This window comes from Anguilla rostrata, chromosome 8, assembly GCF_018555375.3.
Source record: "Anguilla rostrata isolate EN2019 chromosome 8, ASM1855537v3, whole genome shotgun sequence".
Classification (NCBI taxonomy): domain Eukaryota; kingdom Metazoa; phylum Chordata; class Actinopteri; order Anguilliformes; family Anguillidae; genus Anguilla; species Anguilla rostrata.
The window spans coordinates 11,721,444-12,009,801 of NC_057940.1; the positions used below are offsets into that span (position 1 = coordinate 11,721,444).

Sequence of the window (288,358 nt, forward strand, 5' to 3'; positions counted from 1 at the left end):
ACATATGTTGCATGGACACAGAATACATATAATTATTTATGCAATCGGCACTCCAGAAGCAGCAGATTCCAGGAATGGCTGGAGTTTTTTGCAGCCCATCCAGGGTACACCAGCTCATGACTCAAAACCCACGGGGGTTGCCATTTGGGCAGTAGGCCTAATGTGTAGTCTGCTTGTGACAGGTGTGATAGCTTAGGCTTAAACTGTCACTCCGCCCCATGATTAGTGCAGCTGGGGGAATCCCAGCGACACTCTATCGGTGTGACTTGTGTGACAGGCCAGCTGAGCCCTTAAAATTCCTTGCCACACCCCTTAGCTGTGTCCACTTTCTCACTTTCTCACTCCCCCCAACCCCTCACCCCCCCAGTGTAATGTTTACTGTGGGTGTGGAGCAGGGGTCTGTTTCATGAAGCCTGATTGTGGAGTTAGCTGAATAGCTGCACTGAGTAAAACCTGGAACCGTCCCAAATCTGGAACATGGATTGAAGTAAAAAAGAGCTGTTCTGGGTTTTACTCAGTGCAGTTATCCAGCTAACTCAGGAATCCTGATTTGTGATTGGAGGCCTCAGCTCTATGCAGAGGGAATACAAAAATATTTTGGCTGTGAAACGACCTTGACACAAACCTCGACCCCCTTTAACAGTTCTTGGGTCCTGTTGAATGATAATTTAAAAAAAACGTGATATGTATATTCATGTTATTTGTATCATTATCTTGACCAGAGCTGCCTTTTTTAACATCAGTGATTTATTTTGCAGTGCCTTTCATTACTACCTACTCTTCGTAAATTATTTATGAAATTTCAGCTAAGTAAATCAGCTAAATCCTGTATAAAGTACAGGCCGAGGTTATTTGCCTTACAGGGGCTTAATAATATCTTAATAATCTATTAATGATAAAAACATTAACCTTTATCCAATAAAAAATATGGTACTACCATTAGCCTATCCCCAGCAAATCTACCTGAAAGACTCTGAAAACCACTTGAGCAGTTTTATGGCGTAACGTGAAAATGATTCATCCACTCAATATAGCCAAGTCTGTTAAATCATCACGTCATGTTATTTTTATTGCTTCCGCAGATATTAAAGAGGGGAGAAGCCATTTTCTTTTCATTACCTTTCTTCCCCGGGGAAGCACGGGGAATCTCTCTGAAGTGCCGCTTCCACCCTCTCCCAAAATCCTTTGCTATAACAAACATATCCCTCTTTATGACAGATGGTACTTACATTATAATACAGCTCGTAACTCCAGCAAAAACAAATTTTAGGGAGAGTTCAGGATTTAGACCAATAGATCTGCATTAATCCAATGGTTTCATACTTTAGGTTTTTCTGGCTCTGAAAAAAAAACTGTTTAAAAATGTTGTGTGTCCACACCAGACGTTTATTCTAACGTGTATGCAAAAACATATAATTTAAGGAATTTCCCAATTACTGTAAAATGGTAATGGATAAAAATTTTAAAAGAAAATTATGTATTGCAAAAAACGGTTGAATGCACTCAGTTAAAAGTAAAGAAAAAAATGTATTTCATCATTCACTTGCATTTAACCAGTACAAGTCCTTGGATATGGGCAGAGCAGCATGTGGGTGTTATCCTGTAAATTCCAATGAGTCGTGAAATACATGGAAACACAAGCATTAATCATGAGAAACATGACACATCCCCTTTTATACGAAAGCCTTTGTTAAAGCTAGCTGCATTGTGCTTTCAAAAAGGAGCTTAATTTTTTTTTGAATGCCCCCACCCCATGTTCTCCCTAATTTGCAATGCCCAGTTGTATTTATCAGTACTGCTGCAGCCTCCGTTATTGATTCAGGAGAGTGCGAATAAGAATGCACTCTCGTCCGAATTGTGCAATGTCAGCCACCATTTCTTATCACACTGCATTTTGCAAGCCAGGCTTGCACAGACATGAGGTGGAGGATGACACTTCATGACAGCAGCAAAACCTCCCCTTCCTGAGCATTGTCTGTGCTAACTGTGCATCAGCTGCAGGCCACAGTCAGTACTGGCACAGTCCAGATTCAATACTGCAGCATTTAAATGTTTTTGTTAATTTGTTAGGCTGCATTGTATGTCGCGCAAAAAGTGACAGAAGCAATATCTGTCTAAGTTACTGCTGTAGTCTCAAACCTATGAGGAACAGTGTTCTGTAAACATAGAGTTCCAGATGATTGAAAAACAGAATGGCAAAGGACTGTAGAGGAGATGGAGCGACCAGGTGACCTTTGAGACCACTGTAAAACAACATCAAAGACACCACTTAACAGAATATATCAAAACATGTCAGATGATCAGGGAGATTCCCAGCACACTAATGCACACACTCAATTCTTTTTATGTTGTTTTAAAGCCTCACGTGGTAAGTTTTTTCTGTTACTGAAACTTTGACGGAGCATTTGTGAACAATGTGTAATAGCCTGCACATTCAGACAACCTAAGTGATTTTTAGACAACCTACTCAGAACCCTCAGTACCTGAGATGCTAAAACAGATACTTGGAATTTTTAAAAACTATTTAGTTCAGCATTTACATGGAGTAAATGCCGGCACAGAAGATTCTGTTGTCACAGCATCATTGCGCAAATGAAAAATGCAAAAAATGAGGTGATGGCATAGGTGATAAAACATTTGATGGCGTGTGTATCACTCATCCTTAGTGTCAGACTAATACTGGCTCCGCAACTTCTTCCACTCTTTCTGGCCCAGAGTCACTTTCTCTTTCAAAGGCAAAAGTTGATGGCTTTTGTTGAAAGGCAAAGAATCATTAGATCTTTACTTTCTCCCAGATAAACATTAAGCCATGCATTGATCCACAGTCATGAGTTAGCCCACAAAAAAGCATGAATAAGCCATAGAGACTTAACATTTAAAATCTGCTCCTGATAAAAAGGGTTAAAAGAGTGCAGACGTAAAATGGGCACTTCTTTAATTAGCCAGAATTTCAGAGAGACTCTTTTCAACATTAACGGTTAAAGACCTAATGAAGGGACTCCCTGTTCCAGCCATTGCAGACAGCTTAGACGTGTAGAGACATGAGTGTACCTTTGGGCATTGAACCTGCAGCTGGAAGAGCAGCTAACCAGTCTGCTTCCCCCATGGTGAAACTTCAATAATCATGCCAGCGACACGTAGACTAATGAACTTATACTTCCTTGGCTGCCACTGCCTACCCTTCAGTCACTGACTTATTACTGGGCTAAGCTTCTGAAGCCCTGAAATAAAATATATGAAACTGCTGTAGGCTGAGAGAGAGAGAGAAAGAGAGAGAGAGCCCTAAATGCTTCAGGTGTTGGCTCTCAGACAAAATCAAAAAAAAAAATTATATATACTTATATCCTTTTGACAACAGAGTCCTCACTCATTCTCCCTCCATGTTTTGTCCCTCCCCCTCTTTGCGACAAGATTCCGCAGAGCAGTTCTCTGGTTACAAGCAGTGTCTGGATCGTTGTCTGATTTCAGCCAGATATTTACTGCAGCTGTGACTGTTGCATTGCTCGTTTGCTGGAATGGGTACGTGAAAAGGGCCAAAATCTCTGGTGACTGCACAGAAAGGAGAAAGTATCATGATCATAGCTAGGGCAATATGGAAGGAGGCAATTTCTGTGATAGAATGCATTTGCATTTTTCGTTTTAATGTGTGTGAAAATCAACTGCTGGCATGAAAATGAAAGAAGCTTTTGTGAAAGCTAAACTCTGGGCGGTCTGGTGAGACTCTGTTTCCAGAATGAGTGTTGACATGGAAGCCTCCATTACGCTTGTCTCAAAGTCAATACCCCATGCTCTGCAATCTCTGCAGAAAGACAGTTAAAAGCATTTACATGCGATTGGTGGTGGGAGAATCAGTATGAGGAAAGGCAGGAAATACTGAGATGTAGGTTTACAGTGGTCTTGAGCATGTTCTTTGCACTTAACAAAAGCTTGCAAATCTTACCACGGATGCCCCATTAAAATTAATTTTTTAACCGGAATTGTGTCGTGGTATGTTGGAAGACTGACTGCCATGTGTGTTGCTTGTATATACAGTTTCAGGATAATAACAATCAGATAAATGTTAGCAAATAGCTTGATTAGTAGAGTGTTGGTTTTGCATGCTTGTTTATATACAGTATCTGTGTGTGAGAGAGAGTTACTGTATACTCCACAACATGGGAAAACTAAAAAAATTGTGCTGCTGGCATAAGATGTGATCATTTGTGTGCACCATTAAGTAGGGGCTATATGTTCTGGCTGCATATTCAGTGAATGTCATGAGAAGGCGATGACCCGGACCAGGTGACACTGTTAACCATGCTCTGGAACACATTCAAGCCCCCTCTCTCTCTCTCCCGTTAATGCACTCACAGTCGCGCGCATGAGAGAGGACCCAGACAGGAAATTAAAACCTCAGACTGCAAATTAACCTGCGGCTTTGTCCCGACAAATCTCCTTTGAGGTAGTAATGCTCTCTGAAAAAGTGTTAATGTCACGTCAAGTCTCTCCGCCTCTCCAGCTGAGAAAACCATACAGCGAGTACGAACTCAGCCTGCATAGACAGGCCCTTTCCCGCGGCTTGAATATCAAATCAAATTATTCTTTGCAGCACCTGTCACTGTGGTCAGAGAGCGAACAGCATAGTTCAGCCTGTGCAACAGGAAATGTGATAAAATGCCCTTTCGTGCAGTCAAGCACAGCAGTGGGGGAAATAGCAGGCTTTTAACGCAAGCACTTCTATTGATAATAATGATGAGTTTTTTTTAAAGACAAATAGACTGTAAAATTCACTTTTAAGTATTTTTTTAAGTAAGTTCAAAAACCTTCAAACACATATATTATCCTTCGAATGGATCCTAGAATTGTTGGATTATAGATCTCCTTATGCTTCTCAAACGCAACGCACTGATGTTCGCTGTCATAGCTTCAGAGTGAGCTATAGAATGAATATCCTTGTTTGAGGACAGAAAAAAAAATCTGTCCTTTGTTTCCTGTCTCACCTTTGTTATTTATGTCGACTAAGCCTGAAGGAAATGGAGCAGACGTTTTCTTGGAATGAATTATTGGAATGATTTGGGGAATTCATTCCCCGGGGAATGTTGTGCGTTGCAGGAGATTGCGTTCACAGCTTCCTGAGTACCACTCACTGTTTTTTAAACATGCCAAATCTGAGATCTTACAACAAGTCTGGTCTTATTAGGCTACATTTGCAGATGTATGTTTTAATATTCTAACAATGAGATAAGAAGGTATTGACGAGAAGGGATTATTTTATTGTCAATATGGATGTTCACGTCATAGACAAACATGTAGTGACATCTCTACATCAACTTCTCAAATGAATCATGCTGGAAAACTTTTATTATAAAACTTTTAAGATTATTTATGATAAATTAAAGGTTAATTTTGAATGCATTTTACATGCAATCTTGATTTTATATTTAAAATAAAATCTATTAATTCTGTGAATGAGAAAAAAATGGACAATAATCCTACAAAAAGCCAAGGAGTTGTATGTGTGTATTGTATCAGAAGTTTATTTAATGGCGTACTTGAAAGGGGGGGAAAAACATTAAAAGTAAAAGTCCCAAAGCTGAACATTAAGAGCTGTTTTATTACCTTGTTGACCCAATGTTTCATCTTTAATATTATGAATGTTTTTAATGGTTTTATGACCTTGGCAGAAGCTTTCAGTGCAATGCTAGCAGAAAAGGAGTTTGGATTGGGTCTGAGCCACAGTACGGAGAGAACTGACCAATTGACGCAGAGCAGGGAGCCTTTCAGTCAACAGCTGCGACCAAATGAGGTCCTGGGGGAGGTAGGAGTCGCAGGCCTGGCCTGCCAAACGGTCAGCAACAGCCCGTTTACTCTCTGCCACCCAGAGTGTGGTGAGGCCTATTAAACACTACCGATCGAACCAGGATTCTCCTCAGCTTCGGATAGCTTTAAACCGCCAGCTCTCCAGAACCAGATTTTTTTTCATTGCTATTATAGGATTTAAGAAGCCTCCCAATTTAAATAAAGACGGCCAATCATCAGCTCATTTACCTTATGCTTTAATCGTGACCATTGCACTTTTGGCATGAAATTAACTGTCAAGGCTAGCTCAGCTGAAGGCACCAAGCGTGGCGCAAGTACACGAGGCAAATTTTCTGAAAGCACATCCAACGTAAACACTTTCTCTGGGGTTGTTTTTTAATCGCTCACATTTGTACTTTTTCATGTCTAAATCAAATTCATGGTGAATCAAAAGAGAACTGGGTATCTTCATCCAAAACATACCCCGTTGGGAGTGTGGCAATAATGATTTGGGATATAATTCTGCTCGTCGTTGCCAAGAAACATTAACGAACCAAATGGCTGCTGAATGGTGGAAACCGCTGGCCTGGAGTTTTACAGTGTTGCTGTTGGAACTGAAAAGTGTGCGCATACTGAGCACCACATAAGTGCATTTTCAAAACCTCTTCCCAAACTCTTTTCATTCAAAAATTAACCAACAACTGCCTGAAACACCACTGGACTATCGGCCACCTTTGCAGTGGATAAAACTATCTAACCAAAATTTGTTGTTTGGTTTGATAATATGTATATGATATTGTATAATTACATATATTGTATATTGTACCTATAATGGTCACCTATACTTGTTTGTCAATGTATTTTGTACATGCTTTTGTGTGTAGTGTAGTTTGTTTGTTAATGGAAGCACCAGATGTCTCAGTTCTGAAGTCTGTATGAATTTGCCATTGGGATCATGCCATAAACTACCATAGTTTTATTTCCACATAGGGCTACAGTATTGGGTTCTCTGGGCCTTTCTGACTAGAACAAAACAATATTTGAGGTGGCTCATTTTAAGCATATATTGTTTATAGTGAACAGTTTGTTATCTGAAATCATAGCAAATAGACTGCTGCATGCCTATAGATGCTGTTTTTTTTTTTTTGAAAATAAAAGATCAATATTTTCATGACCTTTTGTGGTACATCATTCTTCCAGTGAAGTCCACCAATCCATACCCTGTTTCCAAGCCACATTCTAATAAAATAAGGAATTCCTGCAGTAATTATATTTAAATTTGGTGTGACAGAATCTATTAAAAAAAGCAAACCATAATTTCCTGTTATGTTGAAATGCTACGCACTTTACTTAAAAGTTCAACTGTAAAAACATTAAATGTATATTTAGTCTGGATACAATTCTTGTAGTGGAAGTGTCTTTAAAAGAACATTTTTAAATGATAATTTCAGAAGAATTAAGAAAGTCACACAGAAAGTATATTTTAATATGCCGGTGTGAGTTAAGGAAAGCAAACGTCAATCTTCTAATCTTGTGCTGGTGAAGAACTTAACTTTGAGATACAGTGTCAAATGATATGTTTATTATTATTTTTAATAAAATTTCTTTCCATAAATAATTATTCAGAGTTGACTTCCTATGTCATCAGTTGTGTGAGTGAAGAGAGGAAATTAGAACTTCAGGCATTCCAGGAGGGGTCAGTCTTTGGTGGACGTCTTTCAGTCGTTATCAGCAGAGCGAGCCACAGCACCAAATACATTCCATGGACGGGAGGCCAGCTTCGCATAAAATAAAAGCGCATTAACCTTATAATTCCATCTGATAAGCATAATCGATTTCAAGATAAAAAAAAAGAAAAAAGAAAGCATGTAAAAATAAAAGTCCTGCATGCATCTGGTTTGATGAGGTCCACCATCAAAGGGGGGCCCATAAATATTTTTGAGCACTTTCCAACTGCGCTCCATGTGGCTATTGATCTGATGCTTGCGTAATATCAACCAAGGTTCTCCAAAACATTCATAAATGTTCCAGGACAGGCTGTGATATGGGAACAAAAGTTATTCGGGGAAATTTGGGGGGGCAGTAATCTCAAAAATAAAAACAAAATTTAAAGAATTTATTCTTTTATGAAAACATTCCACCATTTATTATTTCTGTACAAAATTACAGCATTTATAAATACCACTATTTCAATCAAATTCCTCTGTGACAAGATCAGCAAAACCATAGATACATTTTATTAATTTATACACCCCCCCACCCCCCCACAAAAAACCAAATAAACAAACATTTGGTATTCTACTTTGTATATACATAAAACCACTGTGCATGACATTAATTGTGTCACTTACCAGTATAATATTCTGCCAGTATAAAAATAGCAATAAAAAAATGGTGCATCAAAAATTAAATCTCAAAGTAACCTTGACCAATCAACTATGTATAAAGCTCTACAATATTGCTTGTTGGTGCTTTCCCAAGTCGGTAGTCATGGAGCTTTTAGCAATGAGTGCCGGTAAATGCAACTGGACATTCAAAATTTGGGAGAAAATTTAAGAAATGTTCTAAAAATGGCGGTGGGGTGATGTAAGCAAATGTCTCTCCCACCAATGGTTAAAATTAAGAATCTTTTTTAAGGGACACCCCTTACAGTACTCTCTCAATGCACTGATTTCACTGGTGTCACTAAAAAGATTTAGTAAATGAGTAAAAGACAAACTGAGCAGTGATTGTCAAACTGTGGGACAGGAGCCACTGACCGGCCTTGAGGTAAATATGGAAGATGTACATTACACACCTTCCACAAAACATTTTACAGGGAAAGTAAGAATATTTGGTTAAATCAAAACAAAAATTACTATTCACACTTGACATCCTTGAACTTCATTGTGACACTTACAAGTTGTCACAAATTCCCACAAATTATCTGTATACAATGAATACTACAAATATCAAAATAACGCCCTATGGTATTGTGTACATGCAGTCTTGTCTTCTGTACTTTAGTAAAAAATCATTTCCTTTGTCTACCAGCCTTTACTTTGCCCAAGCAGTTTATCCAGTGACTAAAAATGTACAGAGACACAAACACCTCTTGTGTAAACTAAAATCTTACCATTGCAAATAATGTTTATTATAATTAAATTATTTTTTAAAAATTCACTTCAAGTCCTTCTTAAAGAGATAGATTAATGGATTCACTGGGGTTTCTGTTATGTGTTAAAGTGGTGTCTTAACAGAAGTTCCTTAACAGATGCAGGACTCAGCAGCTCTTGTGCCTCCAATTCACAGGGTGACCACAAGCTGAAGGGAGAAGCTGAACTTCACAGCTCCACTGAGGTGCCGGCCATTCTAGCTCCTCGGTCAGTCATTTGACAGCACTGGAGAACGGAGTTTTAAAATGGCTCCGACAGCTTCTCTGAGAGCACTCCGGTCCCACATTGATGAGGTCATCAAATTGGGCTGCTGCAAATTCCTCCTCCACCATTTGGGGCAAAAAAAAGGGGAGGGAGCCAGTGCCTCCCGAGTCACCATGGGGGCTTGTGATGTGGATGCCCATTATGTGAAACCATCTCACCAATAAGAGTCTATCCTCAGATGATGCACTCAGATGAAAATAAATGGACCAACAAACGAGGCACGTTAGTTATGGCTTTGGGTGCCATGGGAACTCAAAGGAGACATGGTTTATATGCAGGTTCCACAATAAGAGGGGGAATGTTTCCACAGTTTTTGAAGGATGGGCTCCCAGGTTAAGTCCAACGTTGGAGATGGTTGCCATGGCACTATAGGTAATCAAGCTCCAGGGCGTGATGGAGCGCCGCCAGGTCCGAATGGCTGGAGATTCTCCAGAATGGCATGTTGTGCTGGGAGACGGAGACAGAAAATACTGAGACTACGGGTTTGATTCACAGGTGGTTGAGCAGCCAATTAACCCCTAGAATACTTGAGGCAATACATGATGCCCTGGATAAGAGCAATATACAGAGACCAATTTATTGTCTTTCGGTTTTGAGAAGCACCTAAAAAATATACAGTATACACTGTTCACTGCAAGGTCAAGACCAATGTGCATTTTGCAGCAGGAATAGCGTGCTGCTAACTGCAAACCACTTTCAATGTAAACTCGCTGTACGTTTTTGCGGTTTATTCCGAAGGAGTGCTTTCCACTCCAAATCTGAACTCAAAGAGTTCCTGTCAGCAGATAGTAGGTATTCTTAATATTTATTGAGCAGCAAAAAGGGGGAAAAACACACTCGCCAGTAGGACTGTGGACTGGCCTCATATCAAAGGACAATTGGGACCACGCCCCGATGTTGATGCTGTTCTACTATGCATGTCAATGGGGCGAACACAGTCATTTCGACAACAAAGGACATCTAAAGCCTCTTAGAAGGCTGCCCTTGACATGTCAGAAAAAGGGCTTACGTCTAGCGCTGCGCTTATTTACGCGGCTTTAAATTGCCGTGCGGAGCAGGGGTATAATTAAGCCATTCCGCGAGATCACTGGACGTTCTGTTTGAGGAGCGGCACGTCACCCTGTTCCAGAGAACTGCCGGCTCAAACACGCCTGCGATAGCTATCTGGAATGTAAAAAAAGTGACGAAACCAAAAGGGCCAGCGACGGTTCTCACGTTAAGTCGGGTGCGCGGTGTTCGGGGGGGGGGGGGGGTGTGGGGGCGGGGGGTGTTATGACGCGCGGAGGTGAGGAAGGATTTGTCCAGCTTTGTTTCTCCGAATTTACCTTTTTTGAACCCTGCTCCTCCTCCACGCCATCTCCAACGGCGATGTAAACGGCTTTTCTCCCAAACCGGTGGATCACCCGCTCGAAGCAGCTTTCTTTCCCTACAGAGATATTGACCATCATTAGTGCTTCTGAAAAGTGCATCACATTTCCCTCTGTGTCTGAAGATTACAGGCTTATTTGGCACCACCAACAATGTATCACTGCACAAGCATTTGGGCCTTTGTTCAACCTAATTGCAAAGAGCTTTGAATTGTTAAGGTGGTCTGACCTAACTTTAATGGTTTATTCTTTACCGAGTATTCATTTAAGCTTGTTTCATCCAGTTATGATTTATTTATGCGTTTCAGCGACCAATGTAAAATTTATTGTAAAAATGTCCAGATTGACGTTCACTTCCAATCCTTACACCGCATCATGAGAGAATAAAATAAGGATTTAAAAAACAGTTTTAATGTCGTACTGAGATGTGAGAAAGATTTGCTGCAACAGCTGTAGCTGAGAAATGAAACCCCAGAGAACCAGATCAAAGCCCCAGTCCCACTCCTCAGAAGACCTCCTGAACACCGCCACCAAAGCAGTAAAGGGCCAGACCCCCTCGGCAACGCAGCCGGGCAAAAGAAGGAACCGGAAACAGGCGTACCGATTTTCGTGGCACTGTAAATGTTTTCTATGGGAAAGGCAGCTCCCAGCCCGTACAGCAGGACTTTTGCAAGGGCAGGGATCAGCTGCGTTGTCGTCACTAAAATATTCACACAGTTTGGCCTGGAGGGGAAACAAAGTTTTTTTATATTAAGTTAAGAATTTTTATTTAAATCTTATTTGTCACCTTAAAAGTGATATGTTTTTTTTTTCCCTGAACAGGATCAAACAATCCTAATTATAAGCTCGTAATTTTACATTTTATCACGAATGAAAAGAAAGAAAGACACGCAGAATAAGTTGTGATTTTGGTGTGCTCTCTACCTTGAATGGATTAAAGTCAGGGCCTTCAGTGCCAGTGTCAGCCAGGAGTCGGTGAGAGCTTCGATTTCAGCCCTCAGCTGCAGCCACGCCTCCCCTTTGGCTGGACCCAGCAGACCTGAAAAACAGCCAGATGCTGGAACGTTCTCCCGTGGATGCCTTGAACTTGTGTTGCTTTAAAAAAAAAAAAAATTGAAAAAAAAAGTAAAACTGCGTGGGAGTGTAGGGCAGCTTTCCAGAGGTGTGCGTGTATGTGTGTGTGTGTGTGTGTGTGTGTGCACAAGTGTGGGTGCGTGTAGGTGTGTGGGGGAGGGTTACGTCCAACGCTGCTCCTGCACGTGATGTAAAGGGGAGTTCTCTCGAGGCGGTGCGTGCGTATGCGTCGGCCAATGAGGAGGGGGTTTACCTGCGACGTTGCTTTTGTACGTGGTGTAAACTTCTTTTACCCGTCGGTAGCGGAAGGCCAGCTTCCTCATCCAGTCCACCCCGCCCCTCACTCCCGAGGCCAGGCAGAGGCTGGCGCTGGTGGCCGCCGTTTGAAAGCCGTCTGAGCCGAAGTTGTACGCGCTGTTACGAAAGAGGGGACAGAGACGGGGATGGGGCCAGGGCGTGCGTTCCATGTGCCACGCCCTGACCGAGCCAAAATAATCATCACCACAGATCGGATACAGGAACGTTACCTCAGATCCTGGCCATTGTCATCTGAGGATACATCGTCGATATGGACCTGGTCACACTCCTTAAAAAGAAAAAGACAAAAATGAGCATTGATGTATCACTCATTTCTCTCTCTCTCGCTCTCTATATATATATATATATACATATATGTACACATGTATACAGGTGCATAATGATCGACCAGTGAATCAACCTCTCCCCATCTGCCATGTCTGTAATAGACATGGCATCAAAATGACTCTTAAAATGGTGTGGGGGGGAAAGGGGTTGGGGGCGAGCAGTGGTGCTGATTATGCTGTTGGAGCACCGCCCCCCCCCCCCGATTTCCCCCACCCGTCCCGTATCTCAGAGGGGATTTGCGCATATCCTGAGTAACACAAACCAGACCTTCCGCAAAATGTAACAGAGGAAAAATTGAAACTGATGCAAACCGCCAGTGAATGACCCCTGATTGCTGCCACACACCGATAGCATTCTTCAGGACGAGGCCAGGCAATCTGTTATTAGTTTATCCTTTATAGGGGTCACGTTTCCCCTCCCCCGCACCCCAATGCCTTAGAAGTACAAAATGTTAGAATGCCTCTCTTCCAACAGTTCAATTTGGAAAAAATGAATGTGTACAAGACAGGCATTTTATTCTTAAATTCCACTTGATCTATAAAATTTCTATAAATTCCAACAACTCTACTGTAAATGTGTATAAATCAGGTGCATATTTTTCCAAAAAGGAAAATTCCAGAAAGGAAATGATTTACTATTTATTGATGATCATGTACTTTTCATTATGGTTTAATGAGTATTAACAGTCAAATAAGTAAAGATGATATCATTGTTAAAATTGAGTGCTTTAATGAAAAAAAAGCAAATAACAGTAGGTTATGCTCAGACTGTGATCATTCACACTCACTGTGCATGTAAGAGTTGCGTTACAGCAGCTACAATGTGAGTGTCCATGTTTTAGTCCTATTTCTCACACCATGCTTGGGAGACAAAAAATAGAGCAGATTTTTTAACTTTGAGCTTCCCGGGTTAACTGCATGAAACAGATGCCATTGGAGCACTGAAACACTTGCGTCTATCCTACGCAGAGTCCATCACCGTCAACCATATCATCATCAGCAGGGCTGCCAACAAACTGCAGATAAAACAAAAAGCCAATAACGTCCTACATCCATCTGTTAGAGGCCCACCAGAGTGGACTTTTTCCACTGGCTCCCTCCCAGAAGCGAGCGAGCGCAATCTGAAATAAACAAAAGCACTCTTTCTCCCAGGAGATAGCAGTTCACAGTCTGTCACCCATACAGGTCCCTGGCCTCAACTGATGCCTTAATCAAGGAGAAAAATGAAAACCAGAAAAGCCAGAACATATTATTTCACAGAGGAGAACAGAACCAGAAATGTGTTTCTCTTCTGCCCCGTTTCATGACTGAGACTGTAAAAATATGAAAAGGTCTGAGCGTCCACTGTTGTTCTCATTCAGCTCTCTGCACTTTGAACGTTTCATAACTCAACAAACTAAGCTGGTCCAAAACCCAACAAATTCAAAATGCTGTGATGGTACATATTAAAAACAAAAATATATATATATATATTTGGAAATACAAGGTTTCTGCGCTACACTTACATATATAATACAATAAATACTTAAATTGGTCACTCCACCATTAAGGACAAGAGTACGGTTACACGCTCCCATAAGATCGCCATACTAGCATTTAATCATTATGTGCCCAAAAAGAGCTTCTTTGACTTGACTTCTCTGCGCTCCCATGCACAGTTCAAAGGTCGCGGTAAGCAGACCTCACTTCCTGCTTCATGGGTTCCTCCATTTTGCTCTCCCCAGACGCTGAAGCGCTACATGAAACCGATACCACACAAAGCCCCTGCCAGAGTCCATGCCCCTTTTCTCGGAGTGCCCCCTTCATGGCCAAACATCCGCAGTGATGGGGTTAGTGAGGCCTGACAGTGGCTCAGATGGAGAAACTGCGCAGCTGAGCGGCAGAGCAGCCAGCCCGTCTGCGCAGCAGGCAGCGGAACGTCATGGCTGCTTTACATATACACGCGCACACGCTTGGTGTGGAAAACCTCTGTGGTACTCCACCCATCAACGATTTCCAGAAACTAAAAACCAGGAAACCAGCTGTATTAATGGCTGTCATGGCTCAATATCAGAATCAGAATCAGAATCAGAATCAGGTTTTATTGCCAAGTAGGTTTACACATACGAGGAATTTGTTTTGGTCAGGTGGTGCATAACAGTGAACATAAAATAAGATAAATAAAATGAAATAAAACATAACAGACATAAAATAACATAAACATAACATAAACATAGTGCAAACGGTAAACAGTAAACAATAAACAATAGTGCAAGGGGATAAAGTGTTATAAGTACAGGTGCTGTCTGTTTGGTGTCCGTGGGGGTCAGGATAACTATATAGGAAAATATATCTTGCCACTTAATAATGCCCCAACAACTGATTGGCTACCAAATGCCTGCCTGGCAATTTTCAATTGCCACTTTGATTCCCTAGGGGTGTCACAGCAAAACTGAGCCAGAAAAAACTTACTTCTAAATCATTGAAGAATAGATGTGTGTCAGCCAGATTAAAGATCAGTTCTTCCATCCTGAGTCCTAATGACACAGAGGTTGAGGTATCCTGAGAAAAAAGCACAATTACAAGAAAATATAAAAAAAAACCAGTGAATTGCTACATTGTGTTTCTATTTCATTTTTTATTTAGTCTGTTGTATTGCCATGACAGGCACACTCTCACATAGCCATGTACAGATGACAAGTGAAACAAAAAACATCGGATTCAGTAAAGGGAAGAAATCAACATTTGCAAGAAATTTGTGGTAAATTATTAAATCTTATAGCTTCTTTTTCTCGTCTCTAGGTACATAATTTAAGGCACAAGATAACTATAGTGGCATTTAAACCACATTAACATGAAGTACTTTTAAAGGAAATGATGTTTAACTGGCCATAAAATTACATAATTGGTAGCGTGGTTTAACAAACGTTAGTCCGTTCACAAGATTAACCACATATTTTCCCCTTAGGATATTCACTGAAATTCCTTTCCTGAGTCGCACCTCCAAAAGCCACTTTCAGTTAAACATGGTGCGGCCACAAAGGCGTCGATTTAGACTCATTTTTAAACGTCTGATTTTGGGGGTTCAAAGCCTTCATCAATACACAGAACAGAAAATTACTCCCAGACTAGTTTGGCCAAATAAAATAAACTACTGTGTTACAGAAAATACTTTCTCCTGACTCAAAGTCCCATACGAAGCGCACTGCAGTTAGACTGAATATCCCTTCAGAGTTGAACATGAAGATGAAACAGGAAACAGGAGGTTGATCAAACACATGCAAAACCCAACAGATGCTGAGGCCCTCCAGGACCTGTTCTAGGAAGTGTGTGTGTGTGTGTGTGTGGTTCTAGGAAGTGTGTGTGTGTGTGTGTGTGTGTGTGTGGTTCTAGGAAGTGTGTGTGTGTGTGTGGGTGGTGAGTGTGAGTGTGTGTGCGCGTGTGTGTGTGTAGGGCACGTTCATGTTTCTGTCTGCGGTTCATTTTTTATTTACAAGGGCTTGGTGAATCATGGCCTGCATGAAGCCGCAATGAAGCCTCTCAGCTTTATCCTAATAGGAATAAAATACAACAGTATATGGAGGTAAAGAGACTGTATGGAGACTAATGGAGGTAAAGAGACTATACACAGCAGCTGTGTCCCACCAGCTATCCCCTGCAAAAACACCAACTCCCAGAGAGACGAGGGAGCCTCTTAAAGCCAGTCCTGAAGTTCACTTCCCAAATGTTTCCAGCACTAAAACTACACACTCTCTCCATCTCACTCTCTCTACACCCTCTCTGCTGACACATCACTACTACAAACTTTTTTAAACCAGAAACAGTCAAAAAAAAACTTTTAAAGTATACTGCCAGAATTCCAACAGCAGGACACTTCATAAACAACTCTGCAATATTCAGTGAAGTGAACAGATGTTTTGTCACTGTAGCAAGTACTTCAGAATGCTGCTGCTGCTGCTGCAAGCTTCAAATAATCAAAATGTCTTCTGGGACCCATTTTAAAAAGAAACACGTACCCCACTCTAAACTGTGTGCATGAAATCCCCCCTCCCTCCATCCTCAGCTCGCTTTAAACAGACGCGTGTTCTAATGCCACAGGTTTGTGCGCTCTGCTGAGGAGCAGAGGCGTGGTCACAGCGCGGCGCGTCACTCACTCTCCCGAATCTGTTGGCGTACGAGCCGGTGAGGAGGGAATGGAAAAGGATGAGAGTCTCGTCCAGGTCCCAGATGAAAACACGCTGGAAAAGAGAAATGTCCCACAATGCAGTTCTCTGCTACTGCCAGGCTCTGGTACCCCCCATTCCCACCCCAATAATTGCCATATAGAAGGCTAGTGGTCAATAAACTATCACTATGCACCATCAGTCCAATTTCACCCTTCACATTAATGAGGTCAAAAGCATATGAATGGGTCCTAACACGCTAGCCAGCTCTTTTGTGACCTTAAAAACATCCAGACCACAGTCACTGTAATGTATTCATCATAGTTTTGAATATTTGTTTTATATTTGGCTTAATTCTAATTTTTAATTTCAAAGTTTTTCATCAGTAACACTGCCAGTTTTGTCCTTTAAGGATGTATTTCCTGTTCCTATGGACCACACAGAGTTCTGACTGGGGCAGGCTGGGGCAGCACCAGAGGCCAGGATGGGGGATGGGAGACACAGAACCTGCGGTCCTACCTCCAGGACCGAGTCCAGAGATGGAGACGGGTTTGTGATCCGCCTGCCCCGCCCGCGTGATTTTCCTTCCGCCGGTCGGCCATTTTGATCCAAACCCGAGTCTGTGCCGCGAGCGGACTGACTCTGGATTACGCTGTACTCGCCAACTAAAATACATAAAATAACATTTAAAAAAAGAATAAGAATAAATATGAACATCAACATCGACAAAATGGAGACTCAACGTACACCAGGCGTTCCAAAACTGTGGGTCAGAGCCCAGTGCTGGGTCATGGGAGGGGTTGAGGTGGGCCACGGCATAAATACACAATTATCATCATTATGCAAAACAACGTCGTGTAGGCTATACAAATTACTTTCCTTGAACATTCACAGCCGCCAAATAATAAGCTTTACTCTTACGCAACTGCACGCGGTTGTTTTGAATGTACAGCATCGTCTTTTTATCGTTATTTATCGAGAGGCTGCTGAGATTTTCCGTTGTTTCATCTTTAAGGGACACAGCAGCGAGGGCACGGCTTTAACATGCCCGCTCGCACCGAGGAGTCACGGTCGCTTAGCCCGTCTTCCCTTTGTGAGCCGAAACAAAGCAGGCGCCGGGCTGCTAATCGCGTTTGGAGATGTTCAAATGTCACCAAAGGGCAGGAGACGGTGCGAATGAAATACAGGTCAGACAAGGAAGCCGCAGAGCCCGCCAGGCTTCAGGCAGAGGCTGCTACCCATCCGTCGCTCTAATTAACACTCTCAACATTGCGATCGTAACCATCATCATCATCATTACGAGCATCGTTACAATCGTGACCTCCGCTAAAATAAATGTAATCACTACCAACAACCTGATAATTATAATGTGTCACCCCAATCATCAGTCATTAGCACCATAATCAGAAACGCCACTGTAATCACAGCCATCATTACGGGCGATGAGTGAGGAGGGGCGGGGCCAGGACATTTTTGGCGGGGCTGTACCTGGGCGGTTGTCGGTTGGGGCCTGGCCGTTCGTGGCGGGCGTGGCATCCTGCAGGGTGAAGGTGGAGGCTGAGGAGGGGGTGGTGCGGCTGCTGGTGTTCCCCGTTCCGTAGGGGGAGGAGGTGTAGGAGCCGCTGTTGTAATAGTGGGAGTACTGCCCTTGGCTGAAGGTGGAGTATGAGGGGTATTCCTGTTGAAACGGGGGCAATAGAATGTGAGATTAACCATTCCCTGTGACCCGCTACTCTCCGGCTTGGGGTCTGAACATCTAAACGCAAAGTGACAAACACATGCATGGAAGGACTGAAGATGTGAAAGGGTACAGTAACTCACATCCACGCTCTTCCACAACATCAGATGAGATCTACTTTATAAATGACCGAAACCTTTCCCAGACACAAAGAGCAATTAACTTAAGGTGTGAATCCATCTTGTTTTGTACAGTCCTTATCTATACTTGACTAAACATCACCAGTTTGCTGTTGACTGCAAGGACATGTTTGTTAAGTAAAGTGCAATGTAACGCAGTAAGTTCCAGTTTTCTATTGACTGCACGGACATGTTTGTTAAGTAAAGTGCAGTGTAAGGCAGCAGGTGCCCAAGCCAAACACAAAACCGAGTGTGACGGACAGCCACCTGCTGAGCACCGTTGAATCCAGTTGAGTTCGAGAGGTAGCTGCTTCCTGAGTACAGTCCCGTCGCCGAAAAGCTTCCCCCTGCAAGAAGAGAAACGGCACAAGCGCAACACAGTTTGTGTTTAAAGGCCTGAACAAGAAGCACATGAAAAACACAACACCACAAACATCGACTAACACAGCCAACACAGTTCACCAGCTAAACAATAAGAAACACACAGTTATTGTCACGTGAGAGCACATGAATTAGGGGTTTAATATAAAAAGTTTGGATTTTTTTGTATCCATTGAAAGCTGCTGCACTTAGAAATCACTGTAAAGTAAATAATGAAGGACTCCTTTCCTCCATCTCAGAAACTTGTTGGTGGTTGCCGTGGTTTCTGCAAGTTGAGGCTGAAGCTAGAGGACCAAGTCAAGCATTTCTCATCCATTCTTTCAGTGAAAGTACTCTAACCTCTTAGACTCAGATCAGACTATAAATTACAAAAAAAGCATCTCACAGTATGATAAAGGCAATATCATTCTGATTAGAAGGTAACTCAAGAGCACCATGGTCTGTACAGTTATAATCAAAGCTTATAAAAACTCAGCATATTCATTCTCGGTACTCCATCAAAGACACTGAGATATATATTTACTGAAACAATGTTGGTGTAAGATCAACATAAGTTATTTAAAGACATCAAACAGTGACCGAATGTCATCATTGGCTTCTGAAATAATACAGCATTTCACTGTTTACTTACGATCAAGTTTTGTTTATTTTCCTTGAAAAGCAAAAAAAAAAAGCTAACTTTCATTTTAAAAAGTCACAAATAGTTTCCCAGACTTCATAAATTGATCCTTCTGAAGTTACGCATTTCAAAGTAGGCCAAACAGAAAAGAAAAACCAGTTTAGTTTAGAGAGTTTAGAGTTAATTTTAGTGTGCTTCTGGAGAAACAGATTTCATTATCCAGCTGACTTGAAGCATGTTAATCTGATGTGACAGTTGAAGAACTTAAAACTACACACCTCTTTGGATCACTGTCATTGTCACTGATAATGGCTGTGTACATTGAGAAAGCCTACTTACATTTTACTGGCTATCTGCAATAAAGTAAAAACAAGCATTCACTTGCATTTTATGTAAATTGTAAAGTCTACAGGTATTTCTTTGCAGATTAGAGTGTTTTAGCCCACATTCTTAATGTAACACAGTGTAACACTCTAACAAAATCCATGAAATAATAAGCCATTGCTCAACCCCATAAAAAGAGTGGTAAAGTGAGCCACATGACTTGTGACTGGCCCTTGTGATTGGCCAAAAAGACCAATGTCATCGCTCGGAGGAAATGAACGGCGTCGTATGCGTCAAGGTTTACAGAAACACCTTTCTGTCCGCTCTCTCTATTTGCATAGTTTTGTTTGCAGTCTTAACAGGGCCCTGATCTGTCAGACAGGGAAGTAAATGTGCAGAAGCAGGAATCCGTCCGCACTGCCCCGTTACCGCTGGCAACAGACTCCTGCCTCATACTGAGGGCATGAGCTGGAGGTGGTGAGGGGTGTACAGGGTCCTCCCCTGGGGCATTCCCGGAAACCCAAATCCGCTCAATTACAGAAGTAAACAGCAGTCAAGACCTATGGAAGTGACCCATACCTACGTTCCACTGTAGAGCTGGAACCAGGCTGGCTCATTATAGCTCTTTCCCACTATAGATGAGGTGCCAGACTGGCCTACCATACACCACCTTTCTTGGACATTCTTCCTATCTTTTGAGAACTAAAGTAAACTTGGTAAAAATGTACATCTGTTCCCCCATGTGCTGTGGTGAAGGGGTGATCCTAACCTTGCATTTGATGGCTGTAGGGAGCCTGTCCTGTCTGGGGTGTGCTGAAGCTGGAACCATAGCTCAAGAGGCTGGTTTGTCCGGGGGACGTGGTGTGTGGCGGACCGCCCTCCGTTTTTATGCCTGCCCATAGCGGACCTAAACCCGTTAGTGACACCAAATCTGAGTGATGGGCAGTCTCCATTAAAACAATTACACAAAATAAGTTATTCTCATAACTAATGTCAAGCCCTAATACAAGCAACCTTCTAAGATTTTATGTCCAGGGAGAATTATGTTATAAGACAAATGTGATATAATGTTCAAGTTAAAAATATTAATTTATTAAATAATAATTATTTTAGTAATGATATCAACTGATGATATGGCATAACTTCTATTGCTATAGTAGGTGCAAGAGGGACAGTGAGAAAGTAGCAAAAATGCTGTTGCTAGCATTGGTGCAGTACCATAACTCGAGAGTCCGTAGGCTTGTCCCGAGGGTGAATAGTTTGGGTATGCCGGGGATGACTGGATTCCTGTGGGATACTGCGTTTGCCCGTATACTGCCATCGCTTGGGATGATGGTGGAGCAGGAACAATATGTGGGTAGGGCCTACTGGTCGATAAAGCAGGAAAAACTAATCATTTAATTAAAAATGTCACTTAACAATACAGAAAAAAAGCAACTTTTTTTTAAAGATGTTTTTAAAATTTTAATGAAATCACTGACATGATTGCAAAAGAATAATACTGCGACCCACAAAAGAATGCTTTCAGTTTTTAAATAAGGCAATCATTTCAAGAGAAAACGCAAGCAGCCGACATCAAAGCTAGCAAAATTAGCTGAAACAGGAGGATTTGATTAGAGTGCCAAATGAAGCTGGGGCCAACGGTTATTTTTTCAGAGAGAACTGAAATGAGACTTACTTTGAGGAGTGAATCTGAGGAGGAAACTGCTGTGTTTGTCTTGGACTCAGGCCACTGTTTTCAATCTCTACAGGGAGAGGAAGCAATGACACAAAGGTGAGCACACATTTAAACCACGAATGAAACAAGGCAACTTTCCCCCAGTAGAACTCCTGGGTCCCTATTAAACTAATTTAGCGGTATTGCTGTGCTCAGTGCCGCGCCATTACTTAAAATCTGCTAAAATTCAGAAGGGAAATAGGCAGGTGATGCTCTTGTGCTTCTGTTGACTCTGTAACAAACAAAAATTAACCATTTGTAGTATTTAAAGAGTTCATATACATGAGAAGAAAGCTCATCATTTCCTCAAAACTCACATTAAATAAAGTTGGTTTTTCTTCAAAAATAAAGTTAGAGGGGCTTTCCACCTCACCATTATAAAGCTTTACTAGCAATGTGCAGTACCAGTAAATAAATAAATTAATTAATTAATTAATAATAATAATAAAATAGCAGACTCACAAATGGACCTACAAATTTTTCCTGTTGGTCAATGTCTATCTTGTACTATAGAATAGTACAGTATGGTTGGTGTGCAGAGGTAATTGTCTCCTGCTAGCTGTGACTGGTACCTGGAGCCCATCCACATTCCTCTTACCTGATCCTGATAGGCTGTCCGGAGGCTGCTCTGTTGCCAAGGAGACAATGATGTTGCGACTGCTCATTGGCTCCTTCTTAACTGTGAACGGAAAGAGGCCACACCCTCACCAACACTATTTGATCTCACTCTCCTAAAATTTTAAAAATAGAGCTATGCTTAAGTGTACACCCATATAACAGAATTGTTTCTATAATAGCATCTTATGCCAAAAACAGCCACTGAGGATAAGTTTAAAATATTTTACAGCAATGCAGCAATTCAACATTGCAAAAAAAATCAATAGGAGTGGGAGTCCCACCTTCTGTGCCATTTGGCGCTGTGTGGTTGTGGCTGATCTGGGATCTGTTGGTGTTCTGACCATCGAGACACTCACTACTGCTTCCACAGGCTTTGATGTGAGGGCTGGCTAGATCCTGCATTTCCACAGACCTGGGGCCACAGACAACACTGGGAAATCAACACTGCCAGAACACAGACTCTTATAGTCGAAGGTTTGGTGACCATTTATTAAACCTGGATTTTTCTCTTTTTTTCCCCCTAACTTGGAATGTCCAATTGGTTGTGTAGGCCTGTCTCATCACTGCAAGGTCCTCAGTAAGACTCAGAAGAACACTGAAAAGAGCGCTCTTCTGAGAGAGCACTCTGCTGAAGTGTGCCTTGTGAGCCACCCCTTCCTTTCACTCTGCAGTGCCGTGCAGTCACTGTTTTGTTAGAGTGCATCTCACAAGCAGGTGTTGCAGCTGATGCACCACACGGCACTGTCATGGAGAAGACAGCATAGCAGATCTGTTGGGCCCATCCCTACACCACAGGGCCCATCCCTACACCATAGGGCCCCATCCCTACACCATAAGGCCCATCCCTACAATACAGGGCCCATCCCTACACCACAGGGCCCATCCCTACACCAGAGGGCCCCATCCCTACACCACAAGGCCCAGCCCTACCCCATATGGCCCATCCCTACAATACAGGGCCCACCCCTACACCAGAAGGCCCCATCCCTACACCACAAGGCCCAGCCCTACCCCATATGGCCCACCTACACCAAGGCCCATCCTACACACCATAATGGCCCATCGCTACCTACCATACAGGCCCCCTATGGCCCTACACATGTTAGGGCCATTCTACACCATAAGACCCATCTCTACACCATGGGGCCCATCACTACACCATAGGGCCTGTCCCTACACATTAGGGCCCATCACTACACCTAATTAACTACCAATATTCTGTATAATTCAAGACAAATGTACATTCAAACAATATATCCAAACGTTGTATGCATGTAATCATATTACTTGGAGACAGGAGGTGCAAGCAATAACATCAATCAGACCGTCAAAAAAATCTGTCTTCTATTCAGATCCCTACTCGTTTTGGAAAGGAATTCCCACCTATGCAATACACTTTAGTGAAAGAGTAACCCCACTGGGTACTGCGGGAGCTCATGCCTTAGTGGCAAGGAATTCACAAGCCATTTGTTTGCTTTGGCAAACTCCTCAGCAATTTCTCTTTTTATTCTAAAGCCAGTCCATATCGTTCCAATGAATCCACAAACTCTGCAAATTCAAACAAACCATTATCTTTGCTGCTGGAGTCCATAATTGCGGTTGTGGACTTAAAAGAACTTTCGACTGAGGCCTGGATTTCATCAAAAAATTTTCCTTAACTGTGACATCCAAATAAAAGTGTCCATTTGAGGTTTGGCGAGTTCAAATGAGAATGGGGGGGGTGGGGGGGTGGGGGGGGGAGGACTTGAAATCGCGCATTTATTTTCAAGTCAGGAGCTATGGAAAAGGCCTCAACACATAACACAATAGAATAACACAGGAGTGCACAGCTCCAATCTTGGAGGGTAGATCTGCATTGTGGTTTTTGTTCCAATTACCTTGGTTTTAGTCTTCTGACAGCTCTATAAACCGTGCAGGTTCACTCCTGTAGTTCAGCACATGCCATCTGTGGCCGTAGCTGGTGCTTATACAAATGTCGCGTCGAGATATGATTGAGCTAAGTAATTAAGAGCAGAAGTTGGCACAAAATCCTGAAACAGATCGACCCTTGTCGTGCACTCCTGCCTTAACACATTAAATGTGACATTTGTTTAGCACTCCTATTGTTTTTTGGATTCAGTATTTTAAAATCATTTCCCATGAACAAACATTCTTGATCTGATAAAACTATGAATAGGTAAGCTATTTTCACTGAGATTTATAGGCAAAGATAATGCCAACTTAAAAGTTCCCACAGCAACCTTTCAATCTACAAATTTCTGGCCCCGAATAATTTTTGGAAGGGAATGGTTCAATTAAAACCGCAAAGGTTTGAAGAGCTTTCCCCAATTTATTCATATAATAAATAATAGCAACACATTTTTGGCAAGCATTACATATCCATTCTCAGAAATTGTGAGTTAAACAAAACCCCTGCAAACACACACTCACATACACACACATGCACACGCGCACGCACACACACACACATATGCACGCACATGCATACACATGCATGCGTGTGCACACACACTACCGTACTAACGCACAGACATGCACACACACACATTCACACACATGCAGACACATGTGCGCGCACACACACACACACACACAAACATACACACACACACGCAAACATAAAAACACTAAAATCTGTAAAATTACAGCATACCCGAAACGGAGTCTGCCCTGCACTCAGCCCAAAAAGAATGAAATATTCCTGTCTCAATGACTAACCGGGCAGCACACACCCGGCAGAGAGACTCTTACCTGTGCTCGGATTGATCAGACACATCGAACCCTGTGCGGCGTTTTTCTTCTGCGATGCTTCTGTCGCCTGCAGAGAAAATGCAGAGTGCACATGCCTGTTTAGTTCAATCTACTGCGATGTGGGTCTGTCCTCAGCTCGAGCGGCATTGTGTGAGTGCAAGTGTGTGTGTGAGTGTGTGTGTGTGAGAGAGAGGGATGGAGAGAGAGCCAGAGAGAGAGAGAGAGAGAGAGAGAGAGACTGCCATCACTCTGAGAGGCGAGGGGAGAAAGAGATGTGAAGCGAGAGGGCTCCATGTGACAGAAGAGTGATTCATCATTTGACCTATGGCAGCTGTGAGAAGGGTTACCCCTCCCTCACTCAACCAGTGAAGCAGTCAAGCCCAGGTGAGGAGGAAGGGTGGAAGGGGGCCGTGGGGGGGGGGGTGGTGGAAAATGGACTTGTTGAAAAGGAGCAACTGAAGTGTGACACACCCCCCTCTTCAAGGCATCTTTCATCTGAGCTGACAATCTCTGAGACATGCCTTCTCACCAAGCCCCCAACCGCCCCCTCCCCCCCCGCCACCCCCAACCTCCACACTGTGCACTGACCAAATGAGGGCGGCGACAGGATGCCCCGGTAGTGGGGGAGCAAATAAGTTGAGGCATGTGTGCAGGAAACAGACAGACATTTCAACCAATAGCAATGCAGTACTGCCCCTCAATAAAGTTGAATATTGTAGTTGAATGAATAATAATAATAATAATAATACCAATAATAATCATCATCATCTTTCATCTGAGATTTGAATATGCTGCCTCCAACCATGACACACTACTGCCACAAACACCGATTTACAATTCACACCACACTACAACCAAAGCACTGATCTCCAATCCACACCACACTACAACCAAAGCACTGATCTCCAATCCACACCACACTACAACTTTTCACTATTTTCACAATCTTTCACACGTCCTTAGTTGGCATGTCCCAAACCGAAGTCATCAAAAATGCATCCTTCTAAGGTTCAATTTGCAGGCAACATCCCATGAATCCTTCACGAGAAAGGATATCCCTCAGGTCTTTGCGATTACCTCAGGCTTCTCATTTCCATTAAATTAAAGGCGGCTCAAACCAGAAAAATGGTGGAAATGTGAATATACAGTGAACTCCACAACTCATTGTCATAATGATTTAATTATTTAATACACTGGAATAATGTATTTCATGTTTTAAATACTTCAGTGAGCTTTTCCTGAACTAGCCAGCTAACTTGCTAGTAATCACATTACTTTCCAATAGAACAAGCTAATGTAGCATTAGCTTGGCTATCCAGAAAATATACTGAAATCATAGTAATCTTATTAAAACTAAAAAATAGTTCCAGTGGCTATTTATGTAGTTGTTTCAATGACATAAGATGTATTTATTTGCATTGAGTCTCTCCGTTGGAAAGTAAAAGCCATCAGCTTTAACAGCAAACACTGATCTCCTGTGGGTACGTGAATGCTCGGTGACATCATCCTGCCTTCTAAGTGTGTCCCAACTCATTGTCTTATCAGGTCTATTACCATTAGGGTGCCACCTTCAGAGGGAGCTCACTGCTGAGGCAGCAAGGCAGCTGCCTTAGTATTGGGACACAGCCAGTGTGTCGATTCTTAGAACTAACAAAGGACCCATACAGAAACATTATACATGGAAATATATGGAAAATATATTTTACAAGTATTTTAATGTATGCGCTTTTAAAAATGTATTTATTACACAGATTTTCACATCATGTATTATCATACATTTCAAATAGTTTGTGAAAATATATTTAGGTATTCAAAATTAGCCACTTTTGCATATTTATAACATTTATTTGCATATATTTAAGTAATACTGTTGTAATACACATATTTAAAAATATATAATATATTTAAATACATGTTGTTAGTTTATGCATTTTATACATATATTACACAAGATATTTAAATAGATTTTGAATTTCCCGCAATATATTCAAACATATTACTGTTCCGTATAGGGAGTGACACATTTGTAGATCAAAGGTACTACTGACAAATACTGAGTCCATATTAGGTGCTATAGGGATTAAACTTAATACCTATCTGCATGTCTCTCTCTCTCTCTCTCTCTCTCTCACACACACACACACTACTGATATCTTACAGCCAACATCATTTTTAGAATTGCACCTCTGTAACTGACAGTGCAGTGTAAAATAAAAAGGGCTAGTGGCAGTTGTTTGCTGTACTAAGCAGTGGGTTTTCTGCCACTCTACAGGCCTTTCTTCTCATGTAGCTCCATCTTTATTGATCGAAAAGGTTACGCTCACCATCTCTGATGTCAATTTCTAGTCACCCACGACATACTTCCCTTTCATGTTCACACAACAAAGGCAGGTGAGGGGAGGCGTTCTGTGTGTCACGCTACAAACACACTCACCTCACGTTTATTCAGTCGTGGGCGAGTTTCGCTCAAAGGACCCATCCCATTAGGATTTTAACAACCATGACATCAGGGTCGCCAAACCACTTAATGGCCGGTCTATTGACTTTGTTAAAATTACAGACCATAATACCCAACACAGCAGTCTGTACATCATGTAATTGAACTTTTAAAATGATTAGTAATTAATAGATTAGGTTATGGCAAATATTTCAGCAAGAAATTATTTAAAGATTTATAAGTGGACTCTTTTTTAAGTGTGCATTTTTCTTTGAGTGAACACACCAACTCATATTTTAACGTACGTACAGCGATACAGGCCTAATGCTAAAAATAGAATAAAATCATACAAGAAGGGGGAAGATCCAAAATAAATAGATTAACAACACCTTTCAAAGAATTACTATTTCATGTTTTCATCTTCTTTCTATCCACTTGCACCCCACAATTTCCTTTTTTAAAAACATTTTTGGCTAGACCGCAACAGCGGGGCCAGCCTGACAAACGCAAATGTCTGTGACTGAGTGAGTGACTGAGTGAGTGATGAAGTTATACCATTGGTCGGCCGGATCACGTGTGTTAGGTCCAGCCATATACTAGGTTTTAACCTGGTCTTGTTTCAAGTACTTTTCTTAAGTTTTAAAGCGCCGCAGAACACTGAATCAGGTCCTGGGGCCCCCCTGTATATGCCGGTTTTCATTCCAACCACAGTTGTAACACGCAGAATTTTAACAAGCTGTTCATTTTTCTTAATTAGATGCTTTCCATGTTTTGAGGGAATACTTACCCTCTAAAACCACATCATGTCCAAATAGCTATGCGTGCCATGAAAAATAAAAGTCCTGCATTCGCACTGTGCCTTTTGTGCTATATTGAAAACAATCACATAAAAACAATTTAACTGAACAAATTTAAGTCTGAGGTGAATCAGTAGGCTCCTAATTGATAAAAGTACGGACACCTGGCCACTACTCAAAGAAATAGTGTAGTGTATTAAAAAACTAAAATTTATTAAACAACCTTCGTATGAGGCATATTTTCTCAATAGGTATGGCTTCCACTATTGACTGCATAGGCTACAACAAATTCGTAACTACCAAAATTCAAAATAAAAGGCATGTTACTCTTATTTCTACTTTTCTCAGAAGCGTGTCGTGATTTTTAAGGCCAAATGTGTAGAGTGAGTAGTTTATTATTATTTCCAGAGGGGGAATACAAAATAGAGAACTAATAATAATAATAATAATAATAATAATAATAATAATAATAATAATAAATCAATACAAATACATTTTTTTAACCTGTTAAATTATCTTCCTCCTCGTGCAACTACTTTCGATCGCAGAAATGATAAAACGGGTGAACAATTTTTAGTATAAAATATACGAGTACTATCTACGCATGTTAAAAACGAATTTCAATTGAATACCGACCACAGGTCAGACCGACCTGTGTGCACTTTCAGTTACACTGAATCTGAAAACCCAATGCAATTAAATGTTTGTATCGCTCCGCAGTGGCCCTATATCTTGGTGAAAGATGATTATAAACATGTGATGACACAAATATGTATCACTACTTTAACCTCAATTATCAAAAGCAAAACTAATACGAAATTATTTACTTATGAAACGCAATAATAATTGCGTCCATTCCCAATTGCATTCACAAATTTACAGGCAAAACGTAAGGCTAATGGCCAACAATTAAAAAAAACTCCGGAAAGAATCGTGGTAAGATTACAAAGAAAATACGTCCAGACACTCGGGTCTCATATTGTTCTCTTTCAGGAACGCATAACAAACATCCTTGTGTTCGCAAAACAACACCCTTCTGTATTTGGTAAACAACTCACCTGACTAAGCAGTGCTTAGTAAGCACACTGGACAGGTTTTGGCGTTCCTCTTACCAGCCAACCTCATCTTTTTTGCCTATCTCTAATGAAGTGCACAACTGCAATCATTCGCCCGCTGTGACTGTCACTATCTACAACGCCAGAGGCCCGGGCAGCAATGGGGAGCATATGCACTCAACTCAGCCGTCCTCTCAAAGCGGGTCGTGGAGAGCTTGGCTCACTCCAGGGAGCCTCTTAACAATAAAAGCCCGGTAATGTCCATAATAACAGCGAAAAATAAAGTTAAGAGTGGAAGTCATTATCAGGTAATAAACAACCGTATAATGTGACGGAATGTAGTCCTATGATAGCGCATCGTGATTACGCGCAGAAACAGAAGCGGGCACTGTGCCTATACATATGTTTATTTCTTTAATACAAAGAACAATTCCTGCTTAAAAGTGCCCAGTGATTGTTCATAAACAGAAGTTAAATTTAGTTTAAATGTAAGATAAATATATTTTATGACAGTTCTGTGAGGAGATAACTTTCGGATGACCAACCACACTGCATGACCAACGTTACGATGTACGGTCAATTTTTTTCGGTACTCGATGACATTAACTGGCGAAAGTTCTTGCCAATGTTATGTTGAATAGAACAGTTCTGCAGCCAGTAGTTTGGTCCTTATCCTGCCTGACCATGTAGTTTTCCCACGGTGTTGATAAACTCGAGAAACGAATGAGTTTTCAGCACTAGGAAAAACCTTTCACTTTCACAATGATTATGATTATCCAACCATAGGCTGTGTGTTTTGGTGTATAATTTCTGGGACAGGATAAACACTGTATTTGATATTGTACCTCAGGTGTCCTTATTAACAATAAAATGAAAGTGTGAGCTCTGAAAAGATTTTACAGCGATATTAAGCCTGATGTGGCTCGCTTATTTTTAAATAAATACTCATATTCCCCGAAAATTACTTACAAATGGTATTATTTAGTTGATTGGTTTTTTAAAAAGACAAATCATTGAAACATTTCTGCGGCGTTCTCCTATTGTATGTTAGAAGAAAAATGAGAAAAAATCAGACTATAAACGAAACTTAACTCTGAGTAGGCTAATGTATTCCGTATTACAAATCAGGTCAAACAAATTTCATGTCACTCATTACTATGGGAAAAAAGTTATTTTAAAACAATCAATTTCATATTCAGTTTTTAAAAAGCACGAGATTGTGGAGAAACAAAATAAACTAAAAAAGAAAGAGAACGTCCATCATAAACCCGAGAAAGCAATCTGAATGTAAAAATAATTATGAATAAAGACAGACTTTGATAACTAAAATGCACCCAGAGAGCGCACAAATACTTAGAACCCGTACTCACAATGTTCCTTTCTCCGTTCCTCCACCACGTCGTCTTAGTTCAACACAATACCCCCACTGTGAAACGAATCGTCTTGGTTGCGGTAGATCTCACGCGTTAATTACATGTACAATCCACGTTTTTCTTTGCATGATTTCTTTATAGAGTTAAAGCACTTAGCGTCCCCGTGTGCGGCGTTTCTGGAGGCTGGCGCCTAGCCCCGAAAGTGGTTATAGCAGTAGGCTGTGACCACGGAGTGTCAGGAGAGCGGTAGAGAACGAGAGAGAAAGAGAGAGAGAGAGAGAGGGAGGGAGAGAGAGAGAGAGAGAGAGAGAGAGAGAGAGAGAGAGAAATACTTCAGAACGGCTTTGAGACACACGGGCGAGTTCTCTCAATGCATCACACACTACAGCGTCTCAATCAGGAAATAATGAGAAAGAAACGCGATCAACTCAAAGGTATGTAAACGTGGGTGCTGATCCAACATTAATTATACAACTGTACTTCCATAAAATATGTATTATTACCCACGAAAATAAAATATATAAAATATTTTTATGGAAGTGCGGTCCTTTATCTCATTCCTACAACGTCCCCATCACATCACTGATAACACTTGCGCATTTTCGTGTCTTTTAGACAGTAAAACGTTTGAGGTGTTCCCCATCCTCTCATCCATTCCCAAAACCCTGGTGCACGACTCACTGCAGTTTTATTGCCCTCACTCAACTTTTTAAGTGAACCACCGCTTTGCTCTTGCAGCGATGGATCTAGTGGGGGAGGGATTTTCCGCGTCCGTTTCGCATTCATTTATTTTATTAATCAGAACACGTTTTGACACTACAGCCGCCTTCAACCTCCGCAGCAGTGACGGGCGGCGTGGAAGTCCTCAATCACCAAGCTGTCACCGCGCAGCTTTGAAAGGTAATGGCTTCTAAGTCACATTATCATTATAAACAAGGCTAATTGCTTCGGGAAATTCTGCTTGAGTGCGCAGTGTATGTGCGCGCGCACACGAGCTCGGGAAGTTCAACAAGAGAAAGTGCTCTAATAACTCCGGCCATTGCATTATATTTAGAACATTCAATTCAAGTGCATAGTTATGTATTTTTATACTTAAGCTATTAAATATTTGCAAATATGCCAAACAGCATGTAAGGCTAAACTTACGAACAGCACCTCCTCAATGTTAGGCTAATTATGGTATAATATAATATGTAGGCAACATTTTGCAGGCTTATTTAAAAAGGAGATTCTTGCATTCACATTAAAATGGTAAAGATTCACACTTAGGGCAAATACAATGAATGTATAAACAAAACAAAGAGAAATAGAAGCTAAAAATTTTACCACAAAATTCAGCAGCAGCATTCCAAGACTCAAGTGATCAAAACAGACTCCAGGGTTTTGGTGGCCCTAAACAAGAATGTTGTTCTGGCCCCAAAGCCCTCCAACATAAATCACAACTGCCACTTAACAGAATTGCGTGGCTCAGGGACGGTTGTGGCCCAAAACTACTACAAACAGGGACAGTGCACATGCCAGCAAGTGACATGTTTTCAGTGGGGTTTTTACACAGATGGCAAAAACATAGAAAATGGCAGCCTTGGGGCATCTCATCATCTACGGTAGAGCAGCCTGAGGCTGTTTAGAGGCTCATCCGCAAGATTGTAATGGTGATGGCTGTGGCCACAGGGCAACATCTAACTGACTAGAGATTGACTGAAGGCTGGGGTGGGGTGAGGGGGTGGGGGGTAACAAGCATGTGCTCTCTCTGTCCCCCCTCTCTCTCTGTGAGAACACGCTTTCTGTCATTTCACTGAGAGTGCATGTTTGACTGCACGGTTTCAAATTAACAGAATACTTTGCTGTGAAGAAATGGGTCTTTTTACAATTTCATGTTCCAAAATGAGAGACAAAGAAAATAAAAGCTGCTAAAAATTGGGGTCAAAGGTGTTAAATGCCATTAATGCAATTAATACCACCCCTTACCCTCAAGAAACAGTTCTCTGATTTATTCCATACCATAATGAACACACCCTCCCAGCCCCCAACCCTTCCTGAGCTAAATTTAAATCAGCTGCACTGTCAACCTCTGTTCAACTGACTCGGCCTCCATGTGATCAACCATCGCTGGACATTTGTTAGAATGATCCACGCCAAATATCCCAGGCAGTTATTGGGAGGGGTACCTGACATTCCTCCCCCCCCACCCCACTTCACAGCTGTCCCCAACAACCAGGACCTATGGTTTACCCAGAGCACCCAACATGTTACCATCCATTCTTCCATCCATTTTCTAAACCGCTTTCTCCTGGTCTGGGTTATGGGGAGGCTGGAGCTTATCCCAGCAGACTTTGGGTAAAAGGCAGGAATACACCCTGGACAAGTCATCAACCCATCACAGGGCCCACACTCCATTTACTCACATATTCAAACCCAAAGGACAATTTAAACTCCCCCGTTAACCTAACCTGCATGTCTTCGGACTGTGAGAGGAAACTGGAGTACCTGGGGGAAGCTCACATTGACACGGGAAGAACATGCAGACTCCACACAGAAAGGCCCTCAGCACCTTCTTGCCGTGAGGCAACAGCTCTACCCACTGCACCACCGTGCTGCTCCATCTGACCACACCAATGTTTATATTTTGCTGTCACTTGAAAACTGTAATTGTATAAAGTAAGTACATTTAACAATATACCTGCACCAGCAGACTAGTGGTATTTGACTTTGATCTAGCAGTGTGACTGATCTTTTTAGCTTTTGAAGTAAAAGTTAGAAAACTGGATGCTCCTTATCTGAGGTTCTCTCTCATGCTCCCATCACATGGTTGGCTCCCCATCACGACACTGAAAAGCACCAAAGTTCCTCGCTATTTTTCTATAAACTGTCACTAATCGTGGGATTTTTAAATATAATAAGCAGGGCTGCATGTGACGTGTGGACATGACTCTGCCGTACTTTACGGTATGCATTTATATGACGGCAGTGTTGAGTTTTTCCGGAGTCCTCTGGAGGCGTAACTCTGCGGCCCGGACACGCACGCTTTCTGGGGAGAACCGCGTTACTGTGCGCTGTTAAACTTGCTCTGACCCCGCGAATCTCAGGTGTTTCCCATTGCAGCTTCCTGTCCAAAGTCTCCAAAGTCAGAGCGATTTAGAGGAGGGACCCGAAAAACACACATCCGAATTTAATCAGTCCGAGAGTGCCGAAGTGTTCCTGCTTTCTCTTTACAGTTTTTTTTGCGCCGCGAACTTAGGAAAACAATAAAAGCTTCGATCGGCCATACGTTACCTGCTGCGCAGTCCTGAAAGGAAACGTCAGATCTAAGCTCTTTGTTAAAAAAAGTGAAGGCAAACATGGCTGTGTTTACACCAATTACACAGGCATTAAATCAGGATAATGTCATTCGTTCTGTGCTTTTTTTCTGCATTGTTTTGTACAATACGGTCATTGGCTGTTGCCTAGATACAGGCCACAGCTCCTGTGCTCTCCCGCCCTGAAGGTTAATTCAGCTGTCTGAGCCTGACAATTATCGCCAATTCACCGCGAGTTAAACTACATGGATTTGCGGTTAGATGTTCTGTGCTCTTTACATCAATATGGGCGTGGGCACACAGAGGCCTGTCCTTTCTCGAGCCGGTGAATTCTTTCCATTCTCTGTCTGTTTGGGTTTATATTGACAGGAACCTCGGTCTGGTGACGTGGAGACTTTGTTGTGTGCATAAACCTCTATTCACAATTTTGTGTTTGTTTCTGGACCCACACATGAGCAAGAGTCAGGGTAGAGAGAGAGGAAACAATTCTGTTCTAATCCTTTATCAGTTATCCTGATTTTTTTTGGGTTATTTTGAGTTATGAACAATTTTATTATTCTTTAATAATGAAATTAACAACATACTGTACCTGACCATTGGGGGCAGAGGGTATCTAAAATGAGTAAACATTTTGATGCAAAGGATAAGACACCAGGATGACTTTATTTTTTTTAAGAGAGCAGGCAGTTCATCCTCTTTATGTATTTTGGCAGTTTATTCAGATGGGGAAAACAGAAAGAATTACAGATAGAAATGGGGTCACTTTACAGAATGTTGCCAAAGTGGAAAATCCCACAGCCAGCCACACAGTGGGGATTTGTGAAGGTTTGAGAACTGGCCTCCTATGGACTGCCCCACATCCACATACCCTCCCATCCCGATATCAGCACCTACCTCTTGCCAGCCATTCATGATGTAATGTTTGTGAATGCTTTGTGATTCGGGCACCATCTGTCTGGGGAGTGCCAACTGGGGAGGGGGGAATGATGCATCCATGATAGTCATCATCAACCCGCCCCCTCCAGTCCGCAATTGCTCCTAACCCCAAACCCCCGCCCCCCCACCCCTCCACCCCAGGGGATGCAATCTTGCCTAGGGCGGCAGAAAGGCAACAGCCGTGGCTTGGATTCATCAATAAACTGGACGCAAAACTTGCTTGCCATGCACACACTTAAAAACAGCCACTTTCACATCGAGTTCAACAGGAAGAGGCCATAAACCACAAGGCTCCCAAAGCCTGCCAACAAATTCACAGTCAAATTTACAATGTGAAATGGAAAAGCAAGACAACTGAAATAAAAGCAGAAATGATTCTCACAAATCCGCTCGGTGCCTGTTCACATACACACCTACAAATTGTCAAATTGTTTCACCTATATATATTTAAAGAATGATTGCTGGAAGTTAAATAGCAATGTTAACCCCCATTAAAAAGAATTCTTATCACTGTGTTTGTGTTTCTGGCAGGCACGGCCAACATCGATTTCTGGGTTACGCTAGGTTTAGGTTTATTGGCAAGCCAACACAAATTACACAGCTGATTTTATTTGTTTCCTGCACCCCCTGAAATGTTTGAAAATCCCATGGGCCAGTGAATTTGATCTTTCCATTACATTTCACTGCCTCAACCATGAATCGCAGTGTCACTGGGCCAAAATGTGCATACTGGTGAGTCTGATAAAGCTGGAAGAAAGCTGGGAAAAGCAGGCTAATGCTGGCGAGCCATACTCTGCAGAAATGTCACATTCATCGCGTCCCCACATTGGCTAGTATGGACTCAATGGTGCATAGTGTAATAGTGGCTGAGCAACATACCATTTCAAACATTTGCATACAGGCAACAGGAAAGCGAGGTCTACCGGAAGGTAAATAAACCAAAATGCTCAGAGAGAGCTGACCTTTGACCCCCGAGCAGGGAGGGAATGCAAAAAGTTTTTCAGTGTAAAACCAACATGATAAATGCTGTATACTTTCTCATGGGGACATGGGCTATGCATCAGTGAGTACAAGGGTCCACCTTTGGGCGGGGGGGTGTTCAATCAAACCTCACCTGCAGGACAACACACAAATAAAAGGTCCTTATTGTGAGTTACACTATGAGTCAAATTTAATGATATTCTGACTGAGTCCAGGCCTATATATTCTCACTTGATAGGACTCAATAGACCTCTCAGACTCCATTTGTAGAACAGAATAATTTATACATACTGTATGTCCATTGCCAGGAATCAAACATTTTCTTCAGCACGCATTTCTGCCAGTATCCATTGAACCATGACCAATGTCAAAATTAACTCACTGTTCTGATGAGAAAATTAATAAAATGGCAATGCTTTAAGGAGAGAATATTTCAAACAATAAGTGCTACTTCTGTGATATATTGCACACTGTTTTGGCAGTCTGATGCTGCCAGACCAATGAAACACAGCGAGCCATATATCACAGGAAGACCTAATTTCACTGTGTGATCTATCAACGTCAAGAGTGGTGCATTGAAAAAAAAGACACAAAAGGAATGATATATGATTTTGGACTGGGTCAGGATGAAAGGATATGACCACACAATTACCCAGAGGTCCAGGACGTCATTGCATGAAAACTTAAATAAAAAAAAACCTATTCACACAGGCTTGGTTTTGAAGGAAACTCAGCTGTGTGCATTTGTAAATCTCATACATAATATGTGCATTTTTCAATTTATTTAGAGATACCTAGTGATATTTTTTTTTTCTAAATTATGCACACACAAGCATATATATTATATATATATGGAAAATTTCTTTCTAGTGCACACACCATTAAACATGAAGTGAGAAATACTACAGTGTAGTAGGTTGTTGCAGTGTTATATTTTTTCATATGAACAATAGTATGGCTGCTTACTGCATTTTACGGCACTGCTTTGACAAATCAGACTCATTTGCAGTGTGTTTTTATATATGTAATTCAGCCTGTGTATTTTAATGTGCATTCTGAAGAAACTGGACAACGGAATTCATTTTTTAGGATCAAGTAGGCGGTACGAAGCACTGGCTAGACAAAGCTGCTGTATTAAGAACACCATCATGTAAAAATGTAGAAATATTTAAATTGGAAAATGAGTTTTCAGTTGAGCATAAGGGAATAACTCATAGACATTATTCAGGTATGGCAATGTTTTTGACATTTGCTAAAGGCTGTTTTAAAAAAAAACCCATTATACATTTATAGAAGTGCTTTGGCCAGTACAGCGAGCAGATTTATAAGATGTGCCATGCACACCCCATTGGTTGAAGAAAAACTGGCCCAGAAACCCCTTAATGAAACTCCACAGCTGTTCATGCGGAGGGGCGACGGAAATCTCTCATACCGAAAACAAGCTTTGTTCAAGCTTTGGATGCAAATTGTAATCATGAAACATGTTTGCGTAGGTGCATGTATGTGTTTGTGTGTGTGCATGTGTGTGTTTGTGGGTGTGTGACAGAGAGAGAGAGCGAGAGAGAGAGAGAAAGAGAGAGAATGTGTGTGTGTGTGTGTGGGGGGGGGGGGATGTGCAGGCAACGTGATGGAAGAGTGATTCATTGGTCAATGACAGCTGTGAGACAGGAATAGGCTAATACCATCCTCTTTAAATTAGCAGCAATTACAGAGTGGATAGGATGGTACAAACCATACATTATATATTTTATTGCTGCGTTTGGCCTGATGGTGTCTTATTTGCATCATCATGAATGTAAGCTGAAGGACTGAACAAGCGTGGTTGGAAGGCTACACCATATTTTACACATTCTAGTGCAGGGGTCCTCAATCTTATCCAGAAAGGGCCGGTGTGGGTGCAGGCTTTCATGCCAACCAAGCAATAACACACCTGTTTCTAATAATTGAGATTCTCAGCAAAGACTCTAGTGGTTGATTAGTAGAATCAGGTGTGTCGCTGCTTGGCTGGAACAAAAGCCTGCACACACCCGGGCCCTTTCTGCATGAGATTTAGGACCCCTGCTCTAGTGGTAAAACATGGTTACTGCTGAAGAGGCAACTGGCTCTATGACTGAGTTCATCGACAGGTTTTCTGGCTGTTTCCCAATGCAGAAACCCTAAAAGTTTTACCAGGGGCGTTCAAGAAGAGTAAATACAGTATACGACTTCACATACGCAACCCCCAATAGAAGTGTAGTATAGAAACTTTTCATGATCCGGGCAGCCCCATATTCACAATGGACTGTCTGCAGGAAAATGCTCAGTTGCTGCGAGTCGGCAGTAACCTGTTCCCTTCTATTTCACCATGGTGCACACAATCAGATATGGATACAACGGGCCCATTATGCCACACTTTGAGATAAAGAACACAAAAGCAAGCGGGACTCACCTGGACAAAGGCTTTCCTATAGCGCACGCGGATAATTCTCCAACAAATTTGGCAAACGTCTCTCTGGCATCCCCGTTATTATTGAATTTCCGCTGCAGCTTCATGGAGACTGCCTTATCGCGCGGACTGCTGCAAAGAGCTCTTGGACGGGCCCGGCAATGCGATTTCTGCTAGCAAGGCAGAGCTTTGGAGTTCTGTCGTGGAAGGCCAAAATGACAAATGACTTAAGATGACATATCGTTTCACTCTACACATATGTTGCCAATATTTTATTTTCCCCGTTTAGTTTTCTCTGTAAGACAAATTATTTTCCCGTTATTATTCATTTAATTAGTGAGTCATATTCTAAAGAGGTCGTTACTTTATTGTACGTCGCGTTGGATAAAAGCGTCTGCCAAGTAAATGTAATGCAATGTTAATGCTGTCAGGTCTAACGATGGGCCGCGGACAAATCTAGTAGTTTCATTTAAACTAATAGTCAATTATAAAATTATTTTTTCTCTATGGCGATTCATCAGCAGTCATCCAGAATTTAGTATTATCTTAACACAAGTGGCCGGCTACTTTGATGTTGCGTGCTTCTCCTAGCAGGCCCTGGATCTGCGCCGGGAATGGCTTCGGAGCGTACCCATAAATCGACAGCCGGTCCTTCAACGGGAGTCCCCGAGCTCCCAGCCATCATTCGTCAAAGCGTCTGTGCTCCGGATGGAAGCAAATAAAGCATTGCGTTTTTGAAGTTAAAGCTCTTGGTGTCCTTTTCGCAGACTACAGGGGAGGACTCAAAGTCATACCACTTCATTCTGTGAACAAATGTATTCTTTGCGGCTGGTCCTGGACGTACAATAAATAGCCGCCGTGGCAATCTCGCGTTCCCTTCAGGGGATATGAAGAATATTGCGCGCGCGAGTCCCCCAGGGCCAAACAGGAAATGTGTACACCAACTGCGCTGACAGCAAGCGCCTATGTGTATACTCTGTGCACGTGCGTGTGCGTGTGTTGTCTGACATTTAAATAGAATTATAAAATTAATAGAATTTGAATGTAAATCACGTGTAGAATAACAGAGTATGAACACAGAAGCCCCGCAGGCCTGCCTGTGCACAAAGGTCGTATGGTGCAGGTTTGTGGCCATGTTATGCGAGGATTTCTTAATTTCTTAATTCTGATTAATATTTAAGGAATAAGCACATTCATTCATTATTATCTTTAGTGTGGTAAAATTGATAATTTATTCAAATCAAGAATTTAAAATACTGAAGTAGATTTTCTAAGCTTTAAATGAAGTATGTCTCTTGAAAAGTTTAGAACTGTACTGCTCTCTGCTGGCCGAAATGTGAACAGTACTGATCAGCTGAATTTATGTTCTAGTAGCTTTTACAATCCAAATAAACTGTGTTCAAAAATGACTGATGTTGTTGTGATTGTGCATCTGATTAGGGGTAATTTTACAATATATCCACACTACAGTATTCTTTGCAAATATGTTGTTTATCAATGAGAGATGTCTGGATGCAACCATGGTCGTAGGGACACAGTGTGTGTGCTGGTTTTGTTCCAGTTGACCTCTTAGTTAATTAGATTTAAGTGCACTGGTGACTGAACAGTGATCTTGCATGAAAAATATGCATTGTTTGGGCGTCACTCTTGGGAAAAAAAAAAAAAAACAATTAACCTGTATAAACAAACAAGTAATTTTCATCACTTTATTACAATTAGCTAAGTGGTCTGATAATTGTTTTAGGAAATAGTGCAATTAATGAATCTGACTTAACATCTCCCTGAACAGTATTTAGGAGCCAGACATTACCTAAACCCAGCTGGATTAACACTTTTAGGTGCAAGATCACGAATATGTGATTATAATGTTCTTAACTGAACATTATAATGGTGACGTAACAATAACAACTGTTAATTGAAAACGATGGAGTTCCAAAACACTGACTTGTTAAAAAAAAAAAAAACATTAAAAAAAACCTACTCTTCAAAGGGTTAAATGACTTTTTACCCCTCGTAAATCTTTGCATTCCAAGTTTAGAGTGATCAGTCATAAACGTAAGCGGTATTCGTTGCTGGAGCACGTGCGCTGGATTGCAGGGAGCTTTTCACTGTGGAATCCTCTGGAAGTCTGCAATCGTTGAGCAGCTGCAACGTTCACAATGAATGCGCCTGGTAGACCAGAAATGTAGGTGGGCAGCTCCATTGCTGAAGGGCTGGTGCATGTGCAGATTTTTTGTTTCCTCCAAAAACCCTGGCTGAGTTGGCGAATTGGCTGTAAACACTGATGACATTTCACTCCGAAGTGTAGATGACACATCTCATTGTACTTTTACTTAGAACACACACACACACACACAGAGTACTGAAATGCCCCTTGCCCGCATGAACGCTGAACACTGGAGGGCGCTCTAAACTCAAAACTGACACCTAGGAATGCAGAGAAAACAAATTATCCATGTAACTATATTGCAACACTACACAATATACAAACTATTGCCTCATTAAACTATTGAAATATGCATACACACATGCACACACACACACACATATATCTATATATATATATATATATATATAGCACCTTGCCATGGAATGTACTTATCATTACATTTTACAAAAAGTCCATGAATTTCTAATATACTGCTGCCTGTTCCATCTCCACAGGGGGAGATTACTGCCAGTCCTGGCTGCTGTTATCATTACCTGAGGAACAGAAAAAAAGGAGCATATAGGATGCTTGTTTCCGCCTCTTTGTGGTCATGAATAACCATGAAAAAACACTACCGTGTATTAAAGTGTGTGTATATATATATATATATATGTATATTTACAGCAGTCTCAAAGCGGTGTTTTACATTGGTTTTGTATCTTAGTGCAGATCACATGTCATCTGGCATTCCTGCAACAGAAGAAAAAATACACCTCGCTGTTCTGCTCCGTGTTCCTACATCGCTGTGCAAGCTATGCCGTCTTCATTAGTTTCACTGATTTTTGCTTCAGTTGCTAAATTAAAACATTCATCTTTCTGTAGATGTGTTCACTGCCTGTAGGAAAATGCTGGTTGTTGCATTATTCCAACTGGTTAATTTGGTTCATGATTCATGAAATTTAAAAGACAAAACTCTTGCCTATCTCGATTTAACAGTGGATATTAAACAATTCATGTAAGGCAAGTGACAAAGCAAAAAAAAAAAAAAAGATTGAGTGGATCTAAGTGGATTTAAGGTTATGCTCTTAAAAATTCCTCAAATTTCATGACACATAAATTAATCTATGACGTGTTTACACGATAGTTTAGCTGTCTGTCGGAAGACATAATCTTAATTGCATTCAAAAGTCAACGGAAGGCGCTGTTGTGTGCGATGATAGAGGACTCACCATTGCGGCAGGGTTTGTTGAAGTCCTTTGGTTATATCAACGACGTCTTCCATTTGACTGTAAGTTCACAGCATTAATTTGATCCCATTTGTGGTACGCTGAGCGCAGGTAAACTGCAGGGCTGTGGAAAGGTCGCACTGTTTGATAGCGCACAAAGAAAATCTGGAAAGCAATAAAGAGTCTTGGGCCAGCCAGCCGTGCAACGCAGGCAAATAATGACAGGCACAAATTTAATCTTCAAAGGCCTGTGACATAGTTAACAAGACATGAATCTGGCACCAAACAGTTGTTCTGAAGTAGGCCTACTGTTCGAAAACAATTTTCCTGCAATATTCTCGACACAGGGACCATTGAGTAATTAAACAGTGAGCCAACAAAGTTATCATTGCTCAATTTTTTTTCCCATAGACATTTAATAAGCTGTAATAGCAGCAATGTATCACATCAAAACAACAAAGTATTATGGTATGTCAACATCCCATTAGTTAACCATTAACAAATACATTAATGAAACATTAACATTTATTGCAGTACTCATCTTAAAAATATATCATTAACTTACAAATGATTTTGGCAAACATAAGCCAGTTAGCTAATGCTTTATAGCATCAGTTAATGATGGCCATTTATGCATGCATTCATTTGTGGCCATTTTATTGGTCCTTTCGATGACAAAAATAAGAAATTATAAACACACACACACACACACACACACAGCTTTTATTAATGGGTATTTTATATGCTTCACCATGTAGAAATTACAGCGCTTTTTATACATAGCCCTCCATTTCGGGACATCATAGTTTACAGTCTTCAAGTGTTTGATTTTAGGTTTTTCGAATGCCATTGGACCTTTATTAGTTGTTTGTGAACCATGGACTATGGAGTTTAACAATAGACAAGTCATTAATCCAAAAAATATGGCAGTATATCAAATTATGATATGTATACACTGTATATGTATATATAGTAGAACCTGGTTTCTAAAACGAAAGCTGATATTGATCAATCACATGTTTAGTTAAGTGAATAATTGTACATGACAGAAATACAGGAGAAATCATACGCAGCAGGCTAATGAACACTTTATCTGCCGGAGTGAATTATTTTCCTGCTGCTGGTGAATTCTGAACCCTTTTCATGATATGGAGATTGATCACCTCCAGGCTCCTACTGCACACGGGCAGGTGAGGGGGTTTGCAGATGGGTTTATTCGGCCATTTTAATGTCGGCCTCAGTCAACGAGCCCACATCTTTTCCTTCACGCGTAAGTGAGTTACAAATTAGCACGTCTCTTCATTCACGGTCACTCACATCATCTGCTGTCTCATATTTCATTTGTTAATGTTTAAAATGACCCAAAATATATTACTATAAGAATAATCTTCTGAGGAGAAAAAGGTAGAGAAAAAATGATGATGATGATGATGATGATGATGACGACAGTCATGAAGATGACAATCATTATTATTTGTAAATCTGAAACATTGCATTTTGGAATACATTTTTCAAGTAACTCACATACACAATGTAAAATATGATTCTAATTAGCTTCCTGTGTACCAAATCATTTATTTCAACATAATGTTACAACAAATTATAACAAAAACAAATATCCCAAAGCAATGCTGCCTATGTATGTCATAGCCTACGTGCAGTCAAGTAACTTGGGCCTGCGTTTATTCAACTTACGATCTCATCACTCACTTGGCTTCTTTAAAGGTGTCATTGCCTCCTGAAATCGCTCTTGAAAGGGGTGAGGGTCTCACAGTATATCTGCTCCTTTAGGTGCAGAGATGATTAAGTATACAGGACACCAGTGACGTAATGCATCTCCCTGCATGGGGACACACTGAAGTCTAATGAGCCTTTCAAGGTTAAGTACCCCTCTGTCATGGAAAGCTATTAGCAGCAGCACACTGCAGGGGTTCTGCTCGTTCACCGTGTCTCTGGCTCCATGGCGACCGTGCCCAGACAGCAGGTGCTCCACACCGGCGGCCGCAGTGCTCCTGTCATGCTCCAGAGCAGGAGCTGTATTATTGCTGTCCGTCAGGAGCGTCGATCCGGCGGACTGCAGCCACCGGAGTGCACTCTGATGACATCATCACACCCCGACGCGAGGGATTCCCTTGACTTGGAGGACCTTGAAGTGGAGCCGGCCGCACCATTTCCTCTGTGTGACGTGATGTAAAGTGATGATTCCGTTGCCGTTCGTGGCTGCGGTTCTTAGTTCCTTCCTTCAAATCCTTGCGGCAGACACTTGGTATTATATTGCAGAAATTGCATCCCAAGGCAAAAAATGACAGCACAATCAATTACAAAGAAAATAATATGAATGGTTCTATTTTCTGTTCAATTTATTGGTAAACTGAGCTTTCACCGCAAGTTTGCCCTTTCAATTCCTTGCTGGAGAAGTCCTTCTGGCCTCAGCATTTTCATTTTATATTTTTAAAAGATGATGATTACTAATGAATTAGGACATAACTTTTTTTTTTATTGAAAGTGCTTGACCTTATATTATGTGGAAAGTTCTATTGGCTTTTTAATAAATAAAATCTGGATATTCATTGTAGAAAATCACAATCCAGAATGCTGTGGCCTTTAAGTTCCCCCTAGAAATATACTGTATGTAATCTGAACTGCTTCCACCTTCATAATGGTATACAGTATGGAAAATAAATAACAGTAAGTTGCCTAATAAGGACCTCAGCTCAGAGAAGCTGGCTATTACTTTCAATTACCTCAGTGGTCCCATTCATTTAACACAGTTATTTAAGTTGATTTAAAGGAGATTTATAGATGGGGAAGGTTAATGTGATATTTTTTAGAGAAATTAACTTTTAATGAGGGGTGGTTTCTGGAAAATCAGATTAAAGGTCAAGGCCATGATTTATTTCCCTCTGCTTGCATGAGGCTCAAACAGCACTGAGCAGGAAATCTGCTGTGGAAATAAACTTCAGTGCAGGAAATAACTCAACGCTAAAGGATATGAATGTCTAGATTCAGATGGCTCTGTGCAATAACCATATCAAATTAAGTAAATTTATTCATAAATAAATAATGACAGAAACCTATTGAATCACATCAAAATGGTGCTTCTCTCCAACATGGAGAACATTGCAAATCGACTCCTGTCAGAATGGCAGTCTTCTGTGGCACAGAAGATAGTATCAGGATTTTTGGTGAGTATGAAAATGTGATTTTTGTTTTTTAGGAGAAGGGTGTGGGCTCAACAACAAAAACTTTTCTCTCTCAGTCACCAGTAGGGTAGTGCTAAGCTGCTGAAGCAAAAGAGTCTGCAAGTAGTATTCTAAAAGATGGTTAACAAGAGGACATGAAACTGGTTTTCAAAGTACGTAAAATAATAATATGTAAATATCCTCCCCATTGGTGTTTTATGTAACCAGTTTGGCAGACAGAAAAGGCAGGTGTCTGTGAAATGGGGATTTAATGGTTGCAGATGTTGGGCAGCTGTAGTGAATGAGCTCTTGAGATGGGGAAGCCAGAGGAAGATTGGTAATCTCAGGTAATATCATAACAAGAAAGAAAACCCAGGGCAAACAGTTATCAGTTGTACATTAATAAATTAAGCATTTTGTTGAGTGCTGGCTTTTCTTTCTTGTTATGTCATTTAACCAGAGAATGAGATTCAGCATCCTACATGATATGCCTACAAATATATTTACTTTCTGCTAGATGAACACCTGCCTTGAAACCATTCTGAAATCTAAAATAATGCAGAGCTGTCATGCTTAGGGAGAGCCAGTTATTCCACATGTATCCCATTACCAGTCTACATAGCTACTGCATAATTGCTGACAGTTTGTGAAGCAGGCGCTACATCCCATTAATTGTGTTTGTAATACACAGCATGTTAAACCAAAGAAATGTAAAAAAAAATCATTTATTCACAGATTTAGAAAGATTTCTGAATGTCTGCGTGTAGTATGTGTGTGTTTGTGTGAGTACATGCGTATGCACCATTTAAAAATAGCCTGGTGCCCAGGAAGGATAAGTGGAAGATCTCCTTCTTTATATTCTCCTTCTCTCCTGTAGTGCTGAATTTGAGTCTCTATGTCTCCGTGATTGTCAGTCCAAGGCCCCTAAACCTTGCCATGTGGCTCAGCAAAGCTAACCGTGTTGCTGCAACAGACAATGTCATCAAACTTCCAAAGGCTGTGATTGCATTCTACTGAGCTGGTCATGTGTGATAATTTTTGTTTAATAGCGATTGGGACATTTGTTTCTCCCAGTACATTTCCTGTTTTCTTGTTTCCTGACTTGTGCTTTGGGTGCCTTTCTTCTTTCAGGATAAGAACAAACAAGCCATAGATTTGTTTTCAGTATTTTGATGTTTTTAATCTTCAACTAGAAATGAAAAAAGCAACACGTCGGCTGCAACCACAACATCTATATCAAGGTAAGGTATTGTTTTCCTCCATATTAATTGAGCTGTGTTCAGACAATATGCCAATACAGGCATGACTTTCCACCAACAAAATGTCTTCGAGGCGTCAGTTTTTAGTGAGTTCATAATGAGGGGAATCTACATACTACAGCGCCAGTGTTCCAGGAATGGAGGCATAGATGTGGTCCGGTGGGTTTTTTAAATTTTTTTAAATCAGCTGTGCAGAGCTGAAGTTACACTTAATCAAAGTCATCAAACTAGTTTTATTATTTATTACGTATTCACCTCCAAATTTTCATTGGCAAATGTCCCAAGTAAAGAGACATTTGATACGGCATAGAGCTCAAGTCCCAATCCCTGTTCAGATGAAATCCTCTGTTTCCTGTTGCTTAAGATGGACGACGCCTGGAGTTCGCTTAAAGATGTGCTCGGAGCATGTGGTTCACCGTCCGGATTATAGTGTATTCCATCATGGTAGGAGGATCATATTAAAAATGGGCATACTGTTTGTCAAGTAGGATTATCAGATGGGATCTATCATTAACTAAGGATTATTCAGTATTACCGTAGGATTTCCTAGGACTGGCTGAGCTCTCATTAGTGATACCTCACCTATTTAGCTTTTTTTTTCAAAATGCATTTCGACCTTTTTGCGATCCAGACAGTTGAGGATTGAGGTCCAAATTTGATCTGCAATTTCTGCTCAACTTTGATTCGCAAAGTTAAAAACAAGCTTTGGCCTTTCTGTCCTGTTCACAATTTTGGCAAGTTAACCAAGCAACTGTCCTTTCCAAGATGAAAAACCAATTATGTATATTTGTGTGTACGTTTGAACTTATCCGGCAGAGATAGGGATACTGGGTTCCAGTGTGTTACCTAACCTGATGGTGTCCGTGACGGACGGCTGTGGTCAGCTGCCCTGTAGAGTGGCATCTAGTTGCCTTTAGCCTAACCCAGGAAGACTTTCATTAGTGTAATATTCCCTTTCTTTGTGAAAGACTATTTTTCCGACTCCCCTGGTTGGTCAGCCCTGCACTCTGCCTCCAGCTATATGAAATGCAGTCCTCTAAAACCACATCTACAAGGCTTACCCTGCACATTTCAGAGGAGGCCACTTGCACGTGTGAAAGAAAATTTGGGTTTAAAATTGGCTCGAGAAGATCGTGTTTGCGCAGAACCAAAGTTAAATTCTTGGAAGGTAAATTTGTTCAATAAATATCAACATTTAAGCATTATTTTTTGCCTTAGTGAAGGGAATTCACAGCAAATAAATTATGTGTTTCACCTTAAATGCAGAGTGCCATATGCTATCTGAGTCATAACGAATGCAGGAAGGCTGCAATCTTTCATGGTCCCCATTTCTTTGCCAGTACATCACTGTAATTCAGTGGTTATTAATGGATGCCAAGACAGGCATTTCACATCTCCTGAGATAAACTATCACCAGATCAGTCAAACGAGGTGTTTTATTATCAGAATAAAACCATTATCAGCACGATTGAATTATTGCAAAATGAATAGGAATCTAACATTTTTACATTGATATTGACAGAATAATGTACCTCTACTGGTGTTTATTAATCATGTTTTACAGGAACCAAGACCATGAAAATCAACAGCCACATTCCATATTTGTTCTACATTTTAGAAACAAATCTTCAAATGTTAAATGTTAACTAAAACTCAGCTAATGAGAGCACAGAAACTGGGAGCTCAGAAAAATTGTGTATTGTGCTAGTACAATTTGCTGGTTTGAAGGTGTACAGCTGGTGGATCCAGTGAATGTCAGGCTAGTGAGTTAACCTCAATGGAAGCTAATCTCTGTGGTGTCTATCGATCTTTGGATAATTGAACAGCAGCACATTTGTTTTTTTATCTTCCCTCGTTTTTGTGGCTTATCGAGGTGTTTACAGAACACACATTTATCTCTGTAGCTTCAGGCAAAAGTGCTCAAAAACTATCCCTTCGATTTTTTATCCAGCACATAACTGGTGTGCACTGCACTTTTAATTGGAACACTGCTCACACAGAATGTATTGGGTGAGAAAGTTGTGAAAGGGGTTAAAATGAGTGGTGTGAATTAAAACTAATGTCAGAATAGCTGTAAGAATCTCCAGCTCCTGGGTCAATTCATTATTTTAATAGTGCATTTTATTCTCCTTTTGGTAATCTTTATGAGAACATTTTGGAAAATGTCCTGTAATTACACAGACCATGGTCACTGATGTTTCTGTTCCCTGGTTATTGTTTTTCTGCCCTATTTAAGTAAGTGTCGATGACATATTTCCACTTTCAATGCCGAATAAGAACAAGTGGATCAATCAGTGTAACTACATTCACAGTATAATGCAAAAGGTTATACTATAATGTATAATGGGTTATTGTTATTGCATACATACTGTGGCTCACATGCAGTCACAGCACAAGGCACGGTTCTCGCTTTTTTGCTCAGTTTAGAAGAACGAAAGGCGTGTTGATGTCGAAATGCACTGAAGGGGGGGTGGGAGGGAGAGAAGCCTGCCCACCATCTCTGCATACAGTAAACCAAAATGCATGAAAAGGTACTTTCTTCTGAAATGTCAAAGGGCAGGGACAGTGGCGTTACCATTTCTGCACAGCAACTGTGCTAAGTGTGGCGTGAACCTCAGGGAACAGAATGCATTTACTTGGTGCAGGAAGGACAGCATATATTCATTATTCATGAATTACAATATGTCATAATTATGAGCCGCCCTGAGGAAGCAGCCTAAAGCTGACGTGTTGCAATGCACTTTCCGCGTCCCTCATCTTTCACTTTATTTTTAAATTCTTAATTTCCTGAAGGGTCATTTAAGCTTGAATTAATTTCTGCCTTCAGTACGATGTCTTACCACTTTTATCAGTTCAGCTTCTTGAAAATTACAAAAATAAAACATGCACACACGCACACAAGCGCACACAAACACACACACATACACATACACAAACAAACACACGAACACATACACACACACAAGTATTGTACTGATTAACGTCAAGAGTCTCTCACCGATGTGTAATTTTCTCTCAAGTCTGCACCCAAGTTACTTAGACTACATATTGCAAGCAATGAGTATGAAAATTATATTAGAATGGAAATTTTATTGCCTCGGAGACAAAAGGTTCTACAGAGTCGGTGGACATAGTGTTCATATTCATGTGTAATGTATTCATGTGTAAGAATTTTGTATGCATTACAAATGTTAAATTCTTTAAAACTAATGGAACGTGAGCAGTTAATGATTTGCAAGCCAGTTTGTTTCAATACACTGTGTGGTATAAAATGGCTGGTTTCTCCACCTGCAGCCAGACTACTGAAATACAGTTAAGTCTGAGTGATGTATCCTCACACCAGAACCAAACCATACAGTGATATACTGCAGCCATTCAAACAAATGGAGCTTCTTAATTTAGTATGGCTCCAGTAGGTGTGTACTGAGCTCCCTGGCCTGCTGTAACTCTGTTTTAATAGCCCTGGGTGTGAAAAGCAAGTGAAAAGGCTCTGATGATGGCACTTTACCAGAAACAGATCTCTCACTGACAAGACACTATCAGACAGTATAGCATTTGCCTTCAGTTCTACAGCAGCAGCAATCTAACTGACTCACTTTTGAGAATTTTATGTTTTGTACAGACAGAATTCAGAAATCTAATGTTGCTATCCTGAAATGCAGGCTCTCTCCAAAAAATATCTATCTATCTATCTATCTATCTATCTCCTCAGACTCCTCTTCTCTCCGCTGTATTTAGTTATCCAACAACACAAGTTAATGTTACAGCCAAAGTAACAGTTTTGCTTTCATTTTCAGAGAATCCTGCCACGGGACAATGTTTATTGAAAGCATAATAGCGGACCATGTCAAGGCCAACCGATATTTATGCTTTACAAGTGCCTTTTACTGTGTAGTACTGGCCCTTCTGCCAAAGCCCTGTTTCTTAGAAGAACAGGGCACCTACTCCTGCGGGATAAATTAACTTAAACCAGCGACCCTAAGCTCTCACGGGTGGGCGGAATCTTGTTTGCGAAACGTGCGGCCATCTGTCGTCCGCCGCTGCCAATGACATCGTCAAGGAGCCGGAACGGCAAACGAGCTCATAAACTGCACGCGGGAGGGCACCAGACTGCCCCGTAAAAGTCTCCCTGTGATGACAGAAATCACAAGGGGGGAATAACGGAGGGTGGTGGAACAGTATTTAGCAAGGTTTTTTAAATTAGTAAAATCATGATTTTATCTGTTATTTGATTGGCCAATCACTTACACAGGTTTCTAGCCCTACTGTCTGTTTGGGACTTCAGTTAAAGGCATCTGCCGAACACCTAATTGTATGGATAACAACACGTTGCAACATCAGAACTAAGCATAATGCATCCCATTATATTTTTGGACCGGTGCCAAGTGTATCTAAAGGTCAAAGGTTAGGCAATGGCCGAAATGTGTGATGCGTTAAAAGGTAACATAATATATATTTTTTTATCATACCCGGTCCTACCCCACTGAATACCAATAATAAGTTCCTCGCTATATGTATATTATGCATATTTTTTAAATATACTGAAATTATGGCAGAACACCCTTCCCTGGATTCCGGCTTCATTAGTTCTGAAGGCATAATAGTGTCATTACATGGACAGCCGTTTGGTGTAAGCGGAACATTATTGCACTTAAAAAGATCAATTATTAATTTATTACACGCTTCTGCGCCGCGGTTCTCTCGGTGTGTGCCCTCGGAAGAAAGCCCAGCGCGCCACGCCCGTTCAGCACAGCCAGGCAGCCTCATTAGGCGTCTCTCACATTGGTCATTAGACACTGTGGCTTTTCTTATCCGCAGCTGCGCGCGATTCAGCCTCCTGCTCGCAGCCAATGTAATTATCTCGCGCGTGTCTTTTTTTGGACGAAAACAGAAAGTAGAATGAGTCAGACCGGAGAGAGAGCTTAGATCGGATCATTTTTTCTCGGTCATATCTGTGACTGTGGGCAGGCTGAGCGTTAACCGTCTCCGCCATGTGGGGGTCGCTTGTTGCTGAAGCTGGTGGCTTGTCAGTTTTTTGTCAGTTGTCATCTTATTAGCGCAATGAATATTAAATGCACATTAAGCTGAGGACATCCTGGCTTGCATAGGATCATTTGTGAACTTATTGCACAGGGCTTGTTGTCTATCATTATGGCTAGCATGGAAGCGAGAGGAAATCTCAGTGACATCCGCTTGGAACTGTGAGGGACAGATCATTAGCAAAGCGCAACATTGTAGGTAGAAATGTAGCCTATCCTACATTATGTTTTGGTCCAATACTGCTCCTAGAATAATGTTTCCTCATCAACAGGTGTATATCCTAATCATTGGTCTTAATGTATAGTGGTTATCAGTGATTTCATGCAGAGCAGCCAGTCCCTTGAGTGGTGGCCCAACAAACTAATAAATTACTTTACAATCGTGTCTCCCTTTATTTGTCCATTATGTGTATACATTTTAACCAGAATTTAATGCCCTTTTCAAATAAAAAATGAAAACGTGATAAAAAAATCAAATAAAAATAAACTACACACTTACTGTGCAGTACTCAACAGTACTGAAGGTAGTATTGGTGAATATGACCAAATGCCTTTTTTCCTGTAAAACCAATATAAATCTATGGCATTGCATTGCTGCCCCAGGGAAAATATTTGTAATATTTGTAAAATGTATTTTTTTAAAAACAATACGATATGAGTGGAAATTAAAAAAGTTATCTTGTTTACTTGCATGGATTTGGTACATCTTTACAATATGGGATGTGTCATACTCTGTGCAGTTGCATTAAAAATTAGCACCTTTAACGCCATTCTAATTCTAAGAGAGAAAGGCATTAAAGGCATTTGCTCTTGAACATTTCAAGCTGTTAAAAGATTTTGTATATCTGAATTCAATAGCTTGATTCAACCAAGTACCTCAACCAACAAACAAGGGTACTGTTTTATTGCCTTCTTCAATGAGCTAAAGACAGACATACACATACACACGCCATTGAACGAGGCTCGACAGCATCAAATTGTCAATTTGGTGTTCAGCTCATGCTGTGAAGTCACGCTTGCTTGGCCATTTTGTCTTTGGTTTCACTGCGGACGCAGCTGACATTAATGGCTAAAGGACAGTGAAAGCAAGTGACAATCAACAAGCGGTCTGCTGAAGGACACTGGTGTCTGCCATGATTATTTGAAGGGACTTTGACATGATGACACATGATCCCACTATGAATGAATAATTCAGAAATGTTTTTAAAAAAATGAGTGCTGAAACTTAAATGGACGAATGCCCTTCCCTGTCACCCCCGTTACTGGTGTCTGATGATCCCTCCTCTGATTGGACCACGGCTGACAGCCTATTGCATGTCCCTCTGGTGGATTAGTCCAACCTTGTAGATGGAGGCCCCATAAATCAAAGCTTTGACCAGCACATCACTGCAGATTCCCCGCTGAATTTATCACTTGGACCAAGACTGCAGAAAAGGCTCAATTTTTGTTATGGCGAAGAACGGTGCTAAGAACTGTGTGATCTTTGATCAAAGCCTCCGCCTTGATCTGCATATAAAACTAATTCAGACGTGTCAACGAATTAAGAAATATATCCAAAATTATATCAATCTTATCATTTGAGGATACAAAAAATGATGCTTTTGTATCATCACGTTTTGATTATTGTAATTCCTTATATACCTGTTTAAACCATCAATCTGTAGCTCCAAATGTTACAAAAATAGGTGGCTAGGTTGTCAACAAGGACAAATCGAAGATCACATATTACCCAAATTTTAGCTTCCGTGCACTGGTTACATTCAAGGTTGATTAAAAATTTTTTTTTTATGAATTGCTTTTAAAGCTTTGGATGGTTTGACACCTCAGTACATAACCAAGCTTTTGTCTCCATTACGAAACTAATTAGCCTCCAAGGTCATCAGACAAATCACTGTTGGCTGTTCCAGACTCTAGGCTGAAGACAAAAGGAGGTCGTGCTTTCTCAGTGTTACGGCCACTAGGCTTTGGAACAATCTCCCTCTGGACGTTAGAAGAGCTGAGTCAGTGTCATCTTTTAAGGCCAAACTGGAGACGCTTTTTCACAGGTTAGCTTTTAATGGCTTTTAATTTATTCTCTGTGGACACATTTTATAGATTAGCTTTTAATTGTCTTTTAATTTGTCCTCTTTTCTGTTTCCAATGTCACTGTGTGCTTATTGAAATTGCTTTATTATTGATATATTCATGTTTTCATCTTCTTTATTTTTGATGTTTTGCTGATTGTTTTTAAAAGCACCTTGTGCTTTTTGCTTGAAAGGTGCTATATAAATAAATAAATAAATAAATAAATAATAATACATTTCTGAACATGGTCTCCTCGGGCAAGATCCTGTTTAAATTTTAAAAAATATATAATTATAAAATACATGACATAATGTTAACAGTGTTATCTCTGGACTGTGTCGTGCCATCAGTGGTTGCGCTCACACAAAACCGTTTTCAGAAAATTAGACAGGAATCCATGTGAACACGATACACTGTGTTTACTTCCGGTATCTTCAACCCTACCATTTTCTGAGCAGCATTTCAAGCGTAGCGGTTATTTTTAGAAAGGTGGTGTCGTGTGTCAATGGATGCTTATTATGGATAATTTAACTGAATGTTTCCCCCCACCCTACATTCCAATAGACAATCAGTTACATTACATCCTCCAACCCCCCCCCCCACCCCACCCCTCCATCACTCAGCATCAGGTAGTCAATCAAACTAAATTTAATTGCAAATCAAGACCAGTTCTTCAAGGTAAAAAAAAAATATAGCTACAACTAAAAAGCTTTCTAGCTGAAATTTTGAAGAAAAAAAAAAAGGTGGAAAATTGTCCATTTTTAAATGCGTAACACAAATAAACTGTGATCTTCAGCAGGGAGCAGAGATGAATCTTCTCTCACTGTCACATCATCACACGATGACTCAGAAAGGGGCTTGCCCATTGGTAAATTAGTATCATTTAGCATTGCGGCTCGTTAGCATCGGAAGCACAGGATATTTCTATATTAAAACTTTGCCTGGCATTGCTCTCTCCAGTATGCACACTGAAGGCTTGGTAGCTCACAGCACACAATGTCACAAAGAGAATATGTGACTCAATAGTAAATGCACGGTACTATATTTGAATGCAAATTGTGCCAGGAGAAAACGTTGCAGTGTCTTGCAAAGGTCTTATAAGGTGAGCTGCTGTATGGTACAGGAAATCAATGACTTCAATATTCAAAAAAAAAAAAAATTCTCCTTCCTGGGTTATCTCTCAAACAACGAAAAGTGCTGCCGCAATCACTCAGCCACTTCTGTTCCAAATACCATGTGTCCAAATGTCCAAATGCACTGCAGCTCCTCATCATGTGACGCAGTGAATGCCTGTGAAAAATTTAAAAGCTGCTCTTTCTGTAGTCATGCAGGCTGCCTGTTTCTAATGTACTGATCTCTGCCCAATGCTAATCTAGCAGCCGCAAAGCTAATAATATCTAATTAAGGCATTAATTACGTTACATTGCATAACTATGACTTGTTTCCAGCAGCTTACAAAAAATGTGTCAGTCTGAGGAATACAAAAGTGCAACATCATCAAGAAGGCACAGAAGGCCCATTTCTGATCCATAAGTGTAGAGTCAACCAAACAAACCAACTATTCGCATTGCGAACAAAATTAAGTATCACCACACAGCTTTCGACGACATTACTACCTCAAAAGGAAACACAAAAACACAAAAGAGGATAGCTAAAGTGGGTCAAAGGGGACAGGATGCCTCTACTTCTAACCAAATCACATTCAGCGGACTTCCATGTTCTTCCCTACTAGCATGTAGGGATGCAGATGGACTACAAACAAACACAAACATACTGTCTCTGCACCACCTACTGGTTGTGGAGGTAATGCATAAATGCACTCATTTATTTTCAGTATGTCCACTGATTAGAGGAGTAAAAAATCGAGTAAAGAAGAATACATTAATAAATAATTAATAATAAAATATTAAGACCCTGGACCCTGTCGCCTCCAGCCATTTTTTTACTCAAACTGTTTATTCCAATGATTATAAATTAATCACAATCCGAATAAGACCAAAGGCAGTTCTCATGAACAGGTAAATGTTAGTCATGGGCACTCCAGGAGATTTTGGGCCCCTCACCTAGGGCCCCACCACCCCAGGTCACCCATTCCCTGCACATTTACAGCATAATTTTTGAAAGCCCCTCAGTCAGGGAATCGTCCCCTGAGAGAGTGAGAGTGAGCGAGCGAGCGAGAGAGAGAGAGAGAGAGAGACTATGCAATATGTAATCACATGTAAGCTACAAACACGTTGTAAGTAGTACATTTTGTGTGCGCACACGACCAATGGAACAGGACATGTTTCATAGGATAGGAATCGCAAATTAAAGAACGAAGTTGATAACAAACATTTAGCGGAACTTTGCCTCGTGCCAGACACCAGTAATAGCATGAAAGGACCTTGTGAATATCGAACATTATCGTAACGACTGCGATTAGAGAAACAGCAGAGAAGGTGAAGTGAGGCAGGAGAAAGCAATAGGAAACGAGTGAAATAATGGCAAAGAATTTATTTAATTCACGACGCTTTGCTATATCGCACAAGCCCAAGCGCTTCTCGGGAATTAAGAGCACGCAACTGTTGAACCCTCGCAGATTTAACCTCCAGTGGACCTAATAATAAAAAGAGATTCCCGGAGGGTTTCCCCTAAATACAAAATCGTCTCTCGCACCTTGACAAAACTATCACATGTAAAACATGTCCATTCATTATATGCATTGTGTGTTCTTTTACGTTTACGTTTTCCCACAGAACACAACCGCTTCCAACGTACAATCCTTACGGCGTCATGTTGTTCGCTCAAACGGAACTTTTAAGAAAACGAGGGGAACTCGATCCTATGTGGTGATTCTTGTCCCTAACGCAACGAGAGATCCCTCCGTTCCGGCTGATCTGCTGCTGTCCTTGGTGATGTACAATGCAATCCAATTAGGTTTCACCTCTAGGCTGTGATGCAGCCTGCGAAGCTTGAAGCTCCCATTCAGTCGATGCTGCGTGTGTCGCTCTGCAGTTCGGTCCATAGTGTGCTTTCCCTCTTCGGTTTGCTATTTTTGCGCGCTCGATACATCCGCAGACATCCCATTTGACCATATCAACAACCGATGGAGAGAAAACTCTACCCGAGCGGCTTTTCCTACCGCAAGAACGGTGGACATGTGTAGCCGTGTGTTCCAAGAAGACAGCCAGTATATCTAAGGGATTAAAAAAATATATTAGTATTATTTTACATTAAAAAATGTGGGATATGAACCTCGACTCTACATCTTCTCCCGAGAAGTCGGAATCTTAGCTGCCTCGCAAAGGTAATCAAAAATAATTTTTTTAAATTTTTTTACCATCACTGAAAGGTGGTGGTGCGATTATTATGTTAATGTTATTTAAGATGTGTGTTTTGCTTGGAATTGTACTTATTTAACGTAGTTCAGTGGCGATTAAGTAGATAGGTAATCACACACAGGCTACTTCCAGTTTGAAGCGCCGTGGAACTTAATGCGACTCTGCGTTCCAATACGATAGTGCCGTGCTGTTACTGCTGTTTGATGGAAGACTTTGGGGGTGTTGCACAATTAAATACAGCGGGCTTTACAGCACTGTGTGCACCTGCTCGTGAACGAATTCTCAAACACGATGGTATAACTGAAAGGAATCCGCAACCTATTGCATACAACAGTGCGAGTTGTTTTAAAGGGGTTTATAATGAATGATAGTTTTCTCAAGAAAATTGTATTTTGTACGCTGATTTTGCTACAGCTAATGACTTTAAACGTGCTAATGAAAATGCATTGAAGTAAATAACGGTTTTAATATTAAGAGTCGTGAAAGGTGCGTGAACTAATTTATGGCTATGCTTTAACGAATGCAATATACTGGCATTTGCGAGTTCCCTTGTCAGTTTCAAAGATCGGACATATCAGATATTCCATCCTAACATAATTATAATAGTTACCACAGCGCAATATAGCCTTCTAATAGAAACACATATAACCACCAAGCCAAATTAATTATTTCGAACAGTTTTAATGTGTTCCATTGCTGTCCTTTACATGAAAATGTTCTCTGATAATTGGGGAAAAAAGAAGAAAAGTAGCCAAAATCCCCCTCTTCTGATGTGGGTCTGTTCAGTGTTTTATAATTAAGTATTTATCTGTTGACACCCTCAATTTCACACTGTATGTAAACTTTTGTTGAAGGATACTGGCGCTCCTTGAGTCTCGGCTAAGACTGGCTTATGTAATAACGTACTGACCGTCACCTTGAGAAGATAAAACGCCAAGTTAATGATTTAGATTTAACATGGCAGCAGGTGTAATACCTGTATAAATTACAGGCACGGCCTTGCGTGCGGCCAAGCGGGAAACGAGGACTTGTTTTATTTGTTTAACTTCACGTGACATGAATGCAGTATAATCAAAGGCATACGTTCTGTTCTGGTCTCAAGTTTTAAATAGCCGTGCGATTACAGACTTTTAAGTACAGCAAATATAAACCAGCTAAACGCCCACAGTCGGGATTTATAGCTAAGGCTCTGACATACAATCTCATTTGATGCCTCTTGTCTTTGGACGTCTTCACTTAAAGAGCACAATGCACAATATCAATGTAAAATATTCGACATTGTGCTTGAAAGTGACCACATATTGATAAAAAGCCATTAGGGACATTTTTTAAAACCAACGGACTGGGATTAGGGAGCAGGATATTTAAAGACCATGTCTTTGTCTGCACGTCACTGTGTACTAATAAATGAAAGACTTGTACATCCAGGGATATCAGTTATCCCCATTCATGGAGTGAGATTCCTCAAGCCATTGATTTAAGTATTATACTCCTGGTGCAATGTGAAAACAAATGCAAGCCCTGTGCCATTATGAAATCTCAGCATTGTGACAGCGATGCATGTTACCATTTTAGTGGGATGTTTACTGATTAAAAGATTGTTTTTCCTCTCTTCTTTCCCATTCAGTTATCCGCCATGGAGGGACTTGTCTAAAGACCTCATTATTATTTCTCATATCTTTTATATATTAACTTTCCCGATTTCTTTTTACGTGGCTAGCGTCACGTTTTAATCCCTCCCCCCCCGCCCCACCCGTTCCCTGTTCGCCATGGCTGAGAAGGTCGGGTCGGGGGCGGCGAAGAGCTGCTCTCGTCCTGGGGGCTCCCTCCCGCCGGAGCCCATCGAGATCATCCGGGTCAAGGCTCGGTCCCGCCGGGTCCGGATCAACGTGGGGGGCATCGTCCACGAGGTCCTGTGGAGGACCCTGGACCGGCTCCCGCGGACCCGCCTGGGCAAGCTGCGGGACTGCAACACCCACGACACCTTAATGGAGATCTGCGACGACTACTGCCTGAACGAGAACGAGTACTTCTTCGACCGGCACCCGGGGGCGTTCACCTCCATCCTCAACTTCTACCGGACGGGCAAGCTGCACATGATGGAGGAGATGTGCGCCCTCTCCTTCGGCCAGGAGCTGGACTACTGGGGCATCGACGAGATCTACCTGGAGTCGTGCTGCCAGGCCCGGTACCACCAGAAGAAGGAGCAGATGAACGAGGAGCTGAGGAGGGAGGCCGAGTCGCTCAGGGAGAAGGACTGCGACAAGTTCGACACCACCTGCTGCCCCGACAAGAGGCGGAAACTGTGGGACCTCCTGGAGAAGCCCAGCTCCTCCATCGCTGCCAAGGTAAGGGGACCGGGACCGGGGGGGGATGGGACCAGGGAAGGGGGGGTTGTTGTGTGGTCACCGTCACCCGCTTCAGACTTTTGCTCCTTCCCCTCGTGGGGGTCAGACCTCGTAGCGGATAAAAAGAAGCTTTCAGCTCAGTTTCGTGTTTCCATTTCCATATCAGACATGACTATCAGAATAAATTAAATTAAATACATAAATTCTGGAGGAAAGTGGCCTCTGTGGCGTCGCCGTTTCTTTTGAAGATTTGTCTTAATGGCTGGGATCTCTAATTCTATGTGGCGTGTGTGTGTGGCTTTCGTGCGCACAGGAAATCAGAGGAAATGAGAGGGATGCTCTATACTGAAGTAAAACGGTCTAATCCTGTCACAGCCAAGTGTTGAATGAGTAATTCCAAGGCCTGGGCAAATTCCTGCGGCTTGAAATGATAGCACTGTAGCAGCCCTACAGAACTGAGCCAGAGCAGAGAAAATTGATGCAAACAGTCGCAACAGAATCTTGCTTGATCTCAGTAAACGCTACATAAAGTTTGAGATTTTCAATCTTGGCCTTTCAATTATTCCTTGAGTTTGAAGACTTGCCCCTTATTGTAGAGTGAGAAGCTGCTTTTTAGACAGGTTTCTACCATCTTTGTTGCTGCTGCTGACAGATATGTGGTCTCATCCCTGAAGCTTAACTGCTGTTAACTGCTGCATTTTTCCAGCACATGCATCTAAGGCGACCATACATCTGTCGAACCCCACTGCGGTCCCTTGTCATTTCAGACCGCTGTGTGGAATTTTTCTCACAAGTCGCCTGCTTTGTGTCTAGACAGTGACACACACACACGGTCATATTTTAAGAACATTCCCAGTTTGGTCCCCAAAAGCAGCCCTATATCAGCATCTGTGCAGTATTTTTGTCTATTAGATTCTGGTAATTGGCAGAAATACTCAGTCATTCTACTATTTGAACATGTTCATTTGTTATTCAAATGGCGTTATATCTACACACCTCATTATAAGGCAGTGTTGCAGCATGACAGTGCTTCAACACTTAATATTACACATGTGTATTTTTATAATGCTTTCATAGTATTTACATTGACATATGCAAATTGTACATATACAAGGTCACTTTAATGTGATGTTTGGAAAGACCCTGCTACTTCCATTGTAGTCAGCCTTATGTAATGCTATCTATATCCAACTGTCATTTGCTGCAGCCACCTACAGTGTATGCGGTGGCCAGTGTGCAGAGTTGAGTTTGGCGTATTAAAATTAATGGATTTGTTATCCTTTGGGAAGAGATGATACTTTATCCTGATCATGACAAATCCTCCAGCGAGCAGCGAAAAGTAATTACACAGGCCAAAAAGTGACACAAATGGTATGACAGTGACCTTAATGCTTTGCTCCAATGAGAAAAAAATAACATATAATTGATGCATTGTTTGTCTAGACACGAGCTTTGTTATTGCAGTCCAGGCTCTGTTACAGTTGTCAGAGACCTATTTTTAAAATGTGGATTCACAGCCGAATTTAAAAAATAATAAACCACATCCACTCATAATCTTGAATGAAAGAAACAAATCCTTTTTTGTTCTGAGATCCAAATGGTTTGTGGTTAGACTTTGTCACTGTGCTTTCATGTGTACTTTTGAACCTGAATTCTCATGGCAATTTTGAAATACAGGTGCTCAGCATTACAGGTGGCGTCTAGTCTAAGTCTTGCGTGCAAGCTGGTACATCTTGGGTGTTGTGCATAAACCTTGCATCTGCAAAAAAATCCAGTTTTCATGAACAGCCAGAAGTGCTTCTATTTTCTATTTTAATTTTATATTCATTTATGCCCACAGGACAGCACTATCTAAGTGCTTTGGACAGGACAACACTTAGGCTGAGACCTGAGCATAAGCCAACGCTCTATATAAGTGTTGAACACAGTAGAGTACTTAAAATGCTGTACATTAAGCATTTTTAATGGTGGCTTAAAAGAAATGTAGTTTGCTCTACTGTCTCGATTAAGATTTTTCAATGTTCTTTGAGCACTGAAGTGAAAGTAATATTTTGAAAAGTAAAGAAATGCCAGCTTCCTGAATGCAAAAAATGTTCGATTCTTTGTGGATATTTTCATGGTTTTTGGTATCCTCAATGAAGATGCCATTAGCTGAAATGTGTCTGTACAGCAGGGAGATGAGTGTGCATCTTGAAAATATGGAAAAGATAAAAAAGAAACAAAAAAAAGATAACAGTTTTGATGGTGGGCCTCGTAAGGCCGTCCCCTCAAAACAGGAAGTGGGAAACATTGCTTCCTGTGATGTTCCCATAACACAAGATATTAATTTGCTGTGCCGTGCACTTTATTTTATTTTATTTTACACGGTTGACATCCGCAGAGGTCAGGCAGTAACTTATAGGGGAGTTATATTGTGGCACACCGAGAACCTCTATAAATACACAACCTCGGATCACAACAGCAGGGGGAAGGACAGGGAAAACAAAACCTTCCACCAAGGTGATCCCTGAGAGCGAAAAGTTTGCAGGCTGTGTAACTTTCTGTGGCAGGGAGTTTATCTCTTTGCACTGTAAAGACATTGTATTTACAGAATACAATGTATGCTTTGTCAGTGCAGACTCCTAAATATGTGGAGTGTCACGGTACCAGAATAGCCTCAATTGTGATCCCTGATACTGCAGTTCGATGAGCTAATTCGATCTTGGGATGAGTCGGCAATGAATGGATTTGACCGGCACCAACTGATATTTGTGAAAACAAAAGCTGTCTGGGCGCTTGATCATACATACACAAGAAAAAATTTTGAGACTATGAAGTAAGGAAAAAAAAGAAGTGTGTTCGACTTATGAAAGGAAGGCATGATCTTCACAAACTTGACATATCGAAGTGATGATCTTGTGTCATTTATGTAAAAATATCAGTGCCTCTGAGAAAAGTAATCTCTGGAAAGGTAGCAGTCGTTTGATTTGCAAGTATGATATAAAACAGGCCTAATTTGATGTTGCAATTAACCGTTAGAATCTGTTTGTAAGAAAGGGAAATTACTATTTGAAAATGAACTTGAAGGAGAATGCTTAGTTGATTTACCAGGTACATACCTCGGTATGAGCATATAAACAAGCTCCAGTACTCATGACTTTCTGGTGAAAAAATTGAGTTAAGTTTTCACATTTTCTTAAATTAAATGTTTATTTATTTAAATGTTGGGACTGTAATTTGTTACTTAGTGCTTAGTCCCTTATTCTGTATCTTTGGGCATGTGGAAGTAAGAAGTTATATTCCAAATGAAGGTAGGGTTCAACATTGCAAATAGGATTTCATAATGAATATCCCTATTGCTAAATATCAATTTTGCTGCACGTCAACCTGCAGTGTATAAGGTGAATGGAACACTGAGGAAACAGCATTCCGTTTCTGTCAGAATTTGACCAACCAGGACCAGCTTATCAAAAAAGGCAATGCAACCTGCCTTTGACCTGCTAACTAAAAAATGTCACTGAGCACCAGGGTCTACCATGATAGTGATGACATTTAAAATGCAACCAGATTGTTGGCTAATTGCATTTTGTGCCACTCGGTTTATCTGAAATTTGATTAGATTTATTTGCCATGTTCATTTCTCCCTCTCTCTATCTCTCTCTCTCTCTCACACACACACACACACACACACACATTCTGCCTCAGTCTCAGATAAAATAATAACACATACCTGAAAATTGAACACAAATATCTAGAATATTTTATTGATGGAGATATTAAATCAGTAAGGCATGATCACTAAGATATGTGGATGGTTTGTGCTGAATCTCAGAGTAGGCCAGGTACTCAGCTGGGTGCTAAATGTGATAATTATTATTAGAATCTAAAAACTTTCTGAAGCATGGAAATATATATGGTAATACTTTAAGATAAGGTACATCATTTATGCAGCAACCATGAGCAGAAGCATCTAGATTCTCTGCTTTGATGCAACCGGACACAACACTTGGATTTTTTATTCCCTGTGGAGTGCCTCTCTTTCTTACTGTCAGGTATCCACCGCAGAGACAGTGAGGATTACCTGCTGTTCTTCAGCTCACAAGCCCCGCCCACATTCTAAGGCCCACCCACATTTCGCTCCTGCTGTCCCCGCCCACATCCCCCAGCACCTCCCTGAAACGCTGCCTCCCCCCAGAACTGCCACCCCCCCCTTCCACCACCGACCTCAGCCAGGACTCTGGTTGCATAATATTTTCCAAGGAGACATAATCAGTTCAGGCCAACGTTTAGGCCGCTGCGTCCTAAATCCTCTTTCTCCCCTGTGTTTGTAATCAGATAAGGAAAGACCTGTAGGATTATGGGTAATGTGTATTCTTGTGGCTCCTTTTGCTCCTTGGAGCCACAGTGTTGAGATGAGGTGAGGATTGGGCACCCAGGCGCTCTCTCCTCATTGGCTGGCGGAGCTTCCCCACAGCTCTGAAGGACACTGTCTGAGCTCTACAGCACCCTCACATTGCAGGACAGGCCTGTGTGCTGTAGACGGACATGTGAATACACTGTACTCTATGCTGCTGCTTTATATTTCAGTGTCTAGCTGGGTTCCTGAAGTGAATATTTGCTTCAATGTGTGCCTACAGCGCACAAGTCTGTTCTACACTGTGAGTACGCAGCTGGTCAATATAAAAATCAAAGGTCTGGCCAATTGTGGGATTTAAATTTTAATTGCAATATGTGTTCAGTGTCATTTATTTGCATAATACAGAAGCTAGTTTCTTTATTAAGAAGTCTTCATTGCAAAGATTTTATATAGATTTTCCAGCAAAAAAGAGGTAATGGGGAAACCCTGAGATTATAGATAGAATGCTCAGTACCACATGAGTAATTAGTGTCACAAAGATGTTGAAGTCTGGGACAGGTTGTAATCAGGTTTAATGGTGATTCTCCACAGTAACCGTGGAGACGGTATTCTTCCGAAGATGTGAGTGGTTGCTGTGTACGTTATCCCCTCTACCTCAGCAGCAATCTTGCTGCTATTTGTCTGTGGTGTATTTGTTCTATAATAAATGTAAATAAATGCCAAATGTAAAAGTGAAGATGTGAAGGTTCAAACACAAATACAGGCCCAGATTCAGTCTCAAATGAGCTGTCAGAAGCACATTCCCTGATTGCTAACTTGGGACAGCACAGTTTCTATTCCATTCAGTGTTTCTTATGCAACATGGTGCCCTTGCCAGTCATGCATACTTACAAAAGGGATCATGTAAAGTACAAGAAAAGTGAAAATTAAAATCAGGACAGTTGACTGGTTGTTGTTGTGTCATACGGTGGAATAAAGGAGACACTGTAAGGCTGACTGGTGGGTAGAGAAAGAATTCATCAGGTACCATGTGGATGAAGTTGGCTTCATTTCATCCAAGTTTACTTCTGACCAAATCTAATCAAGGATTACATTCCATTGCTAATGATTATCCGTCTGCAGTCTGAACCATGCCTGTCTGGTTCTGTATGGATAAAATGCTCATTTTAAGATAATGATTTTTTTTCTTTCATTATTTTGTGCACAATTGAACATCATCTCTGACATGCAGTATCTGATTTTGGTTCAAAAGCTTATTTATTGAAGCGTGAAATATTCAAAGGGAATAATAGAAACAGGGTTAATTGGCAGCATTAGGTGGAGAATCGTGAGTTGCAGTCTGTGCTCTGAGGAGTGAAGTGCAATGAGTAGAAATAAAGATGTCTAATGCAGAAGCAGGACATTGTCTTTCACAGCCCACACTGAATATAATGGCTGCACCACACCCTCTTCCAAGAAGCACATTTGTCTCATTAGAAAAAAGAAAGAGGCTTTTATGTTTATTTGTCTGTTTTCAGAGCGGTTTGGGGCAGGGGGGAGGGGGGGCAGAATAATGGACCGGTTGATTTCCCCTATGCGGGCATCTGGCCGTTCTGTGGAGAGTCTAAAGCATTTAATGGAATCCCCTAACCGCTTGGGGAAAATGGGGGGGGGGGGAACCTCTGATAAAATAGACAGATAAAGGGCTTGGAGCTGTGGTCGGACTGGAGGGCCATCGACTGAGAGTGGGAGCTAGCGATTCTGGGAGGGAGAAGGGACCTCCGCAGTGTATCCTAATGACTGTGCGCTAACTCTGAAATGGCCACCCGAGCCTGACCTCACAGGGGCGGGTCCATATCCCCGGCCGCAGTGCTGAGGATGTGGACATGTTAAGTGCAGAGAGCTTCTCGGGAGGCGAAAGTGATGCTAACCAACAGTGAGATTTGAACTCACGCCCCATGGACCTAAGAGGAGGGGAGCGATGGCCACAGTTGGACACAACTCCGAGCCCTGGGACACGTTGTTTCAATGTTGCCTTGGTCAGGATGACGAAATGAGATCACGGTCGTTGCTGTCCTGTCACTCAGGCTGGTAGCGGGAGTGGTTCTGTGATAGCAATGGCGCCACGGAGCTAGACTCTAACTGCCAGTGGCATTTTGGCCATTTATGCTAATGCCGATATTAGCTGCTGCTGACTGGATTTGTGTGGGTGGTTTGGGGGGGATGGAAAGATTTAATTTCTTTTTTTTTTTTACTGTGTAAAATATTGTTTGGGGGACCCAATGAATTATTAGCCTAGATGTAGAGAGGTTAATTATCTGGTAAAAGTTCCCTTGATTATGCAATGAAGCCATTCTTGTTGATGCGGCCAGAACTTTACGACCAGAGATTTTATTATTTATAAAAAGTTTTTCTATATCAGAAAATAAGAAAATCCTGATGAAAAAGCATTTTAGATTTTGACTATGGAGATCCTCCTAATCTGTGTGATAGGCCATGGTTCAGATTCATTTTCCGTACAGTTGTTTTTATTAGACTTCTTTATACATACATTATCAGACAGAAAAAGGGAATTGTTTGCCTACTTCCTGGCGCTGGATACCTCAATTTACGTCTCTAAATAAAAATCCAAGTTGACATCAAGGACAGTGAAGGAGATTGGGATTCAGCCTAATCACAGCGTGCTTCAATTTAGTACGAGAAATATGGGTCATATACTTCCACAGATATGCAATTATCTGCTTCATTTTGTAAGTGTCTCAGAAAAAAAACATCTGCTAAGTGGATGTAATGTAATGAACTGTAAGTGTCCTTTTCTGGGGCTGATAACACAACATTATGACTTCCACAATTTAAAAAAGTGCAAGTCAGATGAAGATAATCTGGGCTGAATTATAAAATTGTATCTACGAGTACTTGGTAAATGGTAAATGAACTGCATTTATATAGCGCTTTTATCCAAAGCGCTTTACAATTGATGCCTCTCATTCGCCAGAGCAGTTAGGGGTTAGGTGTCTTGCTCAAGGACACTTCGACACGCCCAGGGCGGGGTTTGAACCGGCAACCCTCCGACTGCCAGACAATCGGTCTTACCTCCTGAGCTATGTCGCCCCATACTTGAGTGAGGGCTATTTTGTTAGCCTCTGCTGTGGGGCTGAGCGTGACATGTGACATGTGTATGGGTACAAAACTGCTTTTAGCACGCCACCGCTATCGTTATTTTTTAATGGGCCTGTCTGATTTAAAGCAACTGTGTGCATTCCCTCTGTAAGTTTAAAATGGAGGACATTAATTTTAGATGTGGGTGAATCTGTTTAGTTTTCCTGTCTGACATTTTTGTTGTGTTTGTGTGGGATAAAATGTGACAGCGTGCACCAGAGTGCATGGGCCCCTGTGTAGGCCATTCTTCCTCAGACCGCTTGGCCTCTCAGATGGGTTTGTGAAGGAATCCCTCTGGATCTTAGTGGTTTGCATTACCAAAACATGCCTTTTTTCAAATTTAAAAGTGCAGAAGGGGGAGGTTGCCAGAGCGTGATTTGGGAAGCCAGCAACAGAGTAGGAAAGCTGTTAGGGACCTGGACTTTTAAGCAGAAGGTCGGAGGTGTAGATCCCAGGTGGGGGTTCTGCTAATGTACCCTTGAGCAATTAGCGCACTTAGCCAGACCTGCCTCTGTAAATTGTCCTAGAATTTACTGTTTTGGCCATGCCAGGCACTCTGGATGAGGGTTACTAGAAGATAAATGAATAATGTAACATATTCAGAATTCTGTACAAACTCAAAGTAAAAGGGTTGAGTGGTTAGAATTAGCCAGCTGAAGTCATTCCTGTCAGCCAGTCGGCCAATGACAAGGGAGCTCCTTCCCATGATGTGGCCCTTTGGTGTGGGAGGATGGGTGGGGCTAATCGGATTAGTGAACAGACCATTTGAGGATCACATGTTTCCTCAGAGGGAGGAGGGTTGAGGGGGGAGGGGTGATGGGAGGTGAGAGAGTGGTAGGTCTCTGGGGTAACCTGACATGTCACTATCTGTCTAATTAATTTTGCCATACTCAGTTTTAGTTAAAATTGGTTAGCTCACCTGTTTCATGGGATTTAATCACTGTAGGCTCCTGTTCTTTTAATCTGACCATCTAACCCAGTGTCCCCCTTTAAATTAGATAAAGAAAGTCATTGCCTCTCCTCTACATGAACTGATGTGGTGAGGCATTCTGGTGCAAAATGGCTGCTGTGTATCACCTAGGTGGGGGTTAAACATTGCTGTGTGAGTCTAATTCATTTGTTACAACCAGTGCTGAGGGCTCAGTTGCTTCAGCTAAAGTCATTTTCTCTCAGTTGATAGTAAAACATATCCGTTTTTGTTTTTTTCCCCCCTCTTTTTTAGTAACTCATTCATTAAATGAATGTGCTGCTATCTGCAGACAGTGAGTGAGTATCAGTACCTGCGGCTTTGTTGTATTTCTGCACCGTAGTATTCTTCCTCTTCCTGTCTGTGATGAGAGCTCAGATAACCAATGAATAGGAATTTTCACAGATCAGTGACGTGATTTTATATATGGTATATTTTGTGTGAATAGGAAATCACTTTCTCAGTGTAATTGGAGAGAGAGAGAGAGAGCGCTTTAAAGCCCTGTCTTAGTAGTAGTAGTAGTAATAATAAATGTACTACTATGATAGAGTACATTCCATTAACACTAATTATCTATTAACAACACTAATAATTTACCTGCATAGGCTGCTGGCCAAGTGCACAGCACCAGGTCCACAACACCTCGTAACAAATAATGCCCCCCTACCCCAAATTCTACCCTACCCCACTGCCATCCCACTACAGGATGCCTCCCAACCATACCCCAGCACAAAAATGCCCCCCTTCCGTATTACCCCGTCACAGGCTAAGCCATGGTACACTGTGAGGTGCAGCACCCCGTTTCTGTCCCCCATGCCAAATTTGACGCAGTGCCTTTGGCAGCAGCGGTTGGCGTGGTTCCTAATACGGATTTTTGAAGTGTGCCCGCCATTAACTTCTTTATGGTGGCATGGAACCAGCATTCACTTTAACCAGTTTATCCATTATATGGGATAATGGCCATGAGGATGATGGTGATGATGATGGCAATGATGAAGGAGATGTTGATCGTATAATTTGATGATGGTAATGATGATGATGATGATGATGATGATGAAATGTTGTTCACTGATAAATCAAATGAATGATCACTTCCATCCTCAGAATTACAGAAAGACACAAGAATGTATGTGTATGTGTTTGTGAGTCTATGGTAAGTGTTACTGGGTATGTCTGCGCCTCTCTGTGTTTATGTTTGTGTGCCTGTGTGTGTGTGTGTGTGTGCGTGCTTATGTGTGTTGCATAGTGAGTGAAACCACAGGAATCTGTGTCAGAACGGCAGGTCTGTGGTAAAAAGCAGGAGAGACGGGTGTGGCCAGCCAGCTGGTTCATTTCCAACTGCACCTTCCAGCAGAAACATTACGAACCCTGCAGGGCTGAGCCGTAGCCTGGATGAAGGGAGACTTGGTTTCCTTTGATGGCACTGTTGAGCCCACCGGCGCAAACAGGCTGTCGCCAAAAGTCCCCCCTCCCCCCCCCCCGGCATGCGCTTTGGCGTCAAGCGTCATGGGCGCGCTCCCACCGAGTGCAATTAGCACGTCTTCCCCGTTTCACCGCGCTCAGCCGGCCTGCTTCCGCGGTCTCTCGCCTCCCCTGCTGCGTCTCTGATCTACAGGGCTTCAAACGCAAAGGCGTGAGGCTGCGGCTTGGCTAGGGAGGTGATAGCGCAGGCAGTTCGGGTGTCACTCAATCCACTGGCCTTTGAAAGCGCAGGATGTTGCAGGAGAAGAACCAATATCTTACAGGAAGTTAGTTACAGGAAACAACTAAGAAGTTACAGGAAACTGTAGAGAGGAAATAACAAGAACAGAATCGCTAGGTCATAGGAACAGGATAGAGAACTTATGAAAAATAATAGACAGGAAGAGCACAGATAAGCAACAGGAAGACAGATACTGTAGTTTGCTGGACATGGGGGCTGTAGTTGTTTCCAGGCTTTGGGGAAGGGGTGGGGGGGTGGGGGAGGAGGCCGCGGGGACATGTTTGTGTTGGGGTTGTGGGAGAAATAGGGCGCCTATTTTTACAATCCACAGTGCATGACTACAGGTAGGGAAGTGCGTTGTCGTGTGCAAATATGAGCAATACAATTTCAGTGTGTAAAAAATCCCTTTGTGGTTCAGCAGGGAAGATCCTCCTCGGGTCCACCAGTGAGAGACTAAGCAGAAGAGAGGCACAGTCTAAGCCGTTTAGAGACTAAAAAAGCCTCAGCGCTCTTTGCAAAAGCTCAGCGCTCCTCACTGTTCTTAGTCTTAGCTTCTCCCATTTTATTTGGATTTTTTAAATTTAGATACTGTAGTGCATTGTCCCTTTGGGGTTTATAATATAATATACAGTTGCAGCAGTATAAAGTTGTTGCTGTCTCAGCTAACCACTTGTTTAATCGGCCCCAGTTCATCATTTGTTAACCATAAGGGTTTTATAGTGACAAAATTATTTAACCACACGTTCAGATTACAGGTGAGTTTACAGGTTTATAGGTGAGTATTCTGTTCGGAAAAGTAGAAAAATATGCTTTACATTATATATACATTACATTGTCCTACAATGTAACTAATCACAATTACAGGGTAGAGCTGTTACACCACTCTTTTTTATTCAAAAAGTATGTATGCAACCAAAATGTAATGTGGCCTTGCATGCTATTTTTATGTTGTGGGTATAGCTACAGTTTAACAAGTTTACAGTAAATGTATTTATTTATTTAATTATTTATTCATTATGTGTGGAATTTGAAGATACACAATAATCTAGGACGTTATGTGATCACACCTTCAATTGTTGCAAACGCTAGTGAACATCCACCTTTTCCACCATTTAGGCCCGTGGCTGCAGTCTAATTAAGAGCCTAGCTGTGACACAGGGTAATCCTAAGCCTTGCTGGATTTGAAGGTCATGCTTTTGATCCCTGAACCTGGGTAGTTTCCTAAGTCTGCCCCGAACACAGGGACTAGGGGATGCCTGTTTCCGCCGGTAGTCTGTGAGCCACAGACCGAGGAAACCTTTTAACTGATCATTTTCCTTAAACTGTTTTTTATTATGCTTCATCTCTCAAATTTTCTTTGCTGTCTGTCTCTCTCTCTTTCTCACTCTATTTTACTATCCCTCCCTCTCTCTCTCTCTCTCTTTCTCTCCTTCTCTATTTCTCTCTCTCTCTTTCTCTCCCCCCATCTCTCTCTCTCTCTTTCTCTCCCCCCATCTCTCTCTCTCTCTCTCTCTCTCTGTCTCATCTCAGCGAGTCTTTGGCACATTCGCCGGACTTGAGTCTCAAAGCTTCCTTGGTGGCCACGGTTAAGACGTCTTAGGGAAATTAGCAAGAGAGGTGTGTCTGCTGTAATCCCTTATAAACATAGCAGGCTATTTCAGGCACGGTTTCCAGTGAAACCACTCCATTATAGAACTCTCTTGCTAGCACACTGCTGCCACCTCATCATCCTGTTAGCTCTTAGTCCTTCCATAGTAGCATGTGGAGTTACACTCTTGAGCATAGAGCTTTGTTTTTTTTTTTTTTTAAACGTTGGCTAATTTCAGGTGAACCACCCCAAAATCTGGCTCCCCAGGCCAATCACAGGACTACTTTGTTAATTCTTTTCATAAAATGACAGTTATGGAGAATGGATCAGCAGAGGATGTATATTTATTCATCTGTGAATGGGAAACATTTTGATGACATTCACAGAATGCACAGTCAGAATTAGATCCAGGCATTAGGGTGTGGATTCTATAGTCTAACAAGATGGTCAACTCCTGCATTCCTTCGGACCTCTTAAAACCTGCAGTTGGTAACAGAAGTTTTCCACTGCTATACTAGAGCCAAGAGCACATATTGCCACAGTATTAAGTATATTGATCACACCCCTTCATAAGATGTATCAGTTGAAATGTTTCAGTTTCAAAGAGTACCAAACTGAGTGTCCGGTGGCGCTAACATGATGTGACAGTATTCTTAGCCAGCTGGAGCTCATGTTGAATTGTGTTTTAGGGAAATTAGTTCTCCTGGGGGTGTGGTGGGGGGGGTGAATATAAAAATCCATAAATAATATCTGAATGATATAAATCTAGGGCTGTCCCATTCCACCCGCTCTGATTAATTGAATCAGTTCAGGACTTTTTTTTTTTCTTTTTTTTCGCTTTAGTGCTCATTGTAAATTATTCATCATTATTTTCATTTTATTTATTTATTTATTCCAGCTATATTACCTCAGTGATTCATTCTGAACAGGCTGCCAGTGGCCATTTTCCTTCTGGTTTGAAAAGCCAACTCCGTGTCATTGTAAGGATTGGCGGGGGTCGGGGGGGGGGGGGAGGTGGGGGGGGTTGGGGGCGGGGTGGAGATACTCGGCTGTTTCCTGAGCTGAAAATACAGCTAGTAAATGAGTAACACGGCTGTACAACTGCAACGTCATCCTTTTCTTATTCTGTCTGCATTCAACATTACAGACAGCTAAACTGGGCATTACTGACACAGCGACAGGCTTTGAGAGCATGGGCCCCCCAAGGAGAAAGATCCGGAATTGAGATGTGGAGGGTGGGGCTTCTCGACCCCCTGAAAAGGGTGGGGAGCAGACTCATTCCTGCTTTGTCAATCACTGATTTGAGCTAATTATTGGCCTGGATTCAATCAATTCAAGTTTTTTTTTTAAATTAACTATTCTTCATTTGCCAATTTCAGCATTCATCAAAATTGATTTTAAAGACTGTTGCAATCACTGGCTCATATAAGTCAGTGACTGACAGCGCATGCCTTTCCCATCAGGAGATTACAAGGCCTCGCTCCCCCTCGCTCACCCGGTGTCACGCCCCAGATGTGGCTGCAGAGGACATGTTTCACACACCCTGCAAGGCCACTCGGGCTCTGAATGACTTCAAATCATATCACACTGAAATAACAGTCTTCAGGATGGAGGATGGGGTCCAGAGCAATCTGAGTCCCGATTACGGGAAAACCCCCCCGACTGTGTTATTTACTGTAACGCGGCGGTGTTGGGAGAGAGAGGTCAAGGCTGGGAATGGCGGTATGGCACTGCTATCTTTCTCAGGGTGAACCCCCCCCCCCCAGATCGCCCTAGCGTTTAGCCCGCGGGGGTGACAGCAATTTCAGTTCCCGGTGGCGAAGAGCGCAGCGGCCCGTCGGACGTGATGAAGAGCGACAGCGGCGAGGCGGAGCGAGCCGTAAACATCCATCAGCCCCCCGCTGCGGGGCTGTGGCGTCTACTGCGCGCTAAATAAGAACCGGAAGCTTCTCCTGCTCCCCTCCTGCACCCCGCTGTACGCCCCCTGTTAGCGGGAAACAGCGGCGGGCTGCATTCGGATGACCTGAGTGTCCCTCATCTGCCGTTTACAAAAAATGCAGCCCGAGCCCGAGTTCTTATTTATTTTTTCAGTATGAAACGCGTGAGGAAAAGTATAAACACCAGCAGTGCTAACTGCATATTTTAAGGCTTAAAGGGATTTAAAAATGACAACCTTCAAGAGTTCATCAAAAATAAATAAATAGAATAAAATAAATTGTGAGGTATAAGTGATCTCAAACACTTTCAAAATGATTTTATTTGGAGATTCCTGTACTACACTGGCCCATTAGCCCATGCGTGTCTGTCCCCATTGGCCGTGGGTCCTGAGTGAGGTCCATTCACATCTCTGACCTCATTGATCTCCAGCACTTTTATTCAGGAACACCCCCACGCTCCCTACAGAAGGATCAATCTCCTCCTCTAGCGCACTGACCGTCTGAGCGAAGGCTCCAGGGTTTAATCTACGAGGGAAAGGCTTCGCCCTCACGTCGGTGTGTCCCTTTTGCACAGTCATTCTGCACCGTAATGTTCTGGATCTTTGTGTTCTGTGCTCTCCAGACATCACTCAACATGGAGATTTTTCTCTTGGGGTAAAAAACCTGTGATATCAGTCTTTTTGCGTACAGTTATGGATACTTTCAATTCAAATCAAATACTTAATTCAAATTATTTTTTTTATTTTAGTAAATAAGAATGAATGTTTTTTTACATATTCAGAAATCCAGGGAAAATGGTTTACCCTATGGCCGTGTTTGAATCAGCGCACTTGCCTACTACTGAGTATATGTATGGAGTACACCGACATTTAGAGCAATTTTCTCTAAATGTTGTGCACTTAATATCCCAAGATGATATACCTACGTATTTCCAGTTTTTTGCTGAGTATATTCGTTAGCATGCATTTCAGGAAGTAAACAACCATTTTGGACCCATAAATGCAGTATGATGCACAGCTTCACGTCACAGCTTATTGGACATTTTCCTTCAACAACAACAACGAAACGTGAGCATGGCATGACACTCCCACAGTAAGGTTGTATGAAAACAGTATGGAGGATATTTTTCCCATACTGCCCACCATGTACTAAGAAGTACACACTGAACAGCACACAGTATGCTTAGTAGACAGCGCATACTGCGAGGCCACAGTGGTTAGGAGGCTGATTCATAACGCAGGCCCTCGTCAGTGTCCTGCCCCTTGTGCTCGACAATTACAGCAGAACAACATTTACAAGCTAAAACAACATTGCCTTTTTGAGACCATTCCTGTCTTGCCCTTTCTTTGCCTTTATTTGTTTTTTCATTCTTTGTTCCTTGCCTTTAAAGGCATGGAGACCTCAGTGGAAAATGTGCATGTTCTGACTGATAAATGCAGTTTGAGAAAAAGAGGCCCATTTTTACACAGTGATCACAGTAACCCACAGTCATCTCCGGGGCGATCTTATCTTTGGTCTGTCTATTTCTAAGCTAATGTGCATGGTACTGTTGTGATAAATATAGGATCAAATGTGTGCAACTCCTGGGATGCCTTGAGTAGCAGTGTAAAAGTGTGTGCTGTGAACTGGGCTTTGTAATCCACGCTTTTAAACATCAACCTATTGCTGAAATAGATCTACTTTGCACTCACATGATAATGCAGAGGTGGAAAATCCAGGTTCAGAAAGTAAAAATCCTCCCCAGTATTTTGTTCCAATCCCCTGGATTTGCTAATTAGTACAATTATTCAGCCAGGAGGTAGAACTAATTAGTGAAATCAGCTGGCTGTGTTCACAGGTGGAAGAAACACATGGCAGGACTTTTACTTCCTGACCCCTGGACTTTCCACCTCTGTGATGATGCCTCAGTAGTTTTGCTTTTCACTATCGATTCTGAAAATATCTGCATAGTTTAATGTTGACCACAGATTGACACAGCCGGTATGGTGAAATTCAGGGTGATGGATATCTTATGTTAGCCAGCTGTGCTTCAATGATGCCCTTGTGGAGCCAACAGAAAAGCATGGGCTGCATTCTGAATGCCTTCTCAGTCCCAGACTGTTAAATCAGAAAACTGGCCACTTGTCAAAAATGCATTTTTCCTGAATGTATGAACGTCAGTTCAGAATGTACAGTGCGCATTTTGCACAATACTGAGCTGGTTTTAAACATTAGCACCTGCAGGCGTTTTACATATTAATCAGTATGTGTGCTGCTTGTGCGATGCTGAGACATTTACTTCTTCCCCTTAGCTCTGTATGTTCTGTCTTCTGTGTCTTTACTGAGAATTTTGATGTGCACTTCAGGTGGCAATGTCCAGTCCTGGAGTTCCTCAGCCTAACAGCAATGGGTGAGGTGTACCGCTTTCTTTTTTTTTGTGCCATTTTTCTCCCATTTTCTCCCCAATTTAGTCGTTATACTGATTCCCCCTGTGTATTTCGGTCCTGGTCGATGCGCTATCCTCTGTCAGTCTGGGGAGGGTGTAGACTACCACATGCCTCCTCCGATACATGTGGAGTCACCAGCCGCTTCTTTTCACCTGACAGCGAGGAGTTTCACTGGGAGAGCGTAACGCGCGCTGAGGTTCACGCTATCTCCCCCAGATCCCCTCCCTGCTGAACAGGTGCCCGGACCAACCAGTAGGAGTCACTAATGCAACGATCAGGACTCATACCCTCACCAGCTTCCCACCCGCGAACACTGCCAATTGTGTTCGTAGGAACGTCTGACTAAGCCGGAAGTACCGCTGCTGGGGATTGAACCCGGGTCTCTGCGGTGGTAGGCGAGTGATTATACAGGTGTACCTCTTTCAATCACCGTTACGTGCAGTCTGTCTGGCCACAGCCAAAGGACAACTGGAATAACATGCATAGACCTCTCCTTAGTGTAGAGAGGACCGCTGATGTTCCACGCTTTACAAACCCTTACATAATGAGAATCACCTAGTGCCAGCAGATTGAGCTGGTTAATCAGCCGCTGATTTTCATTACGCGGCCTTTGTGCGTGAGTTACCTCAGTTTAGTGCCCTGTTATTCAGCCACCGAGGTCCAAGAAGTGCTGGTATTCCACCCTCCCTTCACCTGGGTACATACAGTCTGGCCAATCAGTAGCACTAATTACTCAGTTAATTACCTGGGGGCAAAAAAACCAGGGCTGGGTTTGGATTCAAGGTCCAGATTTGAGTATCCATGGTTTAGTAACCCCCCTATTCCCCTGTACAATATGCCCTTGTGTCTAGCACATGTCTGAGAGGCAAGCAAGGATTGAGGGTCCTGTTTTTTTCTGGAAAAAAAATATAGCAATTGTCCCGATGGAACTATATATCTCGGAATTAAATAGTGCTGTTGTTTTATTTTTTGGTTGTTGCTAAATGGGTAAAGGAGTTTTAGAAATGCATTTAGGAACTAATTTAAAGAAACTAATTGAAGTTGGGGAACTAATTTATTTAATCATGGAAGGTACCGATGGCAAGATTTTAAAAAAAGGTGAGATGCTGATGAGATCCAAGAACAATGAACCTCTTTGCTGAGATGAATACAGAATGCGTCTTTGGTTTCTTCACACAGCAAGAACATCTTCAGGCGTGTGAGCCTCTGGCAGGCTGTCTGATTGATCTTGGCATTTGCTCTCCCCCATAATGCGCACGGCACCACCGGGCCTGTCAAGCTGTGGCCATGACTGAATATGATGATGGCAATAAGGGTCCGTGACTGTGCGGAGCGGAGATTATGCGCTATAAAAACGAGCGGCGGATGGGTTCTGTGATGTGCTGCAGCGCAGGGGAGGTTGGGGCGGTCTTCTGCAGGAAGACGCGGCGCTCCGCGTTTCTGTATTTGTCTTTCGGTTTATCGGATGTTACCGAAGGGGGAACGGGGTTTTGCTCATTTCGCCTGCGCACATTCGCTCTAATGGTGCGCATATTTTAAGCTTGTGGCCTGTGGGTTTTATTGGAAGAGGCCATCTTGTTTGCCGTGATGAAGCGCAGAGGGGTTTTCCCCATTTAGCTGTTTGAGAACATTGAATGAATTTTTCCTCAGTTTCATTGGTTAAATAGAGCACTGCCTCTAAACCATCAGCCAATGGATGCTGGGTGCTCTATCACAAAATGGCTGCCGTGGAAGGCCATAGCAGTCCATTTTCATATCTATGTGAAAATGGGCTGCTGTGGGAATGGGCTGCTGGGGGAACGTGCCGGTAATGAACAGACCAGACCCACGGGGGTAATATGATTTATGCTCCTTTGGAGAATAGACACCGTGTCCCTTCCCTTAATGTGGAAGATGATGGAGATCAGGAAGTGGACTGAGCGTGAAGCTCAGTTAGAGTTGGGCAATCCATCATTCACATCTGATGCGCTGGTTTAATTTTACGCACGGTATGGTGCTAAGGACATTGTGCATGTGGCAATATGCTGATGTCCTGGTGTCTCAGATGCTGGTAGCATGGACATCCTCATGTGACTCATGCCCTAGCGCCATCTGTTGGCTGGGCTGTTCCTTCTGTGTGCTGACGAGATGCTTCCTGACGTAGCACGTTGACTCAATTTAAAGAAATGAAACAAAGATATACTGAGGTAGGTTTTACCTCGTCTTCCGTATGGATCATAAGCTCAGTTCCTAGAGGATCCGTGCACTCATGTAGACCTACTTCTAAACGGATGGAGCTATCACATGCCATGAGTGGGAGTGTGTATATATATATACGTATACAGCACCCTTTTGCCCCTTCCTGATTTCCACAGTATTTTTTCACGCTGAATCGTTTGCAGACCTTTAATTGGACAAAATTTAATATTAAACAAAAGGAACCTGAGTAAACACAAAACACATTTTTGAAATTATAATTTAATTTATTTTATGAAAAAAGTTACTACGTGGGTGGAACATGTAGATGTGACCGGAGGAGCCTCTCTTGCATGATGAGACCGGAAGAATCCTGCAGAACGGAATGGCTCCCTCATTGGCTGATGTTGCAGCCAATCACGCGGTGCCTTGAAGAGCTGCCAGCCGCAGTCAGCATTGATACGATCGGGGAATCGATGCCAGACCATGGGTCAGGTCAATACGCTGAAAGCCAGTGCTTTAGGAACTAGCCGGTGACTAGCCACCCGACAGCCCTGGGCAGAATGGTATTTCAGCTTACGTAAGAGAGTAGGGGTCAATCGGCAGATCAAAGAAACATAGTGCTATGACCACACCAGTTGCCATGGCACTGTTTTATTGCCATGCATCAGGGCAGAAATGCTAACTTTAGTTGGTTTTTTTATGCAACACAAGGGATCCGGGTTTTTTCTTCTTAAATCTCATCATAGCTCCCAAATTTCCATAGCAACAGCACTGATACCGGATTGCTTTTTTTTTGAACATATGAAAGTCAGCGTTTCCTTCCAGCCGTTGTTCTTGTTGCTTTTCGGTCATTTCTAGAGTAAGCGACTTTATCTAATGGTCACATAAAGAAGGTCATGCTGTGATGTAAATCGCCCTGTAGAGTGTGTGTTTGTTGTTTATGTCAGAGCTATCGCGTGAAGTGATAATGCAAACGAGGCGAGCGGAGGGCGGGAAGCCGGCGTGGCAGGCGGGTGTGGGCGTGGCAGCGGGTGTGGCCGTCTCCGCTCCTCGGTTATGGTCCATTTGGCTGCTCGCCAGCGCCAGGGAAGAGTCCCAGCATAATTCCGCACAACCAGGCCAAGATTAAGTCAGAGAAAAAATAAGGGGATTTGTGTTTAATCTGGGGGGAGGGTGGGGGGGGGGGGCGTCCATATAAAACAATGCACATTTATTATCTTCCCTCCGGGCGATGGGAGGAACAGAGCCCAGATTCGCCGAGGTGACATTCGCAGGGCGGCGGATACGGCGACCCCCGTGCGGGAGTTAAAGTTTTTCATTCAAAAAGCAGCTTAATGAATGTGGTGGAATCAAGGCTGTCTCTCCACTCATCTGCTCACTGAATCAGTGATGTCATGTGGTCTTTAAAATGGCAGCTTCTTTTAAAAAGTGAAATCTTTCCTCTGTTTGTTCAGCCCAGTTTGGAATGCACATTGTAAAATGTTCAGTGTTAAATCAGGGTCCCTGTTTGACTCATATGTACTCTGTTAGAGTTGAATTAACACTGGACATTTTGCTGTTCATGAGAGCTACTTGCAGGCTTTTCCCATTGTTGAAATACCCTCTGGAGTGTGACCAGCCTGCTGAGCTGAGATATGTCAGTCACTCTGCTGAATGCACAGGTAGCTGGTGCAGGCAGGTTGCAGGCCCTTAATTGACCAGAGGGGTCACCAGCGAGCAATGACATTGGGGCTACTTGGCCAGCCTACTTCAGTGTTGGTTGAGCACCCTTATCCTCACCCTAAATCCACTCAGACATGAGAAATTTATCTTACAGACGTCCCCTGCGTCTGGTTGAGAATGAAGCCGATGTCTCCGTTGAGGCTTTTAACGCCCCAGAGCAGAGCTGGCTGTTGGTGCCGTGAAACAGGTGGGACCCTGTCAGGAGAACGAGTCCACTTTGTCCCTGCAGATTCATAGTGGTGAGAAAACTCCTTTCCACTACGGGGGACAGGCGGCGACTGGGGGACATCCTCCAAAAAGCATCACTCATCCAAGAGTGAGGAGGGTCTGGTGTGAGGATGCTCCAAAAGGGAGTCCTGAACATCTGTATAGTATGTCTGTCCACCATTTCCTTTAAAGGCAGAAAGGGGGCAACACAGAATGAATTTGCCTTCTTGCGTTTCTGCAGACAAATCAGTCAGACTATAATCTATAATAGTCGTGCCTGGTAAGCAAAAGCGGAAGGTATACGACTGACCTTTTGATAATTATCTCTGAACCTATTTTTAATTATTTTGCTCATTACTTACACAAGCCAGTTTAAGTAATGAGCGCCCATCAGTGACTTGTTCCTTTGGACTTGGTTTACTTTAAGGCTTGGTTATTCGTTTCATATAATATCATTTCAGTTAAAATGAGTTATAATAATATTGCTCCGACCTTTGTTATATTGAAAATAATGTGCACACAATGTTGGGCACAATTGAATAAAAAGATGTTCCGCTGCTCAGCAGTGATCTCTACTAACCTGGCAACCTTGATGTTAAATCAGAAAAGCTGAGGGTGATTTCTAGTGCCTCCGTGTGTTTTTGTGTGTGCGGCTGTAAGACCCTACATACTCCTTCATGAGGTTTTCATTGCGCAGCAAAGAAAATAACACCTTTTTCAAAATATGAAAAACTGTCAAGTATACACTTTCTGAAAACAGTGTTCACAGTCAATTTGCATTCTAGTTAATCATTTAATTATTTCTCCCACAGTTGAAGCTAATAGGATTATAAATGTTTAAGAAGCTAATTGGAATCCAGATATCAATAATCATTTAATTGAGGAGCTACAGTGTGAATATGAATGTAGTGTAATATGAGAATTATGCACACAGGGAAGGTGCCTTGTGATCCCAAACTGGTTGTGTCTCAGGGGGAGTCACTGGCTATTCTGCAAAGACTCTTATGAATGGGTTTCTATGCCCTCTGCTCCACATAGTTATTCATAGCTGCTGTCGCCCCAGGCAACTGTTGCCATGCGCACATATCCATAGATACGGACCATTGGCACAATGCAGCCTCTGCGTGGAAGGTGTTTTACTAGGGGAACACCGGAAAAGACCAGAAACACACCAGGCAGTCCACTCATTAGTGACCTGTGAGAGAGAGCGAGCGAGAGAGAGAGAGAGAGAGAGAGTGTGTGTGTGTGTGTGTGCACGCCAGTGTATATATGTGTGTGTAAGTCTGTGTGCATAAGATAATAGTGTGTGTATTTATGGCTGTTCATACAAGCCTGTGTTAATGTCTTTTGTGTTCTTGTGTGTGCACAGTATGTGAATGCACACACAGGTGTGTGTGTTGTGCACTTCACTGTAAGTGTCTATGCATGTTCGTACATGTACTGTATATGAGCCTGTGTGTCTGTACGCTACACATGTGAGGGTATAGTCTGTGCATGTGTATGTGCATTCACATGTATGTGTATGTTGGTAGGTCTTGACATGCAGGGTTTATGTGTATGAGCCATAAAGTGGACAGATGTTCAGACCAACTATGTCAGCGTCCATCACTGCGGAGACACACCATGTAGGGAAAAACAATACCTTAAGCTTCTTACAGCTTTTGTTTTGATTATGCTTACAGGATTTTAAATACACGTTTTTCTTTTTCATTTGCAAAGTATTATGAGTTGTGTTCAGAAAGGAAATGGAAGTTCCACCATCTTTTGTTATACATTCATTTTTTTTAAAGTATATATATATATATATATATATATATATATTATATAGTATATTTCAGGCTACTCCAACTCCAACATTCATTTTTGAGGATAAAACTGCAAATAGATCTGTTAGATGCAGTAAATGCAGTGTTTGGTAAAAGGAAATGAAGCGCCTGACCAAAGTTTGTGCTTAGCTGTATGAGACATAGCGAGGGATGGTGGTGGCTGTGTGTAGTATTCGTGTGTCATGTTATGGACAGAAATTATGCCAATAAGCTTGCATTGGCAATATGTTCTCAACTAAATTGTGGTTTTTGTCATTTTTTAAATCAGTTTTTAATTCATGTTTAAAAGAACATGCGGTGTAAAACATAATTATAGGCTACTATGTATACCAATCAGCTTCTGCAGAACCTACAGCTGCTTAAAGCGTAAAACCCCTTCGGTGCAGACCTGTTGCTGTTTCTAAAATGGGAGCTGTGTGCTTTGTACCATGTTCCCTGTTTGCAACGTGAAGCTCACTTAAGACCCCCTCAATCCTCTTCTCCTCTGACATTAGAGCACATTTGGACTCTGGAGGGCTGAAGATGAAAGAGACTGAGACTTAGTGCTCCTCGTCTCTCCCCTGCTTTTATTCCCTCCCTGTCTTCCCCTCTTTCACGGCCAGCGGTCTTGCCGCGCTGTGCTCAGTGCCCTGTGTGTAGCGCTCTGTGCTTAATGCGCTGTGTGTAGCGCTCTGTGCTCAGTGCCCTGTGTGTAGCGCTCTGTGCTCAGTGCACTGTGTGTAGCGCTCTGTGCTCAGTGCACTGTGTGTAGAGCTCTGTGCTTAGTGCACTGTGTGTAGAGCTCTGTGCTTAGTGCACTGTGTGTAGCGCTCTGTGCTTAGTGCGCTGTGTGTAGCGCTCTGTGCTTAGTGCACTGTGTAGCGCTCTGTGCTCAGTGCACTGTGTGTAGCGCTCTGTGCTTAGTGTGCTGTGTGTAGCGCTCTGTGCTTAGTGCACTGTGTGTAGAGCTCTGTGCTCAGTGCCCTGTGTGTAGCGCTCTGTGCTTAGTGCACTCTACTGAGTGCTCTGTGCTTAGTGCACTCTACTGAGGGGAGGACTCTGTCAGTCGCTTAGGTGACATCTGACTGAGTAGCTCTTAGTTTCGCTTAGTTGTTGCTTGTAAGTTGTAGTCGCTCTGGCTCTGTAATGCCTGTGTTTAGTAGTACTGAGAGCTCTGTGTTAGTGTCTGTGTGCCACCTCGACTGAGTGCTCTGTGATACTCTGTGTTTAGAGCACTGTGTGTAGCGCTCTGTGCTTAGTGCACTCTTCTGAGAGCTCTGTGGTGCTCTGTGCTTAGTTATCTGTGTTTAGAGCTCTGTGCTTAGTAATGTGTGTCTAGTGCACTGTGTTTAGTGGGCTAAGGACTGTAGACAGCTCCAGTCTAGGGCAGTTTTAGTAATAGGAGAGGTTAAATGCGAAGCACTGGGATTGTTGAGTCAAATTGGTTGTTTTCCTCCTTACCAATCAAATTAGCATTTCAAATCAAAGAATGAAATGAGGCAAAATTCACAATGTCTGCATTTATTTAATGTTTTTTTCCTTAAAAAAGACATTGAAATATATTACAACAATTTCTCACAGGCTCAGTAAATATCCACCTGTTGATGCTACGTTGCTATGTTGCTAATAGATGGCTATATTTCTCCTGTTATTTTGTTTGCTAAATTGTCAGCATATTGTAGTTGCATTCTGTGGTGGGCATTCTGGCAGAAAACGACTGCCTTGCATCACCCAGGTTGGTTCTAAATTGGAGATCATGAGATGAAAATCATTATCTAAGTGCAATCCTTTATTAGCCATTATGGTCCATGGTGCATTACCAGGCTAAACAGTGCATCTGGATTTTTATAGTAATCCATCAGAAAGCGAGGAGCGGTTTGCTGCAAGAAGAACAAAATAACTCTAAATAAACAAAATAATACAGGTGATAATATCCCATCCCGGCTGTCTTCAAATTTAACAGTTTTGTCCTCTTGAATAAATGTGTTTTAAGTCGTGGACCCATCAACAGACTGCAGATCATTGCACCGCTGCTGGAGACTGCATGTGTAAGCCCCTAGTAAAACAGAGAGCTGGGCAATGTTGCAAAGTTGTTTGCAAAAATACCATACAAATTTGCATTCACCGTCTATGCCCCCAGGCTAAACGGGATGGTACGCGTTGGTCTGCTATACAAGGCGTAACCATAGCAATGGGTGGAGATCCTAAATCAGTGCTTTTAATCGTGACTGATATTGATGAGAGATAATGATGTGCATGATCGAACTTCACGACATAGACAGGTCTTTCTCTGCGTCATATCAACACTCCCCTTATTCTTCAGATCTCCTCTCAGTGTTAATGTACAAGGTTTTACTGGCCATAATGACCAAAGCACAGTCACTTTGTCCACTAATTAGACACCTTTGTTTTGTGCAGTCTCTCTACTATTGCAGTCTCGCAGCCATAGTAACCAACTGCCAATATAACAGACTAAATCTCCCGTGTAGTGCCTGTGACCAAAGGACCATAGAGCTGTGAATGTGCTATGTGTTTTGTCATTCTTTTGCAAAGATTTGTAATCATACTGTTGTTTTGTACCATGCTGGAAATGTTCCAACTCTTCCATATTTCTATATGTTGCTGCACAGAATACTGATTTGGCTTTTTTCTGTTGAGTCACCTCTTTCTAACAATTTTATCAATGATACGAGTAAATACTGTCGTGTTAGCAGCTGACACAGCTTTTTAAAATGTGCTTTCATGGGTCGTTTGAAGTGTTTAAAATGCCTCAGGTTTTCTCTATAGGGGTTAAAATTATGGTGCTGTGGGGCCTGGTTCAGGGCTGGCTCTTGTTCTGGGAGAACTGATTCTGTTGAGTCTTAAGCTGTTGATTGGCTGATGGCATTCGTGTGAAGTTTGTGATATGTCGGTCAGGCCTCTGTGGAAACGGCTGACTCATTGGTCTGTGTGTGTTCCTGGCTCAGTCCAGCTTCCCAGACCGGACCCAACAATGTGTCAGCAGTCCTCTTGAGAAAGATGTGTTGCTATTTCGCCTTCCTGTGGGAAAAAAGCTGACAGCGTCCTGTTTTACACCTGCGTCCTGCTACGGTCAATGACTCCACGTGCAGGCTTGCGTTTGTGGGGGAATCTGAACTCTTGAGCTCTTGCCACCTCGGGCATGAGAATTATCCTGTTGTATCAATGGATAAGATGTCAAATATTAAGCTGCCGTAAGCAAGCTGCCCCGAGTAATGTGATCTGAATTTGATGATATCATCGAACAGTAAACGCGCGGCACAAACGCTGACAATGTTTCTTTCTTCACGTTCAGTGGGTCCACTTGACATTAGGGGAGCCACGGCGATTGCCCCTGCTCGTGTGATTTTAGTTCCATTTTCCTGTTTTAAGAGAGTGGTTGTGGCATTACGTAAGCGACGAGCCACGCGTTGCCAGAGTTTGTGGAGAGGGAGGTGGCAGCCGGTCCAGTGCTGGTTCGAAAGCAGAAGCGGCTCAGCTTTAAGAGGCTGCACCCACGCCTGTTAGCCTCCGTGTTTTCTCAGCAGCGATGCTGCTCTCCACAGTCCTGTATTTCAACACCCGAGTCAGTTGGCTCTGAGGAATTTGCCCTGAGGGGAAGACTGGCAGGTGTGCTTGTGCAGAGAAGGACATCTGTCGTGGATATGACATTTAATTCTGTTTTCTGTCTGCGATAATTTGAATATTTGCGCATGAATGGCTAAAACATTCATTAATAGAATATGCGCTCACTGTCAAAAAAATTTTAAATGGTGAAAAGACTGGCAGCAAGATTGCTTATGAAAAACCATGTAGTGAAGGGAAAAACACTGTATATATCCTGTTAACTGTAGAAATCCTACTATTTTTTTGGCCATTGAATGATGATTTATTGCCTTTATTCTACATGACTTTGAAATCATGGAGATTTTTACAGGCATATTTTACAGTGCAGATTTGTGCATGTTCCATGTAAGGGGACGGTTCTCTTTCCATGTCATCAGGCTTTCAATTAATCACAGTCACGCTGCTCCCCATGATTTTTTTCCTATTCATAAAGGAGTAGAAGGAAAACCACGCATTGCATTTATGCCTCTCTCATCAGTATATGTAAAAAAAATAAAAATAAAACAACAATCAAAAATCTAATTTATTTGGCTAGGCTACCGCTAGAACAGCAAAAGAATTGCATCCTCCCTCCTCCGTCAAGCCAAAGAGAATACTCATCTCCCAAGTGAGCCCAGCCAATCAAAATGCTGATCTCCACTATAAGTCCAGTCAGTGGTGGCTGTCTGGCATTAACAGTGTTACATCTGATGTAACCTTGTGATATTCAGAAGGCGTACACTGGAGATGTCCAAAAAGCCTTTGGCCACAGGCAAATCGATCAATGCTACGGCTTAGACAATCTGTGTGTGTGTGTGTGTGTGTGTGTGTGTCTGCTTATATAACAATTAAAGTTCAGTTGACTATTTAATAAGACACATTGAATCTATTACAGGTAAGGTTTAGTGTGTTATAAATGAAAACATTAATTGGAAAATGTTACTAGCTTTTACAAAACCATTTCCCATTTCCTAACATTTCCGTTGATGAGTACATATTTAGTGTACTTTGTGTCTTTTACTCTGTAAGAAACATAAGGTCCATTGCAGATGTGTCATGGTCCACTGTGAGGCCAGTTGAGACCATCACCCAAAGTGCACTCATCTAGGGTAAGTCAATAAGTCCCCAGGGCTGTAATTGGGAAAGGTCATTGGCTATCGACAATACGAGGCATTCAGAGGATCTGTGTTTGTGTCTGTGTTGCTCAGATCAAAGTTGATCTGACCTCTTGGTCAATCATTAAAAGGCACACAGGATGGTAAAATATGATAAAATAAAACCCAGATGAGGCGTTTGGTTGGCCATGCCAAGAATTTATGAATCACTCATGTCCAACTGAATTCTTTGGTACGATTATTGTTATTATTTTAAATTATGCATTTCCACCCCTTTCTCCCCAACTTGGGATGTCCAGTTAATACTTCCGTGCTCATTGCTGCAACCTCTCCTATTGATTTGACAGAAAAGATGATGTCAGTATGTGATGTCAGCCGCCTCTTCTTACCATGCTGCAATTTGCAAGTTGGGCTCAAACGGACATAAGCTGGAGGAAGACCCTTCATGAGCAGCTTCAGGTGTGGCTCATCCATATGCTACAGCAGTGCTTTAACAGGATGAGTCACCCAGCAGCCCTTGGAATAAATTCAGACTTATTTTCAGACTTTTGTCAAGTCAGCCTATCAGTGTGGGAAAAAAACATCAATTTACTCCTTCTGAAGCTTCAGCCCCCACAAGCAACATCATGCTGCTTGTACACAGACAAATAAAAACACCCAGCCAAGCTGCTCTGTTTCATTATTGGATGAGAATCTGTAAAATTTCCGGTCTGGCTCTAGGACAGTTGAGAGAAGGGATGCTCCTCTCCATTCAGGATTTCCCCTGACGCCAGTGATGCTGTTGGCGGGTCCGGATGCGTTGCCTTAATGCTACAGAGCCAGACCTCTCAACGTCATGTTTTATCGCCATGTGATCTCCTTCCCTACGAGGCTCAGCTCCCCCCGCGATTATAAGCAACAATCCCGTGTCCAGCTGGATTGTCCTGTGTAAACCCTTCCTGGGCATTATTTTCCTGGGGGTTTTTATATTTATTTATTTAGTTCCTGATTTCTTTGTGAAGTTGCACTGGCACCGCGGAGTCCAGCAGGGAGAAAATCTGAACCAGACAAATCCTGATCTTTCCCCGTAATCTGCTTATCGCCCAGAAGCCAGATGTTGAGGGGACCGTGGTGTCACCCCTGGCCACCAGCGTGGGGAGGCGTGACAGCTGCACCCCACGTGTGACCCACCCAAAAAAAATAAAATAGAAACACACCCATACACATACAGTATGAACATACACACACGCATGTGCACACACACACACACACACACACACACACACATATACGCATACACACAACACACACACGCACACAAATGTATGCGCGCACACACACACACACACACACCGCCTGCCATCACCTGCTAGTAATCTTTTCACCATCTGCAGCCAGGATCCTCCTTTGTGCCATTTTGTTCTGTGACAGTTTTGGACAATTTTTGGAAGGAGTGCTGCCCTCCCCCTCCCCCTCCCCTCTGCCTGCCTCTTTTGTTCGGACCAGCTGCGTCTGACTGTTTTCTTATTCCGCCGGCCCCTTCTCTGATCGATGTGTTGCTGTACACTGATTTGTGCACAGAGCTCGCACTTTAAATTAAAAAAGGACTGGCTAACGTTCTGTCTTACTAACTTTACCACACTCATAGAAATGGGGTATCTCTGCTGGAGAAATTGTGTAATTCAATAAAACATTACATGTTCAGTTGGGAAAGTGAATTATTTTATCAGAACAGAACACATATTTTACTGTATTCACATTTTGATAAACATTATTCATCATACGTTTGTATGGACAGGATGACAAAACAGTTTTCTCACTGCTGAAATGTACTGACGAACAATGTCTCCTTATAGCCATTACTCGTTTTCCAAAGCTTTTTATCAAAAGTTTGTCCTTATGTGCTCCTTTATGCAGTATTCAAGCTGTGGTTTAAGTAATTAATCTAGTTTGATCAAGACTAAGAATTTTTATAACACCATATCTCTTTTTTTCTCAATTTCGAGTCTTCAGATACAAGTGGGAATTTTGTTATGCTTCTTTAGAGAGTGTAATTAAAATAGTGAGATTCCCATACTGTGCAGTGTGGCTGTATAAGTCATTATAATAGTAGAGTACACCAGTGACACTCTGTGTAATTGCCTGTAACTGAATTTATAGAGCAGTGAGCCTCAATCCTGATCCTAGAGGGCAACAGATTTTGTTTGTTTTTGTTTTCGTCTTAAACCCAGCAACTGTTTCAGACCCAAGAAACCAAGTGGCCTAAGGTAGCTGTTCAATCAACTGCTTTAACTGATCAACTTCTGTGCTCCTCGAGTACTGAGTAACAGCAAATGCCAGCAGACCCTGTGGCTCTCCAGGACCAGGACCTAGGACTGCTGTTATCGAGCACTGTGTTTGTATATATCAACTGCTTCTGTTGCTTCACGTACCCATACTGAAGCAAGCAGTGGTGGGTGCCCATTAGTCCTGATTATCAGTGTGTGTACTGGTGTGGGCTGTGAGAGGAGAGTCTTGCTTTGTCTTATGCCCAGTTATGTCATAACTGTTTTTTTTATTGACCATGTCTGTTTAACAGCAGATGGGGTGGTAAATAGTTACTTGACATGGCCGTAAAAAAATATTATGGTCGATTGCAGCTCTACAGTTGTTTGTTAGGGCCAGCTGTGATTGGATCACATGGACAGCAGCAGGGCATGAAGAGGAAACTGCTGCTTGTCTTCAAAGAGGAAAATGCATTTCCTCTGAAATTTGAAATTACTGGTAATGAAGTTGCGTGTGTGCGTTTAACCCATTCTGGAGGGTCTCACGATATGAAATTTGTACGTAGGCTGACATTTTCGATGCTTAGAGTTACATAAGTCATTTTCATGAGAGCTTCAGTGCTATACGCCTACTCTTTTACTTTAGTGTACTGTAGAACATATATGGAGGAACCAGTCTTATATAGCGTTATTTAAGTGTAACTGCTGGCTTCTTCCAGAGAGCAATAAAACCTAAAACTGACCTTTGGGTTGATACGGTCCAATCCAGAGTCTCATTTTGACTGTTGCTGTTGGTTCAGTTCTTCTAAAAGTGCTTTATGTCACCGAGTGGCACTGTATAATTTTTCATAACAGGCTGATGAAATAAGTGAATTTGGTTTATATAGATATTTTTTGGTGTGTATCGATATATATTTTTATTTTTAGTTAGTGTGGTTAAATGAAAAAAAAACACGTTTTTGAAGAGACTGAAATTAGGCTTTTTTTCATGTACAGTACATTTTGTACACTTATCATTTTAGAATGTCCTCTTCAATTAACTGTAGCTGTCTCTATACTACACAGCAATGTGATCTTATCTATCTATCTGCCTATACATGCATTTAAATGTTTATATGTGCCGCTGGCAGAAACTTAAAGTCCTTTTCACACAGTCTGGGGTAGGACGTGGCACTGGGAATAGACTTCAAATTGCATTCATTTGGTTTCCTGAGCCTGGTACGGTTGTTGGTGAAATATGACTGTGAGGTTAATTTATCATGAGCACGCTAAATCCCCAACAGGAAGTGACATATTTGATTAAGAGTGCAGGAGTTCACTGGAAGCGCAGTGCTTGCTTCATTCCAGTAAGGAAACAGATGACCCGTGTGTCTGCCCAGAGCAGCGTGTTTCAGGAAGATTATTGTCTCCTTCCTTTATATCCCTGCAGGAACAATATTAAATGTCTTTTTTAATGCAAGCCTGTGCTTGAGTAGTCAATATGTGTGTGTTTGCTCTGTGTGTGTGTGTGTGTGTGTGTGTGTTGTATGCGTCTGTGTCAGTTGCTCTAAGCGGGTGTCAGGTGTGTGGCCCGTGTTAGTACAGCAGCAATATTTTGGCCTTGGGTTAGCAAAATCCACGAATCTTCAGAAAATAAATAAATAGATAAAAAGAAGAAAGGAAGAAAAAGAAGAGAAATCTTTCATCAAAGGTCTGACATTACGTCACACTGTAATCAAAATTTGGATTAGTTAACGTCATACTCCCAGGATCTGGAACAAACTCTTTTGCTAGATTCAACAAAGCTTCCAGTGACTACTTTTGTTTTACACATTGAATATTATTCCTTATTTATCAGTCAATCCAAATGATTCATTCATACCGTCCCCAAAGGGTGTTAGAATGATTCAGTTTTGTATTTTCTCTATTATTAAACTTAAATCAGGCAGGACTGCGCAAATCCCCTTGGCTGCTGTAGAAATGGAAGGTCACCTTTTGGAAAATACCACGAGTGTAAAAATATGCTCTTGACTGTCAGTATCAGAGATTCATATAATGCCTTCGGTGGTGCAGATGACTGTGACACTAATGAGTCTCTGTAGAATGTGTGTTTTCCAAATAAGGGTGGGGGGGACCATAGAATTATGTCAATTGAATAGTGGCAGGTATCAGTATTCGTGAGATTTTTTTTGCGGCCAGATTGTGTCAAAAACAACATTTGCCTATGTGTGAGTGCACGCGCTTGGACGCCTTTCTGAATGTATGTGCCTATGTGTGACTGTGTGTGTGTGTGTGTGTGTTTGTGTGTGTATCTGTGTGTGTGTACGGTGTGTGTGTGTGTGTGTGTGTGTATATGTGGTGTGGGGTGTGTCCCAATGGGCGTTTTCACAGTTTCTGTGAGGCGAACAAAATTATCTGTCAGAGCAGAAGGGTTGATTTAGGGCATCTTGTCATTTTTTCAATCATAGACAAGGACAGGTGTAAATGCCACTAACTTTAGCTTTGCTGAGCATTGGACTGTGTTTGATCGATGTCTGATCAACTTTTTGTGAGTTATTTTACACCCGTCTTCCCCTCATACGACCCCTCTCTTTTACCTGTTGATGATCTTGGCGCCTCCGCTTGGCTCCAGGATTCTTGACCAGCCTCCAGAATCCTCCATGTAGACTCTTGGCAGAGACGTTCCATAATTTCAAACTCACTTCCAAATACCCCAGCATTTCTGGACCACATCCCAACAGCTCCCTAACTGTGAACTCCCAGTTTGGCGAACGTGTGACACTCGTGGCGCTGACTGGTGTTAATGCCCACGGTGTTTGGACGTTTAGCGAGGAGTCACACGATCTCGCTCCTGAAATTACGGCCTGGCATCGCGAACACGGAGACCTGGCGTATTTTCCTGCAGCACTGTAAAACAGCGTGGGTATTGATTTGCCGTGAATTCGAGGACTGTGGGTCAGTGCTCACTGTCCGGTTTATTAGAACGTATCTGTGCAGGGAGGTAAATGCCCCTGACAGGCAGAGCTGGAAGCTGTCCATCTGCTGCTGAATAGCAATAAAGCTGTTCTGCAGCACAGACACTTTTATAATCATCTCAGCTGTAATATAGCATTGTTACACATACACTCATTTACTACATTCACAACACTAATAACAATAAATCTATTCTGCAGCACAGTCACCTTTATAATCATCTCAGCTGTAATATAGCATTGTTACACATACACTCATTTACTACATTCACTACAGTCATTTGAATGCGCACATACATGGACACATACGTACGGACGTTACTATGTAAGACACACATGGCCTAGGACACTCACAATCAAATGCCCAGGAAAACACTCATGGATGCGCACACACACACACACACACATACACAGACACACACAGACACACAAACACAGGAGACTGGGGGTGTGTGTGGATGTGACACTGTGAAAGAAGGGTGATAATTAAGTGACTGATTGGACTGAGGTGTAGCAGCAGTCCTGGAACCTGTCTATTTCTGCCTGTCATTTGGACTCTCTTTCTCTCTCTCTCCCGCACACACGCGCACACACGCACATGCACACACACACACACATGCACACGCACACACACATGCACGTGCACACACACACACACACACACATACACTCATGCACGCACACACACGTTCACACACACACACACACATTCTCTCGCACACATGCTCACAGGCATGCATGTACACATGCACACATGCACACATACATACACATTTACACACATCCGTGCACACACACACACACACACCACGTGAGAAGTTGTTGTGTTCATACAGCTTCACACAGATGCAGTGTTCTGTTCAGGGGGTGTCAGGAGATGAGGGAAAGTAATTGAGGTGTGGACATTAAAGAATCTTTGGCTCATGAAGCGAATGTCGTAGGCCCCTCTGGAGTTAGCAGAGTGGGGTTTTAAACGCTTGGAGTGACCCTTATTTCCCTCTTGGTGTGTTAGACAGGTGAATTCTCAATTTTGCACGCACACATGCGCACACACACACGTTTCTCTCTCTCTCACACACTCATGAACTCTCACATAATATAAACCCAAACACATACATACATACTCTATTGTTTATGTCTCACACTTACATTTTATCATCTCACATTTTCTACCACTGTCACACACACAGAAGAAAAGAAGACATGCACACACACTCTTAGCCACTGTCAGACTGTCATAGCCACTATCTCACACACACACAGAAAAAAGGCATGCACACACACTCATACGTATACACAACTGTCTCTCTGTCTCATGCATGCTGCCTGACCTTTTTGGGGCCCGAAGCAAAGTTTTGCGATCGCACACAGGACTGGGGGTGGGGAGTCGGGGGGGGGGGGTTGTGGGTTATTACTTACCATTGCGGACTGGAGGGGCTGAAAAAACTCAAAACAGGCACACACCTTGCCAACACTGCTGCCCTCCCTTGTACCCTATCCATAGGAAAAAAAGCTCCTAAAAGCGTTCTCATGCTCCCCCCCCTTACGTGCAGGCACACACACACGGAAGGTATGACCTGTGACCTCCTTCGCAGCTCCGGAGTGCGGAGACGCCACCAGATGGGGTCTTCACCCCCCGCCCCCCCACCGCCCCCCGCCCCTAACGAACCCGGCGGCGTGTGATTGACAGCTCTGACCCGAAGGCTATTTCTGATCCCCGCCGCGTCACCTAACAGCAGATTCTCCAGGCTCCGCCCACGGGAGACGCGGTTGCCGCGGTCACGGCGGCGCGGCGCGTGACGCACCGAGCAGGAACCGTCGAGGCGTGACGCACCCAGATAGAGCTACTTACTGCTTAAACTTAGACTCAGCCCGCGTTTGCGCATAAAAATAGACCGCGGCGGGGACGCGCTTCTTTAAAGGCTTCTGTGAATCACAGGCTGTGATAATGGTACTCTGAGGAAATCATTAAAATAAAATAAAAAATCATTATCCAGTATTTTACGGGGGACTTTTTTGTGTTTTTTTTCTCCCCCCCAATTCAGAATGAGTGGTCTGAATTTGAACAGAAATTGCTGGCGAACAATTGGAGGAGCCTAATATGTAATGAGCGCGGTGAAAGCACGCTAATGCGCAGCCGCTGGGAGTAGCCTACTGTGTGGACCTCGCTTTAAAAGCCCCGAGATTAAATACCGAGGCTGTTTTCATCTTTTATGATCAGTGGGTAATTCAGATATAACCGCTGCCGATTCTGACCCAGCCACAACCATATCTTACCGTCCTGTCTCAGGGAGATTAGTAAACATTTACTTTGTTCCCTTGTTCTCAAATACAGTGCGTAATAATACTGCAGCATACATAATGCTTGCCAAAGTGCGGCTTCATGCATGCATTTCTACAGTGCATGCTGTTGAATTCATTCATGGGATTATTGTTTTAATGGACCAATATTCATAAAATGCATTTCCTATTTGCACGCCATTTAGAAGTAAACTGAGCTTTGAACGCTCACTACATGGTGAAAGCTGGCTTTTAAGCCTGTGTACGCATGCTGTGTATGTGCAATGAGAGTGGCCTCTCTCTTCGCCTGATTGTATTCCTGAAGTGCTCCCTTGGCTGCGGCATTCTCCGATAGTTTGAGGGACCGTAGACAGTGTTGCCAGATTTGAAAACAGTGATCCTGCCCAAATCCATTTTCCCCCCGCACAATAACATAAAAGAGTAGCCCAACTGGGCGGGAATCTGCCAAATCTGGCAACGCTGACCATAGGCTAGGCCGTCTCTTCTGAAGTGCGTGCTAACTGTGGCTGCTTTTTTTTACTCTACAGTGCACAAGCCGAGCTGCTCGGTACAGACAGCCTCAGAGGAATACACTTTGCACACATTTGTGCAGCCAGGTTGCAGGTACCCTATTGCAGTACCCCATTGACCACTAGATAATTTAAATGCTCCATTTTTAGGGCGATGGTACAGACAATTTTTGTGCTGGATTCAAGCCTCATGAAAATGATTTTTCGCCTATTTTTTATTTTTCTTTACAGAAAATGTAAATAAGGTAATTACTCTTTTTTAAAACGATTTATCCATGTGGTTAATTTTTCTTAGAGCTATTTATAAGACAAATGTCACAGCGGTGGTTTCTCAAACAGATTTCCCCCTTGTTTTTACAGAAATACAAAACATCTCAGAAGGATGAGAAATCATTTTTCTGCACAGTGGTGTGGTCTGGGTGGCAGGGGGTTGGGGGGGGGGTGTTCTTTGTTTTTCTTTCTTCATGGTGCTTTTGGGCTTTGCTTTCACAAACAGCTCTATATTAAACACATGTTTACAAGGCTGTTTTATTTCTGCATATAGAATCCAGTACTGTGTAATTCACCACCTCTGCCCTCTGGGTTGCTCCTGAAATAATTATGTCAAATAAATCAAACAAACTTGTCCATGCCAGCTCTTTTAACTGTGGTTGGTTTTCCCTGAGAATGTCAATGGGGAATCCTGGTACGAATCCTCACCAAATGGAGTTTGGAAAGAAAATGAACAGAAAATAAAAGCAAAACAGATGGCGGAGGTACATTCCCATTTACGTTTTTCGGCAAACAGCCCATTCGTATGCACTGCAGATCATTCATCTGCTGCCAAACCCTCTTATTCATTCATCGGATCGCACAGAAACACACGTTTACAGCCTGGCATCGCATATAGCAGAAACCCACGGTCTGTTATTGCATAGAAATTGCCCATAAACTGGTGTCACACACTGCAATGGAAGCATCAGACAGCTCTCCTTAGAATACTTGAGAATTTAAGCTTTGATGAATGGAATGGGAAAAGTGTGGACATATGTTTGGGCACTTGCCTGTCACCATTGTGCTGGACCATAGTCAGAGAAAGTGTTAAAACGTTACACAGAAACGAACAGGTGGATGTGGTCTAGTACTGTCTGGACCCGTCTGGACAGGCTGTGTGTTTGAGAAGCATTGTTTCAGACGCACAACCTGAGAGGCGTTATTGATCTTGGATTAACTGACGGTGCACTTTATCAGTCTAAGACTCATCCTTTCCCCTTCCGCTGACGTTTTACACCTGTGAGTCACTCACACCTGAGACGTGGGCCACAGCACCGAAAACGAGCCCTATTAACGGATAGCTGGAGTCACCGCGGTGGCGGGCGGGGGAACAGCCGTAATGGTGTCTGTTCAGACTGGGAGTTTTAGTGAGGGTCTGCCGATAACCCCCCCCCCCAAACCCCCCCTGCCCGTGACTGATCTGGTGGGGCAGAGGGAGGTGTTCCCGCCGTCCCGCGCAGGCCGATCTGGGCAAGAGGACATTTCAGGATAATTGTCATTAATAGGATCAGGTTTCCATCTTTAGCAGAGCTCTAAAGAGGTTAGAAGTGGTTAGTCATTCTCTCGCCCTGTCCCCTACCCCCCCTCCCCCCCAGGAGATAGAATCAGAAAAATAATCTGATGTGACGACACCTCGACACCCCCCTGCCCAGACGGTCAGACTGTAGGTGCTAATACGGCATTCTGATTGGCAGATAGTGGACCAAGTGTGTTTGGTGAACAAGCGAAAATATAACCTGGGAGGTCAGGGTTTGGGTGGTGGGGGTGGTTACAATGCAGGTTCCATCATGAAATGATCCTTCTTTCCATATTTTAAATATGCCTTTCTTAATGGTGGGTTTTCAAATCCCTGAGCGTACTTGCGATTTGGGGAGTTATTTAAATTGAGGCTGTGGAAACCAAAAAGAAAGGCGGAAGAGAAAGGTCGCTCAAGGCCAAGCTGTCGATATCTCTGTAAGCCATGGCAACAGTCAGCGTCACACACGATTGCCTTTTGCACTTTTTTTATTTTTTTTAAAACAACAGGAAGAGTGCCATCGAAAGTCGCACCGAAAAATTTTAATTGCAGACTTTTACAGCTTGTTAATTTCCGAAATGTTTCTTTTCTAAGTGACAATTGAATGTCCCCTTGCAGTTTTACTTATTTTTTCCTTTGAAGTGCATCTTTCTCTTGTCTCTCACATATTGTATGCATACCTATGTGTTATATCTGCGTAATAAAATGTTCTGTTTTAATATGACTGCAGGAGGGATCCTCTATTTGAGTAAAATGTACTCTGTTGGTTTAACAACAGAACGTTTTAATTCAGTGTTAATTACGATTTTTATACAAAAGGGCAAGTGCAAGACCTCAAGTTTTTAGATCAGTTGTAGTTTTAGTTTCTGTTTTTTGTGAGGTTTCCTACTCCTTCATTCTGATTTGTGTGCTGCCAACTTCATGACCAAGCGCTCTCTTATTGGCAGGGGAAATACATGAGTCTGTTGCCATGGATCCGGTTGTACGCTGTGACTTCGCGTCCATGTAGATGGAAGTCTCTCAAGGAGTACCCCCCCCCCCCCCCCGAGGCTCACACGGCTGAGCTGACCAGTCAGTGCTGTGGCCAGATTGTTATTTAAGGAGGCAGTACTGGTACTGCATTTTAGACGCAGCAGGGAGATGCAAAAAGGCCACTTTCTCCAGGCTCTGAGTCACGTGCGCGAATGGCGCACGTTCTCTGCTTAATGAAGCGTCTTGATTAGCTGCAGTATTCTGTGTGTAAGCAATATGGCTCTCTTGTGTGGACCTGCAATTCTTTGCCCCATCCCCCCCGCTGAGTATGGCCGCCATGTTGCGTGCTCCTAGTTATGTTGCTGCAAGGCCGACGAGCCGAAACCTAAGATTTTTACTCTCTTGTACTTGTATAATGGGACGTGACAAAAAACCTCTTGAATCTTGAATCTTGAACCCTCAGCATGATGAAAACATTCAATGATAATTGCAATCTGAATGTTTCAGAATAGTGATCACTATCAAATTATAGAAGAAAGAAAGAAAATTGCCTACTAATTGTCTTTAAAAGAAAAGAGCAGACAATTGGACGTGGACATAAAATACGACAGGAAGCTGATACATTTCCAGTCCTTTCTTTTTTTCCCCTGAAAGTTTTGCACATGATTGAAATGTCATTGGTCTCGTGCAAAAGCCCATCTGAGCCATCTGAGACTGGCACAGCTTCACTGGAGGATAATGCAGGGATTAACAGGCAGTTTTCTCTTGAGAGAGGGGCTGTGGGGCTGCTTTTATGAAACAGTGATTAAGAGAGTGTGGTGATGGGGGTCATAGGCCTGTAATAGACACCAGTGTGCGAGAGAATTCAAATGGCGGGCGGGGGCAGCAAGACAAACCCTCTTGTGTTTTTTTTTTTAACTTCAGGCCCCTCTACAGTGCCACTGAGTGAGAGAGCCCCCTCTGCTGGTAAAGCGTGGGTGTGCACTCACACAGTGGTGCAAAAAATTTGACCTCTCCTTTGGCAGCATTAGGGTGTTTAGTTTATACTCACCCAGCATGACAAGCACATCAGTGCTTCAGTGTTCAGTGTTACAGTGATTGTGCTATGTGTACTCTTAAAAGAAAATATTCTTCATAGAATCATTATTGTAGTCTGAGTGGCGAGGTTTATTATTTTTATTTTTTGAGGGGAGATTTACTGGGGATCTTGTCGTGTTTTAGTGGGCTGGGTCTTCAGAGGAGAGGCTCACAGAAAACATTTAGGAATGAGACGGCCCCACGAATACGATTGGGAATTTCAAACCGAGCAGGGGAAAAGCCATGAAAATGTGAATGCAAATTCAGCTCCATACCGATAACCAAATGAAGGTCATCTGTCCGCCTCCTCTATTTAGCCTACGGCTCGCCATCCAGGAGTTCACACCAGCCGCACGCCATTAGCGTAAATCCGGTCAGTATGGTCGTTGTACGTAGCAGGTCTTTAGTAGTTTAACGGTAGTCTGGGGTGGTGATGTACTGCTTTTTCAGAGGTTCTTGGCAGTGCTGACAGCGCTTCTCATCCGGAGCTGCTAACCCTGGCTAACCTCCAGCAGGCGCGAGCACATCTCACACAGCATAGCGCAGCAGGCTGCTAATCGCATTCTCTGCAGCCAGCGCAGGTGAGAATGACTAAGATAATGGCACGGTGATACGAACAAAGCCCCCGTTGATGTGTGTCAGTGAGAGCAACCGAGTCCCAAGGTTCAGATCTGCTTTATAAAAATCCTTGTTAGATCGCGCATCGTTGCTGACTTGCCAAAGATCAAGCACCGTTCTTTGGGGGAAAGATCGTGCACTCAGATGAAAGCACCACACTGTCGTTTAGCCTTGCTGAGTGTTGAAAGCATTTCACACAGGATAATATGCTCTTATATAATTATAATAAAGTGAGGTTCACTCTTTTATCTATTGCTGCGCTAACTGAATGTGCTTAACTGATGTAGATAGCCTGTAGTGAGAATGCTCTGCCTTATCAAGACAAGAGCCAATCAAACTGAATCATTCATCATTCATCATTTTGATGTCACAGAAACCATATTCCACCTCTCCTCAAAATGATTACGTATCACATCTCCAGAGGCCTGGAAGGTGAAGGTGGCACAGCACTCATGAACACTATGTTGGGCTGTCGCATAAAGTGTTTGGTTCTGCTGGTTTCTGCAAGCCTTTGCTTCTCTGTGCGGCACATCTTCCAACATTACGGGGGCAGCGATGTGAGGTGAGGTGGGTGGGGGGGTATGAGTGGGGGTGGAGACTGGACAGTTGTTGGGATAGGTCTGAGTGGGCTTATATGAAATGATGTACATAAATGTTAGCGTACATAGACGAGCATTTAAGCGTATGTTACAGGCTGATATCTTGAATAATATAGAGGGTAACCACTGAAAAAATTGACAATTTGAGGCTGAATGTGGTAAATGGAGAAAAGAAAAAAAAAACCCAGGCAGTATTCGTAAACCATCTCAGAGTGGGAGCGCTGATCTTGGATCAGTTTTCCTCTTTTAAGCTCATAATGGATAAGGACAGGATATGGATAGGAGAAGCCTGATCCCAGACCAGCAGGCCGACTCTGCGTTTCTTTAGAAATATATTGGTCCAGTGCTGATGGCTAAATATCTCCAGAGCAACTCTGCTCTTTCAAACTCCGTGTTCTCAGTGTTTACACACCATCCAACTTCTGTTATAATAAAAGTGATGGATGTAATTTGAGGGGAGCCAAGAGAGTGTTGACGTCACTGCCGTTGGAATAAGATGACATTTTTGGCAATGGCGGACAGAGAATGCTGTATGTGGCTCAGTAAGTCACTCTGGATAAGTGTGATGTAATTTGATGCGCAGTAATATCATTCGGAAGCCATGTTTCTGGCAGTCGAGGTGGATGATGCCTGCGACTTCGCTTTCGAAACACTGCATTGCCAATCGATAGCCTGCATGATGACATGTAGAGGAGAGGAGTTTATCACGGTCAGATCTGTCGGACATACCTCCTTATCTCCTCTCAAGCATTACCATCAGCAAATCTTAATGCAGCTTAGACAATGGGACGTCTGTTTTTAACCTGCTTTATCACAATGTTTTTTTTTTTTCCCTACTCTTTGATTAATTTATATGAATCGCAGATCGACAGCTCCACCCATTCTAGGCATCATGATGGCTGACTTTCCCATCTCTGTCACAATTCACAGGATGCTAAAATTAATTTAATTAAATTAATTTAGCTGGTTTACTACATGAAATGGCCAATATATCTCTGCAAGTACATATTAATTACATTGTAATTACTGAGCAACTTGTATAACTGGTATGTATATTGTGTTATTAGCATATATACTCTCATATATACTAATCTAGACATTATTTTGGTACTACCTGATAGATTACATGGTTGTTCTACACTACCTTTTATGGTTACTCATTTGGATTGCAAAGACTAATGTGCTGTAACAAGGAGACAAAATTTAAAAAAGGCTAAGCATCTGGTTATTGTTGTTTGGCTCCATTTGGTCTACATTTAGTTAAGCCCTTTGTGGACCCTCAGAAAGTGATTCGCCTCTTGAATCTGTGTGGAATCTGTGTAAAAAATTCAATAAATACAACCGTGCTGGATTCTTTTAAGCAAACAGCTGTGTCGTAACGTGCGCCTTCAAGCAGGTAATAGGATACGCTTGGCAGGTGCTGTTAAAGTCAGTCCAAATTGAGAGCAGGGTGTGAAAGATTGATATCGTTATGTAAAGGCCCCTCATTTGCATAATGTCCTATAGCAAAGCCATTGTTTTAGGGTGGGGGAGTGGGTGGGGACGTTCGGTGTCCATGTGACTCCCCCACAGACCCCCCTCCCCTTGAGGTCCAGGCAAGGCGCAGGAATCCGATCAATGCCCCTCCGGCGCAGAATGCTGCTGACTGAGCAGATGTGTCAAAAACCAACAGGAACGGAAACAATTATTGTAAAAAGCCACTATCAAATAACCGTTAATATTTAGCAAACCCATGCATTCCTAGCAACACAGTTTTTTTTCCTGTATGTTATACTACTGTACGTACTGTTTAAGTTGATTTGTCCACTCAAATCCTGTATTAAAGGCTCCACGCAGAACCCAATTTTGATTTCAAATCAGTTTGCCTGTCCCGCTCTCCTGATATTTCGATTTTCAGAGAGACAGACGGCAGGATTGCACAAAAAAGTTGTGCCACTTTAAATTTTTATCTGAGCTCTTTTCTTTCAACCTCAAACATGTAGAGGGCTTCCATGCTTCCTGTTTTCCCTCCTCAAAATATTTGTAATTTTTTACCTGAGCGTAAAAATAAAAAGAAAAACCCCGGAAATCACATGAATAGAATATTGTTCACAAAAGCAGAAGCTTGAGGATGTATTGGAGAGCTCAGGGCATTAGGTTTCCAATGTAGACCCATGTTAGCCATGCCCCCTTCAATGAGCCTAAAATACTCCTGCGTCAATATTCCTGATTGGAAAGGAGAACTGGTGAACGTCTGTCGGTCGAGGTTTGAATTACAATTGGAACAAATAGCCCGTGCTCAGCATTGAAAACAACACCTAGGCTTGGTACAGTGACTGATAGTGTGGTATGGACCACTGTCTATCACTGTATGTTCAGACATGTATGCACACACATACACACTCACTCACACGCAAACCCATGTATTTTTATAGTAATCACAATTACATGGTTGATAGGCACAGTGTTCATGCTAAAACAGAGATGCATTTGGATCGTGTGATACATGTGGCGTGTGTGAGTGCAGATCTTTTGTAAGCGTTCTTGTTTGAAGATGATATTGGATTAGTAATATATTGAGTTGGGGCTTGAGGAAGGTTGCATCCAGTAAATCCTAGTCTAGTTTTTTCATTGTTTGCTTTCCAGCAATGCATAATGAATGATGTAGTCACATAATGCGTATCTTCTACAGTGAACAAAGAGCAAAAATGTAGATGTGAGACTACTTCAACCTCCACTGACCCTCCATATAAAAATATCAGGTTTTATGCAGTGTTTGTCAACTTTTCATAAAAAGGTAACAGAAGCAATGGTGCCGGTTCGTATTAATTTAATAGGATGCCTTTGAAACATTTTTTTTGTGATGTAGAGAGGGAGACCAGGAGTTCATGCCCTAAGCAAGCCTCCTCAAAGATGCACTGCTCAGCAAACCTTTATTTAAGAGTCTGTGGCCCCAACAGTTCTCACACTCAGGAAGTAGACCTTAAAGCAGGAAGTGCTCAGGGTTAAATCAGCTCTGACAGAGTACGTTTGATCCCTTTCAGACCCATACGAGCTCTGTTAGCATTAATGCTGGGCATTTTGCTCTGTATGGTTTTTCATTTGTGCCCATCAGCTCGAATCCCATCAGCTCGCGCAGTCACGGAACTGCTGTGGTGAACCCCACCTGTGCAGTTGCTATAGACACGCTCTGACGAGGGTCCGGCCCCAGGAACGCTAGCATAATTAGGCAGTAAGGAAACAGTGTGAAGCACTCCATGATGTGCAATACTTCCTGTTTCCTGAATGTCTCCAGAAGGTGACATTGCTACCCAGATTTCGAAAGGAAACTTGGTGTGCAGACAGTTCTCATTACAGATTTAGACCTTCACTGCAGGGTTGGGATCGACACTGTTTTCCTCCCATTGAAGGAAATGAAAATTAAATAAAATTAAATTAATTCATTAATAATTTTCAATTTATTTCAGTCAGATTTCTGTTTATTTCCTGAATTAACTGGCTCGAAATGGAATTGGCCCCAGCCCTGATAAACTGCTGTTTCTACACACATACGTAAGGAAATGCAACTTCGCATCTGAAGTTGGAACTAAAAAAAGTTTTAGTATTTTATGCATCAGAGTGGGAGAAGTATAACAAAAACATGTCTGACACTGAGCACTGTGTAATTATGTAGGCACTGCAAGGGAAGACCTTGGAAGTTTCTGCCACACAGATTAGAGCAGGTGAAGGAGTCAGGAGCGTTCTCCACGGAGCCTGTCGTTGGCAGCAGTGGAAATGTGTACACTGTGCTGCTTCAGGCTCATTGGTCCCCCCGTTCCACTGCCTGTCAGAGGGATGGCCAAAGCGTTTCTTTTTTCCGTGGGATAAATATGACGAAGTCGCTCGCCAACACAGCCGATTCCCAGCACACTGCCAAGGGAGCCTTGGGCTCCTTGGCCGGAAAGGACGGAATTCTGTGCACACCCTTCCAACGACTGCTACTGAATGCTTCGTGTAAATTACACAGTAGCGGGGAGAGAAAATGATTTGTAAGCAGAAGAGAACTTTTTCATGGCCCATATGGAGCCCTGCTGTTGTAACCCCGAGCGAGCAGCTTGTATCCAGATTCAGAAAGTCTGAAGGATTCCCACAGGCTGCCAATCATCATTAATGGGCACCCTGCCTCTCCTGCGATCAGCAGTATGCCACTCCTGTAGTGCTGCGTGGACCGTTGGGTGTAAAACACAAGCTTGCAGGTGAACACATCATATAAGTACTGTACAGACCTTCCGCTTCAGCTACATAATAATAATAATAATAATAATAATAATAAAAATAATTAATTGCATATATAAATGCCATTTATTATTTCTCACACTCAAAGCACTTTACACTGATGAGGGGGAAAACCTGGGTGATTCACGGCAGCCATTTTGCCACATGCTAGGAAAGAAATCCTGGCCCCTGCGCCACACATCAGCTCAGGTGGAGAGAGAGAGAAGAGGGAGAGAACAATTTCTTAGCCAATTAAAGCAGGAGATGATTTAATCAGCAGGTTGAGAGAGCCAGGTTGGGAAATTAGCCAGGACACTGGGGAACCCCCTACTCTTTGCAATGAGCCTTTAATGACCACACCAAGTCAGGACCTTAGTTTAACATCTCCAGTCAAAATATTCCATCTCCTACAGCACAGCGTCCCCATCACTACACTAGGGCATAGGGGATTATTCAACCTGTGGGAAGGTCACCCCTACTGCCCCACCAACGCCACATCCAGCATCAGCAGCTTATTTTTTATGGCGGTCTCCCATGCAAATAACAGCAAAGCCCACACCTGCTTAGCTTCAGCCGTTCGGCAGGAGCAGGGTGCATGATGGTATGGCCGCGGGCCAAATGCAGGTGGTGCGGTGACTCTGTGAACTCAAGCGGCAAACAGGTGAGAAAAAGAACAGACAGGGTAAAAAAAAAAGAAAGAAAATTCACATGAACGGATGAGACAAAGCATGTCCTGGCATGTCAGGCGCATTTGTGGGATATTGGTGGTGAGGGACGTTATTGTGTGTCCTCCCGGTGACAGTAATGCAGAGGAAGAGTCTTTTACTCTTTTATAGCCCGCGTGCCTGTGTGGGAGTCGCTGAGGGTTCGTGACCGCTCGTGAGAAATGCCACAGCCGTGCGCTGGTGTGGAACAGCTGAATCTGCGCTTTCCCCACCAGCGCTGTTGAAAAGGTGACCGCAGTTTACTGGAGCATGACTCCCAAATGGTGTAGAAAAAAAAAAAAAAAACACGAATTGAAGCAATGCCATTTTCAACTGTCATCTGAACCCAGTCATCTGCACAGCTGTAACAGCCCATTGTACTGCTAATGAGATGGGGCATGTCCAGAAGCAAATGTTAAAACATCAGTCAGCACCCCAATGCTTCAGAAAGCTTCTAGGGTTTTTTGTGAAGAAAGACTCCTAGTACTGTATTTGACCTAAACTAATTTATAAATAAATATCTAAGTATAAATACCATAAATATTTAATTTAAGGCCGTGATGAAAAGACAATAAGATAAGAAGGTGAAAACCACAACCCACTGTGATTTTTCATTTTTGCACCAAGCACACACAATACATGATTGTATTTTCTTATTTTTTCATTTGTTAATTCATCGGATAAAACTCACTGAGATTCAGTTACATGTGCGCTGGCCAAGACTCAGCCACACATCATTTCAACAGTACAACAGGGGTATTGAAAAAGATGTAAAACAATATAGATCACTTGCAGTTTTTGTCATATTTTAAATGGGTACACTACTCAGTTGTATTGTAGATTAAGTGTTTAACATCACCAGTACGACTCATTTGATATGTTTATGTATCTCAGGCCCATGGTGCATAATAACTGAAAACAGATTGTTTCAAGGGTGTTTCATAAATGCACATTCATATATTTCTTTCTTCGAGTGCTTATTTTCAGGTTTGAGATGGAGTTAAATAATGAGCGGAAATGGGCTGAATAGTCTTCGTCTGTCTACAAGCCCTGAAAACCTTATGTTATCTCATTTTAAATGCAGACAGCTTTTGTGATTCACGAAACCAGGTAATTGTGAGTTGTGAGAATGCTGAATCATGTAAGTCTAAATGACTATGACATTGTACACGGAAGCTTCCTTGAGCAGGTTCTACAAAGACACAAGGGTGGAGTGAAGGATTCTGGGTAAAGATGACCTCCATATGCAGGCTACCACCAATGAGATGTGTTGGCTCAGTCTTCTGAGCCTATGAGGGAAGACCCACCCCCTCTGCTGATCAGATTTACCTACAGGAATCCAGCAGACTTGCAGTGGAAGACTTAGAGCCTCATTTAACCTCTTACCAGCTTCCATTGATCTCTGACATGCGCAACTTTCAACAAATTAAGGTCTATTTAAAAGTCAATTTACGATATAATGAACATTATATAAAGGCTGTTGCATTGTAGCAAGTGCAGTAATTGTGGGGAAACAAAGTTAATTTTTACCTCTCTATCTCTATCTCTATTTTAAAATGAGAGCAGAAAAAGAGTAAAACATAGCGTGCAGTATCCCATAATATTAATAATAATAATAATAATAATAATAATAATAATAATACCAAACATGTTTTACAATTGTTTACTAGGTTTTCTTGAATAAGTTTATCGCCAGTACTTGAAAATTTGATAATTTGCAAAATTAAGTATTTTATGAAATGGCCAATCATACTCATCCATGCTCAACCTCTAATATCAGTTTGGGAGAGTGCAGATCATGTGCTCTCCTCCATAGCATGTGATGCAAGCTACTACTTCTTATCACAAAACAGCCATGAGTTGAGTTAACTGTCTTAACTACTGCTTGTATTTTTTCCATAGATAGCGCTGTTGCCGTTCTCGTTGTGTTAGTGTTAATCAGTTTAACCTTCATGGTCCAAGTTGAACTATGCGGTTGTTCCCTGCACTTGGACCAGTACTTTTCTCTAGGGGTTTCGTCATACTTGTTCCTGGTTATGGTTATACACTTTGTTGTACGTCGCTCTGGAAAAGAGCGTCTGCCAAATGCCTGTAATGTAATGTAATGTAATGTAATGGAGCAAGACATATCCATGCACCGATTAACAGGTGGGCAACACTTTCCCTGGGCAACATTAGAGTCAACTGGGCATTGCCCTGTGGGACATCTTCGTGGTGACACTTGCCAACAACTGATTAGATAGAAGAACATCAACAGCAGTAATAACAAACGAAACAATAACAACAGCAACATCAGCAACAATAAATTCAGCAGCAACAGTAGCAAAATCAGCTACAACAGCAGCAACATTAGCAACAATAACAAAATCAGCTGCAACAGCACCAACATCAGCGACAGTAATAAAATCAGCCAAAAAAAAAAACAGCAGCAACACCAGCAGCAGTAACAAAATCCACAGAAACGGTGCTGGGGAAAGGGATTTGAGGGAACAGACCCCTCCCTACACTGTGGCAGGTCACAGCCTTGAGTTTGTGACTGGCGGTCGCTCTGCAGCTTGGTAGATTAACCCACAATGCTGTGCACCATAAGCAGCACATGGACCCTTCACCTGACTGACTGATGCTGACGTGGAGGCAGATCAGTAAAGCTCGGTTAAATAAGGAAGGCTAAGGCCTGCTGTCTCTAAATGGTTCATGTAAAGCCCGACCAAACAGACCTCTCAGGAAATTCACGTTTACAGGGTGCTGGTAATGTGAAGGGATGTCTCGTTGGATGTATGGGGAATATCTTGGCGACAAGAGTAGAAATATATGACTTAAAAAGTGTGTGTGTGTGAGTGAGTGCACAAGTGTGTGTGTGTGTGGTTTTCAATCTTCAATCTGTGGTTTCAGTTTTATTTTGTACGGTCATTTAGCCATACATATAGTTTGTCACACTGACATTTTTCCAGAAGGAATTTTTAAAAATGTAAAAATGGGGGGGAAAATCAGTGTGGAACAAACAGCGATTATAGTTCCCTAACCACTTAGGAGATGACTGAGTAAAAGCTTTGGAAATTAGGATTTAAAACATTGAACGTGTGTGTGCACTGTATAAAAATTATCTGGGTTTTTTGGAACTGGGAAAGGGACTAAATCGACGGCTGCCTGTTTTTCTAACTCGGGTGCTGCTGGGTAATTACTTAAGGAGAGAACAGAGGTTTGCCTCCAGGGATCATGGATGGTGTCCCAGGGCCAATGACTGTACATGCTGCTGACGCTCCCAGGCCTCTGGCCCTATCCCTATCCTCCCATGGGGATGAGCTCCTTATTGGTTTACAGTAAGCAGAGTGCATTGCCAATGCATTACACTGACAAAAATCTGAACAAAAATGCTGTGCAGTACTGCGGTATAATAGTTAGGGCACTGGGAAAAACTCAAAAAGGTGCGGGTTCGATTCCCAGCTGAGACACTGCTGTTGTGCTCTTGCACCCTGGAGCGAGGTGCTTAACCCAAATTGCTCCAGTACGATATGTGGTTGTATAATTGCACTGCATGTAAAAAAAAGAAAAATGTGATTTGTGTAATCTCTGAAAGTAGCTCTGGATAAGAGTGCTTGCTAAATGCTGAATTATAAATGTAGAAAATGAAAGCCAGGCAAGACAGGGTCTGGTGAAGGTCAGAGGGGGTGGCTTTGCTTATCAAGGATGTGGGGTGCAGAGTAAAACCACAGTCACACTGAACTTTTTGTGGGCTAGAACGTTTTTGGGTTTGAATATTCCGCATGGGGGGAGGTGAGTAAGGGGTCACTATTGTTGTGCCCTTGTGCACAGTACTTTGCCCTGAAGGGCTTTGGCCAAAGCGCAGTATAAATGGATAATATTTACACATTTAAGCTCCCTGAAGTCACCCTGGATGAAAGTGTCTGCTCGGCAAATTAATATTTACCTTAGTTCCCTTATTGGGTCACGGGAGGGCAGAGTCAGACGACCTCTCCGCTCCACCCTGTGCCGTGCATGAGGATTGGGGGCTCAGTGTAATTAGAGTTCATGTCTACTGGCTTTAGGGCTCTTGGGGTTAGTGGGGGGTATAAAATGAGGGGAAAGGGAGGGAAATGAAATAAAGGTCTCAGCAGGGAGTCTGGGACTGCATGGCGCGGTGCCTGATTGCAGAAATTGCAGATGCGGCGCCTAATCCGCCTTATCAGCGGAGGCAGGCCTCATCAGCAGATGGCCGGGCTATCCTGAGGAGTCCTCAAAGAGCAGCGGCCTGCTCCGAGCGCCGCATCAACGTCAGAGCACTAAAGAAGGGGCGAAACACCCCAAATATCGGCTGAGCTGCGGTCACAACAAGTCATAATTGCGAGTGCTGTGAGTGAAAACATTGCAAACTTACGTCCCTAAATCCCCCTACCTCCCACCCCCCCCCGCGTAGAGGGAAGCCGCTCCATTAGCGGCCAGCTCAAGTGTGCTGAACAGACCGGTTTAAGATTAGCATTCCAAATAAGGACATGGCCAGACTCGCAGGGCAGCGTCGAGCCAGTTTCCTCCTCCTCTCCCGATTCTCCGTTCCCCTTTGTTTTGAGATAAGAGTGCAAATATATCAAACAGCGGTAAGGATTTTTCAGGGAGGTTCAAAGTTTTCAAATATCGGCAGCCAAACTGTGGCATTTCAAATTCGGTTAATGCTTCATGAGTTAATTAGTGATGCTTTTATTTTTAAATTAAGTGTATTATTCGCTTCATTTTTCTGCGCACCTGTCTGTTTTTTCTCTTTTCCTGAGACCAGGGAATCGTTTTACTACAGTTTCCCAGGGCTGGAACAGGACTTCCTGTTGTTTTAATGTCTCTCCAGAAAGCACTCTCAGTTCTGTGACTGGGTGGCAGTTATGCAATAACAGTTTCCATTTACACAAAATATTTTTTATAATGATTGGTTGCTGGTATTGATGTTTTTTCATTAAGCGATTTCTTGTGTTGATGGCTGCAAGAAGCTATTATTTTTTATATTAAAATACTCCTTTAAGGAATGCAGACCTCTTTAGCAGATTACTGTATGGTAATATGGATCATCAGGACAGCAGTGTATAGTTTTAGATTTACTCTATAGCTTTCAGCATGAAACGTGCTCAAAATGTGCTGAAGGAGATGTTCCTCTGAGACTTTATTTCCACTGTCGAAGAGCAGGAATATGAATTGATTGAGCATTAGCAAGTGGTCTTAATTAAGAGCCATTATTAATTATTGTCTATTCGGATTTGAAGCCTATTTCTTGGAAGATGCAATCACAGACCCTTCAGTAAACTACTGAACAGGCTGGTGGACAGGATCCATTCGCTGGACTGTTCTGATGTAAAGACAAATGCAGTAATCCTTTATTTTAAGTATCCTTAATCTGTCATTACATTGTATACGTCACTGCTTCCTGAGCTGCACCTGAATCCTAATGTTTCACTGCCTCTGTCAGTCTGTTTATTCATATTTATTACACAACCTGCAATGCTGCGGTCAATGAAAGACAAACACACACACACACACACTACTCACAAACATATACTCGTCAATACATTTTTATACAAACACCCAAGCATGCGTGCCGTTGGCATATGTGGTGTATGTGTGCCACACTTTACACAAAGTGTACAGTGCTGTCATGAAGCATGTGCATCAGCTCCATTAATATGTAGCAACTAAACGAGTCATTCCTAACATGTATGATCCTTTATGATAACATAATGCGCTTTATGTAAAATTCCACTCTCAAATGTGAAAAAAGTCACTCCAATTCAACCCTCTAGCCAGCACACATACCATATTTACACATACATAAATATGGTTCTAATGCTGTAAATAATTACAGAATAATGAGGACAAAAATATAAATAATTTTAACATTACAATTCATTCAAAATATTATGGAGACTGAGACTGAACATTCTAAGGGGCTCGCTCATTCTTATTTACAGGTGCGGTTCATCTAAAATACTTTGAAGAGAAATATTTGAGAAGTGTTCTTTTTAATGTTAGTTTTCTCACTGCTGATGGGAAAGTTTCTGTGGGAAAGTTCCGAATCGCGTTAGGTAACCGAATTGCCCCTCTTCTTTCTCCCCTCCCCCTCCCCCTCCCCCTCCGTCTCACAGATCTTGGCCATCCTCTCCATCCTGTTCATCGTCCTCTCCACCATCGCGCTGTCCCTCAACACGCTGCCCGAGCTGCAGGTGATCGACGAGTTCGGGCAGGCCAACGACAACCCGCAGCTGGCGCACGTGGAGGCGGTGTGCATCGCCTGGTTCACCATGGAGTACCTGCTGCGCTTCCTCTCCTCGCCCAGCAAGTGGAAGTTCTTCAAGGGCCCGCTCAACGTCATCGACCTGCTGGCCATCCTGCCCTACTACGTCACCATCTTCCTGACCGAGTCCAACAAGAACGTCATGCAGTTCCAGAACGTGCGGCGGGTGGTGCAGATCTTCCGCATCATGAGAATACTCCGGATCCTCAAGCTGGCCCGCCACTCCACGGGCCTGCAGTCCCTGGGCTTCACCCTGCGGCGGAGCTACAACGAGCTGGGCCTGCTCATCCTCTTCCTGGCCATGGGCATCATGATCTTCTCCAGCCTGGTCTTCTTCGCCGAGAAGGACGAGGACGCCACCAAGTTCACCAGCATCCCCGCCTCCTTCTGGTGGGCCACCATCACCATGACCACGGTGGGCTACGGCGACATCTACCCGCAGACGCTGCTGGGGAAGATCGTGGGCGGGCTGTGCTGCATCGCGGGCGTGCTGGTCATCGCCCTGCCCATCCCCATCATCGTCAACAACTTCTCCGAGTTCTACAAGGAGCAAAAGAGGCAGGAGAAGGCCATCAAGAGGAGGGAGGCCCTGGAGCGGGCCAAGAGGAACGGCAGCATCGTCTCCATGAACATGAAGGACGCGTTCGCGCGCAGCATGGAGCTGATGGACGTGGTGGTGGAGAAAGAGGAGAAGCACTGCTTCTACCAGGACAACCACCTCTCCCCCAGCCGGTGGAGCCCGGCCAAGCACGCGGCTGGTGACAGCAGCCCCTCCAAGGCCCTCGACGTGAAGTACCAGGAGGTGGTTCAGCTGGGGTCTCCGGCTCGCACCAACAGCCCCAGGCCGAGCCCGCAGAGGCTGAACGCCCAGAAGCTGGAGGAGATCTACAACCAGATGACCAAGTCTTCCCCCGTCTGTGCCCCACGGGCGGGCGCCTCGCCGCGCCGCGACCCCCCGCCTAAGCGCGAAGAGGAGCTGGAGATGAAGCTGGTCCCGCCCACCTACGACACCCTGACCCCCGAGCCCCCGCCGTCCGACCCCCTGCACAGGGAGCGGGCCCTCACCGAGGTGAGGAGCATATCCAGCGTGGACAGCTTCACCAGCTGCGCTGCCGATTTCGCAGAGTCCGAGAGGGGACCTCTCCTCCCCGACGCTGGCGGCCTGGGGCCGCCCCGGCAGCTCAGGGTCCCGCCCCCGCCCCTGGACCTCAGCCGGATCACGGCGGCCAGAGACGGGAAGGGGGGCCAGGGCGGCCTCATCAGGGATGGATTGTACGAGTTTGTCCACTGCGGCTCAGATGGCGGTGGGGGTGGGGCCGGGGCCGGGGCTGGGGGCGGGGACAGCGGCAGTAGCATTCTCTCCCCCGGGGAAAACGGGCAGGGCTTCGACCGCCGCAGCTCCCTGCGGAGCAGCAACCCCGTCAGGACCAGGGGCCTCAAGGTGAACTTCATCGAGACCCCGGGCGAGTCCCCGCAGCACGTCAGCATCGTCCTGACGGAGGACAGACCTGCCTCCGGGGACCAGTCCCCGGCTGGGGCCGACCCCGACCCGCCGGGAGGGCCCGAGCTTTCGGACGATCCCCAGGGCCCTGCGCCCCCCTCCTCCTCTTCGGCGATCCTCAAAGGAAAGAATCACCTAGAGGACCCGGGCGTGGTCGCCCCGGGCTCCCCTATGGCCACCGCGCAGAACTGCATGCTGGGCGCGCTCAGTGCTGTCGGGGAAGGGACGTCCTCCGAGAGCAACCAGAGCGGCCACTTAGCGGACAACCACATGTTTTCGCCCGACGCTCACGCGAAGCCGGGGGACGGCGGTTTGTCTCCGCCGTGTGAAACCAGCATGTGAGCGTCGTCGCTCGCTCGCACGCGACGACAGACACGGGCGTAGCCACGGGAACCCACTTTTCGCACGGCAGCATGACAAGGCCCTTTCAACCGTACAGCAGCCGGTCGCCAGGACCAATGGCACTGCTGTCTGCAGACATTCAGCAATTTTAACAAAGCGGGTGAAAACTCAGAGCTTCTGGGCTGAGCAACCACATGACTGACTAAAGAGATAATCCGACTGTAAATATTGAACTTGTATTATTTTATTGTTTTTTTTATTTTTTAGAAATGCACAGAAAGCAAAAGAAAGCGCATCTTTAAATGGCATGTATTTAAATAAAAGCATAATGGTGGCTTACTTCCACTGTAAACATGGGGGGATAAATCCCCCTGCAATGAAGGTGCAAGTTCCTGTATCGCTGTTGCTAACTCAAGGTACGAGCGCTGTGACATTTAAACATGAGACTTCGGAAAACCTGCTGCAGATTATGTCTTTTCAGAATCCACTCATTATTATTGTGGGTTTTGAATGACAAACTTCAACGTATTATCCTTGATTTGCATTACATTTGTTTTTTAACTGGGAATGTTTTTAATTTATGAAAGGACATAGACCGTAGGCTTAATGAGCCGGCCATTGCTAATTCCTAAAATAATAACTGTAAGTGGCAAATATAAATATAGTGGTTTTCCATAGCTGTATTACTTCATGGTTACAAAAGTTATTACAAAAAGAAGAAGGGCTTGTTTTTGCAGTTTGCCATATTTTTCATTCAAGTCTGAATATGGATTTGAAAATGTCAGCATATCCATGGAGACTGCTCCTGCTTTTATAGGAGGGGAGGGGCTTATCATCAGGTGACTGCCAGTCACAGACACGGGAGATGCATCAAAATACATTTGAACATATTATTAGAAGTTATTTCTGGTCTGGTAATTAAATCTTAAACTTTCTCTTTATAGATCCCCCCAGAGTTAAATTTTACACTCTATTAATGGGAATACGCATGATATGGTCGACCCTGTAAAATGGTTCCAGGCTCTTCAGCTATAGAGCACAGTTGTTTAATCACTGTAAGACCTCTGTCTGTACTTAAGCACAAAACTGTCAGCTTTTTTTTTTCCTCGTGGATTTCTGGGTTCACTATGCGGTCATATCCGGATCTGATACAGATAATATTAACTGTCTGTCTTTTAACATCCATGTTGTCTGATCATTTCTGGTTATTTATTTATTTATTTATTTATTCATGTATTTATGTATTTATTTATTTTGCATTGCTGTAAACTAGTGAGGTCACACTATGGACTAAAACCTATTTTAGTCCAACTTAATCCCAGAGTTTCTCTAGTTTCTGCTTTTCATTGCAGAATGAAAATGTTGCCTTTTGCTGAGGGACTGCTGGGAAATTGCTCCTGTTTCAGTAAATCGCAGACTGTTTAAAAACGCATTTCCATATCCACGGGAAAAAAATGCACAATTAGAAGAGGAGTAGCCCTTCGCGGCTTCCACGTCAGTTCGTTCTGAAATGGGATGTGCAATATAACGCACATTACGCTGGTTACGAGTCACGGCACTTTAATCGGAGAGGCGGTACTTTCGTTTTCAGTATACGGTATTTCTTGAATGGATCGGCCCTCTGGTGTCGAATGGGTAAAGAGTAACAGAAAGAGCCGGCTACTTTTATTTATACTTTCACATGTTGTATGGCTGCCATATATCAGTCGACCTCTTCTCAGGTTTGCTAATACAAAAATCTAAGTATTCTATTAGAACTATGTGGGGATTTTGTAGTCCTCAAAATATCAGACATTACTTCTACTGTACAGTATACATATATCTTAGATTGTATATGTATTATAAATAATTTGCCACATATGCTATAATACTATTAACAAGAGTTTTTTTTGTGGATGCACAACGATCGAAAATGCTTCTATTTTTTTGTAAACTAGAATTAAGCAGGACCACAGATTCCACCAAAAATGGTGGTTGAAATTATGCGTGCCTTTTCATAAAGAGTTATTTATGAGAAGGAGAAAAGTCATTTGACTTTGGTCATATAGCACTGTAAAGCAAAACAAACAAAAAAAAAGACAAAAAAAAACACTTTTCTATAGAATAAAATCAGGTCTGAAAGTAATAGGGGCAGGTGATGCTGGTGAGTTCTCAGGTTTTGTATTACTCGTGTGAAAATGGACTGGTTTTCTTCCTCAGTTTCAGCAATGCCAACTGTGTTCTTTTTTTAAATATTATTTTACCTAAAGTACATGCTGCTGTCAGGGAAAAGTCAGGGGAATATGGTGCATTTTCAACATATCTTACCCTCCCCCCCAGCATTGAACCCATCCAAACCCACCCATCAAGGGGTATGTTAGGGAGGGAGGGGGTACTCGGGCTTCTCCCGCTGCTCCAGACAGAGGCTGACCTGGGAAAGTACAGTCAGTGATCGAGTGCACAGCCAGATGTGGTTCTCTGGAGTCAATGCAAAAGCTGGCGGCAGAGCACACTCACCCAAGCATGAGACAAGAGGCTCTGTGATTTGGGCAGAACCTATGGAGACTGATAAACACTGACCTTAGTAACACCCTGCAACTTGCATGCTCATAGTGATGTAGTAGCAATCAGCTTACACTATTTGTAAGATAAAAACAAAATAAATGGTTGAGGTCAGTAGCAGCCAGGAAATCATTCCACCTGAAGTGATCTGAATATCAGTTTCCGATGGATCAGTAGAGCTATATTTTACACTGATTTACTATCTTTGACTTAAATAATCTGTGCATAAATATATATATTTATTTTTCCTTTTTTTGGATCCATGACCTAAATAATATGTGGATATATTTTTCTGGCTCTTTTAATTTTGTGACTGACATTAGCAGCACAATGTTGATTTTATTCACTGTCTGCATGTCTATATGTAATCATGTGAAGCGTCCATTGGGAAAAGAGAAGATTGACTTTAACCCTTTTCCCGAGGATGGCTCATGTGAAATCAACGTGGGCAATGAACTCTGGCAGCCAATGGCGAGTGGATCTGCACAAAAACTTGATGGGTCTCATGAGATCGACTGAGGTCATTTGTGAGAACTTCCAAGACATCGTCTTTCCTTCCAAGGAATTATTTTCCCTCTCAACTTTGACTTTAGTTTTTCCATGTTTAAGTTGTTCACACATATTCCCATCACCCTGAATTCTTGCTACAGTGTTTGTTTCTATGTCCTCATTTAACCGGCCAATTTGTTTGTTTCCTTTTTTTTTTTTTTGGTGGGGTCCTTTTGGTATTAAAGGATTCCATCTTGTGACTCAGTATCCATAGATACTTCTGAGCTGCAGACTGTTTCCATGTGAATCAGCACCTTTGTATGCACGTAGTAGTCTGTGTGATCATGTGACCACAAAGAACACTTTGTTATTGTACTGTATTATGTCTTTCATTTCTGTAAAAGAGCGACGGCATTGTTCTCCCCATAAGGTATGTTAGCATATGCAGGATAAGAAATAAATTGTATATGACTGACCGATGTGACCTGTATTTGGGCCCTTCCTCTCTCTGAACCGCACTGACAATTTGTGGAAAACAGAAGCCTGCTTTGCATGAGTAGCCCTATGACAGGTAATCCATGTCATCCTCTGGGCTATTTTAAGATCCCCGGCATGGGATCAGTGAACGGATTTCCTCCTGTTCTGACCACCTCACCCCTGATTAGACCTCAAGTCTCTCAATTACTGTGTCATCCTCTCACCTGCCTTTCTGTCTCCTTTACTCTCTCCTTTCTCTCTCTTATTTTTCCAAGTCAATTCAATATGCTGTACTGACATTGTATACATGCAGTATATGCTGCCCAAGCATCATAAATAAATGAAAAATAGTGCTAAATATTTTAACTAAGGACAATGCAATTGTAATATGAGGCAAGTAGTAAAAATTAGTATAAATGAATGATTTTATATAAATGATTATTTCAGTGCTGTGAAAAAGTATTTATCCTGATTTCCTCTATTATCCCTTTGTTTAACATTACATTTGTTCTAAAAATCTGAAACCATTCAGTGTGATAAATATGCAGAAACAGAGGAAATCAGGAAGGGGGCAAATACTTTTTCATGGTACTTTATATATAACATATACTGTATCTCTTGCTGGGTGGGTGCTTTCACTCTAAACACAGTTAATATGAATCCAGTAGGGACCAATGCTCTTTACAAGAGTAAACAGTACTCCACCAGAGTTGATTTTACACTTAATATTTCGCTATGTACAAGCCAGTTTGTGCTGGAAATTGCTCTCACGGGCGGTTTCTGATGAATTATCTTCAGCGATGTTCACACTCCTGTGTTCTCTCTTTTATTTCTTCCCCAATGGTCTGTGGCCATAAATCTCCACAACGATGATGGTTTATTTTTCTCTGGAGTGTGCTGATCTACAGCAAAGCATCACTGAGATTCCACTAGTAAATCCTGCCGTTCATAAAAAAGAAGGAAAGGGGAAAAAAAAAAAAAAACACTTCAGGGATGTCAGACCACCCACCCGTCATCAAGCTTTCCCACGTGACTAAAATCCATTTAAAAATCCATTCCTAGCATCACCGGATTCAGTGAAAAATGAACGTCCCACAGCTGTCTTTCAAGGGAAAGTGATATGCTGGAAAAGAAAAGAAGAATTTCTATCGGGAAGTGTGAACCACTGCACATTTTAGTTGAATTTTAATTAAATCTTAAAGGAATTTTAATTAATATTAATTAAAGGAAGCCAAACTGTTAGCATTCCAACATCAGCAATGGTTATATCCATAGCAATACTATGTGCAGCTGATTTTATCTGAATTTTTGTTTTTTCTCTCTTGTCGCTTTACATGACAGAGGTCTAATGCTATATAATGACCATGAATATGATGTACATAGCAAACTGGTCAGGACTCTTCACACTTACAACCCCAGTTGCAGTGTATTCTAGCTAACCACAGTTCTTTAGTCAATTGCTGTGGGCCAGAAGAAATCAGAAGAGTGGAAATATTTCACTCTTCCGTTTGAATGTACCACATTCATCATTAAAAAAAAAAAAATCTCACATCCAAATGCCTTAACCATATAGCAAAAATAACAAATTTTACACTATTGTTCCCATACTTTTGGAGGGCAATTTTCCCACGTCAAGCCAAATGAGAAAGAACAAGTGGATTACAAGATGCTGTTTTATAGATAACTGTCGATATGTATACCAATGTTTGGTTATGAATGCATTCACAGAAACGATTACACACACACACACACACACACACACACACACCATTTTATGCATTATATTAAAAGTTATTAATTAGCATTAGTTCTTAAGACCCTCTTATTCTACAAATTATTACACTCCCTTTTTGCAAGTTTTATGAATGCCCACAGGAAGCAAGTCTCTGTAAACTTTCTCTGTATACACAGATTAATCATCCTCTACAATCATTAACTTCAATGTTTTCATACTTTGAAGACGGGGGATGTATTATTGCCTATTAAATCCATTCACTGCAGACTTGGGTAAACACTTCTTAGATTTAAATTTTATCCTGCCTTCAATGTCATTGTACAATTAAGAACATACGTGCTAGCTCTATAATTGTGCCTTCGCAAATACGCTATAACTAATAGCATTTAAATACATTTAAAATGAAACACTATGTGACCAAAATATCTGGACAACCCTTGGTCAGGGGCTATTTTTCGTGGTTTGGTTTCATGACTAGGACCCTTAGTTTCAGTGAAGGCAACTCTTAATGCTACGGCATACAATCACATTCTTGACAGTTTGGGGAAGGCCCTTTCCTGTTTCAGCATGAGAATGCCCCCGGGCACACAGCGAGGTCCATATATAAATGGTTTTGTTAAGAACGGTGTGCAAGAACTTGACTGGCCTGCACAAAGCCCTGACCTCAACCCTATACGGTCTATGCCTCAACCCCATTAATGCTCTTCTGGTTGAGTGGAAGCAAATCCATGGAGCAATATGTAGCATAAAGCCTCCCAGAAGAGTGGAGGTTATTATGGTGGCAAAGGGTGGACCAACTCCATAATTAATGTCCACAATTTTGGATAAGATGTTGGATGTCAGGTGTCCACATAGCTTTGGCCATGTAGTGTATATCAAAATGAGAGTATATAGGCCTGAATATTTAAAAAATCAGCATTCGGGGTGAAAACGGGGAAAAGAACAAAAGCGAGAAAGGTGTGATTCCAAAGATTCAGTGGTCCCTAACTGCTCTGTGACATAATCAATCAGCGTGTTCATGAGGGATTAACCTGCAATAAAGGGAGCGCATACGGGCTTGCGTTTTAATTAAATTCTGGATTGGAAACGTGCGCAGTTAACGGACCGCTCGCCAAACGCGTGAACCGAAGATAAATATCCTTCTTTAAGACTTAAACCTGGGGAGATCTTCCCTGAACGGTAACTGGTCAAAGCCAAAGGGTGAAATTATAGAGAACTCGTCTGACCTCTCCGCACGAATGATGGAATTTCCCTTTCCCTTCTTTTCTAATGTCGGCAATATTAGCCGCGGCAATAAATGGAAATTTATCATCTAATCATGGAGAGAGCGGCAAAGGCTCGTGATGGGGAAATACTCTTGGGGTCCATTTCTCCCTGTGGAAACGGCCCATTAAATAGATTTTCTGCCGAGAGGAAATCTTATCTGCAGTGCGCCAGAGAAACGAGGGGGCTATTGTATATCTATGAGTGCGAGTTAAAATCCCTATAAGAAATAGATGGGGAAAATAAAGGATTATGGTCCAGACACCTTTGTCAATTTCTCCCCATCTACAGAGGATGGTATTAATGCATACCCCCCTCCCCCCTTTTTAACCATGAATTCTACTTTTCAAGAAATTTATGTTAGACTGATGTACAATTTTAAATAAATATAGAGTAGACTTTCATCCATTGAGAATTCAAAATAAATAAGCGAATTCAAATCTCCCAAAATACATAATCATGCGTCATTTACAAAAGGTTTCAAGAGAGTATATCATAGACAAATAGTATATAAAATATTGTATTAACAATAATAATAAACACTGGAGTCAATAATTCATTAAATGTATGTCCAAAACACAAGAACCTTGTCACTCGTGATTAAAATCTAATGAAAATTTGACTATGTAAACACTGACCTCTAGTGGTAATTCACCAATTAGATGCCACATCATTGTAAAGAAAGGAGAAACAGCCCTACACATTCTGGACGGCGTTATTGGAGATTGTGTTTTATACGGTTTCAGTCATAACAGTGTTTTGTTATTCAATTCCACCTCTTGCCAAGTAATTTAGTGCAACCAGGACAGATGACTAAGGTACGCAACTTGGCATCGCCAGGACAAGACATCCCTAAAAGAAACACTATTAGCTGACAGCACAAAGGACCCTCAGGGCTTACTGGCTCCTAGCAGCACCCCAAGTGAGTGATGCATTGGCACCAGAGGTACTGTGCTCTGACTCAACTTCCATGTATTCGTTTTTAAGTTCTTAACAGTGAAAGCCCATCATGTACTTTTCTGGACAGAGAGCAAAAGACAGACTGAGAAATAAATTTACCAAAGAGCAAGTAATTAATTAATACAAATAATTGGCAGCACAGATGACCAGAGTTCAGAAGTCAAGTGATTCAGCAGCACCTTCTGTTCCTACTGGCAGTACTGCTGATTCGCTAGCATATTTCAAGGTGAACTAATGTGTAATGGATACATTTCTTTGACCCTTCTCCTTGGAAAAGCCTGTCTACACAAGAAGTCCATCTCAGAGATTCTTGCAAATGGTCACCCCCTGTCTGCCCCACCCAAACCACCACCTCCGCCCCCATCAAAAAACCCTGATTGAGCAACACCATAGTCGCCATGTCTGTCCCTGTCAGCCTGTTCTTTTCACAGGCACAAGCAGAACAAACCGGTTGGCTATTTTTGCCTTCTGCCATTAAGGAACGCAGGCGACACTAGCATTATCAAGAACATTTTTCCAGGGTTTATAATGGAATCATACGAGCATGAAAATAAATCTGTACGATTCATAAAACATCACTATAGCTAATAAATTACCACTCCTTTTTGTATGCCTTTCATTAATTTGTTGACAGATAGTGGAAGATAGTGGAAAATTTCCCACACACCAGAGAAAAAATGGTTATGTATGAATTTTAACTTTAATCAAATGAAAATTTTAAATGTCTAACCACTAGGTGGCAACAGGACAACATTAATGATCATGAGGCATTAAAAAGCAGTGTAAATACTGGTAAAAATAAAATAAAACATACAATACCACAGGACAAAAGGAAACGTTTCATTTTTAATAAATGTTTATTTGCCAACTTTATTGTACAGGCCAGCAACAGTAGACGTCCTGTGAGAACCCTGCAAGATAAAAAAAAAAATTTTTTAATCACAAATTACTACTACAGACTTTAATATATAACTGCCTTTGAGAGTAATTCAAGTCTCAGCTCTTACACCTTGCAAAAAAACATGCAGTTGAACAAGTCCAACACCCATTTTACACATATTGGCATCTTTGTGAAGACACTAAATTGGTGAATTAGATACTCATTAGGTTTTCACTGCTCATTTTATGCCAGTACATTTCTTTCACCCACATTTATTAATTTATCCACATATACTACACTCTCATCAGGCTTATCTGCACAACACTGGATAAATGTTTTTTTATCCAGTTCAAAGAGCAATTTGCATCAACCCAAATTCCAACACCAATGTAAAGCATTTGCAGATATTATTGGTTTTAACACAATCACTACAGACAGAGGACTCTTCAGCCAAAAACACTAAAGAAACTCCTGTACTTCCCACTACAGCTCCTCTCCAGATACCCCTCCAAATAGCCTAAGCCCACTCCCATGAGACATGTCATCCTAAGCATACCTGTGCACATTGTAAGGCTTTTATCTCATATCCAAAACAAAGCGCACTATCAACCTGGGTTTCATGTGACAAACTTTGAGCGAGGACTTAGCTTCTACAGCTCACAGAAGCACATTCAACTAATGCATGGCAGTGACATCATGTGGCGTACTGTCACACTGTTAACTTATTTAAGTGTGAACTTGGGGAATGACACACTTGAGTGTGAATGGTCAGGAGGGTCTCACTACAGGGACTGCAAGCAGGCCAGAGTGCTGCACTATTGCAAGCAGTCAGCATGAGAACGGACAGGAGTGCGTAAATGAGCAGCAGTGTGCAAACGAACAGGTATGAGTGTGTAACTGAAAGTGTGTGCAAATGGGCAGGTGTGCGCAAACGGACAGCTGTGCCTCACCGGGTCATTTAGTTCATTCTCCTGATGAGCCTGTTGATCTGGTCCTCTCTGTTGCCTGCATCTCCCCCCTCCACAAAGTGGGTGGTCTTCTTGTTCATGCCACCACGGGGAGAGGAGAGCTTGAAGGGCCACAGGAAGTTGTTTGCGGCCTTGAAGTTCTTCCCGACGGTGTAGATCTCATGGATCAAGTCTTCGACGCAGATCAGGCCGAATTTGCCTAAAGAAATGAAGTGCAAAAACACTTATGTATGCAACAAACTAGTCCTTCTGTATGAAGAGACCCCTGCCCGGCTGAGTGGAACACCAGCATTGTAGGCATTCCGGCATGATTCACATAAGGGCATGCATCGTTTTTTCTATACCATCGTCAAAGGTACTGTTTCTTATCCAATGAATATTAAAAATTGCACAAAGCAACAGTATAAGGCTAATTTAAGATGAATTGTCCATTATGAATGAAACTCGCTCCATTTCATTAAAAAAAGTCACATGACATTGCAAACAATATGTGAGGAGTAATTTGTGGAAACAAAGTGACAAAGAGAGTCAGAGCAAAGTGACACCCGCGGTGAAACACTACAGCCTCCGTCTGCACTTTTGATTAAGGGATTTAGCGTTTATGTGCAATAATAATCTACCCATCATGTGACATTTCTTTCAATCTTGTCAGGGCTTTGCTGCTGAGCGGATGTCACATCAACCCCAAATAAACAGGAGTATTGGATTTTTCTGGAGGCATTCGTATGGTAATGACTATTATGCTGAAAAAGACAACACATCCACTTTACATAATCAATTTCTTCCAAACACTGTGCCTATCAAGACATCAGATTGAACGTGGAAGTGTGTGGGTACAGCAAAAATGCATGTTACTACGCAATCTACTGTGCAATGAGCCATAGTAATCTAGGCCAGGTACTGTTGCCAATAAAACATTTGAAATTAGACTAAATGCCATTCACCAATGGTTTAAGGCAGCACTAGCTTAGACAGCCATCTGCCTGACATTCTAATGAACCTGGAGGTTGTGATGTACGCTGGAATAAGGCTTGACAAGACTATTAATTGAAGTTGGCCAAATACTACTGCCTTACAGCTAGCAGGCAACAGCTTAATTCACAAGAAATGTCAGCGAGGGCCACAGGTAGCCTTCCATTGCGCTCTCGCCCTTCAGCACAATTCACACGAGTAGAATACTTACACAGAGTTTTTTCCACAAGGGCGTTATCGGTCAGGGCAATGCGCTGCTTCCTGATCTTGCCAAAGCCGCGCTTGTAGATGAGCTCACGCACAGACTTCAGGTTGGGGTAGCTGAAAAGGAAGATGCATAGTTTAGTTCAGAGGAAGAGGACACGTGACGTACAGCAACAGCACAGCTGGAGTGAGCCGTCACCGAGACCACAGTGTTACTCTGGTACCTGGAATTCAAACCTACAACCTCCTGGACACATTCTTGGAGCAACTCATGTTATCAGCCACACACTGACTTGGACAAATCATGCTACTTTGTAGTACAGCGCAAAGTCCCGATTACAGCAAGTGGCAACTCCACCCATTTTGGGGACACGAGGCCAGGCCTCAAAGTATTTTTAAATACTGAGAGTGACCGGCCCGTTTAAATGTTTTCAAAGCTAGCAGAGACGGAGTGTGGCACAGTGGGTAGGAACTGCGCTTGTAACCGAAGTCGCAGGTTCGAATCCGGTAGACACTGCCGTTGTACCCTGAGCAAGTACTAACTGCATTGCTTCAGTATATATCCAGCTGTATAAATGGATACAATGTAAAGTGCTATGTAAAAAAGTTGTGTAAGTCGCTCTGGATAAGAGCGTCTGCTAAATGCCTGTAATGTAATGTAATGTAAGACCAGCTCTCAAGCACACAAGGTAAAATCATGTATGCATGAGCACAATAGGGAAATACCTAAAAAGTGGAGCAAATCTGTCTTCCCCCAAGTGCAGTATCAACAGTTTGACAGACTGCAGTGTTCTCTTGCCTTTTCCACTTCATCTACCTAAGGATGGACATGGTACCATGGCCAGTCACACAAGCGTGTGGCACCTACCCCCATGCGATGTAGGGCTCAGCGATTCTCAGCATGTTGATGGAGGCCTTGTTGAGCTTGACGAAGACGCCGTTGAAGATCTGGCGAAGACGGAGAAGCTGCAGCACCTTGCGCACCTTGGGGCTGACTCCGTTGATACTGGGAGAGTGTTGGGGAGAGAAACAGGTCAGCACCAAGCGCTAACTCTCACACAGAGGCCGAGGTAGACCTGGCCAGATGTGGTTTCAGACAATGTTGGCTTAATTTCAACAATAAGTCACCATGGTCGATAAGACGGGGAAAAAAGACTGAACATCATTAACCACAGCACATATGAATGACTGGACCATTAAAAAGCTGATGCTGGGGAGGGGGCACAGGGAAATTTTTGCACCCCCCCCCCGCTGCTTGAATGTGACCACTGACGTACCCTCTGATCCTGATCACGAAGGCCAGTTTGGGTTCGGCAGGGACATAGAAGTTCCCAACTTTGCGAGCGGTTCTGCCCAAGCGGACCTCCCGTCTGTACATCTCCCTGTACTCCTTGTGGTAGCACTCTGCCCGTTTGTAGATCAGCTGCCTGGTCACCTTGCGGCTCTATTTAAAGCAGGAGAGGAGAAAAAATGGGAAGACTTCATTTCAATAACAGCACTGTGCTTAAAGTCTCCCCTGTCATACCAACTACAGTCCAACGAACACACAAAATTGCCACAACTGCCAACAACCACTTCATAGTGCTGGTTTAAGCAAATCACGTGGTACAGGCTTCGTGGCAAATTCTTCCAGATACATGTCAAAACGCAAAAAAAGCATTTAACGTCAGCACCAGACACGGCTCAATAACTTACCTTCTTCTCAGTCAGCATCTTCTTCACGCGAGCAGCACGCATCGCCGCAAAGGCCTTCCGCCTTTTCAAAAGGCTTTCGGGGACCGCCGGTACCTTCTTCGCTCTACGTAAAAATGATATTGACATTAGGAATTTGTTTACAGGGACTGCAAATTAAAGAACAGCACAGCAAACAATTTCGCCGATATGTTAGACGATAGTTCAGGAGTGACACATAGCTTGAAAAAATGAACACCTTGACTGCTCAGTTGACCAAGACCACAATGATACATGCCACTAATGCTGATTGCTAGCCAAACGACAATAACACTATGTAGCCGTGCAGCCTGAACATGTTTCCAGTACAGCTTATGACAGGTAGTTGGCATTTTGTTGATCACCTTCAGAGGAGAATGCATTAGGGGTTTCTCCATCATTGTAGACAAATTAACTCGCCAACGTTAGCCTGCTGGCTAACGGGAACTGCGTGGCCGCCGTCAAGACACTAAGTTGGCTCGATAGCTCATCTATAATAGTTCTAATATTTCCGGCCACTTCTTTATTTCACATGTAAAGAGAAAATAAGCCACAAGGTTGAGTTCTAGTTTACCATCGTCCCACATAAACTGTCTGAAATACTCTCAAAATACACGTTTTCTTGCATATAATCATAGCGACAGGCACTTCTGAACAAATCGCAAGAAATAGTCGAAAATCACTTAATATGTATTTAATATTCGCCTCGTTAGATATGTATATGTTTGTACTTTATAATCGTAGGGTAAATACACGCAGATATATGTTTATTTAGATGATGGGAACAGATTTTAAAGACAACAAAATTGCACTCACTCTTCACCCGCCATTATTCCCACCGTAAAAGAGGCCCTCACGCATGCGCGACACACATTTAAATACGGGGTCTGGTTAAAAGCACAAAGTGATGTCTTTTCACTGCCTGTATTATATTTGTAAATAAGTGTCTTTATATGACAAGACGTCTCATCACTGGAGTCACAATCATTTAAAAACTGTATTAAAAATAGCAATTGCTAATTTTTAAAGATTTTTTTTCTTTTTTGAAAATTAATGGAACTTTATTTTAACACAAATTTCTCTATTGATAATTAAACGATGGAGTTTAATTTAATTTTTGATTTTAACTTGTATTGAGCTTGATGAACCCAAAATAATTTAAATTCATTCTTAAGTTAGGACGAATTTCTCATTATGTTCAGGCGGAAACGTCGTCACCTAGAATGAGGGGTCCTTCGAAAGTACCTGGCTTTAAAAAGAGTGAACACCAACTGTGCTGGCAGATGTTAGTGTTTTTACCTGGACTGAAATATTCGGGGCGATATTATTACGAAATACATTTTCGGAGTTTTCCTGTCATTAGGTCCTGCACTTCTCAGTCTTTCTGTTGTTCTCACATCCATTGATACTCTCTAGCTAGTTTTGTTTTAAACTACTAATCGTAGACGGGCGTTGACTGGTCCCAAATAAATTATTTGCTAACGGTGAAGTTAACGTTAACTTACAAAGTGTACACTACCATCGCTGGGTAGTGCTGTTTAACCTTATACCAGCTGGGGTATGGTAGGTAAACGTTAATTAATCCTTTTGTAACTTTTTTGTAGTCTCACAGTTTTTCAAACTTTCTAGCGATCGGTAGCTGGCAAGGAAGTGCTATCTAAGTTAGTTGGGTAACGTCGATTACCCAAAATAACTGGACTTTATTTTTTAAACTAACCAACTAGCTAGTTAGTTGGTTACCTAATTTGTAATTCTAACTTTGAATTTCATTACCCGGGCATTAGAAATGTATATCATTACCGAGTTTTTGTTGGTGACTTTGAAAGTGCTGTGGGCGTTTGTTCTGGCCGGGTTTAAATGGCTAGTACGACCTAAAGAGAAGAGTGTTGCGGGTCAGGTGTGTGTGATCACTGGGGCTGGCAGTGGACTTGGGCGGTTGTTTGCCAAGGAGTTTGCGCGGCGAAGGGCTGTGCTTGTTCTCTGGGACATCAACAAACAAAGCAACGAGGAGACCGCTGAGATGGTGCGACAGATCCAACGGGAGATGACCACCACCGTGCCCAAAGACGGTAAGCACTACAGAGTAGTTAATCTCAGGCAAGACCCTAGGTGTGTGGGCATTGCGTTAATCACTCAGCACAGAACATCAGTGTTTGTCTCCTGAATATTTGAATGTCTATCCACCGAATGAAAAACTTGTGATAGAAGTTCCTACCAGCGCAATGCGTTGAGTACACTTGGTATGCTACAAGAACCGTGGTCTGCATGAGTTGTTTCGTTGGTCTGTTCTTGGGGTGTCCTACTGCTCGGATCCAATTCTTTTTAGTCTTCTGCGTGGTCGGTACAGTTATCTTGTTGTATCAGATGATCCATACACTGTTAGGATCTCATCCCTGTGTTCTTAGGATCTGATATGTTGTTCAGATGCCCTACTTCACTGAATGTTTCAAGCCAAGAGTTTATCTATTGCAAATGTATGATGGTGGCAGAGTGCGCATTTGCGCTGATGATTAGGGATGCTTAAATAGTCCTGTGTGGCGTTTGGCGAAGCTGTGATCTGTGCCTGACCGACCGGCTGCTTGGCTGCAGGGTGTGGCGGTGGCACGCAGCAGGTGCCGGCGTTTGAGCCCCAGGTGTACACCTACGTGTGCGACGTGGGGAAGCGGGAAAGCGTGTACTCCACGGCTGAGAAGGTCCAGCGGGAGGTGGGCCACATCGACCTGCTGATCAACAACGCCGGCGTGGTGTCCGGCCGCCACCTCCTGGAGTGTCCCGACGAGCTGATAGAGAGGACCATGATGGTCAACTGCCACGCACACTTCTGGGTAAGCCAAGCGCCACTCAGCCAGTCGGTCTGTGGCAGAGCGAGCAAATGAGTGGGTCTTCAGTCATTCAAGACTTAATCTATACTGGCATTCATTGACAGACCACTTTCACAATGCATGATTAACAGAAAACTTTTTGTTAATGTGTTTACCTAAAGTAAAAGTAGATTAACTAAGGTTTGTCTTGACACATCTTAAGTATGCCTATTTCTATCGCGTATGTTTTCTGGGGGTGGCACTGGGGCACTATTGCTGTAATTTGAGGTGACTGTGTGGCTGTGAGGCGCATTGCTGAGATGCTTGTGCCCTGATTTGTCCCCATTTCCAATAAAGAGCAATGGCCTTATTACCAGGTTGCCATGGCGATATGCCCAGTGTCAACAGACTTTGTGCATGAAAGGTCAGGGGGGCCTCTTCTGTGCCAGCTGAGTGATAAGGGGTATTGGCATTTCTGGAAGGTTCTATTAGGGCTGACCAGAATCCTGCTTTTTTTTTTTTTTTTTTTGCCAGTACAGTAATGATTTTTTCTTTTTCAATCCTGGCTTGTTCTTCAGGGTCCAAGTATGGCTAAGTATAAATAATTCTGCTCTCTGGCTAGTCTCAGGTGTATGAGTCTTAGCCATATTGTGAAGCCATAAACTTGCAGGGTTTTTTTTTTTTTTTTTTTTTTTTGTAGGGCATTTTACTTTCTCTCCATGAATTCAACATTTTAATGAAGTGCTACATGGCAATATGGGAGAAAAATAGTATATTTTTTTTACATATGGGTATTTACATTACATTACAGGCGTTTGGCAGACGCTCTTATCCAGAGCGACGTACAACAAAGTGTATAACCATAACCAGGAACAAGTGTGTCGAAAACCCTAGAGAGAAGTACCGTTCCAAGTGCAAGGAACAACTGCATAGTTCAACTTGGACCCTGATATTTGTATGAGAACTCCATTCAGCCGTAATTGACTCCTGGTCTCTGTAATTCGGTGTGGGCCATTCCCCTTGAAAAACTCTGCCTCTCTCTTTCAGACCACCAAGGCCTTCCTGCCCAAGATGCTGGAGATGAACCACGGGCACATAGTGACAGTGGCCAGCTCCCTGGGCCTCTTCAGCACAGCAGGGGTGGAGGTGGGTGCTCCAGAACTACAGCTGCATTCCATATTCCACACATCCACTCTCCTCTTCTATGTATCATTCCATATTCAATGCTCTTCCTCTGTCCTATTGGTATGTGGATTATTCTACATTTCTGCACATTTTCTATTGGAAGAGGGGTAATGGGGTGCCATGATTTCACCTTACTTTGGTGGGTGGGGTAGAAGTGAGAGCTCCACCATTTGTGTTATGTTGATGGCATCCAACAGAACTGAGCGACGTGTGAATGCTTCTGTTTGGCTACTGTCCTGTAACTCCGCAGGGGTGTGTCTTGGGTAGCAGAGGATTGTCTTCTGCACGGGCTCTGAGAATGTGTATGTTCTCCTTTCACAGGATTACTGCGCCAGCAAGTTCGGGGCCATCGGCTTCCACGAGTCGCTGAGCCACGAGCTGAAGGCCGCGGAGAAAGACGGGATCAAAATGACGCTGGTGTGCCCCTTTCTGGTGGACACCGGCATGTTCCAGGGCTGCAGGATCAGGTAGGCCTCACTGCGACACCTTGCATGGAAGCTGAGGTGTGACAGAGGGGCGATACCAGGAGGTAAGCGATGCTGGCAGTCGAGGGTCGGTCAAAACCCCGGCCTCAATCCTTGCAGACACCTAACCTAATCTTGGCAAAGGAGGCATATTGAAAGCGCTTGATAAGCGCTATATAAATGCAGTCCATTTACCTGTGGTCACGTTCCTGAAGGCTCTCAGCTGTGAGATTCTCCATCAGGCTAAGATGAGATGTCTGTCAGTACTTGCAGTCATCTGTTTCCAGAATGTAACCCTTGTTTGGCGCCCCCCGCAGGAAGGAGATGGCATCATTCCTGCCTCCTCTGAAGCCTGAGTACTGTGTGAACCAAGCTATGAGGGCCATCCTGACCGACCAACCCATGATTTGCACCCCACGCCTCATGTACATGGTGACCTTCATGAAGACGTATGTTCTCGTTCTGATTTCCTTTCGTTCATGCACTGTCTCTGGCCTGCTTTTTACGCTGCCTTTATCATAAGCTTAACTAAACCATCCCGGTCGAGGGATGCTAATCTCCCTTTACTTCTGGCTTGGAGACCCAAGCTGTTGTGGATTTGTTGTGACCTATAGCCAGGTGACCTTGGTGTCTCGTCTCTTTCAGGATTTTGCCGTTCGATGCCGTTGTGTGCATGTACCGCTTCATTGGTGCAGACAAGTGCATGTACCCCTTCCTGGCACACAAAAAGCAGGTCACCAACAACAACCAGGCCAAGACTGGGATGTAAACGGGTGCACCATGACGATGGAGGAGGAGCCCCCCCCACCCCATCCCCCAATGCAAATTTCTACCGTATTCCTACTCCTTCGGAAGAAAGCTGTGGACTTTTTAAATTATGTTTTACGGTTGCTGCTTTTTTATTATTGTTTTATAAACAAACCAGCTGTCTCTTGGAATTTATGCTTGACAATTGCTGTGAAGTCAAAGGTTTTTAGCATCTTTGTGGAATTGTACAGTATGTTACTGTTTGAGCAGTAAATCTAATTAGTTCCCTTATGGACATGCGCACATTTCTGCTGTCATCCCAATGTCACTTTGAGCAGTTTTAGTCGGACGTTTTGAGAGTGCCTTTTGGTCAGGCTTGCCCCATTTAAAGAGATGTAAGCAGAACCACAGGGGAGCAAGTCTTGTTCTGGAGGGCTGATGTGTGTGCTGGCTGAATGTACTTCTGTTTTACACTACAACGTTGTTCGATGTTGTCTATTACTGGTCACAGTTTTCACCGCAGATGCATGCGGTGTGTAGCTGTAAATGGCCTGATCAAAAATGTGAGATCTGAGAAATGATTGGACTAATTCAGTACAGCGTCATTCAATCCTGAATCGGATGGTGTATGTTTGGTGCACCTGTGTTGGCTCCAATGGTCTTCCACCTTTTTACCGTCCCTTTTTAAAACCATTTGATTTGTGAAATTTCTTTTCCATAAAATGTGGTGATCCATTTTAATGTGAGCTGTATGTCATTAAATTTTTTCTTTAACAAGATGTTAAAATGGCTGTACTGGGAATGCTTCTTATTCAGTAAAATATGAATAGTTTCTGTTCCCAGCATGGAATCAAAGGGGGGGGAAAAGTGCTGTTCTGTTTGACTAACGTTTTAAGTAAATACATGTATTGGACAAATGTCTACTGTATATTTTATGGATTTCTTTCCCATTTCCTGACTGGAAACCTAAAATCTCTACCTTTTAATTGCCCACCAGCTAATTGGCATGAACCAAGTTTTTTTTGTGATATATTTGTGCTTGTTTTATCATGGTGTGTAACTTAAATCAATAAAGTTATTTTTTGGCGTGAACCCAGTAATAATGTATTGAAAAATTACATTGTGTTCTCTGAGCAGATCTGAAATCCTACCTAATTGCAGCAGTCCTTTTTCCTGGACATTTATTTAACCTGCACTTATACAGGGCACTAGTTTTGCCCTGTCAACATCACCCAAGTAGCCTAACCTGCATGTTTTTGAATTGTGGGATGAAACCCACACAGGCACAGAGAACATGCAAACTCCACACACAGACATAGCCGGGATCCAATTGATAACACCCGCCCACTCCGGTACTTTTTTTTGGAAAATCAATATATGGCTACCCCACCTAATCCAAGGAATACCATTTCCTAGATTTTACTAATATTCCTGAAATAGACAGGAAAAAAACTTGCGGTGAAATCTTAATATCCACTGAACAGCCCCTGGCCCTGTGGCCATTCATCACATTAAAAAGGACAAAATGCAAGATACATTTTTTTTTTTTTTTTACTGTAAAGGGACAGCATTGTCTCCTCCATTTTTTAATAAAAGTTATTTTTCAAAAGCACACACATGTACACGCACACAGGCACACAAAGACACAAACATGCATAGAACAAAGAGCATGGTCAACACACGCATAAGCGTACGCGTGAGCACACGGGGACACAAACGCACGCTCCCTCAGCCACCTGCACAACTCTGAACCGAACTCGGGCCACGCCCACTCAGCGAGAGACAAAGATGAACGCTGGGTGGATTCTCCCCTGCAGTCCTGAAGGAAGTCAAACACCACACAGGCTTTTCCACATTGAATGAGGTCATGTTTACTGTATTAGCCATTCAGTAACAGATGGCTGGACATCACACAATGCATCCACAGCAAGGGGGGATTTCCTGGAGTCACAAAAGTTTCACTCTTGGTCTCAGAATGAACAGATTTAAAAAAAGACACTTAAGTAACGTAAAGATGGGTAAACACTACACATATAACGGTCTTCTTACATGACCAGGGTGGTGAGAGGTAACCTCATCTTGAAGACCCCACATTCCCCCCTGTAGATAGCATCTTTATATATATTACGTCCAGCTCTTCATGAATTTCATTTAATTTTTTTAGTTTCTATTGTTTTGTTACCTATATGTTGTTGACAGTTTTTTTTTCTTTTTTGTACTTGTTTTGCACACACCGTTTGTATCTGCAAGACGTGAGTCCGTACTGACAGATGGATGCTGAATATTAGCGTGATAAAGATAAGCAGGGTGACTAATATGAAGACAACGACTACAACTCACACTGCACTGGCATCGGCTCATTTCAAATACTCAAGCTTCGATATTCATAAAGTAAAATTAAACAGGAAAACAACCAAAATTAAATTACACTAGTTTTTTCTCTATAACTTTTTCGTTTTTCTCAATGACATGATATATATATATATTTGTATATTTTATATATCTATATATATTTTTTTTTTACTATACCACAGGGCAACTAACTGGAGAAAGAAAATAATTTTAAAAATCACCTATTAAAAGGGGAAATTGTCTACTTACATTCAGTTCAATTTCCCACAATTTAACATTACCATGCATTGATTCATTCATGTGCTTTATATTTCTTTTGTCTTAACTAAATTTTCTTTGAAAATTAGCGATACGATTTAACGTGTCAGATAGTGTTGTCTTCACATAGACTTGTTTTCGCGGTATTTAGTCCTTTTTCTGGTGCACGCCCACTCTCATTGCGCGGTTGACAGCTTCATAAGGACGCGCTCGCGTCCGTCGGCACTTTTTTGGGGGGCGGGGCATCTCCTAGGCGACGACCTTTGAATCTTTGTAGTCCTGAGTGGTAGTGCCTGAGTTTGACTGGGTACTGTCCATTCGGTCACCCAGGTGGTTCCCCTGTCTGGGAGAGAGAGAGAGAGAGAGAGAGAGGGAGAGGGAGGCAGGAAGAAAGGGAGAGAAAGAACCATGTTAATGAACGACACGCTCAAATATAAAATCCACTTCAGAATCAATGGACAACGTAAAGATTTGTTTCTTTATTCCCCAATGAAACAGTATTTTACACAAGACTAAGGCGCCATGTGTTTTACACCACAAACTGCTGATCGATGGGGCTCTAAAGTAAAAAAGTTAGCTGAGGCACCTGTCCTCAGGGGGCAGCAATGTACCCATCAATCAATAAAATAAATCAAATTTTATTTGTATAGCATATTTTACAGCAGTTGTAACAATACACTTTACAGACAACCCTAGCCTAGACCCCCACAGGAGCAAGCCTAAGGCAACAGTGGCAAGGAAAATCTCCCTGTGGCAGATGGGAAGAAACCTCGGAAGGAACCAGGCTTAAGGGGGAAACCCATCCTCCTCTGGTCGGCTCAGGGTGTTGATTGGCGACAAACATGTCAGTCAATATTACAGTGTTCATAATGTGGCTCAGATGATGGGCACCGTTTGATGCACAATTCCCCAAAACACCCAGGAAGGGAAATATTTGGCCTGGGGCTCCCCCCAAACTCTTCCCTCAATAGGGACCCAACCGGGAGACTGGGCCCCTGAAATCTGCGCATATCAGTGCTTGCACAGTCCTGCAGCTGCAGTGACTGCGCAGCTCAGCTGAGTGCATCACAGATTCAAAAGTAGCGGCAGTTTCACGGATTTCTCTCCCGACATTAAAAATGTTCCCAATGTTTAACCGCTGACAAGGTTAAATGGAATTCTGGGGAATTTCGCATGTATCCAGAGGAGCGGGAACGAGGCAGGCAATTGTGTCATTTCGGAGGAGAAAATGTGACGAGCCAGAGATAAGCGCAGGGGAATGTGCACTTCACTGCCAATAAACTGATGGTCAGCCAGGGGAAGAATCGCAGATAAGGGCAGACTGATCGTCTGGTCTCTCTCCACCAGGAGTATTCTCCCATCGCTGTGACGCAAGCTTCTGGTTTTACAGTTAGCACTACCGTTACTCACAATAAAAAAAAACACCGCAAGCAGCCAAATGATAATAGATCTTAAGACATACTGCGTCAGATCTGACGCGTTCTGTTATTGTTGGTAATTCTGTTCACTCATCCATTCCTGTTCATAAGACTTACAGTTCTGCTTGCGTGTATTGGTCTCCCGATCCATTCTCCACTTTGATTGGTCCATCCATCAGGTCCAGTCCTTGTTCAGACAGCTGTTTCAAGGCACTTAGAGCAGCCTGTGAGTCACACAAAAACACCAAGAGTGAAAAACAGACACTTATCTCTCTCTCTGCAAGGTGACCTTGGCGAGAACAACTCTTTTTACAACACTTTCACTTTCCGGTAATGTAATCATTCGGAAAATGTTTTCAATGAATTGACCAGCTTTGGCTTCGGTTCAGTTGTACAGAGTGTGCATCTCAAGCTTTTGGCACAACGCAGTCCCCTCTATATTTCAACCTGAAGCACTCTGAAATTACTCAAACTTCATAAATTCACAGTGACCCGTTAATATTTTCAGTTCAGTGAAATATCACTGAACGGAACATTTGAAATCACGGTCAATCGGCAAATATAAAACATGCTATTTGTATGAAAACACCTTTATGAAACGCTAAACAAAGGAAAAAGATTTATTGAGATGTTTTCATATTTTTGTTGATATCCATAATAAAATGTCTATATTTTACAACAGGTTCTACAGATGAAAATTACGAACAGTTGAAAGTTTCATAACATTGAGCTTTAAGTGATGTTTTACCAGCCCCAATAGCTTTAATTTGCAATTATTAAGGGACGTGAAAAAGGTTGAAATTTTGAGGAAATCTTATTGTATTTGTGCAGTGTAAAAGCAGGAGTATACCGTAGGGACATTTCCCAGAAATACTGTGATTCTTCAAAATACCAGGAGCTCTGAAGAGGGCTTACGCACCTGTTATGGGATCTCCCTAAAAACACCTCACTGAGGAACAGTGCGTGTGGGAGGAGGGGCGATCCCTAGATTGTGTTCCCTCCGGGGAAATTCCAGAACACAATGGTTGGTGAAGTGTGACATCACAAAGAGGGGGCAGGCCGGTCAGCCACTCACTGGTCCTGATTACCGGCTTTCTCCCCTTCCATTATTGCAGCTCCCAATGCCGATTAAAAAAGGGCAAGCGAGCGAGGAAAATGACGAAGGGAGATTAGGTCTGCATGCCTTGTGCAAGCAGATTCTCCCAAAACAAATGGTACCTGCACCTTGCGGCACCAGGCAGTTGTACGTTGATGAAAAACAAACACAACAACCAAAAGCCTTTTGGACCCTTCAAGGTTCAAAAGATCCCTCCAAATGCCCGCAGACAACACAGAGAAAAGGGCAAAATGTTCAACAACGGAACACTAAAAAATGGAGTGAAATAGGTCTAATGCATGCTGAGCACAGAATTAGCTGCATATGCTCTGAACCCAGGTTTTATACCCAATTCTTCAAAAACGAACCTTAGTTTTGCTTGTATGCCACATGCTTGCTCACATTTCACTGTTTTAATTCCATTCATCATATGGGAAATAAAATGTATGCTTTATAGAACACAGAGGGGTTGATAGATCCCATTGAAACAACACTAAAACGTGTTATTTCCCTGTCTGATTGGATTAGGAAGCTAAATGTCAAAGTGTATTTCAAACAGGTTTTATATGCAAATGACAAGATTTACAGAATGATTTACCAAGGTTTCCCCTACGGCATGATAACAGAAGCATAAATTTGGTCATTGCATCACCAAATGTCAGAATGTTTTTCTTGAATCTGCTTTTTTCCAGAAGCAAGGATGCTTCTTTGTATAGAAATTAAATGAGTTTCCTTCCTGACTGCATCTCTTTTCACATCACATTATTCATTTTAAGATGCCCTTATCCATAGTTACCATAGTTAAATAGATATTTACAGAGATATTTACAAATGAGACCCTGACTTAAGGGCAAAAGCTTTATTACGCCAAGAACTGAGCCTCCCATATTCAGGATGAAATTCAATAAGACCCGTTAGCAATTGCCACAAAGCTACTCCTTGTATTTCAGTGCAGTGCCAGTCACTTGCAAGCATCGAAGCTAAATCACGTGAGGATTATTTATGCCCTTAACCAGGGTGTGTACCTTCTGATACAGGTTTAACACAAACTGGGGAGACAATAACAGGAGCTGAATATGGGGCAATTAAATGGATCATGCACTAATCCCATATGCAAATATGTTGTTTTTAAATAATTATATTATCTTTATTTAACAAGGTTGTCATTTACAATATTCCTCTGAAATACTTGTCATTGTCCACTGAGAAAAGTAACAAGGGGCAGATGTCAATCAAAGTGACGTATGGACGACAGCGGCTTTCCCGCCGCATCGTGCTCTTCCTCGTTGCGTTTCCAGATTCTATCGCTCCGGCGTTCGCCTTTCCGCTCCGTGTCTGAATGTCCCGGAGGCGCCAAGAAAAACGGAACATCAGCCAGCGCGGTTGCGTGGGGGAGGGGGGGGGGAATGATTTCCAGAGCCAGTGTCATGGCTCTGTTACGAAAGCAACTCCACATTTCCACCACAGTCAGGGTCAATTCCGTTTCAACTCAGGAAATTTACCGTAACAGGTATTAAATTAATCAGCTAAAAATGCCCACAATATCCTGTGGGGATCTTTCAATTAATCGACTGAATGTCCCACTTCATTTCCTTAATTTAAGGAATTGACCCAGAACTGATTTCCCCAACCAGCATACTGGATAGATCTGTAAACGTTTCCTCAAACAGGAAAATACTGTAGCATGCAGTTAATTTTTAAATCATCTTTTTTTCTGTCTGTGTCAAGTTGTTATTTAGAGACTGCTTACATTAGATTCTGTACTGAATTATAAGGACTGCTCATGAAGAACCAAAGCCAAACTTCCCAAATTAGTATCTGGCAAAGTGAAGTAAATGAAAAGCCTTACATAAGAGCAATCTAATAAGTGATTTAGAAATACTGAAAAAAGGCACACTAAGCGCATTAATTATGGCTGAGAGACCGGTGTCTTCATTAACACTGAAACCACTGTAACTAAGCACAGCAAAATTCTAAGCCTCTTGAAATTGTTGAGACTTAAAAAGTTGGCGTAACATTTTCTGTTGTTGTTGTTGTTGTTGTTGTTGTTTGTGTTGAGTACCGTTGGCAGGAACAGCCATAGTTACGCTCGTTACGCAAGCATTCCACTACGCCAGAAGACCAGTAAAAGCCACCGCATAATTGAATGGCATCCTAAGCCCAGGGTGAGGTATCTGCCAAGCAAATTAATTAAAATAATAACAACATCTGACAAGACTCCTGCGCTCGCTGTGTGCCAAGTGTTCTCTGAGTTTAGCCAGGGCGGTCAACGAGTGTCTCCAAACACTCAATACTCTCTTTTGGTGGCAGGGTCTTGGTTTGGCCGTGTGTCAAAAGCCAATAAAGCACCTCTGTGTGAGGAATGCATTAATGACTAATTAATGATTAACTTTCACCAAAGGTACGGGCAGTACCTGCACTGCACAGACACCATTCCCAATTCTGTGAATAGAAGTATGATTCTGATTAGAGATTTCGCAGGAAAAATTGGAAAAATGGAGAGGGATAGCGAGAGAGGGCTTTGGAGGGTAAAATCAAGGGAGCCTCCCATATAAATATTAGATAACAGAATGCGTGAGATTTCCTGCTTGGATGGCCTCACACAATGGAGCCCCTCCAGACTGCGTAACTGGACAAGAACACAGGCATCACAAGGGGATTATGCAGCAATTAATGAAACAAGAAAACTGTAATCCCATCTTGTCTGCTTCAGTACAACTGTTACAAATTCACTAATGGAAGGATAAAAGGACGTCTACCAGAGGAATTTCACAGATTGTTTATGGAAAATTGAATATGGAATAAAGCATGGTTAGGAGTGAGCTACCTGAACAGCAAACTAAGCCTCAAAATGAAAGTCACAAACACATTAAATATTATATTCAAATTAGTCACAAATGTTCAACCAAGGAAAAACTAGCTTCAATGGCTAGCTTCAACATATCAGTAGAAATGTACCTTGTCATGGCTAGTTTCAACATGTCAGGTGAAATGTACCTGGTCATAGCTAGCTTCAACATGTCAGTTGAAATGTACTTGGTCATGGCTAGCTTCAACACATCAGTAGAAACGTACCTGGTCATGGCTAGCTTCAATGGAGTTTCCGATGCCGTGGAAGGTCATGTGCACAGGTGAGAGGGTCAGGTAGGTAATGTGCTCTTTGCCGTTCTGACCGTCACTGTACTGCACCTGTGCAAAAAAGACAAGTCCATGTCACATGACATTCCTTCTTCAAACAACACACATCGCATGAAAACACCACATCACCGTCACGCCAGTCTGCCAGGGCTTCGTGGCACAGCTGTGTCAGTCAAGGCTTGTTGCAAGAAATACAGGAGCACTTCTGTGTACTTCTGTCAACCAAAAACACTCCCGCAGTGGCAAAGTTCTGTGGCTGAGGATTTTAAAGGATACCTACAGTGGTAATTACACATATAAACAAATGTGTACTCATGGAGAGAAGCAATGTTTTCATTTAATCTATTTTTGTGGATGAGTACTTATGGGAGAAGGTTCAGACTCTGCACCCATCTGTTTGCCAGCCTCCCTGACTCTCCTCTCTCTGTACCACACCACTGGTGTTTTTATTATGTAAATGTCTGTACCCCAGGAGTCCACTGAATGAGATGAAAGCAGAAAATTCCCAGGGAGACGTGCTCTGTCCTTAATTACTGCACGCCTCACTCAGTGCTCTGGGATCAGTCTGGCTACACACACATAAAGGGCAAGCACACGGAAAAAGACTCCACAGACTGATCTGAGGTCAGTTAAGGTGGACTCCCACAACAGTGGTGCTGGTCACCCCCTCAAACCCCCTCCACTGAGCTACACATCAACTCTCTCATCAGATCTGAGGGCCCCATCGAGGCCTGGAAAATGGTATTATGAAACAGTAGTTTGTAACACTGTGACATAAAGGCACAGTTCTCGTACACAAGACAAAAAAAAGAGATTTCCACAAAAACAGAGAGCACTGCCATTCACTGATCTAGTCACAAGCTGTCAATGCAAATACCTGAACCACATTCTACAGATATTTTGGTTTAATACATAACATACACTTTTGCCTCTTGAATCAATATTGAATATAACGATACACGATTACACATCGTTATACAATGCATATGCCATTTTGCTGATCATGACATTTTTGGCACTGCAAGAACACTTCACATTGCTACAAATTTAAAAAAGTTCTTCCAAATGTATATATATATATTAAACTAGGACAAAATTACTTCAAGCATAATCTTTCATATGTTGTGGTTTAAGTTTCAAAGAAAATTAAAATCACGATTTTAAAAAGCATGTAGTTTGAAACAAACAGATAATAATAATCATACAGTAAATGCACAGCTATTTCCACCTCCAGACCCTGTCTGATTTGTCATGTAGGAAAGAGCAGCTTTAGGGATGAAGTTCATCTTTACGGGCGTAGTCACGGCCAGGAATAGATTTTCGGGCTATTCTGGTGTTCGGGTCACAGGGTCATAGGACAAAGATAACAGCCTTCTGGACAGTTTTAGAATTTCCATTTGCTAATGCCACTGATTATGCAAGCAGATACCCTCCTACACGTACACTCAGACCGTAGCTGATGGAATGGTTAAAGTCTGTGGTCAGCCCACCAGCTGCTTGGCCTGTCCCCTTTTCAGGAGGACGTACTGACTAACTGACACACCTAAGCTGCACATGCACACACGCACTGTAACAATCACACACATACACAGACACCCCTCCATCTGCGTACACTAACACAAACGCACACACAAAACACAAAACACGCTGACACACTCTCACTCTCACACTCACGGCTCACACTCACACTCACACTCACACGCAGAGAGCAGAGCCCTGACCGCGGCGCGGGGACATCAGAGCCGGCTCACCTGGAAGCCCTGGACGCGGGCCAGGTAGTCGAGTTGCTGGGAGGGCTGTATGGAGGTGCAGGTGAGGGCGGGGGCCCTCCCCTTCAGGCCCAGGGCCTCGGCCGTGGGGGACGTCCCGTTCAGCAGCAGCTCCCGGGCGATGGCCGCCGTGCTGCTGGTGCTGCTGTAGAAGGGACCCGCGGGCAGGTAGCTCACTGGGGCCCCGGGGCCCGCCTTGCTCCGACTGGCCTCCATCTCCTGGTAGACGTCTGGAGACAGGTGGAGGAGTCCCTTTTGACCTGGGAGGGGTGTTGAACATATTTTGGAGTGAGACGCTCACTTTCTGAGGCTGAGTCCCGAGTGGCGTTTTTCACAATGCGTGTAATTAACAGGTGCGCCTCGTTCCTGAATAGCTGCCTTTTTGACATTAAGAAAAAGATTTCAAAAAAAGAAAAAGCAGCTCACTGTTAGGTGTGGTTTCAGGAAATGATGTCTTTTGTCCGTTCCAGCCTTTGTTGTCCACCAGCTGTGAAATTAACCATGGTGACAAAATGCTGAATCAGAGCTATAGCGATGCATTTAATATAATGCAATTATAGAAACGAAAGAATATTTAGTAGCATGTCCTACTGTTCCCTATTGTGTCAAGACCATCAAATCAAAGAAAGAACCATGACTGTTAGAATACTAAGCTAAATAACTAATAGCAGTCCTCTGACAGGTCCAAACAGGCCAATCAGAGCTCATTACATGTGATTGTGTGCATTACCTTAAAACAACAAGGTGTAAGATCGTTTTAACCTCAGATGGCTTGTGCTTTTCAGGCCTCAAGAGGAACAGTTAATTGAGGTGTGATGTAGGGTCATAGCATGGAAGACACCCGGGATGATAAATAAAACAAAAAAATAAACATGTCCTTAGAAACCACCCTGCCACCCCGCCCCTACCCAGCCACCTCCAGCTCCATCCTGACAGCTAGAGGCCAACCCAATGAAAGCGATGAGTAGCTGATGAGAGGGATGGGAATATGAGACACCTGTTCTGGAATGTTCTGCGTGGGGGACGTGGACGCCTTGTAGCCCAGCTGGAGCAGCATGGCCTCGGCCGCATTCCTCTTCGACACTTTCTTATTGGGTCCTGTTCCGGTGGCCACCTCGCTCCCCACCTTCACCTGTATGGATCGACGCACGTAAGCACAAGCACCACACTTGACCCCGCCTCTGTGACAGCTACCTGCATATAACTGGCCGCTTCGTGCGATTGGCCAGTTAGTCAGCTAGAGCTAAGTCACCGCGTGTGTTTGGCTGGCTTGTCTATCTGTCTGTGATTGGACACCAGCGCACAAACTGCCATTTAGGCAGTGTGTGATTGGCTGGTTACCTGCATGATGAACTCTCTGCGTCGGGGCATGCCTCTCTCAGACAGCAGGGTATACTCGGGCTCTTTCTCCTTCTTGGCCTGCTGGATCTGCGCCAGGCGGCTGATTGGGTTCATCCCCTGTCCGTACTCTGGCCCCGCCTGCTGTTAAAGACACGCCCCCGATTAGCACCCACACGTGCCACCAGGATCCAAACAAGGCAAACTTACCACACATGCTACCGTCAGCTCACCTCATACACAGGGGTTACAGTACAAGGCAATCTCACAAGTCACCCTCACCACAATGTCACCTCAAGTGGAAACCTCACCTTAGATACACCCGTCACCATTAGTTCTAACCTTCCATACAGACTTGGTTCTAACCTTCAGAACAATCAGGGTTTTAACCTTCAGCATGGTCTTTGTTTCAATATTCAGAATGCTCTCAGTTCTAACCTTCAGAATGGTCTTGGTTCTAATCTTCAGAATGGTCCTGGTTCTAAGCTTCAGCATGTCCTTGGTTCTAACCATCAGAATGATCTTGGTTCTAAGCTTCAGCATGGACTTAGTTCTAACCTTCAGCATGGACTTGGTTCTAACATTCAGCATGGTCTTGCTTCTAACCTTCAGAATAGTCTAGGTTGTTACCTTTGGTAGAGTACTGGTTCAAATCTCCAGTTTGGTCTTGGAAATAACCTTCAGAACAATCCAGGTTCTCACCTTCAGAATGGTCTTGGGTCGTTTCTTGAAGTGCAGTTTGGGTTTCTCCACCACAGGGAGGAAAGGCAGTTTCTTCAGCTCCTGCAGGACGGAGAGCGCCGCCCGCTTTTTCGACAGCTTCTTGCTGTTCCCCTCCCCTTCGGCCATGAACTCGCCCACGGTCACCCGCGTAAGGAAGCTCTTCATGTGAGGGGGACCGTTCTCCTTAAGAACCTGAGGATGGTAAGCAGTAGAAGTCAGTCTAGTCAAAAGTGTAGCATTGACATAAACTGGTCTGTCTAGACATAACTGCTACGGCACTAAAAGGCTCTGAGCTTGTGTTTATGAACAGGTAAATAACACATTAAAAATATGCCGTTTCATTTTAGTGCGTGCTCCCTGCTTATTTTATCTGCAGCTTCAGTGCTTGTACATCATTACATTACATTACATTACAGGCATTTGGCAGACGCTCTTATCCAGAGCGACGTACAACAAAGTGTATAACCATAACCAGGAACAAGTATGACGAAACCCCTAGAGAGAAGTACCGGTCCAAGTACAGGGAACAACCGCATAGTTCAACTTGGACCCTGATGGTTAAACTGATTAACACTAACAACGAGAACGGCAACAACGCAATCTATGGAAAAATAAAAATAAATAAAAATACAAGTAGTCGTTAAGACAGGCGCATCAACTAAGTAACCTATGAAACAGCTGCCCAGTTACAACCCTAAGTTTAGTCATTTACAGGGGGGAAGGGAGGGATGGAGAGAGGTGCAGCCTGAAGAGGTGGGTCTCCAGTCGTCGTTTGAAATTGTTCACAGTCTCAGCTGTTCTGACCTCCACAGGGAGGTCATTCCACCATCGTGGGGCCAGAACAGACAGGAGACGTGTTCTGGAAGTGCAGGTGCGAAGAGGGGGAGGTGCTAGGCGTCCTGAGGTAGCAGAACGGAGGGATCTGGCTGGCATGTAGGGTTTGAATATCTTGTGAAGGTATGCTGGGGCTGATCCCATGACTGCCTGGTATGCTAGGACCAATGTTTTGAATTTGATGCGAGCTATAACAGGCAGCCAGTGGAGGGTAGTGAGCAGGGGAGTTACGTGGGAGTGTCTGGGGAGGTTGAAGACCAGACGAGCCGCAGCATTCTGAATGAGCTGCAGGGGTCTGGTGGCAGATGCTGGTAGTCCAGCCAGAAGAGAGTTGCAGTAGTCCAGGCGGGATAGAACCATTGCTTGGACCAGGAGCTGGGTTGAGTAGGTGGTGAGAAAGGGGCGGATTCTGCGGATGTTGTATATCCGCAGAATCATCACACAGTTATGAACGTTTCTTTTCTTTTTTGAAAGTCTGTGAAGAATGATTGCCATTCTGCGAGCTGCATAACCTTACTGACATATTTTAGACATTAGCTAGAATAAATAGCCTCTGTCTAGCTTACACATACATGGTAACGTTGGGATGAATTTAATTATTCAATACTTATATTGTACTACGTGGCTACATGTCTTAAACAGATCCATAATGTAAAGACTTTACTATTCAGACATGTTCCCACATAGTGTGTCCTCAGTCACAGACTGTATTTTAAGGGGCCTTGAAAAGAAAAGGTTTGGAATCCCATAGGTGAGAGTATGATTGCACTTTCTCCGCAGCACAGCTAGAAATCTTGTTATTTTTTGGTTTTGTTTTTTTTTTCCGGTTTCACCTCAAAATTGACGGGCAGGTTCCTCTTGAGGGCGATCTCATACACCAGGCTGATCTCCGACTTGCTGGCATCGCTGTTCTCCTCCGCCTCCTTCTTCTCCTCCGGGCCCTGAAATGGATGGGGTCACTTTGACAAGGGTTTCGAAATGCATTTCCCCGCAACAAAGCACGCTCTTCCTATTCAAACCTCCTCCTTCTCAAAGCACAAATCAATATCGCTTAAAAGCCACGCAAGTGCCCAGGAAATTTTGAGACGGACTATTATATTTGGGCTACTTGCGCCATTTAATGCACAGAATTTCTGTGAAAAAGATCCCAGGGGGCTCAGAAGTAAGGACGTTAAAAGGAGCTGTGGGAGGAGCTACCTGTGGGGCCTTCTCTGGGATTGGCTTGTTGCGCAGGACCTGTAGGGCCTTCATGGCGGCGTTGTGCCTGGCGGCTTGGCGGGTCCGGCCCTCGCCGATGAACTCGTTATTCCCCACCATCAGCTGCACGTAGAAGATCTTGGGCACGGGGTAATGGTACCTGGGGGTGGGACACAAGTCCGAATGGGGAGAAGGGTGGGGAGAATAAAAACCTAAAAAGCTTGCAAATTGTACGTCCGTACAGTTTTTAAAACATTTTAAAAGAAAAAGAAACAATAGAAGTATAAATGCATGCTATATGTTACAAAGCATTATATTTATGTCATGTATGTTATAATGGTCAAAATAATTTGTGCATATGGTCCAACTACACTCAATAGAGAATATGTACATAAAAAATCCACACATTTATACAGTTGTTTATATTTGTAAATTAGGTCAGTTTAAAAAAAGAGATCCACCTCAAAGTAGAACAGCTTACGCCTGTTCTAACACAATTGTTGTCTTGCAAATGAATATGTTACGCAACGCATTAAGCCATTCATTAAAATAATTACTAGACAACAGCAGAGAAATCCAGTATAGGCTTACCGCTCAAGCATGAAGATACGCCATTTCACAATTAACACCACCAAGATAAAGATCTACAAAAGACTCAACACCATCCGGGAGAACAAGAGTCAAATGAGAACTTCATCATTCTGTCATAAAACCTCCAGGACTTTTTATTAATATATTACATAAAGAGAGGTCTCAAATTATAGTCCTGCTCTCGCTAAAACACAAATGCAATAGTTTTTGTCTTTTTGTACAGCGCTGCCACTGTTGGTGTGTGCAAAACACTTTTACAGTCATTCTTTGTCATAGTCTGAGAAAGATTGTGGGGTCTTATTGCCACCAGTTGATTAAGAAAAAGCACACAACAGTATGGCTTTTTCCCCCCACCAAGGACCGTACATGGCAGGAACTCCAGGCACATGTGTGGACAAGCATTTGTCTGGAAGTAACTTCTAGCTGGACATCGGGGAAGTGGATTATATGCGCAATGTTAGACTTGTGAAACAGGAAGTTTTCTGGTCTCTTGTCTCCACTTCCTGTCTCTTATCTATGATTCCTGTTTCCTGCCTCTACTTCCTGTCCATTATCACTGTCTATTCAGTCTGCTGTCTCAACTACCAGTCTTCTCAAGGAGTCCCGTTTCCTGTCTCCATATCCTGGTCCTTTTTGACGCATCCTGTTTCTGGTCTCAGACACAGAGAAGGGTCTAAGTGCCTCTTCGCTGTTACACAATCTTGGAAGGCCGAAATTCCTGTGGAACGCCCACAGAGGCCCTGCCCATGATGTACGGGAAGTGGCTGAGAGGAGTGGGATGGGACCCCAGCAGGACCAGCCCAATAACCATTGACCAGAAAAATCAGGAGAACACTGGATGTCTTCATGACTTACCTCCTGTGGGGTTCCCGTCTACGCTACAAAGCGATTTTGTTTGAACTCCCCCTTCATTCCTGACTCCAAAATAAATACACAAACCCTGAAGTGCTAAAGTTCCACTGCACCAAGCAACTGAGGATGTTTCCTGAGGCTAGAGGAGGAAGGTGGACAAAGGGCTTATGAAACATATATGATACAACATCTACCCATGATACAACAGTACTCACCACCCCCAACTGTCACCGCTGAACATATTCAACACGCATACACGTACAAAGCCTGATGATTAAAATGGCCCCTGCTTCTGAAGGTTAGATAAGTGTGAAAATGAGGTCTGTTTTTTCAGCCTGAAATGTGACCGAGCCCCATCGGTCCAATTAGCACCACCAAACCCAAAACGGCGGTCGACTGCCTACCTCAGAGCTGCTTGTCCTCGACAAAGAAAAGGGGGACACGTCAGAAGCCCTGAGAAAAAAAACAACTGCAGCCGGCTTGATAATTGAAACAGTCGTTACAAGACCACGGGAATCTCGCAATTAATTTCTCAGTCGAGATGGTTATGTAAAAACCCGCCTTCAAAGATCCCCCCTTCCAAATGAGCGGGGTGACAAGCCACAAAAAAGTCTGCCACCTCATTTAAAATCGACTCAAATGAAAGGCTTTTTCGATGCAAAGATATCTTTGGTGCCTCACGATCAGGGTTTAACACACACAACTGGAGCTGAAAACATTGTTATGCCTTCTGGAAGAAAAAGACTGTCAGTATTTCAATGGAAACCAGGGAAAGAGCATGATTGGCTGTGAACATAACACACATTATAGGACATTCCCATCATACGTTTTAGTATACTTATACCACCAAACAAGAGGCCTTCTGCAAACACATGCAAAACAAATATAAAAAGTCTTCGACATTAATCAAAGAATCAGTTTTGCTCTCAAGCTAAATCATCTATGCCTCAATGTAACTGGACATACTCAATTAATATGCAATCTTGTGTGTTATTTACATGTTAAAATGATACATTTCCACAAAACTGCATTCGTAATGTACGATTCACAGTTACTCTGACTGTGGCCAAGACTGGATTCACCACAGACCCATCTTCAGGTTGGCAGTGTACATTCAGATAATTTGTCTCATTAATCTGGGTGGCACTTTTGTGATTACAGTGCAATTTTGGTGTTTTTGCAAACCGGGAGCTGCTTCACCTGCCACCAGACAGCGAGTCAATGCGAGGACTTGACACCCCTGGCCCTTAGATTAGAAGAATAGATTTTTGCGGAGTAAGGGGCCGCAGCAGGCTCCTGTCTGGAAGACTGCCTGCATTTTTCTAATCATAACAGATGATATAGGCCTGCTCCTTTTGCAGGTCACTGCAGGAATTCTACGCAAAGGGTTTTCATTATGAACACACTAAAAAGGCGCGACTGAGACTGACGTATAGCTGCTGCACGTGTAACTGCGTGAGTGCACCAGCCCCAGTGTAGCTACCATCTGAGAGAGCATCGCTGCTGGGGAACACCAGTCTCACAAAAGGAAAGTCTGGCGCACCAACCAACATTTCATTCACACTCATCGTGTTGTGTGTCTTCGCAGTTGGGTGTAAGCCAAGTGCCTAAAATAATTAATTATTTTTATTGGAAAGTTGCGTGTTGCTGGATTCAGGAAACGGACTTCCCGTTTAGGCATTTAGGCCTAAGCACTGAGTACGAAATTTTATATGATTCATGCCATCATCATCACCCTTAAGTTAGCGAAGATATTCAAATGGTCTATCAGCATGAGTCTCATAAACTTTCCCCAGACGATGACAAAGTCGAGTGCTCAGAACAGTCTGCAACACAAATTCTTGAAAGCAGACTTATTGTGAGTAATATCTTTGAACTAATATCTTTCTCAATGGAGAAGGAGGCCTGATAAGACTCAGAGAAGCTTCTGGAATCACATGACGCAGATTCTGGTGGGACATTCCAACAGGTGTTCCACTCACAGTGGAGACTGGGGCTCTGTTTATGACATCACATAAACGGAGGCCAAATGAATGACATCATTCTTGAGAAAGTGCTTAGCCCAAGAATCATTAATCAGAGACCACACATTCTGTAATCTTCCCTGGCTCCCAGTCAGGGTTAGAAAAGACAGACGATGAAGCATGTCCAATTATCAGTGCCAGACAGGAAGTAAATTAAACATGGAAATAAAGTTACCAGCTTTGTTCCAGTTTTGGCAGCAAAAACACCCTATCTTAACCCCTGAGGAATTCTGGGGATGGAAGAGTCATTGTACTTTGAACAGTCTGCCTGAGCAAACATCATCTAAAATGATAAAACAAATCGTGAAGGAAACGGAAATAAAAAAGCATATAAATATGTATTTGGATCTCAGCAATTCCTGTAGTACCAATATAATCATGTAATTATAGAAAGAATACAAGGATGGCAACACTTTGTGCTGACATTTCCATTCAGTCCGCTGGATCAAATCATCTGAGCCCTTTCAGTTCTTAACTTTACCAGCAACAAACCTTACTTTCCAATTGACCAAGAAATATCACTAACCTCACCACAACAATGAACATCCTTAAATCATTACCGTCCCATTATGGCCTAAAGAGTGTTCATTCCATGCTGATCCCAACTCAAAAAGTTTGCCAAGGACGTGCTGCCCTCAAGTGGTGAAACACGAAACTGTTTAATGGCTGCTCACGACACCATATACCAAAAGCAGATGTCAGTTTTTTACATCTATATTCCCTTCGGCAGGAAGCACGTAATTTACGTCTTCAAGCCTCTTAAAAGCTTCTTCTTTCGGACAAAGAAAATTATTGATTCCCTCATAACACTCATAAAAATGAACCACTGGTACTGAAGATACATTTGGGAGTTCTTTGTGTATCCACTGCCTTAGAGTAGAACACATCTACAGTGAACAAAAAATTCACTATGAGAATGGAATCAAATGCAAACGACTGTGCAATCTGAGCATTTGCTCTGATTATGTGAAAAGACACATAACATCACAGACACTGAGACCAAGGCTTCCTTTAACTTCAGGAGACATTTAATCCACAAGAAGCTTAATCCGTGCACACCACTATTTAATCTCTATTACTTTTCACAAACACGCAAGAAAGGCCCCGATTGGTCAGTTCCTCCAGGCAAACAGAGAGCACGATTCAACCTTCAGGATCTACAATATCTGGGAGGTGATATATCACCATTGCACATAGAGCATCTGGTGTAATGTTTGGCTGGTTACCTCTGGTTGAACATTCCTCTGAAGTTGTAGTTGGCCCTGTAGTTGGGCATGGGTTTTGGGTCCAGCGGCCTGTAGATAGCTGGCTCCCCTCTCTTCATAGCCAGCCCATTAAGCTCCACTGTAGGGGTGATGCTACCTGTGACACACAGAGAGAGCGAGCACATCCCTGTCTTCCATAAGCAATAAACACACATCCTGGCAACCCTCATTCCCATCTCTAATTAAAGATACTCATGTAATCTGGCAACGCTTTATCCACAAATAACATTCTCCTACAATCTGGCATCTATGCGCAGTGCTGCACCTGGGTTGCTGTTGAGTTCCATTTTGGGGGAGCGTGGGGAGGGCCTGGGTAAGTTGGTTTCAGTCAGGGCTTTGAAGGCGGTGGAGTGCTGGGCCTTTTTGATGCTGGTCCCCTCAGCCTCCCAGGTCTGATCCGCCAGAGCCAGCTGCACTGTGAAGATCTGTGGGTAGTTCACACCGTTACTGCCTGAATTCCACCTGCACACCATCACCACCCCAATTCTACCATGAACACCTAAATTCCACCTGCACACCGTCACCACCTCAATCACACCATCAAACCATCACCACCCCAATTCCAGCTTCAGGCCTTATGTATCTGGGGTGGGGGGGGAAATTTACTTAAGGTTTTTGCACAAACAACACTTGATCAAAGAAAGTAGTAGAAACAATTGGTTTGGCTGGAACCAGCTCCCTTTGCACATGTTTGCACAACATTCCACAAATCTGGCCTTATGATAGATAGTGCCTCATCTAGGATTCAAGCCTGCAAACTTCTGATTAAAAGATGTCCCATTTCCCCTCACACCCATACCAAAACTGCCACTGCAGCTACCAGTCAGCTTTTATAAAGAGGAAATCCTGTGCCATGTTTAGCCTCCTTGAGGCTCAAGGTCAGCCTTGTGAGACAGGAAGTGGGGAGTCTGCTGCAGGCGCGTACCTTGGCGTGGGCTGGCCCCCGTTCGTTCAGGAGTTTGTACTGGGGCTGGATCCTGTTGAAACGGGCCAGCTCATTGACCAGGCACATGGGAGTCTTCTCTTTAGGGTTTGCCATGTAGTCCAGGGGTGAACCTGCAGGTAAAGAGGGAGGGATGGAGAGAGATGATTTGGTAGCTCTTGACTCACCCTTACCTGGCAGATATATACCTCTGTATTGTGTGCATAGCTACTGGACTGTCCTTACCTTGCAGATACATATATACCTCGGCACGGTGTGCATAACTATATAGGTCATTGTCAGTCTGCTCACTGACACCTCTGTAAATCATGCGTAGGAATGGCCAGCATTACCTGGCGGGTTTGTGCAGGGCTTTGTGAACACAGCGGACTCCACAAAGCCGGGTCCCGGGCTGAGGCAGGCGGGCGCGGGCGGGGGCGGCCCCGTGCCGTTGACGGACGGCTGCAGGCCCATGGGGCCCGGGCTGGGCGCGGCCGTGGAGGGGGCCACAGGGGAGTGGCCCGACGCCGACACGGGGGCGGCCATCTGCACTTTCACTTGTGCCATCCTCTACCTGCCGGGACGACGCCCAAAATCACGGCCAGCTCTTCTACGCACTTTCACAGTTATACACCACACACGGCTCTCTCACATCGGAGTCTCACTACTATGCGGCTTGGCTTCTTGTGCATTTTCCTGCTTCAAGCGAAGATGTTTTTAATCAAACGACATTGACAGGATGTAAATAATGACCGATGCAGGGCTGCATTCAAGATGAGGAAAAGACTTGCACAAAAGTCCTGTTAAACGCTGGTCTACAGCGACCCCAGCACTGTGCTGAGGTCGTTCTTTCATCTGGAAGTCATGAATTTAAAAATCAACATTATCTCCCGGCCAGATCTGCTGCTGGTCTATGGGCGGGAATGGCGTGAACAATGAGTCTTTGTGCTGGTGAGATTTGCTCATTGTCAGTCCGTCTGAGCTCAGCGTCATATAAGGGAGTCACATCGTCTGTGCAGCAGGAAGAAAGTGAGGGCCTTTCAAGACAGGAAGATCAAACACGCCCACTCACACGCGCACTCTCTCTCTCACTCACTCACACATATTTCTCACTGGGTCAGTAGGGGGCAGTTTTCCCCTCCGGTCAAATAAAGAGTGCTGTAAGACGCAGCGTTTTTTGGATGAGATGTTAAACTGAGGTCCTGACTCGCTGTGGTCATTAAAGATCCCATTACACTTATAGCAAAGAGTAGGTGGGTGTTCCCTGGTGTCCTGGCTAAATTCAAACTGCCACCTAATCACCCCCCAGTTTAATTTGTTAAAAATTGTTCCGACACTCTGCACCTCAACAGATGTGTGATGAGCGTTCTGGTGCAAAATGACTGCCATGCATCACCCAGGTGGGTGTTTCACATTGAAGGTGGCAGAGGAGAGTTTCCCCCTTATCGATGTAAAGCACCTTCAGTGTGAGAAAAGCGTTATATAAATGCAATAAATTATTTATCATTATAATTACTCACTCCCACTCTTAGTTGCACCCACAAATGACACAGTTATCTCACAAGGCCTCAGTCAGAATTAGGCTAGCAGTTACTCAGATTAGTGCAGACTAAACCCAACCACAATCTTTTACCACAACCCAGCACACATTTCTGTCACATTATAGAGGGTAAAGGGGTTGCAAAAAGGTCATTAAGTAAATGTATTTGAATGGGGGAGTATTGTTAGTTATGTTACTGGAGACTACTGGTGATTAGGAGACTATTAGGCCTACATGCTATTTTCATTACTACTTCCTGGTTCAAGGGCCATCATTTTACCTACAATTTTTTGTTTGTGTTGGCCTCTCCCCTGCTGGTATCTACCTCTACCCCCTTCTGGCCACACCCCCCAGCTGGCACTGCCCAGTCCCCCTATTGACACTGGCCACACCCTCTGCTACCAACCAATTCTTTGAGACCTTGTGCATGTGTCTCTTGTTTTTTCCCCCCTGATATATTCTCTTAATCGGGAATGCACAATGCATACTCTCACATTCATCACTACAACCTTCTCTGTGACTTCCAAAGAGCACAGACCACTATGTGGTCTATTCCAAAGCATGCAATGCCACACTGCTGCTGCTTTTGACTCCACTGTACCCTAGTTAGGCTCACGGTGTGTTGGAGGACGACACTTCATGTGCATGTAGTGCAGGCAGTCTGTGGGCTTCCAATTTACCAGATGGGGTCACTGATGCGTGATGCGTCACCGACCTCTCACCAAATAAAATTAGTATTTTCCATCACGCAGGCATTTAGCAGACGCTCTTATCCACAGTGACACACAACAGACATTCTTTCACACACTATCCATTTACACAGCTGGATATTTACTGAAGCAGTTCTACTTAAGGGCACAACAGCAGCGAACCTGCAACCTCGGAGTTGAGAGCTCAGTTCCCCACCCAACATGAAACACTGTTGCCAAAGTAACTGATCTATATATGGGCTAAAGTAAATTATGGGACGCACTGCAAAACTGCCAGCCCTGTCACAGTCCAGATTAGATACTAAGACCGTGGGGCCCCTTAACACACTAGAGAAGTGCCTCAACAGGCCTCATTCATTCAGCAGCCTATCAGGTTTGTTTTTAAGGCATTTTAGTCCCAGTTTTTTTCCCTTTTCATTACTCCTTTTCTCCCAGTTTGAAATTTGGAATTTGGCATTTGAAGGCCTGCTTCTTTCCTGAAACTTCCTCCAGAAATTCAGACTCTTTGCCATGGCACATACTGCCAGCTGCCACTTCCTCACACCACCCCACCCCCCTCCGCTGCCCAGCTGGGCTGCACAGATGTTGCATTGAAGGAGTACATTTCATACGCAGCTCGTGCAGCCGGACTGCACATGCCCAGTTAACAGGCGGAGTCACAGCTGTGCATGGGAAACCCTGCCAGCACCACTCCAGTGCACATCCACAAGCTGGAACAGTGAACAGGAGGTGCCAACCAACCTGACCCAGCTCCCTCGAAGGCCTCACCTGCCACAACTAGTAAAACCTATTTAGATTTTTACTGCCGTCCTGAGGAAAGTTAAGGATCACTGTTATTATATTACATTGTTACTCAATGTAAAGTCTCACAACCGACTGGGCTCCGGAGGGCAGGCCATAGCATTCTCCGGGCACAACAAAACTGCATGACTGATACAAAAAGGGGAAAAAAAACTATACATCCTGGTGTGCCGTTCATGCAAAATTATAGGCGAATGTACAAATGCATAGACAGATTATATGGGCTATGTGACATGCCCCACCAAAGCACAACTTGGCAGATGTCGTATCTGCCATCTATATAGTTAGATCAAGCCCAGTTGTTTGAAGGCCCCTTTTTTTCTTTTTCTTTTTTTAGCCTACATTACCACTAACGGGCCCAACTCTGGCAAATTCCATTTTGACTTTGAAAAGGACAGCGAAGAGACTCAGAATAAAGAATTCTGTAAACAGCACCAAACTTGTGAGAATGAGCAGTCTGAAGGTGCGGAATTAAATACACAGAAAACAGATAGCCACATGCCATTCCCAAGGCAAGGTCACAGGTCAAAGTTCAAGGTCAACAGATGATTCTGCAACAACACCCCCCACAGCCAGAACCCTTAGAAATTGGTTAGCGGACATGACTTACATGTGTCCTGAGTGTAAAAAGACAATTAGCAACCTAATTCAGAAATGTTTATTATATTTGCCGAGTGGTGTACTGCAGAAATACACCTTTAAAAATATAATCAGAGGACAGTAACAGAATAGTTTAAAAGAGGTCACAGATGTTTGTTATTACCTAAGCTAATATAACGTTAATATTATGGACGTTTGGATTTTTTTAAAATATATTTTTTTGCAATCCAATAGCACAAAAGATTACTTTGGTAAGTCAGTTATGTAAAATAGTATGGCATTCTTCTGCTGATGTCATCACATCTACGCCTTTGCTGGTTCCGAAAAAATGTAGCCAGCTTGCTAGTTTTGTAGAGATTATTCGCGATAGCTGGGTGATTTTTTAACGTTCAAATCTGGGCAAATGTGTTTTGGTGCTCTCGTTTTAAACAAGGTGAACGAACACAATTTTTCCAGGCTACCCAACTGAGTACATAGCACTGTTCATTAGCTATGGCCAAGTTACAGTATGCACTGCGACCCAACAATTTGGGTCGTTGCTCACACACGTCCTTTCGACTATATACATTTTTCATTGCAAGCGACCGAGCTAGAACAGAACGATCACAATGCTTGCGCAATACTACTCTAAATAAACAAACGCACCTCAGCAAGAAGTGGCATTTCTGAATAAATCTGAGCGAAACTCGCCGGCAAGCTTAGCAAGCAACATCATCCACTGGAATTGTGTACCGGCTCATTCGCTGACTTGACAGCAGCATTCGGTTGAGATTCTGATGTGCAATCCTTTTTACGATGCATTGTTAGCAATTACTTTACCTCACTGTGGAAAACTGTCAACAAATGCACATTCACAAAATAAGTATATGCCGTTATATCAGCGTAAACTGTGACATTTAGCTAACATAGTACTGTTACATAGCTAACTTGCTGGTTAGCTGGCTAAAAGCGACATCATGGCTGAAAATCAACCAAACACCACACTCCACTTGCATCTTCCAACCCCCTCGGTTTCATCCTCCATTTACGAGTCGTCTGGATTTTAACATACTCTATCGACAAAACAATACAATGCTGCTGTATTTACAGGAATCGTTATACCTTTAAATGCAGTGTGAATGCACATTCAATGACAATATTTTACCTTTTTTCGAGGGACAGACCCCAGTTACACCTCCAACATTGGCAAACACTAAAGAGAACTGATAGGCTGCAGGAGCAAACCATTATTTGCTTTAACGATTTGACTGAAGAATTCCTTAAGTTACCAGAAACACGAAAACAGAAAATAGTAAATTATGCTTACTATAACACTGAAAAGGAACAATACTTAATAGATGCATGTCTATTATACAACAGCGTGAAAACAGGGAACTAACACCCCTTTATAAAATACGAATGGTAAAGTCGGGTTTCCTTCTAGTGAAAGTGGACAGTTAATATAAATGAGTACTCTCGTACTTTAGTGATAATGGAATTTATGATTTTGTGAAGCCTGCTGCTTAGTATTAGATTTTAAATGGAACACTCTCATACAAATGAGATTTAATATTTCCTCTGAAATAGGGCGAAAATTCCCATCCTGAAATCAGAAGCAGATGTGTATGAAGCCTGTCAAGCTAATTACCATATCGCTTGCGAATCTGTAGGTTGTCAACAGTATAACGAGGAAAGCTCAAATTCTCGCTCACTCGCACATTTTGATGATGCAACCTATACTGTGTCCCAAACGCATTTGTTTGACTGCGATGCCCAATCGTCAAATACGCAATATCTGGGGAAACTCAAAGGGCATTCGAGGTCTTGGCTAACGGCGTGGCGCTATGCCCCAAACATAGTAACAGTGCATGAAAAACCGTGCGCAATTGCCACACCGAAATATGAACAGCGAAGTTCTTTAACGTGACCAGCATTATATCGTTTTCAAGTAATGCATGATATTGAAGAATTTTGGCCGGTTTTTTTGTTTTATCGGTCTTGAACTGGATGGATGAGCTCTGTTGCATACAAATGAGACAAATAAGACGTATGGACTTGATAACATTGATGCAGTGCTGTATTACCTGAATAATTGATGCAAACAGCTCTTCGTCTTTCCAGCAGGGGGTGCTGTGCCTGTTACACATAGAGAATAGCTTCACCTGACGAGACCCCGCTACCTGCTAGTGCCTCCTTAAAACGAGATAGCTACATTATACACGAACGTATATTTTACAGATCAGTCATATAAACTGAGCCTGTGAGTTCGATTTAATTATAAAAGGAGGGGCAAACGAGAATAAAACAAACGTCAATGGGTACATGCACATCAGTGTATGAAAGGAGCATTGCTGGTAGACAATCCCCGACAGTGAATATTCTGTGCAGTTCCTGCCCCCTTCTGGTTTGAGCCGGTGAGGTAATGTCGTGTGTGATCTTTCAATTTTTCATCTTTTCATCTATTAATTTGTGCCGTTACTTCCATTTCTGCGTGCCCAAATAAATTATGCGTCAATAATAAATTGTTCAGTATTTAAACATATATAACGTAGGCCTACGCGCGTGTGGTTTGTTAAATCCCAAGTTCTTTATTAAAATCTCACGAGTTTTCAAGTCGAAACAGTATGAACATCAAGATAGTTAAGTGAACTTCTTGGGCCCCCAAGAAACATCATTTTGTTTCCTGGACCTGTACTTAGATCAAACCAATGTCTTGCCATTCAAGTATGATAAAGATACAAAAAGCAGAGGTGGAAGGCCAGGGGTCAGAACATAAAAGTCTTGTCATGTGTTTCCTTCCACCCATGAACTCATTTACTTTCTGAACCTGGATATTCCACCGCTGGATAAAAGCAGTCTATTTAGGTAATCATTGGCAAAATTGTGGAATAGTTCATTGCTAATGTTGTCGATTGCTATTTATTTTAGCCTTTCAGCAATACTAACAGGCCTAGAAGAATAATAAGGTTATTGCAATTGTACACAAATCTGGCCGACAGGCCGAACTAGTTCATGACATTTACTTTTGCACAGGTCTGCCCAACCCTGTTCCTGGAAACCTACTGTCCTGTAGATCTTCAATCCAACACTAACAAATCACACCTCCTTCAGTGCCTAGAGACCTAATGGAGCTGCTAATTAGTAGAATCTGGTGTGCCAAATTAGGGTTCAAATGAAAACCCACAGGGCAGTAGATCTCCAGAGACAGGGCTTGGGTAGCCCTGCTTTTTGCAGATTATCAGTCTTGGCCTCAACACAAAAAAGTGAATGTACAAAGCCGAACCTGGCTGAGATGAATCCTTTTTTGAGTTACAGCTGTTACATTTTTCAAACTGGCAGCCAACTCCCCAAGGCGTGGTCTGTTTAAAATGGAAGTAAAGAGTAACCGGACATTATAACCGCTACATATCTTGAAGCAGAAGTTAGTGGCCAGGGGTGCACAAGGGCCGATCCATTTCAGGATTTTGTGTCAAAATATCATATCTTGATTTGACAGTTGTCTAAGTACCAGGTACAGCTGCAGACTGTAAATGCGTACCCTTTACCGTGCTCAGGTACAGAAGTACCAGCGTACTTCATAGAGCTGTCAAAACTAAAACTACGGTAATTAGTTGGAGCAGAAAACTAGCACAGACTGGCCATCCAGCACCCGCTATAAGCAAAGTCAGAGGGCAGTAAAATACTATTTGCATATTACATAGGCCCATGTGAAAGTAGTTCTGTGTTTTTATTCAGTCAATTCATTGTGCAATCTCCACCCTTTCATCAGTGCCACATTGATTAGATGAACTAATAACTGTTATGGTGAGAAGAGAATATATTTTTGTCTGTACACACACACACACACAAAGGAAACAGCTGTCAGAAACAATGAATGGAACTGACTGCATATCTCTGTCATGACTCTCCCTGGCACCCAGACTGTTAGTCATACTATAAGCAAGATAGCAATGCTTTACAACTCTGGAATTGGGGGGGGGGGGGGTGCTTCATGCTGATCGGATAAGTGAAGTTAAATTAACTAAATGAATATTGCCATTGCCAATGAAACATCAAATAGAAAAGGCACACTAAGCCAGAGTTGGACAACGAGGGTCGCATCACTTTTTGGTTTTCATGCTGACTTCTGGCCTTAATCACTTAATTGGCCCTAACATTCACACTGACATTTTAGCGACATTTCTTGATAAGCGCATGAATGATAGCAGAAGACCGTTCTTGAGTCCCGATAAGAAAGAGTTTCCCCGCAATATAAGAGTGAACCATTGTTCAGGTACTTAGCCCGTTTAACCATGGAAATTTGTGGAAACAAAAATCTGTGTACACACTGGCCCTCAGGGCCAGAACTGCCCACCAGGTCAATAAAGCCGGTCTTGTGGAAAACACCCATTTCCTGTCAGCAGCAGAACCCCACAGAGCTTGGCAGTGGCAGGTGTTGCTGAAGTGCTGCCCACCATTATAAGGACCTCAGACTGTTCAGCTGTAATCCGCTCAGAGCTGAACACAAGAGCCTAATTTAAGACACAGTCCAATAAAACACTCAATCTCCTTTAAAAAAAAAACTGTTACCATATCATGTTTTTTTTAATAGAAATGCTATACAGGTCCTAATTGGCAAAAAAAATAAAATAAATAAAAGTGCGGAGACAAACCCTCCTAAGCAATTGTACACAACAGCTGTAACAGGAGTTATACACTTTAAAAAAGAAAAAAAAGAAGAAAAAAAGCTACTTCCAGCTCAGCTCCTGTTATGCATGACCGTCTGACAATTAAGGTACTGACAGCTAGTACCTGGTTTATACAGGTTTTAAATGGACAGGTTTGACTTGTTGAGGATTGCTTTACTTGCACTTTTTGTTGTTGTTACTAATTTGCATGTACTGTTTAACAAAAGAATATTACACAATATCTTCTTCAAACCATGATCTTTTACAGTTGTAACAGTATTTTTATTTTTATTTTGGTACAAATATCACTGAAACGAAAAACACCAGTTTGGAAACTTCATGGTGATTCCTTACAGAAAAAGTACCTGAGCCTGATAAATACGGTCAGGAGAAAGAGAGAGAGAGCTCACCCTCGTCCCGTGACCTGGAAAAACATTTTTTCAAAATTACTCAAACATTAATAATCATTTTACCCAAAATGCATGGTGCAGATAAGAGTGAATGCAAAGTAAAATAAGACAAAAACATTCTACCTTTGACCCACCCCAAAACTCCCCTCGCCCCAGAGATAAAATTCAATTTATATCCGCTGCCAACATTTTTTTTCCTTTTTCTATTCTTTTTTTATTTTTTATTTTTTTTTACAAAAACAAGAACTACTTTTCAAATCAAGGACAATATTAAATTAAAGCATAATCCAGATGTGAAGATAATCAAACAAAAATGAAAGCACAACACAAAATGTTTTTTTTTTTGTTTGTTTTTTTTTTTTTGCACACTTCTGCAACACAAAAGGCGGTCAGTCGCGTTCTTAGATGAGAAAGGCCGGTAAACACTCCTGGATTAAACAGAGTTAGATGTGTGGAGTCTGGAGACTGGAACACACAAACCTGTGGTCAGTAATAAAGTTCCTGGCTTTACCCTGTGCATGACCATTCGCTGTCCAGTAAATTCGACCAATCGCAAAACAGCTTCTCAAAAGCAGCTCAGTACTTGGAAGTTAATCATAAATATATGGAGAAGGATGAGTACTTTCCTAAACTCAAGCATTTTCAAGAAGTCAAAGTGGGGGGGGGGGCGAAACCTGTTTCCTGAATATAAAGTATGGTGAAGGTTACAGCAGAACAAGGTGTTATAATGCAATGTTTTACTTCTCTAACAGATTTCACAGTGCATATAGTTTCAGTGAACAGACTCATCTTTGCCATTGAGACGTTCAGTCCCTTACAAATAAATGACCCGATTTGGATTGTGTCAGGCTTCGGATTTGTCAGCCCAAGCATGCATGAATCAATGTTATTGCACAACACATGACCACCTGGAAAAAAAAGAAAAAAACTCTTCCAAAAAAAAAAAAAGAAAAAAAAAAGATAACAAAAAGATTTAAAATAGGAATTCTCTCACTACAAAACCTCCTCATTTGCTGCATAACTACCGTATGTCAAAACAATCCACGTCGTCTGTATCATACGTTCGTGTATTCATTTTTTAAACAACCAGCTAAAACATGCATCCAGCAGCCCTCTGGGAAATGCAGTCCAGGAAGTCAGTTGTCCCAGTCAAAGGTTAAAGTTCAAAGACTGAATGATTAAAAAGTGCTTATGTACTCAGTAGGACATTTTTCTTCTAGGAGTATGAAAAAGTTGAACATTAGCAAGTATCATCTGCAAAAAATAAAAAAATAATAAAACTGTGAGCTACACATCAAATAACCAATTACAGGTGGCACATTGTATTAGACAATATTGAATCAACTTAATAAATGAAAATTGAATTTAAAAAATCGTATTAACTTGAATAATTACTGTAAGTCTGCATAGGTAGTTGACTCACTGGTATTACTCCATCATTAAGTGGGGATGGAGACGTGGTCAAGCTTAAACAACACACCAAACCTATTTGGTTTCTATGTTCCTGCTCTTGTAGCGGTTATGGTATGCCCTACATATACATTTCATATATGACACAACCTCTCAAATTGCAAAAAATAAGAGAGCCAGCTGAATTCAGTAATTAGAATTTATGATAATAACAAATGGGAAAACATACTTTTTATTTATTGTTTTAAATACTTTACAGTAACCTACATAAGGGCTACCCAACCCTGCTCCTTGAGATCTACCATCCTGTAGGTTTTCATTTCAACCCTAATTAGGCACACCTGATTTGACTACTTAGCAGTGAAAACCTACAGATGGTAGATCTCCAGGAACAGGGCTGGGAACCACTGCCCTACATGAAAGGAAGAGAAAGAAAAAAGACTCACCGTGATACCACCATTTTGTTTTCTTTGGATTCTTGTTACATGTTCTTACATAAAAGGAGTTATCAGGAGGTCGCCGCTGTGGAGGAAATGCTGCAGTTCAGCAGGGCGGCAACGGTACGAGACTGTTCTGGCTGGGTCAACATTTAACTAAGGGGAACAAACTTCTCTCATTATACGATCTGTGCCAGCAATAATGCTAATGGATAGCAATTCTACCAAATAACATATTCTTGGAATCTTTTTTTTGCGCTTTGGCTTTTCTTTCTGTGCTGTTCCTTAACGTCATCACGTGCTGAAAAAAATAATGTGACGTACAAGACCGTGATACCAATAAAAATCTGATTTGTTGATGCTGTTCATTACTTGCACTCAGAGCTCAGAAAGAAATGGTACAGATGGCCTCAGTTTAATCTGGGTAGCCCTAATGCTAATTATCCCCAATGCTTAGTAAACACTTTGTCAGTCTTTCAATTTCCATTATGAATGACATGTAAATTCTGAAATGTCTTGTTTGTAAGACATTATAATTCCCATTTCTCAAGTAAACACAATCCCCTCTAAGTTTAGGCTCAACAAATTGCAATCCTTCTGATAATTGAACATTCTACAAGAGGAAGCACTTTTATGCCATATATAGAGCAAAAGACGTGCTTCAGGAAACATGCTGGTGAAGTCATCTTTTCTGAATTAAGCCATGTTAGTTCACCAGGATAGAGTCCTACCTTTTCTTTGCAGCTCGACAGCATGCTGATAATGCTAAGACAAACAGACTGCACCGAAAGAGCGGGTGACCAGTCTTCCGTTAAAATGGACAGACAGATGTGACCGTTGCTATATACATGAGGATGAACAGGTATATTCTCTCCTGTGAACATGACCTGAAACGAAACGAAAACAAAAAGGGAATAACGAGTGACAAAACGGAAGGCTAGTCCACATCCAGATAAACACTGTTTTCCATTACTGTCAGAACCATGAGCAACTTTCTCAAGTATTTGCAAAACCAAAAAATATAATATTTAGAATGAGAGGGGATTAATGTGGACATAACCTCCGCTCCGCTCGACACACATTAAAACAAAATTACCTGAGGTGAGTCGAAAGGATACCGACCACTGAATTTAAAAAGCAGCTGAAATTTTTCTCCTTCATACAGAGTACCTGTGGCTCCTTCCATATCCACTATCCACCTGAAAGAGGGGAGAACAGGAGACACATCAGCAGTTATTTTCTTTGCAACATCAAACCCCCCAAAAACTTCAATTCAAAAGAGTGCTGACCCTTCAAATTTCCTCATCTTTCAATACACCCACCTCAGTTTGGGAAAATAATCGGTGATAAATCTAGCACTGCAGGATATTTTATTCACGGGGGGAGGGGGACAAAAACACATCTGGGCTTGAAACCAAAGTTTCAGCTTGAGGACAGGATGTAAATACAGCATCACATCTCTGATTAAAATGGTCCTTCTTCTAGAGAAAAGGAATTAAGCTGAATATATAATGAAATAAATATCAATACATTGCAAGACATATTGGCCAAAATTGTAATCACAGCCTCTTTCAAATCTACATTGCGTAATATATCACAATTCTGTGAATCCCCAAATTTCCACATATTTAAAATATACTGCAGTATATTTCACTTCTGTAAAGGTTTTCAGTTGCTATATTAAATCAACTTGCGTTTTTACAAACAGTGAAGAAGTGACCTCAAATTGGCAAGTTTGGCATGGACAGGGACATAATGAAGCTGGCAGAAGTGACAGTGCTGCCTTTGGCCACGCCCCCTCAGACCCCCTTCAATTTAACTCAAGCTATTTAGGGCTGACCTCCCCCATCCCCCAATTGTGAAAGAAGCTGGTCCGACTCTTTTCAAAATTTTAGGAACTGGAAACAGTAACCGTTTCTATTTTGATAAACTTTCGGGTGGAACTGGAACCTACAGAGAGCAAATAATTAATAAATTCAAAAACATTATATGAAATCAAATGATATGAAATCAAAATTCATAAATTACAACAGACAGTGAAAGTTGAAGCTGATCATGATCGAGTGATAACAATAATAAGAACTTACAGATTACTACGGTCGCAACTATCGTGTCGCATTGAACGTATTCTTCAGGTTTTGACACTGTTCCGTAGATACTTGTTTGGATAAGTTTGCATCTTATGTATTGATCAGGCTGTCGATTCAGTTGCATTTCTTTACGTCAATCTAATTATTGCTTTCACTTGTCACCTGAACTACAGTTACAACAGAAAGATACAATATTGCCTCTTATCAGTGGAAAGTGATGATATTCATCAATGATCTGTCTGTTAAAAACCAACGGAAACTTTTTTTATTACAGGAAATAAAGTTTAATGTAAGAAGGCAGAACGCAAAGTAGGGTTGGTCCTTTTTCAAAAACCTTCAATTCAGCCAACATAATAAATAAATGATGACAAGTTGCTATTGGAATGCTACATTTTTCCAAAATGTTTGTGCTCAGAGGTCCCGGGTTCAAAACACTTTCACACAGGCAGAAGAACTCTAACGGCATCACATTACGACACAGTTGTGCCAACCCAACACAAGGTTCCCATTTGATCCCACTTTACTCTGGAGAATAAAGCCAGGCAGAAAACTAGAAGCAGTAATCCCGTTATAATCCTATTACGAGAGACCCAGACAGACTGTCATTGCCGCAAGGCGTCCATTTGACCCCAAACAAGGACAACTGTATCATTAACAAAAAGAAAAAAAGAATTTACAGTAGCAGTACAGATTACATTACGTTAAGGCTGGCATTTTTTCCCGTGTTATCTTGTTACAGTTATGCAATACCAGTATGTGCACAGAGGGACAACAACGAGCATCATGAAGGACTTCTATCAAGGACCCAAAGTCAGTTCTTTTAAATCAGACTCAACATGGCAGAGCGACAAGGTCTTTAAGGTATGCTCACATGCTAATTTTCAAAGTCTTAGCCTAATTCATGCTGCTTCTGCCTTATGAAAGCAGAGCATTTGCTTGCTCTACACAGGTAGACCAAGCACAGGGGGCCTTCCTATGGCTCTGACTGTGAATACTTAACATAATAAATAAACAAAATACTTTGCCCCTGCGCTCTCTAGTGCCCTCTAGCGAGTGCCATCCCTTAATGCGTCAGTTGGAGTAAGGGAGTGACCCCCATCACCTCCGAATGAGCATTGTTTGTAAATGCTGGAGTCGCTGAGCATCATACGCAAGCATCCTTTAATGAGGGTCGTCAGTTACTGCCTGAGGCAGGGACACTACAGTTGCTTTGGTCCCCACTTCCTTTGACAGCAGTCCAAAAAACGTGCTTTTCCAGTTTCAAGTGGTTAAGCTTGTTCCACAGCCCCCCGGCCCAAAGTAGCACACCAGCCGAACCGAAGAATCTCACATAATGGAGAATGCCTGGTAGGACACCAGTGTGACGGCTTGATTCCTACACAAGGCAGTCACCACCCTCAAGGAAAGGTTTTACCAGAAATGGTTTCAGCAAATATGTGGGCATTTCCAGTTGCCTGGAATGTTGGCATCGTAAACAAAAAATAATAGGCAGATGACGATATGATAAAGAAGTACAACATGAAATGCAGTGGGTAAGCATAGCAGAACAATTCACTGGAGTGTCGTAAGGGGACAATGTGAAAAATTAAATGTACTTCATGTGTTATGCAACACTGGTGCAATGTAACAGCATTTAATCTGTAATGGTATTATGCATGTAATGGCGTATTGTAACAATTACTGTCATGGTGTAACAGAACTTACTGTGTTATGGTATTTTGTACGCTCTTTTCATTCAAGGTCATGCCAGGGGGTGGATCATTCTGCAGTGCCAATAGTTCCTTCTGTAGCCTTTTCTGGAAATGAGAGGAAAAAAAGAACAATTTTTTTTGACATTACAGACACATTTGTTTAACAAATGGGGCAGGAAAATCTCACTTTACTTGAATCACAACTCACCCGGTCACGCAACAGGGCATTCAGTCTACAGGACAATAGCTCTCAGGGAATGATGAATTTGTAATGTGCAAGTATCATTAAAAATGCGGCCTCCCAATTGGTACACATTGCAAAGGTCTGGAAAAGGTCCATCGAGATTACAGGCAAGGAGACGCATAACTGAACAGCAGTAGAACCAAAAGAGACGGGGTGACAAACAGGGCACGGTGTAGCATGTTAGCACACCAGGGTTCACACCAGTGTTGGAGCCATGCGAAGGCTAATGAAGCTTCCGATCTGAAAAGACAGAATCGAGCAAAGCCTAAAGCACTCACCACGACACTGCAGCTGCAAACTGCTTCTATTATTTTAATATAGGCAATATCATCAGCATATTAATACAATAGCATGGCTGTAGCATTGAAGGAACACATTTTTTTGTTTTGTTTTTTTCACACCCACATCTACGTTTATCCCACTTTCTGAAATGTGCTACTCAGCAAAGACTTGAGAGGAATTCAAACCTGAAAATCAACCAGTGGCTTGGGAGGGTACCTGGCAAAGGAATCGCTGCTCGTTGGGCTTGTCATACGAGGAGTTATGTCAAGAGGCAACTTCAAAATGCAGTTTTACAAGTCATGACGAATCGGCCAAGCTTGCCGGAATGTTTAGGACAATAAATTGAGATAACAAAAAAAAAGGCTAACAAAGTCACTGCTGACACAGAACTTCACGACTGTGTCTTTAAATAATTGGAGACATGCACTTCCTTGCATTCAAACCTCCTGTGACATCTGCATGCAACCTGCAAAGATCTTAACGGTCCTGAATGTTTTTTTAAATTCTGAAAAACATGAATATTCATATAGTATACCCTTGGGTTATTTCTGGAGTGAACTTTGACACAATTCGATTTCAGCAGTGTTCAGCTGGATGGCTTAAGTGTTATGAATCACCAAGCAAGGAGGGGGGGGGGGGTTGTCACTCAAGACAAAGCAACAAACAAGCACTTCGCCAATGCCCTCAGAAACGTTCCTACTCAAAGCTGGGTCGCTAAGTGGCCACGTCGCTCCTGAAGGAGGGGCCTTGAGGCTTACACATGGATGGTTCAAGGATTTCTGGTAGTCTGGAGGGACGGGACACTACAAACTGTCCCACCAGGGGTTATGTAGGTTTAGGTCAGCTACAGTTGCTTCACCCCTGCATAAACTCCACCCACTGCTGATGCTATCAGGAAGAAATACGCCTCTTGTCTGACTGGCGCTAGCTCTCCTGTAGTATTGGAAAGAAAAGGGGGGGGGTTTCTTCTTTATCAATCTTTCAGAAAGACTATCCGACAGACGCCAATGAATGAGCATGTCCAATTCAGATCACAGTGTGTACTGACCACAACACCAGCTGCTATGTAGACCAGAAATGGAGCATAACATGGATGTGAGGCTACTTAAATTTCTGAGTGCTGCTTAAGGCACTTTTCGAAACCTAAAACACAGGAATGGTACGTTAGAATGCATTCCTGTCCAAAAGAATAAGAGGCATACGTCAAGTGCGCGGTGTGCAGAACGCTATAATTCAGAGGTCACAGAAAACAAGGAAAAGGCTGATATTACTCATACACACTGACAAAATAACGCAGCACTTAGCTCACTGTTCTTAGCCCCCATCCCCCGAGTCACATTTCACCTTATCAAGGCCTAAGAATTTAAGGTCTTTGGTTGTGCTATGGGCTGCCAGAGGGTATGTGGACTGTGGAATTTGGGTTCTGATCTACGTCTTCTCAAAGAACGGGACTCAACTAATGAGTGTGAGGCAGTACAAAAGCACTCGCACCGTATAGCCTACCCGAGAACCACACGAGGTTTTCCAGTTCAGTACTGAGGACACCTGAGATTTAATCCCAGGTGAGCTGGAAGACCATACAGACAGTAGGCCTCTCATCGGTCCTACCACTCTGCCGACTAGGGGTACATCGAGCATGGATTTTTATCGCAGATTTCGGTTGCCGATTCTTTAAAGCAAAATCAGCCAATTTCGATAGCCAATTTCAATTTTTTTTAAATTATTTTTTTCTAAAACAGAAGGTAACAAAGAAAGATTGTTTACTTACTCTATATGTTACCAATACATTCAGATGCTTTCATTATTGTTATTTTAATTATTAACAGCATTATTGTTATATTGTTGCCGTAGCCACACAGTGAAGGAGCTTTGAATCAATGTGGCTGAATCTTCTCTCAGCTGCTTCCAGATGAGTGCGTTTTGATGGCTTCACACCATGCTCTGCGCCAGCGCTTTATCTTAGGAGACGTTTCAGGCCAACGATGGACAGAATGACAGCTGCCGCAGTCGCTGCGGAAAGGTTGATTTCTGTAGTAAGCTCCTCAAAAGGTGCAAGTAGGGTCAGCGTGTATTCCTTTTAACATGGATTACCTTTACAAGATAATGTTGAAAATCTGAATCCTGTACGAGCTAATAATGTTGCACGAGCTAATAATTCATCAGACTACTACGAGGGTGTTGTCGAGCCTCTTCACTTTGATGGCCGACTATATTTAATTCAACAGGAATACACAGAGGAAGAGCTGAATTAAATATCTGTTCGCACAGAACAGTGTAGCGTACAGTGTTGATATGCCCCATAGATGCCGTGGTGAAGCTATAGCCATAGAAACAAAAAAAAAGTTCAATTAAGAAAAACAGTTAAAAAGCCTAAAATTGACAATGAAGCAGTTTCGTGAGATGTTATCAGAACCGATAGGACTGACTAAAAAAATATTACAAAAATAAGACCCAGTGTGAAAAAAACAGAGCTTTAATATCCCCCTCACACACTTTGCCTGCCTTCATTCCACAAAGTCAAACTATGCAGTGGGTATGATTACGTAAAGGCATGGCCACAATGTCATAAATCATCCACCTGGGTTTTTCCTAGAAATGAGCCCTGAAGGTTTGTGGTATTACACTATTGTGACGATTACGTCAAATGTGTCAAATGTGACCATTCTATAATGATCTTACTGTAATACACACACATTGATGTCATGCTTGATGTCATTGACTTTATAAAAAAAGGTCAGACTTTAATCCCACAGGAGAACCAATTTTGAACAATTTCAGAGATAAGCAGAGAACAAACAACAGGCTAATCATACAGAATATCAAATTCTAATACAGAAGCTGGCACTAATACCTACTCAAATATATCTTTAATTATTTACATTCATTTGATTTTGGGCAGAATGCATGCTGTTTCTTTTATAGACTACTGTCTGTTCACTTTAGAGTTAGCATTATAAACATTTTAATTATCCGCCTTTTTCTATCCTTATCGATCTTACACCTGCTTTTTATTCAACATGCTTTTTCCTTCAACGCTTGTTTATGGTTATGTCAGCTATTCTGTGCTTCCTGCTAGTCCCATGATATGTAGGGCTGCCCATCATATAGTAAAGCTGGGCTTGCAATTCCAGGGCTGTATGTTCAATTTCTGGGTGGGGCACAGCCATTGCGCAAGTTATTTAACCCGAAGCGCTTCAGTAACTATCCAGCTGTATAAATACACTGCATGTAAAACTATGTAAGCTGCGTCAGGCACTGTGGATAGGAATCTCTGCTAAATGCCTCAAATGTAAAATGTAAACATACGTAAGTCCATGTCCTGTGCCATTTCAACATTGCAAGAAGCTTCTGATAATGGCATTGGCCAAATAAATAGGCCTAAATGAAAGATAAGTCACAGTAGACTGCTCTTTACCACACTGATATAGACAGCAGTAAAATACTGGCCAGCATTAAGCATAGGCTAATCTTTAATAGAGGGAGAGCAAGTAGACACTGGAGGGCTTAGGCCTAAAAACTGTTCCTATTACAGGGCAACAAGACCGAACAATACGAAGGTCAATATGTAAGCCAGGGAGAGGCTTAAAATCAACCGTTTCAAGAACAGATCAGAAAGATTAAAACTAAAGGAGGGGTACAGCTCCAAGTTGCTGAATATCTGCTGATATCTTAAGAGACTTTAAAGAACTGGGCAGTGCAGCTTGGCACTGAAGTGACACAGGAAACGCAGTTATTATGTTTGGCATAGTTATTCATATCTCATCACCAGCAGCCTAAAAGTATAACAAAGAGTGGTATAACGTCCACATGCTGTTGCTATTTTGGCTCATTTGAAGCACTGGGCTTTCTGACCTTGCATGAGGTCTACTGAACCACTTCTCAATTAGGCTAGAAAAGAAAAATCATTAAAAAGGAACAAATTCACATACAAGTGGAAGAGTGATCTGCAATATTCAGACTACACAACAGGCAGTAAAGTCTGCAGAGACAAGGAGGGATCTTACCACTGCAGGTAAATTTAATAATCTAAGAGTACAAATTCAAATTTGGTTTCCAAAAACCACAAATGTCATCACTGACAAAATATGGGCATTACTGACTTGAGAATTGAATTTCAATGCTTATTTGCAGTTATAAGCAAACTGCCCAGTATCCTCTGATAAACGTTTCATTTGGGATCTTTTGAACCGGAACTGTCCCTGTATGATTAATCAGTGCTTATTGATCACCTCAAGTAAATTCCTGACTAACCGGAAGTGGATGCATTTCACTGATGCCGTCGTGATCCCTGTGCTACAAATGTAGAAGAGGACAAGAGACATCAGATCTAATCAACGCCATATCGATTACGGTCTTGACATGAAAATCCAAACCTGCAAGGGAATGTTTAGCCATCGCAGAATCTCCTTTTACCTAATTAAAATTTGAGGTTAGTTTTCCCATAATACATGCAAATTATGCAAATTTGAATTAAGAGAAATATTTCTTTTATCAACAATGTTATACACTAGATGGGAGAAATTTTCAAATCTAGAAGTAGGGAACAGTATCCAGTTTTTACTTATCTTCAGTGGGTTTAGCAACCTTGAACAGACAAGATATCAATCTCCGATCGCATGTTAAAAAAAGTGTAATATTTCAATGTTTATTACAGGGATTTCGTTTCGTCTTGGTTAAACTGTTTAGTTTATACCGATTAATTTCGATAGCTAGCGCTCGATAACTTTGTACTATCTGGCCTTCCAGATAGCTAGCAATTTAACGTTAAATGGGCCCCTTGTGCAAGAAAATTCTAGTTAAATTCTAGAGCAGGTATTAATCTCCTTTATGAACTGGAAATTCAGATATTCCGCTGCTCTGGTCATTGTTCGCCAACAGCCTTATCAATAAAATACAGCATTTCCTCAATTGCTTTGCTGAACTTATTTTTCAAACACATCAAGCCAGTTAGCCACCTAAAATAACCATAAAAACCAGAGGGATAAGTTGAGTGCATTTATGTGATAGACATCAGCTACTACGTGAAATTCAAAGATTATGATTTTCCACCACTTTCGCCTTCACCATCGCCCACCAGTATCGTACAATGACAGCATTAGAGGGCATTTCGCCGAAGCTAGTAACGTTAGCTAACGCTACCTTGCGTTTAACAACCATTCCAAACACATACACCTCAAATGCCAACTAACTTAGCGTAGATGCCTAATTAATGAACATACTTACAGAGCTACTATGCCAACAGTACGAGCCATAAGATAAATTGAACAACATTTTATGCGGGGTACCTGGCTATTAGCTACCATTTTCACAGCGCTCAGGAGAAGCATGTTAAATTAGCAAGCTGGCTGCTGTTTCATGAGTTTAGCTTTGCTGCTAGCCAGCGAGTCAACCAGCCAGCTCAGCTGACTGTGGACCGACTGGTTTTTGTTTTGATGGCAGGGAAAGCTCACGAACTGGCTACATGTTTCGACAGCGCTTCAGCAACCGTCGTAAAGCTGGCTGGCGTGATCCAGTTAGCAGAGTTAGCAGAGGCATCCCTGTGGGAGTTCCTGTACACCGAGATCCAGGTACTGCTCTCGGCATCACCTGCGCATGCAAACCGGATTGCCCTCATTTCAGCCTCCAGCACCAAACAGTCCCTCTCCGGCCACTCAGTATCAACCAACTCGCACCTTTTCTGTAGTTTCCATTAAAATACAATATATATCCCCAGGTTGGTATGTAAAAGTGTCTGTTTTCTTATATGTGAGCGGTACTGACGCAGCGAAGGCGAAAACAAAACACTTGAATAAACAGCTTTGCGCTCCAGTAGGACACTTACCTGCATCGACGCCATGTTGGTACCCCCTGCACCAGGGTAGGAGACGCAGATCCAACGGAACGTCACATCATCACGTGGTCCGCCCAGCCGCTCTGTGACGTATATTCAGTTAATTAAATAAAACAACAAACACCTTGAGCCTCTGGTTAGCTGCATTACTTTCCGAACTTTTGGGATTTTATTTGGTAGTTTTGCGTATGATTAATTTGAACAATACATCAAACCATTTTCAACCGTGAACTTTGTCACAAATTACCATATTTATAAAAACGGCAAAACTGCTAATGTACTTTTGAACGTTGGCTACAAACCATATCGAGCAGAAAATGTTAAGGGATAATCCATTTACGCATGATGATTGAAAACGTGCTCGAACACAATTATGGTTCTATTATGAAATCGCATCAACGTAAGCTGTTGTTTACAACAAGGAAGCACGTGAAATAATAAATTGCCTAGACATTTATTGTCAATCATACCAGTCATGGCACTTTTATTCCAAATATATATTCATTATTAAACCTCCTTGAGTTCACTGTACACTTGTCCTCGCGTGTCACCACTGGGACCTGATGACAGTTCTGTGGTTGCAACAGAGATGAAGAGGCGGTGGCAAGAGTGCCACCATCCTGGAATGACAGGACTGCTGGGCACATGAATAAGACGACAGCGACCTCTACTGGTACCCATTTCTGGTCCAATCTAAAGTATTTCAGTACATTTGATTGGGCTGAGGAAAACAGATCCCTTTCCAAAGGCATGTAAATGTAGCTATATACGCATGCACTGTGCACAGCACATCAAATACTGTCTTAGTAACTGTCAGTATTCTATCCTTGTTCCTTACAAATTAATGCATAAAGAAATGCAAAGGAATTCCAATTAGATGTTTACTTTTAGCTCATAAGTAGGCCTGTGAATTTATATATATATATATATATATAATTTATAATGCATTGCCACAGGTTCTTATGGGTATAACAAATCCCCTTTCCAACAGTAAACGTTTTAGATTGTGCTGTTAAAAGATGTATAATTTAATGAAGCATGAGTAAATTTCAGCTTTAAAAGTAAGAAAATAAATATTCAATTCAGTGCCATCAATTCAAAAGCTGAAACTTCCTTTAAGTCTTGCAGTGACACTCACACAGGTTGGAAGTTAATATTCCAACCAGTGTTTTTCTTTGCCAAGACCTGACTTTTATTGTTCATTATGACATTGAGACAAGATGCCTTATTCTCCAGCAGAATTTATGGCCAATTCATCAACCAAATTGAGCCTCTAGAACAACATAAATACTTCTCTCAACAAATTAAGACATTTGTTTCCAGTCTGATAATCAATATATTTATTTAAAAACAGAAAAAAATGTTTGTGATAATGCGGTTACATTGTGCACACAAACATCTCTTGTAGGTTTCATTCAGGAGAATCAGACGTAAACACATTCAGCAACAAAAGACAAAGTGGCAGTCAAATAATTTTATTCCACCAAAATAAAAATCTTGACCGCAACAAGAGCAATGCAGCAACACTTATCAGAGTGGAACAGGCAACTTTGTATGGAAGCAAAATGATACAAAATAAAATAATTCAGACTTTACACAGCAAACACTATCATACTCTCACCATTTCTAGGGCAAAAAAGATAAATACTAAAAAAAGAACACAGAAGGAAAATAAGCCCTAAAATGTTAAGCTTGTGCCATTATGTATTCTTTTTTTCAACAATCCAAGAAGTTTGCAGCCATCAGCAGTTCAAGCGCTATCTCTGGAGCGATGGGGAATTCTGGGATTTCCGTTGAGCTGTTGGTGTAGCGGACTTTGTAGGTGAAGTACATGCAGACTTTTGACAGGACATGAGACGGAATCTCCCGGAAATTCACTTCATTGGTTTCATTTTCAGCAAACTGGCCTGCACAACAGATGGACAACGAAACAAACTGTTACCAAAAAGTTTTTGTGGTCTCGACTGCAGAGCTGTAGCACGAGCATCAGCAGCTTTCCAGCATAAGCTTTCACAAAACAAAAACAAAAAAACAATGCATGAGATTAAAATAAGGAAAAGAGGAATTTAAGAGACAATAGATATTAAAATAATAATAATATAAAGAAAAAGAGTCAGACTCATCTAGCTGATTTCCCACCTGGACCGCTCAGCATAGCTTTGATAGTGCCAGACGTCAGGGCGTGTTCTCTCTTCACAATGAACTCGTGGCCATCAGAGGAGATCAGTTTGACATACATGGCATCTGGCCCTTCACAGCCACCGTAGGTCTTCTCCTCACCATCTGAAAGTTGCAGTCACAGCATAGTCCGTGAAAACCTTGGCGGACTGCAAAATCTGCCAACAATCGATGCCAAGGCCTTGACTGAAACCATGACAGAAGGCTGAATTTAACATTAGCACCACACTAGGACATCATCAAGTCATACTGATTGTTAGACATGCGTCAATCAACAAAACAAATATGTTTGCCTATAAATAATTTTTCGGAATCATCAGCCTTTATTAAATGCAATATATATATATATATATATATATATATATATATGTCTGAGGTGCTTCTCTTCTCAAGATGGTCAATTACAATTCTTACAAATAGAGCCCCTTCTTTCTGTAGAACTTAACAGTACTAACCCATTGTTTTTTTGAAGTCTGTTCTCTTCCTAAAAAGCAAAGAAGAAATTATTTTTAATCCACAGTATCAATTTCATGTTCAGTGTCATAAGTGTATTAATATTTTCTGATGAATTTATCCACTACTACATGCCACAGCATACGCTTTTGTTTGATGACATGCTGCCAGAATTGAATCATATGCTTATATTTCCAGTTCTTCAGCTTGACAATTATTCTTTAACACTGGCTAATTTTGACTTTCGTTACATTCATCAAATAACTAGACATATTCTTGTTCTTAACTAAACAGTGAACTAACATATTTTTTTGCCCCAAGTTTAAGTTAATTTCAAAAATATCCTAATGGTGATTACTTGAGAGCGATTTATTGATTTATATATTTTCATACATAAAATGAATCAAAATAATAAACAAAAAACTCAGTTAATTACAATTTATCATAATTAAAGAGCAAGGGGCAGTAATGTACTGTAGAGTTGCACCAAGCTTTTAGTGTATTACAACGGTCACACTGGACTTGAAATGGAAAGGTTCTTGGTTCTATTGCCAGCTGTGGCACTGCTGTTTTACCCGTGTTCTCTGTATGGATTCCATGGGTTAAACTGTATTGTGGAGGCAAGTCATATATTACATTTGCATGTTAAATTTGCAACAGAACGTTTGGAAGAACTGCATGCACTCTGGTAACCTACACTGGTAACTCAAGTGTTGCCAGTCACTGATGTGGTTTTACGGGATTGAAAAGGCAACTGAAAAATCGGGTCAATTTCATCAAACTATCAAATCAAATTTCGTCAACTTGTCCTTTAGCATACGCAGACTGTCGTGTTTCTTAAGATCACACTAAGAAACCAGTTAGCAATTACTTTATAAATAATAATGACGTTGAGGGCACTGGCTTTTATTGTGTAGCTTGCACAAGGGTTCCAGGTTAATTTCCTACCGTCGGAGTACACCATAAGTTAATAACAGATATACAAAGTACACCCCCCACCCCACCCCAATCCAGAAGCTAACGTTATATTTCTCACTCAAAACATGAAAACTTCACTTTCTAAGATGCCATCGTAGATAGCCTATAGCTACAGCGTAACTTGAATGTTAATGTTAAGACAGCGGATTATTGCGGTTGTAATGCAGTAGGCTATGAAGAAAACCAATTAGTCTAGCTAGCTTCCAAAACAACAATGCCGTATCACAAGTCAGATTTTCTACACTCCATGGGCAGGCCCTTGTTCGTGGAAATCATTAGCCAGCTAGCCAACAAGCTAAACAGCCAATTTAGCTAGCTAAGAACATCGCAGTTTGAGGGGAAAAACTCCGAAAGTAACTATACCAATAAAACCCAACATGCAAATAAGTCAGATGTCAATGTTTTCAAAACGTTATGTCACTTTGCTTCTTACCACTTAACTCAAGACCGGTGGATTTGCACTTTCGCTGCCTCTTCTTGCCAAAAAGCGATCCAGCGACAGGAAGCTTTTTAAAAACTGCACGCCAATTTTTTTCCGTAGGGGAACGTGGGTTGATCCTAATGTGTTCCTATAGCACGGCTGTAAAAACTCACAGTTGCAAAAGACTTAAATAAAACAATAAAGCTGTGTTACCTTCTGAACGAAATGTGAATATAGTTAACTATATGTCAAATAAGGGACCACCAACTGGATAGCTACTTGTCATAAAACGTTTTTGATTAATGACCTTATAAAATCATGAAACCCCAGAACTTAAAATAGGGGGTTTTTGTGTCCACCCATCGTACTCTACTGGCGTACCATTTTCACTTGACTTCCGTTGTATCTGTTAAGTCCTCGAGGTTTAGGTTATATGGTTATTGAGCTAGCTGGCATATTTGCTAGCTACAAATCGCTGAAATATGTTTTGTTTATATCTAATTCGTGGCACGCAGTCGTCTTTAAAATATCAGCCGATTGTCACTCATTCCCGCCATATCGGTAAAGTTATATGGCCGGTGTCAAAAATTAATTGCATTAATGCATCGCCTGTTCGTAGGATCAAGTCTCCCTACACATGCGTATCGTTGAAGAATCAGGAACATTTGCTACAAGTCACAAAAAGGCCATTCTTCCATAGCGTTTCAATAAATAAGGTATTCTTGTTAGTTGTATCGTATGCTTTTTCGCAGACCTGCCATTGTTTTTTTCATCATCTGTCATGCATATGAAGTGTTTTAGATCCTTACGACGGTTGTGTCATTATCAGACATCTGTTGTTCTCAGCAGGTTCAGTCTTCTCCACTACGCGAGTCCCTGCGTTGCTTCTGTTCATCTTCTACCAGCAACTCCGATGAGGGAAACCTGATCTACACGGGCAGCCTGGCAAAAGCTGTTCTTGGTATGTTCTACCTCCAAGTTTTTGTTGCTTGTGGTTTTTTTTTTCTTTCTCGTTCGAGCAAGCAGTAATAGTACTTTGCGGTTGCTGCTGTTGTTGTTATTGTGATGGTGCTTACTAACAATGCATTCGGTTCACACAGTTGTTTTTCAATGGAAGAAAAAAATAAGAGGACTGAAAGAAGTATTGCTGTTATTTTTGTAGCAGTTTTTGTTGCACTTTGCATTGCATTCATTTTTCACGTGTGTAATTGTCCAACTTGACCGGCAAAACGAAATGCGCCCCGACACGTTAATAAGGGCATCTGTATTATGGACTGGTACACATTTAGTCAGTGACAGTATGCTAGAATACTAGTGGGGCTAGAATACACTCTATTTACCGATAAAAATGAAGTGCTAATATAATGCTAGAAAAAGGGTTGGAGCTGCTGTTTCCGTCCCCTGTGTATGTGTGTGTGTGTGTGGCAAATGGAGAACTCAAAACACCCATGAGCATATATCCTGAAAGGGGATGTTTTTCTGTCCAGGTGTGAAATTCTTCTCCTACTCCACCAGTATATTCAGCATGTGTGTGATGCCTCAAGTCCTCCTGAAAACGGGCCTGGGGGTCCAGAGCCTGGCCCTGCAGGTGGCCTTCTGTGGCTTCATTGGCATCTTCACCTTCATTACCCCAGTCCTCCTCCACCTGGTCACCAAGGGCTACGTGGTGCGCCTGTACCACAACCACAAAACCGACACCTACATGGCCGTCACCTACAGCGCCCTGCTGGTGGAGAAGAAGACCGTGTTCCACCAGAGCGAGGTCTCCGTGCCGGACGTGAGCGGCATGTTCACCAGCTTCTACGCCAACAAGAGGGCCATGCTGGTCAACCCCATGCTCTTCAGTCTGCCCCACGACTACAACCACCTCATGGGCTACGACAAGCCCTTCACCTTCGACATGGATGCGTTCGACAAGCCAGACAGAAGCAAGCAAGGCTGACGATGCTGAGCCCCGTTTGCAGCACGCAGCAGGAGCTGAGGGTGAAAGAAGTGCCTGAACACTGGGGTTTGGTGCTGCAGTATGAACATTTGAACCGCACTGCTGCGACGTGATGTTCAGTCTAGCCACGACAACACTTTTCCCTTAAAATAGAGTAACATATTTATTCCAGTATTGCTTTTGAATGATTCTCATTTTCCGCATTTTTGCTTTAGTTATTTCAGATACTGTAAAATTGATGATGATGTGTAAGTATTCAGGCAAGGCGAAAAATACAATGCTGATTTATGGTTGTTGCATACTTGTGGCTGGATTGATTGGCATGTCATATCACTGAAGTAGAAGCTACACAACATCAGTCCTGGAGGACTATAATCAGCCATTTTTTATTTCTATTGTTTCTTCTTTAGCGTTTGACGTAATTTTGTCCAAGCCGAAAAGCATTTGGTTCACACTTAAACTTTAACCAATGAATCCCTTTAGGTTAAAGGGGATGACAAATGTGTTGATTCTCTATACAGTTGTTATTTGTATTCCAGCCATGATTGATTTCCTGAATCAAGCCTGTTAACCTGGTAGTGCAGCATACCTTCAAAGTACTATGGCTATGGTCCACTGACCCTTGCTTGGGATGCTCAATTGGGCTGTAGGTTGAGCAAATGAGCTCAGCCCTTGAAAATTTGTTGAAACTTGAGCATTGTTTTTGGGTTGCCAGGTTGGATAACATGAGGCAGAGGAGTCAAAATCCTGGTTAATTCAAGGAGATAACAGATTGAACTGATCTTTCTGCGATGTTCCCTGTTTGTTTTCTTTAAAAATGATTAGATTTTGATGTAATGATTATTGTAAATACATAGATTTGAGTTTTCAAAAATTCTATTTCAATAAATATTGGCAGATTAAAGTAAGGCAAGACTTACAAGTGTGTTTTAAATTTTTTTTAAAGCCGGCCATGACCTGCAGTTGGAAAAAAGATGTTTTTTGAGAGGCCCAGGAGGTAGTTTTGTAATTCCCTCCATTGTGTATTTTAAGGTGGAGAAAGAAGTTCCTCTACAGAACAATTGACCAAATTTGGAAGAAAAAAACATCTCTGCTCACCCAGAATGATTCACTTCGTCATAACTCTTTAGTTGCAATGTTCAGGGTTAAATAGATGTTGTGAAAATTATGGTATCTGAATTTCACAACACCTATACCCACAAGAAAACTCAGTTCTATAGAAAGGTAAGTTTAATCAGAAGCTACCACTAGGAGGAGCTCTGCATTGAGGCATTATATTGGAACATACAGTCCCTCGACACCGCCACGCATAATCAGAAGTTGCCACTGTCCCAAGATGGGCTCCTCCTCAGAATCTATATCTCAGGCAAAGTAAAGACAGCCATGTGAAGGCAATAAAAATCAGCCAGCATCATAGCTGTTAACAATCGTTACATCTGGAACATGAACGCACAAGGCTGCATAGTGATGAAGTTGGCCGTTCAGTCCATCTAGGCTGGTCATTTACCAGGACCTCTGTCTGAAAGGTGCAAGGCCCTGGAGTCGTAGCTTCTGTAGGAACAATGCTTTTTGCAAAGTCCGCTTTTCACTTTGCCTTTCACCATTTCTTTTCTCTTTTCTCCAGCTGGAGGCTGTGAGGGTCCCAGGAAGTAGGCTTCTGTAAGGAATGTGTGTGTCAGCCAAAAAGGAATGCCCCCTCCCTTCCCCTCTCTCCCCATCGTACTCAATTCTTTCCTGACGATACTTTACTGTGACTCATGGGGGCAGTGCATTCTCAGCTGCTGAGTCACGTCAGTCCTCCTCAGACTGACCTCAGATCAGATTTCCACTATCAAACAGCTGACCTGTACCAAAATGGAATGGGTCACCCCCAAAAGACAGCAGCCTGACCCACAATTCTCTTATCATATCTGAGGGAAAGTTTTTTGTTTTTTTGGGGAACATTTATTTGACAGATTTATTTAAAGACACATTTACCAGAGTCCCCCCCCCCCCCCAGCCCCTCAACTCCAGATTTAATGGAGCAGGTGCAGGAGCCACAAGAGGAAGTACCCCCCCCCCCAATCCATGTGCCTACAACCCTTGTTAAATACCGGAAGGGAAAAAATGAACCAAAAAAAAAGACAAACAGGAATTTGTAATTACTGAACAATCTCAATGTCTCTCTCTCTGTGGTGGGTTGTGTGTTTTCATCTGTGCAATTATGAGTATGTGTCTTTGTATCCGTGTGTATGTGTGTGTATGCGTGTGTGCGCGCACGTGTGTATGTGTGTGAATCTGTGTACCTCAGGAAGCAGAGAGTGTTAAAATGGCCACGTGGCAGAGGGCAGCCTGCTCTCTCAGTGCTGACAGGGAGGAGCAGGTGGTTGTGGACAGGCTGACCTCATAGGGTTGACCCCACAGGCCAATCAATCTAGCTCTGATGGCGGGGGGTGGGGGCAGTGGGTCCGAGGGGTAGGGTTAATTAAGGAGCCTGCCCAGGACCCTGCTGGAGTGGTGAGCAAGAGAATCTGCTGAGCTGGGATAGGGGAGGTGGGTGGGGTCTAACTGCCTTTTTGGATTTAAGACAGGACAGTGGAAAATTTGGCACTGAGGGACAAATAAAGATGTGCTGCAGTCTGTTTAATCAGCACCAAATTGATGGCGTTGTAGTATTTTACATTTTAGGCATTCAGCAAATGGTCTAATCTAGAGAAATCTACACAGCTCATTCATTTTAATGTAGAATCCATTTATATAGTGGAGTATTTACTGAAGAAATTCAGCTACCTTGATCAACACATAACACAGGAGTGCCTCATTTACTGGGGGGGGGGGGGGGGAGTCTCTGGATCTGCAAGTACCAGTTCCTTGACCATTATGCCACACTGCCTCCCTCCCTACTGGTTAGAGTGGCAGCAGAATCATTATCTTGGATCCACTAGATTGAATCCTTTCTGGCAAAATCTATGAAATGTAGCATTCTGCATTTCTGCAGAAGAGCATTCAGACTTTAATTTATCTACTGAAATGTTGCGCTAAACGCGGTTTCCTGCTTTGATAACCAAAACCTTTAATAATTTAAGAAGAGTGCAATGGTTTGTGATGGTTTGGCGACAACATGAGACCTAGGGATATCCCAGGGCTCATTTACATGATCCAAGCAGACGCACACTTCAGCCTTTTGACTGTTATTAGTCTCTTATGACATCCCATTATGATGTAATACATACAACTAGTATGAACAACAACAAAAAAAAAAAACAGGAACCGTTTATCTTTTTTTCCCTATTGACTTTGAAATCATTTCTTAATTTTTAGTTACTTGAGTAAAATAGAAAAATAAAAAATTATCGTTCATATTTTAAAAATATAACAACAATTTGGGTGTACTGTACGGCATTGAGGCACAGTAATTAAGCCGAAGATAACCCAGCTGTTTGTGGCATGTATTCCAAAGTGGGATTCTGTTTTGTACCTTTTAAGCTTACCACTTACTGTAAGCTGAATCACCTTAGTAAATAGCCAGGGAAATAAATGAATAATATCTAAAATGTAAGCTGTGTAAATTACTCTGGGTAAAGGCTTTGGCTTAGGATATTAATAACCCTATGCCCCACTAGTAGCCAGTCTCTGCTGAAGCGCCCCAGACAGCCATTTTATATGAACAGAATGAACTGTGAAATATGAGACTGTATGTAGTCTGGGAGGTTTGTCGCACTCTCCCGTTTGACGTAAATTTCCGGTACCTAATGCCCATTTGCCCTTGGCCACTCCCTTGAAAGTATCTGTGGAATTTCTGCTTCAGACATTGATTGAAATATTTGAAAAACTTTTGCACTTTGCAAGGCAAACACGAAGGAGATAATGTTGTGCAGCCATACATCGTTTTGTGAAATATGACTCACACCATAAGAAGCATTTTCAGTACTTCAACAGACAATATATTTGCTTCATAAATTCAAAAATAGTTAATATAATAACTGCCATTTACATACTTGTTAAATTTTTGAGTTTATATGTATATATTTTCAAGGATATTTTCTACAATATATACAATATAACTGACATGTAATGGTATATGAAAAGAAAGAAGTTCATAAAGATAAAAAGATTCAGGATTTCACCTCTTCGAATCAGTAGATTTTGTTACTGAAGAAATTTGATCACTCCTGCAACACCAACGCAGTCTGCCGTTGGCATCGCAACACAGAGTATTCGTTTGCCTTGGTAAGTGCTATTGTCCATGCTCAGTGACTGGGTGTGCTTGTGTTTTGTATGATTGTACTAATGAATGGTTGGTTTCAAATGGCTTCTGTAATGTCCACAGTAATGATAGAAAGAGGAGGTTCTGGAATGACTTGAGAGAAGATACAACATACCTGTAGCGTTTTATAAAATCCACTGAAATCCAAACATGTAATTAACTGGGTTGAAATATTTGATGTTTGGTCTTTAATCCAAATATATTATGTGATTGTAGCCCATGAACGAAGATTCTGTCAAATTCCTGAGTGCCTAAAAGGAACAGAACTCACAAGCTGAGAAATTTGTTAGCAATCATGTCAACTAGGGTGTTTTGAGTGATGTCACTGGTTATGTCACTAGGGATATTAATGGAGATATCATCAGACAGTGGAGGCACATTTCAGATAGCTGCTATTATTATTATTATTATTATTATTATTATTATTATATTTCAAGCTCATGAGTGCACAAGCTATTACATTCAAATGAAGCAATGGCCTAATAGCCCTGCGGCCTGTTGTTTTCTCTGTGATTTTTACACTTCTGGAGAAACCTGACTGATATGTGAGTGGTAGAGGAGGAAAAATAAGAAAAACAATCTGTGACCTTCCAGTTACTTCAGATTTATTCAAATGAGGTAGTAACAGCCATCTCCGCCCCCTCTCTATCCTCCCTCAGATATGCCACACCCACAGCAGCTGTTGGCCACTATTTTGGTCTGAGAATAACCACAGCCACATTTCTTTTTCACATATGAACGGACTGACCACTCTTAAATAAACACCATTCCTTGCTGCTGTGGCAAGCTGAAACCCCTGCTGGGTGGGGAAGTTATTTTGTGAAATACTTCAAGTGTTTTTGTTTTCAATTTGGGTATGAAGAAAGAAACGCACTGATTATCAATAATGTCCGCTTGTCATGTTTTATCATGTTGTTCCAGAGAAACCCTCAAGGAAGATAATAATAATAATAATAATAATAATAATAATAATAATAATAATAATAATGGTTAATTGCAGTACACAGGACTTTAAACCTGAGGTTTAAACCACAAGAGCACAGAATAGCAGTAAAACTGGAACAACTAGGCTAATCCTTATTTCACAGATTTGGATAGCTTTCCATGTGTAATACAATTCTGTGGCCTCCAGCTGAAAACAATTGACCTAATAAGTGTGTTAATTTATTTACACAGGATTTCATGCAGTTGTGCAGCTCAAAGTGCATATAGTGAATAAAATGAATAATACAATAAAAAATTGAATAAGTGATAAAATAACACGGGAACATGAACACTTAAAAATACGTTTTTTTGTTAGTTTTGTTTTTACAATGGATGGTGCGCTCACAATCTGCTTGGCTAGGGAATTTCACAGAAAAAAGGACAAAGTCCAGGTGAGCGTGTGTAAACCGGATGCTTTTCAACCTGTGTGTTTTTTGTAGTGTGTCTGGTGCTTGATTAAAAAAAAAATGCAGACATTGGAAGGCTACAGCTGCTTATTTAGGACCTGACAATAACTGCAGTCCAAGCTTGATGATGTATTCCATTTAGACTTGACCACTTCACAAACTTGTTTTATGAGAAACACTTGGGAAAATAATATTAATTGTTCTGTCAACAAACCATTTTTCCATAAAAGTTTTGTTTAGAAGGCCAGTTTATTTAACTGGCTGTACTGGCAGCAGTAGTCCTTGAACAATTCAACCCTAACAGTAGAACTTACCCTAGTTACTAACAAAGAGACAATCCACTCACAATCCCCAACACAGTGTGTATAGCAGTCCATTTTAAGCTTGCTGAGGTGTATGGTTACTTCAGGCGCATTAAGCCATTCCTTACCTTTCTCTGGAGAGAGAAAGCCTACCCCTTAGAAACTTCCTCATGACAAATTCCATAATATCACTTTCAGGTAGGCAAAGGGTACATTACAGATGGATCGCTGCTAAATTTAGGAAAGCAATATAAAAAACCAAATACATACTGCTGTGCTTGACAAACAGAACTCGGTGTCTCAGGACATTCAACAAGGTTTAATCTTAAACCTGTAATGTCAAAAGCAGGGGAAGGGTGAGAGGATGGTATGAGGTCAACCAACCAAATCTACTGTAGCAACAGAAAAAACCTGTGTCATCTTGTATTGTGCCTTGGGATCTCCAGAATGACAAAGGCTTTGCTGGTATGCCACTCTCACCAGACCGGCCAGTGGAGGATGGGCTTCCCCAGTATAGTCGGATTCCACCTGAGATTTCTTCCCATCAGAGAGTCTTTTCTCTCTATCATTTGAGGGGTTTTCTCCGCACTGAGGAGTTTTTTTTTGTTTACCTCATGTTTGCTATTTGGGGGTTCAGGCCTGTTTTTAGATCTTTTTCTTCTGTTTTGTAAAGCATTGCATTTAAACTTTCCCCTCAAAACAACGATGAAATGTGCCAATCCTTAAAGGGCCAGGATCACCTTAACTACAATAAAGTTGTTCCTCATCTTTAAATAATCAATTTGAGTGCTATATTATCAACATCATATGTTGTTGTTACTGAACCCATAATGTTGTTGACACTTGCTTAATGAACCCCTTAAAGACCAAGCACATTGCAGATAGGCTATATTCAGTGCAGGCCTAAAATGGGGGTCCCTGGAAGCAGTCTAGCAGTATTGAAAAGACTGCTGCTCCTACTAGTGGCAGCGATATTCATCTTCAGCGATCTCTGGCTCACGTTGTGTGCAGTGAGTGTTATGGTTAAAAACCTGCAGTTCCACAAGCTGCACCCACCACCCCACAGTCTTCACATATGAGGGCCACACTGAGGGCTGGCTGAGGTTAATTAGCACCCAGTGGGTGGCCACTGTAACATATTTAGAGATTCAACGGAAGCTGTGCAATATATAAGGAAATAATAAATACAACAAGTGCATTAATAATAATAATAATAATAATTACAACAACAACAACGTATTGACTAGTGCAGAAGATGCACAGAACACATCAAAGCGCCATTATGTTAAAAAACAGGCACATATTTTAATGCCACTAGATAAGGTTACTGTAAACATTCTCTTGGCAATGAAAGTATGTCCAGCATGGAAAACCGAGCCTCTCTATGCTGGCATCTTAGCAACGGTTTTTTAAAAACACACTGCTTAAAATACCCGCTCCCTTCTCAAGGTTTTCTCTAAATTTAGAAATGTGCTGTAGTGCAGATTTTCCCAGCATGGTGTCGGTCTGTGCTACTCAAAGGCGAGGGTGAAACCAAGGCCTCCCGTGCCACCTAATCTGGGTTAAGCAGTTTGATGAAGTATGAGCGTCTCCAAAATAAATAAATAAAGCCCTACCTCTGAAATTTCAAATTCTCGTGACACATCTGTGATTACGCTCGCAAAAAACAGTGCTAACTGACATTGGCTATTCCTGTAAGGTAGGCTAACATCTGCTGTCCCCGATTATAGTTTAATAATGATAGCCATAATACAGAGCAACAAGAAAAGAACACGAATGTTTGATAAAATTGAAAGCTAAGGCCCGTTTAGCCGCACGCTTGATGATCCACAGTTCAGTTCGCACTTCATAAACACACGCCTTTCTTTCAAGTATCCGATCTCATCGCTTAACTTGCATCATTTTTTTGTCCCACGTTGTTCTGAGTGGATAGAGTGAAGGAAGCGAGGCAGGTCTGTTTATGGCCGAGCTATCCTCTTTTTCGTTTCGTTATTAAAAATAACAACAAAGTGCCAGCTGTTCGCCTTTTGCTGGCTCAAATTCTGCCTTCCATCCTCAAAATAATGTCATGCCGGCATCTTGTGTTACCCACGGTATGGGGATTCTCGTTGCCATAGTAACAGGTGCACATTCCCGCTGTATCGATGGTACGCGCTTGTAGCGTAGCATATAAGTGGTGTTGCCTACGGCCCAATGTCGGAGGCAGGCCTGGAGTCAGCTGTAACACTCACTGAGGCGGGAATAAGCACACCAAGTGGGGCAGCTTGTGCGCTTTTGTTATTTTTCGCCTACATTAATGGATATGGGATTATTAAAATAACATGCAGACTCTGTGTGAATCGCATTGTTGTCATAGAAATCGGGTCTTATCTATTGTCCTCAGAAGGAACAGGAACAAGAAAGATCTATAGGCTACGGAAAACAGCAAACATTTTTTGCTATTGCTATCTTGTCATTGTTAAATAACCAGCTTTGAATGTAGACTTATTTGCACATTTCTGGAAATAAGGATGGAAAGTCAAGAACAAAATTTTGGGACAAATTATGGGGCAGTTTATGAGGCTATAGATATTGTCATAGTTAATAGTATCACAGTACTGTAAGGTATTTATGATCAGTCATTTGCACACACGCACACACACCATTTGTGGCTGTGTAAAGGCTGCACACATTTCTCTCAGCTTTAGATGCCTTTCAAAATCAAAATCTCAGGAAATGGGTCACTCGAATGGGGAACGTCTGTCATGCTTTTGATACTGTGCAGCTGCAGAACAGAATCATGGATTTCAGAAGCAGGACTCCAAAGATTCAGAGCTTAAAGAGGCATATTTGAGAAGCCTCTGAATCACTAAATGTAGAAACCCTTGAATTTTCCTAGCTTTAATTTTTTTAAATCTTTGTCATCTACCACATGGTTCTAATGACTAATTAAAAAAAAAAAAAGCATTTACACAAGGCTATCCAAAGAGGATGATTGCAATGATTTTGACAATTTATAGCTGCAGAGCACCTTATACTTCTCTGTTAAATGAAATAATAATCATAGCTTTGAAGGGTGGTAATGTAGCATAAGGTTAGGGAATTTAACTTATAACTCAAAGATTGGGGCTTGATTCCCAGCTGGGGTGCTGTACCTTTGAGCAAGGTACCTAACCTGAATTGGATCAGTAAAATGTCAACTGGATTCTAGGCGGAAATGTAATCTGTGCTAGTTGCTTGATTCTCATTTCCTGTTGTAGCTGCTCAGGCTTGCTCCACATGGTCTTATATTTTAAGAAAGGTCAAATTCTTTCAGGAAATCAATTTCCTGAGATGAACGGGGGCAGGAAATCCATATTAACACCTGACACTGCCGCCATTGGCGACAGGCAATGCACCTACATGTAAACCACTATGTGACTGTCCCCGTGAGGTGATAATTGCAAATAAAGAAAGGGAACCGAGCAAGATACCCGCTTTAGACGTCCACACATCACTCAATGTTCTCAAGCAACTGGCGTGACTGCTGCTCTGGTCCGGTAACCCAGCATGGAATGGCGAAGACAGACCCACAGACGGACACATCAGACTGATCCCAGATCAGCAAGGAGGACAGCAGGTGAGAATAGCCACCTGTTGGTGGTGTCCACTGTTTATGGCTTCTTGTAAGACCTGAAATGGCTCAAACAGCCCTGTTCTAGGAATGCTATTTCCATCCACACATTACTCATCCGCACATCAGATTTAAAGGCGCGATTTTGACCGCATCAAGGCCAGGCTTCTCCTGCCTGCAGCAATCACACAGACACAAAGAAAGGAGCAATAATTTCATTTGCTGTAATTTATTATTATTTTAAAATTATAATTAAATATTGGTGGAACCAGTTTGCAAAATTTTACAGAAAAGGTGGGCAGAAAGAGGGGAGAACATACAGCTCATTGACAGGCGCCATGCTGTTCCTATTTTATTCAAATACAGCAATACAAATTTTTTTATATTGGTGGAAGTCTACAATATATTGTATTTTACATAGACCAATTGCAAACGAAACAAAAGAAACATGTTCCTTTTTTAAAATAGTCAAATGTAGTAAATTTTTGTCATCAAATTACAAATTAATTTTTGCCAAGTGCAGTGCATGTCACATTGTCCCATTCAAACGAGTTCCTTTTTTATTGTCAAATGCAGTGCATTACATTGTGTTACATAATACCATTACAAACATGTTACGTTCATTGTAAAATAACATCCAATAACAAAATTTTTTCATTGTCAAAATACAGCTGTGCACACTTTAGAAAAATACCAACAGATTTTGGATCTGTAAAAATGTTTACAAATAGTATATAGACTATGTATAAATGATACCAGCATGCCTTAAAAAACATCCCAAATACAGTCTTTTTAATACTTATAACAGCTCTGAACCCTTTTTTTTTACTGTGGAAATAGCAGGAAATAAATCAAACAAAAAAGCCATGTACATAGCTGTGTAAAGAAAAATAATTTACGAAAAAGAAAAAATGAAATTCATAAATGCTATTACAATGGATGTCTCGACAGTTGGATAAAATTTGGCAGTTTCTTTTTTTTTTACATCTTTACAATAAATTTACGTTTAAAAAAAATTCTAATAAATAAAAATGTTGAACACTGCTTTTTCACCGTGTTCTTTTTTAAATCTTCTCTCCACAAAGGACTCACATACTGACGCAGTCTGTAAGCTCGGTTAGCTACCGCTCTCTGACCTCTCCTCTTCTAGTCCGCACTCATCTTCCAAAGCGCTCTTGCTGTGCAGTTAAAAGGCAACCACCCGCCAACTTCACCTCAGACAGAAACCTCAATAAAGACACCGCAGCCTTTTTTCAAAACCCTTTTCTTGCCTGACCAACATTTAAAAAACAACATTTATACATACTCGAACGGTATATATAATATGCCCCGCCAACCCGTAACTAGGTGGATGGCATATCTGCCACTCCAATGCATAAATAAATAATTTCCTTGATGTGATAACAGCATATAACACACATATATTTAAAATAATACAATAAAGCAAAATCACCATGCTGTACCCGCAACAAAGGATGCAACAGTTATGACTTGGCACGCTTAAATAAATATCTCTCTAGCTATCACAGCCGTCAGACTTGCTATGCTACAGAATTAAGACAGACACACTGCATCTTTGTTTTTTCTTTTTTTTTCTCTGAGGTAAACCATATTTCCACTAAAGACTTGAAATACCTCTTTCTCTACACTGATGGCCACACACCTAGCGACTCTACCTGAATGTATTCAACACAAGGTTCCTGGGGACGTTAATTCTGTAGGGGAAGTTGAATTGCCACTCACAGAAAAACATGCAAGTGAGCATGGGTCCTGAGCTGGGTTTTTTTATTTTTTCATTTGCTAATCTGCTAAACTGCTTGCCAGCATTTCACAGATTAATATTTTCCACACTGGATGCAGAGATCAAAGTCATTCTTCAACAAAAATCCCATGCACAATTGTTTATGCTTACATTACAACGTCATGACAATATTTATTAGCATTATACTTTTAAATTAATATATAACTCAATTTTATAAGACTTTTTTCAAACTCAGTCACTTTGTGTTCCTAGCTACTTCAAACATATGCACTCACGCAAGCAAACCACACTTTTTTTGTGCTGTCTGACATCATTTTAAATTATCCTTTTTCACTCACAAGGTTCTAATATGATAAATTAACTCGACAGTAAATTAATTTCTACAATAGCTGAACTGATATATATCTATAACACAAAACTTGGCAAACTGTACTCATCATTAGAAAAGAAAATGTATTGCACTTGAATTAATTAGTATTAGAATATTACCACAATTAATTTTATGAGGCTTCTCAAGTAACTACAATAAAGGACTAGGGCTCTTTAGAAAGTACCCTTCATCAGTTGGTTACACTCCAGGCATCAAATATAAACTTTTTTGGCCAAGTATAAACAAACAGAAATAAAAAAAAAAAAAAAAAAAAAAAAAAAAAAAAAACTCAAGACAAAAATGTTAAAACAGAACCATGCATGAGCGCCTCGGGCCCAATCCCCCCCACCCCCCCACCCCTCCTCCCCCAGGTAGGAGCCGTTAGAGGATGCCACGGCGATCAGGTGACGGAGTAAGACAGGTGAGTGACGCTCCTAAATGCGTGCGGTTTCTCCTAGCGAGCGGCCGGGGGGGTGGGGGGTGGGGGGTGAAGGGGGGGCGCTGTTCCCCGTTTCCCCTCGGCGGCGCGAATCCTGGGAGCGACATTCCGCCGCCGGCAGATAGCCCACATCTCCCCGCTAAAGCGTCAGACGGTAAAACAGCCAGGCAGCTGCTCGCTTCCGTCAACTAAAAGTGCATCTCCGTACATTTCCCATTAGACCCCCACACCCCCCCCCACTCCCCAGTCCCCACACTCTTCAACCAAACCCTCCCCCACCCTCAAACCCCTCCCAGGTGGAGCAGTCGTGCACTTTGAGCGGTCAGGGCTTGGATCAGCACATTTCTCTCGTGTTTTCTTTTTTTTTTTTTTTTTTTTTTGTAATACTGCGCCGCCAGCGCCCACTCGCTTCGGCTTTCGCAGGGCCTAAAAGGACGACGAGCCGCAAATCGCGGCCAGGGGGCGCCGAGGAGCACTCCCACCCTCCACCCCCCCAGGCCGAATGTTCGTCTCGTCTTGTCTCTCTCTCTCTCTCTCCCCCTTTCTCCTGGGTCTCACTCTATTTCCAGTCCTCCTGTTCCGACTGAGCCTCAGACTGCCTGGCGCCATTTTGTTAAGGCCGTTGACACGCCTTGCAGAGAATTAGGGCCTACGCCACTAGTTTTCACGACTTCACTGAAGGGTCAAAACAGTTAGAAGGTTAGCCAAGTAAATATGTTGAATCACATTCAGGTATAGCTTAATGTATGTATATTACAAGGAAATACGGAAAAACATTAAAACATTTCTTTCCAATGCAGGCTATTCAGTACCGGTATCTACGCACAAAAAACCCTCAGAACAAATGGGATTAATGAATATCTCTCACCTCTGTTGTGGTTCCATCAGGTCAGGTCAAGAAGTGGACAAAAATAATTGCTAAACCAATATTCAGGAGCATTACGAGGGCGACCAAGATGGAATTTGGACCCTGAAAAGAAAGAAGAGACCCCATATCTTCAGTGGAACTTGCTGACTGCAGACGTTCCCGTTCAAACTTACTTATACCAGCTGAAACTTGGCCAGTATTTCTTCTGTTTTTTTTTTATTGAGCCAATGTATATATCCAACTTCATGGGCGTACACCTTCATACATTCCCTCTTGGAAAGTCTACATTGTTTGCACCCTGCAGTGCTAATTTGGCAGGGTACAGCCGAGCACGAGCTCTCCTTTAACCCTCTCATTTCACACTGCAGGACTGCGCAGACAGCGTGTCACAGCGGGCACATTTTACATGGAGATATTTCTGATGTAAAACAGAAACTCAGCAACACCAGATAATACCAATAATAGAGTAATAGATGGTACCAACAACAGGTGACAATGTCGGTATTCTTTGTCATGTAGATCCCGAAGGAAATGTCCATAGACATGAGCAAGCGAATAAATGCACTGCAAATAACACTGGGGAGCATTGGGGCGCAGTGCTTTACTCCTGCACCTACAACTGAAATATTTTATTTTTCCAGAATATTCTCCTTCATTCCAAAACTGCATCGTAAGCTTAATGCGTGGCCATTAAAGCTGTTTCACTGAAGCTTCCCCACCCTTTTTTTCTCCCCAAATTGACGGCCAATCAAGCGTTATTTCAGAGGCCCCTGTTGTCGATTCGGGACAGCGCAGACCAGAATATTCTCTCTCTTCCGCAGCACGACATCAGCCGCCACTTCCCATCACACCGCACTTCAGAAGCCGGACTTGTACAGAGATGAGTCAGAGGGAGACACTTCATGTGCAGCTCAACGGACGATATTTCAGAGCCCAATCAACCAGCAGAGGTCGCTGGCGAGTGATGAGATGCTGTCATCCCAGCCTACTGAAACCCTCCCATCCCTGGGTAACGCTAGAGCCACAGTCAGCACTGGCACGGTCCGGATTCGATCCCAGACCGTGGGGCCCATCCTTAGACTAGACCAGTGCGCTGCATGGCTACTCTAATATTACTAATACTTAAGCTGACCCATTATGATTGGGGGGGTAATAAAGATCACTTCTAAATGTATATATTTCTTTTTAAAAATGTACTAAATGTACCAAACCTCAGACACAGCACACGTTCCTCTGCAAAAGTCTGAGATATTAATTAGCGAAAACTTACAGACTCCTCCTTGACGACATCACAGACCTCCGTGCTGGCTCTCTTGGTCTCGGCAAGACTCTTTGGCTTCAGGGATTCCTGTTTTTTAAGCTTTGGCTCGGGCCTGCTGTCTTTGGCTGCTGCGGGCTTGGGGGTGGGCGCGCGGTAGGCCCTGGCCGGCTGGGTCTGCGGCTTGGCGGCGGGGGCGGGCTGACTCGGCTGCGCCTCCTCGTCCGGCTCCTCCGGCGGGCCCTTCACGTCCGCCCTCACCAGGTAGCTGTGGTAGTCGGAGTGCAGCTGCCCGTTCCCGGGGCTGTTGACGTGGGCGTGCTCCGCCTTCTTCGGATGCTTGGGCGGGGCCACTTCCTGCCTCACGGTAGTCCGGGAGCCCGCCTTGGTGATGGTGGCAGGGGGAGCCTCGATGGCGGCCGGTCGGCTGGGCTTGGCGGCGGGGGGGATGCTGTTGTACTGGTGCTTCTTGCTGGCGTGGGGCGAGGGCGGAGGAGTGGGGCAGGGACTTTGGTTGGGGCTCTGGTTGGGGGTCTGGGTGGGCGTCGTGCCTTTTCGGTAAAAGTGAGGGCTTCTCGTGGGGGATTTCTCTTTCTTTTTCTCTTCCGGGACCTCCTTGATATCCCTGGGATCACTGAACCTCTGTCTGATATAATCCGGCCCTGGGAAAAGGAAGCAAAAGCTAAAAAGTTAGAACGTCCTTAATAAAGGTTAAATAAATAAATAAATAAACGGTGATGACTGTGTAGGATTTAAATATCTGGCATGGTAAGACTTTACAATTTAAAATTGAGTTGGTAGATAATCAAGGACCAAAACAAGAATTCATGTGAAAATGAAGGTCCTTTTGTAATAAATTCCAATGTGTTTTCTTTGAAGTTCTTTCATCAAAGCATGTTTCTCCTTTGAAACAAAGTTACAAAGAATGTGGCACTTAACAGATACCACCTATGACATCTTGCTCTTTCTTTCTGGAGGAAATTTGTTAATTTTTCAAAATGGTCCTCAAAAAATAAAGTAGGGGGTAACACAGAAGGGGCGAATTGTGGCATTCAGAACTAAAAAATGAGGCCAGGAAGAATTTGATTTAAGTCTTTTTTGTGACCTGGCTGCACTCAAATAAATCCAGCCCTACAGCAGAATAAAACCCAGCGAAAATAATTCAATCCACACCCTGTGACACGTGACAGGGACACTTTCCAACGCTGCAATCTTAGTCTTATTTCAAGCAGATTTTATAACATCAACCTGGCAGAGATTCCAGCAAAGACATAAAATACACAGGCCTGGGACCGATGAGGATAAATGCTGAATCTGCAAGTCCACTCGTCTTTGTGGTTCAATTTAATTTATTTTCTTGTAATTCACCTATTCAATCAATGTGTCCTTTGACCCACAATTAAATGTGAGTGAAGCTTTTTCCCTAACTGTTTCCGAACAGTTTGTTCATTTGAAATGAACGCTTGCATTAATTTTGGAGTTAAAGTTCTCGGACAGTTAGAGTTCAGGACAACTGTTGACTGGATCTGTGCCACTGTCCTCATTTGGATCCCGTTTACAGAGAGTCTGAGTAAACGAGATAAAGAGTGAGAGTGATAACGAGAGAGAGAAACAAAGAGAGCAAGAGAGGTAGAGGAAGAGATTCCTCTCCTTCCACTCTTACGGTTGTCAGTATTTAACACAACAAGCCCATCTTCAGCCTCACCAGGCGCTTTTTACCGTCACATCCAGCCATTCTAATAATTGGATTACTTGCTTGCATTCTGATCCAGGCTTAGAGCGCACTGCCATGCACCATAAGTTGCGGTACCTAGCATTACACGCCTGCTAATCCCACTGATCTGAGCAGGCTCTCCTCAGCTAATTAGCCACTTCTAAAGGGTGGCCAACTCTGAGCTCGACGCTCCGAGAGAAGCATCTCTGCCCTGAATTGCTACTGTCCCATAAAATCTTTGCTCCAGAAAATCATGAAACCTCACTTTGATACCTGGGAGCAGATCCTAATGCTACAGTCACCAATTAATGAGTTAGTCTGGTTTTGCCAGGACAAAACCTGTTTCATAATGTAGAAGTAGTGTCATTGTTTAGGTAGGCGTTTCAAACTGGGCTTCTGGGCACTGGCTCTAGGTTCAATTCCCGGGAGGAGCACTGCAGTTGTGCTGAGTTTTGTGCTAAACCTGAATCGCTTCAGTAAAATTGCAGGCTGTTTTTTTTAACAGACTCTATTCTTAAGTATACATTATTACTGGCAAAAATATATGTACGTACAGTTACAAACAAAAATAAAATAAAAAAATACAAAATAATAAAAAAAGAACATGAAGGGAAGGAAAGATTTAAAGACTGAAAGCTAAAGATGGGTTAAAAATGAGGGAGGAAGGGAGAGGGGGGGGAGGAGCCTGACTGGACGGGCTCTCTGAAGGAATGGACAGCTGCTCGCAGTTGGTCCAGACTGAGAGCAAAGGTATTCCGCCCCCACCCCCCCCCGCCCTCGCCTAAACCACCCCTGACACCCTTCGCCCTCTCGAGCAGGCTGTACAGAGACACCTCCACCTTCAAGGCCAGTTTTCAGCTACACCTCTCTTATGGTCCTCCGTGTCAAAACGTAGGCCTGGACTGAAGCCATGCTGTGTACTTACTGTTAATAAACATGACACATGAAGTCAAGTGTTTTTTCCACATCAAGCACTTTTCTTTCTTGTCCATTTTTTAATCTTGCCTATCACCGAAATTCATTAATTAAAAAAAAAAATACTGAATTGGTTAATGTAGTCAAATTAAAATATGATATTAAGTATGAACTCCGGTCTGGACTATATAGCCTACACTGTATCTTGTATATTACCACAGATACTCCTTCACTAAAAAGGCTATTCAAAACTGAGGTTTTACAGGAGGAAATGTCCTTTTTTCATCCTCGGTAAAGCTCAAGCACCGTCACAATGCCATGCACTCTTAGGCTTCCAGTTTCAGGCTGAACAACAGGGCTTTTAAAGTCTTCCGTCTCAGTCTCCTCCTTAAAGCTCAGTTTCCACCACAAACAGACCATTGTGACCCACAGCACACCCCTCAATGGTTGCAGTCTAACATTACATTTTCTCAGAATATTTATTTCACAGCTTTTGGGGGTCTTTTCGAAAACTCACCTAAACAGCACCATGAAAATATCCTCAAAAAATATTTTATAAATGTATTAATAAATGTCAAAGAAGCTCAACATTTATCTTTCCATCAGATATGGTGATAAATGTTTTTGTATTCTGTGAATTTTCTTTTCGACAAGAAATTTTAAATTGATAAAGAAGCGTGTTTGAAAGGCTACTCAATAAAACCAATATTTTAAGTAAATGTCTATGAATATGACTGTCCTTCTATATGTCTGTCTGTCTACTTGTCTGTCCACCTGTCCATGTACTTGTGCAAGTTCATCCAGGGAGTCATACACATCTTAAGAGTTGTCATAGTAACTACAGGTACATTACATTACTTGTACATTTTTGTCCGGCAGGTTATTTCCTGAACCAATGCAGGCTAAGCACTGTGGCTTTAAAGATACACACTAAAATATGACCTCCACTCTACTCCATTAGCTTCAACAAAATGTAATTCTGCTATCTAATGATTCACAGATGATGACCTCTGCTCTACTTATGAGCTGCACCAGAACATTATTCAATTTTCCTTCAATACAATTCAATAAAAGAGGTGCTAAGTACGGATTATCTCCTGCCAGGCACACAACAGGAATGCATTCTTTTGGAATAATGTATTCAAAAAAAAGTTCTCCCTGGCGCTAGCCTAAGTCATATTTAGGAATTGGGGGTGGAAAAAGGTGAGGTCATTCAACAGATATTATGCCCTCCCCCCTCTGCTGCACCACCTGTATGACCCAGAGTCATTTGGAAATCATCCTGAAACCCACTCGCTGGTGTTCGCTCGAGTGACTGGGGATTACCAGTGATTTAAAAGATAGCTCCGGTCAAAAAAATTAGCATTCGATATTTTACATGAACCCGGTGCTTGGCATGAATGATTGTGCATTGTTAAAACGGGGCCTGCAAGCCCAAAACTGCTACATATTTCTTGGTATCACAAAGACATTCTTGGTAAATATTTTATTCCAAATCAATAATTTCTATAACTAACAATGAAACATCAAGCTTTTGAAATTCTAGGATGAAGCCAAGACTAATTAAGGCTAAATTAACTCAATCTGGCTCCTATTTAAAAAATTAATTTGTCTCTAACTTAACTAACAAATACATTAAACTCTAGTTTTTTTCACCGTTTAAAAATTTTTTTTTTTAAACACATTTAAACATTAACATTTTAATTAATTAAAAAATAGAAATAGAGAAACAATTTGAGAAAAAAATCCTAATGAGCTTATTTCACTCCGATTCAAATTTAAAGACAAATATTCAGGTCCAAAATGTTGAGCCTAAGGGGAGCGTGGCCACCCTCTGTCCTCTCATTGGCTGAGGGCAGACAGTGAGGAGAAGCCAGGACCACCAATCCGACGCTGACTGTGCCTGGACCAGCGCTGCTAATCCCTGCACTTTTGTCCCTGGCAGAGGCTCGCCTCACGTGCTCAAACATTTTCCACCAGCCAACAGCGAGTTTAAGCGTGGATTACGTCTGCGACTGAGAAGACAGCAGGAGGTACTCTGTACAAAGAGCTGAATGAGCCGCACCTGACAGCCAAATTAGCTGATACAAACACGCCAGTTCCTGAAAGCGTACCCAACGCCTGTTCCCTGAACAATAAACAGCGGCGATGGCCGGAGGTAGAACATTGTGAGCATCACAATGGCTCCCAGCTGTCAATCAACGACCCGTGAGAGCCAGTCAAGAGACTGGTCTCCATAGCCAAACGCTGATTGTTTAAGATCAGTGAGTCATTGACAACACATGATAACTAAAATGACATCACATTACAGCCATTTCACACCTGCTCTAAATCAGTGTAACGTGAAATAAAGTACGGAAATTAAGCATTCAGTGGGCTTATAGGTGAAGCAGTATCCATGGGAAAACGATGGCTGCCACTCTGAGTCAGCAACAGCACAAATAAGTGCTAGAATCAGTTATCCTGGCAAAAATATTCAGATATCCTGTTAGCATACCCAGCATTAAATAAAGTGCCCAGTCTTTTGATCATTTTTTGTGTAGGCTATATGCAATTGCAGTCGGAAAGCTGATCTGATGATAAGCCAGAGTGAACACCAAAGATATACCAAAACCCAAAACTGGGTCTGACAAAGCATCCAATCAAAAGCCTTCCTTGTGTTTTATTATGTCAAACAGAACCACAGGTGTCTTTTGACAGCATCAACCTTTAAGCACAGGACAGGACCATGCGGTCAGTCAGTCTGCCAAATTACCAATAGGTGGGCTACCCAGTCTAGGTATATTCAATATATAATATCTTCAAAGTAACAAAATATGAGGGTATGAGCATGTGTGTATAATTCCTCCCCCCCCCCCCTTAGATGTCTTTGGACTTGTGTTTGGCAGGTTACCTGGTTGGTGAAAACTTGGAGAAAGGTCCCTGGCCACTGCTCTGGCAATTTCGGCATCCTGGATGGCGATCTTTGAAGCCTGGTCAGAAGCGTCTGCTTTGGCCCTGGCATGCGCGGTTCTAGACAAAGCAGAACCACAGCCCATTAGGATGTGGGGGCAGGGGGGAATGCAATTAATGACAGACACAACTTATCACTAATGGAAACCGTGTGAGCTCAGTGCTGATTTTTTTATTTCATTAAATTTGATGAATACTCAAAATTTGGAAACGTGTCATGGCACAAGGCAGGTAACAGAAGCAAAAGTACAGATCTTTGACCTGGACATCAGGCAGCTGAGTGTCTCTCATTGCACTGCCCGCTTGACTTCAGAGAAAAAGTAAATCAAGGGGGGGGGGGAGATAGAGACAGAGGGGGGGGGGGAGAGAGAGAAGGAGAGAGCGAGACAGATAGAGCAAGAGAGAGAGACAGAGAAAGAGATATATAGAGATAGAGTCTTTAGAAATCCTGCAATACAATACTATCCTGCTATGAGGAAAGACATCCAGGACACAGATCTCTCAGGACAAGATAAAACGCGGGACACATTTCGAAAAACAACAACAACAAAAATCTTTTTATGGCAAATTATGGCATTGCAAATGAACAGCTGGGGTGGTGGGGTAGGTTACGGACAGGGCCTGAGAGGGGATTTTTAAATAGATGTATTAAATAAATCTCTTTAAAAGCCCCGGAACCGGGCAGAGGCCGGGGCAGATGGCCTTCACCCCAGCGGAAGGGTGTAAGCGCGGCCTGGGAGATGGAGCTGCTTTATTTCAGAAAGCTGATTCCCACAGAACTCACGGCCAGAAAACCAAGGCCTCCCTGTTTCACAAACGCTACGAAATTCCACCAGTAAGGCCAGGCATGCACTTGGGATCTTTTCAGGAATCCGTCTGAGAAAAATGTACTGATTAAAGAACTGTGAGGTTTTTAAAAGTATAATGGAATTTACAGCTGGCAATTCCTTTCTGCCTTTAACATTAGCACAGCGTTTTAATTCAGGTAGATGTTTGTATATTGCCTACAGGGCTATTCAATCATGATCCTGGAGGGCCAGAGTACCCGCAGAGCTACTCAACCCTGGCCCCGGAGGGCCACAGTGAATATAGGGCAACTCAAACCTGGCCATGGAGCGCCACTGGTTCTCAGATGGCTATCTCACAGAACAGAATGCAGAAGAGGTCACAACGATGCTGCTGGTGAGAGTGAGAACATTTCCCTGTTCCTGCTCAGTTCAACTCAGTGCAAAAATGGTTATAAATACAACTCAGCAAACACCCTCATTTTATGCCACAGCTTTACACGTTAACCATTAACAAAGCTAGAAATTATCTGAAGCAATTTAGGTAAGAAAGTACCTTAGTGCAAGCGTACAACTTCAAAGCTCGGCATGAATTCAAATCGGTAACTGCACAATTACATGTTCTTTTATCACCATGACGCACAGACAAAGCTTTGGGGACGGCAGGGAATTTTTGACCAAAGACCTGACTCACATTACACCATTATTACACATCCCACCTAGGGGCAAAAGTGGTGTGTAATGGACAGGTCTGCTACAAAGTTTGGTCAAGCTGCAGAGAGAAAGACACATCAGTTATCTTTTTTTTTGGGGGGGGGGTTAGGGAGTGGTTGAGAGGATATGTTAAGCATGTCGGACTTCTGAGATTGGCTGAATATCACGCCAGGCCTGACAGGCGAACTGGAATCTCTCTTTGCCGAAGCAAGCGAGGAGCTTACGTCTGTGTGCGCGAGCCGGGTAGAATCTATTTGTGTGTGTCCCTCCGTGGGACTCCGGAGTATTTAAGACTACAGGGCCATCCATCCGAGCACCCCTCTAATTTTAGGGCCTTCTTGAATTTCAGACCCTGGCCTCTTTTCGGGGCTGTTCGTGCCAGTCTGAGCGGGGCGCACGCTCGCGCGGCGGTCTCTGGGAGCCCTGGCCTATTTGGAGACTCTCAGAGGCACATGCTGACGCTGTCCTACCCAGACCCACGTTCCCCCTTCCCCCGCAGCCAGCCCGCACCCCACCCGCTACCCACCACCCCCTACCCCCTGCTGCTAAGGAGCGCTCATACGACAGGACGTTCCAGAAAGGAATTTGCCCCGAGACACCATCTCACACAAACTCAGGGGCGGCCCGGGCGCGCGGCTGCCGCCTCCATCTTCTCCTCAAGTCAGGGACGCAAACCAGCTATGGTGGGAAATGAACACCAGCCACCTGCCAAATGCATTTAATCTGTGGCTGGTACGCTTCTCTGCTGCGCCAGCCACGTTGGCAGGTAACCACCCATCACTCAGAATAGAACAGGAGGTCCTGTTCTATTCTAATTATCTAGTGGTCTGGTAAAACTGTGAAATTGGCTGAGGAATTTTGGGGTGCCTCAGCCACTGTGGTCAGTGGATGAAAGTAAATTTCCTGCCCTGAAACCTTTCTCTTCACCTGCTCTAATTCATGCATAGCCCTCTACTCGTTTAAAGACACCAAGAACCCCATGCAGTTTGTGCATTTTATTGAGTGGTTTGTGAACTTATGAGTGTTGCCACAAGTTTTTGCTTCACTTCCAAAAGAACAAACTCAACCATCAATTTTAATCATCTAAATTTAATTTGAATCTTTAAACCCACATGGTGCAATAAGTGCACGGTTTAAAAGTATTTTCTCATTTAGATTACCGAAAATAATATTAAGGCAGTTAAGTGTCACGTGACATTATCATACATTCCTTTCAAAGAGAAATTGGTCGTGCCTGGTTTAGGCCTGCTAGTAATGCTATTGAAAACTAGGAATACCAAATCCTTCTTTATTCATGCATATAGCAGCATAGTAAATGGATTACATGTACCCTGCAAATTCAGTGGCTTATTTTCTGTGTTTGAGATGTCTCCGGCACTGTGATTGTCTTGCACTGTAATTATGTTCCTTGTTCCTTTACATGCATCCTTATATTTCATTGTAGGTCTGAACATTACAACTAACCTTAACAGCTGCAGTAATACATCTTGTAAGGAAACAAGATGATTCTACATATTAAAGATGAATTTTACCCATATCAGCTCACTTAACATGACGTATCTGCTAAATAGGCCTACCTTAAAGCAAAACATAAAAAAGTGTCCAAGTTACACTTCTTCTCTTCACAAATTTCTGAACTTGGAAAACTGCAAACACTGGCAATTATTAGTAAAATAAAGCGAAAGACAAAAGATTTACTGAATCCATGCCGCTGATACTGTAAACCAGAGTGATTGCAAGACACTGGTAATATAACACCGCTGTCACTGTACCTGGGCCCACATAACACAGAACACAGCATCTCTCCACAGGTGTCAGTCCAATAATTCATATTCATATTAATATTAATATTTTACAGCACCTTCCCTGCTTATGAGTCAGAATTATCACAGGGTTAGTTTTTTTTAACAGCACAACATAAAATAATGTCATCCTAAGTGCATATTTCAGGTTGCAGACAAGTCTGCACCCGAGCTAGGCTACATATAGCCTACACGTTCTAATATACATCTCGTATTTTACTCGTGATTTAGAATCGGTGCTGATATTATTATGATATTCATACATCCTATAGATGTACAATCACAATCCATACAGTGCACACACACGTGCATACACACACACCCACTGTATTCACACATCCTATAGATGTCCATAGATGTATAAAGTCTGTAAAAAAATATATATTGGGCATTGTCATTGCTCAGTTAGAAAGCACAGGGATTAGATTAAAGCCACATTAAAACATTATTGTAAACAAATAAATGTATAAATAAGTCAAATACACAGCCAAACTGGATGATTTACAGCTGTTTATATAATTAAACACAACTTACAAAAAAATAGTAACGCCAGCAAAATCAGTTTCTTGGTTACAACAAAAACTGTAGGGTTGAAGAGCTAGCCTAGAACAATCACCATGACAACGCTCATCCACTATCTACTTTATGCAAGCTGGGGGAGGGGTAGGACAAGCACTACACCACATCACCTGGCCCCTGTGCCAATAATGAACCAAGCCAGCACAGTTATAAGGAGTCTGCTGCGGGCACAGTGGTCATGTAAAAAAAAAAAAGAAACACACACACACAAAGTCTAGGCCTTTGGAGATGTCAGATGACAGGTCCTCAGAACACACTGTGTTTCCAACAGTAACATCCCCTTGGGAGAGCGATCCACACTTGGCGAGACTGTCCAAGTGCACTCAGCCCACACCAGCAGTGCATTAAGGGCCAGATCTGCTCAAGGTTTCAGCCAAAAATGTACACAAGATGTTGGCTGTAGCAAAACAAATATTTCCAACGATTTTATTTTAATTGGTCAAGAAGATAATGGCTCAATGTGGCCTCAAGTGTACTCCACTGACCATACTGACCAGACCATTCAGCTGGTGGACCACAGACTGAAAAAGCTGCTTTAAATTGATTTAAACAACAAAACAAACAAACCCCTCACATAGGCTAAGGCCCTTGGTAAGTACATTTTACCTACTTAGTGCAGCATTTCATCTGGTGTCGAATCTGCTGAAGAAAGGCAGAATCTCCAGGCAACAGGAGCACGACTGACGAAATTGAGTGGTTTTTAATGAGAGCACAGCTTAGACATAATATATATACACACACATACGCATGCATGCATAGATGCACGCACTCAAACACACGCACACTTGCACTCGCACACATACACACACACACACACACACCTCAGAGGGGGGTAACGCCTCAGAGATAACAAAATGTAAAATATTATTGCAGTTTTTGGTTAGCTTTAATAATGTTAATTACTGACATTCATCCACTTTGGAATTGGAAAAAAAAAAAGAATCGTGACACAGGCATTTAGTGAATTTACCAAACTAGAGAAGAACTAGAACTGTCCAAATACTGTGATGTGGGCAATGAAACACCAACTCCTACACACAATCTGTGCTGATTCCTTTCTGTATGATCTCCAGTATCACAAGTGGCTGCAACTCCTCTCAAGCATTACCTTGTAAACAACCTGCTCTTTTCACCCTGGAGCTGCAGGACCCCGTACAGCTGTTACACTGCCTTCCTTCACAGCAGAAAGACTGCATAACCACCCCACTGATATCACAATAATCTCATATTAATACTGCTACTGCTAATACTAATACAAAGAAAAATCATCATCATCACTTGTTTTGTAGATGCACTACTCAGTGACTAGGATATGAAATGTCTAACAGCATCCTTGAGTGAAGTAAACTAGCATCTTAACCATCTTGGATGATGTACTCATACAGGTCTCTGAAAGCAGCAGTACTACTCTCATATGAGAGTTCACACAGTTGTTTGAGTGAACACACACTTTGCGATAGCATGGGACACGTCCAAGGCTCTGGGGACCAAGGTAAAGTCTGAACACTCCCACGGATGTAAAGTCCACTGCAGGTTGCACCCAGCTACAAGTCAATCAGTAATACCACAGACAGAGGAAGAGACGCACTCATATTCATCAGCAATGTGCTCTAAGGGAGTTGAGTGGCTCATCCTGTGATGGCTGTTCTAGTGCGTGGACGAGCCTCACGGGGCTGGCATCGAACCCGGACCCCGTCAGTGCGGCCGTGACTGCAGCTGTGAGCCCCCCCAGGGCGACACACACCTGGCGTGAGCGCCACCTGGGGAGGGGGGGTTTGGCTGGGTTTGGCTGTCACGTCCTGTACCTCTCGACAACGCCTCGTTGCGCACCAGTGACCTCGCCTGTCACTCAGCAGGGACAACGCGCTTCGGAGGACAGCGCATACTCCTTCTGCGCCTTTCTGAATTTACAACATAGGTGGCGATGAGCAAAAGGGGGAGAAAGCATTAAAAAAAGCAACTAATGAAATATGATTAACTCTCTATTATTTACATGTTGTGACAAACACGGGACACTAGCCATTTCCCAGTTCTGGACTGAGTAGTACCGTACTGACTTTTCTTTGGGAGTAAGAAAAGCTTCTCTAACACGTCTTAACTGTATCTGTCGGTGTTTTGACAGGTAGAAGTTTTCCACAGGTAAATAAGATCCATTTACATCATGGCTGCGCGAGGCTACAGCTCACGATCGTATTAGCAATAACAGTGTTAACATTTGGGACGCCGCACGGCAGTGCGACAGGAGTATTCATGGGATAGAAAGAGATCAGAAGCTTCTCTTACAAATGCACAGAGCCGCCACAGGAGTCCGCAGCACGGCATGTGACCTTTTCTGATTCATCTTTTTTTTTCCCATGGTGCTTTGGTTACATAAAGTATGCTAATGTGCGCCAGTGCACACAGAGATACATGCATGTGTAAATACATACAGATACAGCTGGCTTGAAGCACAGGCATGCATTCTATATGCAGGCCTATATATGTGTGTGTTAGCGTGTGTATAACTTACCATACAGACTCCTGTGCATCTAAAGAAACTGAGAGTCAGGAGAGATAATCTTGAACTGAATCATTTTAACCTTGATGAGATGCAAGGACACATGAACTCAACTTGAGCATGCTAATTACCGTGCCTAAAACCATCTTTATGGGTTTAGTGTGTTGCCAGTCGGCTCACGGAACTCTCCCAGGAAACAGAAGCGTAAAAAGACCTCCCTGCTGGGGCTGGCTCCACCGCTCCAGCGATCCTTTGCTGGGGTACAGGCGTTCCCCTACAGACGAAGATCACCCGCCCAAACCTCACAGGTCTGCTCTTTTAAGGCAGACTCATTCATCAGATGTTGAAAATGCCCAGATAGCAAGTGACTCCGGGCAGGATCTGGACCGATTCTGGCCCGAAGTTCGCACTGCCGGGCCGGACTTGGTACAGATCTGGCCTTGTTATCTGGGTATCTTCTCTTTGTATTCAAGGCACAGAGGATTAGACAGGGTGCTTGGTGCTGGTATAAACTAATCAGTTTACCAGTTCATCATATTATCACAGTATACTGTAAAACTAATCTGCTCATATGTACAGCCTCTGGAAGCCTAATGTCCCAGTACACTCTGCATTGGAATTAATTTAAGTGTACTTTCTTTGCTTTAAATGACCACAATCCCCCAAATTCACATATACCCGGCATTGTAAAGGCTGTGAGAAACTCCTCTTAATATCTAAAATATCCTACATTGCACATGAGAACTGTCTGGGCCAATCAAAATCCTACATTAAAACAGAAATAACATTAAAAGAACCTCAGCGAAGGAGCTATTCCTTTAAGATCGATGCGAATAACCTTAAGGGAACCGGGATATCAGACACGGGTCTGATTTAACATCACTGTACATGATGGCGGTTCAGCTCGTGTCATGCTGTTCTTACACCACCATGAAAGACAAGGTCTAATGACTTTAACAGCCCTGAGGCCACACCAGAGATCAGATTATATCTAACTGCAATGTACTCCTTTCAACTGAGAGTGACACATTCGTGCACAAGAGCTGCATTTTCTTTATTTTTCCAGGTAAAGTGGTGGCTCAATTTACACGGAAAAGCTGAAATAAACAAAGCCAAGTGCCTAATTTGACCTAGGGCCTGTATGACAGAAACGGAACACAAGGTTACTCACTGATTCAAGTGGTCATATTGTGCAATGGCTGGCCTTGTATATGTGAAGATAACCCACATATTTACCATATAGGCTACACCAGATACACCTCCTGGCTCATTATGTTACTTCCTGTACTTATGCCTTTGAATGTAGACACAACTGAAGAAGAGAGATACTGCAGCCATGCCGTTCACAGAGCAGTAATCCTTAGAGGCAGGATCTGCAGTTGCAGCACTGGAAAGCTACAGTCTGCTGGTTTTGTTTTTACTCAGAACTTATTCTAATTGACCAATTAAAGCAGCTGATGACAAGCCAAGAAGGCTGGCCGCATAATATATAGGCTATCTCTCAGCACACTTTCCGACAAAAATAATGAATGCCCTGGAAGATTCTACTGTGCTATTCTTTTCTGGTCTTGAAACACTATTATACTGGGCAACTATTGTAGATGTATACTAAAGATACACTTCCGAGGTCATAACATCACTTCCTGTATGCAAGTCCTTTTGTGTACGCATCATACTCCATAGTTATTGCAGATATGGCATTCACAACACGCTACACCTTGGGCTTTTCAATAAATTGTTTATATGATATGCATACAGAAACAGCAATAAAACATATCCCTCAGTGTTATGCTGCTTATGTACCCTTTCTGCAAGGATGATTGACACCTTAGTGCATTCTACTGCACTAACTATTGTTACCTTTGTCTGCTGTATCAGTATGTAGACACTCAGTATCAGATAAAAATCACTATATCCAAGTCCAGTCCAGTCCAGTCACTGCCATAACAAACTTTATTAAATCTGTGGGTTTAGATACATTACAATCTTCTTTTATGGAGTTCTTATAGAGTTCTTATAGATTAAAGTTTTTAATATGGCTCATCCACTGCTGGAAAAAAAGCCTTGTCTAAATTCAAGAAGAAAGTTTTGGATGTCGGCCAAAATATTAGACACACTCTTCAACCTAACTGAAGCTAATTTTGATTAATTAGTGTTTGTTTCCTTAATAGGACACGCGTGTGTACGTGTTGTTGTCATCAGCAATTTAAAAACAATATGAAGTAAGCAGACACTGCAATTGCATCAGCTGAACTAATTTTAGATTTCATATTCCGACAGAGCCAGGAATGGCACGCACAATGAATTATATCTGAGTCTGACCGAGGGCATCACGCTTAACCTGCCAGATGGAAGATTCTGTTTTGCAGGAAATCTTCAGACTACTTTCAAGCTATAATCTTTCAAGGCTAATCAATCACAATCAATTTTAAAGAAAAGCAGCCTAATATTTGCATGTTTTTTTTTTGTAATTAATCTTCTGCTTCTCTGTTGCTAATAACGGAGTGTGTTTTTACCCAACGGACGGGTGAAAGAGGTACATGTGCCCGGCGGTGAAAAGCTGAGGGCAGTAAATCTCGGTCGCTCTTGTCATCGTGTGTCTTGTAAGGCCCACTGACGACAGATAGGTGGCCATTTCACCCAGTCAGATTTAATAGCGTGCGTCAGTGTTTTTTTTCCGCCACAATTCAAAACACGTGGATTTTCCTCCATTTGCCTGCCCTCTCTATCACGTTATAACGGCTCTTTTTTTAATCCTTTTTTTGGCTGACGACCAAGCCTAAAGCCAGCCCTCTCGAAAAAAAACCCCCTGGGGCGAAAGTGGGGCTTTGGTGCTTTAAACACGAGTGTGGGGAGGAATTAAAACGGAGAGACCCAGTGCCAACGGCGTTGCGGCCGGTGATAAACAAAATCTCCCCCCCACACACACACCCCCTCGCCCCCCCCCCCCCCCCCCCATTCGGCTGAGCGGTCGGACAGATGACGGTACTCCTGTATCAGCTGCTGCGGGGGGCTGTATTCCTGTCACGTCCTGTACCTCTCCTTATATAGTCAGAGCGCCGTGCTGACACACCGGAGCCCGAGTCCCAGCCGCACGTGTAAAACCCCCCCAATCACCCCCTCCCCCCCAATCCTTATTGGCTCTCTTGTTCTGAATGGCAGGTTCAAGATGTTACCCTGGGAGAGGGAGCTGGGAGGGGGGGAGGGTAATAGGGGGTATTCTGTGCCCCACAGTTTGATCATAGACCCCCAGAGAACTGATTAGGCGCTTGCTGACAGGGGCAGATATGGAAACCTCACCCACAGGTGTGACGACCCTAAACGCAACCACAACCCCGATTCCAACCTGACCCCTCCTGACCCTAACCCTAATCTATTAAACTCCCGTGCTGAGCCCGGCAATTTGGTAGCAGGGAGGTGTCATAAAATTCGAGACTAAAAGCGATCCTTCATTCCTTACTGATCCCGCATCAGTGATCTGCGCATTATTGACTGGCAGGGCATGCTAACAGCTGATCTGGGATCAGCCGGAGCAGCTGCGGGGATTATGGGAACTCGCCAGGCTTCCGCAACATCTGCTACACAACTGCAGGATCTTCAAAGGGAATAAAAAAACGGCAGGAGAAAAAAAAACGGACAAAAAAAAAAAACAGCGGAGGCGCGTCCTTTTTTTTCCCTGTTTCTCGCGGGCACGGCTCCTTGGTTACGCAAGCTCCGTGCCAACCGCAACCCTGGTTACAAAAGCACTCATTAGCATTTGTGTTTGACAGGTCCCATGCCAAGCAGTCAGTAATCAGCAGGTCCTTGAACTAGATGAAATAATAAAAAATTACAGGTAAAAAATGGGGAGGATGGTCTCACAGAGAGGAAGTGATGTAAAGATTAGAGTAGAGTCGTGGGCGTGGCACTTGGAGGACTGAAGCAAACACAGGTCACTTCCACTGCTGCTTTACCCTTACATTACATTATCCTCATTACATCCAGTTGCTTGCCGATCTAACATAAGAAAAAGACTTACATATATACAGAAGACATCCACCACACCAGTACAGTTAATTAAACTGTGCAATTATTAGAGCTGCTGCTAAAATTCCTACTAAAAGAAAGACAACAAGGATTTTTTTTGTTGTTTGGCAGAAAATACAACCTTTGTCTAAACCCAGGGATAGGGTCTGGTTAATTTAAATACTGTATCCGGCACAAACACATTTGCAGGGATTCATTATTAATTTTGCACTGAAGTTTTATGCACAAGCTCCATTAAAGCTGCAATTAAATATAAATGTCAACTGGTCCAACTGTTCGGCAACCTGCCGACTGCCTACCAGTTATTGTTATTTCTTGGACATTTTTCACAGTTCTCATTCAGGGGCCATTTAAAATGACAGTGGGAAAGCAGGAAACATCCCCACGAGTTTATTTCATTTAAAGAGAATTTGGATGCAATTATACACTGGACATGTTTGCTCAGCTAGCAACTAGCCCAGCGCTAATGTCATGACTCCCTGCCCAGAAATGCTGCTGTGCTTTCTTTTCAAGTAAACGTTTCAGTATTTAATTCCCTAAATGAATCTGTTAGCTTTACGTGTGGCTAATTCTTCTGTACCTGCAGAGAAACGCGCAGACATGAAGCAGCTTGTATCCACACTGATGGTTTCACAAACAGGAGGATGTTTGTATAAGGTTAGGCTAGTATGCGGCAACAAGGCTAAGAGTTAAGGCACACTAGAGCTGACTCACTGACCTGAGCAGGTCTAAAACGGATGTGCAGACGTGACACTTCAGCCAGGCGCGAGAGTGTTTGGTTCAGTTCTACAGTCTTTGAGGAAGAGAAATTTTCATCTATTCCCTGAAAACAGCGAACCAGATTTTTTCATCAGGGCATAAAATATGACGTCCAACAGAGTTTCATTTATTATTTAAGCTACACATGTACATTTGGTTGTTCATTGCTCTCTCCCTTGTGGTCTGGAGTCCTTTTTCAGTTTCAGTAGTTTCTAATTAGTGATGTGAGAGAGGATTCTAGAACTACAATTAGCTGTCAATCACTGACTTGCTTGAACTAAGCAAATGATCACTCAGTGGCTGTAACATTTACCTTTAAACTCCATTGGCTATAACACTTCCCTCTCACTAGCCGCAGCAAATAAGCATGAACTCTCATTGGCTATAAAATTTCCCTTTAAATCCCATTGGTTGTAACTCTCATAGCTTGCCAATCCTTCATTGGCTGGAACATTTCCTCCACAGGCTCTAAACCTCCCTCCCCAAACTCACTGGCTTCATTATTGGCTGAAACATTTCCTCATAAACCACTGGCCGCTCCTCTGCTCTCTTGCCCATTAGTGTCTTGGTGGCCCTCCACGTCATGTGACCCTGCATCGATCGCCTTTATCAGCGCAGTGCCGGAGCGGCTACAGGACATTTGGCCTCTCCCCATCGACACGAGCGATCTGCCGAGGGTCAAGCGACGCGTGTGGGCTACTACACTACATGCCGCCCGACTCATTTGCTGAAACCTCCTGGGGCCGCTGCAAGCTCCGGACCTTTCCCGATGAATCGATCAGAGGGAACTGGTGTCTAATCCTTTCTTGAATTCTGCCAGTGGGTACTGACATACTGTACATGCATTCTGTGGTACACAGCGAAAATTGTTTTACCCACCTGGCTCTTGTTTAGCAAATCGGTACACAGTTTCCTCTCAAACTGTAGCTTTGATGCAGTGGATACAAATCGGACAGTCCCTCACGATGAACCTATAATACTAAACTACATCTGTTTATTGCCTAATACATGGATATACGCACAGTTATTTGCGCTTTTGTAATATGAGGCGATGCGATACACATAATTATTTTGCATGCCTGCCAAGGGCATTGGCATTATTAAAAGTCTTGGAGCTTGAAGTTAAATGTCAAAGCTTTCTGCATAATCACACGCGGGAAAAAAAGCCACAGAGGTTTAATGACAGAATCCAAGAGCGGAAGCTTATGAGCTTAATATCAATTACGCTTTAAAAAACTATATTGTTATTCAAATAACTCTCCTTCTCCATTGCCTACACACACAGAAATCATGTGACTTCATGTGACAAACTACTACATGGCCTACGGATTACACTGTTTACATGTCAAATTATTTCCATAATTGAAAAAAGAGTACACATCACCTTCTTAATCTCTGTCAGTGGATTTTAAAGCAGCGTCTTTTTGTATGAAAAATTTCATCCTTCTCTCATTAGCCCACCATAGACTATAGCCATTACAAACATTAAAATGGAAAAAGGGGACCACTGCCTGCAGTTAAACTGGGAACTCTGGGACGGATCTCTTTCACTGTTCCTCCATGTGCTTGTGAAAACATTGAAAGGGAGTGCTGAGGTGATTTGCTTCAAAGGTTCAACAGTTTTTTTTTGTTTTTTTTTTTCAAATTGCACATTCTGGCAAGCACATTCAAGACAAATCATAGTGTAAAATATAGGCTACATATTTTGCTGCTGTGCTTAGCTCTGTGTTTATTAAACAAAAAAAAGATTTAACCTAGAACCTAAAAAACATAGTCTGTAAGGAATTAAATGAACACTATATTTAATTTCACAAGCATCTCTCGACATTTACTGCGCCAATGTACTGGCTGTGAACAACCTTCGTCAGGGTATCCTTTTTTACGACGCGTGATAAAAAACAGAAGATGTGTGTGTGTACGTACATGTAACAGGTAATGGGCCAGTAACAGGTGTGTCTTAGCGGGTTCTCCTGGCGCGGTGTTCCGCGGTGGCGGCGCGGTCCGACGCCCGACTCCGCGTTAAAAGGTCAGGCCCGGTTTGTCCATGGCAGGTCTCCTGCAGCGGCCGGACATCTGAGCGGGGCTTGGCAGGACGGCGTCGGACACATCGCCGTATGACAGGATACGTGACCTTATCGCAGCATCCCCGGCCAGCGGGGGCCAGCGGGGCCATCAGAAATAGCAGCGGAGGGGGGGAACGGCGGAGGGGGTAGCGGCGGAGGGGGAACGGCTGCCGATACCGCCGAGCCTCGGGACACTCGCGGCTACGGAGCCGCGGATAAACAGCCACGACCCCGCTGTGGGGAGGAAACGGGCGGGGCACTGGAGAGCAGGAGCCGGTTCCCTTTCCCTGGGCTGGACTGAACCGCGCTGTGCAGTGCTGGGGGCGCAGGACGGATGAGGATTTGTCCAGCTTTTCTGGAATTATGAGTGCATTCAAGGTTTCCAGTATATGAATACACCCAGTGAGCAAAAGCAGTCTAGAGGTCTAGAGGGGTGGAAATCTATGTTGAGAAATGTTTTGATATAAGAGGACCAGGTTAACCCCAATATAGCCCAGGTTTTACCCCTGAAGTAGCTTGGCTACATCCTGGTCAGCCAGGTTGAAAAACTTTCACTTTTTAGATGGGCTTTCACCTGAACTCCTTGACGGCTCTTTCCCTTATTTTTCACCGTATTTTCACCACTAGAATACTGTGTTGCAATTGTGTAAAATGCACCAGGGACTCACCAGGGAGGAGACACATACACCCCTCCCAAAATGAAAAGGGTGATTGGCTTTCCCACATTCAGCCCGGCCAATAGTTCAAACGCTGCTAACGTCCCTTCAAGGTTCCATTCCCCTAAAATTCCATTAATTCTGTCCCAGGTTAAACACCTTCAACCCCAGTTCAAACCCCAGGCATTTATAGCAGAGTGCGGATTCTGACCCAGGATTGGTTTCTAAGGGCCTCATACATACAAAATGAAGATGTAGAGCTTTTTGAGACTGCTAAAATAAAAAAGCACTAAAAGTGCTGCCGCGAACTCTCAGCCTTTTGGAAGAAGTGAAGCAACCCCGCGCCTCAGTGCAAAATCCACCTCAGTAGAGACGGTAAACAACAGCAATACACCACGCTTGCGGTGTTATTTTAAACCTTGTTTGAGTAAATCTGAGTAAATTAGGCCTATTAGTCAAACTGCCAGGCCAACCTAACCTTTCCCCTGTATAACCTTCACTGGACCACGCTGCTCTCGTATCTATTTCATACCAAATGACTTTACAGTGCGTTCCAGTTTTACAAGTGGTTAGCTGATCTTAACCAACAAAAATCCCTATAATAGTACAGTGAGCTGTCTATACTTGTACATTCTTGGTTTTGTGTCATTTCTTAGGGATTAGCTTAATGTTTTAATTACTGTCATTATCAGTGTCTGTACAGCCATTTTTATACATTTATTTTTGGTGTACTGCGACCCCTGTCTAGAACACATGAAGTATGTCATATCACCCATCTGTCTATAAGACCAGATATAAAATTACCATGCAAATAAATGAGATATGTCCCCTTTTTTTCGAAGCCAAGTTTTATCCCGCAATTTGGCTGCTCCTATTTTTTAAAGAGCATCCAATCACATTTGAGCCCAGTGTATTAGTGGCCTTTGAATTGAGGACGGAGCAGCCTGGCATTGTGCTCTCCTGAAGCATGTGTCTGCAGCTGCTTTTCCCTCAAGTCCGGCCCACCAGCTCCATCCATCAGTGGATTACACTTCATGCGCAGCTGGGGTACAGACAGACGGTCCAGTGCACGCGACATAAGCACAATCACATTGACTGAAACCCTTCCTCATTGGGCGGAATGATGCCCAATCAGGCAACACCCTGGGGGCTGCTGGCCACAGTCAGCACCGTTAGGATCTGGTGCTAGTGCGTAGGGTGAATCTGTTCACCGATCATATGCACGTTAGGAGGATGTACCGCCTGGAACTAAGGTACTCCTCTAAAATGGAGCACGGATTAGTTTTGAAGACATTTTTAACACCGCAAAGGCAGGCGTTTGATCGTCTGAAAGGAGAACTCGAGGAACAAAAGGGACGTTGATGAATTAAGGCCTGAAACATCAAGGGGCTTTGTTGATCACAACAAAAAAAGGACGATAGTCTAATTATGAGTTGTGTCAAATTTCCTATTGCCGTCAAATGAGAGAAAAATGTCGCTGACAGGCAAAAAAACTCACCGGCAGCATCACTATGGCAACCAACTGAAGGCAGATCAGGATGGGCATACAATGACAACATTATGCAACAGAGAGGTGTCATTTTCCTTTCTTTATGATGTCTGAAAGTCCTGTGCCCTGTGCCCAAGCCAAAATAGGCCTAACGGTGACAGTCTCAGCTAGACAGTTCTGTGGAGAAAATCTGGAACTTGTGTGAGGTGCCAAACAATCTGAAAAGGAACTTTTGTTTTTTGCTTTTCTTTTCGGACAGATTTTTAATGACCAAAGATGTCAAAGCTTCTGAGTTTGGGGTCCTTGGGGGGCCGTGCTAGTTTTTGTTCAAGCCTCTGCTTTTTCCAAGTCGTTAATTTAAATTGGATCTGGTGTCAGCATTGTTCAATATGCAAAGTATCCATGTCCAATAAATGTCTTTTTCTGTTAATAAAATGATACAAGAAAGCAAGTTCACATATTATTCTTGTAGAACTCTGTCCTCTCAAGATGCAGGGGGCAATTCCACAAGAATAATATGTGAACTTGCTCTCTTTTATCATTACGCTTTCTTTTATCATTACACTTTGATTAAGCTTGAGACAATCAAAGCGTGATCAAATTATATAGGGCTAGCTAGAGTCCGAATAACATATCAAAAAATGAATTCATCTTCGTTGAATACTAATCTGCAACAATTAATTTCAACTTTAAACAACAACTCGTTTCAACAAGTCACTCTTTCCCGATTTTGGAATTTCCAGATCCAGAGATTTTGTCTAGAAACAGATCGTCAAAGACACTTCATCTCCAGATCAGTTGAAAACTATCCAACCTAATCACATCAACTCAAATGATGTGAAACCAGGACCATGGGAAATGCTGTTCCAAACCATTCCTGATTAACTGCTGCAATGCCAATGCACTCAAAACTGGAACCAAAAATATTGATTTGACAAAATACCCTACTAAATAAAAACAGCCATACTCAGTCATCTGAGAATACAGCCTTGATCATGGACTGGGTGACTCCAGGCCTGGAAGTCCATGGGGTCTACTGCATTTACCTCTGCCTAAGTTCTTAATCATGTTCTTAATCAAGGGACGCTATTTACTGTTCAGGATAGTACGCCACCTGGAACTCCATGACCAAATCAGTCTCCTAAAAATCCTGACTCAGACTGGACGCCGCCCACGTTCACCCAAAAACAGGCACAGCTTTCTCCCCGAGCGCGCGGGTGCGAGGACCCCCGCCCCTTACCTGGAAGCTGCTATTTCCACTTTCGTCCTGGCGATGGCGGCCGCCCGTATAGCGCCCTCCACGGCCCGGTCCACCTTCTCTTTGGTTTTAGTGTTTTTGAGCGGGATGAGCTGCTTCCTGATCCCGCGCACCAGGACGTTGTTTTTGTACTTCCCCTCCTCCTTGGTGCCGTCGGGGAAGAGGGTGCACCCGTAGCCGTGCCTCTTGTTGTTGGTCCACTCGCCCTCGTACTTCATGCCGTTGGAGCGCTCGCTCACCCCGAAGCCGTTGCGCTTGTCGTTCTTCCACTCGCCCATGTAGGCCTCGGTGGTGGTGGCGTCCACGTTGTCCTCGGCGGGCGCGTAGTCGTCGGGGAGCTCGCCGTCGCCGAAGCTGATGGTGGAGTTGGCGTCGCTGGAGCTGATGCGGCTCATGGCGGCGTCGCTGCGGGCCGAGCTGCGCTTGCTGGAGATGGACGAGCGCGACTCGGACTTGCGCAGCTGCTTGAGGCTGCCGAAGAGCGAGCCGCGGCGGAACAGGCCCTTCTTCTTCCCGCCGGCCCCGCCCGCCTCGCTGTCGCTGTGGAAGTTGAGGACGAAGCCGCCGCGCGTGCCGGCGGGGCTGTCGGACGTGATGTCGGGCAGGACCGTGCCGTTGCTCTGCTCGCTCCGCAGCGACGCCAGGGAGGTGCGCAGCGGCGAGCGGATCACCGTGGCCATCCCGTACGGCACGCTCTGCCGGACGCCGTACCCGTGCCGCATCCCGCCCTGCCACTGGCCCTGGTACGTACCTGTCCGGGGAACAGAGGGGGGAAAAAAAGTCAACTGGAATTCACCACTCTCTTTTTTTGGTGATGCACCGCATTTGCGCGGTGCATTCTGATCAGAGAACAGGCAGGATTCCAGCGAGCGCGAGGGGAAAGGGAGAAGTTTGGGAAGACAGCCTGTCTTTGATGTGCCCGACTGAGGAACTGTTCCACATTTGCATGAAATATCTAATTACCCGCAGTCATCAGAGGGAGAATGTAATTAAAAGATGGCCGTCCCCCGAGTTTCCTCCGAGTCCCGATGAACAGAGAGAGGACATCGCACTAAATGACAGCAGCCCATCTGTGGAGTCCTTACAGAACGCTGAGCTAATGACCTCATCTGTAAGAATTACACCCGAACCACTGTTATCATCTGTGGAGTCTATACAGCATACTGAGCTAATGACCTCATCTGTAAGAATTACACCTGAACCAGTGTTATCATCTGTGGAGTCTTTACAGAACGCTGAGCTAATGACCTCATCTGTAAGAATTACACCCGAACCACTGTTATCATCTGTGGAGTCTATACAGCATACTGAGCTAATGACCTCATCTGTAAGAATTACACCCGAACCACTGTTATCATCGGTGGAGTCTATACAGCATACTGAGCTAATGACCTCATCTGTAAGAATTACACCCGAACCACTGTTATCATCTGTGGAGTTTTTACAGTGTGCTGAGCTAATGACCTCATCTGTAAGAATTACACCCGAACCACTGTTATCATCTATGGAGTCTATACAGCATACTGAGCTAATGACCTCATCTGTAAGAATTACACCTGAACCAGTGTTATCATCTGTGGAGTTTTTACAGTGTGCTGCGCTAATGACCTCCTCTGTGAGAACTACACTCAAACCTGTGTTATCATCTGTGGAGTTTTTACAGTACACTGAGCTAATGACATCATCTGTAAGAATTACACTTGAACCAGTGTTATCATCTGTGGAGTTTTTACAGTGTGCTGAGCTAATGACCTTATCTGTGAGAACTACACTCGAACCTGTGTTATCATCGCCTCATAGGGTCCACAGAAAGGCAGACCACACAGGCACACAAATCAGAAACAGCAAACAGCCTCACAATTATCATCCCCTTAGTATTGTGCTCTTTCCCCTTTTGTTGGCAATACTGCCATTACCAACACTACTACTGGGCTGGCATGCACTGATGAGGGACTGCTATAGACCAGTGGTGCTCAAGGTGCTTATCCTAAATTGGTTCAATAAGTATTCACTAAAGAGAAGGTGGTGCACACATGCTGGAAAAATATCACACAGGTGCCAGAGTTTGGAGTACACTTATGAGTTAAAGAGATACCCACTCACTGCATTAGGCAGCTCCCAAACAAAAGAATTAGGCCTAGTAAATATTCAGCCATGATGTGGAAAAACTGTGATATGAATAAAAAATAAAAAAAACAACAAATTATAAGAATTAGCCAGGTGGATAAATGTATTTATTAGGTGAATAAGGTATTTTATGAATAAACACTCAAATAAACCATTAAACCAATTTGAATCATTGCATTTTCTTTATTTGTAAATTAGACAAAATCAACACTAATTTAAGTGAACCTGAGTTATTTGTGATATTGAGTACAGGGGAATACATTTTCCTGATATTTATGACAGGCTGAGCATAAAATCTAATTGAGCAATTATGGAATTTTGTAGAAGCTCTTATTTTATGAATTTTGAGGACTTACTTAAGCTGTATCTACACAATTCACGTGACACTGCATTATCTTTATATCGCAAGGCCATGCACAATGTTGCGAATAACAAGTCATGAAAGTTCATAGGCCTAGTATTTAGCCTAAACTTAGTCATTAAGACTTACTTACTTTTAGTAATTGCACGTGTTTGTTGTAAGTCTGAATGGACATTAAATGTTGTCTGTAATTTTTAAACAGAATTTTAACTCAATAAATAATTCAGAGTGGGGTCCCATAGTCGGGTTATATTCCCATTTGCCAGATGTTTCCAAAGTAGCGGTACTACAGGCAGGGCACAGGGATAAATGGTTCTTTTTGATTAAACATAGATACGGTTGATAATAAAAACCAGGGATATACACATTTTCTTCTAATGTGTAACTGGGATAGTGTCCGGCAACACTACACCCATTGGTTACGCACCATGGTCACTCAAAATAGAATGCAAGCCAATGACAGGATCAGTTACTCTGTTAAAGGGGGTTAAGTGTCTACAGAATAGAAACAGTTCTGGATACATTTAAGCATAATGTTTTAATCTGTTAAAATAGGGTATTCCGTTTCACTTTATACATATATGTATGAAGCAGCAGACCTCTGTTTTACGCAATCATAACAGTAAAGTTAAATGAAGTTAATACAACCTATGCAGTTCATTTCGATTAATCTGTGCTCGGGCAAATGGGAATATAACCCGACTAAATATCAGACCAGTTTAGGCGTTCAATGAGCCCTACTAAACCAAGTTTATTATTAAAAAGTTTATCCTAAAAAGATTTATCTTCCCTAAATGACATCAGTTTGTGGTAAACAACAGTTTTAAGTGCTTTATACCACTGACGTAACAAACAACCGAGAATCAATACTATTCTTTATGTCCATGTTCGTTAAAAAGTGACTTGGTCCCAAGTGTAGTACTAGTAGATGTTCTATTATTAGATGTGACCTCTACCGGAGAGCTCTGCGTTGACCCGACCAACCCAAAGCCATATATCAATAACTTGCAATGCCACTGCTTCATTAAAATGGCAGAGCAAGGCCGGAGTTTGTGTCATATAACGTCAAGGATCCATTCTCCAACAGTAAAGTGCGTCTATTCGTGGGGGAGAATTTGCTAAACCGACTTGGCAATTCGCCCCTTTAGTGAGTTAAGTATGCACATAGGCGTAATTTGATAGTGAAGATGACCAACCACGTTGTTACACAACAACGTATGGTAGTTGGCGCACGCTGGCCAGCTACGTCAGATTTAAAATTGATTGCTTGACGGACCGTGAAAACCACTGTAAAACAATCATAAAAAGTTGTCAGATCACGCATACAGTAGCTAACTGCTGGGTATCTTAAATAGCTGTCAAGCGTTATAATAGTACCATTTCTTTCAAATATTTGACATCAACAAGTAGCTAATGCTAAATCAGGTTTTAAAAAGCGGTATGTGCCAAGCTAACTAATACCATCACAAGCCTAATGCATTCGCGGCGAGCTAGCTTACTGAACTATCTCGATGCATAAGCTAAGGTGTAACGTTACTTAAACTGGCTAGCTGTCAATCCTCTGTCAGATCAACGTGAGTATCTTTAGCGAGCTGGCTATATGCGTTTAAGAAGCACTGGCAAAACGACACACACATCCATCGCTCCATCAATCAGGCTACCGCGATATTTTAAATAGTTTGCCAACTAAAATAAATTCTTACCCCCATCACCGTATGTTTCAACTCCGTATCCATCCTGAAGACCATTAGTCCACGTGCCGTCGTATCTTGCAGGTGTGTTCAGGCACTGACGCACTCCGTACCGTCCCTTAAACCCATGAGTCCACTCTCCACGATAGATCCACTTTCCTTTGGATTCCACACCAAGCCCGTGTCGCTTCCCTTGCGCCCAGTACCCCTGGTAGGTGTTGCCACTGGGCCAAGTGTAAACCCCAACTACCTCGAAGCCGTTGGACCAGGACCCGGCGTATTCGCCCTGACCCTTGGGTCCCGTACAGATCCCCTGTCCGTGAGCTTTTCCATCCTCCCAGCCGCCACAGTAAGTGCCGCCATCGTCGAAGTCAAACCGTCCGCCCGTCATTCAGAAAAGGGTAGAAAAAAACGAATCGCAGCGTTGGCTCAATGTTGTATTTCCCAACGGGGTTCCAGAAACAAAAAAATGTGATAACCGAAGAATGAGTCTGGAAGAAACGGGATGGTGATGATGATGGTGGCTGGGCTGTGTTATGGTTTCATAGGGGATAGGGGAGTATGCATTTGTGCATGTTCATGGAGAGGCAACGAAGGGAACGGAGGGTAACGAACAGCTACCGGAGCCGCACGCTGCTACTGCCGCTGTCTAATGTGTTTTGCGACTCCCCCCTCTCGCTGCACAGGGAGGGTGAGAGAGGGAGAGAAGCAGAGACAGTCCTCAACCAGGAGAGACAGCCAATTCCTGACGTCATATGCATAGCACCTCCCAGACCCCCTTCTGAACCAATTAGGAGGCTCCAATATCTAACCTTATAAAATCAGGGGAGTAATGTTACTGTACACACGCAATATTTGACTATACTTTCATCCACTACATTGGTAGAACGGAATAATTTTGGACATTTTGATGACAGCATGTGATCGACAAAGAATGGGAAATAACGCTGCAGCCCAAATGAAAAATTATTCACTGTAAACTAATATAATTGCCAGTTTGTATGTCAGGGTAGCCCAAGTCAAGATATATATATGACTCACGCCTGTTTTCTGATACATACATACTATTCTTCCTGTTCATACATACTGTACATAGGCTCCCAATGATGCATGTACCAATTTGGAATAGCCACAGGATTATTTAATCCCTAATATATTACGCCTTCAGATTCAGCCGTAGACTTTTATCCCAGAACATATATGTTATTGATGTTTACTGCTTTTGTGTGAAATAATTTTGTTTATTCACGCAAAATGTGGACGACGATTATGTCCCTAATTAAATCCAATGCACTTTGTCCTTAATTTTTAATAATTAAATTGAGCAAGTCACCCTTTCCTGTGCTGGAAAAAAAAGAATATTATGGTCCGTTGAATTAAGTGTTTTGTTTTTAAATAATCTAAAATCATAAAACACGTACTTAAGCGCGGAAGTAACTCGTAACTGGGGGCTACAACACGTCCCTAAAAAGGTAAACATGCAACTTGAACTGTTGTCTGAACTGTTCCTCACTGGTCGAAGCGTGACAGTAGTCTTAAACTCGTTATTGCTCATTTTAGGCAGAATAATAATAGAGTTCATTAATTTATAGATGAAGGGAGCGCTCAAGTCGTGAGCTCGAGGGCTCCATAACTGCAAGCTCGTTGCTGAGAGACAAATTAACTTGTTCTTTACAAGAAGAAAAAGAACGTCACAGACTCCTAGAATAGAAAGTCTGATGCTTATGACCCATAGATCTCTCCCCCAGAGTGCGCCTGCATGGGCCAATGTGGGCTATTGGATGTTTTAAGTATAAAAATGACGTAACCTTTGCACCTACTTTGTAGCCCATTTCATTACGAGGTAAAGATTGCAGTCACACCTTTCACGAGTGATGTTGTTAATTATGCAGAATATATTTATACGTAATATAGTTAAAGTCTAACATTCAGGCTGCCCTGACATATAAAAGCAAATCATGCTTTGGCAGGCTAGTCATATGAAATCAACTTTAAATTAAATGAGGCACTATCTCCTTTAGATTCTGGTTGGCTACGAAGCTTTAGTTAACCAAACAAACACATTTATTGAAGACATTTTCAGCAAACATGAATTTTCACGACTTGAATAGAGCATAAAGGACGAAAGGGTGACACCTGCCGATTGCATCGTAAAATGTTTTGCCAAATACTGGAAACGTTTTCAAGAGTATCTTTTTGGTCCGGACACTTCCCTACTAACTGAACAACACATGGAGACATTGTTTAACCAGAGAGACTATATGTGTAGGCTACTGTACTTGCAGGTGCTTGACCTTTCGTACCGCACTTTTACCACGCAGGTACAAAGGACAAAGTTTTGTGTTGCGTGGGGACGAACCAATTGTGCTGTTATAATAAATAAATAATGAAATAAAAAATAGCACGACGACAGTAGGCTACTCTAGCAGTTTATAGTCCTTCCAGTTTATGGTCCTTCAGTTGGAGCGGATAGGCAATTTCATTCAGCACCTTGGTCGTGGACAGAGGTGAAAAATATCGACCGAAGCGGACTACGTCTCAGGTCAATAGCGCAACCTGAATAAAGCCTCGATAGTGATTTTTGTTTGTGTATAAAATATTCTCTGATGTAGTAGTTGTCGTACAATTGGGTAACTTTAGAGTATAATTAAGTATAAGTATAATTTTGTATAATTGAGCCTGCGTTTTATTACTACTACGAATAGGCTAATATTAACGGTACAACTACTGCTATACTACTAGCCTATTACTGCAACCAGGCCTACTATTATTACTACTAATAACGACGATAACAACAACAATAATACTAATAGCCTAATTTAATGCAATGTATGTAGTAAAGCTAAAATGGTTGGCTTTAATCCACCTGTAAATCTTAATACATTTTAAGATGGAGGCCGCCTGAAAAATATACCAACAATATTAAATATTCTGCTAAATAAACCCATGATTTACATAGCGCTAACTGTGGCTTTGCTTGAACGAATAATAGCATGTATTGGTGTGTTTTTCTAACATCCAATTTTGGAATCTCAACTCTTCCATGCTGTATTTTATTATTACCACCAGGCGTCAGTATGTAGCTATCACAGATTTATCAATGCCTCAAATAAAAAACGTTTTTTATTTAACAGCACATACAAACATAATGGCCACCAATAGGTAATGTTTTTAAAAGAGAACTGCACATTTCATATGCGACATGATCACATATTGCTCCATTGTTTGAACCTGTAATTATTTTATTCAGTTGTGTTTCGAAAATTGGAGGAGCACTCAACTTCGTTCAAAATGTGAACTTTAGTGCATTAATTAGATTTTCACTCATTCAAAAATCAAAATAACATTCAGTTGTGCCTTGGATGAGTGCCCCAATTTCACCCATGGTTGATTTAGAAGATCTGAGCTTTTTGCAACTGTCATTTGTAATGAGTGGCCTTCAACAAAATACTATGTTCTGTGACGCCTTCATATAAGCCTCCAAAATATATACTACAAACTCTGTACTAACTCTGTAGACTACATTTCATAAGTAGATTTGAAATACAGCAAGCCATACTGTATTTTATAACATAAATAATGCATTATTCTAGTTTCAAACAAATTTAGACAAAGGATCTATTTTATGCAGAAATAATCAGGTGTAACTGATTTCTTACTGAAACATCAAAAAAATTCTGAGACCACCCTGAATATTTTGAACCCACTAGGAAATATGTATTGTCTGTGCTTAAATATTTATGTGAAAGCTTCATATAAATAATTCCTTTTAGATTTGGTCCAGGTTTCAAGTACAAGTAAAACAAATATTTTCATGCTTTCAGAGTGTTTGAAGTGCTTTTATTGCTTCAATTCATGCTTGATATGGCTTATATCTTGCACCTGAAAGAGTTATGAAACCACACACGTGCAACAGTATCATCAAGTAATCAAAATACAGACTGCCTGATGTTCTAATAAGATTAACTCTTTTACACTCAGAAACAAAATCAAGATGAGCCTCTTTTATAAAAGCAAATAAAATGGATCCCCATCACATATGATATTATCATAATAAAAATGCAGGGAGTGGTTTTTAGTTTGCTCAGCACCCACTGAACTCCAAATCATAACCGTGTGACTTAAACACACATGTGTAACATAAATAGTCAAATGACAGCAAAACAGACAGATACTGAATTCAGATACAGCTGTATTCTGGTGTGCTTAAGTGGGTGCATTGAAAAAACACCCACATTTTCTGTTTAATTTGTTTTCATGCAATGATCTAACTAAATACTGTTCCCTCCATTCCCCACAAAAGTTGGGGAATGAAGGGAACGGTGAGTACACATTTACATTGGAAGCTTGATATAGAAGAGCAAAGAGCACAGCACCTCTGGTTAATTTTGCAGTTCAGTTCACACGGGTGATTCCTGTTCACTGGCCCCCAATGCAATCAGCCGCTGGTGGCTCAGAGTGACCCCACATGACATGAACCCCCTAGAGACAACTTATTTGCAATGGACACCTCCAGAAATGCATTGTGTACTCATGCTAATTTCAAATTTCCAACACAGTGCCACTCCTGTCCAACTTCCAGAGAGTAAGTTTCTTTGGCAAAACTACCAACAGCCCTTAGCCTCCACATCAACTGGCAGAAAACACAAGGTAGATTTCATAACCTCATTGTTACTACAATGACAACCAGCCAGTAATGGGATTAATGAGCATGGAGATTGCAAAAAAAAAAAAAAAAAAAATGCAGTTCAGCCAATGGGAACACAGCAATTTATCATGTGATGCATACACATTTTTCAGATGAGGGAAATCTCATGGCTCTCACCTTATGTTAAGTTTAAGTTTCTGGTGACAAGAACATCATGTATACCTCACAGTTATTCTTTACAGAACAGGCTTGCTGAGAAATAAAAAGAAATATTTTATACTTAACTTATACTTAAAGGTGCAAAAAACCAAAACAACTGTGACTAAAACATTTAGTCCAGCTATTGCTGCGATGGGAACACAGGCTCAAAATTGGAATAATGAATCATATATTATTAAGAATGTATAGAGATATGAGTATTTTATTAGTATATTATGAATAGTCCCTTGAAATTTAGTCCCTTGATTTTTCTGATTATAGCCTATTATTATGCCATCATAATTTGTCAACTCTTATCACAGTTATATGATGACATGTCAATAATTTTCAGTCCATTAGAGTTGATTCAGAGATAACCAAAGTCGCACGATGACTTTCATTAGAGAGAAAAGAACAACAACAGACTGACTGGCTTGGTCACGAAGCCAAAATAATCAGTGGCAGTCGTGAGTATTCAGTGTACATTTCTGCTGCAGGGGGAAGTCCAGCACATCCACTCCTTGACGGTCTTTTGTAAACGGTGTTCAGTGTCAGCACTTGGACTCGCAGCGCTCAGTGATGTCATCCAACGGGCCTTGCTACATTGTTATTGTTAAAGCTGAATTTAACTTTAACTGATCGAACCAGACTTCTCCAATTAATTTCTCAGGGTGGACACTGTAAAACTAGCTACACAAAAGCTTGTTTTGTGGCTTGTTTTCCTGAATCAAAACACCGTAACATAATTTTCCTTAAGAAAGTTTAATTTAATTGAGTCTTCATTTGCACCAAAGTGCCTATTATTTATCAAAATCCTTGCAATATGTATGTCTTCATTTGATATTTTGTTTTTTTATACATGATGTAGATGTAGTTGGCTATTTCCTGTGGCTCTCCAGGTCTTTTTCCTTTGGGTACAACAGTAGGCCTGTTGCCCCAGTAAGGATATGAGCCATCTGGGTGGACATCAGATTTTAGCTGTATATTTAAATAAAAAAGCACCTTGGGTGGCTCTACTGCATGAGGAAACCAAACTCAGGGTAAATGTTTAGGTTGGATGCCTCACCAATAAAAGCCCTTTCAAACATTTCTCATGAGGTCCTTTCCCTTAGTGTGTACCTGTTAATGTCCAACAGCTCATTTTCAAATGCATTCTTACAACAAAACCAAACAAAGCAGACAAACAAAACATTCACTTAATTTTAAGCTCCAATTTGGATATACTTGTCAAATGCTACAGCAAGATAAGCTGTTCACTGGTTTTTCAGGCTGGGCTTGCCAGTCTAAACTGGGAGCAATCAGGAGCACACCATTTTAGAATATAGAGTGGATGCCTCTGTATGGCAGGAAGTGGGAAGAATTATGACAGGGCTCTCATAAAATAATGGAAGGAAAATGTACTTTTTATGTTTGTGTTTTTGGCCTGATCTCCTTACCCTTTCTTTGCAAGAATACACTTCATATAGACATCTTGCTTATTATGTGAATCCATTAATACTAATAGAGTAGCCTGTTCATACGACTACCACTACTGTTAGCAGCAACTACTGTATCCCCTACTATAGGGGAGGTCAATTCCATTAGTTAGGGACCATCCTCTCCAACTGACTTCTTTATCTCACTGGGAAATACCACACTATCCTCTTCCTTCACAGCCAACAGCCTCGGAGTGAGCCGGGCATGCTGCTTTTTCCTTTATAGCATCAGGAAGATTTGCCCCTTGCTCACAACCTACTCAATCAAGCTTTTATTACAAGCGCTGGTTCTCTCAAAGCTGGGTTACTGCACGTCTCTTCTAGCTGGCCTCCCTGTTATCCATCGGGCTTCAGCCATCAGGCCCCTCCAGCTCAAACAGAATGCTGCAGCTTGCCTGATCTACAACCTTCGCAGACCCCCCTTCTCACCTTCCACCACTGGCTACCTGTTGTGTCTGGCATCAAATCCAAAATCTTGGTGCTAGCCTAACAGCTTGCTTGGGGGACTGCTCTGGCTTGCCTTCAGGAGATCATCAAACCTTACAGATTGGCTAGCTATTAGTTCTGCAACCTCAGGACCCCTGGCTCCTCCCCCTCTGTGTGTCAGCATGTCCAGGTCAAGCCTGCAGTCTGCCCTGGCTCCCTGGTCGTGGAATGCCCTCCCTACATCAGTCAGAACAACAGAAACTCTTTCTGCTACATTGTCTAGTGATATTCTTTGGACAGCAATGTTATTTCGATGTGTTGTACTCATTGTATTTTGTTATTATGTAATTCTCTTGTCTTTTCCATTACTGGCTTAACTAGTTTACAGTCGACCCTAGGTTTTCACATTTTGTGGTTTGTAAGCATTTATCTCCCACCTCAGGGTTACTGTAGCCCTTAACCCTTTTTTATGCAGTGCCGGCTCTAGGATTCTGGTAGCTGAAATGGGGGGGGCTAGATCCGTTAAGGCTACAAACATGGGCCACACAATTCAGGTAACAAAAATATTTTTATTTAATTGAAAGACATTTTAATTGTTCTGCATTCACAGGGTGTGGATGGTTCCCAGTCTGAGATCGCTGACAACCCAACCCCTGGTGATCTCAGCCCAGGAACTGGTGCCATTCGCACCCTGTAAATACTGCACAATTAAAATGTCTTTCAAAAAAACAAAACAAACAAACAAACAAACAAACAAAAAAAACATTTAAAACCTGGATTGTGTGGCCCACGGAGAGCTGTGGCCTTAAATGATCACAGACTGTTTATGCCAGCAACAGGCTCTGGATTTATGCAGTGTAATTCACTCTGAATAAGAGCTTCTGCCAAATGCCAGTCATGTCATGTAATGTAATGGTTCAAATAAGCAGATTTGCCACAGCGATGCAGAGACTTCTTTAAGCTGTTTTGGGCCATGTTGGGCCAAATACATGATTGTTCTGTAATTTAGTTTTTTGTCTCTTGATGAACAACAGCTGAGATCATAATACACAGCAAATTGGATTTTTTATTTTCCATTCAAACAGGACCCCACAATCCCTCCTACAGAGCAGACTTCTCAACAGCAAAACAGTATGATTTGTCCAGATAAGAAAGACATATATGAAAAATCCATACATTTTGTGGTTAACAAAATTTCATATCCTCGGTCTATGTGTCTAAATACAAGATGGTACAGGGACAACCCTTGTCCTGGACAGCCACAGACAGTTATGACTCTGCACTTAATGAACCAATTAGAGCAGTTGATTACAGTTAACTCACTTCACCTGATTACTTGGGTTTGAACTGGATGCTGATTTTTAAGTGAAAACAAAGAGCTTATGGCTCTCCAGGACCAGGGTCGCAGACCCCTGACATAGGAGAATGGCACAATGAGCAGCAAACAACCTGCAACTAAAACCACAGTGAACCAGTAACTGACACAACAATGAACCAGTAACTGTTACCATAATGAAGCAGTAACTGACTCCACAGTGTACCAGTTACTGACACCACAATGAACCAGTAACTAAGATCACAATGATCCAGAAACTAACACGATGATGAACCAGTAACTGCTATTAAGATGAACCAGTAGCTGACACCATAATGAACCAGTAACTGCCATTGCAATGAACCAATAACTGACACCATGATGAACCAGTAACTGACCCAGTGATGAACCAGTAACTGACACGCTGATGTAGCTGCATGCACATGTGTGGCTCAGTCTTGAACCCGTCCTGCCAAACCCTGTTCCAGTTAACAGAAGCTGAGGAAAGGGTCACTCTGGGACAGTCGAAAGAAAAGCACTAATTTCCAAAGTAAACTGAACCAAGGAATACAATAAAATATTCAGAAGCGGTAAAAGAATTTTACAAACGCACAAAGAGTTCAGTCATCTGGTCTAGTGCTCATTTCAACAGCACTCCAGTTATAAAATATAAAATAAAACATTAGATACAGTACTGTTTTGCCTGTGTCCACTCCGTTGGGATAAAATACCCTTTTATGAAAGCCTTGCGAAAAACAAATTTGACCCTGAAAATAAAATATTCACACAAAATAATAATAAAAACCATTTTTCCCAGTGTCTGTTTTTTTACCACTCTTTTTGAAGAACCCTGAACTTGAGCGTATGTCTTCACCCTCTCAAATTTTGGATTCTGTCCAAGGCAAAATGAAAAATAAATGTGCTGTTTGTTTGCATCAGTTCTCATGGATAGAGCTCAGCCAGGCTGGGTCTAAGGCGCTAAAACACACCTAGCCATCCTCTGTGTTGCCTATATTTGCATCTTTTCTTCTTTGTTTCCTGGTGATTAATATTGTTTTTGTGTATTTGAGAGTTCATTGCATCTTGCAATTATTCATCATAGGGGCCACTGAATTTCTGCAGTAAAGAACAGAGTGTCCAGGAACTGTTCCTTCTGGCTTAAAACACAGGGGATAAATTACGTTACGTTCTTACCAGACAACTTAATCATGGGTGAATGTCAAGTGATTCATGCAGATGGCCATTTGCTGAAACAGTTAAAGTGAGGTGGACTTGAACCTGCAAGAACCTGATTCTTGGTTCAGTTACCCACCCCCCAAAAAAAGACAAACAAAACAAACAAAATCAAAGCCACAATGAGCATGTGGCTCTTGTGCTGGCTTGTCAGGTTTGCTTTGGACCCACGTGACTACGTTACGTGTATGTGTGGCAAAGGCTTTGCTCGAATACTCCCCACACTGCTTTCCTGACTTCTGAACCTTCCACATCTGTGGACTGACGCACTGTTTTTGTTAAAAAAAAAAAAAGAAAAAAAAGGAAATTAAAATTATTATGAATTAACCATGACAAAAGCAATACAATGTTAACATCCTAGTCGGATATCTTACAGTCATCAACTAGAGTGACGCAGCAGTCTTACGTCTTTGGAAAGTTCCCTCCGCCATAATCTAAAAAAAGGCCTCTTCCATATTTCACTCCCTTTTCTTTTCCTTTTTTTACTTTGTAATGACGTATAACTGACACAAAGCACTATACTACAGCGCACTGAAGAGAGATTGGCCTGCTAAGAGAAGAACTGTACATGAAAATGAACTACCTGTCTGACATATGAGACAGAGTGATAAATGGTTTTGACGCTTTCCGGCTCCAAAACAATGAAACCATGAAGCAGGAACGCCCTGAACAGGAAAGGCCATGACATGTCCGCATGCCAAAACAGACCTTTTAACTATACGTTGATTTTTTCTCTCCAGGGAGATGGTCAGCTGACATTTTTCCTTTTATGGTATTCCACAGATAATTTTTGGACACAATGCAATGTGAATATAGTGGAGAACTTCAGTTCAGACTTATAAATATGACAAAACATAAAAGACAGTACTTTTAATGTTCATTCTGCCCACCTCCTGCGTGTCTCCGCACAATTTGACGGATAGCAATCAATCGAATGTCCAAATGAACACAAGCTGGGACGAGTAATTCAATTGCATTTAATGAGTTTCATGATTTTCTAATTTTAATTTCCCATGTCTTGTTTTTTTGTTTTTTTCTATGAAAAAAAACACTGCTTTCCAGGACGCAACTGTTGACAAACGACTTCAAAGAGTGCTAGCACAAACTACACCGATGACTGAAATTGGAGGACTGTCACATGACTCCTCCAGCCAATAAGGGAAAATCCACATTTGACTTTGGTTAACTACTCAACACAGTGGACCCGGCCACTAGAGGGCAGTACAATTACAATAAAGATAAGAGCAGAACACTCCCCACCTATCATAAAGACGCCATAATTTAGGGAGTTATCAACGGGCCTGAGAATTCAACCCGGACTCAACCCGGCCCGAGTGGGTTGAAGCTCAAGCTCGGCCTGGCCCGAGATCACATTTAAGTTGATTAAGTCCGAGCCTGACCTGACACTAAAAAAAAAAAAAAAAAAAAAAAAACGCTGGTTGGCAACGATAAAAAAAAAGCCCAAATAAAACTAAATGTGTTATATTAAAACATCCACCTGACCTATATTAAATATATAATTTGTCTGTGTTGTGCTTATTTATCGCTTTTGCTTTAAAAAAAAAAAAAAAAAAAACTGATTTGAGCAGTCTCAGCTGGACTAAACTGATTTTGCCAAAAGCAAGCAATTGGATGTTACTACTAATCTTTTCAAAGTTCTCCATGATGAAATAAAATATTTAAGATGTGTTTTTCGTTAGAATGGGATTAACCTTGTTTATTGCTGTGTAGTTCACTTGTTCTTGCTTAATCTTTGTGTTCATATGGTTATTATTGGCCTATATTATCATTATTCATTGCACAGCATACAATACTTGGCTTCCACACATAGACTTTCTCTATCCCTCCTGAGAGAGCAGAACATATTTGCCCGTTGCTAACCTGTTTTTTTATTCCTGATTCCATATCCATCTTGTTATATCTTTTCTGACTTTGATTTTGTTGTTGTAAACTTATCATTGATAGAATATCCCCCTGCCTCCATTCCATTCCTATATATCATAATCCAATTGATCACACTGTTCAAAAAACAATTTGCGCTAAAGCTGTACATTCACTGTATGCTTAGTTATAGCAAACAGGTGAGATTAAAATACTGTAAATACATTTTAACAAATACAGAAAGTCTGAGTGTTTGATTGCCTCAAAGAGTAGCAATCAGCACAATGGACAGTGCTCACATGTAAAAATTCAAGTTAAAAACACACACACACATTTTTTTAAACTGTGAGGACCACACCCAACCTGACCCGAATAAATTATCATAAATTCTTGTCCCGAACCCAACCGTCAGGTCGTCTGATTGGCTCAGGTTGACTTTGAGAGCTCTGTAATTTAGCCTGAAAATGAACAATAAGAAGCCTGTCTGTCTCAGAGTCACTGTCACCTGGGTAGCTTTCCTGAGATAGAAGAAGGACCATTTCTGAAATGGGCCCGAGGAAGTGTTTTGTCACTTCTTGCTTGGACACTTTGACTGCCAGTTTGGGGACTCTTCCATCTACACTGGGGATTGCTTTAGTAGTGAGTCCTGAAGGCCTCTCATACCCATTGACTTGAGTGTCCTTAAGGAGAACGGCATCTCCCACCGTGAGGCTAAGCCTGTCAGAAAGCCATTTCCAGTGTCTCTGCAGTGAAACAAGGTGCTTTTATCTCCAAAGGCTCCAAAATCTGTGGGCAATGCTTTGCACTTGTCTACACTGCCTTCTGAAGAGGTCCTTAGCCTCAGACTCTTCAGCAGGTGAAGAAGGGGGCCCAACTTTTTGGGTGAGAACAGTCGGTGGGGTTAAGATAAATGGGGATGTTGGGTCTGTTGACAATGGCACCAGAGGCCTCAAATTTACCATCGCTGTGACTTCAGCAATGAAGGCTGCCAGGAGTTCATGTGTAGGCCTAGAGGATGAAGCTTTGTATTCAGCAGCAGGCTGTCCAGGACGTGGAGCGTAATTCCAATCTTCCAAGCTCATCCCACATGTGAGGAATGGGGCAGGATGAACAGCCAGGTTCATCATTGGTCACACAGGTATCTCTTAACCCTAGGCTAAGAGTGACTGATTTCCTGCTAGAGAAGAGTGTGAAGTGAGGCGCTCCAAGCTGGCTGTGAGAGGCATTGGTATTAAAGCCGGTTACCTGAGGATGGGCTTCTTTGTTGGTTCCTGGGTCCACCGATTGGAAGGCTTTCTGGATCATGTTCAGAAATGTTGGCCCTTCAGCCATGTTGAGTACGTAAGCTGGGCTGCAGACACTAACCTGGTGCTGTGATCAGCCTGGTTAAGCTTGAGTGGGAAAATAGTGTATTGTTTCGCATGACTTCATCTCCTGATGCGTGGCACTCCGTTATTAATACACACATAAATCATTCTGGCTGTGTTGTGTATGTAACTTCTCATTGCAACTTCAACTCAATGTCTGTGATCCTCTGGTAGGCTACTGCTCCTATAGCCTTAATTGATGCATCTGTAAACATGCAGATCTCCCTACGCCGAGCAGCTGACAGCCAAAAACCAAGTCTACAGTCACGACACTAGAAGCAGTTATAGTTCCTTGTACTTCCACGTCTCTCCCACAGCCTCAGAGCCCCTGCCTCGAGTACGGAACGGCAAACACAAACAAACTGCATACAGTTGATAGAACACCTTGCCTTGTGAACAGTTTCTCGCTATCAGACACCTGGAATGTGAAGACAACAGTGCAAAGCTCTTACCTCAGTCCAACTCTGCACTGCATGATGTTCATGTTTCATTTACAGGTTGCATTCTTCATTAGTAATCTTCTGTATTTTCATTGCAGCAATCTTTGAGTGTATTTGGTGGTGTCATTTGTACATCTGATAATGGCTCTAAGCATTGACAGCTGGCTACAGTGGCCTTGCACATACCCTCTTGACCACTGTGCAGGATTGTGTGGAGTGACTGGAAGTGGAAGATTGAATTTTCTGCACCTCTCAAGATGCAGTTCCTGGCTTCTGCTAAGGCTGCAGCTGCTTCTTTCTCTAGCTGTAGAACCTCCAAAGTGCCTCCTAGGTGTGCCTGTTCAGTCTAGTTTGTGAAAAGGCAACTCGTGTCTGTATGACTCTGGCTAATGCACAGACCCTCGTCGCTGCACTGCTTGAGGAGAGGCTACTTGAGCCTGAGCAATGAGATCTGGAGCTGATCATCTGTCGGGCTGTCATCATTTCTTTCTTCAAAATTGAGTGCTGGGGATATCAGGATGATGGCTTCTCCGAGAGCCAGGACGACATTGATTGACTCTGCAGATCGAGATGAATACCCCAAGTACTGTAGGGAGGTTAAAGATGAAGCTGCAGAATTGCCTTGCTGAATTTAGAGTTGTGTCCTCTGCGAAGCTGTTCTTCACTGTTCTACCCACCGTGTGCGTGTCCCTGTACAATTTGGCAGACAGCTAACAACAGACAGTGTCCAAATAAACACAAGCTGTGATGAGTAATTCAATTGCATTTACTGAGTTTCAGAATTCGCTTATTTTTATTTGCCATATCTTCCTTTTTTCTGTGAAAAACATTGCTTTCCAAGATGTGGCCAGTAACAAATGACTTAACTACACAGTTAAACAACGACTGAAAATGGAGGACTTTTCATCACATGACTCCTGCCAATACGAAAATGCACATTTGTCTTTGGTTAACTACTGAACTTAATAGAGGGCAATATACCAGAGGGCAATACAATTACAGCAAAGATAGGAGGCACAACAATGTTTTCTTTGGTTTTCCAATTGTATAGTTTTACCCACACACACACACACACACACACACAAACACATGGGCAAGCAATCAGTTCTGTAGACAATTAAATTCATTAAAACATAATATGTTTCAAGAACCTTAAAAAGGTACCCTGCTTTGAATTCATTAAGCAATATTAAAGACAGCCCCATGGTGGTTTAACTGAACAACCCCCCCAAAGTCTATTTGCAGTAACAGCGTTGGGGCTAGGCCTTTGCAAACAGATGGAAGAATGAGAGAGGACTGGGTTGGAGACTTTCTGAGTCAGTGTGGGGCTTGAGGCCTGCAGCATGAAACTGAATCTAAACAACATTCTCAAGGTCATCTTTGGTTGGGGGCCACTTAACTGTACTGCCACAATTGGATTAAGGGGCACAATTAGACTCCCGAGCTCAAGCTAATACAGTATACCATGTATTGTGGAATATTTAGGAGAACAGAGAATGTTTCTTTTTTTTTTTGCTAATTAATTACTGTTGACTAAATTAATTACTGGGAAAACACAAGTGGAAAAAGTACCGGTTTTTGTTGACGCATTTAATTGTTCAATTAAAGCGGGTTATTTAACACTTACCTCACCTGATTTCTTGCATGGGCAACACAGTGGTGCAGTGGATAACACTGTTGCCTCACAGCAAGAGGATCCTGGTCATGGCCTTTCTGTGGAGTCTGCATTTTCTCACCGTGTCCGCGTGGGTTTCATCCAGGTACCCCGATTTCCCCCTACAGTCCAAAGACATGCAGGTTGGTTTATTGGAGACTCTAATTTGCCCTTAGGTATGAGTGTGAAAGTGAATGGTGTGTGTGCCCTGCCATGGGTTGGCAGCCTGTCCAGGGTGTATTGCTGCCTCTCGCCCAGTGCATGCTGGTATAGGCTCCAGCCCCCCCATGATACTGGCCGCAGTGTCTCAAACCATCGGACACTGTAGCCAGCCAAGATAGGGGTTGAGAACTGCTAGCCTAGATACTCAAACCAGGCCCTCCAGGCTAGTAGTACTAGGCTCTTTTCTATCCGATACTGAATTGGTCAATTCATGTCAATGACAATGACTGTTGAAGATTCTAGAATTGCCTTTATTCTCTGATGCAAGAGACGATGTTTATATTTATAGTGAAGTACGAAGTACGAGGGTCTTCCATCTTGTAACTACTGATGCAGGGTCTGTGGTTGCATGGTTTGATATGCATTCACGAGAAATGAACACAACAGTTTCTCTCACACAAAACTCACAAGTATGTAACACATCACTGGTGACAAATGTGGTAAGCCACATATTTGAAAAAAGAGGTCCCAGCAGCTGTAGAGTCTTGGAAAAGACAACTTGCCCATGTCCACAATCCGTTGATAACATCTTGAAGACCTGTTTGGAGGAGAACAATGAGACAGCCAAAAAGTTTCTCACAGCATAGAAGAAATATGGGCTTACTGGCTTGCTTGTGTTGCACATATGGTGGACTCGATAAATCAACCAATCCATTTCAACAGAGAGATGGTGAGTGCATTTCATATTGTAAGAGGGCCTAAAATTTTCAGATTACAGAACTGCACTGGCATTGGTGTGGTAAACATCTGTTAACATTTTAATTATTTCTTCCTACACATCTATTCTGTATTTTTGTCCCAATGTATAGCCATATTGGATTATGAAATCAAAATTTGATGGTACTTCTTCATGTACAGTAAAGCTTTTTTGGCAAGAAACGCATCGATCTGTCACATCTTGTGGCTGAAAACTGTTTTTCCAGTAGTTACAAGTTATTTTATGGTACGTTATTACGTCAAGGAGAGAAATATAGAGAGTAACTATGATCCCAAAACAGTATGCAGTGTGTGTGTGTGTGTGTGTGTGTTTGGAGGGGGATTCAAATTCAGTGACACAAAGAAAAGCACATTTGTAAAAAAAACACTCTTCAACAGTTAATTGGTCCACAGATAATTTGTGGGCAGCAAATCAGAGCTGTTCCTGTTCCTTACTATATCAACTGCCAGAAATACACTGCCTGCATGGAGAAAAAAGTTACTCCTGGTACAGTTCAACATTGAGATTGGCTTCAAACCAAAGTACACATATCTGTGCTGTCACATTTTATTTCTCTCCCTCTTGCCAAAAGGCCCCTGCAACCTATTATATGATGTCACCATTTTGCTTTCTTTTTTCTTTTATTATTCTGCTCTCAACAGTGCTTCTCGGGAAATGTGTTGCTTGTTGATTTCAATAATAGATACTGAAAGGAAATTCAAATTAATAGGTAAATAATCTATGTAAAATTCCTTAGATGTGGGTATTTACCTTAATAAATTATCAAATATTTACGTAAGAGTTTGTTTACACTTAAACTTTACACATTATATATGTGCCATGGACTAAGAATTTGAAAATCTGCAACTGAGATGTATTGTAGAAATGTTTAAGCGCTTTAACTTTGAGGGTCAATACAACTTGCTTCCCTAACTGGTAGGCTCCAAAGTCATGAGGTCCCATCCAACTGCTGCACACCTTTGAATGAGCTCTATGCATGTGTTTACCTTTTTGGATATGTCATTAGTCTGAGACAAGCTGACGGATAACATTGACAGCCTTCAATAGCACGTCACCTGAAACATTTTTGAATCGGTGTGACCCACTCATCAGTCTCACATTTCGTGCGCTATTAATGCACAAAAACGGAGGTAAGCTCACTCAGGATCAGCGTGCTTTTCCATTTCAATCACAAAAATAAATCATCAAAATATTTAAAGAGAAATATTGCAGTTTCCCAATTTTCGTTTTTGTAAGACTACCTTCATTTTTTTTCAGGGAATGTAAACTAAAGTATTTCTAAAATAATTTTATAAAAAATACATTTTTGTAATAGTTTTGTTTGAAATCAAACTCATTTTTATTATGTCATTATGTGCTTCCAGATGTTTAAACCGCACTGAATTTAACCTAACTGTAAATGTATATTGCCCTGAGAGGCCGATGCCTTGATTATAGCTTTACGCACAAGGGTGAAGCCTGTTTATATCCCAAAGCACTGACTTCTGAGTGGTTTTTCCTACACACAGTGATTCTGGCCAATTGGTAACATTAGAGTTGGGTGGGGCGCTGTGTTGGAACTGTAACTGGCAAGAGATCGGAGAAAGAGATGAATAATGCTTAACAATACTAAGGCCTGGATTCCATCACAATTTCATCCGTAACTTTGACACACACACACACACACATACACACACAGTTCAGTGAGTACATTCTAGTCAGGGCTGTACTCACTGACCTGTTTTTTGGAAAGAAAACTAAATTATTACTAAACAAAAATATTTAGTGTAAGAAATGAAAAAAGAAAAGAAATGCAATGCCTGCATGAATTTGTCTCTGAAACCAAAGCACATTAGGCATTAAACCGAACCGTCAACTTGCCTGCCTCGTCAGGTAACATGTTTCTGTATTGATGACTCCATGGGAAGTTTGAGGTCAGCGCTGGCCAGGTACCAATGACCTGGCCTAAATAAGGTCAATTTACTGGTTTATAAGGTCCTAATAAGATTCAGGATGTTTCGCAAAAGGGGCGTGACTGAACCTAGTACTGTGGCCACGAGTGTTCAGTGATATAGTATGCAGCAGCTGAGTATCTGGTTATTCTAAAGAATCAGTGGCCCCACAGATATCACAGCATCTTCCCTATACTGTCTCCATTGCACGAAGATCATGGGATCTGTATACATTTTTACAGGCACAGCTGTGTGAAAGTAAAATTAGTAACAAAATTGTCTGAAAAGAAGAAAGCAGATCTGATTCACAGCCTAGAGAGAGCTAACCACTGCACCGTAGTTGGCAGGGGCTGGCACTGGCACTGTACCATAATCACATTACCAGCGATCTGACTTCATCTCCTGTCATCGATGGATACAGCTTCACATTGACTCTGTTTTCCTTCTGCAGAATACATTTGATGAACACATTGGGAATTAATGGTTCCAGTGTCTGGTGTCATAATATGAGGTGCACAAGAAAGAATATCCTTCTAGTGGCTTGCAAGAAATAAATTGTTCTTTATTAACTACCAAAACTTCTGCTTTTTCAATCCACCCACACTTTATAGCTTCCTGAAACTACGCAGACAAAAGAAAAGAGGTATCATGATCATATTTTTTAAGTCTTTTCAAATGAACTCTTTCCACAAAACATATTTCTTCATTGTTTCTGTACCCGATCATTAGAATTTAACAAACTGCCCAGAATATTTAATTATGTTTCACATTAAAGCATTCAGAGAGCATAATAGTCCTAACTTAACAGCTCTTTTTGAAAATGTGTAGATAACATGTTCATTACCACCCCACTAAACTAAATAAGGCTATTCAGAAACCACACCCCTCTGCCCCCCCTTTGACACCAGCCATTGCTCTCATCTTTGACTTCAAGCTATACTGTTAACCGTGACAAAAGCCGGAGAAGCAATGCTAGAAAGTTCTCGAGAAGAACCCACTGTGGACAATAGAGTGTGGACCACACATTCAAAAGGAAAGATCAGTAGGATGACTTCTGTTGTTTTTAGTGCCCAGTTAAAGCTTTTAGTGCATGATCATTTGCTTTGAATAGACGATGGTCGAGGTAATCCGCGAGGTTTGACTGCAGTTACCCCCCCTGCCCTTTTAATAGGTTATCATATGCTACCGCATAATGTCGCTGGTCCTTATCATCACAAACAGCTCAGCTTCAGCTAAAACAATGGACAAGGACCACAGCCTTGTGGTAAGTTCAGAATTCTTTCCTCAGAGCTCCAGAGCTTACCTGTGAGGCTCAGTCTCTAATTTTCTGCTTGCTGTATAGCGACATATGTATGTGTTTCAGGTGAACGCACCAAATATTCTGCTGATGTACAGGTGGATTGTGTATTGTCAAATCACATTTATATGCTAAAAAGTACTAAACAACATTACCAAGGCTTAGCAAACCTAATCCAATAGAAGATGTGATTGGCCATTCATTTTTGACTCATTTAACACATTCATAGCCTACAGGATAACCTATTACAGCAAAGTATACCGCATATAGAGCGGTATCAATGCACTAATATTTCAGTTCAAGGAATTGAGACCCAGGAGTTCGTTTAAAAAAAAAAAAAAAGGCGAAAAGGGCGGGTGGGGGCTTTTTTTGTTGCGTCACCATGCTTTCGTTTTCTGACCAAGTGCCAAAGAAAATGACGACCCGCTGAACAGTTCACGCTCTCGAAACTGGATTTATTCTGGCAGGATAAAACCCTTTTCGATCCAGACACTGAACAAGTGTAATCTTTATAGTGTTATCAACATTACAAAAACAACACGAAATACCCCAAACGAGCCCCAACTAATTTAAAACGTTGCCTTTTGTTATTACTTCTTCTTTAAATAATTGACTATTTACACTGGTCAGAGGCAAACAATAAAAAAAAAAACATGCATTACTTCCTTTATGTATAAAATATGTTTACCTTTTTATATAACACTTACAATATATTTCAGCATTCGGCAATTTTGATATGTTACTGGACATTTTAATTTGGTGTGAGTACCACTTAGTATAGACTACCTATTCAACCATGCATGGCCAGTTTAGAACAAAAACTAATAATAATAGGTCATGTACTAAATACAATAATAAAAAAAGATTTGCTTGATCAAAATCACTGGCTATCTCGCGCATATTCTACCTTGCTTCTCTTTGCACCCATACTCATTGTCACGTTTGAGTTACAGCTGGCAACTTTAAGGGGGCACTTGCTACTATTAATACAGTAGCCTACACTTTTTCCTGAGTTTTCCAGATGTGCAAACGTAAAGCAGATGTTTTGAACGAGCTTACCTCCTGCAGCTGAAAGTGGAAAGAAAAAAACCATTGCGTTTCCCAACTGTCTTTCAGGTGACAGGGAGGGGTTCCGTTCACCTTCGAAGACGGAGCGCGTTCTTGACCCGCAGAAGCTGACTGGATATAAAAACCAGACGATTCCAACAGCAGTCTTAGACTTCCTAAAGGGTTAGCTAGCGCCACACCACAGTCACTCTAACCCAGAACGTAGAATACATCAAGCGAACAGACCTCAGCTACTCTTTGCACTGAGTAGAAGGTGAGTCTCCAGTGATGGTGTGGATGCACGAAACATTTGTACACTCGTGTTTTAAAATGTATTAATAACAATGCTTTTATTTTTAAGGCAACAATCGAAACTTCCAATAAATGTATACTACAAATGGCTTTTTTGTAAACACAGTATAGAGCATTTCCATAACCCGTATATATGCCCAATACATCGCAAAGTGGACATTGGACGTCACACTTTTCTTGACAAGTGAGTTATCTCAACGGTGCTATTAACAACCAGTTTTCTTTCTTTTTCACTTGACAGCTTCTATACGGAATGTATCCACCTGTCGTTCACAAAGACGCAAAAAGAATAAGGATGGTTGAAGTGTGCTTTTCGTTTTTGCTGCTGTTGTGCATCGCCATCGGAGCAAGTGCAGCCGCAAGAATCGATAAATCCAACTCCTCATCCTCAGCGAGTAATTTCTCTGACCTCGGCGGCAACGTGGATCACCGGACGGAGCAGGCGACTGTCGCCAAGACCAGACGGAGGCGTTACATTTCCCAAAACGACATGATTGAGATTCTAGATTATCACAACCAAGTTCGAGCAAACGTTTTCCCGCCTGCCTCAAACATGGAGTACATGGTGAGTCCGGACTTCTTTTCTTCTTTAATTTGCTCGAACCAGTATTCCCAGAATGCAGTCGAAGCGCAGCACTAATGTTATTCTATGATAAGAAAATATTTTACGATTAAAGTAGCTATCTTATGAAAACACAGTTTAGATTGGCTTTTTAAAACTGTATGGCGTCTAGGGGGGGTAATTTAAATAATTTATGAACTGGGACCTTGGACACGATGGACTATGACGGTTTTTGCCTTTTATGTGCAGTTTCACCCACTGTAGGTAAAATTAGCGTGTAGGCGACACGAAACATATAGCCTAGTGCACTCAGCTGTATAACAGTACTGAAGAAAAACATTGCTTAATTGCTGTGCTTAATTTCCCCACAGAATTCAGGACTAGATCTATATAAATAGCTTATGCATTTTGTACCGGGAGACGTAGCCTACTTACTTCATACTATGGTGATCACTGGAAGACTTGGAGTTTCTGAACAGCCGCCGCAAACTCCACAAGAAAAAGAGGTCTCACTGGTCCAGAGTTAGTGGGCGGGTCTTTAGAACGTTTCATATTGGTTTTAAGCAGCACACACAAGTACCCTTGACCAAAAATTCTGAAACAGCCAAGTAAGTCCATTCTTTCATTGCTCTTTTCTGCTCCATTATTATTCTTTTTTAAAAGAAATGACATCATTGCACGTTCATTTCTAAAAACTCCTGCCAACCTGAATTTGGCAGAACTCCCTTTTCCCGACCATGCCAATGAAAATCGTAACGCTCAATGCTAAAGTTATTCTATGTATTACAAAAATTTGTTGTGTTGATCTGTTATTTGGGTAGGTTGTTTTAAGCAAGACAAATAGGGTTTATAATCAGAAAAATCCAGTTTATAGGATATGACACAAGCAACTGTTGGTGTGTAAATACAGAAAAGCAAATGGTTTTCTGACTTGTTTTCTGACGGTCCTATTATGGTATTCTAGCTCGTGACTGCAATGCATAAATCAGAAACAGGTGCATGGGGGCAATATTCAGCATTTTCTGTTTATTATTGTCAAAATATGAATAAGAAGCACCTCCCAGTCCACAAATTGTCAGAAACTTTTCATGATGTTGATAATGTGGTTATTAGGCTACTGTACAGTTTCTTTAAGACTGACCTATGGCCATAGTGCATTAGACGCAAGAGCATACGGGCATGTAGAACAGAAAGTGCCAGTTGTTCCTTTATCATTCCTTCTAAGAAATAAGAAGAGTTCCTTAAATGGGGTAGGTCTGAGGCATTTATGTGACAGTTGAATGTAAACATCCCCTTAAGTTCTGTTTCTTGATTTCTGCACAGTAAATTGTTCAGTGTTACATCAACTTTCACTGCACATAGCCTATACAAACAGACACCTTGCAAACATGAGTTCTCGGTGCATCTTTGTTCTTACATGAATAGAGGACAGTAAGCATATTAATCCTTTAACTGACATATCAATAAAAAAACACCAATATTAAACACCATATAACTTGGTGTGCAGACCTGTAAAAGGTTAAAGTATGATGAGTTTGGCGGTGGTGAGTACAATAGTTGAAATACTGGGATATTACATGAAATGTTTTTTGGGGTCGAAGTTGACTTCTCATATGTAAAATTGTGCATTTACCACAATAATATTTAATCAGAATTAGGTGCAATTGTATTGTTTTTGCCAGTATGAATGTTGATAAAGATAGTAGTGTGAAAACTGAAACCAAATCTGCAATAGGGTGGCATGTGGGTGCAGTGGATGGCTCTGTTGCCTCACTGCAAGAAGGTCCTGGAGGGGGAGGGGCCTTTCTGTGTACAGTTTGCATGTTCTCCCTGTGCCCGCGTGTGTTTCCTCCCACAATCCAAACACTTCCAGGTTAGGCTAATTGGGGGTTGTAGATGTTCCAATAGGTTTTCACAAAAAGGATATCTTATCCACTGCATTAATCCACTAACCAAAATGACTTTATTATTCATGTGACATTATATCTCACACAAGTACAAAAATACATAAAGATGCATACATACGTACATACAATTCATACACTGCAGGCATATGGAACCCAACTAGGTTCAGCCCTTTTTAATATAAGTGTAATATATTTCACCAATATAAGGCCACCATGAGTAAGTTTAGGCACTCAAAGGCATTGATCTTGCAGCCAATAAGGGGGAAAGAAGGGGAGTGCTGTCTTTACTTGCTTACCCTTTACAACACTGTAATTGACATCTCGCTGGTATCCTGGCAACAGAAGTACCTCATTACTGTTGACAAGTGAAGTGAGAATTGAGGTTTCCCAAACTCCTTAATGGGTGGAGCTATAATAAGCTGTCAATCAAAACTCTCTTGTACCAAGTGAAAGGTTTTGCTCTCAACAGGACACAAAAATAGGTATGAAGCAGTGTTTTGGGGCGCTTGGATGGTTAAGCAACCACAATGTGGTGCATGGATGAGCCTCACAGCCTCAGGTCAAATCCAGACCGTGCCAGTGCCAACTGTGGCCAGTAGCTCTAAAGGGGCGGCACGCAATTGGTACCTGTTGCCTAGGGTTTGGGCGGGATCATTTGGATCGGGATCCACATTTCTTTGTTCTCAAGTGTCCCCTGCACTGGGCGAAAAGGGTGCTTGTAAGACTGCATACAAAGCCGCGTACGAAAGGTCTTCCTGTGACACTACTCTGCAAGCTTGGCTGAGGTCTGCAAAAGGCACCGCGTGTTTCGGGAGGAGAGCCGCGGATGTCTGTGTGCTCCCAAATTGGCAGGGTGGTTTTGCTCATGGACCGCGGCTGCGGTCACAGTCAGACATTCCGGATCGGGGTGGGAATTGGATATATACAGCCCTGGATTTTACAGTAAATTTATTTTAAAAGGCAGTGCGCTGCCAATAACGTACTGTATGATAATTCCACCCATTTTTGGTGTTAAGCACGCATCGTTCTTGTACAGGTGTGGGACGAGGGTCTGGCGCAATCAGCCGAGGCCTGGGCTGCCACCTGCATCTGGGATCACGGACCACAGCATCTCCTGAGATTCCTGGGTCAGAACCTCTCTGTCCGGACAGGACGGTACGTGAACCCTCGGTGTACTGTGCATGCTACACGCCTCGTATGTTCACATAAAAGGATTTTATTTCATCGTTGTTTATGAAAGAGTATAATGCTTCATGGCATGCAAAGCTGTATCTCAAACTTGAATTGACATTCAGGGCATGTTATATGAAACAGTATATGGCATTATAGTAATTAAGTGGTGAATAAGTACTCATGCACTGTGGACAGGGTCACTGTCATCTGTAAAGCCACCTCTCTCTGTGGGAAAGAAAGGCTTTAACATGGGATAAAGATAGTCACTTTGTGAGAAGACTGCACTCCACAGTAAATATGCAATAATGGTTTAAAACAGTGAGTCGCCATGGAAACGTGGTAACTGCCCCAGCAGAGATGGCTCCTGGCTACTCACTGTGCGCTCACACACTCAAACTCCAGTGGCCACCGTTCCTTTCAGGTACCAGTCCATCCTTCAGCTGGTGAAACCGTGGTACGATGAGGTCAGGGACTACGTTTTCCCGTACCCTCGGGACTGCAACCCCCAGTGTCCTTTGCGGTGCTATGGACCAATGTGCACGCACTACACGCAGGTAAGCCGCTGGGCCGTGATAGCTCGTTACTGCAAACCGAGCGTGTTCAATGTGAACAGGCCCTGTGAGTGACAGGTCTCTCTCTTCTTCTTCATCACAGATGGTGTGGGCAACGTCAAACAGAGTTGGCTGTGCAGTTCATACCTGCCATAATATGTATGTGTGGGGCGCGGTTTGGAGGAGGGCAACTTACCTCGTGTGCAATTACTCTCCGAAGTACGCATTTATTTATTTATTTATTTTTATTAATTTATTTTTATTTATTTATTTTTCAAACTGTTAATTTTAAAACAGTCTACTCTCATCATTTTATTCAGATAGGGGTGTTGGGGATCAATACCCATCCAGTGAATGTGGGAATGCTTTTGAGTGAAACCACTGCATGTTGAGTGCAGGTGCCCCTAACGTTGTCTTATCTGCCTTTCAGAGGGAACTGGATTGGAGAGGCTCCTTACAGAGTTGGCGTTCCCTGCTCTGAGTGCCCTTCCAGCTATGGGGGCTCATGCAGCAACAACATGTGCTTTCCTGCAGTGACCTCAAACTACCTGTACTGGTTCAAATAAACATTGCCTACATGCAATGCATCCACCACTGACCTGCCAGAAAAATGTCTGTTAAAGGACTGTACGTATAGGAAACGGGCGAGCACTGTTGTGCTGAATGGCCTGTCCTTGTCATTATGTTATGGTATGTTATGTTACGTTATGTTATGTCATGTACGATTGACGATTTAAGCTATGTGCAGATTTTGAGATGAAGCAAATAGACAACAGTAATGCCTTTTCACTCTTTTTAAAAATGTATGTACCATGATAATATATAATAAGATATATAAGTAATATTTTTATAATAATTTCCCTTACATATTATGTTTCATTATGTTGGTAGAGGACAAAGACGTAAGTTAAAAATGACGTGTAAAGTACTGAAAATGGTGCTAATGTCTTATGGCTATGTGAAATTTTGTACTTACTTTTGTACTTTTGTTACAGCGACTGTAATATTGGTGCTTTGGGAAGATGATCATTTCAGTGTGATGCTAAAATATACATTTTATTGGTAAATTAGCAAACATGGGTTAAACAGCAGTGACAGCTGCATGCTTTCACTATTTTGCCCTGTTACCAGTACATCATGGTATCCAGCAGAGCAGTAATAAGCAAATTAATTCCATTTATATAGCTCCTTTTGAGCAGTTTAAAGATCTGAAAGTGCTTTAAGGACAGGGTAACCCTCATCTACCATTACCAATAAGTGGCCTAGACGAGGGGTTGCACAATGTAAACCTTGTGGCAAAACCATCACTATTGGTACAATATTTGTTGAACAGGATGGCTGTGGAGACACACTGAAGATCACATCTCTCATGGTTTACTCATTTATAATAGTAGCCACTACTATAACGTGTGACACTTTGAATTACTGTACATGAACTTTAAACTAAAACCGTCTCTAATTTGAGCTTGCTTGAAGGAGACCGTTACCTGGCGTAGCACTGTCAGCATGTACTGTATAAAGAGAACGTGGTATAGTGCAGTTATAAGCTAACAGTCATGATTTTTTTCTGTAATCATGTCCTTAAATTCGACAAAGGTAATGACATCTGGTAAGATACCTGAACTTTTAATGTTCCTGTGCAGCAAAGATCTAAGTGTTTATTCATGCGATGCAGTATTTTGACTGTTTAATGTGGATATCATAAGATAAGATATGACAGTGTATGTATGAAATATAATTCAGCTGATTCAGTTCATCTCTGGCAAGATCAAAGCAGTAAACATTGTATATTGAGTTTTCTTTTATTGCACCTTATTTATTTGTGCCTTGTCAAGGGAACAAATCTATAAAAGTATAAGTCATCCTTTTAAAATGTAACATGTTTATGATATTGTAGACAGAAGATGGAGCCAGCTGCTTTAACAAAATCAGTGTTAATATTTTATGATGACATTGAAGTCTGGTGAGAGAAATGTCACTATTTGCTAATTAACACATGGGTGGTGGTTTCCTATTTAAATCAGCTGCAGAACTCAAATATTTTACAAGCCTATAACATGTTTTTGTTATCTGAAAGAAATAAGCTGGTGTACAAAAAGCTTTATTGTGCAGAAAATAGAACTTCAGAACCATTTGATATGCACTGAATGTTTCAATTTAGACAACTTTATTTAGTATTTTTTATAATGAAGGTGCTTGTATGTAACCAGGTTTAATATGGAAATATTAAATAAAAGTATTATTTTAAATGAATTATGCATGGTGTTGATCAATGTTACAAAGTGAAACCAAATACAGCTATTCCGTAAACATATGCCTCCATATATAGTGACAAAATAATACATTTCCATGCAGTACTTAACATACAGTACATGACATAACATCTTTGATCTGTAACTTAGTTTTTAAAAACAATTTCTTTCAAACTTGTACAAGATTGTGTTACTCCATTTTGGAACCTTGCCTCATTATGATATCTTTTGTTGCATCTTTTGATATATTTTGGTAATTTGTAATATGTATATCATATGTACAATATATGTTATATATGTTTTACTCATATGAAAAGATTGGTGCCTTTACAACATCTCAAGCATACACACAATTTACACAACACAAAACTTTACCAGAAGTCCTCAAGCATAAATTGGATACGATTGAGTTTAGTTTCACCCTTGACTAAATTCTTGAAGAGCTTGAGATGAAGGATGGCACAGCATAAATGCAACTCATTAGTAGGCCTACATTTTGCTACATCGCATACCATTTAAAGACCAGCCGGGAGGTTGCAGGTTTGAATCTTCACTGCGGCATTGTTGTTGCAGCCTAAAGCATAAACCCAAAATGCTTCATTAAAAAATATCCAGCTGTGTATACAGATACATAAAACAAAGCACGCTATCTGAGTTGCCCTCAATAAGGAGTATCTGCCAAGCAAATAAATAAAACTGCTGGAATAATTAAGCATGGCTGTTGTTAGCTCTCTTACTGAAAGCCATGGAGAGAGAAGGCGGGGGCTGCCTTTTAAATCATGTCCAGAAAAACATTGCTTTTGGCCTTGTCTGCTTAGGCCATCTCAGCTGATTCTTCTCGTAAGTCTCCAGCTGCATCTCTCCCATGCACCCAGTGACCTCAGGCACACCTCCCTGCTGGACAGAACCCACGCAGATGGAGCTCAGAGGGTCATAGTATTCTATGAAACAAGGAAAAAAAATGTGTGTGTGCGTGTGTGTGTGTTTGGGGAATACAATACCATAAATATGTCATGATCTATCAAGCAGATTTAGCTATTCTTTCTTCAGCCAATATCCAGCTGTAAAGGTGGTTTGCCCTCTGCCCCCACCCCATACCGCAGGCCAGCAGTGACTGCAGCAGCTTCCTCTGTGGGTTTCATCCTGCCTGCACCATAACAATTTGAGTTCAGACCCTGGACTCCTGGAACCTGTCCTTGTAGACAAAGAGGCATAAAGTAAAAAAGAAGAAAAAAAAAACTGTTCCTCGGTATCCAGGGCGATGAGTGTCTGTCTCTGGCAGACTGCATCTCAGGCACGTGTGCCAAAGCCTGGACACAATGTCTGGCATTTTCTGGCAAAAGCTATAAAGCAGTTATTCTTTGTGACAGCGAGGGCATAGATGCTATTCCCTAATGTGGTAAAATATGTATTATATAACACTTTGGAGCAGGCTAGCTGGAGATGTAAGAACTTCAGCCACAGAGGCACCAAGAAACCACCAGGTAGATTAAAACTGTAGAAAGCGTGAAGGTTAAGATTTTTCCAATATAAATAACAGCTAAGTTGGGCTGACACCTTACTGCACCTGTGCAGAGCGGGATAGGGACCTAATCAAGACCTGACAATATAATTTCCTGTTCCTTAGGAAGAATTGGCATTGAATAACATGCTGATACTCTCCATAACGTTATGATACTGTCAGACTGGGTGTCAGTGTAGTGGCACGCCCTATTGTCAGGTATCTCATCTTTTCGTCGTTGATTTCATATTTATCGGTAAAACAGGCATGCTGCAGCCGGCAAGAGCGTTGTGTTTTCCGCTCTGAGACAAAGTGGGCGCGTGGCTGGCTCGTGGATGCGCCCCCCACCTGTGCTTGCAGCTGATCTGTACGCTGTGCTCGATGTGCTCGAATGCGATGTGCAGCCTCCGCGTTTCAGTACCAAGACTGACCATGAGAAAGGACACAGTAGCCTACGTCGGTAGTGTATTTGTCCTGGCATCAAATGATATCTCGCTGATTTTCATAACCTTACGGGCCTGTGATATTGGCGTCGCTTCAGTCAGTGTCCTTACAGATAAATAATCCACTCCAGATAATGATATCTGAAAGCCTTCTGCTTTCTCAGCAAAAAAGTAGCTTGAAAGAAACTGCATATGTTGCGAAATATAGGTCGAAATAGTCTGCGTGTATCGGGCATGAAAACAGTAGAAAGTTTATTATTTTATGTAAGCGTCTTGTTTAGAAAAGCGTGAGCCATGTTTTCAAAGCGAACTTTAAAATATTTCGTGAAATTACTCGGTTGCTTTTGTTAGCCTGTCAAAAACCCGGAACACGTCCGCCATTTTAAAGACAATAAAGCTAATAAAGATACCAAGATATATTTCCCCTAAGAATGTATTTGCTTAAACCATTCAGTATTGTATAGGCCTATGCATACGTACGTGTGACAAATTAAAGGAAAACCCTGAATAAATGAGTGGAGAAACATAACGAATGCTGATATTTCCATACAGGTGTACTGCCTGATACAATTAAGCAATTAACATCCTATCCTGCTCTGTGACATGTATAAAAATGCTGAGCAGGCCCAGTTGACCTAGATTTTGGATCAGCATGGCAAGAGGAAAAGATCTAAGTGGCTTTGAAAGAGGGTTCATTACTGGGACACAAGTGGCAGGAGCTTCAGTCACAAAGACTGCTCAACTGGCCAGTGTTTCCATAGGAACAGTGACTAAAATAACATCTGCATTTAGGTTTATGTAGGATGAAGTGCCATCCAATGGGTTTGGAGGCATTTACATGAACTTTAGCAGATAAGATGCTTCTGTATATTTTCTTCTGTATATCAGAATTATTTGTCCATCAACTGTAGAGGTCTTCCATGTCTTACTTGGCCTACCAGGCAGGCCCTTACTGAGCTCACCAGTGCTGCCTCTGTTTCTAAGTGTTCTTTTTTCTTATTTCTCTGTCTTTTAATGGCTTCCTTGACTTTCATTGGCACAAGCCTGATAGTCATGTTGACTAACGCTAATAACAGGCATTCAAAAGCATAGAATCAAGCCTAGATACTACATACCGGCACCAGGGAAGCAAATGAACTCATCTGATTAAATAGAAACACCTGCAAAGCCATTTGTCCCAAATGTTAGTGCCCTGTAGGGGAGTGAAACCCAAATGTATTAAAAAATACCCTTTAATAAAAGCAAAGCATCTGCACTTTAAGCACATTTTTCCTTTCATTTCCTTTATTAGGATCCCCATTAGAAGCAGCAGTAAAGTAAACATCAGACAACAAAATCCAACAAAACACAATGCCACACAATTCATTGCTCCATTCCATAAAACCATCAAAATGCATACATATATATATATATATACACTTTATTACTCTCTCTCTTTCTCTCTCTTCTAAGAAAACAAATGAAACTAATATGCTGAATTAATTTTTCTTATATTTATTTATCAGTTTCCATTCGGTTTTATAAGAAAGTATTATATTATATTATATTATATTATATTATATTATATTATATATAATACTTATATGTTAATAATAATATATAATTATAATTGCATGCTTATGCATGATAATTTATTTTGATGTGGATGAACTTGTGTAGAAATAAGAAATACTTCAAAAATGTAAAAATGTATACACTTTTTATTTTAAGTGAAGTAAAAAAAAAAAGTTAATCCCCCATAGGGATGAAGGCGTGGAAAGATGTGAAAAAAACCTTGTGGTGCAAGAACCTGGACATTGGCGAGGTTTGACCACCAGAGGGAGACATAAGATGAATTTTCATCATATTCCTGCAGGTTTTCTGGAGAAATCAGGCCATGCAGAAAACTTGTCATCCTGCTGAACCAAGAAAAATATCCTGTCATCTCACTGATAAAGGCTTGTCCTCAGACAATGGGCTGCATATTTAATATTGTTTATATACTAGTTCTGTGACTTGGATTCTATCTCCACATATGAACAAATGCATATTTATAAAACCCAGGCCAGACCAGACACCTGTGTACTCACCTACTTTTTGTCAACAAAAGGGAATAGGCTCTAATGATATGCCCAGGCCAACATCAGACTTAAACACATCAGACACCACTCATTTTACAAAAAAGGAAGTTTGGTAAATTCTAAAGGAAGGCTAAAACAGCTTGCCTCTTTCTGACAGTGTAATTAAATAGTATTTCCAGTATTCCAGGAAAATTGATACCATACTGGTATGTATGTGTGAGTGGTTATTAGTGTACTGAGCCATAAGTGTTTTCAGTACATGATTGTAGGAAGTTTGTTACCCCCTTAATGAGTCTTAATTGAATTTAAAAGTTGTCGTAATTTTGTGGCTTATGACCTCCAGTGGTCATGGCTTTGCCTCTTTGTTTTTGTGTCTGTAAGGGACTGTTCCTGTGTCGGTATGGGCATGCTGAGTCATCTCTGCTCCTCATTGGCTAGGAGGCTTTTAGATGCTTGAGTGAGTCAGGTGTTTGCCCATAGCAGTGATTAACCTCAGTTACCTCTGTGAACGTCCAGCTGTGAAAATGACTCATAAGGAAAGATGTGAGCACCCCACCCTGCGTACAGGCCTAATAAAATAAACAAATGAATGAGTACAACTGCTGCTTCCATCACCGCTATTGCAGTTACCATTAGTAGCACCATTACTCCAACAGCTCCTACTACGATGTCCACTGCCATTGTTGTTCCTACTGTTAGTACTGTTAGTACTGCTACTGCCAAAAACATACTACAATTACTATACTAGTGGTACTGAAGAATATAGAAACTCAAAAACATCGGATCGGCTTTGTAAAAATCTAGTTTTTTCGTGCATGTCAGATGAAAGGGGTTGAGTTTGTCACCCTCGTTAAAGGACAGCAGGTCGGTTTGTCCCGTAGCCATGTGCATAATTGGCCGTAGTGTCGTCCACAGAGGGAGGTTCCCGGTCAGCGTCATTGCCGCTGCCTCTCTGTACCAGCAGCTCCTCCTCTGATTGAGCGGGTGTCTGCGGTTCGCCCGCACAAACTGTTCCTGAAATTCCCCGCTCTGTTGTAAAGACTGCTCAGCTCAGCTGGGGCTCTGCACAGTGAATTTAAACAGCAGCTGGCGCTTCGGAGGACAAGCCGTCTGTTCCTTCTGAAATCGACAGAGGTCATTGCAGGGTTGAGATGGGTTTACAGAGATGTAACAAAATTTGAAGGAAAGGAAGCACGATAAGAGCTATTTGAATTTTAAAAAAGAAAATGTTTCGTTTTTCCCACAATTTCCAGTCAGCTCACCCTTTGACTTGAAATGAGGTGACTCCTCGCAGTTGAAAACAACGTCTGAAGGTCATTTTATAATAGAACTAAATTCAACGTACATTGCCACATAAGAGTGAAAGCAAACATAGTGCAAAAATAATAAATTAGTATATATGTATGCCATTAATGTAAAATATATAACTTACTGCCAAATGAATGTATGTACATTTATATATATATATGACACTGTATAATATATTTTACAGAAATGTAATTTTTAAGGGTTGCTGTTTCAAGAACAGATTGTATTTAACAAATTTGTTTGAAAGTGTCAAGACAGAATCCCACAAAATAGATGATTTAATAAACAAAGGCAGAATTGTTAACATGTTGCAGGTGTTGTGATTGCTCGCAGCCTTTGTGTGTTTTGTATGGTTGAGACATCAGGTATGAAATATGAGCTCGCTTTCTGTACATAGAGGCCACTAGACTTATATGCAGTTCTTTAATTAAACTACTATCAGCATAATCATATCACTGTCTGTGCGCATAAAACATGTTGTTGGTAAGTATGTGTTTTACATTTTAGGTGAATAAAGGTTTAATTTCGGTATTTCTGTAACACCTAAAAAGTTATATGTAGAACAGTGATGGCAGCAGAGTAAATGAATCGCAGTATTGTGGTCAGGTTCCTGGGGGAGTTCTGGTCACAGCGGCGGTTGCTGTTTCAGCTGCAGCATGCAGTTTGACTGTGCTGCCAGCAGAGCTAAGAAGCACCAAATTTGCGGTTTGGGCCTTTGGCCAGTGACCGGGAGAGAGGAGAAGAGGATTTTCAGCGCTGTTCTAGAGAGCTCCAGTCCAGGTGGATTGCACTGTGAGACTGTCACTGTCAAGAGGCAAAAAAAAAAACAGAAATCAACGAGATGCTTTCAACAGGTAAGACATTTTACAATCCGTTTTCCCCCCTCTTCATTTAGGTTTTAATTCAACTTGAACAGACTCCAAGATGTACAAACAAAACATGGACTTCCCTCTTTAACCTGGCTGAACTTTGTGCAAATATTAATGTTAATGACAACACTGTCTTTTGGTGATTAGATAATGGGTGTTAAGCATGTCTGTTGCCTGGTATAAATTGGGTGTTATACTGATTAAAAACAGGAATTACAAAATTGCTGAATCAGCCATATTTCATTCAAATAAAACAATCTATGTTGCCTGTTGGGTGGCTTGTCATACTAATAAACTGGTTATCCATGTAGTAACTGTCCCATGGATTGACATTGAAATCTAATTGTGCCAGTGCTGTAGTGTTACGAAGATGGAACATAATTGGCTGTAGTGTTACCAAGGTAACAATTATTTGTGTCAGCTGGGGTTTTCCTGTCTCGTTATTCAAAAAATGACTCCTCTTGCCAATCAGGCACCTGCAATCTGCATGTGCCATTTCTGCATGAAGAGTAATTTTCAAACACAATGACTACACGGCACAGCTGGCGGACCACAGATTAAAATGAAGCAGTGGCTGACAGAACGCACTTCCCTTAAACTGCACTATCCTAAATTTACAGACAATGATGGAGTGGGCCGTTGAATATAATAAATCATTCCAACCTGGGAGAACAATAAAATATTGAGCATAAAACTGCTATGAAAAAAGTTTTTTTCATGTGTTAGGAACGTACCCATGTAAGTCCATTAATTTGTATGCAAGCAATAAGAACATAACCACCTGCTGTAGCAACGACTGCAGACACAATGGCCCATACAATCTGGTACCAGACAGTTAACTACATATCAGGCAGACATCAAACAAGCAAAACCAGGAAATTATCAAGTTGGATGTTGTTAAATAGACTACAGTTATACTGAAGGGTAGTAAGCAATACATCCCATAGTTTCTGTACGTCATCCTGGGATCCCTATGTGCATGAATTTTCGAGCGAGACTGCAGCAGTGACAAAGTGCGTGTCTGCGTTTGCTATCGCGGGGGTGGGTGGGTGGGGGGCTGGGGTGGTGGTGAAATACAACAAACCAGTGAGAGGTCAGCCCTTGAAGTGCATATAAACGCTCCGGTTACAGAAAAGGTCCTGCATAACCCTGCCCTTGATTACAATATCCAATTTGGTGAAAGAAGCCGCAGTCCGCTTGGTCTCGTGCGAAGCGAGCGGGCTTCTGGAAACACTGAAATTTGACCTGAGGAATCAACCTCACGAGCTGTGGGAGAGGAGTGGTCAGGAACGTCACGCATCACAAAGGACAAATCAAGGATAAAAGTGGAGGATGCACTTGAGTTTCTGTGAAAATGCCGATTGCGAGCTAGACTCCCGACAAGCGAACTTCAAGCAAGTACGTCTATCGTTAATTTTTCTAGTGTTCACCCATCTGAAACTTAGCTATTTCTAAACTGAAATCTATAAACCGTAAAGGGTCCAATAAAATTTACGCGCAAAATAGCATAGGATACCTACTTTTTAATAAGTGTACTTTGCACGCGCAATGTCAGCATCCTGCAGAGACCAAACCATTGGAGATTGAAGTCAGAAACATCATTGCAAAAAGGAGCGGAAATCATATAATCTTTGAGGAAGAGAACGTAAACTGAGGTAATTAATTTTTTTTGACTGATGACTGATTATTTAAAATTCAATTTTACATTGGGGGGACTTATCAGAGTTCAAGTTATCAAAATATATTTCAGTACAGGGCAAACGCCGGAAAAAGGCTGCAGCAGGGGGGAAAGCTGATTCAGGATGCTGTACTGAGACACAACTTATGAAATATTGCACTTACCTGACAAGGAGCAAACGTAAATAGTTTGTGTAAAAATGATAAACTTTATTGCAGCAGTGTAACTGCCACACTTGTCTTTTATTCAAGGACCTTATAACAAGCACGAGTCTAATAAGTTAGTAAATGCACATGTGTAAGTTTGCCGGATGCAATATTTTAAAAGCGCGTTGTATGACATTGCATATGTGCTCTGCTTTGCTTTTCGGAATCTGGACAGCTGGTGTGAACTTTAGGTTTAGTATATACAAAGTCCTGGAATTTGCGTAACCGCACCTTTCACAAAGATGGCAGCGCTCAGCGGGATTATTGTTATAAACTATTCGTATGATCTACCTGTAATGAAAAGCAACAAGAAAGAGCGGCTTGTTGGAGGATATGTCCGTTGGTGCCATGTATGATCGTGATTCCTTCTCATTTATTCATTTGAATGGTTTTCCTAAAGTTGCACAATTTAGTCGACTCAAAGAAACAGAGTTACACGTTCTAATTTAAGTACTACAGTTGATCAAATATAACCTGCAATAAGGGAACGAGAATTTCCCTTTAAACTGAGATGGTTGTATAGGCTATAAGTCACATTGACTTAATACTACCACTCCACCACTACTTTGCTTAATGATCCCTCAGTCTGCCAGAGAACAGAGATGTGATTATCAGTAAACACAGATCAATGTTTAAATGAACGAAATGAGACAATATCTTTTGCATTCTGACTATTCCGTCATTGGCAATCCAATTATAATTGTCGTTACAGTACTTTGCTGTATTGCAGTTAAACACACTGGCGTCTATATGGATTTATCTGACACCGCTGTGGTTCAATTTACCTCCCAACTACAATATTGACCTTAGCCATAGCAAACTGAATTGTTAACCAATCTTGGTGTTTTCTGCTTTTTTTGCCAACAGACGTGAGGAAAGTACTTTGTTTTGGAGTTCATCCCAGGGAGTTTTTTTAGGTCAATCAACATGAAGTGCTGGCCCTGGTATTGGCAGAGAGGGATAGCAGCTCTGCTATTTATATCCCAAACAATCATCGCCATGGTGATCCCAAACTCCACCCACTTGGAGGCTATTCTGGAAAAGTATCTGGATGAAGATGGAGAGTGGGCGGTTCCTAAACCGAGGGGGCGGAGAGCCATCACTGAGAGTGACATGCACCTTATTCTGGACCTGCATAATAAGCTGAGGGGTCAAGTCTATCCACAAGCCTCAAACATGGAGTACATGGTAAGCAAAAAACAGGGTCTTACAGGGCATTTGTCTGTAGTAATAGAAAAAAAACTTGTAATGAAGAACAAACTTAATCTTGGGTTTGTTCAGAAGACTTGAACATGTATTGCATGTACATCTTTAATGGACATGGTCAATTTTATATATATTACTTGCATGCATCTAGTGAGAACAGTACCATGGAGACACAGAGACCAAAAGATGTGTCAAAATGGTTCCCAGCAGTTTAGTTTTCATTTTATGTCATTCCTGACAATAGTCGCGCATGGAATAACTAACTGCATGTACATGACACTCACGGGAGCATTCAATATAACTGCCCCAGTGCTTTAATCTTAGCTTAGAGTTAGGAATTTAAGCATTGCATTTTAAAAAATCCCTATGCACTAGGGGTGTGCAGAAAAGTCGCTATCTGTATATGTATTTGTGTCTGTATATCTGTATTTTAATAGAGCCTGGACATGTGGCATACACTGGGAATGACTGGGAAATATGGAAAAATAGGTTTTTTTACAACTTAATTTCACTCAGACTGCACTTGCTGGTCATTTGAAGCTTCAAAGTGACATTTACATCTTTTTTTTTCTTAATGAATGAACTTAGATGTAATTAAAAAAAACTATCACTGTATTCACAAACAAAACAATAAACGTAGATAAATACTTTTAGACAGTAAAGTAGCTAGATACAGGCCTACTGTAGACAATACATTAATGATGAACTGAACCCCACCACCCCACCCTCATTTAAAGGACAATACACAGTCAGGTAGGAACTTGAAAATAGAGCATTCATAAACTACAACAAACAAATTAAATGTTTGTTAACTATTTTTAATGCCCCTCCCCCCAATTTATATAGCTATCTAAAGACAGAAACATATGTTTCTTAGCTACAACTAATGTTCATAAGGAAATTTGCAAGCACTCAAACTTTAGGGTAAATGAGATTCCTCTAGCTAACACTATAATGTGCTTTAGGCTGCTTACGGCCTGGAACAATGTACGTTATAAAAAAATCAGCAGGCAGGTGCCACTAGCAACAAACAGCCTATGAGTAAAATGTTTTCATTACATTACATTACATTACAGCCATTGAGCAGATGCTGTTACCCAGAGCAACTTACACAACCTTTGGACATGGCATTTACATTGCATCCACAATTATACAGCTATGTACTGAAGCTGCTGCCTTCATTGATAGGCTGGCTCATTCGACCGCTTCGATCCATCGCCTAATGAAAGAGCATGCTTTTTTGCCTTTATAAAATATTGCTGGAAACAAATTCAATCAGAAAACAAATGAATTCAAATAAGCCCTTTTATGCACCCTAACAAGCTGAGTCACATCGGAGTCAGAAAAATGAATTCTTCAAGTTTTTTTCTTTTCACAGTTCATGGCCTTTCAGGGTCTGATTGCATGGCTCCCTACCTGAATAGTCTGTTTGCATTCCTCAATAAACAGAGCCAGACCGATACGAGAATTTATTTAGAATCTGTATTTTTTCTTTTTTTGCATATATGCATGCAGAGTGAGTGTTTTGCTGAGGCATAGTGTTATTTAACCGTGTTGAACTATGATGTGCAAAGCAGCATTGCAGCATCTTTTTTTTGGCTCCAGATGAAACATACCTCATGTGAAAACTGCTTGAGCAGCAAAGAGCCACCAGAAACAAGCTCCCTTTTTTTTTTTTTTTTTTTTGCCGTGAGGGGTGCCCATAAGAACCGTGTGGAACTGTGTGTAACTGGAGAGCCAGAATGGAGGCATCAGAGGAAAGAGATAGGGTCATTTCAGGATATATGTGCTACGGCAGAGAGATTACTCCTCTTTTCTGTGCAAATGGGGGGCAGGGTACGGCGACGTGGGCGTCAGTCTCCGTTTTCATGGGTATGATATTTCACTGTCGCAGTGAAAGTGTGATCTTGCTGCTGCGACGGTATCCAATATCCAGGGTCGGCGAGTTGATTCCTGTCTGCACTGATGGATGCTGCGCCTGGGAGTCCCAGGCTGACACGCGATTGGCCACAGCATCACCCAGGGATGATGGATGTCAATTGGCAGGCTTATTCCACCTCGCCACTCTGTAGCGCCACCTCTGGCCAACCCGGGCCTTTGCTCCTTGGGAAAGAAAACAGAAGCATGGGGACGGGCGCATGCCTTTCACTGGACACACGTGTTCGTGTGCACGCCCTCCCGAACTGACGAAGGACATCGCGTTTGATGGGACAGGCCTGCAAACAACCTCTGGAGTTCCAGTTGTGTGAGAAAAGATAAAAGTAGCACATAAAAAGATGTTTAAAAAAAGTTTTGGATTCCATCGTGGTTGACGGTGTTTTCCACCTAGCCCTCGCTGTTGCTGTGCGACCTTCTCTCCGATTTGTGATGTCCCAGCTTGGTGTGATTTCTTTCTTGTTGCTTGGTAACTGCTTGGTGATTTCTCTACAAAGGTAGAGGTCCAATCGGTGTTCACTGGCCAGCCCAAAACAGACCTGTCCTGTAATTAGGCTTACCAATACATGGGTACCCTGCACAAATGTATCAATCGTTACAAACAAATTGTTCAAGGCCCAAATTTTTTTTGTAACTTTTTGGAGCTGTTATCATCACCAGCATAGGTCCAGTGTGAATCCGTTGTACTGGGTTCAACCTCGCGGTCAAAGGAGGTGACAAAAGGGATTCCTGCGCAAGCCGGTTGTTGATTCAGATATGCAAACAGACGGGTGCGAACGTTTGAAGTCGCGGTGTCACACCATGGTAGAGGGCGGTTCTTGATGTGAAGCCAGAGGGACTGAATTCCGGGTGGGCATTCAGGCAAACACACAGTGCAGAGCTTCCCCCAGAGCCAGAGCTGTCCTCTACATGCCAAATCCATACTGTCTCTCATTACCGTTTCGCACAGAGATGCCCTCATCCAGGGATACCTGTGCAGTAATAATTTCCACATTTCACTTGTTGCATATTAATAAAGCTGATTAAATGCATTAGCAACAGCTGCCACATGAACCTTATATGACAAACGAAGGGGCCAGGTGAATGTTTGCATAATGCAGAGGTTAAGCCGCACACGGCATGCTGGCTTTTGTTGTTCAGCTCTTAATGAACTAATTACACACCTCACCTGCTTGTTCTGATCTAAAACTGCTGCTCATTTTAAGTTGAACAGAGAAATCAGCGGAGCCTGCGTATCTCCAGTACATGGGCGGTGGGACCCTAGCTCAAGGTCTTTCCTGTATTTGCACCGAAATCGCTGTAAGCGTGTAACCTTTGCTTTTCTTGCTGTGATGTGGTGCGCCCAACTAAGACAGATGTGTGTTCTTCTCAGGACAGGCATCGCCGAGCAGCGGCGTTAGAACAGCGCCAGAGGTCAGGGAAGGAAAGGGGGGCTTTGACAGCAGAGTAACACTAACATCCAAGAATTCCAAAACCTCCCAGATTCCAAGCAGCGCAAACTCCGCACAAGTTCAAGGCTATACAAACACACACACACGGATACACACACACGTGCGTGCGCATACAGACATGTGTACACACATACACACACACACGCACACACACAAATGCAAATGCGCGCACGTGCACACACCTATGCACATGTGAGCACACACACACACACACACACACACACACATTTGAAAAAGGGAATAAAGAACTGTACACATCTGCATTCTCATGTCTTTGATTGAATGCTAGTGGCCTCAGTGAACCCCATAAAAGGTGCTGAATGCCTGCTACTCTGATTCTTCTCTCCATTTCCCTCAACTAATCCTCAATTCTCACAGGCTTCTGAAGATACCGGTCTTTATGCGTGACTCACAATAGGGTACAAGCAGAGTAGAAAATCACCTTCTCCTCAAAATACAAGCACTCACATGCACACCGCATACATTACATGGCCAAAAGTATGTGGACACCTGACATGCAACATCTCATTCAAAATTGTGGGCATTAATATTGTGTTGGTCCACCCTTTGCTGCTATAACAACCTCCACTATTCTGGGAAGGCTTTATACTAGATTTGCTTCCATTCAGCCAGAAGTGCGTTGGTGAGGTCGGGCACTGATTGGGTGGTTAGGCCTGGCTCGCTCTTGGCTTTCCAACTGGTCCCAAAGGTGTTTGATGGGGTTGAGGTCAGGGCTCTGTGCAGGCCAATCAAGTTCTTCCACACTGTTCTCGACAAAACCATTTCTACATGGACCTTGCTGTGGGCCCGGGGGATTGCCATTCTGAAACAGGAAAGGGCCTCCCCCAAACTGTTGGGGAAGCACAGCATGGTCTGTAATGTGATTGTATGCTGTAGCATTAAAATTTGTCTTCACTGCTACTAAGAGGCCTAGCCCAAACCACTAAAAACAGCCCTAGACCAAGGGGTGTTCAAATACTTTTGGTCATATAGTGTATATACAGAGGCACTTATTATCATTCATTTTAAGAGAGAGAAATATACACAAGCATATGCACTCATATTTCATACACTAACCTGAATGCCATGACATATGGTTCATATTATTTCACTAAAGTTTAAAGTATCTATCCCTCTTTGATAAACCAATTCTAAATGTAATGCACTGCGTCTAGTACAAACTGTATGGCGAAATGTAAAACAAAAAAAGAAACTAGTCTGAAGCCTTTACAAAAATACCCCATAAAGCAATTGTAGGAAGCAGGTAACACAATAGAGTGGTTGATGGTACGTGAACTTTAGCTGGGGGGTGACCTCGTAGGAAAGGTGGAACAGGAGCCCGGTGGAGTGGAATGCTCGGGAGACACATGGAACACATTAGAGAGGGGCAGCTCAGCACCCGTTTGCATTCTGTTAAATAACCTCCTTCTCCAGGGAAAATGAGGCGGAACCCAATACCCAACAGAAACACACTGGCTCCATTCTTTAAAAATGAGAACGATTTCACAGCAGTATTGGCAAAGCAGCAAAAAAAAAGAGAAAAAAAGAGAAAAAAAAGCTCCTCAAAGCGCATTTGTCTGTTGTAATTTCGCCCCCTTTGTTGGAAATAATAATCGCAATGTTGTGCAAATGGACTAGTGGTTTCAACTTGGTTTAACAGCACACTTTCAGCTTTATCGGGTAGGATGGAGCGTTCCTAAATGCTTAGAATTAATGAGCGACACTGAAATTTGCTCTGGTAGCAAATAAATAACAAAGAGAGTCTGTAGATATATAGAAGTTTGCTGCCGAGAAATGTTTAGCACAAGCATTTTCTTTTGGCTTATCTAAGTGTTCAGGCTCCATTCATACAGAATGTATTAGAGCGATCTGCGGCACTGTTCCAGATGCAACCACTGTGACCGGCGTTAGCTGTTCTGTGCCTGTCAGAAAATTGGTATGGGTACAGTTTTGCCAGCACTGTGTCCAGTCAGCCTTACATAACACCCAGTGACAACCATGTGCTTCTCTGAGATAAATACGCACAGTCTTACGCTGATGAGGTGAGGCTTGCCTTGAACTGTGCTCTGATTAAGAGTGAAAATCATCCCCTGCATGTGACTGCTCTGTCCTTGCACATACATTATCTCAGTCCTGCGCACAAGCCATCACCAGATGTGCTATCAGGCCTAACACATTGATTTGCGAGGCTATTTTGAGTTTTTTTTCTTTTTTAAAGGAGAGCAGAGGGTCTTCCCTCCTTGTGCATTTTTTGTTCAGACAGGGCTACACATAGAGATGGGATCACAGTACAGCAATTGTGAAGGTGGGGAATCTAATCCCCGTCCACATGGAGGAATTAGCATAAGGGTTAAGTGTTGTCCTGGCTATGGACTGCACCATGTGAAATGTAAAATAAAAAACAATGGACAGAGACAGAATTCGCAGCATAGACCTGAGTAATTCCTTGAAATTATTTGACTGCGCAATTTTTGTAAAAAGACATTACATTAAATTATTTTTATAATTTTAGCCATGACTTACAGAAGCTAAGCTTTGCAGGAAGTCAGGAGGTACTTTTTCAAATCTAACACCCTTCTAACTCTTGTGCAGGCCAGTCCGTACTGTACTGCAGAGCCTGCTGCATTCCTGAATGGGAAAATGATAACTGCATTGGGTCTATAATTTCACAATTTCATTTCATTCATAATTTAATTCATTTACCTTGATTTGTGAGTTCAGTTCTATAATTAAGGGCTTGGATGAAACTGAACCCGTTGTGTGTATGTGTGTAGAAATGCTGTGTAGGAGCAGTGTGTGTGTGTGTGTGTGTGTGTGTGTTTGTGTGGAAACCCTGTGTAGGCGCAGTGTGTGTGTGGAAATGCTGTGTAGGTGCAGTGTGTGTAGAAACGCTGTGTAGGTGCAGTGTGTGTAGAAACGCTGTGTAGGTGCAGTGTGTGTGTGTAGAAATGCTGTGTAGGAGCAGTGTGTGTGTAGAAACGCTGTGTAGGCGCAGTTTGTGTAGAAACGCTGTGTAGGCGCAGTGTGTGTAGAAACGCTGTGTAGGCGCAGTGTGTGTAGAAACGCTGTGTAAGAGCAGTGTGTGTGTGTGTAGAAACGCTGTGTAGGAGCAGTGTGTGTGTGTGTAGAAACGCTGTGTAGGTGCAGTGTGTGTGTGTAGAAACGCTGTGTAGGAGCAGTGTGTGTAGAAACGCAGTGTAGGAGCAGTGTGTGTGCAGGCAGTGTAACGGCAGGTGTGTTTTCGTGGCTGTGCTGCAGGTGTGGGACTCAGAGCTGGAGAGGAGTGCGGAGGCCTGGGCCCACGAGTGTCGGTGGGAACACGGGCCGGCCAGCCTACTGTCACAGATAGGACAGAACCTGGGCGCTCACTGGGGCAGGTATTCTTCTTCTTCTTCTTCTTCTTCTTCTTCTCCTCCTCCTGCTCTTCTTTATTCTTCACCGTCTCTTTCTCCTCCTCCTTCTTCTTCTTCTACTTCTTTTTCTACTTAGAGTCTTCTTATTACTGTTTTTCTTCATATCATTATTACTGTATTACTGTTGTTGGTGTTGCCATTATTACGATAAATGGACTTATGTCTATCATGATTGTATTGTTACTGTTGTTTTAATTGATTTATTATGATGAAGATAAATCCCATAGATAAATACAGTTTTGTACCAGAGAAACCAGAGGTATTACAATTATGGAAGTGTCTTGAACTGTCAATGAGCGGTGTGCTGACCCCCGACCTTCTCCCTGATTGTACACTGAACACCCGTTGCGAACGTTTCTTGTTTCAGAGACCGCCCGCCCACGTTCCACGTTCAGGCCTGGTACGACGAAGTCAGAGACTTCTCCTTCCCCTATCCGCAAGAGTGCGACCCTTACTGCCCCTACCGCTGCCATGGGCCAGTGTGCACTCACTACACTCAGGTAAACACGTTCTTCTCCGACTTCACAATTTACTCCTGAATCCACCTGAACACACCATATTTCAAAGCAAGTGACTCATGTAGCTCCTAAAGTTTCATGTACAAAAAAAAAAAGGAAAAAAGCTGCACAATGTTTTCAAAAGATTTATTGCATGGAAACACCTGAGAAATGTATGACATAGGCTTTATTTTCTAACTTTATTGATATGGTGTTTATTGCATTCTATTTGCATATGTGTGTGACAATAAAGAGGGAAGACAGAAAGAGATTTTATGTGTGGGAGTACATTTCTTCCATCTGCTTGCAAAATGTGGTTGGTTGAACGAGCAGTAAGCTATTGCTTGTTTTTTGTTAAGTAAATGGCTGGGGGGGAATTAGCTGAAGCAAAGCACCTGTGCTCCTTTAATGGCACCCCAAAGTAAGTGAACGTCATGTTTGTGCAGTTGGTCTGGGCCACTAGCAACCGCATTGGCTGCGCCATCAATGTCTGCTACAACATGAATGTCTGGGGGATGATTTGGGCCAAAGCCGTCTACCTGGTGTGCAACTACTCCCCTCCGTAAGGAACCCTTTCATTTAATCTCTCTTATTAAAATCACAGCTGGCCTACCTTTCAGACGTAGCCCTGATTCTATCAACACTGAAAGTAAATGCAGGTGTTTGCACATTTTTCCTCACCTGCACTAGTTTAGCCATCATTGAAATTAATTCTAGCAGGAAAACACTATAACTCTTGCATATAATTGTGAGTCAAATTTAAGGGTGAATTTAGTTTTAAATCTGTAATGTGTGCAATCTTTTCCCAAACCTCTTATAAATACTGGAAATCATGAAGTGGCAGTTCACAGTACTCAACCAGGACTGGAATTCAGTATAACAACATAACATGTTGTGGCCTGGATGTAAATGAAGCACTTCATTTTATTTCATGAATTGCACAGCTTGCTTGTTTTACAGAATGTTGCAGTAGTAATATACGTAAGTTAAAACTGTTGATGTTTGTTATTCAAAGCTGTCACCCAGCGCCTAAATTTCAGCTTTGACTCTGACCCCACTTTCTTTGTTTTTTTTTGGATTTTGGGAATGTACAGGGGCAACTGGTGGGGCCACGCCCCCTACAAGCATGGCAGCCCCTGCTCTGCCTGCCCCCCCAGTTATGGAGGGCGCTGCAGGGAGAATCTCTGCTACAGAGGTAGGTTTTTGTGCAAAAAAACAATAATCCTCCATTGATCATGTGACCCGCAAACTCTGTGGCTATCTACAGTAAGACAGCAGCGACCCCATTTTCAGTAGCCACACCTGAGAAGGAAACAAGCAGTGAAGTGCAGCAAAGCTTTCAGATGCGCATGGAAATGCAAAGAACTAAATCAACATTGTTCACATTCAATTTACTCTGATATAGTACATGTGTTCCCTATTAGTCTCATATAAACTAAGCACCGAGGGCCAGATTTTCTAAAAGATTGCAAATGCTTTCTCCAGTGCAAAAGCAGCTGCTGCAAGCCCACAATATCTATGTCATATTTACTAAACTGTCGCAATGGGTTGAAATTGCTATTACGATGTATTTTACGGGGGTAACATCACTCTGTGACTTGTTTTGAGGCATAGTTATTGCATACGTATACCTGGGGTGAACATGCTAAAATGGGGGAGATTATGTAAATTAGGCGATCTAATTTCCTGACGCATGCAGTAATTGCAACTCCTTTCAATTCGTGAGAATTTTTAGAACATTGTATCTTTATAATTTTTTGTCATATGACCATTACATAAGTAGTAGCAGTAAGTAACAAAACATATTCCTCCCGGGTTAAATCACATCTGCGGGGGTGGTCGTCTTTCGTCACGCAAACCTTTCTTATGTGTTTACAGACGATGGGATGGGGAGGCACTACCACCCCCCCGAAACAGAAGAAACCAACTACATCGAGCCTGAAGTGCCCAGGACCCCAGAGCCTCGACTGGGGGCACATTCCCCGACCGCGCCTCCGAAGGACCGTGCTGAGAGGAAGGAGGTGGTCAGCACCAGGCAGATGTGTGAGAATCAATTTTACCTTTGTGACATCAATCACCGAATTTCATTTTATGGTACAGACTGCGTCAGGATCAGACATTTACAGGGTTCAGGGTGTTTTACATCGAGTTGTGGTGCATTACATTGCAGTCATTAAGACCTGAGTTGTACCAAAGACAAATAAACTGCTTCATCTCCTGTGGAGAGAAGCAAACTTACTCAAAGCTGCATACAAAATAAATGTACTCACTGATTGGAATAATCTATTAATGGATTCAGGCATTCACTCAATTAATTTGAATGGATTTATATAACGCCTTTCATTGCATGAGCTCATAGTCTTTTACAACAAAGAGGGAGAACTCACCTCAACCTTCACCCACCAATCAATCAGTCTGTCAATCAATCAGTCAATCTACCAAGCTACCATCGATTATTTATCCATCCATCCATCCAGCCATCCTGAATGCATACATGTATGGACAGATAGAGAGGCATTTAAAATTCTGCTGGAGGCTGTGTAGGCTCTGTCTTTGAGGAGAGGGATTTGTTTGTTTAAAGTCGTGTCAGGGGGTTCTGCTGGGGGGACGGGTTCCACCGGTGCAGTTTCTGTTTCTCCTAATGACACGCGGGTCCTGCTGGCTGGCCGGGAGGTTTTTCTGCTCTCTGTTTTCACAGAGCTGCTCTCGGCCCGTGTTTACTCAGGGTGCGCTGGGACCTTGGCTGCTTTTAAACGGCTTCCTGCGATGAGGGAGGGAGGGGGGCAGGGGGGCGGCGGGGAGAGGGGGGCAGGCAGGGGCAGCGCCGAACGCAGGCATGGCCAGGCCGTGACTACGCCGGGGGTGGGATCCCTCTGTTTGTTCTGGAAGCGCCGCCAGAGGATCCTACCCGCTGTTAAACTTCACAGAGTGGCATTCTTTACCGTTATCAATCAACAGCAACTCCAGAGCCGCGGTTCTGGGCTTCTTAAACAGCCTTTTGTTCTCTCTCAGCTCAACAGGTGACCTGCGAGGCGAAACTGCGCGATAAATGCAAAGGAACGACGTGTAACAGGTACGGTTGAGCCACGGCTAGTTGGAGGGGCATTTCCTTCTGCCTGTATTGACAGATGTTATGTTGTTGTTAAGTTGGAAAATTTTCTGGCTGCTGGGTGGTTCATTCGGTCTTGGATCGAATCCGGACCATGCCGGTTCACTATTGCTGCACATTTGTATGGGGCTGTGGGACAGTTCAGTCGGTTTGGGGTCCGTCTTTCAACTCTCTCCAGTGATCCCCGCTGGTCGATCGGGGGCTCATGGACTGCATGTCAAAGAGCTGCGTGTGAATTTTTGTTCTCCGGTTCGTGTGAATTTTTGTTCTCCGGTTCCACTCTGTATGAGCTTGGCTTTTGTATCTGCGGTATGAAAAGAAGCAGCTGGTGACACTACATGTTTTGGAGGAGAACCACACCACAACTGCCTGCACTCTACCGGAGTTGCAGCAGGATTTGCTGCTGTTGTGGCAGACAATCAGACATTCCAGACCAGTGTGGGATTGGACATGTTCAGCCCCACATTGGGTGCCAAATTTATGAAGAACAAATGTTTTATTTTTTTAAATTTGCATTGTATCCAAGACTTTTTTGCAAGAACGTACACTGCATTGTTTACTCTTATGGGTTTGAAATAGGTAAACAAAGAGGCCTTCATGAGCAGTTTCAAATGTCAAATAACATTCTGTACCAAGTTAAATACACTCTACAACAGGCTTTATAAATTATTAATAACATGTTAATAAAGTAATATTTGCGTGTTTATTTTTAGAACATAAGAAAACATGCTGATATGAATGAGTCTTTCATTCGCTGTAGGTTTGTCAACTGACTGGTGAATATCCTACAGTATCAGAGTCATATTCTGTACATTCATTTTTATATGGCCTGTGTTTGTGTTGGATGATTTTGTTTCGCATTGTTAGTTTATGTGCTGCTTATTCCAATACTATCTTGCTATTTTTTCAACAGATATGAGTGCCCTGCTGGCTGCCTACAGAGCAGAATGAAAGTAATAGGAAGTGCATACTATGACATGGTAAGCCCACTTTAAATGTACATGACTTTTCCTCAGTAGTTTTGAAGTAACTACCTTGGGCTGGTTTCTGCAGTAGTATCAATATCTGTCAGGATAAAGCTGTTGTTAGGCTAGTCACATACAGAGCTCGTCTGATTGGCAGGGAGCTGTGCATGTAGTCATTTCCTGGGTAATGGAGTTTCATACCCTAACCCCTTCCTCTTCCCACAGCAATCCAGTATTTGCGGAGCTGGTATACATGCAGGGATTGTGGATAATGAAGGAGGGTGGCTGGACATCACAAGAGTAGGAAGAAAGGAACACTTTACGAAGTCCAACAAGAACGGGGTTCAGACTCTGGGGTAAGTGTATTTATATCTCTCATTTTATACCACCCGGTAGCGAACGCCATGCTCAATGTCAAACTCTGTGAAAGTAAAGCCTTTCTGCAACTGATATTACGCCAGAACCGTGATTAATTGCTGTGTATTTGTATGCGTATGCTGTAGTCTTGACTAGTTCTGTGGACAGTGCAAGTGACTATCAACTATGTTCGCGTAATATGGTAATCAATGGTCAACAGGCTTATGACAAATTTACTGTGATTACAGTAATGATTGTAAAAGCATTGTTAACTTCCTTCAACAGAAAATCAGAGAGTGCAAATTCCTTCACTGTGTCAAAAGTACCAGGTTAGTGTTTTTTTTTAAGGTTTCCAGGCATCACAGACACAAACATATCGCCTAATGTTCTCAGTAGTTACTGTTCTGCCCTTATGCTTATCCATGCAGTGAAAGCCATCACGTGCGAAACCACCGTTGCACAGTTGTGCCCCTTCAAAAAGCCGGTCAGGCACTGTCCAAGGTAAACCCTGGTTTTCTTTATTTTCAATTCTGCAGGAGCCTTATTTCATTTTCATAATGATTATAAGTGGTTGCTGCCGTGTTATTGTAATGATACTACTGTGACTTTGATGTTTAAGAAACACTACTGTGGTGTAGCTGTGGCATTGTTTTGATACTGCTATGGCATTTATAGAACACATCAGTGATGCTGTTATGACATTGTTATGATACTGTTATACTGCTGCTATTGCATTTTTGGAATATAACTATTATGGTGCTATGACATATGACTGCTGTGCTTCTATTCCAGGCTATACTGTCCCCGAAACTGTCTCCAGATGACCTCCCAACACTCTAGAGTCATCGGAACTCGAGTTTATTCTGACGTAAGCGCAAACGCAAGAGTGACTGCAAACTGAATTAAGCCTATTGTTCAAAAACATGTTTTGTCTGTATTCATGTTGGTTTGGATAGGTTAGCTACTGAAGTGATGAATTAATCCACTGACTAATCAGTTCCCTCTCTTATGAAAGCTGCAGACCCCCAGGAATAATCAAGTACCCCCGGCTGAGACATCAAAGCATTACTTAATGATGTTTTGATTTTAAGAAAGCAAAATGTAAAGCACTGCTGATTAAACTGTGAGGCTGGAACTGGAAGTCCTAGGGCATGGTATTGGCCCAGAATTTACATTTACAATGCAGCATCCAGCATAATTTAATAATCTGCAACATATGGAGTGTTGCATGTTTATCAGTAATTATAATACAGTCTATATTTAATCTTGAAAAATAATACGTGACAATCCAGGCAATTTACACTGAAGTAGCACCCTTAATAATGATTATACATAATGTAATATAATAATTAGTGTCTCTGCGGTGCAGAGAAACATCCCACAGTCCTTTGTGAGAACTTGCGGGGTTCGTGCTCCTGCACTGTGCAAACATTCCGAAAGGCCGTGACCTCCACAGATCAGGTCAGAAGGGGTGGGGGGGGGGCTCATAGAACAACAACGGCGGCGGGCGGGGACAATGTGGCGGGAATCTGCTTTCCCACGACAGCAGAGTACACCGGAGCCCCTTCCTCAAAGCGTACGCGTCGGGTCCTCTTTCATAGACGCAAGCCGGCATTAGCTTTCCTTTCAGCGGTAGGACTAACGGCTCTCGGTGACAGCCTTTTGTCCTGCGTGCCGCAGCTCCCTGTCTGGGTCTTCTCTTCTGCCACGCCCGGCTGTAGCGCAGCCCCCAGGGGCGGAACCTGTCAGGCTAAACACCTAGCTCTGTGGGAGAGAGCGAGTGACTGTCAGACGTTTCAGCAGGATGTAGAAGCAAAAAGGTTTCACAGAAATTGTGAAAAGGAGGTTGTGGGACCGTGGAAAGGAGGCTTGAATCCCAGGTGGGGGCACTGCGGTTGTACCCTCGGGCTAAAGAGTTTAACCTGAAATTGCCTCAGTAAATCCACGGAAAAGTGTCAGGGCCTCTGGAGTGAAGAATAAACTTGCAGTTGAAAAAATAAAAAGGACAAAAAGTCCTTATAATGTGCAGAAATATTAAGGATTTTCAAGTTAATTTCTATCCATTCCTACATGTTTCTAAACAATTCTGCTTCGGTAAGTGTCCAGATGAATATGGGATGGAGAGCGTCTGCTAAATGGCTGTAATGTAATGGATGGTACAGAACATCAGCCTGAATAAGGACGTCTGGCCCAAATGAATTGATGTGAATAACCAATCACAATTACACGGAGTGCAGCCTTCGAGGTGCCTTACAGTGACATTTAAGAACATAAACAGTGACTCCTTTTAAAAGTGATTCATGTTTCGGAAGCTTATTTTCATTGTAGTTTCTCCTCTGACAGGCAGCGATGACAGGTTGTTATATCTGACTTAGAAGACTGGTGCAGGAGAAATCATTTGTCTGTGCATAACTAAGACTTTAACTTGCCAGCAAAGCAGCTAAAAACAGTGTCCATTTATTCATATTAAAATGATGCGAAGAGATCATTTGTTATATGCTCTTTTTTAAATTGGCTTCTGTGGGAAATAACAGTGCACAATTTGCTTTCGAGCGTGTCCCTTCAAGTGCATCCTTGTAAGAAAGATGCCTAGTTACTGTTGCCATAGTAGAATTGGTATTAGGATTATTTTTGCTTGGACCTTAGTTAACCCCACCCCCAACTCCCCCACCAACACACACACACACACACACACACACTGTTTAACTTCCTGTGTTTGCTGAACAGAAATCCAGCATCTGCCGGTCAGCCATCCATGCAGGGGTCGTACAGAATGACTCAGGGGGATACTTGGATGTCATGCCTGTGGACAGGAGGAGACAGTACATTTCCACCCACCAGAACGGGGTCTCCTCGGAGAGGTACAGACAAGCGGTCATGGAGTAGTTCCACACTGGGAGGGATAATCATTTAAAGGCTGTCACTTGTTTCATTTCCCTGGTTTGTTTTGAGTAGACTTTTCCAGGAATGTCTCTAAAATTCCCCATTCAGGTCAGGGAATTTTCCTGTTTACCCTATTTGTCCCTTTAGCATTTCTGTTTTTTTCCTTTTCCCCATGGAAAACCCACTACTTTGTCCAGTGCTTTAAGACAATACAAGAGTATACAATGCAATAAATCCATTTTCATTGATTGATTGATTGATTGGTTGACTGATCAGAAGACTGCAATCTCTGTTGCAATGATATCCACATGCTGAACATCATTTGAAGAATGTAGTTCACGTGCTTTGTGTGTAATGTGCTACAGTTTGCTGGGACATTGTGCAGATGTGGCTAATCTTAGCTCTCATTCTTCCCCTCAGCATACGGAATCCTTCAGTGGGCAAAGCGTTCCGAGTCTTTGCGGTCATTTGAACTCGAGCCGCAAGGACCCCTGCATTGCAAGGACCCCTTGAAGAGGTGCTCATTGTACTGCCTGCTTTTCCATGCATTTCTGACCATGCTGCACTGAAATCGGGACCCATTATTGATTTAATCATGTACATTCAAAAACGCCAGGGAAGAAACTTGACAATTATAGACTACAGGTCAGAAAAAATGGGAAGTTACTCTGTTCACGGCCATTTGCCCTTTTCCAACCAGCCAGAGCTTGTGAAATATTGTGAACTTTGTAAATTTTATGTACATAACATTCCATTTTGTAAATAATGTTATCTGTTTTGTTTAATGAGCATGTGGCCTGTGTCTGGTTTGCAAAAAAATATTTGCTGAAAGTCAGTAATCTTAATTGTACATTTAAGCACTTAAAGAAAGGTTTCCTTCATAGTGGCCAACCTGTCACAAAACTCTACCTGTTCAGAGATACCTGTGTTCCTGAAAAAGTGCTTCAGCATGTGACAGAATTTAGGATTTGTTTCATAACTTTAAGAAATGGAAGTTATTATATCTTTATTTTTATATGTATTTTTATAAGTATTATTCTGTACAAATTTGCTGCTAACTCTTGTGATGTATTTCAGAACAGACTTCTACAGAATCTGTTACTTTAAAAGCCTGGCAGGCCAGGAACTACAGTTCTACAGGAAAGTTATTCAGAGGGAGCATTAATAAAGCGCACACCTTCACCATCGGACAGTGGTAAAATGATCTGTATGAGCATTAGTCATCATATAATAATGGAAATTATAATTTATCATATTAGTGGAAAATGTTATTTTAAATTAAAAATGTATTGTGCTTGAAACTGGAAAATTTATTCATTCACCTTGTAGGCTTCTGCTGTTTCATAAAATATCAGGAGAAATCTGTTTCCCTTTGGTCTCTGCAATTAGTCACATGTACTATGGACAGTACTACCTCACTTGATTAGAAAAGCTTTGTTTCATATGCAATAAAGTTTCTTTTAAAAACATTTGTGCTCATTGTCCAATGTTCAATGTGAATATTTTGCAACTGCATCCTCTATCAATGATGGACTGATCTTGACCCATGAAAATGTTGTTTGCTACGGGAATGTGTTATGATTGGTTAAAATCCTGACTGGCTCCATCATTGTGGGATTCCGACAGTCTTACCTTGGAATTCAAGTTCCAATTTAGTCAGTGGCCAGTTGATTCAAAAGGGTCCTCATCTCATAATGACCTATTTCCACATCACCCGTGTTACAGAATGCCCTCAAATAAGATGTTTTTTTTTTTTTTTTTTAAATCCTTGCATTGAGTAATGACCACAATATGTGTTCTCTAATATTAGCATTTAGTTGATTTTTTTCTTGCCTAATTCATCCCTTGATACTAAATACAAGCGTGAGCAGAAGACTTAGAATTTATAATGTTTTACTTTCAAGCATTTTTTTCTCCCCTTTATTATTGTTCATAAGTAAATGCAATTTTGCTGAATTGCTTTGGCTGATTCATGTGCCTGTGAGTTCCTGTTTCTAAGATTACCCCTAGTTCTTTGCCATGGTTCATTCAATACTTAATGCACTGGGATCAACTGTCAAAATTTTCAATAAAACGGGAAATATTTAAAATAATAATGATTAAAGATTAAAAAAATGAATTTGCTGTCCATGCAGTAGGAAGGATATTCGCAGAGTGTGCCTCATATGTTAAAATACTTAACTCCGCTCTTTGGCTGTACACCAGCTGAACAGACAAAGGGCAGCATTGTGTGTGTGTGCTGATTTAAATCTCCTCTCTCTGGATGTGGTGCCCCATATCCTGGCAAAGATGCAACCCTGCTGGAGGGAAAATTCCTGCACTACACTTTGATCCTCTCGGACACACCCTGACAAAGCCCTATTGGTGAGAATCTGAATTTGACGTGCTCTTTCCTGTTGTCACCACACCCTACTGTACTATTTATTTGTTGCATTCTCCTTTGGGCTTACAGCATCCGTTTTGCTCTTTGTCCGTCTGCGCAGCTGAAGCAGCTGTGGTTTGCGTGTGGCGTTGTGCAAAGGGAACAGTGGAAGTGCCCCATTTGCAACCTGAACCTGCAACCCTCGTCCTTTGGGAGGGGTTCTACATTAAACAGCTGTGCTGGTTTTTATTACCTGCATATTTATTGCAATAGAGGCTGAAGCTGGCTAAGTGCCAGGTCCACCACGACTCGTTAGTTTGGTGAGATGGTGTAATGTTCTGTTGCTCTTTGGAGAGCTCCAAGCCCACACTGTAAAGTCAGTGATAGTGGTTTGGCCAGCAGCCCCGCAGCTACAGCCAGTAATGCATTGTCCTGATGGACTGCCAGCCACGGAGTGGGAGGAATTCAGCTGGCGCAGATTTAAAAAAAAAAAAAAAAGACTGGTTAAAGGACTGAACTTGAAGCCAAAATGTGGCAGTTTCAAATCTCAAGTGAGACACTGCTCCTGTACCTTGCAGCGAGATTGCATCACAAATCATATAAATACATATAACCACAGTGATTATATTGTTGTTGGCGTCACACAAAGCAACATGGTGGTGCTGGGTCCATATTGTTGGATCTGAAGTCTACGGTCTGGGTGCAGTCCAGTCTCTCCCAACCTGACAGGTGACCCGATGTGCAGGGTGCATCAACTGGGGAGCCGTCTTGATGGCGTCAGGCTAGTACGGACAGCATTGCCGAGGGGAGTGAGGGAGGCATGCGTCAGACCCCTGTCAAAATTCACAGGGCTGTGCTGTAGATGGGGGGGGGGGGGACCTGCTGGACACGGAGCCTAAATGTGTGGTAGGAGCCCTGCTCCTGTCGGCCTCCAGTATCCCCACAAAGACCTCTGCCGCAGTTCCCAGCCAAGCGCGCGATCTGATAGGACAGCTTCATGCCAGCGTCACACCCCCGTTGCTGCATAATGGCGCGTAATGCACCTAATGACATAATTCCCTTTGCTCTGCCCTGGATGATTCCAGAATCCCTCCCATTCATTGAGTGCACAGTTCTAGAGTCCTCTACATTCAAGATGCTGCCCATTTAGTGGCACAATGGCTATGGAATCCAGAAAATTCCGACATCCAGCCCTTCAACAATTATTGGGGCCACTGGGGTCTGTTCTCGCGCTGCTGTGAATGGACCCAAGCAGGTGTGAATGAGGTTAAATGACGCTCTATTGCACAGCTTGGTGGAGCATGCCAAATGGTCTGGGGTCATGGCTTGAACTCTCCACGGGCATTTATCACAGTTACCATAGTATTGGCAAAACATAACATTTGTGTTATAAAGACTGCAGTCACTTTAAAAAGCATATTTTTCTGGCTGAACCATGCTGCTTTCCTGATTATGAGAGTCAAATGTCTTAATGATATTTTAAAAGTGACAGTTTATTTCACTGATATGTATACAGTAAAACACAGAATCATTAACATGTAAAAGTACTTGCGTATTCCCAAAACTATCATGACATCGTACGCAGTATAGAATGCATCGACCTGAAAATATTTGTTGTAGTTTGTGCTTCAAGCACAGGTGAGTAAAAATGTCACTCTACTGCTTTTCTTGTAGAGATCTGAATTTTATATTTGAACAATCTGTATTGTTTAACTTCTTGGTTTAACCCACCTGTTAAGACTAAACTTGACTTCGCAAGAGACCCCTAAAGAGACACCGTTAGGCTTAATATTCATTTCGCCTAATCAGAGTTTGAGCCATATCGGACGAGGAACAGCCGCTCTGTGCTGCTTGCCAGGTTAACTCTATCCTGTTTGCGTAACCTCGGTGGAAGCAAAGTCGATTTCCGACGCTCGGCGCTAATGCGCTGTGACGCGGCTCGTGCGTTTTTCCTCTCGAGCGCTTTTAGTGCGGAGTAAGCACCACTTCGACTACGGTTGCCAGGAGAAGTTTTTTTACATTTTTTTCTCTGGGGTCACAGGGAAAACCTCCGCAGCATTGATTCATTGCCTGGCTTTGTCGATTCAAAGGGGTGCACAGCCAGGCCAGGCATATTCATTAGCGCTATCAAAGAAAACATTCTTTATAACCCGAAGGATATCCCATATCGCCAGCTTAGCCGTACCTGCTGTTTGTGCAGATGTATTGAAGCACGAAGGGATGTAGTGTTAACCTAGCAATTCTGCTGATACCTGTACTTATCAGAAAATCTGCACTGTGTAATGTGCTCCAGCTGCTGCTTAATAATTCTGGGGAAAGCATAGCCAAAATTTACAGGGAAAGAGAGGTTGTGTGATTTTTGGCTAAGGCCAGTGGTGTTCTTAGCAGAACAAAATGCCACAAACAGTTCACTTGGCCTTGGTTGACTGTCTGTGTAAATAAGGAAAACCTGTATTATTGGGGGGGGGGGGACGCAATATGCAAACACCCTTAGAGCATCTGTCATTCAGAGGATGCCAATATGTGATGCTGATCTAATATTTGAAATCTTGCCATCACTTTTTCTTATGAACAGTACTCCATGACCTGGGTGCTATGCAAAATTGGATCTTTAGACAAATACCATCATAAAGACTGCTGGGGCATCTTAGTCCCAGTCATGCAACCTCTATGTTCTTTCAGCAGCTAATTAGTGAAAAATTAATCCTTGAAAGATTAATTTTCCCATTTCCTATTTCAAGAAAGTACCTTTGTGACAATTTCTCTTCAAAAAGTGCTAACAAATATAAATGAATTGAACCATCCTGAAACAATGTAAAAAAATACTTCAGTTCCTACACTGTTTTAGTGATTGTCAAGCCTCCTTCTTTCCTCTTCAGTCCAGGGGCAATATGAAAGCATCGTAATGTCACCTTACTTAAAAAGAAAAAACCACCAATCAGAGTTTAGGTTGGCTTTCTTTGGGAATTACCAGAAAGCATCAAGAGAGTATTCAGCAATCCCTATCAGTGTTTATTAGCAGCAACATACTGTGTGATTGAGAGAGGTTCTCTTTTTTCTTTGGTTTTTTTCTGTGAGTACAGTAACAATGAGGCTGCATTATTCATATTTTATTATGCCCGTTTCAGTCTCCAGTTGTTCTTGTGCTGAATTCTTGTGATGCTGCAATGTTTCAGAGTTATGGAGCAAAGATTTTGTCATGTAATCTTTAGACCTGTTTCAGAAATGTGCCATATTTCTGACTGGATTTTCCTGCAATAGTCCACATGTGACTTTGCAGTCCAGGGACAGTGTGGTCCAACAATAATACAGAATGTCAGGCTGGCCCATTTCAGAAATGCAAAATGTAGCTTGTCAGAAGAAAACTAATCAGACACAGAACCCCACTGGAAAAGCCAAATGTAAGGAAACCAGTTTAGATGATGGTTTTTGATACTGACTGAGCAGTCATAAATGTGTGATTAATTAGACTGTGCATTGGGTTTCAAAATTTTAGAAAAGATAACAGCTGGCTTGAATGGCAATATGAACACCCCTCTACACACACACGCACGCACAAACACATTCAAATGTGTGGTTGCATCATTTGTTCTGGATATTGCATTTGTTTGGCCTTAAAGATAAATAATATAGAATTAATAACAATAAAAACATTTCAGGATCCTTTAGTAAACAGCAAGATACATTTTTTTTTAAAATTTCATATAAACTACATTGTTGGGATACATGACAGTGAATCACAGGTTCCTGCACAATGAAAATAAGACAAACAAGGTGAAGTACTATTTAATGCATATTCTTATTTTTTATGTAGACATATGAAAGTGAAATCAGCCTCTAAAACATTCCACTTGCTCTTTCAGAAAGCAAAACTAGGTCAGAAAAAAAAACAGAATGAAAGAAGAATAAACATATTCTGTTATTTGAGTAACTCGAACGTGGGCACTCTGGAGATGAGATGTTTCGAGTTTTCGAAAGCTCAGCTTTGCAGTTTCGAGTATGAATTTCTTTTGCGCTGTTGATGTTTGGATACTGTACCCTGGCCATACAGATAATTTACTTGAAATATGCATTCAATTTCAGGGCTACCCAAGGCCATTGCACCATTATAGAGGAACAGAGGTGGGTGTTGCTAAATTTGACTTTGCAGAATCAATTTAGAGCTTTGGTGCGTACACATGTGGTCAAGCCATTGGGTGGATATGGCTGGCACGAAACGGGCTTGCAATCACTACCTACGAAAAAGAAATACAAGACTGGTTTCTCCGTTTATTTATTCTTCCATACCGCTTCATATTTTTAATTATTATTATTTTAACATCATTTAGAGTTCTGGGATGGGAGTAATCATCTGTGCATGTGCTGGTTTTTATAATGATAATGTGATATTTTTAACATTGTAAATCTGAAAGTTCCGCAAATGGCACTATGTTTATGTATGTCATTTAAGAGTACTTAACAGGGCACGGAACCAAAAAACCCTGAAACATTTGATGGCATTGCTTTTTACAGCTGATAGTGTGTGCTTGACTGAAACTGGGCAATCTGGAACCAGGGTACACACTAAAGTTTACACATCACCTGAAGGCAAATACACAAGTGCTATATATTAAAGTGAAGGTCAGGTTTACACAGCAAAACGTAGCCAAAAGTATGTTTAACTCTAACAGAGCACATTAAGTCCTTCCTGAAATCATATAAACTGTAAGAGTTGATTAAACACTGGAAATTTGGCTGTGTGTCACACCATGTCCAAGAAAGCACAGAAATTAGTGAATGGTGTGCAAAGAGAGTGCAAGGAGAATTGTCTTTCTTCGTACAAAACAGTGGGTATAAGACATCATTTATCAGCAGGAAATAGAGGAATGTCATTGTAAATCAACAGAAATCAACTGGCCCAATACCCTATCCACCCACCCCGCCACCCCTCCAAAAAAAGGGGGAGAAACCACAGCACATGCAAAGGGCACTTGAGCCAAAGTAAATTCTAGAAGGTTGGTACCATGTGGCTCCATATCCTGAACCCCAGAATATGCTGTTCTTGCAACTCTACAGTTCAGGAACCAAATATGTTTCCTTTACATACATCGAACAAAAAAATGTATCAAGATGAGAATCTCCTCATCAATTATACACATAGCACATTACTTGGCAGGCACCGAGAATGCTATTTCACTTGACTAATATGTAATTCATTGTGTGCTTCCTCCAAATGAACTCAAAGTAACAGAAATCTCATAGGAGAACTGGTCACCTGTATACATATAATTTGTCAGTTTTGGCACATATAACTCTAATGGGGAAAGAAAAGAGGAATCAGGTCTTTATGTATTGCATCTCTATGTAAAATAGAATAAGATGAAGATGCCAAGAACAGAAATATGCTTTATAATAGAAATAAAATATTCTATTTTATTGCATTGACACTAATTTACAAACCAAAGAGTAGCAGTGCTGTAATTGGCTTGTAGAAATATAAGGTATGATGACACCAACTGTTTTTTTTTCCAGTGAAGGTGTATCTTCAACTTTATGAGTGTTGCTTTGGTTTTATTTACCACAGATCCAGCACCTTAGCTAATTAAATGCAAATTGCATGCAATTTAAAAAAAAATCTTTACAACAAATCTGTTTCTCCCCCCTACATTGAAATAGTGATTTTTGTGAGACAAGCCATTGAAAGACATGGCCTTTCAGATGTGCACCAGATGTAGCTCCTTCTCAAAACACATGGGGGGGGGGGGGGGGGGTGCAATTACCAAATGGATGCTGTCCTGAAGCAGGATGAGGGTTCATTTCCTCATTGCTTTGGGAACATTGCTAAGGCAACACAAGCATTCGGTGATGAAACTATGCATGCCACTGGGGAATTGACCCAGAGCTGTGACCTTCACCTGTTAAAAGTCCACTGTCCTTAACCCCTTGATCAAGATGATGCACCACTGTTCACCCTGGCATGAGGCACAGACGGGGACCACGCGGTACGAACCGTCAAAATAAACCTGCCCAAAATGGTTCCTATTAATTTGAAATAAAAAAACCTTCCGTTTCTGCTCAGTCTATGAAGGGGAAAAAAGCAATAAAGTGTGGATTGGGTTTTAAGAACAACAGGCTGATTCTTTTCAGTGTTGAAATGTTAATGTTTAGCAGCATTAAAATTGAAGCTCTGCACGTACACAGGGTAGGTTTGTGCATTCATCTTGGATTGTGCCAGTGCTCAGGGTTTTGCCCTGAAGATTTTTAACTGTTAACAAAATGGCTGAAATTTCTGGAGATACTAGTTGATCAGTATGGCAGCGGATGATAAATATAGTCAGCGCACATTTACACTATTACTTAAAATATGTAATTAAAAAACGAAAATAGCTAATTTCAGCACCTTTTTAATTGATATACAGATAACATTCCATTGCTACCATCCAAAAAAGAGAGAAGAAAATATTTCCTCGAGGCACTAAACAAGCGAAGGAAAAGAACAGCCGCTGGACTTTTTATTCACAATCTGCCTAAATTCACATTGGAGTACAAACGGAGGACTACACAAGTAGGTACTACAGAGATCCTGACCCCAGCACACCTTCCACTGTGCACACACACTGGAGCTTTTGGCAAGGTCCCCCTTGGCCTGGAATGGCCCGCTAATGTTTGTCCACATCCCACACACAAACTCCATGTCCTCGCGTGGCAACTGGGTAAAATGCCTCCAAAGCTTGCTCTCCAACAGTAAACCCAGGCCACCTTATTGCAGACTCTTTTCATAACTCACAGAACTGTCCAGAAGAAAACCTGACCAAAATTTTCCACAGTGACAGAAATAGCTTACAGAAGTGTCTTCAGAACTGCCCCCCCCCCCAAATCTGGGACCCACTCTCCCCCCAACCAGTCACTGGTCTGATCTGAGTACACCCTTATGATTTTTGCTCGTCACAACATGTTCCTTTCTTTACGCAAACAATACATTAATCCCTCTGTTTCAGATGCCAGAAATCACATTCTAAGAACTGGTAGAGGATTCACCCTCTTCTTCCTTTTGCAATTATGTTTGTATGGCTTTTCTGATCTTTTCTGAAATGTATTTCAGACAATTTCAATAGGCATGCATCATTTCCAGCCCAGTGGGAATGTGGAAAACAATAATAATAATAATAATAATGAAAAAACATTTCCATGTTTTGTGTTTGAAAAACAATGTCATTCTTTCAGTGTAGCTTGTGTGGAAAAAAATGGCTGAGTCATCATTAAATTTAATGTGAGAATGATACTTTGTGGTCCCGACAGTGAACAAATTTTTCCCATACAATTGAATGACTATGCTTTTGCTCTACAAATGAAGGCCGTCTCCTTACAAAATACATTGATTAAACTGAGTTAGACATGAATTATAAAAGAGGGAAAGACAACTTTTGAGAGGCATCCAAATCAGATTGTATCCGCATAAGTGTCATGCAGGAAGGACTCAATTTTGATATGAACCCCAAATAAAAGAGTAGAATCACACAAATCAAATTATCTCAGAGTACATTTTGTATGGTACAATGTATTAGCTTGGGACCACTGACAGATATAATCAAAGCAGTAGGACAGGGTTGAAATTAGCTAGTAATTTAACAGAAACATATGAGGATGAGCTGTAAGATATTGATTGGAAACATTGGTGATTTTAGACCTAGTTACCAAGTAGTGGCTTGCACGCTCTGTGAGATGGTGGTATGGACACTCTGTGAGATGGTGGTGTGGACGCTCTGTGAGTTGGGGGTTTGGACGCTCTGTGAGATGGGGGTGTGGATGCTCTGTGAGATGGTGGTGTGGACGCTCTGTGAGATGGTGGTGTGGACGCTCTCTGAGATGGTGGTCTGGACACTCTGTGAGATGGTGGCTTAGATGACTATGTTTTAATGCAATGTTTAATCAATGAAGTTTATTGAGAAAATGGTCAGAAGCCGCAAAATAGGTATTTTTAACTGCACAACATGTGCAAATACTAAGACTGTGTGCGAGCACTATTTTCTCACAGCAAGAAGGTCCCCGGCAGCGGCCTTTCCATATGAAGTTTGAATGTTCACCTCATGTCCGCTTGGGCTTCCCCCCACAGTGCAAAGACATGCCGTTTAGGAAAATTATAGAGTCTAAATTGGCCATAGGTATGACTGTGTGAGTGAATGGTGTGTGTGCCCTTCAATGGATTGGTGGCTTGACCAGGGTGTATTCATGCCTTTTGCCCAGTATTCTATTTAAACTCATACTTTGAAATTAATCATATGTAGATAAATTTGAGCTGTTGAAAAAAAAGTTCTCCTACATTTGTCTACTAATTTGACTCAAATGTTGTATGTACAGTACGATATAAAAATACTACTGCAATGGCAATAAATTTTCGTCCAAGGCATATTTATTTAGGTAGTCGTTTTATTTTTTTTAAGTGTACAGTGTAAATAACAAGAAATGCTACAAATAGAACTTCCCCACTTAATGATATAGTCACCGGGGGGCTCGCCTTCCCTTTTCACGTCATCTCTGACCTTTTTTATGTTTGTAGAAGGTATTTCATTTCCACTATTTTTTCCACATTTACACACGAGCCGTTGTGGAGAGGTTGCGGGCATAAAAGAGTTGCTTTGTCTCGGCGAAGCGGCGGTGCGGTCTCCACGTGTACCTGCCAAACCCATCAGCGAACGGCCGGCAACCAGCGGCCGGTAACAAACCGCACGGCGCTCAGCTGTTTCTTATTAAACCTGTCAGATTAAATAAAGAGGCCAATAAAGCTGGGGTGATTCAACATTGGCAGAACGAACGCGCGTATTTCCTGCGACCGGCAATACCGGGATTGAGAAGCGTTAAAAAGACAGTTTGGGATTGATTGTTCATGCCGTTCTTGGGCCGAGTGAATGGGAAACTAATGGCCACAAGCATAATGCAATTTTCAAATTTGGATGTTCAAAAAAGAAATAAGATTTGATATTGCATGTTTTTGTGTGTTGGTAAAATGGAAAACGTGAATTCTGCAATTGCAACTATTGCACACCTCTGGACTTTGCATTGCCCACAAGGATCACATTTGTCACAACAGGATGCTTTAGAAAATCCTAACGACTGTGCTCAATTCAGAATATGCTTGATTCATTTTTCTTATGATAAAGTAGACAGAGATTTTAAATACACCAGTTTATATAAGTCAACTATATTCAGTTCTCATAGTGTATGCATTTGTTTCAATCATAGCAAAGCAATGCAATAAGGTTATTGGAACATCTGGTTTTCCATACGGGTTATACTGAAGGTGAGGACTGCATAATTGTTTTGCAAACAGATAAAGTCCTTTAATATGTGGGTTCTTATAAGACTTGGATTTTTTTAAAAAAACAAAAAACTTTTGGACAGGGATTTGAAGTTTCAAAGACAACAGTGGCCCCTGCAGGAAACTGTATTCACTGTATTCTTTATAGTAGGCTGGATATCTACTAATTACCTGTAGGTTACTAATTGTTGCCGTTGCAAATATTGCATCAAGATCTCCCTAACCAGTAAAATAACGGGTGTGTGTGTGTGTGTGTTTGTTAGAATTAGTTAGTTGCTGTAGCTAGCCCGTTATTGCAGCAACAGGAGCAGACAGTATTTTTAAAGAAATACTCACAGGGAGACGTGAACCATGATACTGCATCTGCAATGTGAATATTTCAGCCCAGTGATGAACCGTGAATGCAGTTTGCTTTATTTTTTAGACCTAGAATTTGCTCACGAACACAACATTATTATTCCGTTTCACTTCTCCCCGGTTCACGTCTTAAGCACGCCGCTTGGTTTGCACATCAGGTCGTTGATCATAAAGTAAGCTTTTTTCTTCTTGGAGGAAAATAAAGGACACAGTCAAAGCTCCTTGCTGGAAAGGTCAAAGTTGTGACCACGATGGGTACCGCGGAGGCAGTTCATGCTATGCTTTCTTCCTGATTATCAAAGAAAAAGCGAGTGTTGCAAAAACTCTGTGGGCGGACTCCGGGGACCGCCTCGAGCACAGCCGCGCGCGCTGAGAAAACAAACCCAAATTCATCACTGTGAACTCGCGTCTCACCGCTTGGAGCCCCTGCCCTCAACGCGCAGCAAGGGGGCGTGCGTGCGGGGATGTTGGAGGATGTTTCTTTTTTCTTTCTGTTGACCGCGAATAACATATAAATATGTTAATGTTAGAATTGCAAATAGAAGCTTTTTTCATTTACCGAGACAGGGAGTGGCCGACTTTCGTTGGCGCTGTCCAACACCGAGCTGCTTTGTGAATTCAATGGTTTTTATACGATGAGAATTTACACCGCATTATTATTTGACACAGGTCAAAATCAGTGGAAAATTTTCTGCACCAATTGCATAAACTCAGCTTTAAAATAACTAAATGCTCTAAATTAACGACAAACCGGAGTGGAATTGGAATGTATTCGAAATAATCGTTAAAGTAATATGCGGTTTGCTCAGAAGCACTCACGTGTGAGCCAATGACCTGTTTAACACCATATTGGCCCTTTAAAACTAGAGAAAACTGCTACTAATCAATAAGGCATATTACATTACATTACATTTTGTTGGCAGACATATATCACACTGATAGTAACTGATTATGAGAGAATTGGTTCCTTATGGGGCAATTGGTTACCTGTGGGGCCTGATACATCATTGGGATGAGCTAGGGGCACAGGGATCCCTGTTTAATTTAACTCCACCCTGATCCTGGCAGCAGGAGACTGCCCATATGGAGTCCTGGTCATTTTCAGCTACCAGCAGAACTGGGGTTCCAACCTGTGAATACAGGGCGTGCCCACGCTTGTAGTAATCTAAAGTAGTTTTGAACAATGGAGGGGTTCACACGTTCTTTTTAATCTGAAGTGGTGTGGTAGGTGCCAGTTTGAAGGCATAAGGAGAGCAACCAGATGAGCAGTCATTCAAAAGGGAGGCAAAGACGGAAAACACAAAGGAGATCAGGGGGAGAAGAGAGATGGAGAGAAGAAAAGAGCATGAGAGAAAGTGCCTGAAGCAGGTGAAAGAGGTTCCGAATTTACATTGTCTGGCGAGACAACGGTGTCAGGATACCCTGGAGTCATATGAGCAGTGACGAGGGAACAACAATACCCAGGGAAGAAATTAACAAACAAAAAAAGTCTTGATCTTTTTGCGTCGTCTGGCTAAAACACCATGGATTTGTCCTGAGAGAGAACTGCGCAGTCATCTCCTGTTAAAGGGAAGGGAGGGGGGGGGCAGCCTGCGTGGGTTTGTGCGCTGTAGTAGTGGCTTGGATATTTGCCTAGAACATAGGTTCAGCGCTAGTGTTAGTGGAAGAGAGGGTGCAGGGCCTGATGAGCCGAAGGGTTCGAGTCAGTCCGGGTTCTTGGATTACCATACATAAATAGGCACCCAGAAGCAGCAGAGCAGAGAGGTCTGGCTGGTGTGTAGGGCCTCATGATTTATGAAAGATATAATGGAGTGGTCCCTTTAGCTGCCCATTAAGCACACACAAAATCTAGCATTTGAGTTTGACAGCTAAACTACACAAGAATAATCAACACCACTTTTATTAGCTATAAAAGCCCTATTTTAAAGCTACAGCATTAACAACCGTCCTGATTCAAACATATGCAAATGAAGCAATCATAAACCTTTATTAAACGCTAGAGAAAAAAAGTGCAGATATAAAATGATGGCTGTGTGTGTGTGTGTGTGTGTGTACAGGGGAGTTATGTTAATGAATTACTTGAGAGTTTACTGTGTGATTTCCGTTGCAAGCGAAACTATATTTTATTCTCTCCCATTCGTTGTGCTGTCTTTGGAACAAAGCTCTGCACACTCCAGCAAAGGAGAACAGATGCTCTGTCATTCCAGAGTGTTGCTCTGAATCCCTCGCATCTTCAGGCTTGAAGTCTTGGTGGGTTTGATTTGGTTTTATTGTGTCTTATTGTTTGTCTGTGTCTTGGATTTCTTCTGGCCAATCAGCGTGCCTCTACACACATGAAGTGTGTGACCCAGTGACTGTGCTGCTCAGCTCACAGGCTGAAGAATATGAAGCAGTGCTGAGCTCTCCAAAAAATGTAGGAGGCAATCACAATGATGAAACACCAGCCAAGAAATACAATTGGATATTCATATTCCGCTGAGCCAGATGTGAACCAATCACAATGCGCCTCCTATGGTGAGCAAGGTAATTTAATTGGTTCATAATCAGGCGCTCATTGAATGCACACGATAGGTACGCCCACTGTGGGCCGTACGTAGCCTCTCACCCCCATCTCTGCTTCCAGCCCACCCACATCTGCTATGGTCCAGTGCCGCGTCTCAGAAGTCCTGAAGCGCTCATAGTCTCAGAGTATCGCTCTGATGTTGCCCTGGTTTTGTTAAAGAGTACGTTTAATATTTAATGCCTCAGCAGGGCTGCTGCCTTAGCTCTTTCCATAGCAACGTTTCTCTCAGGGCTGTTCAGGATGTGCTCTCGATCCTGTGGGCTGGGGTTGGGTGGCGTGCGTGTAGCATGTGTGTGTGTGTGTGTGTCTGTGGAAGTGGAATCTGACCGGGGAAAAAAAATAAAATCCTCCCAGGGTGAGGGGAAGTGCAAAGAACAGAGCAAAAAAAAAAAAAAAAGAAACCTAAAAAAAGACAATCTAAGAGGCAGCTGCTGACGTTTGTGTTTTCACTAGCAACCCCTCAAGTGGCCCACATCTTCAAATTATGAGTGAACCCAGGAGAGATGCAAGGAGATCTTGAAAAGAGTCCAGAAAAAACCCAAAAACATATACATATACATGCATGCATACATACATCCATACATGCATAGTACATATGTACAAACTGTCAGATGTCTAGTGTTCAGATTATGGTCTAAGAGAGAGAAACAGTGAATTGGGCACAATATCATATTGTTTCTAAGAATGCTGCCTGTTCTCCCCTCCTCAAACATCAAAGGAAACATCATTGGGGCTATTAAAAGTCACGCTCATACCCTAATCCAGGTATGCAATCTATGGGTTCCACCTCCATTAGAGTTTGTTGTTGTTGAGAGGCCACAGATTTCCATACGGGTCAGGTTTTCCTTTTTCCCGTTTTAAGTTTGATTGCCAATCCACAACATTTCATTAAAATCGTCAGCCCTAATGTTTATGTAAAACTGGTTGCAGTGGCACGCCGGTCGGAATTTACGACCATCACAACTGTTGTTAAAAGCAGGAATAAATTTCCATATCATAGAGGTATTTGGTTTCATTAAGAAAGAGGGTAAAACCATGAATCTTTTGATAATAACATCATGGTGCTTAGTTATGATTTAAACAACATTAGACAATACATACATGTGTACTCAGTGTAATTCAGTTCTGTGGACTGGCAGCCCCCAGGTTTAAACTCCAGCTAAGCACACTGCAGTTGACCCCTTGTGTTCTATAGAAGGGGGCATTGTTATCATTGTAAAGACACCCATTTCAGAAGGAAAGAAATGCTTTCACATGAAGTCAAGATAATCACCTAGTACCATCAATAACTGACATCAATATTGCTTTCTGACGGTAAGAGTGCATTCAAACTATGCGAGTAAATTTTAGCCCCACACCATTATAAAACTACAAGACCCTTTTGCTGTCAAAAAACATTTATTTTCATCAGTTTAACGACAAAGAATAACCACGGTTTTGTATATTGTGTTGATTACAAATATACTGGCCTTTAGATTAAATGAAAATCAATACACAAAGAATAAAAACATCAATGTTTTTTTTCACAATACTTTGAAATGAATGAAAAGGAGCGGTTCTTGTGCACATTTCTGACAAAATTAGCAATCTTGTTGATACCAAGAGGACTTAATAGCTCTCCTTACAATAGAGTCTGCTGAAATATTTAAATACACAAACTGCATGAAACTGGGAAATGGCAGCTGGGACTTGACAAATTGGATCTATGGGGGAAAAAAATAACAGCAAAATTACATCTGAAGTCTGGTCTCTTCCATGAAAACCAAGATGTGGAAGGATGAGTTTGAGGAAAGATGAAGGAATTAGATTGTAAGTGGCACAGAGGCTGTCAGGAAAAACCAGGATCTCTTCCACTCTTTATTTCAGCGCACAGGCAGCTGAAACAAACCATGAAAAATGGAATCATTTGTCATATTTTAGTCCACTCCTTGCACTTAAAAAAAAAAAAAAAAACAGGAGCAGTAGCTCTCATCTTTTAGCCACTGTTATACTATATGTGACATGGATTTCAAGACTTTTTTGATGAGCAGTAGACACAGTTCAGAATAGCCACTGAGTTTTTACCTTTGCGGTTTAGGACTCAGTAGTCTAAATATGTGAGGTTCATTATTGGCTGAATTATGTTGGGGTGTGTCTGAGGGCGTGTCCTGTCACTATGGTCCTTGTCTCCTTATCCAGAAAGGTCCAGAGCAGCAGAGCACCTTTCTCTTGTCAGGCTCCATTTTCATTCTGTGTTAACGTAGGCCTTACCCTACATGCACCAATGCAAAAAAATGTTCACACATGGGCACATGCACACACACACACACACACACACACACAAATGCATGCGCACACACACACACACATACATACAGACACACACGCACATGCACAGATGTGCATACGCACACACACACACACACACAAACACATACATGCACACACACACACGCACGGATGTGCACGTGCACACATACACACATGCATTACATTACTTCACAGCTTAACACTTCAAATATTCTGTGATTTTAAAATTATAGTTTCAAGCAAACACATTCAGTTTGTGACTGCAGTTACGAGTGGATCCTTGTGATATATCCAAAATGGAAGGCAGAAGGCACACCGGTGATGTGGTTCTGACACACGTTCCTTGCAGACTCATTTACGGGAGACCTTTCTGCTTCTGACACCTCAAAGATCTTCAGTGTTGCAGGTTTTTGTTTTAACAATATCTATGAGACAGAAGAGGCAGCAGAATAATCAATCCGGCGAAACGGTGCAATAAAGCTCCATAAACACGCGTAAAAAAAGACATCAATTTATCAAGCGAACATATGGCCGTGGGAAGACGTTTATGCCTTGCCTCCGAAGAATGAGAAACGTGCTCAGGAAACATGATACGCATCTTTCAAAACGTGTGATTTAAGCACTAAAACGTGATGCCACAGTTCATATAGACGCTTCTCTGCTTCATGTTTTAATTGCTCGCCTACTGTAAAGCTATAACTCCATCCAGGAAGACAACAGTACACAAACGATTTACCCAGCAGGCAATCTTGCAGTTATCAAAATGACAATTTGTAGTTTATTACGTTTTAATGGACTGCAGTGGTTTCAATATGCACTTTATGGTGTATTAGTGTATGTAAAGTGCTTTGCATTGGGTACCATGGCAGAGTAAGTGGTTCCCTGGCATCGTTGACAAATTCCCAAGCTGTATATTGCAGTATGCGCACCTAATCCTCCTCTAGCTGAAATGACTCAATTCTCTCCCTCTCCATCTCAGCTGTATGATACGAGAAGTTCACGTCCACATGTATAACAAATGGAGATAATGAACAGTGCAGTATAAATACAATCTTTTTTTACACTCCCAGAAAAAATATGAATAACTGCCTAAAAAAGTTACAAACAACAACAACAACAACAACAACAACAACAATAATAATAATACTTAAAATATATATTTTAAGCAATAAAAAACTTAAAATAAAAAACCTACAGCCTACAGTAGGTGACTGTAAACTGCCACAGTGAATTTGTTCCATGCTGGAGCTGTCAGTACCAATCGTCCCTTCAAAAGAAAAAGGAAAATACATTTGGCAGCAGGGCTGTAACTTAAAATGAAGAAAAATCATGTCATTTTTTGACATTACAGTTTATTTGTTTCCATGGCATGTGACCCAAAATAGAGTTCAGTGATCCCTGACTGGACTACAATGTCACCTCAATGTGTACAGAAAGAAAAAAAAATGCAGTGAACTTAAATAAGGTGACTAAGAGACCACAGGTCTTCATTCCAACATCCAAAACTACAGTGTGTTTCATCCTCAATGTTCAGCAGTGAATTTCCACATTTTTCATTTTGTTTTCCACGAAGACTGTGATGTGGTACTACAATAAATGTACACATTATGGTAAACAGAATGAACCAATATGTCCATCTTTGCTGATATGTAAAATAAAAAACACAATGTTTATGAAGATAATATACTGAAGATGAGTGGACGCAAGAAAGAGTTTTCTTTACTTTTTGCTGGGAAATATTTTCATTAAAATTTTTAATGCAAAAGAACTGCTGAGTCGAGCCCTGTTTCACAAACCAGGATTACTGAGTTAGCTGGATTACTGCACAGAGTAAACCCCAAGACCCTCCCAAATCTGGAACATGGACTGAAGTAAAAAGAGCTATTCCAGGTTTTACTCAGTCCAGTAAGCCAGTTTATAATTCTGCTTTGTGACATGCTCCCCTGGTCTTCGTCCAAGCACGTGCCAAATGAAACTGAGTATGTGGGCTGTCACTCAATATTTGATACAGGTCAAATGTACTGCCAAAGAAGCTTTTCATAAGGGACAGGCTGAACACAAAGAACAGCAAAAAAAAAAAAATGCTTTCCCATTGGATAAACTCCCTGTCCTGGTGCTCTGCATGATACATGACCAGCATCGCCCTCTTGTGGATGCTGTGTTTGCACACCATGACCTTTGCCTTGTGGGCGGATCACTTCCCCAACTTCTGACCTTTCCCACATTTCCTTGTGTTCTTCTCCTAAGGTGCCCTGGTGCATTCATGCAAACACAGGGTACCTTCTGGGTAGATCACCATGTTAAGGCACTGCATCCTTTTGTGGAGATAAGCCCTTTGACCTGGCATCGAATCCTCACCACACCAGTGCCAGCTAAGGCTGAAAGCCCTTCAGAATGGCATGAAACTGGCTATGGAGCTATCAATGGAGGTATGGTTTAAGGTTTTCATCTCATCGCGTGGAAAGCTCACTGATCACCACGCATGTTCCTGCAGTCTGACTGCGCTGGCTGCCCATGAAATGAAGTGCCAGTGACCCCCTCTGGTCGAGCTGTCTGCCGCTGCGCATTCCGTTTATGCTGCACAGCTCTGCCGATGGGCTCTGGTGCTAAAAGCAAGCTTGGAGAGCGTGCTCCGGAGGAGAGTGCCCCCTGTCTGCACTCTCCAGAATCTACGGAGATGTTTCTGTGACTGGACGAGTCTACAGTTGCAAATGGGTAAGTCAAACACGGAGAAAAGGAAAAAGATTTGGGCAAAAAATTGGTTCATGCTTGGCAACGAGGAGTGTAGCTAAGGAAACGTCCACAGATTTTCATGTATTTTCATGAGATGCATACAGTTCTGCATACAACTGGGAATTGGAACGCCTTCTTTGCACCGATATAAAAACAGTAAAACTACTCGGTATGGCTGCATTTTATTGTATGCATTTTATATGCTTGTGCAGAATCTATCTCGGAGGTGGGGAAGTCTGCAGTAGAAAAAAGGATTATTGAAGTACCAGTACCAGTATATGGTATGTTTCTCAATGGGGAGTATATCTCTATGGTGACCAATTTCTGGACAGATTACTTGGCCAGGGAGTGAGAGCATGTACATAATAATGGAAACATGCCAGCTTCATAAAACAAAAATAATAATCAAAGGAAGTCTTTACAGTAAATGGCATCAAAATGATACCATGCACTGATCAGCAGGGGGCAGCACTAGCTCTGTGATTATTATCAAGGTGATGAAGGCAATAGCGAAGATTGTTCTCCAGTTTCATTAGAGGAAAAATACATTATTGGTCCAGAGGGAAATGGGGCCTCGGTCTGACAGGTCCATAACTCTCGGCTCAGGAAACCGGGGGAATTTTTACGGCGCACCAACAACGAATGACTTTGCAAAGAAGGATAATCAGAATCGCTGCGGCTCGTAGTGTGCCCTGTAAGAGTTAACACGCAGACCACACGCAGCTCAATAGAGTGCTTGTCCTCCCCTTCACATGGCTTTTATGAATCGCTGTGGATAAAGACAAGACAATAGCTCATGAAGTACGGTCCCACTTTATTCTGCAGGTGCTTGTTTTCACTTGTTCCATGTTTGGCACAAATTCAACCCAAGAGCTGCATGGAGGTTCCAAAGCCACTGATGTTGCTTGGCTAGTATGCAGACCTTTTTTTTCTTTCTTTTCTTTAAAAAAGAAAAAGAAAAAAAAAGAGTACATTCCTGAGGCTGAGAAGACCTGACAGCTTGCGACATGTCAGAAACATGAGTGATGGACAGGAGAGAGGAGAGAGGCTGTGCGTTTCCGCACAAGTCCGGTCCAGATGGGCAGGTCTCCCTTACCTCCCACAGTGACCTGGAAAAGGAGCTGAGCACCATATTTACTGCACAGCGCACTCCACCGATGGCTGATGAGCTACAAACAAGAGAGGCGGGGAAGTCACCTCCACTCAGTCTCATAACAGCTCTGAGTTATCTCACACCGTGTACACACACATGCCAATGCAAATAAGCAAATAAGGATCACCTGCAAGCAGGCTTTGAATGCTTTATATATTATACATCACAAGGACCGCCTACACAAAATATATGTGTGTGATATATGTTATGTGTGTGATATATATATATATATATATATTTATGTGTGTGTATGTGTATGTATGTATGTATGTATATAGCATATATGAAGGAGTGAGAGAGAGAGTTTTCTGTTTATTGAGTTAATTATGTCCCAGACTAGCCTAGTTCTTTTTTTGTTGTTGTTGAAGATTTGTGTCATGTCTGAGTGTCACGGCCTTCCACAAGCTTTCTTTTTCTCTCGTGAGTCAAGGGCATTGTGAAGCTGAAGGCGTGAGTGACCCAATACATCACGTTACCTGACACAGTGTGTCTAATCCTAACCGTCCGGGCTGATTTACTGATTGCAGACGCAGCACAAATGAAGGAGAGCAAAAACCTCATGTTTCAGAATTCCGTGACAATATCTTATTAGTACCCTGCAAAACAAACCTTCTGACAGAACAAAAAGCTTTTATACCTTTAAGATCTGATAACTGGATTTATTCATAATTTTCATTTTTATTAGTATCAGTGCTGTCATGGCCATTAAAACTGAGAGAGCATTTCCTCCTCCCCCTCCTCCCCCTTTGGTCTGCAATTGCACGTTCCCACTCTGACATTGTCCACATTTTGTTTTTTTGAGTTTGTGCCCCCTCAAAAACCATGTGCAATATGCCCCTCATTATAATAAAGTGATATTGTTCATATTGTTAATTCGGAGTCCTGTGATACTCTGACCCCTAAGATGAGTAATTAGTTATGCTGGTTTTCTTTTCTACCAGATAATTAATTGATTGATTAATGCCACTGATTGACCAGATATTTTACTCACCAGACATTTACCTCACCTGGTCTCCCAGGTTTAAATCAGTTTCATTCTTCCTCAGAGAAGAAAAAAATGAAAACCAGCAGTACTGCCGGCCTCAAGGGCTAGATTTGAGTATTACTGATATGATTCATTGTAATTTCCTCAGTGGACTGTACCTCACATAGCCCCAATGCATGTCCACATAGCCCCATTAGTCCAGACAACTGATATTACACAGATTCTCACAGATATATTCCTATTAATTCAGGCCAATCAATAAATCTATCAATTTTGACTTAACAACCATTTCAAGGGAGATATCAGAGCAATGCAAATAGTAAGTGATTGAACATTGATTTTATTAAAGCAATGAACAGAAACCAATGGTACAACGGAGAGCCGTCCTACAGTGATTGTTTAAAACGTATGACTGCATAGGATAGCTGAGCATATATCCTGGTGCGTTGCATCGAGTAAAATCTATGTAAGAATCGACATTTCTTTTTAAAAAATGAGATGTAGCCTATA

At 42.2% G+C, this 288,358-nt stretch overlaps 11 protein-coding genes, 1 long non-coding RNA gene and 1 other non-coding gene across 21 annotated transcripts; 6 read left to right on the forward strand and 7 right to left on the reverse strand.

The window, feature by feature from the left end:
• Window positions 1-7,343: 7,343 nt before the first annotated feature.
• Window positions 7,344-30,809, reverse strand: LOC135260821 (eyes absent homolog 1-like). Of its 6 annotated transcripts, none has more exons than XM_064346439.1 (18): window positions 30,351-30,623; window positions 24,692-24,758; window positions 22,222-22,352; window positions 21,921-22,001; window positions 21,284-21,350; window positions 20,824-20,972; window positions 20,375-20,497; window positions 18,549-18,628; window positions 17,913-18,102; window positions 16,944-17,089; window positions 16,416-16,499; window positions 14,734-14,823; window positions 12,166-12,224; window positions 11,892-12,052; window positions 11,489-11,603; window positions 11,166-11,287; window positions 10,523-10,623; window positions 7,344-9,644 (listed from the first exon to the last, which is right to left on the reverse strand). In XM_064346439.1, the coding sequence occupies exons 3-18, from the start codon at window positions 22,340-22,342 to the stop codon at window positions 9,564-9,566; spliced, it is 1,770 nt and encodes a 589-aa protein (XP_064202509.1). In that variant the 5' UTR covers window positions 22,343-22,352; window positions 24,692-24,758; window positions 30,351-30,623; the 3' UTR covers window positions 7,344-9,563. The 6 variants fall into 6 exon arrangements, 5 of the variants coding, with proteins under 5 accessions (XP_064202509.1, XP_064202510.1, XP_064202511.1 ...); XM_064346440.1 differs by having other exon boundaries at window positions 20,824-20,969; window positions 30,351-30,622; XM_064346437.1 differs by having other exon boundaries at window positions 7,346-9,644; window positions 20,375-20,512; window positions 30,351-30,617.
• On the forward strand, window positions 30,686-39,594 carry LOC135260822 (uncharacterized). Its single transcript, XR_010331758.1, has 3 exons — window positions 30,686-30,787; window positions 31,176-31,253; window positions 38,586-39,594. It is a non-coding gene; the product is annotated as an uncharacterized LOC135260822 (long non-coding RNA).
• Window positions 39,595-55,159: 15,565 nt separating this feature from the next.
• On the forward strand, window positions 55,160-114,678 carry kcnb2a (potassium voltage-gated channel subfamily B member 2a). Its single transcript, XM_064346442.1, has 3 exons — window positions 55,160-56,196; window positions 57,858-58,578; window positions 109,178-114,678. The coding sequence occupies exons 2-3, from the start codon at window positions 58,000-58,002 to the stop codon at window positions 111,167-111,169; spliced, it is 2,571 nt and encodes an 856-aa protein (XP_064202512.1). The 5' UTR covers window positions 55,160-56,196; window positions 57,858-57,999; the 3' UTR covers window positions 111,170-114,678.
• Window positions 114,679-119,472: 4,794 nt separating this feature from the next.
• On the reverse strand, window positions 119,473-124,339 carry rpl7 (ribosomal protein L7). Its single transcript, XM_064346446.1, has 7 exons — window positions 124,185-124,339; window positions 123,354-123,456; window positions 122,936-123,102; window positions 122,527-122,664; window positions 121,666-121,775; window positions 120,465-120,681; window positions 119,473-119,545 (listed from the first exon to the last, which is right to left on the reverse strand). The coding sequence occupies exons 1-6, from the start codon at window positions 124,196-124,198 to the stop codon at window positions 120,473-120,475; spliced, it is 741 nt and encodes a 246-aa protein (XP_064202516.1). The 5' UTR covers window positions 124,199-124,339; the 3' UTR covers window positions 119,473-119,545; window positions 120,465-120,472.
• Window positions 122,742-122,834, reverse strand: LOC135262299 (small nucleolar SNORD12/SNORD106). Its single transcript, XR_010332179.1, has one exon. It is a non-coding gene; the product is annotated as a small nucleolar SNORD12/SNORD106 (small nucleolar RNA).
• Window positions 124,340-124,604: 265 nt separating the features above from the next.
• rdh10b (retinol dehydrogenase 10b) lies at window positions 124,605-129,657 on the forward strand. The gene is made up of 6 exons (XM_064346445.1): window positions 124,605-125,437; window positions 125,958-126,193; window positions 127,217-127,315; window positions 127,676-127,821; window positions 128,136-128,267; window positions 128,464-129,657. The coding sequence occupies exons 1-6, from the start codon at window positions 125,155-125,157 to the stop codon at window positions 128,585-128,587; spliced, it is 1,020 nt and encodes a 339-aa protein (XP_064202515.1). The 5' UTR covers window positions 124,605-125,154; the 3' UTR covers window positions 128,588-129,657.
• Window positions 129,658-130,411: 754 nt separating this feature from the next.
• Window positions 130,412-153,293, reverse strand: LOC135260824 (double-stranded RNA-binding protein Staufen homolog 2-like). Of its 2 annotated transcripts, none has more exons than XM_064346444.1 (15): window positions 153,138-153,293; window positions 148,696-148,916; window positions 148,346-148,476; window positions 147,686-147,845; window positions 147,382-147,517; window positions 142,689-142,848; window positions 142,325-142,432; window positions 140,637-140,849; window positions 139,938-140,075; window positions 139,594-139,728; window positions 139,023-139,083; window positions 138,579-138,856; window positions 136,765-136,878; window positions 132,711-132,817; window positions 130,412-131,518 (listed from the first exon to the last, which is right to left on the reverse strand). In XM_064346444.1, the coding sequence occupies exons 2-15, from the start codon at window positions 148,907-148,909 to the stop codon at window positions 131,425-131,427; spliced, it is 2,049 nt and encodes a 682-aa protein (XP_064202514.1). In that variant the 5' UTR covers window positions 148,910-148,916; window positions 153,138-153,293; the 3' UTR covers window positions 130,412-131,424. The 2 variants fall into 2 exon arrangements, with proteins under 2 accessions (XP_064202514.1, XP_064202513.1); XM_064346443.1 differs by having other exon boundaries at window positions 139,938-140,078.
• Window positions 153,294-156,527: 3,234 nt separating this feature from the next.
• ube2wa (ubiquitin conjugating enzyme E2 Wa) lies at window positions 156,528-169,116 on the reverse strand. Of its 2 annotated transcripts, none has more exons than XM_064346447.1 (6): window positions 169,025-169,116; window positions 162,691-162,782; window positions 159,993-160,095; window positions 159,628-159,783; window positions 158,906-158,981; window positions 156,528-158,303 (listed from the first exon to the last, which is right to left on the reverse strand). In XM_064346447.1, exons 1-6 carry the CDS (start codon window positions 169,037-169,039, stop codon window positions 158,290-158,292), a joined length of 456 nt encoding a protein of 151 aa, XP_064202517.1. In that variant the 5' UTR covers window positions 169,040-169,116; the 3' UTR covers window positions 156,528-158,289. The 2 variants fall into 2 exon arrangements, with proteins under 2 accessions (XP_064202517.1, XP_064202519.1); XM_064346449.1 differs by lacking the exon at window positions 169,025-169,116 and adding an exon at window positions 163,389-164,136.
• A 1,242-nt stretch (window positions 169,117-170,358) lies between these two features.
• LOC135260830 (elongin-C) lies at window positions 170,359-173,216 on the reverse strand. The gene is made up of 4 exons (XM_064346452.1): window positions 173,076-173,216; window positions 171,667-171,695; window positions 171,173-171,316; window positions 170,359-170,940 (listed from the first exon to the last, which is right to left on the reverse strand). The coding sequence occupies exons 2-4, from the start codon at window positions 171,668-171,670 to the stop codon at window positions 170,750-170,752; spliced, it is 339 nt and encodes a 112-aa protein (XP_064202522.1). The 5' UTR covers window positions 171,671-171,695; window positions 173,076-173,216; the 3' UTR covers window positions 170,359-170,749.
• A 153-nt stretch (window positions 173,217-173,369) lies between these two features.
• Window positions 173,370-175,913, forward strand: tmem70 (transmembrane protein 70). 2 transcript variants are annotated; one of them, XM_064346450.1, is made up of 3 exons: window positions 173,370-173,779; window positions 173,910-174,024; window positions 174,551-175,913. In XM_064346450.1, the coding sequence occupies exons 1-3, from the start codon at window positions 173,546-173,548 to the stop codon at window positions 175,003-175,005; spliced, it is 804 nt and encodes a 267-aa protein (XP_064202520.1). In that variant the 5' UTR covers window positions 173,370-173,545; the 3' UTR covers window positions 175,006-175,913. The 2 variants fall into 2 exon arrangements, with proteins under 2 accessions (XP_064202520.1, XP_064202521.1); XM_064346451.1 differs by having other exon boundaries at window positions 173,913-174,024.
• An 11,519-nt stretch (window positions 175,914-187,432) lies between these two features.
• jph1b (junctophilin 1b) lies at window positions 187,433-216,325 on the reverse strand. Its single transcript, XM_064346453.1, has 6 exons — window positions 215,634-216,325; window positions 211,425-212,193; window positions 194,756-194,874; window positions 189,246-189,895; window positions 187,976-188,077; window positions 187,433-187,782 (listed from the first exon to the last, which is right to left on the reverse strand). Exons 1-5 carry the CDS (start codon window positions 216,010-216,012, stop codon window positions 187,997-187,999), a joined length of 1,998 nt encoding a protein of 665 aa, XP_064202523.1. The 5' UTR covers window positions 216,013-216,325; the 3' UTR covers window positions 187,433-187,782; window positions 187,976-187,996.
• Window positions 216,326-235,368: 19,043 nt separating this feature from the next.
• LOC135260832 (peptidase inhibitor 15-like) lies at window positions 235,369-242,195 on the forward strand. The gene is made up of 6 exons (XM_064346454.1): window positions 235,369-235,747; window positions 236,027-236,350; window positions 239,291-239,409; window positions 239,849-239,981; window positions 240,082-240,197; window positions 240,409-242,195. The coding sequence occupies exons 2-6, from the start codon at window positions 236,039-236,041 to the stop codon at window positions 240,542-240,544; spliced, it is 816 nt and encodes a 271-aa protein (XP_064202524.1). The 5' UTR covers window positions 235,369-235,747; window positions 236,027-236,038; the 3' UTR covers window positions 240,545-242,195.
• A 7,376-nt stretch (window positions 242,196-249,571) lies between these two features.
• crispld1b (cysteine-rich secretory protein LCCL domain containing 1b) lies at window positions 249,572-267,580 on the forward strand. The gene is made up of 15 exons (XM_064346455.1): window positions 249,572-250,066; window positions 251,163-251,483; window positions 258,146-258,264; window positions 258,668-258,800; window positions 259,244-259,359; window positions 259,892-259,992; window positions 260,676-260,840; window positions 261,810-261,870; window positions 262,820-262,886; window positions 263,097-263,227; window positions 263,514-263,557; window positions 263,657-263,729; window positions 264,021-264,096; window positions 265,956-266,089; window positions 266,532-267,580. Exons 2-15 carry the CDS (start codon window positions 251,223-251,225, stop codon window positions 266,581-266,583), a joined length of 1,533 nt encoding a protein of 510 aa, XP_064202525.1. The 5' UTR covers window positions 249,572-250,066; window positions 251,163-251,222; the 3' UTR covers window positions 266,584-267,580.
• The last annotated feature ends 20,778 nt before the right edge of the window (window positions 267,581-288,358 follow it).

Bases quoted from the DNA above. Each gene is read 5' to 3' on its own strand.
- kcnb2a (XM_064346442.1), top strand. From the start codon at position 58,000: ATGGCTGAGAAGGTCGGGTCGGGGGCGGCGAAGAGCTGCTCTCGTCCT. The intron at 58,579-109,177 runs GTAAGGGGACCG...TCCGTCTCACAG, and splicing joins GCTCCTCCATCGCTGCCAAG to ATCTTGGCCATCCTCTCCAT.
- LOC135260832 (XM_064346454.1), top strand. From the start codon at position 236,039: ATGTATCCACCTGTCGTTCACAAAGACGCAAAAAGAATAAGGATGGTT. The intron at 236,351-239,290 runs GTGAGTCCGGAC...GTTCTTGTACAG, and splicing joins CCTCAAACATGGAGTACATG to GTGTGGGACGAGGGTCTGGC. The intron at 240,198-240,408 runs GTACGCATTTAT...TCTGCCTTTCAG, and splicing joins GTGTGCAATTACTCTCCGAA to AGGGAACTGGATTGGAGAGG.
- LOC135260830 (XM_064346452.1), bottom strand. The intron at 170,941-171,172 runs GTGGGAAATCAG...TCTGTTGTGCAG, and splicing joins AGCTATGCTGAGCGGTCCAG to GCCAGTTTGCTGAAAATGAA.
- rpl7 (XM_064346446.1), bottom strand. The intron at 123,103-123,353 runs GTAAGTTATTGA...TGCTTTAAATAG, and splicing joins AGATGCTGACTGAGAAGAAG to AGCCGCAAGGTGACCAGGCA. The intron at 122,665-122,935 runs GTACGTCAGTGG...ACACTCTCCCAG, and splicing joins TTCGTGATCAGGATCAGAGG to TATCAACGGAGTCAGCCCCA.
- tmem70 (XM_064346450.1), top strand. From the start codon at position 173,546: ATGTTTTGTTTATATCTAATTCGTGGCACGCAGTCGTCTTTAAAATAT. The intron at 173,780-173,909 runs GTATTCTTGTTA...TGTTGTTCTCAG, and splicing joins ATAGCGTTTCAATAAATAAG to CAGGTTCAGTCTTCTCCACT. The intron at 174,025-174,550 runs GTATGTTCTACC...TTTTCTGTCCAG, and splicing joins CCTGGCAAAAGCTGTTCTTG to GTGTGAAATTCTTCTCCTAC.
- LOC135260821 (XM_064346437.1), bottom strand. From the start codon at position 22,342: ATGCAGGATCTAGCCAGCCCTCACATCAAAGCCTGTGGAAGCAGTAGT. The intron at 16,500-16,943 runs GTAGGACCGCAG...TCTCTTTTCCAG, and splicing joins CTCTGGACTCGGTCCTGGAG to CGTGTTTTCATCTGGGACCT. The intron at 12,053-12,165 runs GTAACGTTCCTG...CTTTCGTAACAG, and splicing joins GACAATGGCCAGGATCTGAG to CGCGTACAACTTCGGCTCAG.
- crispld1b (XM_064346455.1), top strand. From the start codon at position 251,223: ATGAAGTGCTGGCCCTGGTATTGGCAGAGAGGGATAGCAGCTCTGCTA. The intron at 258,265-258,667 runs GTATTCTTCTTC...TTCTTGTTTCAG, and splicing joins CTGGGCGCTCACTGGGGCAG to AGACCGCCCGCCCACGTTCC. The intron at 266,090-266,531 runs GTACAGACAAGC...TCTTCCCCTCAG, and splicing joins AACGGGGTCTCCTCGGAGAG to CATACGGAATCCTTCAGTGG.
- rdh10b (XM_064346445.1), top strand. From the start codon at position 125,155: ATGTATATCATTACCGAGTTTTTGTTGGTGACTTTGAAAGTGCTGTGG. The intron at 127,316-127,675 runs GTGGGTGCTCCA...CTCCTTTCACAG, and splicing joins TCAGCACAGCAGGGGTGGAG to GATTACTGCGCCAGCAAGTT. The intron at 128,268-128,463 runs GTATGTTCTCGT...CGTCTCTTTCAG, and splicing joins ATGGTGACCTTCATGAAGAC to GATTTTGCCGTTCGATGCCG.
- ube2wa (XM_064346449.1), bottom strand. From the start codon at position 163,454: ATGACAAGCCCAACGAGCAGCGATTCCTTTGCCAGGTACCCTCCCAAG. The intron at 159,784-159,992 runs GTAATTTTGTTT...GTTTCGTTTCAG, and splicing joins ATCCTTTCGACTCACCTCAG to GTCATGTTCACAGGAGAGAA. The intron at 158,982-159,627 runs GTAGGACTCTAT...TTTCCTCCACAG, and splicing joins TGTCGAGCTGCAAAGAAAAG to CGGCGACCTCCTGATAACTC.
- jph1b (XM_064346453.1), bottom strand. From the start codon at position 216,012: ATGACGGGCGGACGGTTTGACTTCGACGATGGCGGCACTTACTGTGGC. The intron at 194,875-211,424 runs GTAAGGGGCGGG...TGCTTTGTCTAG, and splicing joins GTGGAAATAGCAGCTTCCAG to AACCGCGCATGCCAGGGCCA. The intron at 188,078-189,245 runs GTAAGTTTTCGC...CTTTCTTTTCAG, and splicing joins ATGTCGTCAAGGAGGAGTCT to GGTCCAAATTCCATCTTGGT.
- LOC135260824 (XM_064346443.1), bottom strand. From the start codon at position 148,909: ATGGCACAAGTGAAAGTGCAGATGGCCGCCCCCGTGTCGGCGTCGGGC. The intron at 139,084-139,593 runs GTGTCTCATATT...TTAATTTCACAG, and splicing joins CGCAGAACATTCCAGAACAG to CTGGTGGACAACAAAGGCTG. The intron at 131,519-132,710 runs GTAAGTCTTATG...TCTCTCTCCCAG, and splicing joins CAATACACGCAAGCAGAACT to ACAGGGGAACCACCTGGGTG.